General features: G+C 40.0%; 1 long non-coding RNA gene across 1 annotated transcript; it reads left to right on the top strand.

Annotated features, from left to right (window-relative positions):
- The first annotated feature begins 66,287 nt into the window (after positions 1-66,287).
- On the top strand, positions 66,288-251,603 carry LOC138726521 (uncharacterized). Its single transcript, XR_011338454.1, has 3 exons — positions 66,288-66,337; positions 245,006-245,083; positions 251,224-251,603. It is a non-coding gene; the product is annotated as an uncharacterized lncRNA (long non-coding RNA).
- The last annotated feature ends 36,755 nt before the right edge of the window (positions 251,604-288,358 follow it).

Below are 288,358 nucleotides of genomic sequence, written 5' to 3'. Positions count from 1 at the left end.
CTTTACTTGCCCTTGAAGGTCTAAAAGGTCTCCAACTTCTGTAATCCTGTTCAATTCAGGATTTAAGTTGCTGGAAGATCACTCCTGTCTGGACTGGACTGTGTTTGGGGGAAGTCCTCTACTTTTCCAGCTGGATGCAGAGACAGAGCTGCTCAAACATTGCTTTTAAAATAAATTTAACGATGAAACTACTGTGAAGTGCAATAACATACATATTTTATGTTTATTATGAAACATGACATCACTGTGAACAGACTTAAATATTTTAATTCTTCTTCTTCCATGTAATTGAATTGTGGTACGGCTAGCACACATCTGCCCAGCACTCTGATTCTGAGGGGCAAACAGGGACTCTTCCAGGAGCAATATTTCTCTGTTAGAGACGGAAAACATGTTCAATATGTAAGGTTGTTTTTGAAAAATTATTCCTGTAACTCTTAATAACGTGAAATAATTTTTGAGAGAGTCACCCTGATCAGCTGGTTTCCAGTTGCAGGTGAGAATGTGCACAGGTTAATTTTCTAAGTTTCAAAATACTTGTTTAACTTAGACTGAAAGTTTCTGTGGTTCTTCCCCTGCTATACTCATTTTCCCTTTTTTTAACTGTCATGACAAAACTGACAAAGAATTACTGGTGAGCTTATCAGGCAAGGGAATGTAGGAAAGCAATGTTGGCATTAATGTAACTTGTCCCTTCACGATGGAAGCATCGTGATCAGTGAAAGGCACTTGCTAGGCCCTGCAGGTAAGACATGCACAATCCAACTAGAAACATTTGATATTAGAAGGGCTAGGTGCAAATTCTTGATTTCTGACACTTTCTGGAAGTGAAATAAAAAAATAATAAGGAGGAATGAAGGGATTTACTCCAAACCACTTCTAAAATATTATAAGAAAGCAGACAAAAATTCCAAATGTCAACTAACTGTATTTATTGGTAGTGGTTATCCTGTGGGGACATGAAGTGAGAGATCAGCCTTCTATTATAATTCCCAAGGAATAGGACACAGCAATTATGAATGTGTATCAGGAGTTATAGATCCTGAGGCTCTCTGGTAACATCAGACGATTTGGTCTTACTAAGTAATGTGTAAGTAGAGTTCTAAATCTTGTGTCTGCAAAGAGAAGTTTGAACATGTGTGGAGCTTTAGTGGTAGTGTTCCCCAGTTTGGTAACTGGTAAAAGTGAGATGAGCTGTTGCCATATGTTTTCCCCATGAAAGGAGTTGCAATTTAAGAAGGCGAATAGGTGGATGGGGTTCAGCTGGAACTGGGTTTCTAAGGAGACTGGGACACTGAAAGATCTAGCTTATGGTTCTCATGTTTAGTGGATTTTCAAAGTATATGCTTAAGCATTGGTATTTTATCTTTTTTTGGTATGTGGAATTAAATTTTTGGAGTAATTTTTTTTGTCCTAATCTCAGAAAGCTGGTCTCAAATGCCAGAAACAAAAGTAATACATTGACTAAAGAGTCTGCAAGCATGTAGTTCTACTGTTACTAAATATATTTAATGAAGAGTAATTATGAAGAAATCCTGCTTAATTCTTGGTGGTACATGCACCTATTGAGGTAGTGTCTATAAAGATAAATCTACTTGCCATGTAATTAATTCAGATTAGCAGAGCCAATAGGTATGTGACTGTATTCATGCTGTTTTGTGTTCAAGTGCTGTGCAAGTTTAATGTTACATAATGTCATACAATCTAAATAATTTAAATGCAAGGAAAGAATACTATTTGCTATTAACATTTAGATGATCAGAATTCTGACAATTTATGTTCTTTCAAAGATTTCTGATAATTGAGGGGCTACTTGTTGGTAAAATCAGTTTGAAACAGCATTTTGTACAGCAGTTCCCTCCAGCACAGATCTGAAAGTCTACTCTGTGACCCCCCTCCCCTGTAGTGGAAGGACAAGATATTGTTGTTAATTTAGCATTGTGTACCTTGAACTTTCAAATTTTTCAAAGGTACTCCCTAAGAATTTTGCAGGTAAGGAGAATATCTTTGAGATGGCGCTATCTTCTTATATGTTTCAGAACTTCTCTTTTCTCATCTCCAGGCGAAATTTGTCTATGCAGTCTTCACTAAACTTTATCACCTGCAAAAGTCCAAGTGTTTCTCCTGTGGGACAAGTTCATGTTGGGTATTTGATATGCTTTGCAGTGTGAATTAAAAAGAAAAATGTCATAGCTTAACAGTAGGTGAGCTGCTTAATATGTCCTTCAGAGCCAGAGATAATTTCCTTGCATTTATTTTAATGCAATCATTACTTTGTAACCTAAATTTGAGATGAGTTGTTTTCAGAAACCCTTTAAACCGGTGCTATAAACAACTCTGTAAAGTTTTGCACTGGACTTTGTCCCACAAAGTCATTGTACTTACAGTTCTTTAGAATGTGGTTTTGGTAGCAATGTCTTGGCTCATAAAGAATTCCCCTTGAGAAAAATTTAATATCAAGGGGTTTAGAGGGAGATCTGTTTGAGGAGGACTTTAAATTACAATTCCTGACGGTAAATAAAGGAGCAACTTCATGGAATGTTTGCTGTAGTTCAGACAATCACTATGTTCTGAGACTTTCAGTGGCATTTCCATTTATGAATTTATTACTTAACACTATAAGGCTTAAATATTTTTTTATTTAAATGTTCAGTCTGTACTTTTAACAGCTTAATTTTGAGGTGCTTGTGGCAAGTGTCTGCCAAATATTTATTGTCTGTGTGTAATAATATTGTCCTGTAGTTGTGTTGTGATATTTGTAGCATATTTTGCTACTTGTTATGGTCCTGGATATTATTGCTTACAAGTACCGTGAGTTATATTTCTCTGTGTCAGTTCAATAGTAATAGGCATTGAGAAAGAGAAAGCGTCAACATTAATAGAAAAAATAATCATAGTTGGACTTATTCTTTTTTGGGGAAAAACAAGGTAAAAATAAATCCAGTGAATGTAAACAAATAGTGAAAGCTTAAAGAGCCATGTTCATTAAAGTAAACTTATTAATACAGGTGAATTAGAGATTATATTGAGATTTGAACACTTCACGGTAAATAAAATAACCTAAATATAAACCAAATTATCTCAAAAAATATTGAATGCATTTCAGAGTATAGGTTTAAATAGGTTAAATTGAGCAGAATAACTTATAAGGCTTAGTTGTATGAGGAAGTTACCGTCAGGTAATGAATAACTGTCAATCTGACCTGTAGTGTGTGCTTCCTTTCAGTTCTCACGCCAGTTGTGGATTTACCGTATAACAAACCTCAAAGAGGCCTAACTGTCCCTCCCTGCCCTTGTCTTTGAAGTAATACACTTCTAAATGATCCATTAAAAAAAACCACCAACAAGCCTATATAGTAAGTGGTGGTACATTTTTCTTCTCATCATAGTCCAGCGTAACCTGCACCTTGGCAGTTAAAAGTGTGCTCTTTGCAACTAAGAAATATGTTTGGTTTTTGTTTGTTTATTTGTATGTTTTCACCTTTTGAAGGAGATTTTCATTAACGTCATGCATCCAAAGCTACCAAATATTATTTTTGCAACTCTGATTGAACTGGATCTGTAAAAGCAGAGCATTCCAAATGTGAAGGTGCTTCTGGATTGGAGAGTTTGGATTTGGCAAAATGAATCGGTTGATTGTGCCTGTTATGGCATGGTCATTGCTGACTGCAGGAAACTTCTGAGGATGCCAGTTTACCATCTCTCAAATCAAATCTGCTTCTGTACTTAAATGGGGAGTTCATCAAGAAAGTTTGTTGATAGTTAATTCCAGAATTTCATGTCACTAAATTGATATGGGTTACAGGAGGGGGGAAGAGAAAGCTGAAGCATCACTATTACCATGAAAGAGAAAAGATCCATTGCCAAATTAATTTATTGTGCCTGGGAGAGACTTTAAAGCAAGTTGTTCTTAAATACTTGCAGATCAAAAACTGAGATTGGATTATTTCTGTTGGAAGCAGATTAGCTGTGTGCCCTGTTCCCTGGAAGAAGGTAATTTCCAACAGCCTGAAATGCTTTGTACCTTCACCAGAAAGTTCTGTCAGGAAAAGATGACTGTAGTAGCCTGGTGAGGTTGATTAAATAACCTTGTCACTCGGAGGCTGGAACAACATGTTCTATTCAGTGTTGGTCCTCTAGGGGAGGATGAAAGAAAGCTTTCGTGTGTCTAATCACCATGCTTTATGCTCACCTGGAAAGTGATGTGAATAGATCTCAGATTCTGTTTTCATCACTATTCCATCAGTTTTATTCAAAGTGAAATTGCTCAAGAGAAAAAGATTGGTGCATGCCAGAATGTAATATTGTCTAACTGATATGCCTGCCTAGGACTTGTGAACCCAATGTGAAGACTTCTCTCTGTCTAATCCAGAGCTAAGGCTTAAACTTGAAATGTTTTGGTTCAAAGCTGAACTAAAACTACCCAATCTTCCTTGTAAGTTCGTGCAAACGTTGTATCTCATGAGATTGATTATATCCTACCCAGCAAGATATTAAATTTATAGATACTATATCAGCTTCTGCAGAAGTGAAGAAGTTCAATTATTTAGCTAATTGAAACTTATCTGTTTTGCTATTCTGTGTTAGTGTCAGAGCAATAAAGTTCATTAAAGCAACAAAGCAAGCCTTTTGAAAAGTGAACATAATCAATGTAAAAGATCTGGCAGAATGTGCATGATGGGGTTTAAAGGCCAGATCCTTTTGATAATAAAGGGGTTTTTTTATTGCATTTTCCCTCTTTGCCTTTCCTTTCCAACTTTTTTACAGCATAGTTGGCAATAACATCTTCCTTACACACCTTTGCGGCTTCATGGGTAATAAATTCATAGTCTTGAGTTCTACAAATTGAAAGGATTGTATGATTCCAGCGTGAGTTACCCCTGTGAAGGTTTTTAACTTACTGTCAGACAGCTGACATGCTAGACACACTTAAAGTGAAAACAGTAGAGTTATTTTAACTGAGGCAAAATGAATTTTTAATTAGGAAATTGCAGAAAACGACTAGTGAAGCAACTGAGTGCAGATGTAGACTATCTGTCAGCACTCTGGTGCTAGAGTTGTTGCTCACAGGCTTTCTTGAGTCACGTGTTCTATGGGTCACTAGAGATTCTGGCCAGAAGAACTCCATCAATGTCTTCCAGAGCAGGATTCTGTTCCACAACTATTTTCCTCTCTTAATGCCTTGAGATTATGTAGTTGCAGTTTAGTGTTAGTAGAGATTCAGAACATAATATCACAATGAATTCCTTGTTTTTCTAACGTGGGAGAGTTTTTTGGCTTGGCCTTGGCTTTTGCAGAATTTTTTTATGAGATTAGTAATGAAACACTCCTAAATTTGAGAAGAAGTTGCTTCGAATAGAGAAGGATGTTGGGGTGTGAAATGCCTTTATCAGAAGTACTTTTATTTACTGCCTCAGGCAGTAAGTAGAATTGATGTTATGTGTTTATTCCTCTAATGCTTTGCATGCCAACTATGGGAAACACTCTTTTAATAGAGAGAAGTGGGAAGAAGGATTTGGCATCCTGGAGCAGTTCCTTTCCTTTTACTGGTATTTAAAGAAACTTCTGGTTGCACCATAGTGTTTGCTGGGCCCCTTGTCACAACCCACTTGAACTGGAACATTACGTGTCGGTTGTGTGTTGTTTTATATCCTGTAGATACTGTTGGTGGTTAATCCTTGGCTGCACCCGGTGAGTGGATTTCTCAGTAAGAGACCTTGTGTTGCAGCGAGAAGCACACAGACAGTTGTGCATTGCCAGTGGTTTGTTGCACCACGTGTAGTATTATTTATGGTGATAGAAGAAATCAGTGCATTGATAGCTTATTATTAAGAGCTTTTTAGTTTGTGTACAATAACTTTTGTTTTGTTTTCCTCATTTTGGAGAAATATGTCCTGAAAATGAAAATCTGGTTAACTTTAATTATAAAACAGTCTGTCTTTTCATTAAATATCAGTGTTTTATCTCTTTATTTGCAGAATCCTGGGTAGCTGCAAAATCACTGCTCTGATTTTTTTGGAGGACTGTGCTTTAAATGGCAGTACTGTTTACTTGCCATACAAAGACAATGCCTTTGAGGTTATAGAAATTAGATCATGTAATCTGAAATAGTTTAATTTTCAGTTGCTTTCTTGGTATTGATTTTTTTTTCCTCCCCCCCTCTTATATTTCCTCAACGGAAAAAAAGGTTGACAGGACAGAGAAGAAACTTCTGACAAATCATTAAAGGATGTTTTTGTAAAAAAAAAAAAAAAAAGGAAATAAATTAGAATGACTCAAAAGCATCATTGAAATTCTTTGGCAATTGTTCTGAAAATAACACCACTGAAGTAATTTTTTTCTTCCTTCCATTTCTATTGTATTTTTTGAGTTATTAGATGCAGTAGTAGTAGAAAAGAAAAAATACGATCTTATCTATATACTTAACTACTTAGAGTGTAAGGAAAGAGGAACTTTTTCTTCTAAGTTAGGAGTACACTGAGGATTTTTACATAGAAACTAAATTCAGTAGCTGAAATCACTCCTGTGTTCGATAGACTTCTGTAGAGCTAATTTATGTTCTCACCCATACATATTTTAAAGCACTGAGAACACAGATTTTCTGTACTACTTTTCTCTTACCTTACCTTTTCTTCCTTCCTCAAGGGTTGCTATTTCTTTACTGTTTTTCCTTCTATTTCTTGTGCTTCGCCTTTCACAGTTTTCTTTATCCTATTTTCTACCTAGCTTTCTACCCCTCATCTCCTCCATTAGCTGTACTTCTTTTTGTCTGCCTCCCAAACTGCTACAATGCTTCCGTCTTCTTAACAGTGTGTGAATGCCTAAATACAGTGTTTCATAGTGGTAATATAGAGTTTAAGACATTCGTAATATTTAGTGTTTCCCAGATAAGGGCTGATGAAATTGCAACAATGAAAGCTGCTAAAATTCCCAAATGGGGAATAATTCCTGCATGAATTTGTGTGATGTCACTGTTGATGCTAAAATAAGTAGTGGTATCAAGGCTTACTTTCAATCAAAGAAGAATTTGAACTAATTGTATGCAGGTGTGAGTATATTGCACTGCCTTTCCTGGCTTCTTCTCGCTCCAGTCGGTTGTGTTTTAAGCAGTTCTTGTGAAATCTGTAGAGCAGAAGGAGGTGGTACTTGTAGATAATAGACAAAACCTCACTGCTGAATGTGGTAAAAGGTATACCTTTCTATAGGTATTTGTGAATTCTTACACGTAACATTGTAACCTGATCTTGCCCTTCAGAAACACTGAGCTTTTGTCTATATGTGCCATACTTTGCAATTAATTATGCTGTGATTTTATAGGGATATTGGCCACCTCAGCCAGGAATTTGGCAATCTTCTAGGTATTTTGCCTCTAAAGCACACAGGAGTAAGGATCATCAAGTCAGTCTAATGCCATGCATGTAATATATGCATTTCTACCTGGGATATGTGATCCTAAGATCTACTCCAGAGTTCTCCCAAGCATGGCTAATCCTTTTTTCTTATCTCCATTTCTATATATCACATTGACAATTCATTTCTTCTTTGTTTATTTTAGTGAGCCTTACAAATGCAGAGGTGAATGTTGGCTAAAAATCTCTTTCTAGATAGAACTGATAAGGATTCTGACTAAAAAATCAGTTCATTTTTGTTCTTAATTCAGTGACATGTAAATTGAAGGTAACCAGGGAAACCAAGAGCTTGTCATCCTTATATATTTTGCAGAGTGCTCTCTGGAAATACAGTAGTCTCCAATCTGTTGTGATCAGTAATCTTTGAGAATACAGTATATGAAAATAATCTTAACACACATAAGAAACAGGAAGACAGGATCCTCTACTTTGAAAGTGATCATCAGAACTTTACCATTTTGTTAAAAAAAAGCTAAATACACGGTAACCCAGTGCATGTCACCAATTCTGCATTTTGGAGCAATATCACAGGTGCCTGTAGATGGAGATGCAATTAGGGATCCTGTTTAGATGCTCTAAGGAACATGCACATTGTTTCCTCACTCACATGTAGTCACAGGCTTCACACATTTGATGAAGTGTGTGCAGGTACTAGTACATGAAGCTGTAGAGCAGAATCTCCTTCTATCCTTTCCTGAATTTAGCCAGGCAGAAACTAGGGGCAAGTATGACAATTTGGGTTCTTGATATGGAGGGCATAATAGCAGTGAAATAATAACCCTTCTGGTTTCTTGTCAAAAGTAATGTTACTCACTTGGCATGCTGGGATGTTTTGTGGTTGCAGTGGGTACCAGATCCTCCTTGAGGGGCAGGATGTTAATTCTAATAAAATGTGTCAGTTCTTAAATAAAAGTTTAACTATTTTCTATATGAGAATCGTGCTAGTGTAGTCATGCTTAGGTATTGGACTGTGATATTTTAGCTCTAAATTTAGATTTCAATGAACCAGTGATGCCAAACTGGTGGCAACTTAGATTTTTGTTTTGGAGGTGTGGTGAGGTGGGGTAGTTTACAAGCACAAGACTAAATCTTTAACTACTTTTAGAAACAAGCTGTTTCTTTTATGTATTGCTCCTGATGGGCCAAAGGGCTTTTTTCATGGTGGACTTTTGGAACAGTCCTTCATTGCCACTATGCTGAAAACAATGCTACCTGTACAAGCTGACTCTTAGGATTTGACATTTAGAAGAGCTTTTCCCTCACTTGCTAACAGATATGTGTGGTACAGTCTCTAAAATTAATTATGAATTCTATGAAGATATTTTAAAAATGTTTCAAAACAAATTAAAAATTAATGACAAAGTCAGATTTCTTTAGTGGCTTGCATTCTTTCACCCGTAGATAACTACATCCATCAAAGAAAGGCAGCATTAGATTCTAATTTGGAAAGACTTGTAGAAGGAAAATAATCTCTAAACCTCTAATAATATCTTTTGACAACTCCTTAATTCTTTGAGTTGTTGGTAAGAGCTGCATCAAGCTTGCTCAGAGCCCTGATCTCACCTGAGTAATTGGAAGAAATGTGTCTACTGTGATCATTTAGAAGAAATTATAACTTTAAGAGCTCATCTAGACAGGTGTGTTTTTTTCTTTTCTTGCAACACATGATAGAATCTCAGCTGCTGGTTCTACCATTCATATTCTTTTGCATCAGTTACCCACCACTGTGTCTGCACTATTTGAACTCTTCCTTTGCATCTGAAGATTCAAAGGGGGAGCACATTACAGTAGTATGTAATGATAATTTTTTTAACCACCAAAACAGGGACTGATGAAAGAATTTGAGAACTAAAATCATACCTATCTGGTCCTCAAGTTGCTTAACAGGAATTCTTTGAGTAGGTAGTTCTCTGGTTCATGTGGATATCCACAAGCTGATTTCACTGAGCTACATGGGGTAGGACAGTATAGCCCATGACATACAGCACAACTAAACAGGATTTAAAAGTGGACTTGACAGTGAAAGGGTGGAACAGTCAATGTATAAACACTTCTCTGTAGCAACAACCAGTCTGTCTAGTCAGCTTAGTAAATTTATATTCACTGTTTGGTATATCAGAAATAAGAGCCGGCAAGATTCTTTGAGATAATAAACAAAGCTAGAACTAGGCAATTCTTTCCCACATCTCAAGCATTTAAGTGCCTCTAGTTTCAAATTCCCAACATCTTAGAAAGAAGGCTGCTGAAGATTTGAGGAAAATTTCAGGATGGCAGGGATCTGTGACCCTCCAGAATGCCACTATTTTAAGTACCTTATTTTGTGTGCTTGCCATTGAACCTTTCAAATGACAATGATTCTAAGTTCCCATGCAGGGGAGTTGTACTAAATGACACCAGCAGTAATAAAGCTTCTGCCACTTTTTAGTTTTGTTTCTTTTCTCCTGCTGGAGAAGCTGCAACACAACATTGATACTAGGCATTATTTTTGTCTGTAGCAAATCTGAGTAGGTTCCAGTACCGTAAACCTGTAAAGTCACCCCATCCTTGTATCAGCATCTGGAGCATTACCAGGGAGGATGCTTATGAGATAAATAATACCCGTCAATGTCCTATGAAGAATATTGATGGATCCAAGACTTGGAAGTTAAGAATAGCAATGTTACAGCTTGCTTGTATGCACTGTGTTTACCACATACTGTTTTATTTTCAGTTTATTAATTATGGATGATCAGTATTGTTAACGAGTATGATTTTTTTACTGAAGAGTATAAATGCCTCAAAGAAAGCATTATTTTACTGTCACAGAACTCTTGTAAGCAATACCTTTTACACTACCATTTATTAAAGGAAGTACTATGATGTAGACTGAAACTTTATACTTCTTTTCAAATACTAAATTATTTGTGTAGGTAGTTTGTATATCCTTAAAGAAATCCCCAAAATGGGGCTCAACCAGAAACCTGAAGGAAAGGATAGAAATTATTGGTTATAAGCTGATTTGGTTTACTTCTGTTTACTGTTGTGGGCTCATTGTATCATCAAGAGCATAGTTTTTATTATAAAGTTCTTTCTTGCACCGGTTAGACATCAACAAGTCTCTTTCATTTGAAAGATTCAGATGGGCTCTGCTGCTTTGTGAATAAGAGATTGTTTTCTTTTCACATATCGGGATTCATTATTTCCTTTGAGTTGGGTGTCTACTGAATGAACAGATTCACTGAATGAATTACTGTATGCAAGGAGCACTGAACACACCTTTGTTACATCATCACTTACAGTGGTCACACTGTCACTGCTGCTCCATAGAGCAGTCTTCTGGTTTTGCAGAATATTTTTCATTAGCAATTCTCAACATGTATTTCTATTTTGCCAGGGAGAAAATGGGTGATGAAATCGTTTGCCAAAGATTTTTCAGCATCCAGGTCAGGTTATAGATCTCCTCTGTCTCAGTCCAGCAATCTGTCACCTAGATTATCCTACTATAAGTTCACAAAATGTGGCACATCATAAATCTGTTTGTGTGGTCAGGTTTTTGTGTTTGTTTGGTTTGGGTTTTTTTTTTTGGTTTTTTTTTTGTTTTTTTTTTAATTAGAGGTTCTGAAGAAGTCTTTCTGTTTTCTGAGCTGTGTGGAATGCAGAAACCTACCCCACCTCTGCTGTCCCTTGTTGTTTGCTGTTCCAAGCTGTGTCCAATCTGCCTCCTGAGCACACACTATTAATACGGTGTTGTCAGTCAGCTGTTTTTGTAGAAAAGCAGCAGTAGGAGAATTTGAGCAATGCTAAGAGGCATTTCTAAATAAAGTAAAGATAAGAAACTTTCAGCTAGGACTGGATATCCTAGATGTAAGTTAGATGGGCATAGGCATCAATAGAAAGGTGTTGTGATTTACATGTAGGAATCCTACATGTTATATGAAAACATCTACCCCTTGTTCCAGAATTCTAAAAATATACTGTGAATCTGTTATCAATAGTTCATTTATAGCAAACAGATAAAAATGCATATTAAATCCCACCACTCCAGAGTTATACTCCTGGAACAAACCCCAGCATTTTACAGGCTTGATGGAGTAAAAATGATGCAATGCCATAAAGATTTTCCGGAGCCCTAGCTGAACTTTTTCTTTTATTGAATCATAGAATAGTTTGGGTTGGAAGGGACCTTAAAGCTCATCCAGTTCCACCCCTACCGTGGGCAGGGACACCTCCCACTAGTTCAGGCTGCCCAAGGCCCCATCCAGCCTGGCCTTGAACACCTCCAGGGATGGGCAGCCACCACTTTCCTGCTCCAGTGCCTCACCACCTTCATTGTGCCTCACCATCCTCCTTATGTCTATTGAAAGTATTTTAACCCCTTATGCCTATGTTACCTCGAGATTTGGGGGTTATGGTGTGGTTAGAAATGGTGTTCCAAATAAACTTGCTTCTCTGAAACAGTTGTTTATACTTTCAACACAGCAGCTGAAATGGTACTAATGCTTTGTAGCTGGCAGAGAGCTCAGCAAAGGTCTTGCAAGAGCATTGTGCGTGTTCACGTGCACACATAGAATGGGCAGATTTAAGAAAAATATTGTACAAAGCAACCATATAAATTATTAAAATTACTCTGGTAGGATAAAATTATTTAGATAAATGTCAGAAAAAACACACAGAACACTGGCAACTGCCTTGGGAAGCACCTTGTAGCTATTTCCTCTGCCACCTCTTTTGATTTCAGCCCGAGTTGCCAGATGCCTGTCTCTGTAAGCATGGTGACAGTCAGTAAGGCCCCCTTCTTGTGCACAGTAGAATGGAATGGAATTGGGGGTTTCAGCATCCCAGATATCCTAATGTTCATTTTTCTGCTCTGCTTTTTGTGTTCAGCTTGAATTTTTGCATGAGCTGGTAGTAGCCAAGGAAAATCCCGATGAAGACTTTTGCTCAGCTGCAATGAACTTTATTCTAACATTTGGCTGTTGCTTGCGAGAAGAAAGCAAAACACTGAGAAAGCATTTTAGCAAGCACTTAAAGTTCCAGTGCAGAGAGCCCCACCCATACTAAAGATAAGAGATGCCTCATACAAGTGAAAAAATATGTTCTAAAGCATGTGAAGGGAAAAGAAAAACAGTTTTATGTTGAAAACTGTTTTCAGTGTATAGAATGATGTGCTGTGGTTGCTATATGTTGAGAATTAAAGGCAATATAGAAGGACTTACAAAGGAGATGCTGCATCATATGCTGGGGCTGATGTATAAAGATGCACTGGAAGCCATAATGAGGTATTGGAGCTCTGGTGACAGGGGATAAACTGCAAAGCAGAATATTAACTTCTAGGGATTTGGATAGAATCAGACTGAGTGAATAATGAGGCATTTAAGTAACAACTGAATGGTTCGTGCTCAAGCCAAGCCCTGTGATTTTATATTCAATAAAATGTCTAGTTAAATTTGATCTCTCCCTCCTTAAGGAAAGGGAGGAGGTAGAGGGTAAGAAAAGAAAAACATCAAACACCAGACAAGCAAACCAGGAGAAGTTCTTTCTGTTGGTGTGAGGCAAAATAACCATTTCGCTAGGATTTTAAATCTGCAGCATTCTTCTGAGGAGAGGAGACTGAAATTTCAGCTGGATCTCATGGTTTTTTATGCAGCAGCTGAACATACTCATATTCACTTGAAGATTTAAAAGAAGGGGGAAAAAAAGCTTTGTTTTGCTGTTAGCTGTGCATTCCATAAAATCATCCTTAGGTTAACTCCTTTTAGATAGTTAATTTGCACTGAGTTAAACTCTCCTGTGGATTTTCTAGGGCTGCGGTTTGTCACAGTAGACCACAGGGCTTCCTTTGGAGCCACTTCGCCATCTTAATTAAATCTGTGGTTAGGCGTATTTAGCTATTATTCGCTTCATAGAATAAAACATTTGAGGGTTTGGTGTCTGCTCTTGAGGGTACTAAAAGTAACTGCTTTAATTAAACAAAAAATGAAAAATGAAGTCAGGTCTGTGTTTTGAAGTGCTAACATTATTACCAACTTCACCAGGATCTATTTCTTTAAGCAAAGAGATTTAACTGCTTAGCTCTAAACTGTAAAGTTTTATAAAGCAGACATTTTCAGTGGGCATTCTTAATTTTGGGGGTAAATGTTGCTACAATCTTACACAATGTAAAAGTCAAGTACATTTCATGATTTTTTTTTTTCTTTGATGATTTTCTTTCAAAGAAAATGGGTCTCATGTTTCTTACACGTGTTTCCTTTTTCTCACCCCTTGGAGTTTTCTTCTCAGCAAAAGAAGTTTTTACTGCACTAACGCTGTCTGGTGTTTTCATCTGTATCTAAAATTTTCTGAAGAAGTATTTCAAAACCCCTTCTTCTCTTAAAACTCTTATAAACTGATTATTTGAGAGACATTTCACAGATATGCCTGGAGGCTCAGCTGTATGTGCGCTAGATGATAGCCTGTGCTGTGAACAGCTTGCAGTTGGAATAATGGGTTTTTATGAAAACAACAAAGAATTCCATATTCTTAAAGAGGAGAAAAACACACTAATGTTCGCTTGGTCTAAGGGATAAGAAACATGATATGAAGGTATTGAAAATAGCTGCTTATTTGTAAACTTACAATCCTAAATCATCACTGAAAGATTATATTTGTGCAATACTAAAGTGGCATTTACCTATTTCTTGCACTTCTGTTAATTTAATGTGATAATATGGCTTTGTGTTTGTGCAAAGAACAGGAATTTGAGTTTATGTTGAACAGAGCACTTAACTAGAACTGCAGATTCAAGCTTTCACAGCTTTCCTTCGAAGAATATCTGTAATGATGACAGAGCAATAAAGGGACCTGAATAAAATGATTGACAAAATGTTAGGTGGCAAACACAGAGCAAGATGTGTATAATTATCAAAGGACAATGAGGTCTACACTAGCCACTTTGAGAGAGAGCAGAAGATGCAGATTAAGGAATGTTTATCTCCTATTAGACAGTATTTAAAGATGCATATCATAGACTGAATCTGAGCTAATGCTGCTACCTGTGTCTATGCTTGTTTAAATCAAAACCACGTGATAGACTGTGATTGACTGTTGGGGCCAAGAGTAGAGAAATACATTGAGTTCCTGGAAGAAGAGGGTTTACCAATGTGTTCTTGGATGTGCCTGCCATGGGGCAGGGTCCCTGGAAGTAAAGCATTACAGACCTGTGTTGGGGAGACAGGGCAGCCTTGGAAAAGGGTGCTTTCATTTCTCAAGGAATTTAGCAAAATATGGAATATTTTTATCCCTGCTCCAGTTTGTCTCTGCCCCCTCTCAGTGCTAAACTATTGACTTGTGAGTTGTTTTGTGGTCCTCCCTACTGTCTGGCTTTCATCAAAAATCTCACGTTCGATAGGAAATATTTTAGCAATACAAACAAATAATGTTGACACTTCCAATTTTCATAAAATGACGTCTTCTGAAGAATGGTTCTATTACCTCAATTCTGCTGATGCCCTAAGCACGTGCGTAGGCAAGACACCTCTACATCACTGAATCTCCTCAGAGATTTCCTAGGAGAGGAAACTCTGCTTCTAGTGAAACAGCTCTTTGGGTGGACGTAAGAGGCTGCTGGTTCCTCAGAAAGGACCTTTCTGCAAAGAAATATCTGCATTTCTTGGCATGGTGAGACTTCAGTTGTATAAACAACAAGAGTAAATAAGTTCTAGAAACTGAAGAAGCACAGCAGGAAAATATTTTTAGCCAATAAGAATAAAATACAGGAGTAACCTAAAATACTGCTTTGCATGCTTTATCTATAGAATTTCTCCATGAGTTGCCACCTGTTTAATTTATCATGTTAGATCCTGGCATTTTTCAGGTAAGTATGAAAGATAAATAAATCTATCACATTTTTGCTCTCTAACTTCAACTGCATTTTCAGTATAGGATGCACTGGAATAATAGATTGCTTAGCAAAGTAAATATATGAAAATGGTGTTTAGTATTTCAATGTAAGCAGTAATTAGAGTACCGCTTGTCAGTTTTAGAGCACTGTGAAATATTATGGCATATTGTGACTTTATTTCTACAGAATCTTTTACATACCTGTCATGTTAATTCAACTAGAAAGCATTCTTTATGACAATTCATATAATATCATAAAGGCAACCAGTCATGTTTGTTACTGAATCATTGTATGTCTCAATGTGGAAATTAAATTGGAAAAGAAAAAGACAGCGCAGAAAGATTAAGCTCGGTATCAAATGCATTTTAAAGGCAGCAGATCTTATTTTGTCATTTGTCTTGCAGTCATAAAATTCTTAAGATGTGAACTTGCTTGAATTAGATATATCTGCAGGAATTAATATTTTGTCTCGCATTGACAGACGAGATCACATGACCTGCGACAAAGTATCTGAGGCTGATGAAGAAAATGTAGAAATTTTATTGTTGTTCAGTTCTCACAGAACAAGATGGGGGTTTTACTTTAATTTGGTTACTCGAACATTCTAGTATTTTTTTTCTCTTTATTGGTAATAAAATCCTGGAATGGCTTGGGTCATAAGGGAATTCAAAGCCCATCCAGTTCCAACTCCCTGCCATGGGCAGGGACACCTCCCACTGGATTCGATTGGTCTAAGCCCCATCCAGCCTGGCCCTGAACATCTCCGGGGATGGGGCAGCCACGACTTCTCTGGGCAACCTGGGCCAGGGCCTCACCACCCTCACAGGAAAGCATTTCTTCCTAAGATCTCATCTCAATCTCCCCTCTTTCAGCTTAAGAACCATTCCCCCTCATCCTGTCCCTGCCCTCCCTGATCAAAAGCCCCTCCCCAGCTTTCCTCATAGGTCCCTTTTCAGTACTGGAGGCTGCTCTGAGGTCTCCCCAGAGCCTCCAGGCAGAACAAGCCCAACTTTATCATTTGGTCCACATTTACTATTGACAAAAGGTGTTTCTTGGCTGGTCTGTCGCACTTAATCCTAAGTTTTTTATATAGCCAGTTTTAACCTTTTTCCTGAGCAAATGTATGCATCCCTGCAACTTCTGTGTAATTGGAATTTATCTAACAGAGTTTTAAATGTTAATTTTATTTACTATCCTTGTGAACTGCAGGATGCACATATGAGAAGGAATGATCTTTCATTTCTTGATTTGGTCAACTTTGGCATCTTGAAAGTGTGGATTTTTGTGGCTAGTTGGTAGGATGCGTTTGGTTTTTTTGTGGTAGCTTCCTTAGGCACTGCTTGCAAAGAATCTGATTTGTGTGCAATTGGTGTCTCAAGTCTATCTCTTGATGCTAATTACGACTGGGTCTTTTCTGTGCATCTTATTTGTTTTGTGTTTTCATAATTTACAGTTATTGTTAGCAGTCTGGTACATTTTTCAAACAGCACCAGATGTCAGCTCAAGCATTTTTACTTTGGCATATCTCTTTAGTCTTATCTTCCAGGGCAGGTATGATAAAATGTTTTACAACAATTCTGTAAATTAAATGTTTTCAGAAGTGGGTTTACAATCTCTTATGCTGCTTTAAATATGTTCAAACAATATTTGACCTTGTTGCTTCCTAACAACATCCTGGAATTGAATTAACAGGAGTTACATACAGCTGGTGCTGCTGGACCAGCTTAGCACGGTTACTAGATGGTTATTTCACTGTAAGTGCATAGTAGATATAATTAATGCTGTTTAGTGAAGCATCCCTCTACTAATTTGTTTTATTAACATGGCATAGAATGGCAATAGCTAATATTAAATATTTTTGTCCTGCTTGGATAAAAATAACAGAGCAGTTATTTATTGAACAAATAAAAAGTTTTTATGAAACATTTCTATATAGATATCTATGTACTTGTCGAGCTTTATTCCTCTCTGAAATGGAGACGATTTTTTCCAGTACTGTTTACCACTACATGAAGTGTTCCGTATGCCAGTTCAAAAGAGAATTTGTTAATAACCATGATAGGATCTACTAAAAGGAGCCGTAGCTCACCTAGAAGTAGTTTAGTATTCAAAATTGCTTTCTACTTTGATTTCCGTCTCAGAAAGAGTTGAGTGTGTTGACGATTTTCTGTTTTACTTCAAACTTCGTACCTCATATTTGAAAAGTCAGACCAATGTTGTCAAATACAGCTGAACTTAAACTTCTAGTCCCTGTTCTGTGCCTGTTGTTAAGGGACATGAGCTTTGATCTAAATGAGGTATTAAGTAACAAGAAGCATTTGGGAAATGTTTGTAGCAGTTTATTCCATTGTGACTTAATGAGAAAGTATATGTACTTCTATTTTATTTCAAGGTGCGTGTTACTGTGCTCTGTCATGGCAAGCATATGCCCTGGGCTTCTGTTGGAAAGAATACAGCATAATTAAAAGAATGTTTATAAAATGACTGAAAATCCAGTAGCTGTATTTTTGGGTTTCTGTATTTGTTTTATTCTGACTTTTCTGTCTGATTTATGTACTTAAGAGGCTTTCTTTTGTTGGCCAGTGTGAAACTGCTCAAGATCGTGACTACTGATGTGGAATATCTCAGCTCTGTAGCAACTGATTTTGATGGCTTCTCCATACAGACAAAATATTTACAGAGAAATATTACAGTAGCATTTTGCAACATTTCATAGGACAACTAACAAGTCATAGTTGGAAGGAAAATTGCTTTGTTTGAATCGAAGGGCACGTAGTTTATTGTGGATGGGAGGAAAAGCATGTAAAAATCTTTTCTTTAAGCAATGTCTGCCAAAATGATCAGCTTGCACGGAAGTTTAAGACATTTGAAGAACCAGGTCAGCTTGCCAAAATCCTATGACATTATTGTCCAATGATATTTGCTATTCCCATAGTCTAGGGAAAAGATTGGAGACTACAAGTGTCTGGTTGAAGTTATTGCAGTCCACACCAGAAATCCTTTTCCAAGTTTCCGTTTTATCTTTTAATTGTTGTTGAATTAAAAAACATTTTAGTAAGGTGAAATACTGGTCTTCTGTCAACATAGAAATGATTACTGACGTCTTCTGTCTTTTCAGTTGTATCTGATTTGAGAAGGATGCTTTGGGCTGAGTTCATATGTATCTCTTGGCACTGCAATGTGAAGTGCAGACAACTCATTTTCAGTCTGTGATAGGTGAAAAGAAACACTGGGAGAGAGCTGGTTGATGGTGTCTGTTGAAGAGGAAAAAACTGGATGACTCGGGATTTGCTTGGTCTTTATTCATATGATACTCTTGATCCAAATTTTACTTCTATGGTTCTGTTAAAATGTTACAGTCCCTATTTGTGATGAAGAGCCAAGAGAGCTACACCAAGTATAGAGTGATTGAGTCTTCTGAGCAGAGTGGGCAAGTTAGATTAGATCAGCAAGCATTTCTGATAGTTTGGGGTTCTTTGTATGACTAAACTCTCTTTACAGTGACAGTGCAGACTCAGCTCTCTTAGAGAAAAAATGAGCACCACTGTGATGGTGTAGAAGTAAATGTGTTCTTTCATATGCTTGCTCCCCACACTCCCTCCTCTTGGTATGAGAGGTTCTAGAGGTGGTTTACTCTGACTGCTAATTATTGAAGAGGAACATAGCAAGTGATGGCGCTTGGCGTACTACATGACTGGAAATAATAGCATTGTAAGTCATTCTTTGGAAGGAAAAAAAACCCAAACCCCTCTGTGTTACAGGTGATTCTTCTTCCTCAGTTCTGAAATACAGGATTTAAGCTTGATGGAAAAAAAAGTTACATCTCTTCTTCCAAGTGACAGGCCTCTTCTTCCAAGTGACAGGGGACAGGACAAGAGGGAATGGCCTCAAGCTCCGCCAGGGGAGGTTTAGGCTAGACGTTAGGGAAAAATTCTTTACAGAAAGGGTCATTGGGCACTGCAACAGGCTGCCCAGGGAGGTGGTTGATTCACCTTCCCTGGAGGTGTTTAAGGCACGGGTGGATGAGGTGCTGAGGGATATGGTTTAGTGTTTGATGGGAACGGTTGGACTGGATGATCCGGTGGGTCTCTTCCAACCTGGTTATTCTGTGTGATTCTGTGATGGCAATACTCACTATTTTCAGTACTTGACAATTCTCATTGTCACCAGGGGTCCCATTTCATCTATTTTATAAACATTTCAAATCAAGGTTCTTTAGATGAAGGTATTAAGATGCTGTCGTTTCATAGCTGAATGTCATTGGTGACAGGTAATATTCCAATGTTCCAAACAAGTTCTCTTTTCCTTTGTAACTTTCCTTATGTTTCAGTATTCCTAAATCCTCTCTGATTCCTTTCACACTCCTGTCTTCCCAGTCAGGGTTCATAAAGAATGTGGCAATGGAAGGGTGTATTAAAAAGCTCCTGAAGTATGATTGTGAAATGATACAAAGTACTTGAATACTTTACTATGGATTTTTTTTGCATGCAATTGACTAATTTTCTGTAGTTTATGTTTCTTTTTTTTTTTTTTAACTTTTCACTTCAGGATAAATTCTTAGTATATTAAGTGAAGAGAGAAAATAAATCCCTCGGTCATGAGAACATTAAGGCCACTGGGTGGAAATCCTGTAGTGGAATGTAAACAGGCTCAATGTAAAATACTTCAATTTCTCTTTTAATTTTCTAGGAGATTTGGATTGGGACAAATGGAATAGTCTCATTTTTCATAAGTTAAGTATGTAATTAGAACAATTTCACGCGTCTTTATTTCTGGTTTTCAAGAAGCTCTGGTTTTATTGTGTAACTAATGGCAGAATGTGGAAGGATTATGGTGGATTAATTTGCAACAGCTGTTGTAACAACTTCCTAATAGTTTCCTAAGTATAAAGGTAGGACCTGTTTATTGGGTGTTTTTAATTGTTTAAGGTACATGTCGACTGCTAATACATCTATGATGTCTGGCTACACATGCAAGCTCATTGAGATATAAATTATCTTTTATAATTTGCTTGCTACAGGCTGCAGATAATTTTGAGCAACCTTCTACAGGAAATATAGATATTGTATGCTTGATACTTTGTTCTTCTTTCACATTAGAATACAAATGTTCATAATAGTTTGACTCTATGATTTTCACATGTACTTCCTGAATATATATTTTTAGTTAGGAGAATGAAGAACAATGTGTTGAAGTTCTGCATCTATATATATTTATAGATATATCTATATCTCTCTCTCTATATATATGTATGTGTGTGTGTGTATCTATATATAAAAATATATATGAGTGAACAGTTATTGGAGTTGAGAGGCAGGATTATTGGACTACAAACAATCACCTGAAAAGATCATTGGGTCTAGTCCCATCAGTCACTTACCACATGAGATATTCCTTTCTTAAATTTACAAAGATGCATTTAAAAAGTTAAATTATTTTGGACCTACCATTTCTCATCTGAAGATCTGTTCCAGACTTAGGTAGTTGTAATGGCAGAAAACTCTACTGATATGCAACTTAAACCTGTAGAGTGCCTGTGAACTCTGATTTGCATTGCTCTTTAAGGTAAACCAGTTTTTTAAATCTTTTCATTTGCTCCTTCCCTTTCTTTTCCTCTCCCCTACAACACGTCAGGGTTATGCTTTTATCCATTCCACATCAGAGCTTTAACAGCATCCTCTGCAGATGCCCCCATAGAGCCCAGGGGACCAGACGTCTTTACCCAGTATTCAGTCAGAGAACGTCTCTTTGAGGTACCTGTCAGGGCTGGCCCAAGGCAAGAGACAAGAACAGAAGATGTGAGGGATCTAACAGACAGTAGCTCAGATTGGCTGAGCTGTGCCTGCTACCAGTTTTACTAGCCGTCCTGGCAATAACAATAACAACAGGAGTTACTGAAGAGATAATATTTACAGAACGTAATCTCCTTTCATTGGCATAACCCTGACACATCAGTCATTCATTTCCATTTAACGTCTGTCTTGATGCATCAACAAATCAAGGTCAAACTCTATTTGTTATATTAAATTTGAAATGACATTTTGGCAGTGCACTTTTACGTAGGATTAATAGTAATTACTCTAGTAAATATGCATTGTTTCTTACATTGTGTTGACTTCTGTAAATACAGTCTGTAGCAATAAGAGTGTATCGAAGTGGTGGCTTCTAATACATCCGTATCTCTATTTTCTGCAGTCACTTCTGACTGAGGAGATCTTTAGTGTACTGTTGGGTTTTCCTTCTTTGCTGAATCCCCTTGACTTCTATACTTCCGGGTTTCATTCTTTTTCTCTAACACCAATCATTGAGGTAACCCAGTTCATTTGGTACAATATCTCCTTTCTACTCCTTATTGACAGTGGTCCTAATTTTGTTTCACTAGAGCTTGTCTGTTTCTTGTGCCAGGGTAATACAAAGAAAATACGAAAAGGACTGGTTCCAAGAATAATCTTTGTCATTGCTACCCTACTTCCAGATGATGTTTTCCTTTTGGAGGATGTTTAAGTCTTAATTTGACATTTTTCATCCTAACTAACATTAAAAACTCTGATTTTTCTCATGATGTCTGAGTATTTTTAGCTAAGTGGGAAGTAATGCAATATGTAAGGCATGCAGCTTTCAAGTTATGAGTCAAAGTCAGAATAGCAGAAACATTATTTTCCTATGTTACTGCCATAGAATGTGGATGTTCACGTTTGGAAAAGTTTCTCCTCCTTCCTTTCTGGTTGAAACGTCTCTTGCAAAATGATTATGCTCCAATTCAAATAAGAATGCAGAAAAACTCAATCAGCTATTTAAACAACGTAATACCCTGAAAGCACTGAAAGTAAAGCTGAAATAACATTGCAACCAGTTCATTCACACTGCTTTCATGCATCCTGAATATGCGTTTTTCTTATTTAGCTGTCACCGTAGCGAATATACTGTTAACTCTAATATTAACAGTGTCAAAATTACATATTCAGGCAGAGTTGATGAAAAAGAGAAGACCAAAGGGAAATAATAAAAGAAGATTACTGGCCATAGGGCTGTCTTTCATGACAGCTTCATCTGTCTGCTCAGCCTCTCCTCTGTTTGAAAGGGTATGATACACACTTTTGTTTCTGAAAGTAGTCAACGCGATTTTTATCAGTGTGTATAATCTCATTTCCTGTGCAAGGCAAACAGTTACTGTATTACTCACATGGGTTCAGATCTTATAGGAAATATTTTCCATGCAGCCTCATGGCTGTTGTGTGTTTTGGAGGGGGATGCATCAGGTTTGTCCCAAAAAACAAATTCATTGTTTTTCAAAAAAAAATGGAACTCTGGCATTTACACAAACTTAATTCTTTTAACACAATGTATATTATAATGTTCAGATCTGTAATTGTGGAAAACTTTCAGAATGGCTGTATAAATGCACAAAGTTTGTGCGAAGTTCCCGTTGCCAGAAATTATCATATGGTACCTAGGAAAGTTGCATTTGTCTGTCTGTCCATTTCTTGTAACTGAGTGAAGTGTAAGTTATTGAGTGTATGTCAGCAAGTGACCCAGGGCTACAGTGTGATTGCAGATTTTGTACCAGTGGCAAGGAGCTTTTGGGTACACTATTTGGTAACCTCAACTTGTAGTTTGTAGTTTGACTTCTGGGAGAACACTCTTAAAACACTCGAGATGCGGGAAAGAGGCAAGAGATTCTGCAAGTAGTTTTCCTTCAGTCACATTTTGTGAGGGTTAGGTTTCCAAATCAACTAATTAACAACTGATCAATCAGCTTGTTCAGTCAAAAATGTGAATGCTTCATAACCCAAGTGAGTTGTGTTGTAAATATAATCAGCTTTTTACTGAATGAACAACGCTGGCATTGACCCTTAATACAGCATTGTACTTTCGGATTAAATTTTCAAGTTCATGACAACCTCTATTCATCACCATTGCATCCTACAGCTAAATGATTTCCCCTCTAGTCATATTATTAATGTGGTTTTCTACTTGAATATCCCACAGTAACCTTCTACTAATTAATAGATGCACATAAAATTTTATTCTTCATTTTCAGGACTTGAACCTCTTCCTGTCTCTCTGATATCTTTATCAAAATCCCTTAAAGCTGGTAGAGGACATGTGCCTATGGGGGGTGTGTTTGAGATTTGTTTTGTTTTCTTTTAGCTTTGTCCTGACAGTACCTGTATATACTTTTAACTTTGTAATGCAGATAATTATATGACCATGAAACAATTTAAATGTATGCGCTCGATGCTGATCCTTGCCCTCATTTTCAGTAATTTTAGAATTGAAGACTGTAGATTTGCTGACTGCAATCCAGTTCATTTGGCGGTACTGAAGTGGCTAATGTAATTCTGTGTGCACTCTCACAAGATGTAGAAAACGATCCGTGCTTAAGCACAAAAATAAATAACATGGAACAATGAATAATTACCTTATTTAAAGCTTCAAGAAGTGATGCAGCCTCTACGTCATGGGAGTATGATGAATGGGCTCTCCAGTGCCTGAATTGTTTCCTCATGTCATCAAGTACAGAATCCACACCAAGCAGTCCTCACATGAGATGGAAAATCTATAGCCTGACATCCTCTTAGTAATTCTGTTCCATAATGAGCAACAAACTTACTTCAAAGGGCAAGCTGGATCTTGAAGAACAAAATGAAAAATGTTTAAATAGAATTTAAATCAGAGAAAATCCAGTCAGTTGTCCCCTCTCTGTTCCTGAAAAAACAACCCAATGACAACAACCAAAACACTCCTCCTAAAAATCCAACCAGATACCCCATGTATATTTCTTGAGAGAATCTTTGTCATGTTATAGGAGTTCTGATGATGAATGTAAACAATATATTGATAGTTATGCCTGTCACTGGAGGAATGTTGTCACTAGCTTAGGAGAAATTTAGAGCATTACAAGGAGAAAGAGGAAAAATCATTCAAACCAATGACTAAATGAAGATCCACTCTTTAAAAGATGTCTGTGCTTTTTGGTCTCATGGACTGGATCCCATGGCGTTCACTCATTTGCAGTTTCTAAGAGTTTGTAAGGGCCTGTGATTTTCATTGACTTCGTATGGTGATGCAGATCTTTAAAATGTCTGAATTTGGGAGATTTATGCACCTAATAATCTCATAAGATGTGGTAGGATCTCTTTGCCAGGAGATTTGATAGTGCAGTTATACAACCAGAGCTAATTGAAATTAATTAAAAAAAAAAACCAAACACATTCATAGAATAAAAAATTGACTCCTGGATATAAGCCTTTTAAAGGATTTTAAAATTGGGGAAGTTATCCAAGTGCATTCTGTATTGCTAGGTATGGGGGAAACCTGCTTGGCTTGGCAACTCACTGCAGAAATCTTCTGTATCTTTGAGGAAATGATGCAGAATCACATCTGTTGTTGTAAAAGGACTGTGTTCATGCGCTTTATAAAAGACTTAACAGATTTTTTTCTGAAGAAGAGATTTGAAATTTCTGCCTTTGCTTTGCAGATACAGACTTCGACATCATTCTAGAGAAACAGCAGCAAACACAAGTGCATCCAGCATATGTGGTGTTCCTCGCACCCATACCCCCACCCCATCCCGTGTAGCATTCCGGCAACAAATGCAGGCTGATAGAAGTTCTAAAAGTGCTTATGTCTAGCAAGTGTAGTAATGAGGGAGGTAAATCAACCAGTAATCCTGGGATGAGTGTTACAAAATTAATATTAGATTTCTGAGGGAATCTTACTAAATTTGAAAGAAAGCTGCTTTTGCTACATTTCAGTGTTACCGAAGTTTGGCATTCTGGAGGCCCAAGTTTTTGTGTTTGATTGTCCTCAAGACATTATTTTTCTGGCAGAACAACCACTTCTTTGGAAGTGTCCAAAGCACCTGACTGTTCATCCAAGGTAAATTTATGTGACCAGACTGGGAGGGATTGTACTCGCAAAGAGTTTGTTTGAAAATTTGGAACAACTGGAAGCTTCTAATAGCTTATCTGTCAGGAAAATAGGACTGTGTCCTTACTAGCCATATACCTATGGCTACTAAAATACTGAATTCTTTTGAATCTTTACAAGTTTTTTATAAGCACATGTCTGGTAGACGTCAAAATGGAGAATAATGCTATGGAAGAGAGGGAAGCATAGAAGAAGGGATGTGTTTGAATAAACACTTCATACACTATTGTTATTATTATTTTGCCTTCAATTAATATAATAAGGCCTTACAGTTTAATTTACAATAGGTTGCTAAACTCTTGGGAGTACTCTGGTGATCAGTCGTCTGAGAAAAGGCAGCTAAGTCCAGGTAACCAGCAGATTCAGACACATCCCACATCCAGTGTCATTAAATTCTTAGTTGTTTTTCTTAGAGAAACGTTCACATTATGCAGTGTGAAAGGATGCCCAGGAATATGTACCTAAGGGGGGACCGGGAGGCGGAGAACAGTTTAGCTCACATATTTTTTCTAAATACCCTCCTTTATTAAGGAATGAGATTTTACCTATCAGCAAAAGAGCTGGATGTTATCTCAGCACTCAGTTGTAAAGTATTTTCTGAAACTCTGGCCAGAAAAAAAAGAGTTTTCCCCCATTTTTAAAAGACAACCAACCCACAGCTCTGTGGCTGAGTCGACATTGAGCCAGGCAGATCCTGGTTTCTTGATTGCAATACTACATGTAAATCAGAGAATCCATTCTACGCTTGGATGGTCCAACCAGAAAGGAGCCTTGCTGTGAACTCTGAGGAAAAAGTGATATTTAATTAAAAAGTAACAGGGTTAGGGGAAAGTGGGGAAATTCACCTGTTTTTAAAAATGTAATGAGTTTTTACATGTTTCTCTGTTGAGAAATACATCCTTTAGGCTTTTGGTCTTTGAATGTCAGCCTTTTTACCACATAAACATATTGTACATTTAAGCCTGTTTTTCCTGCCTTACGATATAGTTCATGGCAATATACTATAACTGCATATTATTCTTATTATACAAAGTCATATAAAACTCAATGGTGCATGTATCTTTCACTTCAATGTGACTTTGGGTAGTAAAATTGTATACAGTGAGAGGAATTCTTAATGAAGTGGCTGCCAAGACTTCTTGAAGAACAGCTGAGGGACTGAGAAAATGAAAAACTACATTATCGCATAATTTACTATACAGGCACAGCTATATAATTATTTTAATCAAGTATTCACAATTATACAACCTACCTCTTATCTGAAAAAAGTAGTTCATTATTTTAATAAAGAGTTTAGGCCTGGGCTTAATGTTGGTGGCAAACTGTAAAAGGGAGAGTTTAATGGCTTTCCAAACCCTATGAATTACTATTTCCAAAGATGCCCCTGTGCTTATCCTAACCTTGTTTGCAGTCACATCGTTAAAGCCCGGAAAATACTGGAATGGCAAATAGTTATTCCTTTGAAAAATCAGGAACTGGCACGTGCTGTACTGAGACTTACAGGAATGTGACAGAGGTGCAAGATTCTGTTGAGGTTTTAAGGATGTGAGAACTACAAGGGAAAGTCAGGCCACTACTTTCTTCAAGGTAAGAAATTACTCTGTACCATGATTGAGTGCATAGTCTCATTTTCCACTGTTATTTTCCAATATCTAATATTGTTTAGTTATTCTTTTGTAAACTTGAAATATCATAATTCTTGTGACTGATATTATTCACATGTAACCAGAGGAAAACTCGGATTAGGATTTTGAAGAGCAAATGTTAACAGTACCCATGCAGTATATTAACTGCTAATAAAAGTAGGTCTTGCTAAAAGGCCTTTGTAAGGAAAATTTCATCCCAGCACTTTTTCAATATTAGTAAGTAATGAAATTACTTCTATCAATTCAGTGTGCTAAATGGAATTGATTACCGCACCCCTCATGTTAGCACACACAGAGCGTAATATGGATTGGGACTTTGAAAGCTGAGTGAATGCAACATTAAAAATGAGAAGAATTCTTTATAATGAAACCCCAACATTTAAGGCTCAGAATAAAAGCTTAATTTTGGGCATTCTGGTTCAAAATATTTAACAGAATGGAACTGCATTTTGTAAAATGTGTCATCCAAATCTTTTTCACACTTAATTGTATTGTTCCATCTCCTGCAAATTGTATGTGTGAAGTTTCCTCAGGTATTCCTTGTTCTGAATGCACCTTGGTAAGGTTAATGGAAATAAACATGTAATCTAATACAACTACTCAGTTGTCATCTTCCCATGCAATTTCATAGCACCGTGGACCTTGTCGAAATTACATCAGCAGCACAGACATTCCGTTCCAGCATAACTGGTTGTGGGTTTACTCTGTTACTCATGGCATCAGTTAGATAGCTGTTAGGAAGGTGAGAGAACATTTGTAATGCAATAAAAGAAAAATCACTCTTGTTCTAATTACGGGAAGAATAACTTGAGTTAATCCTTTCTGGCCATGCTTGACCAGCCATAGTTTAGGGACTCTTACCAGTTTGCGAGACGGTTTGGCCTGGTGAACCTTACAGGTCTTCTCCACCCTTAATGATTCTATGGTTCTATAATTCTATGAAGAAATTTCAGAAACTCCTTGGAGTGAGAGAAGCTTTCTCACAGGCAGCTACATCCTATTTGATTTTCTGCTTTCAGGACAAGTATCACTGCCACTTTCCATTACAGCTTGTACATTCTCTGGATGGTTCCATCTCTCCTTTCAGATCCCATCCTAGTTTGCTTTATTGCTATTTTTATTTTGTGTATATGCATGTATACACAGAGCGATTCTAATACACTAGGTTGTACAGTTCAGTATTGCCAGTCTCTTTGAAGAGTGTTTCTCTTCCCATATCTGTTATTTGTCCAGATCATTGTTTCTAATTTCAGATCTCATTGTCTTGCTTGTTGACTGAATGCGCTCTGTTCAGATGCTACCAGTACTGTGACTACATAACTCGATGAATCTGTGCTTCAGTGCTCCTGATACCACTAATACATATGTTACCCTCTATCTTTTCTGCATCTTTTATTGGTGTATTTTTCTTTCCTTCTGCTTGATGAACTCTTGCAGTCCATGCTACCAGTTTCAATCTGCTTGGCTTCCTGAGCTCTTTCAGAACTATTTTAACACCTACAGGTTTTGGGAACCGTATGGATATTAAACTTTCTGTTCTGTTTGAAAGTCCTGATTATGTTCACAGTATGCCAAGCCAACAGTTTTCTCCTCCTCTTCACCTTCATTGTTAGTCTCTTAAAATAATAAACAGGGCAGGAATATTCTTTAGGTTTAAAATGATGTTATAATCACGGGTAAAACAAAATTGAGGCACAAAATAATGATCATAATTTTATAAAACAAACTATGCTACACATGAATTAAACATGATATTACCACGCTACTGTTGGACTGCAGTACGCTGAACTTACCCTTTTATATAGGAATTCGTGCTCTGCATCCTGACATAGGAAGTTAATTATAAATCTACAGTACAGTCTTGGTAAGAAACTCCAAATAACTTATTGAATTCAAACTACAAGAGGGATTGAGGTGGGTAGAGTGTGATTATCTACAGTGAAATTTTGCCAGGGTAACTGTTCTAACATTGGAGAATTGCAAAAGATAGGTATGAATTTACTGAGTATCTCAACAGCTTGCAATTTCCTTTGGGAGTCAAATACTCAAGACTGAGCAAGCTTATGGGGCAGACACATTGTGAGAAGCCAGCACAAAGAGCTTCTGTCATAGAAAGTTCCTATGTGAAGTAACGTGTGTTCTGATGTTTAAAGGATATTTCTATAGAGCATTTTAGACTGAAGCTGGTAAAAGTAGCCAGAACAGTCAAGAGTTTGGTAGGAGGTCTGGGTTTGCTGGATGTGTGATACAGGAACATAATCATCTGCCGAAGTTTTACATTCAGTAGAGTGAGTGAGTGTGTGTGTGTGTGTGTGTGTCAAATTGGTGCCCAGTTTGACCCTTGACATCCCTGTGAATTACTGAATACCTTAATAGTCTGAATCTGTATGCATACTTTGGGAATCTATATTTACAGATTTACAGGGGCAAATTTAGACTAGACGTAAGAAAGAATTTCTTCACCACGAGAGCGGTGAGGCACTGGCCCAGGCTGCACAGAGAAGCTGTGTCTACCCCATCCCTGGAGGTGTTCAAGGCCAGGCTGTATGTGGCCTCAGGCAGCCTCATCCACTGGGAGGTGTCTCTGCCCATCACAGTGGAGTTGGAACTAGATGGTCTTTATGGTCCCTTCCAACCCAGGCTCTTTTATGATTCTATACATGTAGGTGTCATTTCCTGAATTATAATCTGTTAGTTGTGTATCTACCATTCTTTAAGTCTTTACATTAGCTATGTTAAGAAAATTGCTCTCTGAAATATTGATATGGAGCACCTGGCATGAGTGCGTAGATTCCTTGATGTGACCTAACATCTGACTGGTCTACTTTCTAGCAATCTGCACATCACAAAGAAAGTGCATAACTGACGAGGTAGTGCACTTGCTGGAGGTGTGGTAAAACCATTCTATGGTATCTGGTAAGACACTCAAAAATGTTGACAGTCCGGTTTCTTGGAAGGCAGTAGATGGCCAAATCTCACTGATCAGCAACAGCATCTGCTGTAACTTCTTCTTTGTTGGCCGTCTTCTTTGTTGGCCTTCTTCTTTCTGGCCATCACTGGCTTTCCAAGATGCTACCACTGCAGCATTACTGATATCAGTAGTAACCAACACATTGACTTCTTGATTAAGTAGCACTGTCTTTAGGAAAACTAAATCTTTATGAATAATTCATGCAAATAATTGATGATGAGTAGAACATATATCTATATTCAGTATAATTTTAAAGGTTTAACTCTGTGGTCTTTATTAAAACATAGGAAAACTACAGCAATAATTTCTATGCAGAAATAGATTTATATTTTGTGAATATTTATTTTGGAGTAGTTTCAAATAGGAGAACAAAAATTGAACCAAAGACTTTAACTTTTCTTTAAAAACCCTGCAAGTGGCAGGCACTTGTAGCTTATTATTCCATTTTAATTGCATATTCAGCCAATAGAGATGTTCAGCCATTCTGTTAAGTAAGATCGACAGCCCTAGCACACCACCACTGGCAACCCCAAGCCACTGCTCATCTGGTTTTCAGAAGGGGGGGATATTACATGAATTAGCATAAGTGCATGCAAAACATGTAACTTAATTTGAAAATAAAATGACACCTTATATACATATAATAAGGATACATATAAATAAATGTGATATAAATATATATATAGTGGAGTATTCCATCTGTTTTGTTTAGATGATGTCTGATTCATAGTACAGTTAGGCAATTAAAGTTATCCAGTGATTCCTTGGAAACAAAATTTATGCACAGTTTATCTTCTGCAACATGAAATTCATTGCGGGGATAAATAATTTAGACTGGTTCTCCCATGTAGTGCATCCATGTTACATCAGAAACAGAAGATTTATTCCCTTACTTTTCCATGCTCACTGCCCAGGAAGGTCCTTCTGCTTGGTTGCTAAGTCAACACAAATCAAACGTAATCATACAAGTTTGTCCTTTATGTTTCATTGCACATGCTTCACCCTATTACCCAGTGTCCTTTTGTTGGTGCTGGGAGCTCTTTATCTTGGCAAGTAAGGTATTTTTTGGTTCTGTACTTGATATTAAAGTCCAAACTAATCACAATGATGCACAGATTTAAGGTCATTCTAGCTTTTAAATGCTAATTGTTCTGCCAGCAGTTCTCATTTACAAGGATTTTAAAGGCCACACGCACATTCTATAGGATTCAATACTGGGACGTTTTCTAAAACCAATTAAGAAATATAACTGGTTTTTAAAAAGAACCATATGCATATTGTCCTAGGATGCTGCTTTTACTGTAAGAAGAGCTATTTAAAAGACATTTTAATGAAGTTCTGAATGTTTCAGATCTGTTTAAGCTTATATAATTTTTTTCTAAATGAATAGTTTAATTTAGCAGAAAAAACCACAGAAACAGTGATTTCCTTTTTAATTCCCCTCCCCACATTTTTCTTCTACCAAAGAAGGTACAAACTAATTAAATGTCTGAAGTGCTTTATTTCTTCCTTTTTTTTGGTTTTACTTAATATGTTTATTAGAAATTGAAAAACGATATTACAGAAAAAAAAACCAAACAAAAAGCCAAACAAATACAGATTTCAAAGTATGTTCAAGCTTTCAGAAACAGACTGTGACAATGAAGATTTTTCTGACTGTGAACACGCAGGATATGATTAAATGTCCTTGGAGATTAAATGTGGTACCTGTTTGGCTGATTTTCAGTCGAGACTCCTGGAAGCATTGTGGAAATCCAGAAATGCTTGTCAAGACCACAATTTTCAGTTAAGATTTTCTAGATGTCTTGTTTTTGTTATTTTTCTGGCGGACATAAATAGAACCCTTAAACGGGATTTAGGGATATACCGATAAAATAACTAACATAAAACCAGGGAGTAGAAAGGGACACCCTTAGTGAGTCCATTCCTGCAGCAAAAAGGAATTGGATTGCCACTGATTTATAAAGAAATATATTTTCATTTACTGAATATCAACAACGTGCTCCCTTTGTTAATGTTAAAAACTATAGTATGTGGTATTTTCGCAGGAAAATTGTAAATGTAAAGAACAAATCTGGAGTCAGCAGCTGGAGAACAAGTCTTAGGAGGAGCGGCTGAGAGAGCTGGGGGTGTTTAGCCTGGAGAAGAGGAGGCTGAGGGGAGACCTCATTGCTCTCTACAACTACCTGAAAGAAGGTTGTGGAGAGGAAGGAGCTGGGCTCTTCTCCCAAGTGACAGGGGACAGGACAAGTGGGAATGGCCTCAAGCTCCGCCAGGTGAGGTTCAGGCTTGACATCAGGAAAAAAATTTTCATGGAAAGGGTCATTGGGCACTGGAACAGGCTGCGCAGGGAGGGGCTTGAGTCACGTTCTCTGGAGGTGTTTAAGGGATGGGTGGATGTGGTGCTGAGGGACATGGTTTAGGGATTGATGGGAATGGTTGGACTTGATGATCCGGTGGGTCTTTTCCAACCTAGTGATTCTGTGAATCTGTGAGAGAGGCCAGTCTTTTCAAGTTGTCAGAGTAGATCTTCTGCGCAGGTTTCCACACATCTGCAAGAAGTGGACAAACAGTTTGACTAGGTGGACACTCTGACCAAGATTGTATAGTGATGATTTAGTTTTCATCTGAACAAGATGCCAAAATTATGCTGGTTCTTGAACTGCTAGCAGTTGCCTCCAGGGTAGTTTACTTCCCCTTCTACTTAAGTCACAAACCTTGAAGTCAGATCCAGTGTTAAAAATGGATGCTTCTTGCAGGCAGAGGGAAAAGAGAGAAAGAGAAACTACCTGGGCCTGAGTCCTGTAGGAGTGTTGGGGATTACAAACCAGAAAGGGAAAATCATAATTCTTTGAGTAAATCATCCTCTGAGATTCTCTTTTCAGTACTGAAAGGGGCCAGAGGAAAGCTGGGGAGGGGCTCTTGATCAGGGAGTGCAGGGACAGGATGAAGGGGAATAGTTTTGAGCTGAAAGAGGGGAGATTGAGATGAGATATTAAGAGGAAATATTTTCTTGTGAAGGTGGTGAGTGCCCAGGTTGCCCAGAGAAGTCATAGCTGCCCCTTCCCTGAAGGTGTTCAAAGCCCGGTTGGATGAGGCTTGGAGCACTCAGGTCCAATGGGAGGTGTCCCTGCCTGTGACAGGGGTCTCGGAACTGGGTATAAGGTTCCTTCCATTTCAAACCATTCTGTGATTCTATGATTTCATGGCTATAGGGAAGATTATTTCATTTCCCAGAATTGAAGGAGTGAGTGGGAGCGAACAGCAGTGGTTAGAGGAAGCTATGAGTATTCTTTTCTCCCTTTGCACGTTGTTACTCATTCACCTTTTGAGATATACACACACACACACACACACACACGAAGGTTGGGCCCAGCTGCTCTGATTCCTAAGGGCATCTGTGAAATGGGTTAATATTTGTTTAGTAATGCAGTCAGAATTATGAAATCTTTTCATTAAAATATATTTGGGGGCAAAATCTCCATCATTCCCCTGTGCATTGTTATAAAGATCCTTGCTCTGCATCAGTGTGTACCCAGCTCAGAAGAGAAACACAGAAAGCTGAACAGCAAGCGTAGTGTGTGCGAAAGATGAGTAAATCACAGGCACAAGTCCAAGAACAGTTTGGAGAAAAGTGCAAAAATGAGCTGGGCAACATCGAGTTGCTTGCCAGGTGGAATGGAACCAGAGAGACTTGTGAAAAACGAGAGAAATGCATTGAAATGAACAAGGTGGATTGAAAGGCTTGTGGAGCTGTATGAGGAGAAATTGCTTTTTTTCTGCTAAATGTTAGCTCTTAGTTTTTCAGTTTTTCATAAATTAAATGTATATATTACAATTGTCCAAACTTTCAGTTTACTAAAATATATTTAACAAATGCACATAATTCTTCAAAGTTTCAGCAAGTTTATTGAAAATATCGTTTGCCCTTTTCACTCGTATCCTACAAAACAGCACGCAGTTGCCTTAGGTGCTTGCAAGACAAATGTAAGTACATTCTGATACTCAATACTGCTATTTTATTCTGCTATGCTGTCATGCTGAATCTGAATCTGTACTGCACTATGCTGTTGCTGTTTAGATACTGCTCTTTTGTGATCAGTGTGTTATGATAGTCCTTTTTAGTTTAATGTAGTTAGAAGTTCAAACTATACGTTACATAGAACTGGTGAGAAAAAGAAGTTCTTCACTATAGCCAAACGCTAAGGTTTAGGGAGGTGGTAAAGCTGTGTTCCTTTCAATCCTGTGGTTTAAAACCAAATGACAGCGTGGCGACTGAATGGATATGGATACCAAAACACTTTAATCACAGATATATGCAATTTTACAAGTGACACAGCTTTACTTTCCCATAGGGGAGATAGCATAGCCCACCTAGAAGCTGGACAGGTTAGCATACCAGTTCCTTATGGGATTTCCCTGTTTGGTAGGAGAGATGATACAATCAAGGGAAGAAACTGGGTGGGTTAGCGTGGTGGATCCAGCTGTACTATGTGTAGTCTTGACTCAGTCCTGGGCTTTTCTGGGTAGTTATCTACCTCCAGAGTACCTAAAAGGTTGAAGAAATGGTCCCAGATCCTGATGCCAGGTCATGAGATTCCCCCATCAGAGTTGTTCAGGTACCCCAGGAGACTGAAGAGACGGTCCCAGCTCCTAGCAGTGGGTCCATTCTTGTGATTCATAGCCATGGTGCAGGGTCATGGGTTGTGGACACCTCCCTCCCCTGCCCTACCCTCGCTATCATATTGCTTTTCTTGTTGCCTTAAGCATCCCTAGTTTATAGAATCGTGTAGGGAATACCTCATTGGTCATTAGTCTGTTCAGACTCTGGTGCCCTTTAACAAGCTGCTGTTGCTGGTGCTCTTAATGGTCTTGTTCTGGACACCACTGTTCATGTTTGCACTTCTCTACAATCGTCAGGTAACTTGTATAGTTCACCTATTTTCTTGAGCACATCAAAACTGTTCTGCAATTTGGGGCAGGTGCTGGATTGTATTTTGTCTACTTCTGCCAAGTTCATGGGCTTATCCTTACATTTATACTGCAACCTCAGAAGTGGTTGAGTCCCAGGTTTGAACACGTTCCTGGGATTCATGAACACACGTGCCTGGCCGCTGCCCACAAAGAGTCTTTGTTTTTCTTCCTCCCCCTCTCTTTGTTATCACCCTGTCCTCCTCCACGTTACCTGCAATATGCACCCACCAGTCATGAGAGTCAATTGCAACTGAACATTGGCTGGAATAGAGATGGAGCTATTATAAATCCTGACATGATCTCTTTCCATTTTCTGCCTGCAGTGTAATGGCACGAGCTTCTGATGTGATGTACTGTGTTCCTGGCCCTCCTAAAATCTCTTGACAAAAGCTGGCTAAAGTGTTTGCACTGGCTTTGTTTCATCCTCTTCCAAACCTGGTTAGAATGAATTAAAGGAGATGGCAGCTTAGATTAATGAGAATGCTACACAGTACAGAAGCTGTACTGGTTCTGCTGCATCACGGTTTAAATCCATTGCACAGATCCAATAGGTCTTAGAGCTTTATTCTTTGCAGTTTTGCTGCACATTATTCTCTTTTAGTTGTGCAAGTGAGCGTAGTGCTGACAAGTCACGAATAGCAGGGTTACTCTTCCTGAGTGAAAATGTCTCCAAAGGTTGGAAGTCCCTGGAGAGTTAAGACCATCTATGAACAGCAAAGCAGTTGTATTTTATGCTAACTTTGACTCATGACTTAGAAGTTAATGAAACCATTCAAGTTGAGTGCTTTAATCTCACAAATTGGTTATCACAGCCTTGTGGCCACTTCTTGTTTTATAATAAAGCATAACACAAAATATCTGTGAAGACTTACAAAATTAAACTGAGGGAAATATGTGCAATTTTGAGCTCATTAGGAGCAATTCCTATTTTCGTCTGTCTCATTAGAGATGTTTTTATGAACTAGGAAAGTACTTCTGAATCTGTGATTTTTAATTTCACTGCCAACTGGTGTGAGCTTTTTGGGATTGTTATTTTCTTTTCATTTATTTCAAAATGTTAAAAGGGAGGAAAAAAAACACACCACAGGAGAAATGAGAAGAAAAGCAAGTCACGAAGAAACAACCGAACTGCATGAACGTGATAAGAAATATTATTTTGTAGTAGAATTGTTTGGTATATAGATCCTGTTTTGGTACTTTGATGACAGCGTATGGAAATAGAGCACACTGGTGATGGACTCGGAAGGTGCAGTTCAGAATTGAGGATGCACAGGTGAAGCACATCATCTCAAAAGAATGACACCTGACTTGACGCTGTTACATCTCTGATTTTTCCCCAAAAAACCCAGATTTCCTTGAGCTTGATATAATTTCAGTGTTACTGTGTCTTTACTGTACAAACTAGACCTGTTTGAACTTTGGTAGTGTTGGCAGTGAACTCTTTACAAGCTTTTTGTTTGAAGAACATGGAGGAAACTTAAGTACTCATTTCATAGGACAGTAGTGACCAACCACAACATGATTCAGACACTGCTATCCATGTTTGCTCCACTGTGTCATTTGTCCTAGCTTTAACCTTTATGTTGAGGTGATTTCTTTACCAAATCAGTCCTTCCTTTTGGTCTGTTGAAGGCCAGGTTGGATGGGGCCTTGAGCAGCCTGATCTAGTGGGAGGTGTCCCTGCCGATGGCAGGAGGGTTGGAACTGAATGATCTTTAAGGTCTCTTCCAACCCAAACCATTGTATGATCTTGTCATTGATCATGATTGCTAATTGCAGACAGTGATGGAGATTTTTGTGATGTGATGCTCTGCAGTTTAAAGAACCACCGCATTGCATCATAAAACAGTTTAAGTCTTAATCTGGATTTCCAGATTTTGATTTTAGTGGGTTTTGTTCGATATTACACATTATTTTTCTTCATTTGTGGCATTTGTTGCTGGCAAAGCACTTCCCTTATAATAACAATTAAAAGTTTTAAAAATCTGAATCTAGCACTCTTCACCTTTTCAAAGTGGTTGGATGTAAGAATTACTTCTATAGAGCCTTCTCACTTGGCAACCAGGTTTTCAGGAGATTCTTTGCATTGACCATGCCTCATACCGGTGTTTTAACATCACCTTACAACCCAGGCTTGCAGAACCTGAATGGGATCGATCTTAGAAATAACTATCCTGGTAGCTGATGCTGTGCATGCACCTGTTTCAAGCATATTCATGTAGGGAGCATGTTCCTACATATTTCCTACAGGATCAAAGGCACAGCATGTGAAATAATAGAACCACAGAATCTTTTGATGGAATAAATGATATCTTTGCTTTATTCTTTTTTAATATGATTTAAAGCCTATGTCAGAATGAAGCCACAAAGACAAGCTTAAGTTTGAATATTTGACTGAACACAATCTGGATGTGAAGATTGGATTGGTTTTTTTAATCATAAATGACTTGGCTTGGAAGGGGCCATTAAAGATTACCTAGTCCAAGGCTCCTGCCATGGACAGGGCCATCTTTCACTGGATAGGTTGTTCAACTTCCCACCCAACCCGACCGTGAACACTTCCAGTGATGTAAATATATTGCTTTGGTGCCACCAATGGAAGTTATGAAACAGTGGTGCTTCCTCGAACGCTGATCAGTAGAAATCTCTTTGAGACAATACTTCAAATACCTTTTCCTCTTTAGCCTTCAGGTTTTCTGCTTAGATTGCCAGCAAGGTTGTCTTTTAGTACTAGTAACAATGATGGTTTCGGTGATGCAGGTGTCTTCAGCTTATGAGCCGAACAAAGGCTGCCAAATTATGTCATGGAGATCATGAAACAACCTTTATGTGTGTCATTGATTTCCAAAAATGCAGCCACATTCCCATGCTATACATTACATAGCAATGCACTACAGGTTTTTTTTTCTTTTTAATTTCTTTCTTTATAATTTGTCATCTCTCTGCGGTAATCGTAGACCAGAAAACACTGAAAAACCAGGTGGCAACTCCTTTGTAAATGTCAGCTTTTTCATAGTAACAAACTATCGATTTCTGTTGTCACAAATGTCTTCACAGTAAATCTGTCTCTTAATGTTTTGCTGTAATTTGCCTATGAGCTGCAGCGAGGCCTCGCACCAGAGGTGTCTGCAGTGGACTGTGTGTTGTATCTTAAAACACTGCAGGAAAGATGCATATGGTGGTTAGACAAGACTTAAAAGAAATTGAACTCCCCTCCCCATTGAAACTCCTTGAGCTTCTTAAACTATTTTTGAGATCTTGCCATACAGCATAGACTAAAATCCTGGTTTTTTTTTCAAGATACATAGATAGACATCTGTCATGCACTGCAACCCAGTTTGGTGTTATGTACTGAGAAAATGAACTCAATAACAATATAATCTTACTTTGCAGTATAACTGAATTGCAGAAAACATTTTTGGAAGTACGTAGATTTAGGGATCAAATAAAATTTAAGTGTCCTGATACGCAGGAGTTTATGAAAGCACAACTTCTTTGTTGAGAAGCATTTTTCCCTTTTATTGATTCATGTAAAACTCGCCTTTCATTTTAACTGTAGTTCATTTCAGCTTTCATTTTCTTTAGAACAGGAGTTTGATTTTAATTTTTTTTCCGCATATCCTTTGTTGGGATTATTGTTTAATTAAAAATAACCCTGTAATTAATTTAATAGACATTTAATTTACTTTCTATAAATTTAATTGTGATTTTTTTTTTAATTGGAAAAATGTATGTTCTGTCTAAAAATGTGACAATCTGGTTAGGTATTAGAATATGTGATCCAGGGGCTCCTGAGGGAATGGAAGTCATCGCACTGCTAGAAAGCTCTGACCTAGCTGCCATTGCTGAAGCTTGGTGGGATGAATCCGTCCCCAGTAGGGATGGATGAGGAAGAAGGGGTGGAGATGTTGCCCTCTACATCAAGAATTGAGTGCGAGGAGCTCTCTGTGAAGAACAGCCACGAGCAGGTTAAAAGCTTATGGGTAAGAATCAGAGACCAAGGCAATGAAGGGAACCTTATTGTAGGCAAAACCTTATAGCAGCCTTTCAGTACTTTCAGGGGGCTTATGAGAAAGATGGAGAAAGACATTTTAGCAAGGCCTGTTGTGATATGACAAGGGGGAATGATTCTAAACTAAAAGAGGGGAGATTTAGGCTAGATAAAAGGAAGAAATTTCTTGCAGTGAGGGTGATGAGGCTTTGGCACAGGTGGCCCAGAGAGGAGGGAGGCCCCATCCCTGGCAACATTCGAGGTTATGTTTGATGGGGCTCTCAGCAACCTAATCTGATTAAAGATGTCCCTAGTCACCACGGGGGGGAGGACTACATAATCTTTAAAGGTTCCTTCCAACCCAAACTACTGTATGATTTTTAAAACTTAATCACTGCAGCATCCTTCTTGCATTTACTCAGCAAGGCGTGAATGGATTCTAACTGCCTTAAAGGGCAGCTGGGACAGACACGTGGGTCAGTGAGTTTCTTGGCTTTCCACAGGACAGCTTTATTTGTATGTAGACATAAGGTTTTAATAGCTTTAAATATTTTTATTAGCATAATTGTTGAGTTCGATCGCAAACTTCTGTATCTCTATATACACACATCTTGTACTCACTATGACTGACCATCCCAGATCAAAGATTATGTTATATGATAGAAGCTATAATATTCTTTTTACAATACAAGTGTTAAATAGAAATCTTATAGAAATGTTTCTGTCCCCAGGCAGACAGCAATGAATGTGCACATGTTGTGGTGATCAGGGTGCTGGCTTGGGCTGATGCAGAATATTTTCCCCTTACTTCTCAGCCTGACAGCTATCTGGAGGGCAACGGGCCACCAGTAAGGAGGGAGGCCACTGCTTGCAGCTGTTCCTATGGAAATTAAGGCCATCCCGGAGCTGCTGACAAAGCGGGGTCTGTTTGCTGGGAGGTGCAGACAGGGGAGGGAGGTGACCCAGCAGAGGTGACCCAGCCTGGCCAACAAGGTATTCCAGGCCATACAGGTCACACTCAGATTAAAGCTTAACGATCACGAGGGTCACTCCTTCTCCTCTTCTGTGGCTGACATTCAGGGAGGACCTGGCCTGTCTCTCTGCCCCTGAACTCATCTGCCTATTCCTGACTCCAGCTCCTGCCTGCTGGTGAGCCCAGTCTGGGACCATTTCCTGTGCTTGCCCTGCAGCGTCGGTGGTGGCACGTGGTTGTTAAGGAGTTGGAATGGGTTTTCTTTACTTGTATATATTTTACTATTCTCTTACAAATATTATCTTCCTTTTGTTATTGTTGTTTCACTAAAGCTGTACTAGTGTCAGTCCCCAAGCCACAAACCTCTCTCTCATTTCCCTTTTCCCTTTCCCGTGGGAGGAATTGACATAAGAGCTGCTCAGTTTAGCTACTGACCTGACCAGAGGTGGCTAAACTGGGATGGTCTGGAAAGGGCTTGGAGTGTGATTATCTAGTTAAACTTCATCAAACAGAACCAGTCTAATCACAGGCCTTTCTGTTAATGTGTCATCTTTTATCTGAAGTAGATTGAGTTACAGTGTAATGGCAACTAATTGTGTTGATCCCTCTGTGAATACTGTAGAGTATGTTTTAATTCCTTCATCTGATGCAGCTTCAAGGAAAGGAGAATACCTAGATCTGTGTTAGCCAATAGTGGTTTTGTTTTTTGTTTTTTTTTCCTGTGAACCTGTACTGGGGTTTAAGCACTCTCATGGCAGGTCGAATCCCATTACCTTAGTTCATGGTATGCTGAAAGTTTGCACAAAGCACTACGTGTTTTACATGATTTCTGCTGGTGAGCAATGACTCATTAACTCTGGTAACTCGAGCACTTGTGATACTCTAAACAACATTTTAGATTAGTCTTAGATTTTACATTTTAAAGAAAGATCCACTTGTGGCTGTTTAAATCATAGGTAGCAATCAATGTGTATCGTACTTTTAATGAGGAACATACTGAAGAAGTAAATTAAATTTTTGAACCATCATCAACATTCCAGTAGATAACAAAGGATAATGTCAGACTGAGCACTCCATAGACAACTGAAGGCATTAATAAAGAACATAAAGTAGAATGACTTGCATTCATGTTAGTATAATTAAATATAAAAACAGTTCAAGTTGTGAGTGCTCTTTGAATTGCTGAGAGCAGCTGAGACCCAAACACTTAGCAATAAAAGAGCTGAAATAAACTTTGCTATGTTTTCTTATTGTAACTTAGCATTGTCGTCAACTTGTTTTTCTTGACTAAATGTAAACATTGGCACAGAAAATCTAAATATTTCTGTTAATGGAAGAGGTGATGGCCTCTGGATAAGCTTCTCTGTTCTACTTGTGGGTTTGTCTCTATCATACTTTTCTATCATCTTTTCTTTTCAGGCTGAAGAGAACTAGGCAGTTGAATTATTTCTTATACAAAACCAGATTGTCTGCTCTGTTTCATCTTTGCAGAGACTTCTCAATGTCTGTTACCTTTTCTGGATGTGGGACCAGAACTACACCCTGAACATAAATGCACCATGGGTTTATACTGACATAGCATTCTGTTTGTTTTGTTGTATTCCCTTCCTCCAGTGATTTCATATACTGAATGTGTTGTTTTGACGGATACAGAACATTAACTGGCAGTTCCACAGGCTGACCTACCCCATATCGTGCTCCTGTAAATGAACTCACGACTCTGTTAGTGCATGTAGGTAAAATTTGTCACTGGGATCATTTTATCCCAATGCGAGTTGTCTTCTCTCTTATTTTGGTACGGTGAGTTTTTTTATTTTTTTTTGCTTTGGTTAGTTTTTTGTTTTAAACTGCATTGAAAAGATAAGCCAGAATTGTTTGAGACATTCATGAGGCTCACCAGAACTTCCTTTACAAAAGCATTCATTATTTTCTGGTAGCATGAATCAGGATTAACTGTTGGCATCGTTAAGGTCTTTGTGCATACCGGAAATCATTTATTTGTACCTTCAGTTGTCCATCCCTTGAAGGCTCATTTGCAGCCCTTGTATAAGGTGTAGCCTTGAATTTTGTGTCACGGAAATACTTTCGAACCGTGACTCTGTAGCATGTGTGTGTGCTTTGTGGAAGTGAAACAACACAAGAGACAGGAATAATTTTATGAAAATAACACACTTCACAGCAGAAACAATACATGTAGAAACTTGAAAGTTGCTTTTACTGTAGTATAGAGGGGTCTTTGACTTCAGTGCACACAGTACTTTCCTGTGTTTTAATGTGTTGTGGTTTTGCTTTCTAGTTTTCCTTCCTTTTTTATCATTATGTTCATACAGTCAATGCAGTAAAGAGTGGTAAAGTTGCACTGAAGAACAGGGAGGGAGGAATGAGATATGATCTTAAGAAAAAAAGTAGAGAACAAAGTGTATTGGTAACTTTATCTTGTATGTGCTACAGGAAGTCATCCCAACTATGTATTTGCCCAAGGAGCCCTTGGCACTAGCCTGGGGATGCACCCAATCACATTTATTATGCCATATATCACAAGGCAAAGTCTTCAAAATTCTTCAGAATCTTGTGAAAGGGTTTATAGTGTAGCATCCCATTTTGAATTTTAAGAATACCGTTGTCTGTCAAGGGAAGGATTTATTCCACCAAAGTGGCACTTCATTGAATTTAGGCTATAAAAGTTGGGATCCTAAACTGTTGTAAAGATAGTGTCTAATCTTGGAGGCATTGCAGTGGTGTGTGCGTGTCTTTTTGTACTAGAGCTCTGATATATTGGAACATCTTGACTTTGACAGACTTGACAAGATTGGGATTTATCCTCCATATCCCCTGGGATCCGAAAACTGGGCACTGCTTACCATAATGCCTAAGCAAGTACCTTTGTCCCTTAAGAAATAGGAGGCTTTGCTAGTAGTTGGCTTAAAGCAGAAAACCATGCTCAGTTCTGCATGTGAAAGAGCTAGTGCTTCATTGTAATTTAGAGGAGCTGGGTCCAAATGACAAACTGAGTGGTACAAGCAGTTAGTTGGTAAAGAAGAAGTAATGGCAAATGATTTGCTCTTAATTTATTCAGCATATTTCTAGCTTCTGTGAAGGGACTGCGTTAAAATGCCTCCTGAATTTCCAGTTAGGGCTGAAAGCTGACAATATTAGCCTTTTTAGATACCACCTCCTGGCTGTATGAAAATCTTGGTGAAGTCCTCCTTTTAATTAGAAAGAGGGGAGTTATGCTGAAAAAATACTGATCTCAGGCAAGATTTGATGTTTCTTTGCACACACGCACACACAGAGATTATATTTGTATCATAATAGGCAACCGTGTAAGTACAGTGATGTGCAATTGATGTCTTTTCATCCTTGTTCTTGATCATTAATCAGGGATTTTAGCTGTTACTGAAATAAGAATAAATTAAATCATAAGACTAAATTGCTTAAAAATAGAATAAAAAAAAACAACCTGTAGCTTTGGCATTTGTACCCTGGTCAGCGTAGGTCATTAGAGATGCCAAATCTTTTAAAGTGTATAATGGGCTTTAGTGTTCTCATTATCAGAGTTGCAGTTGTTAGAGTAATATGAAATCTAGGCAAAGGATTTCTACTTTTTCACAGACATTACATCCCTGAACCTAAGCAGCCGTTTTATTGCCGTGCCACTGCAGTCCTAGTTCCCAAATTGCCTCTGTTTCGGTTGCTGTTGTTTACACACTCATGGGGGATTTTTTTTATTGCTGGAAATTATGTGAAGCTTCTTTGATTTTTAGATATAATTATGGGCAAGATGTTTTTGAGACACGGAAGGATTTTTCTTAGTGCAAATAAATGGAAGTCATTACATGGGTATCTGAACCTTAGACGCAATATCTAACCACATTCAAATTACATGTACAAATCCCTGTTGGTCTGGTCTACTCTGTGAGCAATGGTTATGCTCCTGTAAGTACCTAGTGATATCTCATAAGCATTGTTAGACTGAGATTCTAACAAGGTTAGCCTCTGCTCTTAATGGGCACTGCACCAGAGTTTAGTATGGATTTGCATCTTTGATTAAAGTGCCAATCTGCCCGTGTATGTGTCTATTTAGCCACTATAGAATAAATGATGGAAGTTCAAAATATATCTTACCAGAGATGAGGAATCAGTAAAATGGCAGGGATTCTATATTAGAATTTTCTTTTATTGCTATCGATTACCCAATAGCTGGTTTTAGTCTAAATAGGACAACAGGATTATTTTTTTTAAAAGCAGTTGGGCACCTAGAAGCTCAGAAGTATGCCTGAAGCTCAGTTTCCAGTAGCATGAAGAGCTGATCACAAGCAGGACCTGCAGATACTGTCATAGTGTATGTAAATTATAGAATGTGAAACATGGATAGAAGAAAAAATTAAAACAATTATGAAGGTCTTGCAGAGAAAAAGCAGCAGACTTCTGTGGTCTGTGGATCCTCTTATGAAATCTCAAACTTCTTAAAACAGTGAAAGGCCTTTTGAATACCGTTATTTGACTTTGTGATTTGTGTTAGAGCTGAGCTGGTGTTTTGTTCAGTTTTTCTCTCTGTTGAGGCAGGCTGTGTGAGTCTAAAGTAGAGGTTTTCTTTAGTTTGTATTTGGAGGAAAAAGCCTATATTGAAAATGGCTGTTAGAATGTATGAGTGTGTTCAAACAAAGAAAGTATCATTTATTTCTGTTGTGTTCTCGTGAGTCGTTAGCTGGATTAGCTACTGTGCTTTTGTTGGGGAAGAACATGCTAAATATTAACAATTTAATGGAAGGGAAAGGAAGAAATAAACAGGCTCTGAAAGCAGTGAAACAGTGGTCAGCTACCAATCCATCCCTGAAGAGGTAAAGAACCCCAAATTTTAAATTAAAACAATTCTAGAGGTGCTGATTGATTGCTCCTCAGTGCATCCACTGGTATCACTTGCTGGGACAGTAGAACTCTATAGGAACACCACTTGCACCATTTAATCAAACAGGGATTTTCAGCAGTGAGCAAAATTCCAGATCTCTTGTTCTGCCTCAGAGGGCAAAGATGTTTTCCAGTAAAAGTGACACTTCTAAACAATTATCTTCTTGTTATTTTTGAGCTGACTTGCGCTAAAACCTTCAAAGCATTGTCTGCTCCAGAGTCAGATGTTTTCATTAGAATAATAGGTGACACTTTGACATACTTGCATTATGGTTACTCACATCTCGAGTCTGTTTCCTTCCCTCAGGTCAGCTTAGGGGTGGGGAGGAAAGACAGGAGTTGATGAATATTCCTTACTCATAACCTTTGTAGTTTTCTTCCTCCTTTCTCTCCTGCCCTCACTTATCTTCATCACCCATGTCTACTGAAGGGCGTCAGAAGACGGAAAGAAGAAAGAAGCAGTAGAAATATCTCTTTAATTGCATTCTGAAATTCTTTCTGAACACAGTTACTGCGTGCCATTCTTTTCTGACACCCTGATGAATTTCCAGCTGAATTGATTGTAAGAGTCATGAAAATGGGTGATAATAAAATCTTGGGAAATTAGACTCCAAGTGGAGTTGTCCTAAGGAGCATTTGGAGTGGGTAGATTTGTTGACAGATGTGGGAATGGCATCTGAAGGGCTGACACATGGATAGAGTATTCTGACAGCATCAGTAAAGACTTTGCTTTTGGAACCAAGTTTATAAATGCTACCTTCCAACAGAGAAGCAAGGTCAGAATGTATGTAGCAACAGAGAATAAGACAATATATGCAGTGCTCACCACTAAAAAGGCTGAATTTTTTTTATTTATACTTGATGATTTATCCGTACCGAGAGAGAGATAAGCAGGGAAAAAGGAAAAATAAGTACGATGGAGGAAAATGCAAAATTAAAGTTACGCAAATTAAACAAAGGTTAATAATGCTGAACTAAGCATAAAAATTGTTATAGCGACAGAGATACAGATAAATTAATTTGTGGCTTCACTGGAATTCTGATGGAATTACATGTAAGAATAATTTTCCCCAGGAAAAGAATTAAAGCTGAAGCTCTCGCAAATGAAAAGAAATAAACAAAAGTAGCATCTGACACTGAGAAAGTAAGTCTAGTTAAGACATGGGTGTTTACATTAGTGACAGCCAAATCTGTAAAATATGGCAATCATGACACTGATGATTTGCATGGTTAATATTAGCAATTATTTGTATTTAAACTGCCTTCCATCTACAGATCTCTATTTGCAGTCATAAATTATTAGGCCTCGCTTGCAGTGCACTTGCCTAGACTTGAAAGCACCAGCCATTCCTGGTTTACTTATAACATTAATGATTCTTCTTTGGTTTAAGACAATTTCCTAACTGGTTTCAAGATAAATCTTTGATGTAAAACACTAAGAAATTCACAAACTGCAAATTAAAATGATCTAGCCCCACTGGTGGGGAAAAACCCACTCCAATGTAATTGTCTAAATAATATAGTTACCATTGCAGGATTAAGCAGCTAAGTGGTTATATCATACACGTTGGTTACTTGTGATAGATTCACTTTCCTAACTCTTCCATAGCTACTGCTTGTGAGTAAAAAGGCCATCAGTGATACAGAAAATTCTATCCCTCAAGCAACACATTAGGTATGTTTCTAAGTGGTCTTCAGTGAGAGAACAAACTGGTTTGCTGCAACCATGTGCCTTTGGCATCTTGCAACTGGACCGTTCAGATCTTCTAAGCCTTTTAAAATGGTGAGGGCTCCTCCAGGCTGGATTTCTATTTTATCATTTGGCATCAATGAAAGCCAGTAAGAGAAAGTTTATTTCTATACAAAAAAGGCTTTTAGCTCCAAGATAAGCAGTAGGGAGAATGACTCAGCCAGTGACTCACAGTATTTGTACTCCCTGTTTATGTGGAGCACTGCATACTGTTTATGAGATGCTGTGCTCTTTTTAATAAATCTTTTGACTCTTATTTTCCAATGCTTACTATTAGAAGTAGATAATGTAGGAAAAAATTCTGTTTGTAACTTTCCTGAAACTTTAAGGGCATGTGGGCTTAGCTCAGTAAATTGTCAGGAGTGGGGGAACAGGTCCTTGTAAGTGGTTTAGGCTTAAGGGAGTGCAGGGATCTTTTCCAAGAAGACAGCCACTGTATTCCACACACAAGGGTGCTCAGGGAACTGTTGTAGAAAACAGATCATGGCTGGGAAGACAAAGTCTGACCATATCGTCTTGGAACCTGAAGCTACAAGCCCCTTTTCAGGATTGCTCGCTGTGTAACACTAGAAATGCTCTTGTAAAAACAGCTGGGTTGAAAGGATCCAGGAGAGCAGAGAATGGGTGGCTTTACCAGTGAGATTAGCTTACGCTGATTTGAAAGGGTCTGAATCTTCAACTGTCATTTCTGTGTGTTATTTAATTATCAGTAATTGATAATTTATTTCATTGGTGTTTGTTACTTTAAGCTTTGTGATAAGAACCTCCCCTTAGCTACCTGCCCAGATAAAGGTAGTTTTCTCCAAGTTCATCTTACAGACCTGAAACGCCACGTGGGAAGAGAAAAAGATAGATGTTTATTGTTATCTTACACTACAGAGCATGAAGGGTAATAGCAGAATCTAAAGGTGCTCACAGAGGTACAGGGATCTTAGGTGTGAGAATATAAAGCCGTTGCTGGAAATCTGAGACTGTTTGCTGTGTGGCAAATTAACTCTGCATCCCTGATCTTGTGAGTTTAAATAAATTCACCCAGTAGCTGCAGACAGCTTTCTGGGGCAGAATTTTCCTGGAGTTGCTGATACACAATTTCCCAGGAATTTAAAGTCACTGTACTATTTAGACTCAAATGGATGCAATCTTTAAACCACTGAGGCAAAATTATAACAGGATTTGGTGCTGAAATTTGATTCAATATTTAAGAAGAAAAATGCATAAGAAATTATTGATGGACTGTTAAAAAGTAATCAAATTTGTATCATTGCCAGCTATGCTTAAGCCTTAATTGATCTACAGGATAAACCTCAAGCTCTGTCAGGAAGAGTTCATTTATAATGTATTAGATATTACACTTGTTTTATGAGAAAAGCTGGGGAACAAGAAGTAGAAAAACATCTCTGTCAGTAATATTTACAACCCAAAACAGATTTGAAACTGAAAAACAAATTAAGAATGCCTCTTGATTTGAAAGTTATCTGAAAATAAAGCAGATTTTCAGTCAGTGGAGGGCAGCCTCTCAAACTCTGTCTAGAGTCAGTCTAGAGCACTTTATTTTAAATGACAGATAATCCGTCTTTCTTTGGTTTTGCCTACAAAATATTCGCACTTTTTCTTCTCATTTTACGTGTATTATGAATCAGTGTGAGATGTTACTGTCAGTCACAGAGACTCAATCTTACTTTCTTTCTCATTATATTTAAAGGGAATTTGAAGTACTCAGGAATGGCAGGCCTAAGGTGTTATTTTCAAAAGCACATAAATGATAAATAATTAATGTTCCTTGACTCTATTTAAAAAAAATAATCAGGAATTTAGGTGCATTCTGAAAAGTTACAAAAAATGGTTTTGTTCTTTTTCATGCAGTGGACCAGCGGTGTGGACAGTGCCATTGGAGAATTAGACAATAATACTGGGATTATAATGTCAGGTTCCTAATTATCCATTAATTTTATTATAGTTTGCCTAAAGCAAAAAATACTGGGTAGAACATCAGAGCAGAGTTTCCCCCAGTATTTCTGTGGTATGTTGATAAGTAAAAATTTAATTTTCCAGTGCAAATAAGTGTGAAATTAACTACATATGAAACACTTTTTCTACAGCAGAAGTATCTTTATTGACTACTTTAAAGTTTACTCAGCAATCTGTTTGAAAAGTCACTTTGGTTAGGTGCTTACAGAACATACAGTGCAGAGGATTAATCCAGTTTGTAGCTGGTTTCCAAAGAAATGCTTCATAAAAAGAATTTCATGCAATATGCTATTAGAGCTTCATTTACATTAATAAGACTCTGTTCTCAAACTATTAAGCTACCTTCAAGATAAAAAAAAGGAGGGGTGCTGACTGTATTCTGTGTGTACAAGCACAGCGATTAGTTCCTGCTGCTCTTGTACCCTCCTGAGCCCAGTGTACGTGAGAGAGAACATTGTTTTTCTCACAGCTGAAGAGATCTCCTGTCATCTTGCTGCTGTGAAGTTCCTCTCAAACAAAATTGTAAAAGCCTAGAGAGAGAAGCCCAGGATTTGGTTTGCTGCAGTTGTATTGCGGTGGCAGTAGATGCTGTGGAAATCAGCTCAGGGTCTCAGAGAACCAAACTGAATGGAATGAATTCCATGCTGCAAAGGGATGGGAGTAATTCTGAGTGTGTATGCTAATGCTACACGAATTATCCATCCAGAGCCTGATAATACCATAGCTGGGAGTGGTTCTTGCCATGGGTAAAGAAGCACATGGAACTTACCCATAAGGATTGAGCCATAAATGAATTTAGCACTTTAGACACCAGTTATTACATCTCTGCCATTAGGAATATAGTTGGTACCATACTAGGTTAGAACAGTGTTCATATTTGTGCTACCTGCTCTCCCTGGATCTTTAAAATGGTGAAGGGAAAGCACAAGAATGATGACCTGGTATTTTACCATGAGAGTGGGGAGGCCTTGGCCCAGGTTACCCAGGGAAGCTGTGGTTGCTCCATCCCTGGAGGTGTTCAAGGCCAGGTTGGATGGGGCTTGGAGCCCCTGATCCAGTGAGAGGTGTCTCTGCCCATTGCAGGGGTGTGGAACTGGGTGGGCTCTAAGGTCCCTTCCAATCCAAACTATTCTATGATTCTATGAAGAAGATAGAACTCCAGTTTTTTTTACTGCTAGAAAAACGAATGGATAACAGGCATCAATCTGCTTTTCAATAGATTAGTCCAGTGTATTTTGTGAGGAATAGTTTGGGGCAGAGGAGCAAGTAAAGGCTTTTTAGAACTATATCATGTTACCAGATTTTTGCAACCCATGCATAATTTTGGGGGAGAACCCTTCAAAGCAAGACTGATACAGAAAACATTGGCTTCATCTCATTAGCAACTGTTAATCTAGATTTATGATCAGCTCATTGCAATTTCCTTTGACTGTGGTGTAGTTTTTGACTGTACAGTGTTGTGATGTATGGTCTCTTCCTCAGACTTGTGGAACAAAACCAAAACGAACCCAAAATCAAATAACAATATCTACTTCAGTAGATGATCCAAGACATTTATCTGGCTATCACAGTTAAATTGGGATGAAACCTGTCTTAAGTTCTTGCCCAGGAAAACAAAGTGTTCAGCTAGAAAGGAGTGAACTGTAAAGATCATTATTTATTACTGCACAGATTACTGGGTTTTATTCAGCTAACAGGCACAAAATTATTTCTTTAAATTATTATATTTAATCAATTTTAATAATAACTTTTATGATTTAGAGGGGGGGACAAAACTGCTGGTAGTAGATTAATCTAGCAGAAATTCATATAAGCTCCAATGGATTTTTGAATTAATATACATGTTTTAAATATTTACTTTCTGAAAAATGTGATAGTTTCCTTCTTAATTTCACACATTCACTGCAAGAAATTAGCTAGGAATGTATTGGTGTGATGTAAAAATGCTGAGTGAGAATACTTTACCTGTTTTCTGTTAGAGGTCAGACAGGCTGATACTTGTCTCTTACTCGTTTCAAAACCTGTTACTTTTTGAATAGGTATTGGTTTGTCTATTTTTCTACTGATCTACTAGCTGTGGCTTTTCAGCAGTGCTTCATGACATGAGAGAAAAAGGTCTGTACATGTTTATATGCAGATAGTTAATAGATAAATTGCCAGCAACAGATGCCAAGAAATGTGCTGACTTCTCTGAGTTTTGCAAGATCAATACACTTGTTAATCTGCACTGGTAATAGCTTCTTGTCTGGGGCTTCTAACACTTTTGGCTTCAGGGAGTTAAAATTTGTCGGTTTCTCTCTTTGCTAATGACAGGCTGCCGTACATTGCTAGCACTTTGCTAGTATGAGGACAAGCTGAGAGTTGGGGTTGTTGAGCCTGGAGAAGCGAAGGGTCCAAGGAGGTCTTCTAGTGACCTTGCAGTACCTGAAAGGGCTACAAGAAAGCTGGGGAGGGGCTGTTCACAAAGGCTTGAGGTGATAGGACAAGGGGCAAAGGTATAAACTGGAGAGGGGAAGATTTAGACTAGACATAAGGAAGAATTTCTTCACAATGGGGGTGGTGAGGCCCTGGAACAGTTTGCTCAGGGAAGCTGCGGCTGCCCCATCCCTGGAGGTGTTCAAGGCCAGGTTGGATGGGCCTTGGGCAGCCTGATCCAGTGGGAGGTGTTGCTGCCCACGGCAGGGGGGTTGGAACTGGATGATCTTTATGGTCTCTTCCAACCCAAACTATTCTATGATTCTGTGATTCACTGCGCAACTGTTGGGCTTGGTTTAGTTCGCATCATGTTGGGAGCCTGTGACCCACAGGTGAGACTGCAAAAAAATTCGATCTCATTCTCAAAATGTAAGTAAAAATGTTTGTGATTTTAGAGTTACAAGGAAAAAAGTACCAACTTCGAAAAGAGAGCTGAACTAATTTTTACTCGTGGAACAATGAAAGTGAATGTGTGGCTGTGCTCATTATTGCAGCGTTCAACTTGTGGCCTTGTAACTGATAGAGCTAGTTATTTGATTAATGTATTAATGTGTGAATTGCTGTATTTAACCAACACAGAGATGGAATAGCAATTGACCCCGTATTTCTCTATTATGCAACTGAGTTAGTGGAAATGGTCATAATTCTTAATAAACCCCCAACATGACAGGTTGCAGCCACTATACATCTTCACTCTCTGCAACCACTAGGTTTAAACTTGAGTAGGTGACACAACATTTTTCATCTTTATATACATATTTGTGGTAGTTTCTCATGCGTATTATGGTGTCGTGGACTTGTTAAGGTGCATCTGGAGGATTAGAATTGAGGAAAAAATAATATTCTATTAAATTTTGGTCAGTCTGGCACTTAGTGTATAGCAAAGTGTACATAGTACCGACCAACAGTATCTGCTGTAAACCTGGTTTCCTGTTTTCTAAGAAAGTTCTCTGAGGCTGAAAACCACCTTTCTGTTAGAAGCTGAATACCTTCCCCAGTTGGTGCCAAATAAAAATCAAAATCTTAAATAAAATAAGTAAAACTATTGACACAGACCTTGTGGGTCACTCAAAGTGTACTTCATTTAGCTGTTCCTCAAGGGTCTGTTTTGGAAATTGACTTTCTTCCTTTGGTTGAAGTCAAACGTGGATGCTTGTTTCCATTTTGAATGCAGAAGTAATTATGATTCAACTTTAAAAACTGCATTTGAACAATGTCAGAATGGGGCTTCCAAGCAACTTCAACTTTTCCCTTTCATAATTGTTTAATTTAGGAGAGTTATTAAAACAGAATTTGTCCTGGAAAAAGATGATTTCAGAAATTGTAAACATCCAGTGAAAATTTTTCATTGTTTGTTTCAAAATCTTATGCTGATGAGACCTGAACCAATTTAAAAAGGATTTAGTTCCTGTTAGCATTTTTATCACATAAGGCCGTACAAATAGGAGAATGTTGATAACGCTGTGTTGTAGATGTACAGTGAGAGGAGTTGAAGGTATGTGCTTGTATTGAATTGTGGCAGTCCTTAGTTTGCTATGAAGGCCAACCTTCCAGATAATAGGTTGCAGATTTTTAGAGGCAGAGCTTTAAGGGACATCTTGTTTGTGCTGCATTTATTTACACATGATGGAGTACATCCTTTGGGAAAAACTCAAACAACCCTCTATTAGAATTAGCTAAACTGTCCATATTGACATTGCTATGCTTCAGTATTCCTACAGGAGACTCTTCCAAAGGAGTGTTGGTCTCTCCTAGTGAATAATGATTTGGCTTGGCCTTTATGTGTTTTTTTAATTGGTTTTGTAGGTTTTTTTTTCCTGTGTGTTGACATAGCCTCCAATTTCCATCACATATGATGACATAGGCATTCTCTCTAAATATGCATAACCTGAGGATTGCACTGTACTACGGCAGCTTATTCCTAGTTATTTGGTTACTATTTTCTGAGGAGGTATAACTGTATTTGAATTTATTAACTCTATATTTTGGAAACTATCGTACTGTCAGTTAATATTTACAAAGCATTTTATTCTATTTTAGGAACACTTTGGGTTTCAGCTTGGTTAAAGATTTCTTTGCACTAAGGGATGTCTCAAAGCTGGAACAGTGACAATCAGAGGAATGTGGAGCTGGTGGTAAAAATACAGATAGTTAGCATTCAACAACCAAGTTTCAGCTTGATCATTTGTCCACCTACTTTTGTTTGGCACACAAATGATCCTGAAGGTGGCTAATAGAGAACTGAGCCTGCATTAACAGCCATTTGGAAGTCTTTCAACTCTTTAAAAGTAGTCATCAGCCATTATAGGTTGACAGTTTTTCATTGTGCATGGGGTCTCCCCAGACCTTCTCTGTACCTGACAAATATTAGTACGAGTCAGGTGTGTGGTTGTGCATCTGCTTGACAAAGCACACTCTGACTTAAGTTTTTTCTAATGTATTTTTTATTTTCCCTTTCGCAACTAATCTCTGAAATGCCCACATGGCATTTACTGTGTTATTTATCTATTTACTATGGAACATCAGCTGTTTGGCCGGCTGTGTTTGTCATGTGCATCTTACAATATTTTTTCTTATTCTTTTGCTGCAATCAAGAAGGAGCTTAGAGAAGCCACTGCACCTGCGAACCTCCCTTTGAGGTGCAGCCAGTTAGGAAATCCTACCTGGTTAGCTGCTTGGCGATGCTGGAAGTGTAAACAGGAGAATTTCTCTCTTTGAGCTGAGCAAACTGTCACCTCAGGCAGCCTGCCTAGGAATCTGTAGAATTTAAATTTTCTTTCTTCAAAGGTTGTATCCATCTCTGGCTGTGAAGGCATTAATCGGTTGCCTTTACAGATCTTGCAGGTTCCCCAGGTTCACAGGAGAGCTCCTGAGCAAGGGTCTTCCTTACTGTGTGCAGAAGTAGCCCAACTTCCTTAAAATAAAGAGTATTGTTAATTTAGTATAGTCTTCTCTCACTATCACACTCCCTTTTGCCTTTTTCCACAACTGAATTTCCTGGGTATTGGTATTTAGTTGTGTACACTATGTTTTAACATGCAATAAATATTGAAATCTTAAAAATGCAGCAGAAAAAAAATATTCATTATATTAGGGCTATCTTTTCCTGAGAGGTTTGACTTCCACCTCCAGCCCTTGCATGCAGACAGACATTAAGCTTTGTGGAGTGTACTGGTTTTGTTTCACTCTATCTAGGAGGTGAATCCTGTAAAACTCCTGCAACAATTTACATTTGAGCCTGTGTGACAGAAAGCACCACAGCAATTCTGAAACATCTCAACCTTGTAAGCATTTTCAGTGCCTAAATTACAATACTTTGGTTCATAAACTGCTTTAATTCTGTATCATTTGGCTTTGTTTTAAGTCGTTTGCTATTTTAGTCTACAAATCCAAATGTTAAAGGTAATTGTTATGTGTAGGACAGCACCCCCTAGACCTGTGCACTGAAGGGATTTGCTGTGGGTGACCATTTGCTGTGCATGAGCCAGGAGCTAGAATGAGGTCTAAGAGAAATGGGGTTTGATTTACTGCACTTATTGCTTGTGCATAAGGCACGGGCTGTGTTTAAGGTTAACGTTCTACAAATAGAAAAGTAGGGCTTTAGAAATTTCTAGTATTGAGACCTCATTTGAAACCTGTTACCAGCCCCTTCCTTATCCAGAGGCGCTTGCCTAACTTGGAAACAAGCACAGGACAGTTACTCTGACAGCAGGAATCTTCCTAGCAGCTCTGAGCAGGTCGTAGTCGCTATCACTGGAAACAGAGGGTGCTGCAAATTTCAGCCATAGATTAGACGTCAACCTACCCAAAGACTTCAAACAATAACTTCAGGGCATTCGTGTGCCTTGGTCTCAGTCCTCATCTGTAATCCAAGTCATAGTAGTGGTAAACAAATAAATTTCTTCTACTTTTAATTTATATTATTACATTTTCTTTGCTATGGCAAGTACCCTGAACGCTGTTGAGAATAACTCTGTTTTGAAATCTCTGGTTTTAGATTTTAGCTTTATAATGTAAAAAGAGATAAGAAGTACACTAAAATGCTGATAACTAAATTACACAGACATTTTTATACTTACTTTGTGTGAAGGATTAGTATAACTTGTAGACAAGAATTGTTTTTCTTGAGCTGTTAATGATCTGCCATTTTATTCTGTAGATTAGTTCTCAAAGGTCAAAATGCGATCAATTATCCAGTAATTTGGATCCCTTAATTGGCTTGGTTGTGCTTGAAAGGCAAAGCCTCTGTTTTATTTCTGTAGTCTGTAAAAAATGCATGGGAAACAGAAGATTCAGATGGTGTCTAGAAGGACATTATGGACTGATATGCAAAACGAAGATATGTACAGATATATTCTTGGAATCTTTCCAGTGATATTTCCAAATTCTTTCCATGAGATCTTGAGAATTCAGGAATTCCAAAATGTAATGTCCTTCCTAAGTCTGAAGGAAAAAAAAAAGAGTTACAACAGATTCTCTGTGTTTCTGGGGACTGCAAAGAGAAGAGTGGATAAAAAGCAGAAGTGGAATAGGATTAAATGTGGAGGGTTTTTTTTTGATTCATACAGTGACCAGCGTAATGTTTTTAAAAATTTCCATTGACTTGAACAGGAATTGGTTCAGACCACAGGGACTGTTCATAGCAATCCTGTGCCTGAGACGTGGTGGGTGATTTCAGTAAGTAATTAGAAAAGAATAGAACAATAGAAATTATATTTCTCTATATATTCCCTGCTCTGTCATAGGTGTAGTTAAAATTTGGATTAAATATACAGATAGGTCAATTATTTTCTGATTAAAAATGGTAATAATAAAATTTACTGAAGTCATAGAAATATTGGAAGGTTTATTTAACGATAAAGATTTATATATCAATTTTCAGTGAAATTTTCATTAGCAATCTCATAATTTCCAATTATATAGTTTGTATTTCCTTATATATTAAGGAGATACATAATTTTATTCACAGTGTAAATTCACATATCTATTTAAGTTCTATTCTTTATCTTCAAGATGAAGAATGTGGAACAGTTATGAATAGAGAATAATTTTGATATTAAAATTAGTCTTCTCCTTTTTCTTAACGTGAAATCTAGACCTCTAGATTTAGAGGTCTAGATTTCACGTTAAGAAAAAAATCAGCATTCACTATTAATAGGGTTGAGAAACTACTTTTTGTGTGCTGGACAATAGTATATATATTAGTAGAACTGTCATGGAATCTGTTAATGCTTGGAGGTGATCACATTATTTTTCATCTTTTCTAGTAGATGATATTCAGATTTCTTTCTTACTTTGGCATTTTTATGGGAAACCAACTTTTGTAAATGATTTGGAGAAACTAGAGCAACTTCTTCCTTAAAAGAATTAACTTGCCTAGTCTACTGACTCTGATTTTTATTTATGGGATCCCAGTTCTGCCGTTAATGTGATGGCAGTGAAAGTTAGATCTTTAACATGTCTGCACCAAAATACACTTCATTTTCAATCTGGCCTTTTTAATCCTCATAGTCTTATAGAATAGTCTTCATGGCATGGGTATTTCTGCGTTGTTTTAATTAACTTTGATATATTTCCATCATAGAATCACACTGGTTCAGGAAATGGATACAGAGAATTTGAAGCTGCACTTTAAACAGTAGTTAGAGTAAAACAATTCTTTGAGTATCTCACGGTTAGTGGCAAAATCGTTTTCTGAAAGAATAATTATAAACATAGAAGTTTAGAGTATTGAAAATGAACACTGGAATAACTTTTTATCCCAAATGTATTTCACATTCTTTCTATGTTTCTGAAAGTATGTGAAGCTTTTATTGCTGTTAAAGAACAGCTACAGGAATTGCTTTCAGCACTTAAAAAATAATTGCTCTCTAATCCAAGATTTAAATTTTTCTTCCTTTTGATTTAATCTTTTATAGTTAGAAGGCAAAATATTTTGTTTAATTAAAGGGGTCTGCTTGCTTGATGCATTTTTCCCCTGAGACTGGTTTAAGATTACTGAACTACTGAAAACTCCTCAACCTTCCTTGGCTTTATGTAGGCGCCTTTGGATTGCTCATTGACTAAGAAGACCCTCAACAGTCTGGATTCCTTTATATGTTCTTTATGTTAACAGGTGTTTGTGGGAATGTATCTTATTTTTAAGATGAAAATTATTGTTGGAAATGAGAATTAGTATTTTATAGTCATGGTCTGCAATGTATTTAGTTTGTATTTTGGCATATTTACCAAATGTTTTCAAAAAGAGGACGGCACAGTAACAATTCTAAGAATCAAGGAGGGGATCCATTTACTACTTGCTCACTTAATCATACATCAGTGAGGAGAAAAGGACTACAGCAGTCTTATATTCTCTTTACGTGTAATTGCTGTTTGCATTTATGGATTTTGCTCGATTATAAATTATTAAGTGCAGTATTTTAAATACCAACTTTTCAAGTGTATTTGTGTTTATTTGCAAGCCTTGAATTTACCCTGGGGAATACAAGTGTTACCATTTTTGTGTGCTGGAATTTAATATCCATTGGTTTAGACCCAAGAAACACAGTTGTACCACATCTGACCACCACCTCTGAGCAGGTGAGGAGCATCAGATGGATCTGCTTAGTGTAGTAAAGTTTTACTCCCTGTTGTTTTGTATCATGAATCCACCACATTCTTCTACCCTGGAATGACTTTGTCCTCAGAGGAAAGACATCATATTTTCCTCAACTACAGAGCCATTTGAGGTTAGAGGAATTACAATTTATGCTGGTACCTGTAGGAATCAGTGATAGCAAGGTAGATCTGTTTGATACTTCTTTGACTTGAGGTCGTTGAACTTACCTTGGGTTGTAAGAGCGGGAAGCTGAACAAAGAGGTGAACATCAGAGATGCAAATCAGGGTGGAGACAGCATTTAGGGGTGACGTGTGGGACTTTGGAGGTCAATCAACCAAATGTTGATGCTGGTGATTGCAAGGGCGTGGACAATAGGCCTGGGCCAATCAGGTTGCTATGGGAAGCACGTGGACAGATGAGCAAAGGTATATAAACCTGTAAGTTCCAACAATAAACGTCCCTGCTTTACATCTATCTGGAGTCCATCTGATCATTTCATTCCTGCAGGTACCTGTATGTTTAACTCATGATATGAACGTATTTATGTATGCACTGGAGAGGCTTTTAATAGTAATCCTTTTATTAGTCTTAATATTGGCCTTTTTTTTAACACATTATTGATGAAAGCAGTTCTTGGCGGGCAGTTTCATGGATAACATGGATCTATACACAATGATTTCAGTCCGTCTTTCCTTTTTTTTCACATGTATCTCCTCTCCAATACATTTGCCCACCAAAAGCATTCTCTCCAACTTCACTTCACCCCATGAGGAGCTGAGGTAAAGGTTTAGAACACAGCGTGTATGGTCGTGACCTTAAGCCGCACACCCAGCGATCGTTCTGGGAGGCAGGAGAATCTAACTGGGTAACTGTGTTTATGCTGGGCTGCCGATACTGCAAATGAAGTGCAGGCCTGACTTTTCTCAGCAGTGGAGATTCTGGGGAATGGATATAGGGCTTCAAATGCAAATTTATCTTCTTTATATGCGGATAACAACTTTTATCCTTGATGGCCATTTCCTGAAAGGGAAGAACATCTGTCAGTGAGGATACAATCGTGTCTTCTCTGCTAAGGCCACAATCAAGGGCGCTCTAACAAATTTCTTCATGGCCTGGGTAAGCTTCCTCTGTGGAAAGTCTTGCAGGTTTAAGAACAAGAGAAAAGTTTATCTCAGTTATTAGAAAGGTTTCTAAGATGTTGACATTTGTCAGCGTGGGGAACCTTTAAACTTGTAAGGTGTTGTCAAACCCCTAGCTGAATGCAAAAGTCCATGGAATTTGTGCCTTAATTATATAGTAAATATTGTAGCCATTTAAAAAGACATGCTAGAAAAAAGCATAAATTTTTATTATTGAACTTAGAATGCCCCCCATGGTAGCAGGATTGGAACTAGATGATCTCTAAGGTCCCTTCCACCCCCAACTATTCTATGATTCTATGAATTTCAATTTTACACAGTTGTGCATTTAAAATATTTTCTTTATAACACTTCTTCTCACATATTCCGGGCATTGGATCCAAACTGAGGATATGTTATCTAAATTGTAGACACTATACACATCTATATATAATGTATGGCTTCATATTAACAGGATTTATTGTAGGACATGGAAAAATAGTAAAAGCCCCATGGAATAGGAAATGACAGGTTGTTTGAAATTTTAAAGCTTTAAACACTTGAAAATATGATGTTGTAATTACGACAGTATAATTGCTAACACATATAACTATATTATTGTTAAAATGTGAATATATGAAACTAAATAGCTGCATGATTTAAGATCTGAAGTTCTGAAGTATATAATGGATGTAAGAGAAGATAAGATAGGATGCAGCAGAATCCCTTAGCTAATGGAAGAAAAATACCTAAAATTATCTTAGTAACTTCACTTTTTGTTCCAATACCAAATAAATTTCTTATTTTCCTTATTTAAACAAACTACTTCACTTTGAGAATAACTCATACATTCACTCCTTTGCATGCGCTGTAGCAGAGCTGTTTAGTACTAAGCTAAGCAGAGCACTTAGGATTGACTTGAAAGTGTTCAGGAAGGATAAAAGCTTAGTGAACTAATTCAGGAAAAATCATATTTATCTGAGCCAATTTTTGTAGCTTGACACTTTATGATTTACTTCTAAGCTGCTAAAAGAGCTTAAGAAACCTTTTCTTTCCTGTTTCTCTGATTTTTATTTATTTATTTATTATGTGCTGCTTAATCCTGCCTGAAATTTGTGCAATTAATATTGAAATAAACATTATGGGAGCCGATCTATGAAAAAACTAAAGATATGTGAGATTAGAAATGATTGGGTACTTCACAGAGCTGGTTAATACATGACACCATTAGTCCATTACCCAAAGAATTGAGAGATATTGTATAGTTTTCTGCAAAATAGAGCTGATAATGTGCAGTAGCGCTGAAGTGAGTGTTGAGAATTTCTGGTATTTTGTTAGCTTTAAAACTGTTTCAAGCCAGTTGCACACATGAAAAAAAATAAAAGTTTCAGTCTGTTTACTATTCAGAGTCGATTGGTATTGGCTTTGAAGGGACTTAAGCTGTGCAGAAGCTTGAAGTGTGGCTGAATCCTTTATAAAATCTCTAGGGAGAAAACCATTTAGGTGTAAGAAAAACATCTGAAGCAGTAAATAAACAACCAGAAACGGGCATTTTACCGTGCATATAGGCTGATATCTGGAAACCTGTAAAAAGACTTTTTGCTCACATCCCACGTATTGAAATGTAAATGTGTTTTTCCAGGCACAGGTCCATGGATCTGTTAGAGTGAGTCCAGAGGAAGCCACAATGATGATCCAGGGGCTGGAGCACCTCCCATGTGAGGACAGGCTGAGAGAGTTGGGGTTGTTCAGCCTGGAGAAGAGAAGGCTCCAGGGAGACCTTATAGTGACCTTCCATTATGGAAAGGGGCTCCAAGGAAAGCTGGGGAGGGGCTTGTGATCAGGGATTGCAGGGATAGAGTGAGGGGGAATGTTTGTAAACTGAAAGAGGGGAGATTGAGATGAGATATTAGGAGGAAATATTTTCCTATGAGGGTGCTGAGGGCCCTGGTTGCCCAGAGCAGTGGTGGCTGCCCCATCCCTGGAGGTGTTCAAGGCCAGGTTGGATGGGGCTTGGAGCCCCTGATCCAGTGGGAGGTGTCCCTGCCCATGAAAGGGAAGTGGATCTGGATGGGCTTTAATGTCCCTTCCAACGCAAACCATTCCATGATTCTATGATTTGTGTCCCCACAATACAAGTCTGTGAATTTTTACTAATATTAATTAAACATTTACAATGGAGCTTTATGTAGACGAAAATAGTACACATCAGTCCTTTTGGTACAGTTGCTTTTTGACAACATCTTCTGTCAGAGGATGGTTTTGATAAGTAAATCTATCTTAGAAGTTGAAATGAGGCTGGGTATCTCTTTCCCTCCATCCAGTATTTTAAGTTAGTAACTCAAGCTTATTAAAAGCAGAAAATTAAGTGGCAATAAAAAGAAATTCAGAGAGCTGAGAAGATTCTGCTTTAGTGCTGTCGTATATTCCTTCAAACGGCTTAATAACTCAGTCAGTGTGAAATAATTTACTCATGCTTTTGATGCCTCATCTTGGACATTATTCTTACAATGGGTTTTTAGTCACCCAGGGACCAGCTGGCCAAAGTATTGGTTAAAAAAACTAAGGATGAGTTTACTGAAGTTAACATTTGTGAATGGAATTGGTCAGGATAGGATATTACCAGAGTGCAAGTGGAAAAGGAGAGCAAAATTGCCTGTTTTATCAGAAAGGATAACATGCACCACCACTGAAATAAGTGTCATTTACAACCTTAATTGGGAGGGAGAAGTCTAAATGCCAGCTTTCTTCATTCCAATTTAAACTGCTATAACAACTTGACAAAGAGGTATCAAGCACAGATCTGTTAATTATCATTTTTGCGAGGCTGCTCCTAAATATTTCTTTGAGTTGTCAATTGACTATATAATCAGTTAATCCGTATCTGTAATACACAGGAGAGAAAGCATTTTTCTGTTAAATAGCTTTTCTGATTGTCAACTGTGCATTCCATCGCGTCTGGCATTCCTTGAGATGTGCCCAAGGGAATCCCCTTGGAACTTTTTGGTAAAGATATCCATCACCCGCCTACCCTAGTGCTTCTGGAATGCCTACTGCAAGCTGTGTTAGTTGTCCACATGTGTATTATTTGGTATCACTATGTTACACGTTTTTAAAATGGACACAACTCTGAGAAAAACTAGTGTTTTCTCCTAGTTAGAAGGTCTTAAACCAAGGCTTTGAATAGAATTCGGACCAATCAAGTATATGTTTGATTCAATATGCAGGCTTGATTTGTAACAGATATGAGATGTTTTGTGCTATACAAAAGCAATGCTGATCAAAAAGGGAGAGTCTTTGCCCAGGAGAATCCCCTTCCTAACCTCAGATTTTAAAAACTAATTGTGAAATGAACTTTGCCAGTGCTCCTTTCCAAAAGGTTTGTCTAGAGGAAGCTGTAGTTTTATTACATCTAGTGAACTACGTGCATTTTCTGTATAAGGAACAGATAAATATGATTTTTCAGTTCTCTGTTCCTAAAGAGATTGAATATTTATGTAATTTTGTTATTAAGATAAATTACGTGTTCATTGTTAGTGATATCGGCTGTGGCCTAACGTTATTTGGGAAGATGTATCCACAGATTTTGTGGTTTGTACCTGAAGTTTGACCAAGCATTTACTGCATACTGCAGAGCACTAGTTCAGAAATTAGAACATCTTAACTGGAAAGACAAAGAGACTAGTGATGTATGCATTTGTGGTCTTCCCAGTCCTTGTTTTACAGTCTTGTATTTAAAATTAGTATCAAGTTTTATGGTACCTGTTATTTTTTATAAATGCTTGCACGTTGTTCAAAATCTCCAGCTATGGTGGTGGTGCCCAGTGGACAATTAACTTTCACAGAGCAACTTTTGTGACCTGAAAACACCAGTTACTCTGTACCAGAGTGCTACTCTTTATAGAACCTGGACTTTTAACTTAAGAAACTAACAGATGGAAATGCTGAGGTGTCACCTTTCCAAAGTATTGTGTGTTTTCAGAGATAGCAAAGTTGTCCGGAAGCTTTGCAGTGTGTCCTCTGCTCTTTTCCAGAGCTGTTGTCCACACCTGGGCTTGCAATGCAAGACATGCAAAGGTAATATTTGCAGTTTGTGCTATTGAACGTTGCTCGAGAATTTGCTGAATTTTTGTTCCCACAGAAATAAAATTAAAACGCCAGTTTTCTGGAATCCCATCACAGACTTTTTTGTAATTATCAACACTTGAGATTTTAGCTAAAGCTGTACAAAGATTACATTAGCATAAAATGTTGTGTTCTTTTGACTGAATACATTATTTGAGAGAAAATATTCAGTAGTACTAAAGGTAGGAATAAGAAATTATTACCTGCCAGGTGATAAATAGTACTGTGTTGATGAGAAATATTTTTTAGAAATGCTAATTGCTCCATTGAAGTTGACACTTAATCCAGTTAAAAATATGCCACAAATGCAGCTTTGAAAATTCAGTATGTAACAGGGCTGTTTGAATTGTAGCAATTACTGGTTCCAAATTAGTGGGTTCTCCTTTAAAATTTACTTGTCACATCATATTTTGTCACATCGTGTAGTTCCACTTCATTACGCATCGGCATATAATCCTGATTGGTGAACTGCAGTGAGATGATCAGAGTCCCACTTTGACTTTGGTGCTCGTGATTGAAAAGGAACCCAAACACTGCAATGCAAATAAAATGTTTTCCTGATTACACAGCTACATTTCACAGCTTTTATTCCAGGACCTCTTGGCACAGAATTTCTTTCACCTTCTTAACCCCTCATATGCTCCTCATAAATTATTCTACTTTGCATTGGAAGTCTGCAGTTTTTACTGCACATTTGAAGCATGGAGCCTGTCTGGATGTTACTCTAGCTTGCCATTATTAGTGAGTATCTGCTACTGTTTGGATTAAACATAAATGGGTTTGTAAGATTCCCCCAAAGATGAAAGTACCAAACATCTAACGATATTGCATCTCAGTCATATCTTCTAGTGTTTAGCTGCTTCTGAAATTAGTGTTGCACTGACTGTAGGAATGGGCCTTTGAGAAATGTTCTGGTTATCTGTAAACCCGAGAAATGTGTTTCCTACAGCAAATAAACAAATCCTTTTATTTGATGAAGCTATTCTCTGTGTTCTTTTTTCATCTGTAGAATAGTATCTGGCAACTGTTTTGTATTCTTTTGGGTTTTTCAAGTCTTCCCCTCATTATTTCTGTATATTTTTTGGAGCTGAATGGGAATATTTGAGAATCTGATAATGATTTTTGATGTAGACATTAACAGGCAATATAATGTAAAAAATATTTCCATCAATAGTAAAGCTACTTTTGAAGTAACAATGGGTATTTCTAATTTACAAAAGAATATGTGGAATGGGTACACTCGTTTCAACTTTATATAGTCATATTACTAGTTAAAGGATGATAACACAAAGCTCTGAAGGAAGTTCAATAAGTAGGTCTATAAATGGAGGTGACTGCGTAGTCTGTCCATACCCAAGCTGGTTGCTACAGCTCTTTTGAGTGCTTTTCCAGCTGGTGTGGTTCTCAATGCAACCGTACCCCGAGAGAGCACAGGAGAAACGAATGCGCTCACAGGAGCGCTCCCCGTGTTGTGTTACCGATAAACCCCAAGATGCTCCAGGATTTTGTGTGGGCATTTCACATTTTCTCTGTTTTATTTGGAGTACCAGTAAGGAAGAGCTTAGCCAAAAATACTGGGCTTTTTTTTTCTCTCAGCTTGCGGGATGTTAGGTGTTTTGTTGTTGTGGGTTTTTTTTGATGTAAAACCCTATCTGATTACCTTATTGAGATAATTAAGCTTCTTTCGCCAATGTTCATGTGTTTATGGAGCTCATGAGAAAATGATTATAGGGAAATAAGTGATTACAATAGATTACGATCCATAAACATGGCTAGTGATGGATGCCATGTACAATAGCAGTAGTATTGAATGTGCACATTCTCTATCCTCCCTGTCTCTCCCTGAAGAGCTGAGTGAATCCTCTTTATGCTGTAATTTAGGTACAGGCATTTTCGGTGATGAAGTTTTAAATAAGAACATTTACTCTGGCAAAAAAAGAAATGAAAAGGAAACAAAGACATTGCCCCATGTGTGCTGTATAATGAGCTGCTGTCCTCATTTTTCACTTGAAACCAATCATTATGGTACTGAAGTGAACAGTGCCTCATCTATACATATATATCATTTTTCCAAAGGATGCTCTAGAGAGGGTGAAGATCAATATGAATTCATTTTTTCTGGTAATGGAAAATATTTGAACTGTTCGGTTATCAGGCACAAAGATGACTTCTGGGGGTATCATGCTTATGTTTCTATGTGCTGCCCTGACAATTCCAGGCATGGGTAAACCTGCAGCTTTCTGAATGCCTTGACAAGTATTCAGAAGAGACCAGAGCTACTTACACCATTGAGAAAGTAGAATGATACATGATTAGCAGAAAAACAATTTTCCTTAAATAGACCCTGTCCTCGACATAATTGCCAAAATTCAGCTGTGATTTGTTTTGTGTTTTAGTGCTAACAATACTTAGAAAAATGAAAGCAGTTTTAAAACCCATATATGAAGTTCAAAATACATTCACACACACTGTAAAACTGATAGATACTATGATGGTCACACAATAAAACCATATTTTAATAGACAAAGAGGATAGAGAGGTGCTAAGATATTCCATTTAGAAGTAACATGCATGAGCCTTAAAAGAATTGCTTTTAATTACAAGATATGTTCTGCTAGTTGCCCACAATACTATCTTCTTAATCATAAGCACTTAGAAATAAACATATTTACACAAAGGTATTTCTGTTGGGAAGACACTTTCAAGCTACTTGGAGACCTCATAGAAGGGCATGAAAGAATAATACGACATATAAGTGGTAATGCTGACAAAATCTGAAGTACGTTGCAGCTGGGCCAGAACAAGTAATTGTTGTGTTATCAATATGGTGTTTGGACAATAAGGAAAAAGGAGACAAAGAACAGAGACAAGAATTTGAAGTCCTCTGTTAAGCTCGGTGCCTTGTAGATGAAGAGCATGCTGTATGGCTGCTATAGTCTCTGTAAGTGTAAAACCACAACTCGACTTTTAAAGCCAATAAAATAATTTCTAATAAAGTTGCTTGTAAAGTAGTAGACTTTTAAATATCACCCGAAGTTTCTGTGGTCAGGTGCTGAAAACCATTGGCCTAGAGATAATAAGGTTTGACTCTTTTAGTAGAGATCGACCACAATTGCAGTTTCGTGTGTCAGTACATGCAGGGTAAATGCTTTAGTCTTCTTTTATATCTTTGGCAAAAGTGACTTCTGTGTCAAAGAGCTTGTGAGAGATGCTAATTTTATCAAAAATGTTTCATTTTGTAGTTGCATCTTATTTAAACCAGAACTCTACTTCAAGCCTGTATTTGTTAGTGAAGGTGGGATATAATTTGTTTATTTATTTATTATCTGGGATGTGTTGACAACTTCATATGGGCTTTTAAGAGAATTTTAGATCTTAAGTTGTAGTGAGTTTAACCCATTACCACTTGATTTATATATACACGTAACTATACCTCACAATTCAACAAATTTCTTCTACAGATTAGTGATGGTTTTGTGAGATTTCTGAAAGTCTAATTTACACATCTCTTCTCTACTTCTCAGTGGAAGTTGACAATACAAAAATACGGGTTTGAATTTACAATTTATCAGCTATCGGTTAATGAAGATGAAAATATACTTGTGCCTGCTTCAGAAGATCATCATGCAGCAGAGCGAGGTAACTGGCAAAATGTTAAAGTTGCAGTTTAGGTTTCATAAACCTGAATTTTAATTTTTTTTTCTAATAAACCTCTAGCTAGTTAATAAGAGTTTCATAAGCTAAACTGCAAATAACTGCCTGGAGAGAGTCCTATTTAAATCTTCCCAGTGGAAAAACAACCTGAATACTACACTAAAATGTCCTAAAAGTATGAGGAATGTTTTCTTTCCATGCTTTTGCAGTGGTTTTTGGTGGGTTTTGGGGCGGTGTTTGGGTGTTGGGGTTTTTTTTTTGTTGGTGTTTTGGGTATCTTCATTATTGTGTTTCTGGTTTTAGTTTAAGTGAGGAAAATCTGTAGGGTAAAGAAAGTGAAGTACACTATTGAGTATATTTCTCTTTTCTTCTTTTTTTTTCCCTGGTTCAGAATCTTTGAGTCAGGTTATCATTCTGTATTAAACCCCTAAGTGGCTGAAATAAACCAGAATGAAATCTGGTGTTGAACAAAGGAAGCCTTCAAAATTGTTTAAAAGAGCAAAACCAGCCAAGCTTGGCTTCGCTTGCCTCCGTTACTCAAGATGGAGTTTGGCCTTAGGGCACTCAGGTCCTGATCCAAACCACTGCGGAAAGAGTCCCTCATGGTCTAATTATCAGCAGCTCTAAGCGTTGATGGTGCTTATTGAATGCTCTTTAATGAGGGGAAATCAGGAGGATTATTACAGGAGAGGCCTTGAAACATACACATTTTCTTTGAAAATTAAGACCTTTTCTAGAAGTTTGATGTATTTTTCTGTTATTGCTCTACAATAGAAATGCAACATTTCATTAGCATTTCACTTAATAATTCTATACAAAGTCTGAAAGGCTTCTTCAGCTATTTAAAATAAACACTTAAGTTGTGAGGAGACTTGATGCAAATGCAGGAAAACAGCTAATTTAAGTGTATTTCCTTAAAGAGATATACATTTATGGATATTGACTTTCCCTGTTTTATAGAGGTGTATGTATGGATTCTCCTCAGTGATTCAAAGGGGATAAATCACCTTCATAAGCACTTTATGCAATTTTTACTAAGATACAGTATCTCTTCTAACACACTAAGGTCATTTTCATGGGATTCAGTAATATTCAGTAGTAAGATTCACTGCCTGGTGAACCAGGGAACATCAGTTGTGGCTGCCCCATCATCATCACCAGATGAGAATATTCATGTTCTCACTTGAATTGCAACCTGGTCGATCTAATGGGAAGGAAATGCCTCCACTGTGGAATATATTTCACCTTTCTTGTGCTTAGCTAAATAGCAAACTCTTTTCTAACGGGTGTACAATTGTGATTTTGGCTTAAGCAGCTAAGGTTTTGTGCAGATTCTGGAGTGAAGAGGTAACAGATTGCAATTGCTCAACTTGCATCTTTGGAAAGCTTTGGCCTCAATAGAGAAAAATTGGAAGGATTAGAAGGAACCTTCCACGACACTCATAGAGCTGTGAAGGCCCGTTTTGAAGGGACTGAGTGGATGATCATGATGAAGCATTTTTTAATTCTTCCTTGTGCTTCATAAAGTTCTACTTGATGATAAAGACTCAAACTGAGCTTGGGAAAGCATTATGACCTGTTCCAAATTAAAATTGATCATAATGTCACTCCCCATTGACGCCTTTTTTTGAGAACAGCAGAGCTTCTCTGGAACAGGCTGCCCAGGGAGGAGGTTGAGTCACCTTCCCTGGAGGTGTTTAAGGGATGAGTGGATGAGGTTCTGAGGGACATGGTTTAGTGATTGATAGGAATGGTTGGACTTGATGATCCAGTGGGTCTTTTCCAACCTAGTGATTCTGTGATTCCCTGTGCCTTTTGTTCAGATCCACGGTAAACTGTATATGCCTCTCCTCTGGATTCTGCTGCCTGGTAGTCTGGAGTCAAAAATGTAGTGTGCTATGATAGCTGTTGTCAAGGGACTGCCACCAGAATGGAGGCTGCAGAGCAGAGTATCCTCTTTCAGCACAGAAACAGAGATGGAGAGATGTAACGTTTAATCAGTCCAAAATTAGTTGTAGAACCTCTTCTCCCAACCCCGTTACTTCTCCCAACTCCTCTTACATCCTCAGCACTGGTGTCTACAGACAATCTGCTGAGGTGTCTTGAAAGAGACTTTTGTATTGGACAAGGATATCCTGGAAAGGACAGTACCTCACAACATCTCTCTGAAAAACCATTGATGCCTACTTGCCTATAAATAGATGAAAAAGCGAAGAGTTTTCACTGTTTTATCAGTGCTTACAATTATACAGTATACAGTCAATAATTTCTACCAAAATATATGTACTTTCTGTTGCTTTTCTTCTATGAGTTTGAATATATGATGTTTAAAGTGAAGAATCTGTCAGACGTTGTATCTGAGTCATCGAATGAGTTCAAAGGAAACAAATGTATGGAAATGAATTAGAGGTAAAAGGATTTAATTGAAAGTTTATTAAAAGTAACTGAAATTAACAAAGGCTATTGATAGAGATGAGAAGTAGCTAAACTAATGGGAAGAAATTGGGTTTAACTGAGGTTTAGTTGAGAATTAATGAATGAAATTCAGTGAGAAAATGTTAAGATATCAAGGAATTTCTATAATGGAAAACTGTTATCTAAGAAAATATATAACAAAGTTATACGCATATGGCCGTTCATTTATTTATTTCCTAGATGGGAATATTGATATTGTAATGGTGTCACAAATACCATAAAAATAGTCAAGCTATCTGAATACAAAATATAATTTGATAAATACAGATTCATGACCAGTACGCAGAGAATGAAGAAATGCTTCATGCTTTTTCAATTTCTGTCGTAATTGCTACTGAAAGAAATGAAGTATTTCTGATATAGAACTAGCAGACTAGTAATAATTCTCAGTATCATCTTTTAAACGAAATAATCTATCATGATTTTGATATGACATTTTCCACTGGTCTTGCTTGCAAGGGCTATAAATTGTTCTTTCAAAGTGACCCTAGCTTATATGGCCCATAGGAATACAAATAAGTAGTTTGGGTTATATTAGAATACAAATTATAGATTCTGAAAAATATGGGGTCTTTATACTTGATAACTGGGGTTCTGAGAGGGGAAGAGATCTTATTACCTCTTTCTTTGTAGGAACCAATACAAAAAATAAAGGGGGATTTGTGAAAGCAAGAACAGGGATGTGAGCATAGAATTAATCAGTATTATTAATATTTGCCTAGAACCTGGTCAGAAAAGCTGAAATAAACTGAACTGCAGTAACTTTTGCAAGTCTCATACCCTCCCCTCTGGGGTTTAGGTGACAATGCCATGAGCTGCTTAGGGAAAAATGGGATTTCCTACAACTACCATTAGTGATAGGACTAGGGGCAAAGACTATACACTGGAGGGGGCAGATTTAGACTAGACATAAAGAAGAACTTCTTCCCTGTAAGAGTGGTGAGGCCCTGGCCCAGGTTGCCCAGGGAAGTCATGACTGCCCCATCCCTGGAGATGTTCAAGGCCAGGTTGGATTGGGCCTTGGGAAGCCTGATCCAATGGGACATGCCTGTGCCCATGGTAGGGGGGTTGGAACTAGATGATCTTAAAGGTCCCTTCCAACCCAAACTATTCTATGATTCTATAATTCGATGACTATGGTCTACCAGAAGTGTCTTTTGGCCATTGAGCTGCCCCAGTTATCCTCTTGTGTTGCACGTTGTGTGCGGGAGGTAGTCTCATTATTGTTTGAATATTCAGATGTCTGCTGTGTGAGATCTATCCACGCTGTTGGTGCATGTGTAGCGTGGGAGCCAAAAAGGAGAGGTGGTTATGTGAGAAGTGTTGCAGTGACACTGCAAGGCTGATGACAACAGTATCAGTTACAGCATGTATTCAAATATATTTTTGCAGTTTTCTGACATAACATGTTTATTTTCTCTGATTCCTGTATTAGAGGTGGGAGTCTTTGGAATGATTTACTATTAAAAAAATAAATTAATATCTGAAACTGGAAGCTCAATCTCAGGCATGAATTATACAGGAAAATTGTACAGATTTTTAGACTGATATTTCTATTTCTGGTTTCATAGGAGACCGTATTTTGAAAAGCAGCAACAACAGCCATGGAGTACTATTCAAAAGTTTCCCTGATGCTGATCTTGAAGAACAACTTTAGGCTATCTCTTTATTTTGTGTAAATAAATTTCATTTCATTTAAAAGCATATATTTTTACCTTCAATGTGTTTGACAACATTATTCCTGTCAAGTATTTTCAGAAAACAGTAATTGGTAACGCTTCTAGCAAGAGACAGACATCAAAAAAAACCTTCAGGGGAGGCAATTCCATGAAACGATTCTTAATCTGCTTATATAAATTGGATTTTCCTAAGTTAATTCTCAAAACTAAGGTAACCTTGCATTCCACAGAAGGAAATACAGTTTCAGTTTTGAAAAATGCACTTCTAGTCCCCTTTTACGTATTTTAATGTATAGATGTATAATGCATATACATATAAGATATTAGGAAGAAATGTTTTGCTGTGGGGGTGGGGGCGCCCTGGCCCAGGTTGCCCAGAGCAGTGGTGGCTGCCCCATCCCATGAGGTGTTTGAGGCCAGGTTGGATGGGACTTGGAGCCCCTGATCCAGTGGGAGGTGTCCCTGCCCATGGAAGGGGAACTGGAGGAGCTTTGAGGTCGCTTTCAGCCCAAACCATTCCATGATTCTATATGTATGTAAAATATATATAACATAAATAAAAGCTGGAGCTTGTTATGGATTCCATTCTATTAAGTAAAACTTTAATTTCAACTTCTGCCTTGGATAGTTATATTACAGAAGAGCATATGGAAAAAGGAAAGTGTTACCATGGATGGAACTCAGAGTTTTAACATAATGAGGGAAAGGCATAGCAAATACTGGGGTTATTCCTGTTGTTATGTATAAATGTGTGAATTTGGAAACATTTTCTAAATCAGATGTTCATCAAAAATGTAGTGACTTCTTTTGTAGACAGGTGTTTCCAGTGCTTCTGATGCATTGGTTCATTGGCTAGTTTTATTTACCTAGAGGTTAGACACTGTGAAAGGAGCTCTTACTGAGAAAGGCCTAGCTGGTGTCGTGCAATCCATCAGAAATGTTCTGCAGAAGCTCTTGGCTCAGTATCTGTCAGTAGCAGGTTATAAGAGACCTTTTTTAGTAGGAGATTTTGATATGAATAGCTGTCTGAGGAATGGTTCTGGTTTTTTTTTTTTTGGTCTAGTTAGGCACAAAATGCTTTGTCACATTTGGCCACTGGATCAAATGTCAAATTCAGGGTTCTGTGTTTTGTTTCTCCTGTAAGGCATAGGTTTTTCTCATACTGTTGCATTAATCTCCATTTCTAGGACCTGCATGTCTTTCTGATTCCCAGCAGTTCTTGCCTGTAGTTCAAATTCCATTTTCATTAGCTAACTTCTCTATAGATTTTGCTCCTTCTCAGTGGTTGTTCAGACCACAATAGACGCTTCCTTGCTGTTTCCTTGTTCTAGTTTCAGCTGAGATAGAGTTTTTATAGCAGCTGGGGTAGTGCTGTGGTTTGATTTTAGATGAGAGTAATGCTGGTACACTGATGTTTCCATCATTGCTGAGCAGTGCTTACAGAGAGTCAAGGACTTTTCAGCTTCTCACACTGCCCTGACAGTGAGGAGGCTGAGGGTGCACAAGAATCTAGAAGGGGACACACTCAGGACAGCTGAGCCAAACTGCCTAAAGGGATATTACAGACCATCTGAGATCATGGTGAAAAATAAAACTGGGGAGGTTTTTGGTGGGACAGGGGGTGGGGGGTGTTGGCTACTGCTCGAGGACTAGCTGGACATCAGTTGGTGGATGATGAGCAATTACATTGTGCATGGCTTGTTTTGTATATTCTATTATTACTATTATCATCATCATCATCGGTTCCTTATCTGTCCTATTAAACTGTCCTTATCTCAACCCACGAGACTTATATTTTCCTGATTCTCTCCTCCATCCTGCTGAAGGGCAGTGAGTGAACGGCTGCCTGGCATTAACTACCTGCTAGGTTAAACCACAGCATTCCTTTATCATCCTCTCTCTTTGCTACTTTTAACACAGACATGCACAACTCGTGCAGCTTATTTTCTCTAGCTGAAAAATTACCTTATTTTGAAAAGAAATTTATCGAATCCTACTGTGACTCTTTATTAATACCCTCTGAAGTGAGTCTATCATCTTTAAAGATGGTTTTATGTACTGATTGTACAAAGATGACTTGACAGTTTAGTTACCTGTTTGGTATCTATGTCAATTAAAACATTGTATTGCGTGTTGAAGAGCATGATTATACATAAAAAGGAATTTACATGGATTTAATACGGAGAATGTATTTACTAATCCACATTAATTGAATATGCTGCACTGAAAGGCAGAACTCAGTGTTATACAAATAAATAGTAAGAGTGAATTTGGTTGCTAATAAAAAATATGTTGGATGCATACATTTATTTACTGATGATCAGATTTGTCATGTGGCCTTAATGTCCAGAATGTGTCAATTTTTTATTCCAATAACTGAGTTTTTATAGGAAAAATAAATTTCTGCTCCAAGATGGAAAGTTCTGTCCAGTGTCAGTCAAAACCAAATACCCATTGAGTAACAATGAAACAATATTTATGTTACTGAATGTAGAAACTCCTATCAAACTCTGGGCTCTTCAGCAACAGCAGCAGTCACAATAAAATAGCTCGCTCTGGCCTTCTTCCATTTTATTTTTGGGTTTTTGTGTGTAATTATTGCATGATGGCAACTTTCTTATCAACCTGTGGTCAGAAGAGTGTCCATCTGTTGGTGTGGTTCTGTTTTACAATATTTGAACTCATTTTAAGCCTAGACTATTTTAAGAAGGGACACATTAATAGCATAGCTCTTGATTCAGCTTTGTTGAACACTAAATGGACTTCTAGTTTCATTTGTGTTTTTCCAGGATTTGAGCTGAGAAGGAATTGTTTTGCAATTCCAAAGAGTAACTTTTTCCCCTAAGAGATTGTGTTGTCATTTTTCAAGTGTTCCAGGAAAGGCTGAGCTGCTTCCCTGTTGTTAGAGAATGTGTTGGTACTAAAAATTAAACCTTGGATGATCAATCTTTTAATAGCATGTCTTATAACAATAACTATTCATTGTTTCTCTAGTAGGTCCATTGTATGGAGCATTCACTTTTCTAAAGGAATACTGTTATTTATGTTTACCTGATATCTTTTCCTTTCCTTTGAACTTTGTGATATGAAATTATGTCATATTTTCTGAACAATTACAGTTCAGCTATAACCTTATTTTTCATTCATAGACAGAAAGTGATGGAGGTCTTAATTTCCCAGCAAAGCTCCACCTTAGTTTCTGCTGATTATAACATTTCCATTCTCGTTTTAGCTGACAAACCTTTGAACGTAAGTCACCTTTTTTAATAACAAATAGGTGGATTTGTGCAAATCAAAATGTGGATGAGTTACTGCAAACACTATATTCTCTGTACCTTACATGTTACATGTTTAGCCTTTTTAAAGGGAAGCAGAGCATCTGAATGTGAATTCAAGGGTGGGCTGTGCTCTTTTCCTGTTGCTTTGATCAGTTGTTTCTAGACATGCTGCTTCCTCTGTAATGTTTCATATAGTACATTTGGAAACTTGTTTGATTCTGAAGCTCATAAATGAGTAAATGTTTATATTTTTTAGATTAACTGAACTGAGAGAATTTTATGGAAGATGACAGTAGATTCAGAAATACAATTTAGAGCCAGTAACCACTGAAAATGTTTTGGAGTAGGTGGCTATAGTAAATTTCTCTCTCATTTTATGCTATTTAAATATAATTTTCAGTGAGTTACACCACAGAGTGAGTTATCCTGAGCAAGTAACTGATAGAGATTAATTGCAATATCTTAGCTCTGTACTTACCATAATTTAATTTCCTTTTGCTTACATAAAGTAAACCAAGAATCACAACACTTTATTTGTGCAGCCGGCAGTTCCTCGTCTCGGTCTTCCTTGGTTATGTGTACATTTTCGATTACGATCAAAAGAAAGTTGTAATTATTTTAGCATCACAATTTATCTCTTTCTCTCTTTAAATACTTTTCTCTGCTTATGTGTAGGTTTGGGTTTGTGTGCCTTTGCTAAGGACTTCACCTTTGTGAGGCAGTGAGTCCTCTCATCTTCTGTGAGAATGGAAGATAACATGCAGAACGTTATCTTCAGCAGCTGAGGTAACTCCTGGTACCTGTCAGCTCTGGTGAAGGAAGGTAGGCTTCCCTTTCATCTTTTAGTTCACTGAAAGAATCAGTGGTCTTCTCCAGATGTGTTACTGGTTATCAGTATTAAACACATTGCTGCTTGGGTTTTTAACCTCTAAGCCCTGGCCTGCTGAAACAACAAATGAACTCCTTGCTTGGTGCTAACAGAAGTGACAGTTTGCAGATCCAGTAAAGATCTGTTATTCTTATACACTTTAATGCTCCAGCAATATTTACTCTCAGGAGGGTTTGTTAACATTTCTTAGTTTCGCTCTTTCTCTACTGTCTGGCCCCCTCAACACAAATACGTTTGATATTTTAAGAATCTTATGAAGAGTGGTGCATATGTCTTAGTACAGGAGCTGTCGTGGAGAAAGGGAGCATCTGTCTGTATCAGGTAAAATCGGGAATACCTTTTATATTTAGTGAAACTTGAAGAAACATTTCTGTATTAAGTGGGATTTTTATCAATATCCTCTTAAAGTGTTGAAAGAAAAATAGTAGAAGACTGCATTGATTCTTAGGCTGATAATAAGATGTGTAATCTTTCAACTATGGGACATCAGCTGACACCTAACAGTGTGATAGGCAGGGATAAAATCCTATCAGGATGGCTCTTTGATGATTTTAAGAACAAATAATTTTCTCACTCTGTTTCTTATAGGTAAATAATTACTGTATGAAAACCCTTCCACCACACTTTCTGATAACGCACACCTTTATGTATGACAACTTTCTAGTAAAGTGCACGAAAGAGGAACTATCTTTTTACCTCTTAGGCTGCTTTTGTGTGCTTGGCATCATTGTAGCTAAAGGGAGGCCTGACCTACTACTAGGCAGCAGAAGCAGTCTTTTTGTTAAAGAACTTCTGCCACTGCTCTGAAGAAGCAGGGATTCAATTAAAATTTGTTGTCCTGCACCTGGTTCACTACATTTGTTTTTTTTCTAGACAATAGTGAAATAGCTGTTAACTTTCAGTCTGTTTTACAAGCAAGATAAATAGCAACAGGATTGATGGTGCAGAACACTTTTGGAAGGACTCTATGAAGTTAAGAATTCTGCCTTTCTTTAAGTTTATACTGCAGTTTACTCTCTTGTCACATTTAGATTCTAATTGAACATCTGATAGTGGAAATACTGGATTATTCCTATTCTAAGGGCAATGCTCACAGTAAAGTGACAGGATTTGGAATTCTGGAATTCAAAATGCTTGAGTGTACCAAAACCTGCACAACCATAAACCTGATGCCTCAAACAATTATCTTGTTAACTTAATATCTGCAATCACAATATCTGTGACTACATGATAACATTAATAATTATTTAGCTTAGAGAATTTAGACAGTAAGTTTATCACCTAGGACACTTCATAGATACAGACTTTGGTTTCATTAATAGCCTTGGGTTAGCTACAAAGAAGATACAAAAAAAGCCCACAGAGTGAAAATATAAAATAAGATATGAGCTTAAGGTATTGCTGTTTTTCTGGTTATAGCAGAAGTTACCACAGGTCATTAAAACAGAATAGAATAGAATTCATAGAATCATAGAATAGTTTGGGTTGGAAGGGACCTCAAAGCCCATCCAGCTCCATCCCCCTGCAGGGACACCTCCCACTGGATCAGGGGCTCCAAGCCCCATCCAGCCTGGCCTTTAGCACCTCCAGGGAGGGAGCAGCCACCACTGCTCTGGGCAACCCTGGCCATGATCTGTTAGTAATACACACTTGGAAGACCTAATGCTATTGACTTGAAAGCTGGAGAAGTTTGGGATCTGGAGCTTGTTACCTTCCACAGGATAGCAGGTGTTCAATCAAAGTTGTTAATGTATTTTCTGTGGATCTCATATACTTTAAAAGCAGGTAATTAGAATTATCCACAGATACTTTGAAGGTATGAATAATTCATTTCTTGTGCATCAATAAAATAATTATTGCATATTATCATCCTTAGCTTTCTACTTCAATAAAATTGCTCACATCATGTCACTGTCATAGTAATGTGCCTTTTTATTTTTCATATTAATGAAAATTGCCAGTAGAATGGGGAAAATTGTAGTAAGATTTAATGTCACCTATAGGCCTTTTCTGTTGCGTTGCACTGAAATGGTACAGTATCTGGATTCTGGGTGACTGTTGGTGGGAATGCTTGACCACCTTGGCCACTTCTGAATAATGCCTTTCTAAAATAATTGTTAAGTGCTTTAGAGCTCTCACTTTAGTTTCACCAACTCAGTTCTCAAGTTACTTTGTAAAATTCATCCAGTTGCAAAGCTCTTTTTTTAATCTTGTTACTTCATTTGTTTAGGAATTCACTCCAGTCCTGATCCAGAATGATTTCACACATGAGCGATGTAGTATCCTCATTACAAGCATATCTATATTTTGTATTAAGCAAGCATTTAAATACTTGCTAGCTTAAGATCAGCTTCTGTTTGAATTTATTTTTAATGACTTGTATTTCAGCAAACATTTAATGCTCATTATAAATTTTTATTTCAGCTGTTTATTATTTTTTCTAACAGCTCTGAAAGGACCTGAAACAACAAAACAAATATGTTAAAGAAGAAAACAAAACCAAACACAAAACCCCAAAACCAAATCCATTTTTCTGGAATATTTAAAACCGCATTGGCTATAAAATACTTATTTTTTTAAAAAAAACCACAATATATTGCTTTGTTGAGGTATTTTGTAACTTTCTCTAGCAACATGCCTTTCTTCTTGTGACTTCACTGCTTTCACAAGATCAGAAGGAATCCTTTCCAAGTGCTAGCAATGGATTCTGTAATGTGACCATCAGAGGCTTTGAAGAGACTGGAACTTGGGATTTTTATCAGCAACCTAAGTGTTGCAACCATTGTTATTTTGGTTGTAAAATCTAGCATGAATTCCTTAGCCATGCTCTGTTTGAAAAAGAACTGCTGTGGTTCAGGTGTCCAATTCTAGGTGAAACTGTTATGGAGAGAAATCTCTGCCTTTAGAGTGTCAGTGAAGAGTGAGCTCCAAGCAGTCAGAAGCTTGACTAGCCTGAGTTGTCTTACCTTAATCACGTAGTGTTTCAGTGGCTGTTGCATTCTGTGAAGTCGGTTGGGGAGTTTGCTACAGCCTTTTTGGAAAAATTAGGTGGGTTGAAAGTTGGCCAGCTTAGTGTAGGGTCCTTGGCAAACAAGGGGTAGTGAAAGACTGCCTGTTTTCCATATGAGGTGGTGAGTACACTCACAGAAATAGTCCTGCAGCACTTCAGTGTGTCCTGGTATCAATGAATCTCCTCATTTTTCTGTTGGAATGTGCTGAACTGAGGGCTCCCATCAAGGTTTCTCTGTGACGTTGAGAAAACGCACGTGCTCTGAGACTTTGCAGCTGGCAGCCCTGCGCATGTAGAGCAGGTTCTGACTGATTGACTTGGAGCTTGGAGCATTGTGTCTGATGGGAATCAACAGAGCAGAAGCATTTCTAGTGAAAGGCGACACAAGTCAAGCCAACCCAAGGTCACCGTCCCAGGGACCCAGGCTCTCCAAAGAAAGGAGCTAGCATATTGATTTGTATTTTTTACTTGTTGTGTTATTCATCTTGGTTGCTAATTGTTCTTTGATACTTCCTGAGCATTTAAACAAGCGGTCTGATCCTTATTCAAACTTAGCAAAAACCTCAGGGCTTTTCCCATTAAGATTAAACTCCTGGCATGAATTATTTGTTGTCAGATCAGGTATGAAGGTAAAGGGATACTTTGCAGTTTTGGGACAGGACAGCATCCTAAGCCTATACTACAGATTCATTTGCTGCTTTCTTTGTAATTTTCAAAATACCAATGAATTGTAAAGCCTCAAAGCTAGTTTCATCTTTAGCTTGATCTTGAATTTTACTTGAATAATCTATAGTGTAAAAGAAAGAAGTTATCTTCCTCAAAAGTTATTTAGATTTAACAAAGGATGGATGAAAGCAAATAAAAATATACTGTTTTCTACAAAAAAAAAAGAAAAAGAAAAAATCCAGAACTTTCTCATAGCCATTCTTTTGTTAAGCATTTATTGGTTTTGTTTCCCAGACTTCATGGATAATTCCAGATGAAGTACACTTTTATCAAGAAACAGCTGATGAGAATTGTTTTAAATGTGAGATCCATGGTCACTGAGATCTGCCTTAACATCTCTACAGTAGGACAGGAGACAGAGGAGGAAACAATGTTTGTTTGGACCGAACTCTACCTTGAGGCCACAATTATCGATATCAGGAACAAGGCAATGTTCTTTTTTTTATTTCTGGATCAGAATATTCCTTTTTTGTTGCCCTGAACATTGCTTTGCTGTTTCTCATCAAACAAGCAAAAAATGCGTTCTCCTTTAAAAACGGAATATGTGTTCCAAGTTTTGTGAAATGCTTTAGAAGTATTTGTTAGTTCTATTTTCACAAGTTCAAGTTTTCACAAAACCTCTACCTTCAGCCTGAACTTTGACCTCTTTTTTTTTGTCTCAACCTTAGTTTAATTTAATCAGTAAGTACAGTGACATCAATTTGTTCATCTCACTGTATGCCACTTGTAACACAGTCCTGGTACCTTGTTGCAAATATTTTCCTTAGAATGAGTTGCAGAGCTTAAATTTGTTAATAGAACAACAAAAATGCAGGTTGTAAGAAAAGATCTTAAACCTTTAAATTCCCAGAATCATGCAGGCATTCTTCAGAAGTGAAAAACAAATGGAATAGATCATTCTGTGGCAAGATCAGGGATTCAGACATTGCAAAATATAAAGTAAAAACTTATATTTTTTCCATTACAGCAAGGAGAATGAACTTTTTATTTACAATCTAAAGTTTAAATGTATTTTATTTTATATTTGAAAATGTTAATATTCAACTTAAAGTAATTATTAGGTGTGCCCAATATGTTTTGTGTCTTATCTATAATACTGTGACTTGCCACATTCGTGCTACCTGCTGCTATTTATTATTGTCCTAATTTCAAATTTCTTGTCAGAGAACTATCTTCCTTTTCCATCCTTCTGTTTGCTGTAACCTGAAACTTGGGTTTTAGTTAGTGCTTGTTTGAAACAGAAAGATATGATCGTGCTGTGTGCAAACATCCAATTTTATGTGAAAATAATATTAATAAAACACAATGGAAAATGGTAGGAATGATATAGCTCAGGTTTCTTTACTGGGTTAAATAGCATCACTGCCTGATAGTACTTTCTCTACTATATATTTTCCCAGTTCTGTGCCGTAGATTCATGTATTTGCACTGGAACATGTGTCAAATTGATTAATTCTGAATTCTACTGCTACTTAAACATCTTTTCAGGCATGTCCACATCAGTGTAATCAGTGACAGCGGTGTCCACGTAAGTGAATCCTTTTAAGATATATTTCATTTAGCCTCCATGCAGTCACACTGTCAGATTACTAAATAGTCCATGAAATGTTGTGTGTGTATATGCATCTCCTCAAATTGTGTGTCCCAGTGTAGTAAGACTTGCCAAGTCATTTAACTTCAGCATAAGATTCACTCCTTTGGACTCCTCTTGCTTGTCACAGTGCCTGCTATGCCCATACAACTCAACACAGCTCCATCTTTTCTTGCTCCAAGAATCCCCATGCCCTGTTTCACTGCTGAGGTTCCTTGAGAGCATGTCAGTGGGGTCAGCCTGGGAAATGATGCTGAGCGAGTAGCGGGTCAGTGCTCTGACAGCTGTACTTCTAGGTATTTGCATAGCTTATCCTGACTTGTATGTTTGCTGTTAGGAAAGGAATGTTTTCCTAAGTTGGACTGAGACGAATTTGGGAAGATATTTTTAACCTTTTGCTCCTGGGAGACTTTGAAGTATTTGCTTCACTGCCCTTGCAGCAGTTTCAGATATTATTATAGAATCATAGAATGGTTTCAGTTGGAAGGGGCCTCAAAGCCCATCCAGTTCCATCCCCTGCCGTGGGCAGGGACACCTCCCACTGGACCAGGTTCCTCAGAGCCCCGTCCAACCTGGCCTTGAACACCTCCAGGGATGGGGCAGCCACCACTGCTCTGGGCAACCTGGGCCAGGGCCTCCCCACCCTCACAGCAGAACATTTCTTCCGAAGATCTCATCTCAGTCTCCCCTCTTTCAGCTTAAACTGTTTCCCCTCATCCTATCCCTGCACTCCCTGATCAAGAGCCCCTCCCCAGCTTTCTTGGAGCCCCTTTCAGTACTGGAATCTGCTCTAAGATCTCCCTGGAGCCTTCTCTTCTCCAGGCTGAACAACCCCAACTCTCTCAGCCTGTCCTCATATGGGAGGTGCTCCAGCCCCTGGATCATCGTTGTGGCTTCCTCTGGACTCGCTCCTACAGATCAATGTCCTTCTGTGCTGCCTCTTAGGAGCCTCTTAGTTCTGTATCTTGCCTGCTTTCATTTAAAAAATAGTGTGATTTTTTTGCTTAAATACATTTGTGGATTTGGCAAGAGACGTGTCCAGATGCAGTAGAATGGCTGATGACCAGGTGCTCTGAGTTTGCTCTGATGTTAAAACCTATGAAACAATGAAGCTAAGTGAAGAAATTGTGTATGCTGTAATGTTCATTGAAACAGAAAGAAATTGAAAAACAACTGCACCTGGGGAAAAAGATTGGGAAAGACACCTGGAGATGTTCCAAATGTGTGCTTTCTTAATAATTAGCACATCATACATCTAGTTAGCATCTCATAAATAACCATAAAGTAGTCATTTAATGAATCATTTTACTTTGTGCTGTCAGAGGTTACAGAAGAAGCAAAATGCTTCGTTTATTTTAAGAACAAGGTGCGGCTCTTCTTTCAGCATCCTTAAAAAAACTGATGTCATATTATAGATCAGCTGGGGTTTTTAATACTGCATAGCATGAGTGAACCTCAGTGGCATCAAGTACACTGCTATTTTGTACATAAGTTTTGGGGTTTGGTTCATTACAGGGGATGGCACTGGCTAAGCTGTGGGGCATTTTCTGACTGCAGACTTCAACAGGTTTGTACGCCTGAAATCCTGTGTGGGAATCTTGTTTGGCCACAGAAACTTTATAGGCTTCTCAGCTCTGTTCTACGCAGGCAAACCCAGTTTATTTATTGCTCACAAAAGCATCCGTGCACTGTGTACTAATAGATGTGTATCCAGTCTTGAGAGCTGCAAGGAGGGGTTAGAGTTCTGCTGCCCTTTGCAGGGATAATGGAACCAAGTCTAGCTATGGAAGAAGACTCTTCCTGCTGGGAAGGCACCGGACTGGGCTTGAGGTGGCTGAGCAGAGAGAAAGGATGGAATCCCGTCCCTTTGGGGTCTTAGCACTGGGCCTGGGCTTTAGCAATGCTTTCAAAATACCTTGCTAAGAGTCACTTTCATTTATTGTCTGAACCTAATGATTTCTTAATCGGTGAGGGCAAACGTCAATCTGTACTGGTAATTCTGTTTTAACAGTAAGCAGTGTAAGGTGCTTAGGGAAGCATAGAGGCACTAGGGGTTCTGTATGGTCATAACATCACATTATCATTTAGGTTGGAAAAGACCCTAATGTCGTCAAGTTCCACTGTTAACCTAAGACTACCAAGTTAACAATTGTTCCCTCATTCTGCTAACATTCTTTCATCTTGCATGGCCCCTCAGATTCTATCAGCCATCAATATTTCATATTTCTGAGACAGAAATTGCATTTAAATCACTGTGTGTAGTAGCAACTAATGGACTACCTGCATGTAGATTTCAAGTTAGTTCTTTATTGTCTTACATTTCTACAAGTCAAAGTTAGGCATGGTCTGACCCGTCAGAAGTGACTGAAAGAACAATCGCTGCTGTAGCTGATATGTGAATCTTAGTCCTTAGTCCAAAGATTGTTATTATTTTTGTTCTAATGTCAGAAAAGCAAGTCTCAATTACTTTTTAGTTTAGGTATCAAGAGGCCTCCATGGAACAGAAGTGCAATAGCAGTCTTGTAAAAGTTTACCATAAACCTGGCTTCAATGAGAAAGTAATTATATTTTAGGTGGTTCGAATCTAATTTTGAAGCATTATAGATGTAACATTATTTGCTACACATAGTCCTTGCCTGTTAAACATGTAGGGGAAAGTAGTGGGGAATCCTACGCTTGCAGAACCACCTCCTTGCTGGAGATCAGAAACCCCCCAAGCCCTATTTGGGAGACCAGACTTTGGCCTCTTCAGGGAGCATGGGTAGGGCCCTAGTGGCCAAGAGGGTTGCAGGAAAGCTGGTTGATATTCAAGATTGTATTCCCCCAAGCTAAAAAGCAGTCTACCCTAAGTCTAGCCAGGAGACCTGCATGGATGAGGAAGCTGCTTCTGGCAAAACTCAGACATGAAAAGGGAATAGACAGAAGGCAAAAGCCAAGATAGGTATTCCAGAGAGGAATATAAAGAAGCTGTCTGAGCATGCAGAGATGTGGTTAGGAAAGCCAAAACTCACCTGAAGTCACATCTGGTGAAGGCTGTCAAAGGCAACAGGGCAGACTTCTGTAAATACATAAGAAGCAGAAGGAAGACTAGGGAAAACATGGACCTACTGCAGAACTGGAGCAGAGGCTGTGGTGTCACAGGACGTGGAAAAGCCTGAGGTACTGAATAGCTTTTTCATCTCAGTCCCTGCTAACAAGACTTCCCTTGAAAAATCCAAGGCCCTAGAGACCTTCTGGAAAGTCTGGAGTGAGGAAGTCTCCCTTGTGGTGAAAGGGGATCAGGTTAGGGAATGCTTAAACAACTGGACATGTGAAAGTCCATGGGCCCTGATGGCAAAAGTGCTGAGGGAAGCTGCTAACTGATGCCTTTGTGGGCCAGTCATGGAGCTTGGGAGAGGTGCCTGAAGGCTGGCAGAAAGCACATCTAATATCTGCATTCAGAATGGAGAGGAAGGAGAACCCAGGTAACCACAGGCCATTCAACCTGTTAATTGTAACCACCCACCGTGGAGGGCCTGAAGTGCCCTTCATGAAGAACTTTCACGTTTGTTCTTTCTGCATTTTTAATGTGCAAAAAGATGCACTTCTGGAGGAATTTCCTCTCCAGGAAACATTGCTCAAAGTCTGGCTTCTACCTACGTTTATTTGAGAACTTAAAGTATCTTGAGTTGTAAGTGCTCAGTGCTTTCGGTGTTTACTGAAGGTCCTGTGAGCAAATGGAAACTCAGCTTTTTCAGAAATTGAGCATTTCTTTGCGAATCCAGGAAAAAGCAAGGCTTTAAACTTTTGGAAAGTAACTGTTTAGTTCTATTGCTGTGCTTTATTTACAAAGACTAAAAATGCTGAATTATGTATAACTTAAAGAAAAATTATCTTTGGAACTAATGAGGTCCTTCCAAGGAAAAATAACAAATGCTGGTAGTCAGCTTTGCAATTGTTTTATTTTTTTTCTTTTCAAAACTAACCAGTGATGCTGCAGGTCAGGAGGAAAAGTTTGCAGTAGGAATCTAGATGAAATATTATATTCTCTTTTTCTTCTATTAAGTATTAAGTACAGTGTTTTTGATTACTTAGTCACACAAACCAGGAAAAATTAAATGCAACAAAAGCCTCTGTATTCAAAATAAATGAGACATAGATACATAGAGCACATCAGTAAGGAATTAGTCTTGTTTGCTTAAAGTTAAATAGATATGCTCAGTGTGGTAGGATCAAGGCATAAACACTTGTAAAAGAAGCAAAAACAAAGATGAGGTTTGGAAGCTGGACTATGTATCCATACTCTGGGCTGGCTGCAAGTCTGCAGTTTGGCTGTTAGAGGTGGGAGTGGTGACTGAGTAAGTCAGACTGTGAATCCAATGTACGAATACTGAATTTTCTTAGGTGAGCCTGACCCCATATTTCTGTTCTATTATTGGCCTCTTCAGGATCTCTGTAGATGTTTGGTTTTTTTTTTTTTCCAAAGCACAGAGAAGAAAAGATAGTTTCTCATGTATCAACAGTTTATTCTGATCCAAGACTTGAATTTAAATACTTTAGGCAATAATCCTGTTTCTTATTTAGAAAGATATAAATTAATGATATCTGAAGTAATTTGTCTGGCATCTTGAAGCTTGCTGGTTGTGTTTTTTGGAGCTACAGAGTTAGGGGGAAAAACAGCAACCACCTCCTAAAATCCTTTTGAAGAAATCTTGGAATAACTGATCTGAAAAGCATCCTTAGAAAGCCTTTGACATCCATCAGCCATCTTTAAGTGTAAGTACCAATAAAATGTCTATGGAAAGAAAACCTGAAATTATCTAATGTAGTGAGTACAGAGGAGGTATTTTTGGATTTCTTAATGTAGCTTTCCATCCTGCAATGCATCATTAGGTGTTATCAACAGCAAGGAAAACTGCCAATCATCTTAACAACTAACCACTTCTAAAAAACCATCCAGTGACTTTAATTATGATTAAGTATTTATGAAATTAAGTAACACCGAACACACAAGTTCCTTCTGGTACTGATCAAGGTGTTTATTTTCTCCGTATCATTAGGGTTCGGGTTGGCAGAGCAGTTTGGGCATGTGCATACTTTTGAAGTTAGTAGGAATTTCTTACATAACTTATGTATTTTAATTCCCTTCAAAATTAAACCCTAAAAGCCCCCCAAGCCCCTTTGTTTCTCTAGCAAGCAGCTGTACTGATTAACTTCTATTTTTATTCAACGTTCTTTCTGTACTTTACCCTCCTGTGAACTTCACTCCTGTGCTTTTCAGCATATTTTGGTCTTTGTTCAGATGTAATCATTCATTTTAAGGTGGTTACCAATATTCTATCTGGTCTCTATTCCCTGATCTTCAAAAGCAGAGAAAAGTTTGCCAGTTCAGTAGATCTGCCAGGCCCAAGGCCAAATCTGTAAGGAGCAGACTGAAGCCCTGCCTCCTTTCAGTGTCTGGAGGAAGGAATGTAGATATGACATCTTTGGTACTTTCAGCTCCTAATATCTTGAGGACTGAGTGAAATTGGTTGTCTGCTTTGGAGGAATGAAAAAGGTTGGCAGATGGAATGCTTGAGTCGAAGGATACCTCTCCAAACTCTTACAACCTAAGGTCTCCTAAGGCCTTCATACATCAATTTCTATTGGTGCTGGCGCCAACTTGTCAAGCATAGTTGAAATAAAGAATGTTAACGTACAATATTGATTTCACTCGTCTTTTGTATGCTGCAGACAAGTGTTCTTTCCATTCTTCCATTGTAGAGTACCTCGCCACTCTAGGATGTCTCTTCTGGGTTTTGTGCTCGGCAGCTAGTTTATTATTTTACAGTCTGAAATAAGTGAAATAGGGAAACTTGGAGTGAGAGCAGCCCTAGTCTGTTCCATAGCCTGGGAATTAGGGCTTGCAATAATATATCCAACATCTACTCTAAATGGGTTGGGGAAGGGACTTGATTTCTCATCCTACCTCCATACATCTAAGTGCTTCACCCCGAATCCTTTCATGTAATTATTCCTCTCATTTTCTTATTTTAATTAACAGAAAAAAAAATCATTAAATAAAATGTAGAGGCTTTGGAGAGATGAAACTGGAAGGATTGCAAGAATTTTTCAACCAATGCTGTCTGAGGTTTTTAATATTTTACAAACCATTAGGATACCTTCTGAGTAAGCACTCCTAAACCTAAATATTGCAACATTTAGAACAATGTGAGGGTCTGCTCAGGAATAGATGAACATAGCCAAAACCTGTAGATACTCGATGCAGTTAGGTGGAAAATAGCTGAAAACATGTACAACTGAAAATACCCTAGTAGGTCCCCAAGGAATTTAGCGGCTTAACTACTCTATAGCTCTTTAATCAATGAGAGTAATCAACTGTTAACATATTACTGAGTGCTTAGCTGCAAGACATTTGTTCGGTACTCAAGTATCTTTGAAAATCTGGCTCTACATCCTCCTGGCATATGGAATCCTCCTCCTCCTCTGTGATTGTGCTGTTGCTTTTGGCAGCACTGGTAGTACTGCCCTTTTTAGTATCATTCCTCTTCCCATTGCAGAAACTCCTGGTTCATGTGCTCTAACCTGCTCTTTGACAACCTACAACCCAGAACAGTATGGGGTTTGAGCGCATCCATCCTTTGTCTGGACTTCTCACTGTGTTTCTTTCTTTCTCCTGTCCTGCCACACTCACATTTTCCAGTGGGCCAATCAGGCATCATTTTTACATTCAGAAGCACATAAAAACTCTTAATTTTTTACTTTTCTTGCTTGGTTCTGAAGATATCATGACTATTCTTGACTATTGTTACTTTTGGGAGGATGGGAGCAGTGAACTAACCCAGTGGTCCTTCCTAGCCTTACCTGTATTATTTTTTTGTTTCACTGCACACCCGCACATGAACAAACAGTTTCCATTCTTTTAGAAAATAATTGACCTGAATTAGCCATCAGAGGGTTTAGATGTTAGACTGTTATACAGCCAGTGAGTGATCTAACATAAATTTCTTTAGGCCTCGGCTTTACAGACCAAATTAGGAAAATGGCTTTTTTATTTATTTTTTTTTAGGTTGACTATAATGTTTGTTAACTCTGTTTTACACTAAAGATTATCCTGTTGTTTAACCTTTTCACTTGAAGAAAAACCCTCCCGAAAGGGAGCATATGCCAAATTATGTTTCAGGTAATTAAAAACATATACTTCCATCACTGAGTAATCAGACAATACTGGGGTGCTTATTTCCTTACACTCACTAGGCAAGAGTTTAATTTCACGTGTTATTAGGAAATGTTTTGCTGTGAGGGTGGGGAGGCCCTGGCCCAGGTTGCCCAGAGCAGTGGTGGCTGCTCCATCTCTGGAGGGGTTCAAGGCCAGGTTGGATGGGGCTTGGAGCCCCTGATCCAGTGGGAGGTGTCCCTGCCCATGGATCAAGGGATGGAACTGGATGGGTTTTAATGTCCCTTCCAACCCAAACCATTCTGTGGTCCTGTAACATCCAGCTTCAGTGGTAGTAGCAAACTAACCCCAAACTAGAAGTATGTGCTGCTTCTTTGCAATGAATCATAGTTGAAGAACTCACTGATATACATATTTTTCCTTCAATTAAATAACCAAAGATGCAGAGCATGATAGAATGATTTTACAACAAGTCTTGGCTCTAAAACAAATGGACAAGAAACAGAAAATAGATTTTAAATGTTATTTGTCTTTGTGTAAATTATGCATTTGTATTTTAAATGACTTTGCTCTGTAAGGAATTACATAAACACTAGGTTAAAGCCACTCGTTTATGTGTCATAAGACAGTACAGTCTTAAATGAGATTAAACAGGTCTTTCATTTCTGGTTAACAGTTGAATTATTAATTGTGCCTGCATGCATCTGTAGGGATTATTTGGAGAACAGAATTTAGACGCTGTTGTCCTAAGGAATGGAGAGTGTTTTTTTACTTCACTGCTGAATTAACTGTACTCCAAGTCTGAGGAGAAGGCTGCTGGCCATCAGCCAGCAGCAACCACCACATGTCAAAAGAGCTGTAAGAAGCAGGTCACGTTCAAGAAGTACAGAATGCTAAAGCTCAATTATTTGAATTAAAAAAAAAATTAAAAACTTAGTGCAGATGATCAAATAAGCAGCTGAGAGTATGTGATTGGGAGCGCATGGAAACCATCTGTTCCTCTATAAGCTAACCCACAGTAATAAATGGAGGCAATCATGTGTAGTTAACAGGCTACATTTTAGTGAGTACATGATAATGCCGTTCTCCAACTACATGTATAAAAACTACTTCAGATAATTTGTGTGGAAAAACATGTATATATGCACATGAGAAGCACCCCACAAACATGTGAAGAATTTCCCTTGGCTACTCTTCAGTACCGATGAACATTGTGCTTCTCTCTACTTTAAACAAATCACCTCAGGCTACAAAAACTGTACAAAGAAGAGGCTTCTTGACAATCTGTCCATTTTAAATGACATTTCCAATGGAGAATACATAACATTGTTATTTTACATCTACTATGTTTGAACAGTCGAGAAACATGTTGGGTTTTTTATCTTTTTAAAAATGGTATTAGATCTTTGGAGCTGGAAATGCCTGAAAGTGAAGTGGAAATCTTTCTCTGTCTTGATAGCAAAGCTTTTTAACTAATTTTAACTAATTAATCAGTATGAACTCTTCAAATTTCTGCACCAAGGCTACATATTCCAACATTGTTTGTTATGGGAGAGGTTTCTGATAGCTGGACTCTTTACCCCTTACTGGGATAATTAAATAAAAGCAAGTGGACGTGGGGCAAGTGGATGTTATTTTTTCAAGCTGTAGTGTGTATTTACTGCACTTCAGCCCCATGTCAGCCTCTCTCAGAAATATGAATATAGATAGTGCACATGTGCAGTGCCATTCCGAAATTATATGAAAGTCTTCTGTCAAGTTGCCTTCTGTTTGTGCAGTGATTGCAGGGAATGAATGCAGTGATCAAGCGTATGAAACTACCCAGGAGAAATGGTTGGAGTGGCCAGATTTTTTAAGTGCAGATTTCTAGTGTTTCCTGAAGCCATATCAAATGTTGTTGGTACCATACAAAATAAAGCAAGGAGTTCCTTTCCTCTGAAGTTGTGCAGTCAACATGATTACTTTTATTATACTGATAAAAGGTGTTAGCAGAAGCTCTACTAATATCCTGATTTAATTGCCATAGGGAACCACACATGATGGCTTCTCAATCCATTTCAAGTATGAATTTATTTGTTAAATTATTCTTTTCTTTGTATTCCTCTTTACATGCAGTATTTGGTCTTTTGTGCAGTATTTCTATATACCAGACAGTTATTTTGGAGCTCTGCCAGGAACCTGGCATAAATAGCTGTTGCATACACAGTCTAGACCTATAGAGTGAGTCTGGAGGCATCCCTGAAGTCGATTCTGATAGCTGTGTGCTGCCCAGTGCCTGTGCCTGAGCTTATACCCAGTAGTTCTGTTATGGATTGAGTTTAATTGCTGCCATTCACTGCAGAGTCTGAAGAGTATTTCAGATGTGTTACAGAAGCAGAAAGTTGAAACTGCAGCAAGCCTTTAGGTCAAGAAAAGGCACGAGAATGTCAGCACCTTTAGAAATTGTCTGATTTTTTGAAGATTTTCATGCTTTTGAAAGTAAGGTACAAGAGATGAGAAATCCTTAGTGAAGCAGGCTGGTATGAAACCTCAGCCCCCACCTGAACAACCTTGTGAAGTGTGGTCCAAAGTAAAGCTTAGGTGGAGAGGGCTGGAGAGATGAGCAAAGGTGCCCTATCTTATAATTTGTTTTCTGCTCTATGAGGTTAATCTACTTTTAAAAGTTAAAATTAGTGTGTTCAAGAAGTAACAAACTCTTTCAGACTGTCCTTGTACAGGAACAACTGGCAGCCTTCAAACCAGCCAAGTGGCTGAACCATAACTTGATATTGGTGCAAGTAAGAGATGGAAAGAACTGGGCAAGAAGATACTAAATAAATTGCTCTGAATTAGAGTATTGTAAACTAGTTACCTTACTTCGTAAATTAGGGCATCTAAATTGGCAAAATAAACCAAATGAAGCATTTAAATAACTAATATAAATATGGAGCTTTATTGCTATACATCAAAAATTTTGGATAGAAGTTCTTCATCGCTATTTCTCATAAGTTTCCTTGGCTTTACTGCATTTGAAGCACTCGGGCTCATCAAAATTGCTAGTATAATACAATGTTTTGACTGGTAAAGATTGAATTTTTGAGCCATCCTGTTACACGTAAAGCAATAAGCTGCTTTGTGACCATGAGTAAACTTCTGGAGAAAAAAAAAAAGTCTATATTTCTAGTTTATTTTTGTGCCTACAAATGTGTCCTCTAAGCATATTTTGAGTTTAGTGGCAGAAGAAAGGCTAGACTGAAGTCAAGCAGTATGTACAAAATGTAAGGCAAAAGTCAAAAAGTATATTCATAGCCTACTTCCTTGAGGGTTTTGTATGAAAAAATGTTTCATTTTTCTTCTCTTTGGTAGTCATATCTTTTCTCCACCTTTGTAGCTGTGAAGTGGCATCATGGGGGAGGGGAGGGGGGGAAACTCTTGTAAACCTCAGTTCTTTGAAGTAAAAAATGTTCACTAAATGATAATGGCTCTGAAATAGCTTAAGGCAAGCAACATCATGTGTTATACTTGATTGGAACTAAAATTACTTCTAAAGAATTCCTTATAAAGTCCTTCAGAGTCAAAGTAACTGAAATAATCTGAAATTTCAAATGATGGCACTGTTGTAGATTTTGAGTAATGATCTTCCAATACCAGTGTTTACTTCAACCCATTCAGGTATCTTTGTTCAGTTACACAAAGTTATGAATCAATTAATCACAAGTACAGATGGGCAAGGTGAAGCACTTAATTTTGATTCTGTAGAAAACAAGTATAACATAAGCACTTCTTTGGAGTTTATGTAGAGGTGGCAGCACACTGCACAGTTCTTTTGAACAACAGTTAGCTAACTAATTACAGGGTACCATATTTGTGCTTTCACTAAATGGTTTCACAGTGTGTAGCCACATCAGTTCTGTTCTTGAATTTGGCAACTTCAATTATTGCTGATAAAAGCTGATTTGTTCAGAAACTCTGAACTATAGGAAATATGTTATTAAATCCACCAAGGAGCCTGTTTTAATTCAAAACTGAGTTCTCTGGTATCCAAGACTTGAGTTTTCCATGACCTACTGAATAGAAAATGTCAGTTATTAAGCAAAGCTCAAATCTCAGAATGTCGAGGGCCCTTCTGGCTCGTATAGGAACTATTTTATTGCACCATAAAATTGCTGTAAGATTCCATGAAAGCAGTTAAACTTTATAAGATAAATTTTCTTCATTAGAGGTATGAGTGAAGGTATAAATTTTGCTTTTTTTGAGATGCATGAGGGTAATGTGTACTTACAAACAATGCCTATTAAAATAAGGTAGATAAGACAGTATCGTTAAGTGCTAATGACAAGTTTTGAAAACAAACTCTGTGTTTGTGGTAGATGGAGGAATATAGTTCTATCCTGTAGAGTGAATCACAAGCGAGGATCTAATTCTGAAGATGTGGGTCAGCCTAAATCCCATGGAACTTTTTGTTGCCTGCAAGTTGTGTGTTACGTTAATGCCAAGGGAACAGTGAATACCCATCACAGAAAGCTTCATACAGAGATCAGCAGGTAATCCTTTTATCAAAGAGTTTCCAATGAAAATGATAACACAGTGAAAGAAATAATGTAGCTAGGAAAAAATAAATGATGCTAAGATGATGTATTTTTTCTAGAACTACTTTGTTTTTCAGGAAAAAAGAGTGTGAAGGGTAATGAGAACTTGTGAGAAACGAGAAAGTAGAATGAAGGAGATAAGGGAGAGCAAGAGTGGAAGAGTAAAATACAGGTCAAGGGGTTGTGGACGCAACAGAAGGAAAATTTGGGGCTAATCATCTGATTGTGCCAGACGGGATCCAGATGAAGTGTATGTCGGCACTTGGGCTGCTTCTACTGCTGCTTCACCCTTTCTCACTGTGTCTTTCTGGTGAGCTCTGCATGGTTGCAAGTCTGGGGTCACATTCAGTGTTGGTTATTCTGTGGTTCTAACCATCTACCCTAGGTCTGAACAGATTCTCTGCATTACAATAATTTGTGGTGCACTGAAATGCCAGCAGGTACTTTAAACCATGAGTCATCTCTCATGGGTTGGTTGATCTTTTATACTGACTGTTGAAAGAGAAATGAGCGTAGTGAAATGACTTTTGTTTGGCATGAGATATTTAGTTCTAGTGTTTTCTAATCGGTCTTTTATTGAAGTTAGAGCATTTTGGTTCTTCTTTGCACTTGGAGCAAAGTATGGTGAGGTTTGTGATTGTGCCTGTTTCCTGGGAGAGCACATGTCCAACAGGTAGTTTAGCTGTGCCATAAATTGTTGACCATGGTCTTTATGCTGGACATCAGGAATCTTTTAGATGCCCTTGGATAGATGACAGAGCACTTTAACACAGAAGACATGTAAAAAATGAGTATGATAATTAGGAAGCCTCTGGGTTTTGTGGTTTGGTGTTGGTTATAAAGTGGACGCCTGAACATATCTGGTATGCTTCCATGGCACTTAAAACTACACTGTGAAGTGTTAGATGTGTTCTGTGACCAAGAAAGACTTGCTTCATCACTGTCCAGCGTATAAAACTTTGTAGTTCTGCTGAGAAGTGATGAAATTATGAGCAAATCCCAGCCAAGGTGGAATTGCTCATAGCTCTGGTGTTTTTAGCACCAGCCAAGAAGCTCATAGTGCTTCTGAACTAACTGGGCCATCTGACCTTTGGAAAACAGGGAGATACGAAATAATCTTGATGAGAAAAAGGAAACTTTAGTATAATAAAAGGATGTTACTGCTTTGTTGGAGTACAAAACAGTTATCATCTCTGTTACTTTGTTTGTAGGTTAAAAAGAATAATACATCTCCTGAACTCAAGAATTTCAAGGTACCATGTATGTAAAATAACATGTATTTTAATATCATTTAATGAAATAGAAGCTGAGTTGTTAGATTGGATTTCTTGTTGGCCAGTTCACTAATATCTTGCAGTTGAGGTGTGCAATATTACAACAGTAGCATTAAATACTAAGCTATAAACCCAACGGAGTTGTGTATTAATTGCTTTTACTTTACATTTCCTTTATGCATATTGTGATTCTCCATCTTCAAAAAACATTGTCTCCACATTATTTTGTCTGAATTATACAGACTTAATTAGAGATTCTGCTCTCAAAAATTTCAATTTCAATTATACTTACTTGAGCAAGCATGAAAGGGATGGGTTAAGTGTGAAGAAGACAGAAACAAAAGTGGAAAATGCAATGCAGAAATTTTAAAATAGAAAGAACTCTGAATAATGAAGATTTTTTTTTATTTAAAAAAAAGATGATAATTTTTAACATATATGCTTTGAAAAGCAGTACGTTAAGCACATGTATCCACTACCTGAAATGCTCTGATGTAATCAATGCTAGCTTTTCTTGGGTTACCAAGCAAGAGAAATTAAACTGGTTCATGAAAGTTTAATATACTTTCAGAATCCTATAAGTAAACAAAGATCTTTTTTCAGCATTCTTATGTGATTAACATGGTGCCTGAAAGTCCAGTGTTGATGTGAAAGCCCAAAGTCTACATTCAGTGTAGAAAACAGGAAAGAAGGAAATTCATTGCCCTACCGTGTGCTTTTTTGGAGCTTCTAGCAAGAAGCTGTTAGAGAAGGAGCTGCAAGCTCTTCTGGTAGGCTCATGCTGCCTTGCAAGCTCTCACGCTATTGCTCTCTGCACTGAGATGTGGTGCAGCCAGCCTGAGCTTTCCAATGCTTTGTGGAATTTTTGCAGAGAAGAAAATAATAATCCAGACCAGGATCATTCATCACTGAGTGGGAAATCTATAGTTTGTGTTACAGCAGTGCAGACCCTGGGAGGAAGAGTTACACAGGGGAGGGAGATAGAGAGCTGGCTGACACGCTTTGAGAGGCAGCTTCTTTATTAAGAAGCAGCAGGACTGGTCAAGGATATGTGAAGGAATGGGTAGGAAATGGAAACCAAAGAAAACTTCTCCTTTCTTCTTGCACATAATTGGCTGGTGTTGATGCATCTTGCTAAGCGTTTTACAAGATGTGTGTTGTGTTTCAGGACATTTCACCAGCTTAATCTCCTGATAAACTTTCTAACATCTGTTCTGAACTTGACATGTATTTTCTTTTCTGTGCTGTCCTTGAGGCAAAATTCTCTTCTCCTATACTCAGTGCAGCTCTCTTATCTATGCTGCAGATCTTTTCTATGAATTTATATTCATTTTGCTGATTGAACATCCATTGATGTTAAGTTTTGCATACCAGCCAAGCACAGATTACGTTAAGTGATTTTTCACTTTCTCACTTCAGATCTGGAGCAAAGAGAATGAAGAAGCTTGAGACTAATTTTTAATTTTTTTGTTGATTTTTTTTTTCCTATAAAGTCTTTTCAACTACTTAAACATTGTTTGGAGAAAGAAATAACCAAACGTTGTCAAGTAACAGAGATTACAAGTATAATTTGTAAGAGGCTGCAGCTTATTTTAGGAAGAAATATTTTGCTGTGAGGTGGCCCTGAGCAGTGGTGGCTGCCCCATCCCTGGAGGGGTTCAAGGCCAGGTTGGATGGGGCTTGGAGCCCCTGATCCAGTGGGAAGTGTCCCTGCCCCTGGCAGGAGGCTTGGAATTAGACAGGTTTAGAGGTCCTTTCCAACTCAACCCATTCTATGATTCTATGATTATCAAATCCAGAATGGAGCACGCATTTAATTAGAAAGTGAAATGCTGTATGTGGTTTCAAATTTTAATTTTTCTGTTGCTTGTGGGGAGTTGGCTTGTTATGTTTCCTCCTGAAGTGTGCTGCTCTTGGGCAGAGGACTGCAGAATTTTCTTGTCAGTCAATATAAATGTTCATTCGTGAATTTTGTGGTGAGTGAACTATTATACTTATGTATTATTTTTGTCAGCATATTTTAGTCCCCTGGGTGGAATCAGGATATGCATATTCTTCACTGTGATCCTGAAAAATTTAAAGGTGGTTTCTCTGTACAGAGAGGGCAATGTTAAAGTTTTAGAGTAGTGCAAGTTAGTTGTTATTTTTTTATCCTCAGAGCACTTCAAAGACTCATTCAGTTTCCCATTCTAAACTTAAAGAACTTGATGTTCATGCATGTTTTAGATAATATTTTTGTGCGACTGGTCTCCGAGGTGGTCTGGTCTGCTTTGTGACAGTCAACATGCTCTAGAAGTACTAATTATCTGAAGCATTTCATTATAATTATCTGAAAAATTCTGTGGAGTGGTGATGGTTGATTTGTTTGTTTGTTTGGTCTTGTTGGGGGTTTTTTGTTTGTTGTTTTTGTTTGGAGATGTTGTTTATATTTTAATATAGGAGAAAGCATTCCCCAATTAGATCTACCGATAGGAAGTAAGGATTTTTTAGGGATTCCCAAGAAAAGAAATTTAGAAGAAGCAGAACAGGGAAAAGATAGACAATTAAAAATAAATATTTGCAGGCTGAAAAGTTTGTTTTTAAAGCAAGCATACATTTAAGTACTTGTAGCAAGCTCTACTAAAAGAATTGACAGAAACAGAAAGAAAGTCCTTATCCTTAAAGATGAGAACTTTCTTTTTATAGAAAAGAAATTTCTCATCTTTAACGTATCAATTTAATAATTAATAAGTGATATCCATTAATTTCATAGAATCATAGAATAACCAGGTTGGAAGGGACCCACCGGATCATCGAGTCCAACTATTCCTATCAAACACTAAACCATGTCCCTCAGCGCCTCATCTACCCGTACCTCCGGGGAAGGACCTCCAGGGAAGGTGACTCAACCACCTCCCTGGGCAGCCTCTGCCAGTGCCCAATGACCCTTTCTGTGAAAAATATTTTCCTAATGTCCAGCCTAAATCTCCCCTGGTGGAGCTTGAGGCCATTCCCTCTTGTCCTGTCCCCTGTCACTTGGGAGAAGAGGCCAGCACCCTCCTCTCTACAACCTCCTTGACTAGTGTCAAGGCCACATTTTTCTAGGACATGAAAAAAAAAAAGAGAGAGAATGGCATCCATATCTTGAGGAACACATTTCTATTTTAAAACTAATAGCTGAAATATGTTCTCCAAAACGTAAGAACTGATCCAAACCATGGAATGCTAGTGATAGCAATAAGAATTTGCAAGTGAAAAAAGTATTGTTCCAAAGTGTTTTTAGCAACCATGTCAGTGGTACCTCCTAGACAACAAAGGTGTATAATCTGAACTGAGAGAATACAAGTTATTGAAGAGGTTCATCAATCCCACCTGGTTGACTGCTCTGTAGTGTTTAGTTCAGATGTGTCCTGTCCCATATTGAGGTCTCATTAAGATTTTTAATGAAATAATAATCTAGGGTGTTAAGATCGCATTAAGATCTTAAAACTTATTATGTTTACTGAAGACTTCTCTAAAAACCTTAATGTTTTAATCCCATAGTTGAACTTTGGTACATTTTAAGTCCATTGCACTACCATTTGCATCATAAGGTTGAGTGGAAAGACCTGTGGTCAGTCTCTGCACAATGAACTGTATCAATGCAACAAACTTTTTTTCTGTAATGATAATTCTAGGGCAGTAGCGGATTGCTACAGACCAGAACTTCACGTGAAAATGGCCTCAAGTTGCACCAAGGCAGGTTCACACTGGATATCAGGAAAAATTTCTTCACTGAAAGGGTTCTCAGGCATTGGCAGAGGCTGCATGGGGCAGTGGTGGAGTCCCCACCCCTGGAGGGGTTTAAAAGATGGGTGGACGAGGTGCTGAGGGTTCTGGTTTAGTGATGGATGGATAAGGTTGGACTTGATGTTCTCAAAGGTCTTTTCCAACCAAAAGATTCCATGATTCTATGATTCCATGATAGTTACGACAATGTTAGCTAAAAACTGCTGTTGTTGCAGTTTGAATTAGTTTGTGGTTGTCTGCTTTCTTTACAGCAACACTTCAGTTACAAAGACATTTGCAACTTATAAAGTATATGAAAGTGTTTTCAGGGAGCTTGTGATCCTAGGATCAAAAGGACTACATCAGTGCTTCAGTTCTTTAGGTATTCAGGACTCCTTTTTTTGGCACTCTTGTAATTTAAATATAGCTCAAATGAGTATATTTTATTTCAAATGTTGTAAATGAGAAATAATTCATTGCAGAGATCTTCTGTATTTGGATTTCCACAGCCAAATGCCTTCTGAACACAGAGCTCTTACTAAACTCTTAATTGATGCCAACACTTCAGTTTTCATAAAAGTGTAACCGATAGGATTGTAACATCGGTAACAGCAGATCTTTGCATTCATTCACTTTCAAGGTCAGTACAGCAGCAGGATCGTGTTCTCCTATGTATTATTCCCCAGTATGGTCATTGCTCATCAGATGACTATATATATGGTAAATTAGCATAGGATTTTGTGAATATTTGGAGGATACTGTGTAAAAATATAATGTTCCTAGGTACTTCTGCTCCTTCTCCTCTCAGCTGAACACAGCACACAGAGTACGTAATTTTTACATGGATTTTTTTTTTATTATTATTATACAAGCTTTCTTTGTACTAGCTGTGATATGACGCTAAATGGAAGTGAAGCTCTGCCTTTTTGTTCTAGTACCTATGGTTCCTCAGAAAAAAGGAAAGACTTAATCTATCAATTCGTGTTAACTGTAATCAGAAGGGTGCTCACCAAGCTTACCAATGGTCAGGGGAGTGAAAAAAACATCTTAATGTGAAGCTGTTTGTTCCTTTTGAGGTTTGGGGTTTTTTTTACAGTTTCATATGTATGTCTTGGCTGCCATTTATTGCAGTATTAAAGGTTAGAAATGTATGGCATGAACATTTATTGTCCAGGATACAAAATAGGTAGCTCATGTTTAAGCCAGATTTGGAGAAGTTTAGTTCATCAGAAAGCTTAGTGAGCAGGAGATTTCAGTGCTGTCTTGAGAAATGAATTCATAAAAATGTCTGCATCTTATCAGTTTGTCATATTTGTCTGCCCTTGTTAGAAACTAATATCATTATACATAATGTTGAAAACACAGCAGTCACTGAAAGGGGAAGATTCTGTTAACGTCTGTCTTCAGCACTTCTGTTTTTAAGCTTGAATTGGTTCGTTAATTAATTCATCTATGTAAAGAATGCCTCCTTAATACAGTGCAGTCTAATTGTGATTTCCTTTAGGATTCTAAAAGAGATCATGCAAGTTTGAGAGTTATCACACATAATATCTTGTTGCTAACACCTGGAGTTGCAGATTTTTCACTACCTGTTTGTAGGGAAAAACGGCATTAGAAGCAGTGGAGGTGCTGAGTGATCTTTGCCCTGTTGCATCAAAGCATTCATTGCATTTGATTGTGACCAGTGAAGAATCTTGTAGGAATTATAGCTCATACTGTTTGAAATGTTCTTATGCTCTACCATGTCTTGTGGCAATGAATTTCACATTTAATTATGTATTGTGTTAAAAATTACTTTAAGCGTTACTTCCTTTTGTGACTTTCAGTATGTTACCTTGTAATTGCACTGAAGGTCTCTCAGTTCCTGTGCTGTGAAAAACAGTGAGCAGTCATTCCACATTTATTTTTCTCACCATTGTTCATAATTTTATACAGCTTTGTGGTGTTCTAATGCCTCTCTTTCACACTGAAAAAGTCTAGTCAGTCCTTTTATGATGTTCTCTTTCCTAATCTCCTTATGCCCCTTCTCTGTGCTTTCTCTAATGCTCTCATTCATTTCTTGAGATGAGGGACGAGAATGGCTGCAGAATGAGATGCCATTCTTCCATGGATTTAAATCCAGGAGAATCCCTGGCTACGATACAATAATAATTATGTGAGTTATATTTTTTTTGGAGAGCAGGCCACAGTGAATTAAAGATCTCTTTTCTCAATGATGTTAGCTTGGTTCAGTGATCATCTCTGAATGTATGGTTTAACTCTTTCTTTAGTGTGAATCGCTTTGGGCTTAACTGACGTGGGACTTTATCCCCTAGTTGGTCAGTATCAAAAGCTCTTTCTAAAAGTCTTAGCCTAGTTAATATGAAAAGAATGGATATGTTGAGTATGTAATAGGAGCAGAATCTCTTCGGCAGACATTATTGTTGCTGGATTATTTTACTCTCTCAAACGCATCCAGATGAAGCAAGTGTAGTGTTAGAAACCGAAGTAAAAGGGAAGAGAACTTTTAACATGCTGCCAGTGCTGTGAATGATCTACCTGTCAGTGCGTAGTCTGTTCAGGAAGATGAGCATGTGTTCTCCTGGAATGATTTACATGATTCGGTATGTCCGGAACATTATTTGCCTCAGTGGAGGTGTCATTTTCCCTGCTTTTCCTAGATTTGTGTAGACAGATGACTTCATGCCTAGAATTCTTTCTCTCTGTGGTGAACTCCTGCAACAGCTCACTGTCTCTGGGCTTGTTGTGGAGCTCCTGCTGTGCCAACATTGATCATCAACAATACTCTCTGTGCTGCAATTCACATGCAGAACTATCGCAAACAGATGTAGAAGAGTAATATTTTGATGGATTTAGGGGGAGACCCTTTGGCAGTTGTGTGTATTTAAAATGGGCAACATCTGAATGAAACTAGGATTGGCTTTTGTTCTGAAGAGTGCACAGTGCAAATTAAGCACGTGCCTGAAGCTACCCTTGAGATATGACACTACCAAAATGTAAGCATTTTCATAGAATCACAGAATGGGTTGGCTCAGGTTGGAAGGGATCTTAAAGCCCATTCAGTTCCAACCCCCCTGCCCTGGGCAGGGACACCTCCCACTGGATCAGGGTCCTCAAAGGCCCATCCAGCCTGGCCTTGAACATCTCCAGGGATGGGGCAGCCACCACTTCTCTGGGCAATTAATTTAATAGAGTTAATAGTTAATCTAATAGAGTTCCACTTTCTTCTGCTTGTTTCTCTCAATCTTTAGTCAACATTTTTGGAAATTTTTACCTCAATAGATAAGACTTACAAAGAAGCATAAAATACCTGGAGTTATTTATTTAGCATTTGCTTTCTTCTGAAGGGAAGACATAGTTGCGTAGCAATCCAAGTATGTTGATATTCGTAGTTGAATGCAATAATAAATGCTAAACTTCCTTGCAGTAGGTTTAAGAAGTGTGCTTTGCTTGGACGTATCTATGTCCAAAAGAGTTTCCAAAGGAGTGAATGTCACTGCAGTCAGCCAAAACATGGACTTGGTCCATCTTTATATCTTTCTGAATTCACCAGGGTTGTACAAGTTCCTAAAACTGGACTCATACTTACGTGCCATGTTTGGCTGAGACCATAGCAAACACCCAGAAAACCTTGAACTAGTGTTCTAGTCACTTTACAGAGAAAGAGGATTATTTGCCATGATGAAGTATTGCAATTTTAAAACAAAATGGGTAATATTTGTTTATCATTATAAAGGTTATACATAATGCCTATTTTCTTGTTATCAACTTTAACATTTATTTTTCTTCTGTCACCCATCTCTCTTGTCTACTTGATGCTTACAAATGTAAATCATTCCCCCAAACCCCTCTGTAATTAAATGCCTTGGGCAGCACATACATCAAAAGAGTGAAGATATTTTGAGCTTACTAATGCTCTGCAGTGGATACTGATTATGTCCCAGAGGGAAATGTGCACAAAAGAGGAAATAATTGGCAGTTGTCAGTTGTAGATCCTCCTTCCAAAGTCAGGGCCACCTGAGAAGTAGTATTTGTTATGTTCTGTCTTCCTCGTGCAAGTTAGCAGTAGGCATTGCTGTGAGCGCGGGGACAGTGGGTCAGATGGCTCACTGAGCTGGAGCTCACATGTAAGCAAAACACACAGCAAAGACAAACTCAAGAAATCTTTAGTGAGTTTCTGGTGGACTGGCAAGGATTTCCCATGGGTAACTGTTCATAAATGGTCACCAAACAACTCAGACTATGTTTTTGGTTTTTTTTTTCCTGGTCATGGATAACCTTCTACCTCTCCTCAGTGTTTTGGGCAGTTTAGCCACCACAAAGCCTGGAGAAAGTGAGGGAAGGCATTCTAACAGTTACTGACTTATAAGGATTCTTTCTCATTACGTGTGTTGAAGATTAGTTAATCCTCTGTTACCACCCCTGGTCTTTGAGTCTGATCCAATTTACATTGAAGACGTTGGAATAATCTTGATGCATTTTACAGGCCTTCAGCTAATACTTATATTTTTGCATGACAGAACTATAATGAAAAATAGGAGACTAGTATTTCACAAGAATACTTGTGAAAGAGGTTTTTTCTATACAGTATTAGGCCTGTGATCTGTTGCCAGTGGTGGATTGTTATGAATGCAGTGGCAAGCATCGCACAAGATAGCTAACAAAGGAAAGAAAACTCATTTTTAATACAATGCATTTTAATTTAAATGTTTGTACCAAGAGATTTTTATTTTTTTTATTGACAGATGTATTGTATTTGTTTATATTCTCTCTCTCTCTCAGATGCTTTTTATCTGTATTTTGTATTTATCATACCTTACATACAATGTTGGGAAGAAAGATTAAAGCAAAACTGATTCATGCATGTGCATTCTTATTTTTGTTTCCAAAATTGGTCTTGATATTCTAAATAATCCTGTATATTGCCAAAATATATTCAATTTAATTGTGAAAACAAGAATTGATATAGTTTGCAAGGCATCTCTAGATGCAAGGCATCTGATCTAGCCCCACCCTGATAAGGTAGTGGAGCCTTCAAGCAAATTGCTTGGGATCTGCCCATTGGGCAGTTCCTCTGGCTCCTAGTGCGTTGCAGAGATGATAGAGAATGGCCTTTCAACACCACTGACAGCCTCCTTTGGCACCCTCAAGTTGTACAGACTTGTATGTGTCCATTTGCTGAAGATACCTCTAGTTTAACCTCCCTCTGTTGAAATGCTTCGTTCTCCCAGATTCTGCTTCTAGATGAGCCAGCTCTCCCAGACCCAATGAACTGAAATGTGCTTCCATGAAGTCTGTGGTTGTAATTCTTCTGTTTATCTCACTTTCCTCAGGATCCCAAACTCCATCACGTGGTCTTTGCAGCCAAGGCTGTCATTAACCTCCACATCCTCAAACAGTTTTTTTCTTATTTATGAAGGACTAGGTCCAACATTTGGGCTCTCCTGGTTAACCCACTGATCACCTCTGTGTCAAAAACTCTCACTAACTCTCTCCAGAAATCTCCTGGCATCCTGCCATGTTCAGTCATTAATATTCTCAGCAGGAAGTGAGGCTGTGGTGATGAGGCAGCCTCCAGTTCTTTGAGGATTAATCCTTCTTAATCAGGTGATCCGTACCAGACACCTACCATGGTATCACCTGTGATTGTTCTCTGGTCCTTACCCATAAGCTCTAAACTAGCTTTTCATCAGTTCTGCAACAAAGCTGCATGTGTCTAAGCTGCTCCTTGGCCACCTTTCTTATCTTCTCCTCCTGTCCTTCCTTGAAAGCCCACACTCCTAGCAGCACTCCAGCCTGAGTTGTGCTGATGACATCATGCCAGTGCAACTGCTTGTAGAGCAGTAAACCAGGATCTATTTACATATCAATAGATGTAATGCACTGCAAAGAATACTCAGTCAATGTTACTGCACACCTTTGTCATAGATTGGTGTCAAATTTGATGTAAGTAGTCTTTAACCATCCTCCCCTAGTTCATTTTAGGTTCAGACTAGATATTAGAAAGAAATTTTTCACATAAAAAAAATTTTCACAGAAAGAGTCATTGGGCACTGGAACAAACCACCCAGAGAGGGGGTTGAGTCACCATCCCCAGAAGGGTTTAAAAGATGGGTAGATGAGGTGAGCAGGGACATGGTTTAGTGGCAGATAAGAATGGTTGGACTCGATGATCCAAGAGGTCTTTTCCAACCTGGTGATTCTATGATTTGGGATTTATCACTTTTTTTAGTAGACATTATCTTGAGGTATTTCTACTTTGAGTCTTCCATTAAAAGATTTTGTATTGCTGTTAAACATCAAAGTATATAAAGACCTGTGGGGGAGAGGGAGAGGAAAATAAAATTGTGGGTTTCTTCAGACTATTTGTTAATGTTTGCGGTCTTGGATCCTCTTTGACATTTTCCACATTTCTTTTTGTTTTGTCACTTGGCTGTAAATAACACACTTTCCTGGCCACTTAGAGAGGTAATGTTCTCCTCGCTTGTCTTGTACAATAGACTTATCATTGAGCAGAGCATTCCTGGCAGCCTGTTGAAGAGCTTTAAATTGAAGCATCCTTTTAGTGTAGAGTGGTAATCAAAATGCTTGTGTGTTATATGGGAAAGGAGAAGTAAGCATTTTTCAAGTTTATGGCACAGAGCTTTTCCCATTGTTGTAAGAGTTCCATCATTAAAGAAGCCACCTCAAATTGCCACATAGATCCCAAAGCTGTTCTAAAAAATGTTTGCTTTTGGAGAGCAGTCTTTGGATCAGTTGTAATTGTAATTGTATTCTGGTGTCATTAGTTCTCTGTGTGGCTTTGCTCTGTGCGTGCTTCATCATCCAAAAAGTATTTTGTTTAAAGCATTTACTCATAAGTCCTGGAGTGAAATATGTTATATGATTTTGTCTCTCAGCGCCAACACCCATGCATTCTTAGAGATTCAGATTTGCTCCTTGGTGAATATCCACTGCTATGATTCTAAACAACTGCAACCCTGCTGCTGTGTCCCTTACAGTAACATGATGTGTGGGCATTGTGCTACCGGGAGGCAAGCTACAGATTGTAGCAAGTGCTGCCTTTACAATACAGAGCATTTTGCCATAGAAGAAGACTGATATTTATATTCTTTAGATAGAGTTTTCAGGAATTTATGAGGGTAAGACCTAGCAAAGGAGGAGAACAACATGAAAATGAGCCTTTTTCTTCATTTCTTTACCAGATGGTTTTACTGGCCATAGGTCTTGTATTTTGGGGCTTTTTCAATTGTTGAATTTGCCAAATTGTCTGACTGGAAGTATTTCACATAAGTGGTTTCAATTTTTTACGGACTCATAATGAAACTTCATTTTCTCTTTAATTGCTCCTCTGGCTCTAGACAAATGCAGATGGATTGCCAAGCCCTCAAGGTTTCTTGGGGTCATGTATTTGGAATCACTTGCCATGTGCTTTCTTAAGCCAGGGCTTCTAGAGTAGATCTCTAGTCTGGCCAACTTGCATGGCATCTGGTCTCTGGATTCCTGACTGTGAGAGATCCCTAATGTGCTGTGATAGAAGTTGTAGCAGGTGCAGACAGAAATTAAGATCTATAGTCAGAATAAAAATCTGTTGTGCTAGTCAGAGGTGAACAGCCATGGAGCGGAGAGAAGTTTTATCCATAACCACCTAGAGCTGCCAGAGCTGCTTGGATGTCTGGCCACAGGTCAGTTTATCAAGTAGATCAGTACCTTGGACTGGACATTTCTTTCTAGAAATGTCATAGTTTGGCAATAAATACACACTTTCAAGTTTTGGTTTATTGCCCTGATTCTTTCTTATTTTCCTTGAAAATAAAAATTTCCCAGAAACTGAAATTTCATTTCTGCACCTGCTCTCACCGTCTGTATGTTCCAACAAACATACACCAAATAAAAGTGAAACAAAATTATACATATCTTTAAAAGTTAAGAAATACCAGATTGTTGGCATTTAGCCCCTTCTTGCATGTATGTTATGATTATGTGCTGTTCACAGCAAGAATGCACTGACTATAAAACCTAAGTGTCCTTAATCAGCTCTTTATCCTTCATAAATACCAACTAATCCTGTTTTCTTCCTGGCCATTAGCTTTCTCTTCTTTTGACAAGTCAGATTTTTGGCAGTTTCTCTGCAGCTGCAGACTGCTCCTTTTCTCTCTTTCTTTCTTTCTCCACTCTCTCTTTTTTTCTCTTTCTCTCTCTCTCTCTCTCCCTCTCCCTCTTTGTCTCTCTTTCTCTCTTTAGCTTGTGATTCATGCCAGCAGAGTGCAAGGACACAAAAGGTCTCTGCTTTTAATACAAATATCTTATTGCATGTTGTAGTAGCAATTATCATTAAAACCCTTTTCCACCCTTACTCCCAAAGAACAGGGCATGCTTACTCAGCCTATGGTATTAGAACATACACTATGTGGTTGCAAACAAAAGTAAATACCCACTTTCCTACAAAGAAACAATGCTTTTAAAGTTTGGTCTGCAAAAGGCAAGTCTGAGCTGTGAGAGGCTCTGGTTCAGTCTCTGAGAACAGACTTTTTTCTTGTTAATCTTTGAGTGCCTGCTTACATGTGTGGGAAGTGTGGAAATGCTAGCAGGCTTAAAAAAAAAAAAAGTCTGGGATCTGTTTTACATGTTTAAAATTCTTCTCTCCCACTGCCAGTGTCAGAAATGGCTAAGCTGATTGGGATGAAAGTATCAAAAAAGGAAAAGGAAAGCTCAACCGGAGAAAGAGAGAGAGAAACACTCAGTGCAGGAAATGTCAACACAATTGGCCTGAGTTTGAGGCAGAAAAAGCAGGATGCTGAAGAAAGAACGGTAATGCAGTGTTAGCATTCAGTGTTACCTCGAATTCCTTGAATATCAGCATCAAATAATCCTCGCTTTTATTTTGTGTGTTTAAGTAGTAGCGGGAATAAATCTTTCTGCTGTAAGTTCACATCCTGCAATTTGCTCCAGCTTTCAGAACCCATCAATAGGAGGAGTGAAGTGAAATTGCTCAACTCTCCTCCTTCGTCATGAGCTGTTTTATTTTGCCAGGGCCCAGAGGAAGTTTAAGAGTTATATACTCCGAAAAGCAACTTATTTTATTGGTTGATTTATTTATTTTGCCTTTATACTTTACCTTTAAGGAGGCAATTGTGTCTACTGCATAATTTCCTATTTTTAAGCCAGCATGTAAATTAACTATAGCGATATGTAGGTTCATCTTGGAACAGATCCAAACTTACTCATTTGTCAGATATGATTATAATGTATCTTAACAAGTTTAATAAAGTGTGCTGAATTGGTGTCACTATAAAAATATTCCCAGAGATGTCTGCATTGATGTGAAACAGTTCCCTGACTTTTCTGATTTGATCAGAGCCACACAGCTCTTCACATCAAGCTTTGCCAGGCTTGATCACTCAGATCTCCATTAATTTTTCAAGCCTTTCTCTAAATTCTACTTTATTATTTATTTAGCTGTTTCTTTGTTACAAAGAAATCTGGTGGAAAATGAATGTGTTAGCTGCTTAACCATGTGGCTAGGTCGGGTTATTTACTATGTCTCACTGTCACAGTGAAGGCTGAAGTGCTGCTTGGTTTTTGGCTGTATGGCACATGCCAGTCCACACAGGTGAACCCAGAGTTCACCCATGGATGAAACTAGGCCTGTGCATGACAAATACCTCTATGATATTCATACGGACAAGTCTGAGGTTGCCTCCTCTTTTTTTCAGGCCTGAAAAGTTGACAGAAAAAACCCAGCCAGCCAGAATGGTTCTTAGTAGCCACTGCTTGGAGGTGCACATGCAGGAGCGTGCATACTTTATTAGCTGTCAGGCTTTCAAATTAGCTCTTAAGAGAAAGAAGGTATGCTAGTTATTTCTTTTTATGACACAGAAGTGTTCATCAAAGTCAAGTTTCTGCATTGGAAAGCATATCATGTTGCCGTGCAGTCTGTTGCTTGGAGCATAAAAAGAAATCTGTTTGGGCAGTTATTGCCACTCGTTGGGTGCAGAAGGTCCTAGTGACAGTGTCTGGCAGGGTTGAGCTGCACTGACCAGAGCATGGACAAACTGTCAGCCTTGGGTATTGAAATCTGCATCCGAATCTTACCTTCTCACTTCCTGCATTCCCCCTGTCTTCTTCCACTGATGTGAGAAGACATGAGGAGAGCCTAGAGTGGCAGACACGAGAAACCCCTTTGCTAGAAGGGAACGTTATGGACCCCCATTTACGTAGGTGGACCTAGGAGTAGCTGGATGGGTTAAAAAAGAAATGAGATGGCTCCAGAAAGCTCCACTACGCACAGGAAGTGCAAGACTACAAATAGCAAGAGAATGAATGTTGGCTCGCTGGGTTAGTAGAACTTTGACGGTGGTTTTGTTTTAGTTCTCTCATTACATGAAAAGTTCACCTTAGGAAGATTCAGTGTTTCTAGAATGCAGTACCTACAGAAAACAATCATTGGAAATGCAGTGAAATATTTCTTCTTCAGTCTGTGTTTTTCCTGTTCATTTGTTTTCTACAGTTGTAAATCACAATATTCCAGTTTCATCCAAATTCAATAATGGGATTAGCAGCTAACTCTCCTAAGGACAGTCTCTGTGTTATGTTATTATATTTTATTTATATCTCTCTGTGCAAAAATTATCATAGCCTTAACTTGTTTTCCTATATTTAAACTGCTGTTATGGAGTATGTATATATCACATTTGAGGCATGCTATTTTTCTAGTGTACTTCATATAGCGTTGGAGATTTTAGGAAATTTATGTCATCCGGATGGTCTTTGAAGGAATTATAATTTCAGATTTACTCATCTGCTTGCAGTTAGGAACCGCAGACTGTGGCAACCAGTGCCAGATGGGATATGTATTCATAAATCTTATGACTGATGCTTTGTATTGCAGCATTTTAATACTTTAATCAAAAGAGAAAAGTCAGAGGGAGGATGTATGGATATTATTTGGAATATTTTTTATACACACACTGTAAACTGGAGAACCTGACTGGAAAGACCTAGCAATATCCTAAAGTAGGTTTTGAAATAATAGGATGATTTCATTGTGAATAAGAAGTCTTTGAAATCCACAGACATTACCTTCCCAACTTAAATTAAGAGCTAGTTAAAATTTAGTGGAGAAAAGCTACATGTTGAGGCTACATTCTTTTGTACCAGTCCAACAATGGTTGGTCTTCAGCGTAAACTCGAGTGAGGTGAGGATTTAGCTTTCCTGCAGGTAATAGTTAAGGTGTTAGTGCTTACGCAGGTGAAATGTATTTTTTCAAAGCACTATTAACTTCACATGTGTTGATACAGACACAACTTGTGTTATCTGAGCTGGTGGAATGTCAGCTTCAGCTCCTGCAACCGTGGTCTCAGTACAAGCCTGTTAATGGGCACAGGTGAAACACAGGGAAATGATTCCACCACTTCTCTCTTTGTGTTGTCAGACAGGCAGATGTGTGGAACGTCTGCCAAGTTCCTGTGGTGAGGGTGGCTTCCCCTTGGCTAGTTGCTCAATGCCCCCTTGGCTAGTGGCCCAATGCCCTCCTCGGTGGGGCAGGGGAGAACAGGGGATGGGAAAGCTTTCAGGTTAAGAAACAGAGAGGGAAACTACTTTCTGATTACTGTCACAGGCAAGAGAGGCTTGACTTAGGGAAAAAGGATTTTTTTATTCCTAATTAAAAGAGATTGAAGTAGTAAGAAACAAGAAAACTAAACCAGCCCAGTTGCTCCCCCTTTTCCCGTGGCCCCCCTCCCCCTGTCCCTCCAGACCCCTTTCCCTTCCCCAGAGTCTCTGGGGGTGGCAGGCAGCAAACAGCCATTCCCCTCTGCCGCTCCTTCCATCCCTCTCTCTTCCCTTGGTCCCTGTGCTCTTTCCCTTGGGCTGCAAGGGAGTCTCTGCTCCAACACCTCTTCACCCTCCTCTTGCTCTGCTTTTTACACTGCTGGGTTTCCCTATGTTTTTCCTCCTTCCTCCTCTGCCCTTCCTTCCAGGCTCTCTCACAGCAGCCTCACCAGCCCCGCTGATGGGCTCAGCTGTGCCCCAGAGTGTAGCACCTGTGGAACCACCTGGAGACACCTGGGACTGTCTGGAACTGGCCATGCCCTGCTTGGGGCAGCCCCAGCCTCTCCTGCCAGCACCAACTCCTGGCCAGGCAAACCCAACACAGGGGGAGCAGGAAAGCCAGCATAGAAGAGAGTTATTAGAGGAGAAGAAAAAGAAGGAAAAGTGACTTTGTGTGTTTTAAATTGGTGGGGCTGTAGGGCGAGCTCCCAGTGTGAGACTGGCTTGAGAATTAATGGTGGAATTATATTAACAAGTTGTGTGATAAAATGATCCTATAAGAGAGCACCTACAGTCCAAAGAAACTGCATGAAGCAGCCTGGAGGAGGAGAAGCCTACAGGAGAGGGTAAGGTGTGAGAGAGGGAGGTATTTTGCCTTCCTGTACCCTGTATTTCTGCCTTGTGCCTGATGCAAGCTATCTCCTGCTTGCGCTGTGCAGAGTTCTATGCACGGTTAATTCTGTGGGCTAGAAGTGAGCATCTCTCTGCAGTGTGCATGCATTTCCCAGCAGTGCTGGTACATGAAGATCTGGGAATAAGCCATTAAGATTTGTGAGAGCCTTGGTTTTTCCTACAGGGCGTTGTAAATAACTTACAATAATTGGGACTTAAGCAAAAAGGAATTAAGGAGTTGACTGCTGCTAATGAATACTAATGATTGCTGGAAACATGATCAATGTGACGCACATATTATTAGTGAAGGTGCCCTTCTTAAACTTCATTAATTGCCAAGATACCTAGGAAGGAACAAATAATACCTTATTATTTGGCAACAGCTAAAAGAAGAGCCAGTTTGCAGTTGGTGCTAAATTCTGCATTCCTCTCTCATGCTGATGCAAAGCAAGATCTCTGTAAGGGTTTGTGCTGGCATAGTAAAAGATATTTAGTGCCCTGTTGGGGTTTCAGCATGCAAATGTACCTGGATAAATGAGTAGTCCTGTTCAAGTCAACTAGGGAACTTGTGAGTCTGTAGTTAAAGTGTGTTTCATTACAAGGCTGTGAGGGCTTCCATGTGGCAGAGCGAGGCCATCGCACTGCACAGCAATCAGAGTGTGCTGGCTTCTGAAATCCCATATCAGAGAAACAGAGATACATCCTTCTGCTTCTCCCTAATTAAACACAATCACTGTAACAACAACAACAAAAAAGTCTGAAGTTAAATGCTTGTTAAATGCATCTTCTAGTTCTAGCTGTTTTAATGACCACAGTGGTGCGGCTTGTTTCCATATGCCTATTTAACTCTCTTTATATAACCTACAAACAGCTTTCTTGTAACAGCTTTGTTACTTACTTTTTTTTCCCCAAAAGCCTCAATTAATCCATTAGGAATAAGGACTATTTATCATTCAGCTTCTGCTGGGGTGGCATCATCCTTACAGTTTTCCTACTCAATAGTAAAATCTTTTAAATGGAGCCTTTTAAATTCAATATTTTTTTTGTGGCATGACTTCCTCCACAATCAGAAGGTTCTCAAGCTGCTACAAGTGGCAGGTGGAGGATAGCTCTGTCTCAAGCCCAAGGAAGGACTTTTTATGGGCGATAAATTGTACGTTTTTTCTGTCTGTCAGATAAAATATACAACCTCTCTCTGCAAGCCTTCAAGCAGGTTATACACTGTTTCCTTTGCAGCATCTGTGGAAGTCATCCTGTTAATAATGGAATTAGCAAGAATTTTTTCTTATTTCTTTGTCACCAGGCCCTGCGTCTACCTACTTTCTGGGCACGTAGTACATTTGTGAGACTGAGATTGGGGTAATAGATTTTAAAAGCAAAACAAAACCACTTCAAAACCTCCCAAACCCCAGTTAGTGATAATTTGGGGCTATAACACAGAAGAGTATGTATAGCGAACAGTAAAAAGACTGTAGGTATTGGACTTTGTGATCAATTTTGTGCTGCCAGGGATAGTAATAAATGCGTACAGACTTTGTTTTCTGATGTTTTCTTACAGATACCACAATACTATTAAAGTGCTTGGGGAAAAAGTGACAATCTCTGGTTGAAAAGTATATACTTTAATAAAACGTCGTACATGGTTAACTTAGCAAAGAGGGGCCAGGTTTTTGTCTTTATCCATCTGTTTATTTCAGATTGCAAAGTTTTATAAAGTTTCCTTGCTTCGCATCAGGTATTTCTTTCTTAGCTCAACTAATTTTTTTAAATACTAAGCACTAAATTTTAACTAGCTAGCTTTTGTCAGTCTTACTAAGAGTCTTAATGATAGAGTATGTATTTTAGTGGAACCGTTAGCCGTCTTAAGCTTATTGCCATCCAGCTGTGTTTAAACTGAGGTAAGATAGGGATATTTTATTTCTTTCTAAGCATCTCCACAGAAAAGTTTTGTGTAGTCCCATTATTTCACTTCGGAATTTCATTCCCATGAAATTTTTTTGGTGTCCACATGCAGAGGAACCCTTCTAGCACAGTCAAATCAATTGATTCCTCTGACAGGCTATGATATGCCCTAGCCCAGACTGGATTTTCATTTCCTGATTTACATTATCCTCTTCCATTTCACATCAAGAAAATATTTTTTCACCTCTTTTTCCTCCTTATTGGCTTGACATTTCCGATCTAGTTTGTTCGTTTAAGTTAAAAACAGGCCAACTGTGTCAAACTTCAGACCTCTCCAGCACTAAGTGCTGTGTTTCATTGTTCAAGAATTAGTTCCTTCAGCAATTCACTTAGCAATGGATCTTCCATGGAAGCTGCATTAGATCCTGTTGATAATACCCTGCTGTGGAGAATTCTTTGAAGAAATCTACCTTCCCATGTGTGATTTTACTTTTTCCTGAGCTTTCTTGTGCTCATTTACACTCCTTACAGTAAAATATCCTACAGGAATGCAAAGACTCGCAGTCTGGAAACTTAAATGCTCCAAGGGAAGTAGCTTTTTGCCATTCTGCTGGGATGAAATAAGAGCTATTTTGATTATTTTCTACAATTTCCCAAGTACATTGATTTGGTGCTGATAAAAGGAGGGGGAGAGTAGGCAAATAAAGGTTTGCATGGGCCTTCTGCATCTAATAGCGAGCTTTACAGCAGAAATTCATTGGGAATATCCACCTCTGTGTACCCTGAAACCTAGTGACGGAGAGTAAAGCAGACTAGTGACGTATTTTCTCCTCTCTGCCACCACCAGTGCTATGTGTCCTTGCAGAAAAAAACACTGATTATCTTCAGACACAGAATAAGCTGTGAGGTGTGTAGCAGGGGCAGTAAATGCTTTTAGCTTTATCTCTTGGATTGTGTATTGGATCTAGAGTAAATATAACATCTTTTTTTTTTCCTCTGGAGCATTTTTATTTTCCTGCAATATGTAGATTGAGGGTACTGCTAACAGTTAATATTGGCATGTCATATCCTAAGGACCATCCCTTCCCGTTATGTGATCATACAGTGGAAGCTCCAAGGGAAGCCGTGTTCATCAATGAAGCAAGGCACTTGCTTTCTCACTCTCTGCTTTTGTCTCCATTTCCAAAATAAGTAGCTTCTGGGAGAGAACTTTCTTGTGAAAACTTCAGTGTTATTTTGAGTGTATAGTAACATTTTGTATTAATAATTATATATTTATGGCTGTGGGGTAATAGATCTGAGTAAAAACCCATTGTTACTCTTGCAAAATGATATAAAGCCCGACATATTGATCCGAGTGCAAAAGATAAGGAAACTGGCCATGGTTCACACCAGTCTGCTTTGGACAAAACTCTCTCAGAATATTACAGTCACAAATTGTCACTCATATATTTCAATAATAAATCTTTAATTATGCTATAATAATGCTGCAATTTGTTTTACCCTTTATATTGCCCAGTGATTACAGTATAATTAATTATGACTTGAAAACCACGATTATGTTTGCATTGTAGCACAGAATTAACATGGAGTTAATTATGAAATATTTCAGATGAAGCAGTCTGAAGTAGTAATCTTTCCCTTTTCCCAAAAGAAATGAAACAAGAATCATTTTCAGAAGGTACTCCAGAGTCAGAGTTGTAAAATGGGATAATCCCATACACGAGTTACGACAGACTGGTGGAGGCTAAGGAAGTTTATTGGCATTTATAAATGGATAAAAGAATAATTCTGGCTTTCGCACAATACTTTGCTTAGCAGACACTGTTGCTTCTTATTCTAGTGGTGACTCTCACTAGAAGCTAATATTCCATGTTTAAGATGCTGATCTTTGCATGCAAAGAAATTACAGCTGCACAGGAGACATTTCAGGATGGAATTATGAAGGCAAAAATTGTGGACCTCGAGGTTTGCAGTGAATGTTTAAAGGATACTAAATAGCTTGGTATTTTGGTTACTAAATGAGTGTTGTTAGTGTCTAATGAATTCTGGAAAGAGAAAAGATTGGTGGCTAGGTAAACATTCAAGGAGGTCCTGTGTATTTAATTTTGAAGTATTAATTTTGGGGCGATATTATGAATGCTGAAGTACTGTGGAAGGGCTTATCTTAGCTAACAGTACCATATACCTGTGTTTATAGCATGCTTTTTGCGTAATTTTTACACCCGAGAGAGAAAATAGTTGTCTTTAACAAATAAACCCCTACTAGGCTTGACAAGGAGTTGGGAATTGTGTGGGGTTTTTTTCTAGCAGTGCAAACATTCATTCTGAAGATGAATTTACTGTGGAAAAGTTTGCTTCATAGCAATATGGAATAGTGTGTTTTGAGAGTGTACAGCTCTTCTTAAAACATTATTCCATCCTATCTGCCTTTTAGATTGTATTTCTTCTTGCCAAATCACCTTCTCTCTGGTTGGGCCAAGAGTTGTATTACTTGAGACTGCCTAAAAACTCACATAATGCTGTCTCAAAGTTTATTTAGGGGACAATTACAAGAAATAGGTTATTTCAGAACAACAGAACTTGCTTTTGCAGAAATAAGAGTAATTTTTCCCATTTGTTTATCCTGATGTATTTCCGATATCCTTTTCAGAAGTTCATTACATGATTGAATTCAGCCGCATAAGCTTGGTATTCACAGTGTGTATTAACAGGAATGTTTTACATCCTACTATCGGAATTAGTGGATAGCAGATCATAACCTGTTTTCCTTGCTTAGCGTTGCCATTGTTCCTTATCAACCTGTTGCAGTCACAGAGTGTAAGTCACAGAATTGGAAAGTGTTTATAGTGAGCTTTGTGAAAGGTCAAATACCTTAGGCTGTTCAGTTGTTTTCATTAACAATATGATTTCCTATTTTCCTACTGCTTGAAAATATGTCAGACCAGTGGTTTTTAGAGGCAAATATTTAGACTTTTTTAAAGGACTGAAAGCTATTTATCTTAGTTTGAAAAATTATTTCCTCTTTGAAAACCAGGTAACAGAACCAATTATTGTTCCTTTTTGTATGTTTTATTTGATTTTTGTACTGAAGAGTCCATACAATACAAACACAGTCAGCATTATTCGTAAATGCTGAATTGATTGGTTGGCTTTGGAACTAGAATATCCACGGGGTACTCGTAAAAAGAAGAAACTGAGAAAGCTGGTATCAAAAGCTTAAGGAATGAGTAGAAAATAACTTCATTTTGCACACTTGTTACAATCATTAAGAGAAATATCAGAACTCTCTTTTTCAGGTTGTGTCAGACTCTCTGAGGTGTTTTGTCCTTGCCTTTGGGGAAGAGAGCTCCTGTCTGCATACTGATATTCACATCCCAGAAACCCTGTTTGTGATAGGTCCCAAACACTCAAAACCAGTTTTGCTCTCCCTCTTTTCTGTAATATCACATCTTCCAAAAGAAAAGATAGTGGTGTAACCCCCTCCCTTTCACAAAGCAGTGCTGCTTCCAGCTGTGTGAACACTTGTGCCAGTCTGGAGTCCGGTGCTTTGCTGACCATTTCTTGAGCTGATTCAACTAGCTGACCCAGAAAAACAGGCCTTATCTCCATCTGCTTCTGCACTTAAACAGTTTGAATTAACCTGTCAAATTAAAGGGATCAGAGAAGCTGCAGCCTTTCCATGGGAAGAGTGTGGCCAAGAGCAAGGTTGAATGGGGGAAAAAGAATGGGTTGATAGCAGAGAAGCAGAAGGACAAACTCCACAGCAGCGTGTGAACCCGTTTCTTTATTTTAGTGGTGAAAGCTAATGCTGCTTAGGTAGAGACCAAAAAGGAGGGTGCGTTTGTTCTAGTTTAATCCTAGTCTCCCTAGTTCACAGATAGATGTGGAACCACTGCCTCTTTCCACTCCAAGCTGTTTTGAATGAAAGTAGCATCTGATGCAGGGTTTTCTGCTGTCACACCTTCCTAAATGTTCCCTTTGGGGAACATAGCAGGAGAGCATCTACACTTGAAGATCCTGCAGGGGTTCTGTGTGAGATGATACCAACCTGCTCAGCTCTGATAAGACTGTGATCCTTCTGGGCATGTGCAGAAAAGAATGTCTGTAGCTCTTGAAATGTTACTGGTGAAAATGTTGAGTTTGTAGGGAGTAGATAATAGTTTTGGGCATTACTCTTGTAGATTAAAGCACAAATTCCATTTAAATCTTTCTCCTGGTGAGTGTACCTAATTCTGGATCTGCATGGTCTCTTGTCTCCTGGGATAATATTTAGAAAGATATGTTTGGTGTTTCCAGTTAAGATTTTGCACATTTGAAAATTCAGAGTGTGTTCCCAGTAGGACTGAAAGAAGTGGCGGTTTGGATCTTGGGATGATGGGGCACTGAATTGTGTGTGATGATGGACAAGCCACTTAGAGCTGGTTGAAATGGCAGGAAATGTTGACTGTAGGTACCTGTCCTCTCTGGACTCCTCTGAGTCACCCAACTCGAAAAGGAACATTACCTTTTGAGTAAATTTCCAAAGACCTTAGTGAAGTACCAGTTTTCAGTCCAGGGAAGTCTGCACACTAGCGTCATTTGTAGCTGTTGCAGAGCTCCTCAAAAGAAACAGAATGATGTGGAGGTGTTCGGCAACTTGATCATATGATTTTGCTCTGCTGCCCATCTCTTTGTTTAACATCTGAAAAATAGATCCCACTTCAACTGACTCCATTGGACAAAATATCTTGAAAAATGCATAGAAAATTCACGTGCACAGATGAGCCAGATAATGTGAGTTTTGTCGGGCTACCTGAAGGTGTTACGCAGTTTTTCCAATAACAGGAGTAGTGATCCTGAATCTTAAAGCAGTGGATTGGCATTGGTTTAAATACATTCTGATGTAAATGTTTTCCAAAAGGAGGAAGTAGCAAAGGAAGGTGCTGGGGTGTAACACGGAGTTGAATACTTGCTTACATAATTTATTGAGTCACTGAGTGTGCTTATTGTGAATATGAATAGATTGAGTCCTACAGATGTGCACTTCATATTCTGAGGCTGCTTCTGGCCAACCCAGCTCTTGAGGTTTTATACAATACTGCAACCATCTTCTGCCACTTTTCTGTGGGTTAAGCTCTCATCATCACGCCTGTTTAGGAACTGTTTATTTTTCACTTAACCTTTTCCTTTGCATGTGTTTAATTAAAACATCTCTCAAGAAAGCACATTGCTGCAGTGCTGCATTCCGCTACTTTTGTCAAGATTATGTAGAAGTGCTTCTCTAATAATTGTCCTGGGATTTAGGAGAATTCTGCAAACAGGTCACCTCGCTGCCTTCCGCTCCGTTTCCCATATTAAACAGATTGCCCTTTAACCTGTAATACGTTAAAAGCCTGGTTTATAATACCACAAACAGTAACATGACTGAAGTAAATCTCACTGACAGTGCAATTTACGTCAATTGTAAGTGTTAATTTATGATCAGACTTTATTAAATCCATTTAGTTTTATAAAAGGACTGTAAATTAATTCTGTGATTTGGGAACACACTGAAGTTATTACTGCACAGCACCTTATTAAAACATTTGAACAGTTCTTGCCTGTACAAATACACTGTGATGCTCTGATAGTCTCAATGGGTTTTAATTGTACTGCTGCAACAGGATAATGATTTTCTTCAGTACGGGAGAAAATTCAGGTGATAATTATACATTTTCTGTTTAACTGTATGCTGTATTGATTGCACAGATATACTGAGATCCTTTTAGTTTATTATTCATAGTGCTTAAGGGAATACTTTCTTGACAGCCTCGAGGCATTTATATATTATGTCCACTGCTATTCAAAGAAACAGCAGTGTCTATAGACGCTTTGTAGGCAGTACAACAAGTATCTTTATTTTATCATTTCAAATTGCAGGGAGCAATTATAAAAACACTAAATCTGACATTGCTTTTGTTCTAAAATTCTTGCTTTGGCTCCATTCTGGGAGAAAAAATAGTTTGCGAAATCATTAAATATAAATTTGAAGAAAACCCTTTATTCAAAAAGGCATGTTTTATTGTATTGTATGTTCAAATGTCTTCGCTAGTGTAAAACACTGGATGTTAATGAAGTGGGAGCAGATATCTTGCACAGTAGAGATGTGAAAAGGTAAATTTAACACCTAACAGGTGTTAAGAGCCATAAATAATGAACGACTCAACAGTAATTTAATCTTTTGTCAATCAGAGTATTCACTATTGAGAAAATACCTTGCTGAGAATGCTACATTTACTGGAAATGCTTGTTAGTTCAAGAGGCACAGTGTAATTTTACTGGTATAGCACTGGGCATGGTGCGTTTTCCAACTGTCTGTGAACTGTCTGAACACATCAAAAAAGATTAGTTGTATTGCTAGTAGTCATATTTTCTTGTTATTCAAGGATTCTGTACAAATAACACAATGGCAAATAGACAAAGCACTTTCACAGTATCTACATAATATTTATTGGTGTTCTAGTTTAGCCTTAGTGTATGATAGATAAATAATTCAAAGGATTCTCATAAAAGTACTTTAAAATTGTATGGAAAGTAAAATCATTAAAATATGTGTGAAAAGGTCAGTAAAATATTTAAGAATTCTTTGACTTGGGTTTATTGCAGTCCATTTTCCACACAAACAGACGCAATGGAAAATAAATGGAGGTTTAGGTTGGTGTGGGAGAGGAAAGGATGCGTGTGTCACACTCATGTGTCACTATTAGGGACGTTCAGGGACTATGGTGATCGCAGCTTTCGCTCAGCTGTGTGTGTGCTTAACCAGAGCTCATAAAGAGTCACGGGCTAGTGGCAGATGTCCTCTCTGGCATCCAGTTTTGCCGATGGAAGCAATTATCATCTGTAAGCGATGCCCTCCTCCCTGCTGCTCTCCCCTGTAGGGTCTTCTCCCCTACCAGCACAATTGCTCTTTTGAAAGCTCCCTGACCCATTTCAGTCAGAAAGCTGGATTCAGCGAGACTTGCTCTAGAAATGGGCTGAAGCCATCCTGTTCATTCTGACTGAAAGCTAGTGAGAACTGCATTCACAAAAGTGGCTTTGAGAGCAGCGAGTAGGAGCAGTCACAAGAAACTTGGCAACAGCTTTTTGTCTGCCACGTCTGGGTCTGGAGGAAAACTCGTGTCCTCATCTGTTTGATGGAACAGTCTCTGTGGTGTCTGGTGGCCTCTGTCTCTGCCTGTCTCCCACAGAAGCAGTCGCTTGGCTGTGGAGTCTAATAACCTACCTGGGATTCATAGAATCATAGAATCACCAGGTTGGAAAAGACCCATCAGATCATCGAGTCCAATGATTCATAGAATCACCAGGTTGAAAGAGACCCACCGGATTATCAAGTCCAACCATTCCTGTCAAATTCACTCAGGCCACACCAGAGCTCTTATGCAGGGCAGCTCTTTGGATGAGATGTGAATCTGGTCTTGAGGACAGGCTACAAACTCTTCCTTTCTTCAATGGATTTAAGCAAATGCATTTCAGCAGGTTAATGCCCAGGCTTAAGCGCATTTATGTCGAAGATGAGGGTGAAATATATGCAGACACATGGTTTTGCCATAACTGACTGCAGCAGGGTGAGGAATATTGATGACTGCAGTAATCATGAGCTTATTAAAAGTAGAAATCATGCTTCAAAACCTCCAAACAAAGTTAAATCTTCCATTTTGGTAAGGACAACCTCTTGTTTTTATGTACTTAAATGCCCAGTATCCCAAAAGGAAATGACATAACAACAAAAGAGGACGATATAGTCAGTTCTTGTTTAAAGTTGATGAACAAAGTGTTAAAAACTGACAGAATGAGTATACATAATGTAGTATAAAGCTACAAAGATGGTATTTTGTCAGTCACTTCATAATATTCCAGAGAACGGGGCAAATAAAAATTGTGTATTTTATACATATATATTTTTTTTAAGCATGCAGAAAGTGTGTCTCTTTTTGGGGTCATTTATTATCGAACTATGATGTCAGTCAGTAGATACCCCACTGGCTTCGTTTATAGGAAGCAGCTCTGGAAAAGCATAGACAACTTTTTTGCTTTCCATCTGCTGTTCAGTTAAATTCCTATTACATTTGGTTGGTATTTATATAAATTGCTACTAAGTTCTTTGTGATTGCTTCCGATGGTAGCTATTCCGTTTTCAAAATCCCTTTCCCAAAATTAACGGTGAGGGCTCATGCTGTTTTCAATTATTACAATTCATTCTCTTTGCTTGGTAAAGAATGCTTTTCTGCATTTGAGTGAGGTGCTAAAAATAAGTTTTCCTTAAAATCAGTGGAATCCCACTGGAAGAGTATTTGTGCTGCCTGTGCTGTGGGTACCTGTGGGCTTACTCCTCTTGCCTTTGAAAGGCGGCCCCTGCTGAGATCAAAGTGAGTGGGGTCAGAGCCTCAGTGAAAGAGAGAACAGCCCTCGCAAAAGAGCCTGGACTGTTACACCAGGCATTGCCTTGGAGTTCTTACTGCAATCTCAGCCCAAGCTAAACGAGTGGATCTGAGTGAAAGACATACAGGAGGATGACTGGTGAGAGTTCTGGTTGCTCGCCTTGTTGATTGTTGAGTTTGATTGCCCGAGCTGCTCACTTTGCATCTATTGACTAGAGGAATAGGTGCTCTGCAGTGACACGTGCTGTGAATGTGGTGGAATGCAAAAGGAAGGTGGTTTGAAAACTTATGTCCTAATGTATGCAATGGATTTTGAGTCCCAGGGATAGGAGAGTTTATTTTTTCCCTCTGTTTATTTTGTTTCTGATTTTTTTTTTTTGACTGTAGAGGCTGATTTGGCCCACTTTCTGTTGCTTGCATGGAATTGAAATAGTATTCGAAGTTGGTGGGCAACAGTACAGCACCCTGAGCCAGAAAATAGAAATGGGTCTATAGCTGCAATCACTATTTATGTCTGCGTGGGAAGTGTGTGCAATCCTAGTACAGACTGCTTTGTGGTCAATAACTTGCACTTATTGTAGTTCAAATTATACACATGCAGGCTGTCAATGGTGACACATTTATCTAACGCCTTCTGACAGATTCAGCACAGTTCTTAGCTGGCAGACGCGGTGTTTGAACCAAATGTTCCAACACCAACCCGTTGGGCAAAGAGCCAGTAACTGTTTGTCATGCAAATATAAATAACTGGTACCACGGCAGTGGTGTCTTGCTGCAGAGAAGTCTGCTTGGTGGTAGAAGCACCACTCACTGGTTGTATTTGAAGCATGGAGGATGAAGTAATATATGTATTTCTAAACTGCATGGTCACGTGTCAGAGAACAATTAGTAATAATGTTGTAAATGCTGTAATAATTAAAACCCCATGCGAAAAAAAAAGCTTTCTTTCTTTATTTGAGCAGCGTGGCAGAACTTGGACCCTTCTCAGTGCACGTGTGTAGGTTCTCCTGCCGTTTTAAATCTTGATGCCTGCAATCACCAGCACTAGAGAGCAAAGCTGCTCATCTCTCTAATCGTCTCTCTGTCTGGAAACGGGGCAGGCAAACCATCCTGACCAAGCCCACCTCTTCTGCCCTGAACTAAACTGCAAGCATCCTGTTCCCAAGATACTGTGTGTCTGTCCAGCTGCTAAGATACAGAATCAGGAATACTTTTTTTTCTAGGGAACCTATATTACCAAAGTATCTTCTTCACAGCAGCCTGGATGTTTCGAGGCAGCCTGCTGAGCAGTAGATGATGTAAATTTTGCATTTAGATTTGTATTTTTGTCACAGTTCTCAGCTAACACAGGTAGATTGCCTTCAATATAATACAGGAGATTAAGGAGATAATGAGCAATACTGGTTTATTAAAATAAGGTATTTTAAATCCTCTCTGATTAAGGTAGGTTTTTTTATGCTTGCTTTCCTCCTTTTTTAGTGAAAGACTTGGCTATCAGAATGCTTAGGCTGTGTAATATTTATTTGCCTTGGAACACTGTTAGCAACATATTGAACCAAGTAAAAACATTCCATTGTAATATCTCTACTTGTGATAAAAGTTAATAAAGTTACAACCTCCCACTTTAAATCAACTCTTCTCTTCTTAATTCATTTGTGCTCGTGCCCTAATCAATAGAGGTACTTCTGCAGAGATATTCAGCAGCTGGTAGGAAGCAAACCTCCTACAATACAGGCTTAGAATAAAGCTGGAAATGCAAAACGAGATCTTTCTGGGAAGGCAAATTGTCAAGACTACCTGAAATTGAATTTTGATTGGTGAATTGTAATGAGACCTTTCCTTGTCATACAACCTTAGTTCCTTGACATTTGGAGAAGCATCAAGAAGTGGGTTGCCTTATCTTTCCTCAGGATCTATTCAGAATACAAAGGGTGCCACCACTGGTACAAATGCTGCTTTTAAAGCAGCTGGTGGGTCCTCCATCTCTGTGTGACGTAACTGGTGTTGTTGTTACTGAAATGGTGATTTGTAAATGGTGGGACAGAGCATCAACGATAATGTGTTAGAAATAAGATAACCACTAAGATAACTATAAGGACCCTTATCTTCTTGTCTCCCAGAGTCGTTGAGATTGACCACTCAGGTATGGCCACACCTTAACGAATCTGAGCTGATCTGATTTCCTTCCCCCTGGATCTGCAATGAGGTTCTATGAATAAGGTATACTTGTCATTTCGGGGAAAGATATGAATTTAAAAACAATTCTGTGTATAAATTTTCTGTGAAATCACTGCTCAGCAGAAGCACTCTGAGGACAAATCCCGAGTCTTCTCCAGCGCTGAATAAAAGTGCACCTGCCTTAACAGTTAAATTAAACTGTTAAGTATAAGTTTCTTTGTTTCATTACATTGCAGTTCTTTTGGATCTGATTAATTGTGGATCTATTGCCTTAGTCTCTTGAAGTAACTTACCCAGTCTTGTCTTTTTTTTTGTTTTGTTTACGTGTTTGTTTCTAAAATGCAGATGTTACAGTTTCTGGGCAAAAAGTGTTTGATAATGAAAGCTCCACCCCTGCTATCACAAAACAGTTCCTTAACTTTCCCTTTTGCTGTAAACAAGGATAAATGGTGATGCTCCCTTGAAGCTCAAGTCTTATGTCAGTCACGCCATATAAACATCTTCTCTTTTTCTCTTGCATTAGCGGCAGAGGGAAAAAATGACAACACTGGTGATTTCTTTCATCCTTTTACTTGTTTCAAATCTTGGAGTCGTAATACATAAACATAACCAGGACTTTGTTATCCAGTTGCAAAGCTGATGTGCAAAATGTAATTAACTTGGACGGTAACATCTCTGTAACCTATCTAGTCAATACTTCAGCTCTTTGTTCTCTGGAAGTGTTAAAGCTGTTGTCTTATTTCACTTCATCTCTTTGGTGTTGCTCTACATCTTTCAATCCACCTCTAGTGTTTGTTTCTGCAGTGTATTGCACAAAAAAAAAAAAAAAATAAAATGGAAAAGCAGCCCCATCATAAGTAAAAGTGCTGGAAGCATGTAGGAAGTGTATAAACAAATTGCGATTTGGCATCCTTCTTAAATGGGGTAATCTTCCTGTCTGGGCTGTTCATTAAGACAGATGTATAAAACATCTGTACTAGTCATCATTCACTGCTAGAATCCTGGCTACTCCAAACAGAGCTGAAAACCCCGTTTTGCTAATTGAGGAGGGAGTTACCAGCAATCATTTTGACAATAGCAGCTTCATGGCCTGGAGGACAATAGCAGCTTCAGGCACTGGAGGGGAAAAAACAGCTTTGTATGTAGTATGTATGTATTCTAAATAATATCGCTCAGGATTACACATCATCCAAGCTAGAAGACATTTACAAATATTAGTCCTTTGTGAAAGCTAATTATTGCATGGGAATCTAGTTCAATATTCAGTATTATTACTGATGTAAAGGCTAAAAGTTTCATTTCAGGACAGCTCTGAGAAGTGAAGTCCTGCTAGGTACCTACCTGGATGCACACGGTATTACTCTAAGCAGAATATTTGTTGTGCTTACAATTATGTAGACATTTATCCAAAAGATATCTCAGTGCATTGTGCAGCAGAGAATGCCGATGTACAAGCGATATTTAACCCAACGAGTAAAATTAATTTTTTGTTGCTTTTTATGATCTGTCGCTCTCTTGTTTTGAAAAGCATGTGTTTCAAATACTCCCACTGAGTTTACTAAGCGAATAAGAGCTTAACACAAATTTCTGTTAAGCCACTAAACTTAGTACTGTGTTGGTAAAGTACATGAAGTTGTGCTTGGTGTCTGTGATAGGGAGTTTGAAGTGATGCGTTTGTTCAGAAAGGAAAACCTTGTTTAGCTGTACTGATTGTTGTATTCACAGTTAAGCCTCTTCTAAATCAGTCACTGTATAATTGTTGGTCTCACTCCTGCATGGATTCTGGACTGCAGGATGTAATATAAAATGCAGCAAATAAATGAAAAGCATTCATATTTTTGAGTAAAAGTACTGAACATTTTTCATCAACTTGGACATCGAGTTTAGAATGGATATACTTAAAGGAATTTATTTACTTCAAATCCTGGTTGAAAGCAAAAGCTGAACTGGTTTATTCCCAAATGAGTTTTACATGAGGCAGGGGTGCAGGAGAAGTGTTAGCAGTGTTCTTTAGAAATACAATTGCTTTTCCACAGATACTTGCTTGTCATCAAACTTTATAAACATTTTTTTAAAGTCTCGTACTGAAGAAAGACTTCAGGATTTACAAATCTATAAGAATAATATCTGAATTTTAGACAAAGAAATAGCTTCATCTTGAACAATGTCCCTAAAAATACAGTGACATTTTTCTCATTAAAAACCCCAGTTAATGCGGAAAGATCATGTATTCTCCGATTGACGAGTTTTAGTGTTCAGTATGTGAATCTCCTAAAATTAGTATCAATGTGTGTTATGCATTATTTAACGTTAGAAACAGCAAATAAAACTGTTACCATCCTACCTATACAACATTTTTAATTCCACCGTTGTTTGCTGTGATGCCTGTGTGTTTGCCAAACTACATATTCCAAATGCCACAGCAAAACTGATGATTAAGAAAAAAGCTGCATCTTCAGCGCTGTTGTCTAAACCTTCTATTTAGACAAGAGTCATTCTGTTACAGGTAGCAGTAATAGAGCCCTTGGACCTTTGATAGGAACGGTTGGACTCGATGACCCGGTGGGTCTCTTCCAACCTGGTTATTCTATGAGTCTATGATTCTATGACTGCCTCAGTGGGGTGAAGCCCCTGTTTTGTTTTAAAAGGACTGTGATGAGGTGACTGCCAGTTTTTAGATCCTTAATTGTAGCATCTCCCTGTTTCTTGCTTTACGGATAAGTTAAACAATGCCATTACCAACTCACATGGAGTTTGTTCTTTAGGGGAGAAGCGTGTTAAGGAAAATTACTTTGTTTAGATTGTTTTTCATGTGGGATGTGTTTGTGGAAAAACAACTCTATCCAAACTTAGTGGTAAAACAATAATCAGTGCAACTCCATAGACAAGAGCTCTGCTTTGCTGGAGGGTTTGCAAGAAGCACATTCACCCAGTCCCATGCTTGCTGCATGTGGCAGCTTACCAGATGTTTCTTGAACACCTAAGTGGGATGTGCAAAGATTTCTAATGGTCCCTAGTTAGCTGGAAGATTTATTCTGCAGTCTCGAGCTGTCCCAGGAAATTTCTTTCTCTTAGGTAAAATATTTGTTATGTTCCAGCATTGGTTTCTAATCTGCTTACTGATAGAGCAGAAACATTTACAGTAAACAAGTCATTTGTGAATTCAAGTGGGTTATTTGTCTTTAAACAGCTTGTGCTTTTAACACATTTCTTCTCAAGCCATAATTAACCAGTAAGCCATTTTATGATTCTTATTATCAAGATAAACAGTGCACTATAAACTTTGAGGTTCGAGGAGTCAAGTGCACACCTGCGATTGTATTTAGGCGCTGATTGTTGTCTGGTCATAAGGAGGTAACTTTCTGCTCTCGAGTGCTTAAAGTGACTGTGATGGGCAGCTGGAACTCTAGAAATGTCTTTGTCCTTGTGAAACAAAGTGAGAACTAAAGAGCTGGTGCTCTATGGGTACTCACCTCCGTGTATTATTTTAAGAAGAGGGCAGAGAATGGAGAAATCCTTTAGCAGCAGTACCTGCTGTACTTTGTGCTTTTGGGGAAAGTGAACTCCTGATATATTCAGTATTTCCTGTACATTGAACCAAGCTAGAAAATTGGAAAGACCTTTCAAGGGATGCTGCTCTTATTCTTACTGTTCTACACTAAGGCAACATTTGCATGGAGAATAAAACCTAAACATACTGCAAAGCTAGATGCAGTCCCCTAACGTGTGCCTTTCAGAAGGAATGAGCATAATTTGGGACAAAAGTAAAAAAAGAGAGAGAAAATCCAGAAGTGGTTGCTAAGGAAAGTAATTTCCCCAGGGTAAACAACATGGAAAAACCAAAGGACAGGGGTATCATTTCAGCAAGCACATACTTTTTTTACCTTAATAATAAATATAACAAGACAATGAATAGTGCACAATAGAAGAGTATGAAGTTCATTTTGTATATAAATATGCTGTACACACCGATTCGTACATGTGTGAGTGTGGGCACATCTGTAATACACGGCAGTGATTCTGAATGCGTTGCTTGGCCAGACTGGTGGCAGTGAGAGGTGTCTTTAGGAGGCAGAGGATCCATGAAGTAAATGTCATTACTTACTAGACTTTCCTCTCTCCTCCCATAACTGGCTGCACTTTCCACAACTTTCTCTTAATTTATCTTCCTCCTTGTAACAGCTAGAGCTCAGTACAATAGAACTTTAAAGTCAGAACATCAGATATTTGAAGCAACCTACCTTCTCCTACCTGTTTCTATGAGATTCTGCTGGGACAAATATTTTTATCTTTAAAGAAATAAAGGCAGAAGTGTTTTCCATGCCTTTATAATTGCTGTTGCCTACACATCAGCTCCACTTAGACTAATTTGGACTCTAAAGCTTCTCTTTACTAAACATTAAAGTATGAAAAATGCCAGACCAGCTGCTAAGAGTATTGTGCTTTTGATAAGTAGAATCAACTATATTTCATGTTATTTGTGCATCAATGCAAAGTTTAAAAGTAAACTATAAACAGTACATAGCCCAGTTCTGTAAGAGAAGCAATAAACACGAACCTGATATCATAATGGAATAGCTGTCAGTAGAAGTGTCATCCTGCACCTCATGTAAAGTGATTCCCATGCAGAGAATCCTATTCTAATTCATTTTATTTGGGACAAATTTCTCCTAAGAATTAATGGCATTACGATCGTGTGGAACACAACTCACAGCAATGGAAGATAGAAAGAACACATGCCCTTTCCAAAAAACCTCTATATTGAAATTCATTGTTTACTGGTAAGAAGGGAGAAAATATTGTGTGGAAGACCAGAAACAAAACAAAACCCCAAAACCACATGCTTTATTTTATTGCAGATGGCTTTTGCCATTTTTTTCTAGGTTCTAGAATAACCTTTTTCTGATTGACTCCCTGACCGAGCTCAGATTCCTCTGGTGCATTTTCATCTTTGTCATTAATAGTAAGGGCGGTTATGAAATCCTTGCTACACCTGATATTCTGTGCACTTACATAATAATTCAAGAAAGTGACTACACTGCTGCCTGCTTCAATCTTATTGAAGCCCAGTCTGTCCGAAACCAAAGAAGATATTATTGGCATGGTAATAACCAGAGGTAGGCATATTCGTGTCTGATAACTGAGAGGGGTTTTTCTGTGCACCTCTTGCAGAGAAGTGAAGTTAAATCAACCACTTTTTTTAATGCATTGTGCTAGATTTAGAGCCCTCTGATCTCAGCGGAGAAATTCTCATTCTGTTTAGTGGATTATAGATGTAGCCTCTTAAAAGACAGTCTCTTGTAAGTTTTCCTTCTCTAAATCATGGTGTTTGGCAAAATGCTTGAAGAAATCTCTCTTGCTTTTGTCTTACAGGTGTAAGACAGACTTCTTGGTCTGCTTAGCAAACCAAGTACATTTTTCAAAGGGGAAAAAATAATTGCTAGTATTTATGGCAATAAATATTGATTGGCTCAGATACATTATATGTATCTAGTGGGTTTGATTAGAGTTAAATCCAAAATATCTCTAGCTCAGTTTCAGGCAATAATAAAATCCTATTTTATGTTAGAAATTGCTGTATATGTACGCATTGCAATTCTGCTTTCAGTAAATGAAATAAAATAAAGTTATTAAGTTGGCAGGATTAAAGGCAAAAGATAAATATAGAAGACACTCAGTGATACTTTATGATTTTTTAGTTGTTGTTTGTTGTTGTTGCTTTTTCTCTCTGCTTGACGAATACATCAACCTTCTCATGTTTTGCCATAATTATACCTGTAGATCAAATGGTTGTGGGGCTCTGATGTTGCAGCGACTTGAGGAATGTGCCCAGTCGATAACAATGGTGCTTGTACATAAAGAGACAATAAAACAGGTGATAAAACACCATCTGCCAGCTCAGTGTTGTTGATACCTTGATCGGGGTGTGAAAGGAAACATTTCATATTGGTTCAATTTTCTGTTCAATGGAATTTGGAACAAATTTTCCTTGAAAAGGAAAGGCTTATCTTTCTCATTCCATCATGTTTGATGTATGTTCTAAGGCAATTAAACAAGGAAGTTCCTCATAGCCTGAGAGTATATAAAGCTACAAATATTCACATTTGAACTGTTGAGATAGTGATGCATGCTTGCTATGCGAAGCACCTGAATGCTAACATGCAACAAAGAAGTCTTCTTTTCCTTAAAATTCTGCTCAGTTTTTTCAGAATCTGGTGGGAATTTGATTTTCGTAATAGGACAATTCCAGCTTTTTAAGAAACAAAAATTGCAGCTAGGCTCCGCGTACTTGTCATAATTGATTGACTCCTTATGTTCGACTTATAATTTAATTATCTTTGTCAGTTGTATGGTAGTACATAATGGTGACTGCATTCTGCTTGGTGACATCCGATACAAGGCAGCCAGTGTGGATTGCTTTATCATCAATTTTTAAGCAGCACATGCGATTTTAGATGATTTGGCTCCGGTTGCATCCTACTTGCTAGCACACTTGATACAAGGTGACTGACTTTGACATATTTACTGTCCGAGAAAGGTACCCTTTTATCTCAGTTCTGTTTGAAGCTGAATCTATTTGTTAATTCATATGTAAACACTAATCCTCATGAAGAAATGATGCTGAATATAATCAATTGGAATGTGCACAATGTGCTGTAAAGTAATGCAGTGTAAGGAGTTCAAAGATGAGCTGTGGCTTAGGAGGAGGAAGTATATTAAATTTCTGTCCTCCAGAGAGAGGTACAGAGGTCAGCCCGGCATGAAAGCATTATTTTTATAACATCAAGGCCATCTTCTTCATTATTAGACAAAATTGCAAGTGTGAAACTGCTGTAATTATCCTGACCCCAGATGTAAGCAACAGCAACAAAGCAGCAAGGATGATGGAGGGAGAGAGGGCTGACGTTCCCTGTTGGTGAGTTGCTCCTCTTCTTTCCTTTGGTACAGCGAAGGATTTTTTTCTGGCTTTATTCAGAGAAAAGGAGGGAAACAGTTTGGAAAGATGACGGGCTGCTGGGGCCAAAATCATCCAATTGCCTTGAGATTGTGCATCCTTTACAAACCTGGCTCTTCCTTCTCAATTTCTGGGAAGGCTTTGCAGCTGTTGTTGGCCATCCTAGTGTTTTGGCAGTGACTAATTATTTCAATTGCCTTCACTCTTAAAGAAGGTTATTATATATAGCAGACAAAATGGTAGTTTACCTGCCCACAAAGCTCATCATTGCTACAATGCAGAGCACTAATGTGCCAGTTCAATCTTATTTTGTACTAAAAGCTTGAGACACATTGCATGTTAAGACTTTGTTCATATAAACCTTTGTTTTACACATCTGAATTAAATTTGAGCCTAAAACATTACACTTTACGTGTTGTGAATCTTATCCTGCAAAAAGGGTCCTCAACTCAGCTTTCTATAAATTATTAGTATTACAGAGATTCCATTTGCAGGAATCCTTGCAAACTTATTATAGCGAGGTCTTAAAGAAATGCATCTTACTCATGCAATTAGAGGGATTCAGCTATTCTCCGTCATGTGGGTTATGAATATTATCTAGTCTCTTTTTAATGTAAATGTGTTTATAGGATGAGTTTATGTCTGTAGGAGCACCAGACTCTCTTCTGTAGATGTGAAAACATAGATTTTGTGTCCAGGACAGATCAAATATTAAAATGGTCTGTCACACATTGCTTAACATAACCAGTTAAGAACACAGAATCCAGTCCTCTCCTGATGACACTTGGTCATACCTTTTGCTTCAGTGATAACAACATGAAGTCAGTCAACAAAGGCATTTTAACCATGAAGTCATTTAGTCCAACTATTAGATTTCTGTACTGTGTGTATTAGTGCACGCAGTCATGGACTAATATTAAAATTTCCTCTATTTTGTGTTGGTGGAAAAACCCCTCAACCTTCTTCAATCATGTATCTCCATCAGGAGGAAGTACTTATTGTGGGAGTAGTCCTGTTAAAAAGTACCTTTCTTTGCATGCAGAGCATACACACTCACAAAAACATCAAATTAAATAGTTTTCCATTAAAATATGAGCACTGTAACTCAGTGCTTGAGAGCTTGTGTTGTAAGGCTGTAATTTAGAGTGACAAGTATATAAAGGTCCATGCTGATTGCTTCTTCCCCTGCTACTTTGTGCCACATCTCTTATTTGTAATGATTTTTAAAAATAAGTGACAAATATCTTTATAAACATTTTTTTCTTAAAGGCACAGATTTTCTTGATCAGAAAGCTGTATTCTTTGTGGTCTAGATGGTAAAAAACCTAGGTGTTTGGTGAGCGATGGAGAAGAGATTGTATGATATTTTTATATTCTTTTAACCAGTATCTCTAGGGAGTTGATTAGATAACTCTTCCGCATTGATAAGACACTGACCTCTGTGCAGGTGCTACTGTGTTGTGTTGGCTTACCTTTGAAACCACACTTTTTGAGTGTTTTTAATAGAAACTCAGTTTTGCTCCTGAGTGAAGCTAGTAATTCACACAGGCTGTTTTCCAGGCTATTCTAGGTTAAAGTGAGATGTTGAGCTTGGGAACAGTTTTCTTGCATCTCTTTTCAGATTTTTACATGATTTTAAAATATATTCTGCTGACAAGAGAGGCAAATTATAGCAACCTGAACAGACTTTAGTGATGATGTCAGCCCTGTGAATCAGATAGACAGTTGTTGTAAGCTTGGACTGCATGATCTGAGTGTCTGATACACTGTGTAAAAATAACAAAGTCATGAAATAGTAAAACAATTCTTTTTAAAAGAAGTTTTATAGATGTGTGGGACAGAAGAGAGATCAAGAGAGACTGTATTTTGTCATATTCTCTGCTCATCTTCTTTGCAAACTGAATTCCAGAAGGCCTGAGGTATCTGTTTCAGCCCGACCCCTCCACCAGTCTGCTTCGTCTGTTCAAGCGTCATCCTGGTTTTCTCTAGAACGCTCAAGATTTTGTGGTTTTATTTAGGTGTGGGGTGACAGTGAAACACTGAGGCATAGGAGGGTATTTTATGTTCAGTTAACTAAATGTGCTTTAGGACCTGTTAAACCACTGCAGAAAAAATGTGCACAAAAAACTTTGGAAAGCTCGAAAGAAAAAAAGAAATCAAACCCCCAGTGACTGGCATAAATCTGTTATATCTGTTATTCTATTCAAGAAACTAACCACAAAACTGATGGCATTTGTATGTTCAATGCCAGATCTCTATTACAGCTGTTTTCCTCTCTAAAGCTCTCTATCTTTTTTCACTTTTGCCACAGAGCTGATACTCCTCAGTGTCAATGAGAATAAAACCCAGCCAAAATTCAAGTGACTTGAAAGTCCTTATGCCCCAAACAAGTGATTGGATATTTAGCTCGAGAGCTGTGTGTGCTCAGCCTTTAAAACTAGGGCATCTTGTTAGATACTTATTATTGGTTTTGGTTGCATATATGTCTGAAAAGCCCTTGTGACTAAGTGCATCATTAAAGAAATAAACACAATCTTCAGTTGTAGAGAAGATTTTTCCCAAATTTTATTGATGCTCCAGCACCCTTGACTTTCCAAGTTTTCTTGGAGATGAAAGACAGAACCCTGTGAATGAGAAGGAACAAGTTTCTAGCCCTTGCTCCAAGTGACCCTGTCTGATACTTTTTGCAAATATGCGAATTAGGGTAGGAGAAAAAGGAAAATCTAGGAAAGAAAAGTAAATAATCTTATCTGAAAATGATTTCTCATTTCCTTCTCCTACAGACTGTTAGGGTTGTGAGCTCTCTAAGGGCCTGTGATGAAATACAGTTACCCTTGCAGTATCTATGCTAAGAGGGGTTGTTGCTGGTTACCTATGTTGGTCTCCATGTGGCCATCCCCATCTATAACCATCAAACAAAAGGCCAGGACGAGAGCCCAGAACTGTTTGACTGTGATGTCTTTTTTGGACTGCTCTGCCTGTCTGTTGAATGAAAAGCTTCAGCTTAGGAATAGTTGAGTCCTCTTTAAGCAGTTCTCCAACACTGTCCCATCTGGCTGTGCGGTCCTGGATACACACAGGTGGCTGCACACAACACTTCCCTCGCCTTACCTTGATAACAATGCAATTCTTGCTGCTGTAACAGAGCAGTCACACATTTCACATTCTGTTCTCTGCATACAGCACACAAAGTGCTGATATTTAGTGACCCAAAAGGGGTCCTGTGGCAGGGGCTCTCAAAGGTTTCCTATTCCAGGTGGTGATTCATGTCATGACCCTTGTGGTGAACTGTGACTGATGTGCTGAGAATGAAAGTTCTGCTGTAGGGGGGAGGAGCAGGGGAGAGAAACCAAATGCTGGAAGGTGAAGGGCTACTGTCCTCCTTGATCTTGCTTCTCAGCCATAACTCTAAATTGAGACAGAACACTAAACAGATTTCTGTAAACTACTGCTGGCTTTTAACTTTATCATAGTAGTGATTAGCAACAGTGTTTGCAGTAATCTTTCCATCTCATTCATATGAAGCGCTCATATTCATATATGATAATGTAAATATCTATAAAAGGCCCCTATATACCTACCTATTTAATTTAGATGTGTGGGTCTAAAAATGTAGCAGGGCAAGTGAGATCCAGAGAGAAGCCTAAGTGATTAACTGAAGGTTAAGATCATATTGTTCATGCTGACCTCTAGGTGTTTGGTCCCCATAATGTAAGGAAGGTTTAGACTGAGTTTTTCCCTATATATCGTAAAACCTACAGCATGTGGTAAATGTAATCAAACCAACACTTGAGACTGACTGTCCCAAACCCTCTCTTGTGAACAAACTGTAACTTGGGCAAATTTAAGGTAGAGGGTTTTCTTCAGCTTCTTTCTTCCTCTATGTGGATGTGACCCTGGGAGCATAAATGCATTTTGTTGCTAACACCCTTTAGAGAAAGCAGAGGGTTGTTTAGTGTTGAGGCTAAGCATATGCGGAAAATTTCCTTAGAGTTGTGATAATGTTTTGGGAGGTGGGGAGATGTTCCCTTATCCATCTGAGACAAAGGCTCATATTTGTAAATGGAAGCTGCAGCAGTGCCTGCTGTTCCTTTGTGCTGTACCCTGTTGCTAGTTCTTTTAAGGTGAAATAAAATTAGGCAAACTATTAGGGTGCTATTGTCTTGCTTGGTGACCAGTACAATAAAAATACAGCTTTTTCTTTAAATCTTGAAGCTCTGTCGAGCTTCAAATTATGATCTACTACAAATTTTGCATATCCGGCTTTTGAAAAGCTATGCTTATCTACATATGAATGTATGTATCTTCCTTATGCACTAGCTTTTATAGTGGTATTGAGCATGTTGGGGATTCTGCAAAGCCCCCAGTCCCCACACTCGATGTATCTGAAGTGTCTTTTGACACGACTTGCAGCTCAGCCTGGTAACTTCAGTTCCTGAGGGAGTGGAGTCAGTTTGTAAGTGGCAGTAGTGGATTTCTAGATGCCACCTCTTTCATCCTTAAACCTGAAATACAATATGGATTTGTAAATCGGAGTGAATGATGTGAATTTAGGCAATCGAAGGTAAAAGGGGAAAACGTATTTGTAAAATATACGTTACCTATGCTATCGTTATGATCTTTAGAAAAGAACTGTCAGTGAGAACACCATTGCCTAGCAATGAGATCCTAATTTTCCTTTCTGTCATCAGCCTGCGATCTTTTCAGGTTTCCTGGCTTTGATTTCGGGTTTCTTGGCAACTGATTTTTCTACAGGAACCAACTTCATGCCACTGAGTTTGTCAGCTTTAAGGTCTTTTTTTCTTCTGTCACAGTTTTTACCTAGGCTCCTCCACAATGGCTTCTTAAGACAGAAAGTTAGCAGTGGCTGGCTTTTTGTTATTTCTTCTTCTGAAGTGTATATGCTTCAGCAGTGTTTAGGAGCATGTTGTTCCTCTGACAATGATTCAGCAAAGGCAGCAGAAGAGAAAGCTTTCACATAGGGTCTCATACCACTCCTGTGTTTGTAGACCTTGACTGAAGGTGAAGTATCTTCCAAAACAGTGATTAAGATAGCACTCAATCTTCTTGAGGGAAGGAAAGTGCAATTTATGACTGCTTCCTCAATGCAGGACCATTCCTTAAGACTGAAGTCCATCAGCTTATCCTTTGAACTAGACAAACAAAGAGACAGCAATTTTGGCTGTTTCATGCAAGAGGTAACAGGGACATCTGGGAAGACAAATCAAGGGCCACTTCATTACAGAGAAGTGTGTCCTTGGAATTAGATGGGATACTAATGTGGTTCATACGTTTAAAAAAATTAAAACTCGGTTACCGCTGCACCGAGCAATAATTAGTCATTTATGGGAGGCAGTGCTTGGTATTAAAAATAAACATAGCAAACAAATCAGATATGAAAGGGGGTATTAAAAATCAACTTCTCAATGAAGTTGCAGCAGAAGAAAGTTTTGCTTCATGAGAAAGAGACAGAGGGTCTTTCATTGTCGTGACAGGCTGGATTTGTATCTAAACCCGCTATCCATGGCAATGTGAATGTCCATCAATTAGGTACTCATAATAATTGGTTAAATTACTTAATACATTCACTTTATAGACAAGACATTAAAACTGGCAGCAGGGCACATAGTCTGATTGCAGCTGTCTTGTGTTTGAACAAGCTGCCAAGCAAAATTTCCAGTGCCAGTGACTGAGTGGGAACAACAATGGATACCAAGCACTGTGATTGCTCCTGAAATTGAGACAGTCCTGCTGTCAAAATTGAACTGCAGCAGTAACACAGGAATCAAGGTGTTAAATGGCATGAAAATGCCTAAAACTAGCCAGATAGTGAAACACTGAGAAATTTGATTAACAATCCTGCTTTAGCTCTTAATTTTCAGCTGTGCTTGGGTTTTTTTGCAAACATTTAACATATTCTCGTCTTTTCCCAAGGAGATCCAAATGTAGACAGGAGTAATAAATCTGCCTTGAACGTATAGAACCATAGAATACCAGGTTGGAAGGGACCTCTAGGATCATAGAAGCATAGAAAGGTTTGGGTTGGAAGGGACCTTTAAGATCATCCATCCACCCCTCTGCCATGGGCAGGGACACCTCCCACTGGATCAGGGGCTCCAAGCCCCATCCAACCTGGCCTTGAACCCCTCCAGGGATGGGGCAGCCACAGCTTCCCTGGGCAACATGTTCCAGTGCCTCACCACTCTCATAATGAAGAAATTTCTCCTTATGTCTAGTCTAAACCTGTCCCTTTCCTGTTTATACCCCTTGGCCCTAGTCCTATCACTACAAACCTTTGTAAACAGTCCCTCCTCAGCTTTGTGGTAGCCCCCTTAACTACTGGAATGCTGCTATAAGGTCTCCTTGGAGCCTTCTCCTCTCGAGGCTGACTGGTTAATATTAGTGCAACAATCTTTCCTCAATAGTTTAATGTAAAATTAATTTAAGGATAGAAATTAATAATATATATATATAAAATATATATAAAAATTAATACTAGTTCTTTGTTGGTTTGTTTGGTTTGGGTTTTTTGGAGGCTGTGAGGAGGTTTGGGGATTTTTTAAAATATGGTTCAGATTTAATCACTCTTAAAAGTAAACAAACAAACAAACAAACAAAAGTACCTGGTTTTGATATTTTGGAAGAGAGGGGGAAGAAAAGGGATTTATGTATACCAGAGGGGGAGGAGAAAATAAAAAAAGAAAAGCAATGATAGTCTTTTCCTTTGCTACCGTGAGTGGGATTACAGGTTCACAGAGTGCAGCTTGCAAACACAGGAGAATACATGAACTTCTTGCTTAATTTCAGAAGCAAAATCACATGAGAAATTTTATTCTTTGATCAAAACATGGCTTTTATTCAGCAACTTCACGTGCAATTATTGTTTCCAAAAAGCCATCTTTGACCTTCCTGAAAGCTGTGCTGCCACTGAGTCCATTTCATTCCAGGGAACATCCACAGGCTTGTGGTAGCTATTCTTTGCCAAGTTGTCATTACTCTTCCCAACATATCTTGTTTGTGTGTTTGATGTGTACTTTATCAATTTTGGGACACGAGATAATGATTAGTCTGTTTCATTCTGTTCTGTCGAAGTGTGGAACTTCTTGTACTCACTCAATTCTACTACAGAATGGAATTTCATACCAACCACAAAAGTGACAGCAGTAAAACGATGGAAGATGCACCTTAGTGTCCTTAGGACCTCGATTATTTGAAATGAGATTTATTATGAAGAAGCAGCAGTATGTGGATGAGCGATGAAGTTTTTAAAAGCCTTCAGATCTATAGAACTCTGTGTCTGTATACTTGAGACTGTCGTCTTTAGCCATACTTGGATACATCAAAGCATCTCCTTGGTCTTACTGATTCTGGAAAAATTCCATTTATTTCATAAAATGCATCTAGGTGTTTTTTTCAGTTGCTACATCATCTTTCACTTAAAGCTCTGCTGTCTTGGCAGCACAGAGCAAACTGAACTTTATAAATGCTTGCAATCTCTCTTTGGCAATTGCTGCACTCTTACTGTTACGTTAAACCTTCTCCAGAAAAGATGCTACCGCCCGTGTTGGATTTGTATGCCGAACAAATCCAGTACGAGTTATTCAAGACTCTGCCAGATTCATTTGGTTTTTATGAGCCTTAGTAACAAAAAGAAAAAGCCTAAATACTTGTTTAAGTTAATATTCCATCTCTTTGGAAGAGTGATGCTCTTATTGTCTGTCTCAGTGAACAAGGCCTTGAGCAGCTTCTTCATGTTTCAGGTCAGCTTGTCTGCCTTCCTGTAGCCTCACATCATCTTATGTGAAATGTATGTGCCTTCTGTGAGCTCTGTTGCTTATTCAATGGAACTGCCTCGCCTTCTAATCTGATTTCAGATCCCACTAATGTAGATTATTCTTCCATGTTACAAATTGTCTGTATGCATATGGTTTAATATATTCTGTTCTCTTAGGATACGCATTCAAAGTTAGACGTGCATGTGAACTCTAGTAACCCAGGAAATACCTTGTTTTATTCATCTTAGTTAAGGAAAAATAATTTGAATGAAGACAAAATAGCATGATCTTCTGATGGCAAGTCCACAGAAGAAGGTAAGAAGTCATTGTGGTGGCTTTCCCATTTTACATCCAGATTTGAGTGGCATTAAGTGAGGACAGACAGATGAAGGAATCCCATCCAAGAGGTCACCTACTAATTTGTCTTTTTTTTTTTTTTTTTTTTCCCCGGGTTGACTGCAAATCCACAAGAACCTATGGTTGTTAGAAGCGTTGATTTGTTCTTAATTAGAAATTAGCCAGCCATATTAATAATATATAGTATTTCCCAAGGAGGTCAACCTAGATGATGACACTGTTACAGCCTGACAGGTAGGCTGATTCATGCTTATTTGAGTATATGATTTTACATATTTAACCTTTTCTCTCATCATGCCCAAGTAGTTTTAAGGCAAGTTGTAGCCTTTTTTTCAATTAATTTTACACCAACCTTTTTTAATGACACAGTTTGACTATTTTTAAGCCTCATAGTCGTAGTGGTGGTGCTGTTTGCTGTGTATCAGTGTTGTATAGATCTAATTTTTACAGTGCAAAAAGAGATTTTCTTATTTGTCATTAATGCACTAGAGAAAATAATTTATATTCACCAGGTGATGTGATATAAGTAAACTCACATGTTTAGGTTGGTTGCCTGTGTCTGGTCAATATATGATAATGTTTTTCTGTGAAAAGTCTGAATTAATTCAAGCTCATTATAATTAAATAAAATTTTACCAGTATTGCAAAATAGAGATGTCTGTTTCTTTAATTTGTTTCTTGAAAACCCTGTAGATTAAAATGGGATAGAGAAGACAATCAGGCAGCAGAAGTGGGCACAGCCAAAATTAGGCAATTTTCCTAGGCTGGAAAATTACTGAATTCTTAAGTTACATTTCCTTTTTAGGAGTACCGCGTTTCTATTGTTAGCTATACTTTCACTTCTAGCAATGTGAACATTGCGTAATGATGTAACCCAAATGAAAAAAGTGTTTGTGTCAGCTAGACTGGGTTCAGCTTTGGAGGTAGGAGAGCCAGGGAACTGTCAGTGCCTTGTTTGGTTCTGCAGATGTTAAGCTGCAGAAGAGCTAAACTTGTGATACACTTTTGACCTCACTATTTATACCTTGGATGGTCCTGGACTCTTACTGTGTCTCTGAAAAGCAGGAATGGATCATCTAGACAGGTCCTATGATAAAGGTGAATCCCAAACCATGCTATGAAATGTAGCCCTAGCAGATTCCTGTGGTATAGATCAAGTAACTACCCCCGATGCTGTTGAAAATGGGGAATGGCCAGTTTTGGGAAGCTATCATCAATATTTCAAGACCTTTTAGCTAGGACACAACAAAATACCGAGTTCAGACCAATTTATGGGTTTGCTAATCGTGTATAAACGTGTTGAAGGTGCATGTGTCATGCAGAAAACTTCTGCAAGCACTTGAGAAACGTGACTGGCTTTCACAGCTTTGGACCCTCATATAACAAGTAATTGTTACAAAGCAGTGAGGTGTTAAACCGGTGTGTGCTGTATAGAATTTTAACTGGTAAGGATGTTTGGGGATTTTTTTTTCTGCTCTCTATGTCTTTTAAAAAGGTTAGAAATCAAGAAAGGACAAAAGAGGGAAATACTTTCATTCAAGGTATTGATGCTCGTAGTTTCTTTGTATTCTGATATTTTCAAAAAGAAACCCCACTTGCTTGAAAGTATCAGACAACGGAGGAATCGACTTGGACTTGTAGGTGAGCTCAGAAGGAGGAAAGTGTGCGCTGTGGTCAATATGTTAGCCTTAATGGAAAATCGAGTATTCCAAAGCTCCGACCTTTAATGAGCAGTTTAGACTTCACTACGGCCAAAAGTAATGTTCTCTAATTCTTGCAAATAAATATTTTACTGTTCCTCTTTTCTAATGTTAGTGCTCGATAATTGAGGCAAAGTGTTGGTGGTTAATCATTGCAATTAATTTTAATTGTAAATGTACATTTCCAGAGGAAAAATTATCCAGAGCAGGTTTGCATTTTTTTCAAATGTGAGCAGTAAATCCTGATTCTGCCTGAAGCATTAAAAGCAAACAACAACAGAGATCCCATAATTGTTGATTTAGTCTACATTAAAGTTGAATAAACTGTTAATGGGTAAAAAATAAACTAAAGCGAGTGCCTCATTAATCTTACTTTAAGTAACTGAAAGTAACCCTAACAGTGTGCTGAGTTTCGGCAGAGGTGATGGTGAGTTTTTTGTTGGCAAGGGCGTTGTGAACAATGTGATGGGATATTGCCTGAAAAGTGAAAGGATTTTCATACAGCAATGCTGGTTCACACAGGACAGGAAGGTAGCTTATTAAGAGTGGTTGGAGTGGCCTGATTAGTGTTCTGTGCTTGTTCCCAGTGATGGAATTTGGAGGTCAAAAAAACCCAAACAAACCAGAAAACGAATGAAACTAATTGAAAGAAGCCAAGACATTTCTATACATTTCTTTTCTGCAAGCAGATCCTTTTGTCAAGCTGTTTGCGAGCCGACATAGGGACACAGCAGTTTTGCTCTGTCTAATAGGAGTTTGTACAGCTTCACCAGTTGGGACATGGCAAGATGCCAATGGTTGAAGCTTTTATCTGTAATATTCACTGGGAAAAAAAAAAAATGCTGCCCTTTGAATCGGGATGGGATGAACCAAAGATCTCCAGCCTTGTAGAAAAGAACTGGACAATGTCTCAAGAGGCCGAGTAGGAAATACTTGGTGCTGTGGCTTACAGGGAGCTGCAAATGCAAACTGAAGGATGAAGGGGGAGGAATAATTCCTGTACTTGGAAATCTAGAACTGTTTATGTCAGTAGTTGTGCTAAAGCATTTCTCAGCAGATCTTAAGAAAAATACATCATTAATTTTTCAGTTTGCTTTTGAGGATGCTAATGAACTTACAGTAAGGCTTAATGAAAAACACAGTATGTAATAACATTCTTTTTATTTCTGTTCTAGCATATGCATATTCATGATGTTTGTGGTCATTCTTAGAAGCTCTAAGTGTGTTTTTTTGTTGGAAAATGCTCAAATATCAAACTGAAATTTTGCCCTTGAATTTGAAACGAGTTTGAATAAAATTTAGACTGTCGCAGGACAAGCCTGATCCTATTTGCTAAGGAAATCAGTAGAGTTTTCACTGTCTGGCTATGGGCAGAACTTTTGTTGGACCACTTCTGCTTGGCTTGACCACAGATGATTCAATGGAATTTCCTGAAACTTTTCCAATGTTCATTGTTTTAGTATCAGAAGAAGCATCAGGCATTAAAAAAACAACCAAAAAAAAAAAAAACCCAGGGAAAGCAAAGAGCTGAAAAAGGAGGTGGAATGTACATTTTATTTTTTAATTGCTCAAGAAACTGTTGGTATCAGTTTCTGAAATACAGCTATCGCTGTGCAAACTGAAACTCTGGTGCATTGTTAACCCAACCTTGCAGAATGCACTCTCTTGCCAAAAGATGCTATCAGCAAAGGTGTGAACATGTCAGTTGAAATGAGATAACATGGTACATGCCATGATCTGTTTGTTTTCAAAATTTTAGTGTTAAAGAAAATTGTGTTCATTCTTATTTGCAAACTGAGGACTTACTGAGTTGAAAATTGGGTGCTTTCATAAGAAGTAGAGCTAAATCTTACAACTTAGTTAAATGTGCATGCAACTAAAAGCAGGACAAGTTTGAGCTACTGCTCATGGAAATGGCTTATTCTCTTTAAATATCTGCGTAATCCAACAGAATTCCAAAAACTGCTAAAGAATCCAGAAGGAGTAGATGGGCAGGTTTGAATATGGCACTTTTGGTTTGTAGTATTGAATTTGACTTAAGACTAGCAAATAAATTTTAATGAAAAAAAGATTGAATTTTTACTGGAATTTGTCTCAGTTTTCCCGAGCCAAATTTGATTGCTCCCATTGACTTTGGAGAGCTCTGACTGGGAAGCTTTGAAGTTCTTTGGCCTGTCAATTGAGATAATTCATTGGCAGAGGAAAGGCACTAGGTACAGCAGAAAAAAGCTAAGGAAGGAAGAATGGGATGTAAATTAAAGGAATGGTGTAATATTACTTTGTTCTACACAACCTGAGCTTTTTTCTCTGACATCCATCCCTTTATATCTGTATCCCATACACACCTGATTCAGTAAATGCTTCAGACAACCCAAAGCCATTTTAATTAACCTGTGCTCTCTGTGTGATGGTGTCAAGCTTTCTGCCACTTGCCAAATCACACTGCAGTAGTTGGCCATGGAACTGTGGTCAAGAAGTATGCCTGGAGGAAACATTATCATTTCTTTTGGGCAATGATATCATTTCAGAAGCTGTGGAGGTTTGAACCCGAGCTTTGAATTGCAGTTGCAATAGTAGCTACTGCTGACTCTATGTTGAACCATACTGTGCAGTGAAACAGATGCCTTCAGGCTTTATCTGCTCTTCTTCACTGGCAAAGCAACAACAAGCTTTCATGGCTAACATAATGCCAAAAAAAATTATGGCCACTGAGACAGAAATTCATCATCCACATTCCTGGGTCTCTCAGCTTCTCCAGAAAAGGGCAGAAGCTGAAGTGAACGACCAACTCGAGTCATCCTGTGATTCTATGAAAGGATACTGGATGCCCAGATCCAGCCCCTGGACTGCAACCTTTTCAATCAATACTCACCCAATCTGTAGCTTTCAAGCTGAATAGAATAAGAGGCTGCACATCTGTTTGATTCCTATAATCTTTTTCAGCAGAGTTCTGTATGCCCTGACCCATTCTTAAACTTCTCCAACATTCACAAAAAATTCTCTTCAGTCTTCTCTTTTGTCCTTGCATAGCAGCCCCTGTGGCTTTCCAATGTGTCCTTGCAGGATTTGACTTCCTTTTTTCCTTCCTCCTGCAGCAGAAATTCTCTCCGCCTCACCCTTTCCATCATCTTGCAGTGGCGTTTTTTCCTCCCCAGTGTCCTAGAAGAAATGTCTTTAGTGGCGTGCAAAGCCTTTTTATTTTCTTATGAGCCTTCTAAATCTTTCACCTTTCTCTTGACCTAATCGCTTGTCAACTGCACCTCTCCTCCTTTGGCTGTTATAGAACCTTTACTATCATTCATTTTGAAAAAATAAGTAAGTTCATGGGGATACAAACCTGTTTGAATTGCAAGAAATCTGCCTCCACTTACATAAAGCCTTGTTAGTATGCGGGTGTGAAAACACATTCGGCTTGGTTGCTCGCTCAGTGTCTTCAAAGGGGATGAAACAATGAGCAATAAGGGAAAAAATATACTTCTGCACAGAGAGATGTTGCAATAGAAGGGAGAAATTTGTGTATTTATTTGGATATTTTCCGGTGTGCAATGGACATGAGAAAAGGTTTCTTCCACATTCAGGCTTAATACACGAGGGAATTTTTCACAAGCGCTAGTGAGTCCTTGTGAAATACTGCCAGGAGTAAAATACTTCCAGGAATATATTACTTATTTCTTAATATTGTAGAACTATTGACAAGAAGGACATTGAAGGGCTGAAGCAAATGTGGGGAAGAGCAATGTAATTGGGGAAGGGTGTGGAGCACAGGGATTATGAAGAGCAGCTGAGGGACCTGGAATTGTTTAGTCTGGTGGAGGCTGAGGGGAGGCCCCATCGCTTTCTGCAGCTCTCCCTGAAAGGAGGTTGTGGATGCTGGGCTCCTCTCCCAAGTAACAGGTTAAAGGATGAGAGGAAATGGAAGTTGCACTTCATGAGGTTTGGACTGGATATCAGGAAATGTTCCTGCACTGAAAGGGGGGTTGTCAAGCACTGGCAGAGGCTGCCCAGGGAAGTGGTGGAGCCACCATCCCTGAAGGGTTTTAGATGTGTGGATGTGGTGCTTAGGGATATGGTTTAGTGGTGGACTAGGCAGTGTTAGGTTAACTGTTGGACTCAATAATCTTAAAGGTCTTTTCCAACCTAAACAATTCTGAAATTCTGTGACATGCACACACACACACACACACGTGTATATATATAGTATTCTCAGAAAAAGTCTGCCTTCATTCAAAACTCTTCATCAGGCCTGTATATAAGACCAGCTCTAGGCACAGCTCTTTAGGGAGGCTCTCAGGGGCTTCTAAGGCAGGATGAGGTACGTGCTGAAGTGTCTGCCTTGCTTCCAGCCAGCTCCAAGTACTGGCAGCACGGCTGTGTGGGGGAAGACTGTGTAGACCCTGTAAAACTCCATAGTTCTATCTGGGTAGGAGACCTCAAAAAGCTGAAAACAATGGTGGAGTAAAGAATGTTTGGAGTGTGTGGTCATGAGCAAAGTGACATCAAGAGCATGTCTAAGCTGTAGACAAAATGGTGTTTCAATGATGTATAAATCAAGGATGTGTTTGAAGGATGTGTTTATGGTATTTAAACTAGATAAGAGGAATATGGATTTGAACTGCCACATAAAGGTCTAAATTCCCCAGCACCACAGTGAATAAAAACCAGTAAAGTCTCATGGGAGCAAGAGAATTCATCTGTTTGTCAAAGATGGATTTATACCATCCCAGCTTCATACATGTTGTGAGGACCTTGAGGTATTCCAGACTGAACAAGCCAATACAATAGCTTTTCTTCAAGTAGACTGCAGCCACGCTTGAGTCAAAGACCTCTCATCTTAAACAGATTCTCTTCAGAACAAGTCAGCTGAGCAGTGTCTGATCCTCACCAGAAACTCTATTATGCACATCATCGTTTGTTCTGGCAAACACATGAAATCACTGGTCAGAATGAGCTCCAAAGGCAACCGCCTCATTGCATGCCAAGTGTATGTATGAAAAGATTCCAGTGACTGCCCTTCCTAATCTGGTGCTCATGCAGTGAAGGCTCAAACACTTTCTCAGATCATGAGGTCTAGTAGTGTTTTCAGCATTGTTGCCCTTCCTTGAATCTGCCTGTATGGCTGTGAGCAGCACGAGTCCTTTGAGAGATGGCTGCACGGAACAGAACTAGCAGCAGCTTGGCAGAATGCAAGTTTTCAGTTTTAGGATATTTCTGATCTCTAGACACACTATCAAAGCACTTAAAAGCGTTATGGTTTTGATTCTAATTACATAGAAATTGTACCTGATAGTCAGGCACCACATGAAGCTTTTCTCATGGGAGTTTATAGTGGCAGCGCATCAGAAATGGGGAAGCAGGGGTGAGTAGTACCGCTTTGTGGAGTTAAGGGTTGATATGATAAGGGGCTCTGTACTAGGAAGTGCAGGGACAGGAGAGGGTGATGGCTTGAAGCTGAAAGAGGGGAGATTGAGATGAGATCTTAGGAAGAAATATTTTCCTGTGAGGGTGGGGAGGCCCTGGCCCAGGTTGCCCAGAGCAGTGGTGGCTGCCCCATCCCTGGAGGTGTTCAAGGCCAGGTTGGATGGGGCTTGGAGCCCCTGATGCAGTGGGAGGTGTCCCTGCCCATGGCAGGGGCTGGGACTGGATGGGCTTTGAGGTCCCTTCCAACCCAAAACATTCTATGATTCTGTGATAACCTGTGTGCTATCCCATCTGCGTGGTTTCATTGTACACTGCAAATATGTTACCCTTAATGCCTTTTCTGAGAAAGAGCTGCTATCTTTTAGAAAACTAAGAAAATAACACAAAAGAGATAGAGTTAAAGAATGAAGAATTAAACACCTAAATCCTCCATCGCTGTAAAAGTATCACACTTAACTTGTTACAGGTATAATATTACTTGCATTTACAACTCTTTAAAAAATAATGCCTCCTTGTTCAGGAACTAGACTTGAGGTTTTTTAGCACAAACAACTGATTGTTTTTATTGTCTCTGTTGTTCATTATTACTAGCACTAATATTAAATATTAAAAGTTTTGCAAGTTTAATGTGCAGATCCTAAAGTCTTTTGCCCTGTACTGTTGGTTTCTGTTATTCATCAGTCAGTAGTGGTGGTGTGCAGCCAGCCACTCATGTGCAGGTCCCCCTGACATTCAGTCAGGTGAAGCCGACTCCTTTTTTCTGACTTAACAACACTAACAAACAAAATGCAGCATAGGAAGGAACGCTGTTTTTTCGTGGTTTTATTTGAAAAATTGCAAGCGTGGAATAGTGGGAGCAAAGTTAAGCTGCATCTCAATTTAAAATCTAGGTTTGAATTTTTACTGTTATTGCTGTTTTAAAAATAATAAATGAATTATTCTAATAAGAATAAGCTTTGACCTTATGATGATGATGTTAGAATAGAACAGGTGTAACTGGAAGTTAAATAAATGAAGCTAGAAGGAAGTTAAAGCTATTGCTACCCAAGGACCAAGGTATGATATTTCATGGCAGATTGGTTACCACAATATATATTCATATGTTTAATCAATACCAGGGTTAATGGGGTAAATATGCTTGATGTGTACTAAATAAGGGTGTGTTGTAGCTGTAAGCAGGTTGATTGTGTTTTTTAATGGCACTATAGACATATCACAAATCAATGCATAAGAATTTAAATGAAGTGAGAGTGGAATCTTTCTCACGCTCTCTTTTGCTCCATATCTAGTGATAGAACTCTGCTTTGTCCATCTATGAGATCCCAGCAATGTTGAATGGCTCAACTGAAATCCCATTTATAAGGAGAATTAGTTGTTAGCTGCCCATCATTGTGCTCATTGACTGTTACAATAGTGCATCAGAACCCACGAGGGGAACCACGTGTTGTGCTCTTCACCTTTGGCCAAGGCTTCTTAAGTGGGGCACTGATCATTCAGTGGGCTTTATATCTGGAAAGCCAGGATGTTGATATCACAAGTTCAGCAATATGACTTAATTGCAGAGTCGGGAAGGAAGAAAGAAGAGATGGAGGAAGCAGTGATGAGGAAAAGGATTGATTTTAAAAGGCCTACTGCATAAATTATTGGAAATTGGTGTGAGTTCTCATTAGGATGCACTATGAATAAGCAGTTTGCATTATCTTTACTGGGACTCACATCTTTGTCATTTCAATATGAGGCACATGAGTAAAATAGTAACTATTCTTATTTCCCCCTCTGCACTAAAACCTGGCTAGGTAAACTGGAGTAGAAGCCATTCCCTAGTTCCTGTTTAGGAATAGCATCTCAGATCTTCCATTTCTTAAACAGAAGTATTTCTCAGTCATGACAGATCATCTGTCCTCTTCCCTCTAATTGGAGCAGAATTGAAAGCAAAAGCCATTCTGAAGACTATTGAAGTCTCAGAGGTGGTTCCTTATCTTGTTCTAATAAGCTCCTATGCCAGCAGAATAAAACACAGCAGAATTTTGTTTGCAGCAAACTGCCCTAGAAACATGCCCACCCCAAAGGTTCTGGCAACTTCCACAGTAATCATACAATCATGGAATGGTTTGGGTTGGAGGGGACCTCAAAGCCCATCCAGTTCCACCCCTGCCATGGGCAGGGACACCTCCCACTGGATCAGGGGCTCCAAGCCCCATCCAACCTGGCCTTGAACCCCTCCAGGGATGGGACAGCCACAGCCTCCCCGGGCAGCCTGAGCCAACGTCTCACCACTCTCATGGTGAAGAAATTTCTCTTTATGTCTAGTCTAAACCTGTCCCTATCCAGTTTATACCCCTTGGCCCTAGTCCTATCACTCCAAGCCTTTATAAACAGTCCCTCCCCAGCTTTTCTGTAGCCCTTTCAGGCACTGGAAGGTCACTATGAGGTCTCCTCAGAGCCTTGTAGCCTATTATCCATAGTGTCCTGTAGTACTAAGAAAGAAAAGCTCTTAAATCCTGATCTTGGCTGTTGCTGCTTCCCCTGAGGAAGTTAAACTTTGTTTCGCTGTGGTCTCTTCTCATCCTGCCAGCCTGGAAGCTCTTAACTTGTCTTTTCCAGCGCTTATTTCTACCACTCTGTACAGTCTCAGAACAGGCCACCCACGCCACCTGCCATGAGTGGGACAGTGCTTACTGATTTGAAAGGAATCGGAACCAGGAACTTCTGTACCTTTTCTGTATTTAGATTCTACATTTTTACATTGTACATGCCAAAAAAATATCCCTTGTGGAATTGCCCACAACTTAACGTGTTGTGAACATCCTAAAGTAAGTTCTGCAGAACTAAACTGTAATTTAAGATTTATAAAACCTTGAATTCCATTGAGACCCTTGTTGAAAGTCTCTGAAATCAGTCATTGCAACTGTTTGCAGAACACAGAGAATACAGTAGACTGAAGTGATTAGGTTAGCAGTTAATTTGTGTTAAATACACTATGGGATGAAATTTCCTGTCAAAGAAAAATGCTTACATGAAGTGCCAGAGCTTGTGGTGTCCCTAGCAGTTATTTCTACACTTGGTGATGATTCTAGGTTATAATGTGACACACAGGCACCAAGGGGAGATGACTCAGATAGTAGAGGCAGCCTTGTTAAGCCAAATATGTCTTATTTTATTAACCTCCAGAACAGAAAAGATGTTGGTGTAGATGCAGTTAGAAAAAAATCCAGTACTTACAATTTCATTCTGTGTAAAAAAACTTAGACAGATCTCTGTCATACTTCAGTCTGCTGGCTTGCCTCAAGCAGCTGAAATTCTACAGAAGCCCTCCAAGGTTTTAATTCACAAAAATAGTTGAACTGTGATGATGTAATTTATGTTATTTGCGAGTATTGGTGAGTGTCTGGTTTGGGGCAGATGCCCAGTGTTTGGCTGTGCTGGACTCTGTGAATGCAGGTTTTGAGCACGTTGAGTCGTGCCATGGGATGAGGGTTTTCTTGGATTTTGTCTCTTTGGCCAGCGTAGTCTCTGGAGACAGAATTGCCCATGTTGGGCTGTGATTTCTGTGTTCTGATGTAGTGACAACTGGCATGTTATTCAACACATTCTAATCCAGTGCTATTTAGAGGTCTATAGATAAAATAAGTTTTAGTATTGATCTCTTGGTCCATCAGACTGGAATACACGGGAGTTCTCCCCCAGCTAAATGCTGAGTTTCTCCAGAAAGTGATTGAAATACTTATTTTCTGAACTAGTTTGTCTGTGTCCAGTTCTGGAATCGCAAACATAAGAAGAATGTGGAACTATTGGAACGGGTCCAGAGGAGGGCCATGAAGATGATCCAATGGCTGGAGCACCTCTGCTATGAGGACAGGCTGAGAGAGCTGGGGTTGTTCAGTCTGGAGAAGAGAAAGCTCTGGGGAGACTTTATAGAGACCTTCTGGTACGCAAAGGGGGCTACAGGAAAGCTGGAGAGGGACTTTTTGAAAAGAGCCTGTAGTGATAGGATGAGGGAAAATAGCTTTAAATGGGAAGGGGGTTAAAATTTACAGTAGATCTTAGGAAGATAGTCTTCCTGAAATTCCCCAATGAGGCCCTGGCCCAGGTTGCCCAGAGCAGTGGTGGCTGCCTCATCCCTGGAGATGTTCAAGGCCAAGTTGGATGGGGCTCTGAGCACCCTGATCCAGTGGGAGGTGTCCCTGCCCATGGCGGGGGGTTGGAACTGGATGGGCTTTAAGGTCCTTTCTGACCCAAACAATTGTGTGATTTGTTTCCGTGCAGAGGTGATGGAAGCTGTAACCCACATACATTCAGTATACGTATGATGGCACAGTGGATGTCGATGTTGTTGAAATCTTGTGGTTGTGGATAGAAACGAAGCAGAACAGATTTTTAGTTGTTTAACTTCTTGGTCTCATGTTTGCAAATATTTTCAGTGTTTCTCTGAAAACTTACATGTAGGAAATAATTGTGGAGTATTTCAGTTGACAATATGTGTTGTTTCAGTGGGACAAGCTTAATTTCTACAAAACAAATCCATCTAGGATCTTTCTTTAAGCAGCGTTAGTAAGAAAACATCTGTTTTGTTGTACATATGGTAGGCAGTCAAAAGGTAAATATTCCTTTAAGTGACCTAGTAATTATCTACAAAACATCTGCTAAAATTCATCTGATCTGAAATCTTTCATGCAAGTTTGTTTTAATAAAAGCTTTGCCTTTTCATGCTGTTTTTAACATAATCCGATGTGATGTCTTGAAATTTAGTACAGCTACTGGAAAGAAAAACTGTTTCAAACAAAACGGGTTATGAAAATGTTTTTAAAGGATTTAATTTGTAATTGTTACAAAGACTTAGCTGAAATGTTTCATGCTGTGATTGATCATTTAAATATTGTGATATCAAAGGCAGCTGAGTGATGTACTGAGAGAACAAATTTATCAGCTAGTGCCTAGTGTTATGCTATAGTCTAATCTGAGGGTGGGTGAAACTCTACGCTGAATCAAAGCCAAGGGGAGACTAAATAAAGTCTTAAGTCTTGCCTTTTTACGGGTCTATACTCTAACATTACTGACAAACCACGCTGGAGTTGCCAAGCTTTTATAATTTTTTAACAGTGCAGCTACACTGAGACAATGCAGAGCACATGTATAGAAGAATGTCTTTGCCTTGGTGGGGTATGATCTTTGGACGCCATGAATTTTGTTCTTAACTTGGAACTGGTGCCTACTAAATGCCAGAAATCTTTCCTCCTTATTTGTTTTCTGGACTACTTTGATTGCTCCCAATAAACTTCACTACTGGCATTAAAGGAACTGAAGTACAATACTGGATTCTTTTGATGTGAGTCAATAGTTTCTACAACAAAAGTGGAATATGATTGCTATTTTCTTTCTAAGGTAAATATTTGTGTCTGAGATTTGGTGAATTATTTTTTAACGTAAACTCCTATCATTAATATTTTCATTTAGCATCACGGGTATCATTTTCTGTATGTCTGATCTCATTGTGTTGAGTGGTTTTGTGTTTAAAGGTTTGCTCTCTGCCCTGCCAATGATACTGGGGTGGCCTCAGCAAGGTGGAACCAAAATTGCCTGCTTAACTAACAGCAGGAAAAATCACTCATGCAACTAAACGTAGTATCAGGACTCCATGTTATTAGAGGCTCTTTTGCTTGTTTGGTGGGTGTTTTGTTTCCTTGGTTTCCATTTAATTCTCATTCTTTCATAGCATGATTCAGCCAATTCATAAAACCACAGCATGTGAAAACAAAGACAGTAAATGTGGACACTGAAATCCCCAAACTCACAAGCTGATTTACGACTATTTCACAGCTTTAGCAGCAGTGACAGCTAACCCAAATATGTATGGTGCTGTCAGTTCATATGGGTGTTTTTCTGTCATATAAAATGCTCTCGTGGCTTTCTGAAAGCTCTGACAGGCTGTGCTAGCAATGTTCTCACCAGTATTCTACCCAAGAAGTTCTTCAGAAGTCAACCACTGTACTTCCATTCTCTCTATGCAGTCATATTCCCAGTGAATGAAAGGGTGTAGTCACTTTTGAGGATGTTAACCACAGTTGAGTCTGATAGTAGGTTCTGATGATGTCCACGGATTAACGCAGAAAAGTGGCAAGTCTTAGGGGGCTCTTACTGTGTTGATGTTTAGTGAAGCGAATCACACACTGCGCATCGTCTGAGGGTTTATTGAGCACTGCAGCTGTGAAAATAGAAATCAAGGAATTGCAAAGGAGGCTCATTGAAAAAGTTTTGATTTTGTAAAGAAAACAATGAAGAACAGCAATTAGCATTAATAATTAAGGAGGAAATGTATTTGACAAGATTACCTTATGTTTAAAGAGTCTGTTTTGAAATAATTAAAATACTGATGCAGATTGAATTTTCTTAAAGCTTTAATCATCTTGTTAATTCCCTTTCATTAGATAGTCACTAGTCAAAAGTTCCTTTCAAAGCCCAGCTAGAGAGATGTTTAAAATTTGCCTTTATTACATGTTTATTTCTCTCTTGGGTGGATTTTCCAGTGAGCAGACTTAAAGAATTCTCAAATGAGATGTTCAGCTTTAGGTCTAGTTCAAAATTCAAGGACAGCTGATGTCAGGATCCCATCAGCCTCCGAATGAGGTGGGACCTCCAGTTAGCAGAAAAAGTTGGGAGCAGGAAGAAAGTGTACGGGGAGTACTGCTTTGTGGACATAGAGCTTGGTATTTTCATGATGTTCTCGGGACAAAAATAGTTCCAGGAGGGCCTGCACCTTGCTTGGAGGAACTGGTTACGTTGACCTATAGGTCGTAAGTGTTATTCATACTAAGAGCAGAGGCTGAAGGAAAATGTTAATGGTGTAATTTGTAGGGCACATTCTATGTACATTGTAAAAGCATAAAGAAAAGCAATTTATTTCATGCTGAATTAGTAATGTAGAAAAATATTATAAATCAGGAAGGAATGTTAAGAATTAAAATGGATGAAAAGTTGCCAGAGGAAAAATGTTTCTTCCTGAACACCAAAACAGAATTTTAATTCCTTGAATTTTCCCTAAAATGACAAATACAGTATTTACAATGAAAAAATACAGGGGGAAAAAGCCCTACAAGCAGTGGGTTGGTAATTACTTACTTGCTGAAAACATGCACTCTGCATTTTTTAAATTCCCTAATTAAATCGTAATTAGCATGTGCACTAGAGTGTTAATTCTTGTTTTTATTCCTCTAGGGCATCCCCGCACCTTACAGAACATAAGCTTACTCAGATACGCAAAAGATAGTTATCTGCAAATAGGACTACCGCATGGTATGTGTGTTACATCGCTGATTGCTCTGTGCCTGCTCAGCTATTAGCCAGAAAAGCCATGGCATTTGTTTTGTTTCTGGTTTTGTATGAATGCATTTGGCTTTATCAACAGGAGAACACAGCAGCTCAGAAATCGGTCAGCCTATTGCCAGGCAATAACAACACTGGAGCAATTTTTGACTGCAAAATGCAAGTTTAACTGCTTTTGTGTTTGAAAATGTTTCCTAAAGCCCAGAAATGTCTGTTGATAGACTGCAACAGAGGAAAAAAAAGTGCCAGTTTTAAATAGGCGATCAGTTCTTTCATAAAGAACTTTGGGTTATTTCTCTTCTCACATGAGTTTCTCACCTTTCACACTACTTGAACTTCACAGCAACTGCTTGTGGTTTTTTCATATTTACTAAGTCTCTTAGTAAACAAAAAGTATTGAACATCCATACTGAAACAAAACAGGTAAAACCCCAAACATTGAAAATAAACGAGCACTGTGATTTCTTGGCAGCCACAAATGAATCAGCCAGTGGAGTTGTATTAGGGAACCAGATGGGTTTACTGTATAAGGTATGTTCTAAGCATCCTCTCCATAGGGCTGAAAATCTCGCTCCTGAGGCTGTAGCTAATCCAGCTCATTAGTGTTTCGGAAAAGAGTATTTGGATTGGGTGGTAGATAATTTGTACAGGAATCATTTGTGCTGCACAATCACTAGATATCTTTCCTTGTTGATCAAAACAGGTGTAAATGGTCAACTGTGCCCATAAGGTTATTTTTCTTATCTCTGAGGCTGACACTTGGATTGTATTCAGATTTTAGAGTCATTTGATAAAGTGACTGAGAATGGGTAGGTTTCTTCCATTCATTTTTCAGTCCCTTCCTACAGCAGGGATGCTGTCACCATATGTGATGATTTACAGTTCGTTAAGTTCTTATCCTCAGTGTCAGAGGGGCTTATCTTTTCCATCTGAAGGAGTGGGTTTGGAAGTATTTTGAAAAACAAATGTCAAGTTCTTCATTGCAATTAGTCTTTGAATGCAAAGTTTGAACCCCGATGAACAACTGAGGCTCAGCTGCCCTTGCCATTAGGTAACTTGACCTGTAGTAACAAATTATCATTGGAGAAAAAAGTTTCTCTAGATAAAGGAAAATCAATAAAAATATGCAACATGGAAGCGTTTGCCACCTCCGAGGAGTTTGAATTGACTCTATCCCATTGTGTGCATTTTAATGACTTTCGCTCAAAATTGCTAAGGTTAATTTCCTTTAAGCAATTAGGAATAATCTCTTAAATTTGCTTAGATTTTTCTTGATCTGTAGTTGCTCAGCTCTAACCAGATAATCCAGTAACTATAGGAATTCAAGGCTAAGAAGTCTGTAAGAAATCATCTTATGCATCCCTTTGCACCAAAATAGACGTTTGTCTAACGTGTTTATAGCACCGACAAACCAAAAGGGTTACTACAGCCTTTCTGGAAATCTCTGAAGGCTTAGGACCTCTTTTAGTCAGATAACTTTTCCCAATATCTAGAGCAAAACTTCAGTACCAAGTTATAAAGCCTTCCTTTTGTATTTTCCTACTCTACATATGATGGCTGTCACTTTGCAGGTTTTCGCATTGTAAGCCTCTCATGACTCTCACTTTAATGTTTTTGTTTGTAAATCAAATACATCAAGTTCCTTCAGCTCTTCTTTACACTTCGTGTTCTAAAATCTATTGTCATTGTTGTTTTTCTCATGTAGAGTCTGCAATTTGACAGTATTTTGGGGCCTCAGAACCTGGCTCACACCGCCAATGTCACGAATCAGTGTTTCTAGATTTTGCTGTCCTGCTGGTTCCCCAGGAGTGAGCTGGCCTTTTTTTTTAATGCTCTCTGTGTTCTAGGCACTCTGTTCTCTCCTTCAGTTTTCCTGTCTGGCCCCTTCCTCCTTATGTTGTCTTGGCCCATTCCATGACTTATTCCCACATGCAGTGTTTTGAATCTGTCTTTACTGAATCTCATCCTACAGGCATTTATTGATGTTGTTTCCAATTTGTAAAGATCATTTTGGATCATGAAAAGTCATCAGAATGCTTGCATGTCCTCCTGCCTTCTTTCATCTACGGTTTTCCTCTGACCCTCTTCACCGGAGGATAATTCTGACGTTGCCCAGGTTGACCCCTGCGAATTTCTATCTTGATGCCTCTTTTCAGTTCAAAATCAGAATATTGATAATTTCTCCTTGAATATAACTTTAAAATTAATTAAGGATTTGCCTCAAGGTTTTTTTATCCAGGTAATATTTCCCTGCCTTGCCTATGGAGATTCCATGTCTAGCAGTGTTTAAAGCTTTATTAAAGAGAGGCTCCTTTGCATCTACTGCTTCTGCCTTATCAATTAAACCAGTTACCTGTAAAGGAAAGGAATTTAATTGGTTTGGCGCAAGTTGCTTTTGACAGAGCTGTGTGGGCTATTTGCATCACTTTATTATCTTGTAAGTGATTTTTAATTGATTGCTTAATCATTTTTTTCCAGACTCTATTGAACAATTGGGCTGGCTGATAATTATAATTTTTTCCTTTTCCCTTTTTTTGGATGTGAAGTGAATCCATGCAATATTTCTGCTCCTTTTTAGTGTCCATATTTCTTGTTTGTTGTACATAGCACTGCATCAAAATTTGCTTGCACTGTTCCTTTAGATCCATCTTCAGTTATATGCCTTTTTTTATTACTATTGTAGATTTCGTTTTGATTCTTTAATTCTTTAAATAATATCTTCACCAATTCTCCTTTGTATAATGATATCTTATTTTCTGCTATCAGTATTTCCACAGCTCTTCATTCACCTCTCCATTCATCCATCTGCCTAGAGTCCCAAGATGGAATTTAACATGATAAGGATCTAGTCTCCTTCTTACAGAATAACTCTTTCATTCTAAACCAAAGTGATTCCTCATCTTCTTAAGCTTTTTAATCTGTGTCTATATGCTTCCTGGTGACCTGGATGTAACGTAGAGTCAAATCTCACTGCCGAGTGGAACCTTCCTGCAGGTTCTGGATTCCCAGCCTCTGGAGTGGCACTTAGTGCCTGGCTTCCTCCTTCTGGAAGGTTTACACCAGAGGGTATGTGCCTGGGCAGAGGCATCATGTGAGAGTTACCAGCAGGTTTAGCAACATATTTTCTAACCTTAACAGCTAAAAAAAAGCTCTTTCTGCTCTCCTTTGTTTGCACGCTGAACTGGCTACTGCGCTACTTTCATTCATTAAGTGATTCTTTCATTTTTCAGTTCTGAAACCTGTAGTATTAAGAATAATTCAAGAAGGAGCTTTTCTAGATAAGGCTTCTCATCTGCAATACTAGTCAAATATTGACTCTCGGGTAGTGCACACTTCATTACCGTTTTATAGAAACTATACATAAAAAAATGACCTTTGGCCCAAAGGTCACAAAATTGGAATTCAAATCAGGCCCCCTGAGGGTCCTGAGTGAGGCTGGGTTTGAGAAAGAAGCAGAGTCCTGAAATGATGTTTTCTCTTTTGGTCTAGAACACCTAGTTTACCCACCCTGCATTCAATACTTGATGTCTGTGGTGTGGTTCCCACCCAGAGGTCACTCGCAGTGTTCTTGGTCCGTCTTGGCAGTGGCTGTGCTGTAGTGAGGCTGAGGCAGTCTCGACACCCATCGTTCCACCACCACACGCATCAGCTACTGCACAATATTCAACAACTACTTCTGCGTGGTTTCCCCCTTCATGAGGATGCGCTGGCTGGGGGCAGGCATCCTGAAATGGTTTTGAAAGATTCCCACTATGCCCCCGTGAGGAACAAACGTTCAGGTTAGGAGATTTTGTGGGTTGAGCTTGAAGCTATTTAGAATTAAATTGTACAACACAGAACTACTGCTTTGTTTTGTTTCGCAGTACATCATCTTAGCTAATTTTTCACTTTTCATAGTAAAGGGAAACTAGAAATCAGTTCTCCCATAAACTCTGTATGAGCTGCACTTCACATTCCTGTTTAGGTAATTGTACTTATATTTGCCTTCTGGGTTTAACCTTTCGTTTTTAAGACACAGTCCTTATTCAGAGAAGCTTTGTGATTTAGCTTGAGAAAATAGCTAAAATTCTTCCTTGTGAAGAGGTCTTTCTAATCAGAGTTCTGTCTCACTGTTTGTGTTGCCACCTTGGCCTGCTCTGGGTTTTTATCTCAAGATCTATTGATCATTTACTCTGCCTGAGTGTTAATAACAGGGTTTCTCTCCAGGTAATTTCCATGGAGCTACTGAAAACTTAGGGAAAACCACTGCAAAGCAGAGGCTGGCTTACACATGGGTCACACATCCACATTTAATAGAGATATTGTTGTGCCCCAGCCACTGATCATCTCACTGCACCATCTGTGACAAGCCATTTACAAATGACCCTTGGTCAATTCAAGACTTTCTCCTCTTCCATGGTAATGTGACTGAGCTTCAAAACCAAATTTAAATAGAACTGAGTGCTGTATTTTAAGTGTTGAATATCTTAAAATTATTCAGCCTTACCACAACGTAAACATCTGGAGTTTAATGATTGTGTAGTAATGTTTCTTATCATTGCTGAAAAACACAACAACACAGAAATTGTCCAGCTAAATTGTTTAAACCAGTATATAGTGAATGCTTTTATGTCATTGAGGTCGTTTCACTCTGGAGTCCTTCAGAAAGCAGCTGGCCTAGAACAGCACTGAGTAATTGATATTCTGCATCTGAGTGCTATATCCCAGTTATCTTATAAATAGGATTTTAATGCTTCCTTTTTGCTCAACGTGCAGCAGAGGCTTTGAGGGAACATGTGAATCAATGGCCAGTTGTGAAAATACTAATATAGACAAAATAGTGATGCAATCATTCCCCCAGAGTTTCATGTATTTAATACATTGGCATTGAATTTTGCACCAGGACAGGTTCACATTAGACATCAGGAAAAATTTCTTCACTGAAAGGGTTCTCAAGCACTGGCAGAGGCTGCCCAGGGAGGTGGTGGAGTCCCTATCCCTGGGGGCATTTAGAAGACAGGAAGATGAGATGCTCAGCATCTGGTTTAGTAGTGGGCAGGTGCAGTTGGACTTAATGATCTCAAAGGTCTTTTCCAACCAAACGATTCTATGATTCTAAGATTCTAGCAACTGTAAATGTTATCATGGCCTTACTATGGAAGGTGCACTCTTCAGAAATACTGTCCTGACAGTTTAAATGGAGAATGAGAAACTATAGATGTTAAATAACATAAACATAATTTGGAATACATGTAATGATGCATTTCATAATAAACACACAGTTAAGATACATGTAATCTGTGTGCCAGATCAAAAGAATAGGCTAATGCTACCGTCTGTCTGTCCAGATATAGGTGTCCAAATGTCTATGACCTTAAACTCTGAGCTATGTGCAAGGGGAGTCTGCAGGCCTGTTCCAAAATTCAGCACTGAGTATCCGAAGAGAACAGAAGTGGGGAGATAATTATTCTAAAACGATAGCAAACATTATTCTCAGTAGCTTGATATTCTGTAATTTGGTTCATTATTAGATACTGGTAAATTATGATCTGGAGATCGATTCTCATCAGTCTGTATGTCTTGTAAGAGACTGCGCTCATCAAGAGCTTCTTCCCACTTCCACGGTTTTCACATCATGGAACACTGTGAACATAAGCAGTGAAAAAATGCCCCGCTATTGGGCATCGACCCTTTAAAGTGTTGTGCAGGGGGAATCATGTAATTCTTGGACATTTACTGAACAGGACTGACGCATTAGAGGATGGAGGCAGAATAAAGCCAGAGGAGGACAAATCTATGTGTTAGACCATTTCAAGAGCAGTTGGCTCAGTTCTCTACTCTCTCATGGTGTTGTGTAAGCTCTTTGACTCCTCAGTTCCCTTCTGGAGAAAGGGAATGAAAAAAATTACAAGGGATACTGGTCAAGAATTTCTGAAAGAATGTCATCCAGAAGAGAAGAAGAAAACTATTCTAGTACATTATAGCATCCTACTTTAAAAGATTTTGAATGAAAACATGGATTTTTAATTTGAGATCACTTTTTATAGGCAATGCATAATGTTATATGTTAGATGTACCTTCAAACTTTGAAATGTAAATTACCTAATACATATATATATATTTAAGAAAAGGTGTCTTCCAGACTGCACACAAAGATGGCCATGCTTACATGCTGAAATGCCTAAAATGCAGTTGCAGTGTGGTTTTAACACAGCTGACCTCTCTGCCGCAGTCTTTTACAATGTCTACTAGTGAGCATATTTGTTTTCATAGTTTAAAAAAAATAGCAAATTGCAAGCAATACTGTAATAACTTACAATTTAGGCTGCTCATGCAGAAATGGAATGGATGACATTGTAATCATTGCAGTAGGATGCATATTTTATTACAGTCTGTTTCTAAAGTATCCTGAGGAAGGTTATTCATGCTACGCTAGTCAGGGATCGGTTTTGTTAAACAAGAAAAATAAACCTGTTAAGTGCTAGATCGTTTACCTAGCTGTGAGTCTAAGCCCATCTGTGCATTCTGCAGTCTCTCCTGAAGAATGTGGTAGCTTTACATGGCTTAGAGACCTGAGTTGACTTGTAGGCTTGTCAGAGAGGCTCATGTCGACATCAACAAATCAAATAATGGCAGTGAGAAAAAAAACATGTGCTGGTGGGGAGGAGGCCATGGGGTCAACAATTGGCATTTACACAGATCTTTACTTTGAAAAATAGTATTAGCAGCTTTTCGCTGCTTCCTTTCAACAGCTGTGGGTGAGGACTATGGCCACGTGGAAAAAACTGATCAGTGATGCAAGTCAAATTGTTGTGGTTTCACTGGAAACCTATCATTCTGAATTCCTTCCAGCTGTGTTCTCAGAAAAATGAAAGGCTGAATCCACAGACAGAAAAATATCCTTTTAACAAGGAGATTTCCAGGTAAAAGTGATAGAGCAGCTACTGGGAAAGGAAAGTCCTTTTGTTTGCCGCAGCATAATCATCATTAAACCAACTTATTTCTATTTTAACTTGAAATCTTCTTTCTTTTTTAACTTGAAATCATACTTAAGAGCCTTATTTGTTTTGAAGATTTATTCATAATTTTCATATAAAAATTAGAAATAAATCAGTAGTTACCATACTTTAAGCTTATCTTTTTGTTTGAAAAAGTATTACGCAATATAATATTAAAATTTCTCTATACGAGGGAATATTATCTTCTTACAGAGTAAATGCATGTTACACAAAATTGCTATCTTTTGGGTTTTGAAATTTTAGTAAGAGAAAAGAAATTGAATATTAAGATTTATTAAGCCAGTTTTATTTATGAAATGTTCATATGGGCAAATAAGATGATGTGTTGATTTTTTTTATGCATTAGATTTGATATTTTCTATTAGTTATCATCTCTGAGCATCTTATTTTTTATCTGTTTTGAATATAATTATTTTATGTTTTTTTAACTAAATGCAATCTCCTTTATTCTTCAAATCCTTCCTCCAATGTTGATTTTCTTTTTTCTTGTAATGGGAAGCTCCCAGCAGTCCTGGTGCTGTGTGAGGTGTACATTTGTACAGTTTCGTTAATATAAATTACAAAATGAGAGCAGAATGCAAAAAGAGGTCAGGTTTTATTGCAGTTTTTTTACATGCATTTTAAGAGAACACGTTGCAAACAAAATTACACATAATGACAAGCAGAATAGTATTAGTAGTGAGAGCATACAGACATCGCAGCATGAGCAAAGCTGATAAAACTGCTGGGGAACTGTGTGAAATTCTTAGAGTTCACGTTGTGTAAAATTCATGTGTCATCTGAACCAAAAGCTACACATTGACTGCATTCTGGGACTGTCTTGCTAGGATAAGCTTAGGACTGAACGGTGTACACTGAATTTCTGATGTTCATCTCTTTGAAGTGCTTGGAGTTCTTCATGGACCATTTTCTCGTTTGCTTTCATCGGGGTCTGTTTCTTCCAGGTGTGTGGGAAGGAGTTACCCTCCTTTCCCTGCAAGCTGTACTGCGTCTGTTTAGGTGTGAGAACTTGTGTTTGCGAGTCTACTTATTTTTATTGAATTGTTAGATAACAAAGAATAAGAGCCTGCTAGCAAGAGTCTGTCTGTTCTGTGCGCTCTGGAAAACAGTCTCCAAACAGCAGGTGAGGCAATAACGTCTCCATCGCGCTGCTGGTGGGATCACAGCAGGCACAGGCAGATGTATGTTGGCTTTGATAGAGGCGGGCTGAGCGCTAATACATGCGAACCCTGTCTCCAGTCGCACGGCTGCTGGCATATGCATTCACACAGATGAACATTAGTTTTAATATACCTGTCTCTGTTCCATCATACCCACGGTTTCCAAACGGATGAGCTGTGCATAGGTGCCATGTCACACCCTCAGGATTGACACAAGCTGCAGGAATCACTGCAGGAGCTTGGGCACTTCTGCTGAAGTCTTTTGCTGTCGTGTTCGTCGCTGTTCCTATCTCAGTTTACGGGATGGGAGGTGACTGAAGCATCGTGCTGTACGTAAGCCTCCGGTTGCACTGGGGAGCCAATCACTCTTCCTGCAACACGAGTGTCTGTTCAGTGCACAATTAGAAGGCACAAACCAGCAGTCACTTTCTAAGACTGCATGGGGTTTTCTGACTGTGGGTGAGCAAAGAATTGAAGCAAGGTGCTTGCCTTTCAGTGGCTGTGAGAATCTTTATGCTGGCTTCAGTGGGTTGAAGCGACTTGTTTCCATCTCAGGGCTTTAGAAGTGGAGAGCAAAGCCTTCTAACCAATACAGCCCTGAAAGTGTGTTTAATCTGGGCAAGTGAGCCCTGTGTCTTTTCTCCTGCAGAGCTGTGAGGGGATATGTTGTGTGGAGAGCCAATATGGATATGGAAAGGGCTTGGGAATCCAGCCTGGCCAATGTGCCTGGCTTACCACCCAAGTAGCCTGAATCCCTGTGCAGTGATGGGTGTTGCTGGCAGTACCGGGCAGAGGCCCAGGAGATCTGTTGAGATCCATTGCTGTTTTGTGTTCTGTTGGTAATGGGGAAAAAGGTAATGGGGAAAAAATTATTGAAGATCCTTTATTATTTCTGTTTACTCAAAGTCAGAATAGTAGCCACAGCATATTTATTCTTTTTATGTATAACTTGAGTAAGAGAAACTATTTCAGTCTTTCGTTTATTTATACTCACTACATTGCTGATCTGTGTCTGCCACTGTATTTCTCTGTTTTTTTCTCCTTGCTGTTTGTTTGACCAGTTGTTCTTCCTGGTCTGCATCCGAAGAGTGATGGTAGTTACATATGTCATAGAACAAGGCTTGAGGGAGAAGAGGGTATCAACCATTTCTTGCATATTTTCACCACAGATTCTTCACCGCTTTCCTTTGTTCATTCTCTGCTGCTTGTTATATGGTACCTACTTAATTTAATTATGCTTTTTCTTTCAATATTCTTCCCAAAGACCTTGTTAGATCATGATGCTTTTTTTTATTTCATAAACACTCACTTAGTAGTAGTAGTATTGCATTCTGTTATTTCATGAGTATCTCATCATTCCTTCAGATCCCTTTTAAGGCACTTAAATACAGTGGAATCATCTGTTCCCTTTCAGATCCCTTTCCTGCTTGGTACCGATTCCTGTCTCCAAGATGAGTGTATTCCTGTTGACATCAGTGATGAGGCACATAAACATATGTCTTTCATACAAACATACTGTTCATTCGCTGTTAATCTACAGACCAATATCTGTGCCCCTGTTTAATTGCTTTTCTCTTAAGTAACTGTGCTCTGGCTTTTGAAAATAAAATAATCTTCCAAACCAAAAAAACTAAACCAGAGCAGACACAAGTAATGAGAAAGTAAGCATGATGGAAATGGTGGAGAATTGCTATTTCTACGCATTGCAAACTCGGTAAGGAAAAAAATAAATACAACTAAAGCTGTGGCCCAGAATGCTAATCTGGAGCAATCTTTCTTGGAATACTTTGCGGCAAACACATCCGCTCAATCCACAAAGCAGGTTAGAACAACCCCCTAAACAGCAAGGCTAAACAAGAGCAATGCAAATTGAGTTAACAGAAAACATGAGCAGCAAGCAGAAACGTTAACTTAAAAAGTGGCTCTCACAATTGCTAGCAAGCATCTTCCTTTAGCAAACGGTAATACAGTAGCTCCAGGTTGGACAGCTGGACTGGGGGAAAGAAAGTGCCAACTCCCTACAAAATAGAATTTTATTTTACTTGGATAAAAGAACATTTTAATTTTGTAACACGCTTCTGGGGAAGATCTGGCAAGTTCTACCTCTCTTGCATTTTGAATGGTTGCATTGGTGTCAGTTGCACTCCCCTGTTCTTTCATGTCCTAGACTTGCTGTATCCTGTACTAAATGCTCATTCCGTGTGGTCACTGCGCTGAGAGGACACAAAGAATGCAGTTGCTGTCACCAAGCTTCCTAGAGGAAACACACTGAAAACTACAATTGCAGAGGCACACGGTGGGATGGGCTCTCAGGTTTTCTTTCCCCTTGAATGTTGGAGGTCAAGCCCAGTCATTCTTATAAACAACATGCAAGCAGTTGAAGTAAAAGCTGCAGTCTGTGTGAGAGCCAGGGATAATTGCTCCTGAGTAATGGTGCAGCTGTACTTGCTGTGGTTATGCTGGTCGTGAGGGACCATCTCCCTTTGCACATCGGTAAATACACATTGCTTGCTGGTCACCAGCGTTCCACTGGAAGCCCTAAAAATTTCATCAGAATGTCCTGAATCCTTTTTACTTGCCATATTAGTTACCCTAGTGCCATTATCAGCTTCTAATCTTTGATGCAGTGAAGAGGAAGAAGGAATGTGGCCTGCCAAAGTGATAACATGCAAAGGGAAGGTGAGCGCTTAATGACTACATCTGTCGCAGCATCACCTTGTTAAGTTACAGCATCTATGCTGATGATATATTAAGGTGGCTGGCTCACCAGCAGAGACTCTGTTTTCACTAAATCTATTTTTTTTTTTTCATGGAATCATAGAATCATTAAGTTTGAAAAGATCTTAGAGATCATCAGTTTCAATCGTACCTTTTAAACCCCTCCAGGGAAGGTGACTCAACCACCTCCCTGGGCAGCCTCTGCCACTGTCCTGTGTCCCTTTCTGTGAAGAAATTTTTCCTAATGTCCAATCTAAACTTCCCCTGATGCAGCTTGAGGCCATTCCCTCTTGTCTTATCACCTATCACTTGGGAGAAGAGACCAACACCCACCTCTCTGCAACCTCCTTTCAGGCAGTTGTAGCGAGCAATAAGGTCTCCCCTCAGCCTCCTCTTCTCCAGGCTAAACAACCTCAGCTGCTCCTCGTAAGACTTATTCTCCAAACCCTTCACCAGTTTTGTCGCTCTGCTCTCGACATGCTCCAGAACCAAAATGTCGTTCTTAAAGTGAGGGCCAAATACTTTAAATGTTAGTATGGCAGAGATGTTGGTAACGTATAGATCCTCACATGATTAGAAAGAGCCTCAAAAGGCCATAATTTCTGTCCCTTGTGAAAATCCAGATGAACTCTGTCATTTTTGACAGTTACGTGTCTAACTTCTAAAGATCTCTGCTGACGTAGACTAAACTACCTCAGTTAAGTTCTTCAGTACCTCGGTACCTGGAACATTTTTCTTGATGTCTAACCCATATCTTCCTTGCTGCAGCTGCATCCTCTTGTATCGACCAGAGACAGAAATAACCACTGTTCTTGTAAGTAGCAGCAGACAGTATTTTTAAGACTCTTGTGTCCATCCCATCCCTCTTCCCTGTAGCATTCACTTGTCTAGCTTGAACAATTCTGATTCAGCTTTCTCCCTTTCTCCTTTTCTTTCTTTTGGGTAGCTAAAAGTTTGCTTTGTTCTCTTTGAAACTTGTCTCGCTTAGCATTTTTCTATCATTATTTCTTGAAGAAAAGCGCTGAAAATGAAGACACATCTCAAGCCAAAGACCTTGGTGGCCTGGAATGGTGACTGCAAGTGGTTTACAAACAGTTTCTATCAGCATGTCCCACTACAGCATTTGTTTTGGTCTGATTATGCCATTGGTGACTTGTGCCCCATTATAGATGACCTTCATCCAGTTCCTTTCCTAGGACTTACAGTTTCCTCTCTTGTGTTCATGAGGAACTCAAGGTGCAAGCATTTTGCCATGTTGGAAAGTTGACTCCAAGTGTAAATCTAACTGCGAAGGAAGCTAATGTCCAAACACTTATTAAATAAGTAGAAATCAATTGACTGCAAAATTGAATAGGTCACCCAGCAGAAACACCTTAATCCTTGTATAATTTGCAATCTAATTGAAATTAAGTAAATGAAAACAATGCAGATGAGGTAAGCAAAGTGTAACTACGTGTCTTGACTATGCTATTAGGAAGTCTGTATTGCAGCTTCTGTTTTTTTTCGAAGCTAAGTAAATTGCACTTTTCAATTAACTGACCTTTCAGGAAAAAAAAGTATGGGTAGCTGAACAGGCAGCGCACCATCAGCCTCTTATTTGTTTGTATTTCAGTTCCTGTGTGGATGACGGGTCTATTTAAAAGACTGGTGTATCAATCATCCTTCCGAATAGATTAATCATCTTCAGATGATTTGAGCCATCAGGTCAGACCAACAGAGCAGTGCCGAACCATGATTGCAAACCAGCGCACGTAGCATTTCACAAGCCATAAGCAGGCTTCAGATGCTTTAATCTGAAATTGCAGCTTGAAATTTGGTTTTTGCTTTAAAAATTGTCTATTGCTGACAGCCTTGATTTTTAATATAAAAGTTTTTTAAGTGCCTGCCATTCTGCCTTCCCCATGTAGCCAAAGTTGTCTTGTCTTGAGCAGCTATAATCCTGTGCCTACCTGGGATCCTAAAGCAAGAGAAAGTGTGCAAGGTTCTCTTGTGTAGGCAGCCTTTGGGACTGTAACTCTGGGATCATTATCCAGTGCCTCTCTAGTATAGTTTATGTACCTCATTTTTAAAGCTCCTTTCTCACAGCTGTGGAGCTTAACAGTTCTGAGATGTCGTTATTTCTGTGCTTAGCTGGTAGGATTTATCTACTGCGCCATTTGGAATAGCAGCAGCTTGGCATTCAGGGTGGACTGGACAGCCCTCATTGTGTTCTGGAAAACATGAAGGGAATCTGGCTAGGCTACTCCGACCACATTTCCATTTGTTCTGTCCAGGCTGTAGTGGCTACACTGCTGTCCGTATCCAAGTCATTTGGCTGAAAATAGCTCAGATCTAATTTTAAGATATATCCAGTTGACAGATACAGCGCTAGCCCATGGATTTTATGCCGTAAAGTGTCTGTGTTAAAAGTATTTCAGTTTTCCCTAGAAGCACACCAGGGATAATCAAATAGAAGACAGATCCTGGTTGTGGAACATTAAATTAAATAGGACCATTCAGCCTGGAAAAGAGATTGCTTTAAGGGCACGTAGTAGAGACCTGTTCAATTGTTAGTGCCATGTAGGAGGTGAATTTAGAATGTTTATTTTCCATCTTTTCCAGTACAGAGCTAAATTAAACTGGGGAAAGGAACCAAAAAAAATCAAACATGAACCAAAAAAAGCTAAACCTAAACCAGAGAAACCCACAAAAAAGAACCCCAACAACAAGAGCAACTCAAACAAATAAAAAGACATCTTCAAAACCTTGTGATTAGTCCTCTGCTTAACTCTGCCCAAAAGAAATGCTCAACAGATTGTTGTGGGAAATAAGGGTATTTGAAGCCCATCCCCTTGGCCTCAACCCAAGGATCCAGCCTGTCCAGATCCTCTGCAGAATCTTCCTGCCCTCAAGCAGATCAGCACTCCCACACAACTTGGAGTCATCTGCAAACTGACTGAAGGAACACTCAATCCCCTCATACAGATCATAGATATTGGACACAACCGGCCCCAACCCGGAGCCCTGGGGACACCACTTGTGATGAAAGGGTTTGAAACACAGAGGAATCCCTCAGGCTTGTAGAGTACTTGAGCTACAGAGCATTAGGGGAAGGGAGAGCATTTTGAGGAGGTACCTGCTTTTCTGGATAGAGCTTGCTGTCAAAAACAGAGGAATCGGGCAGAATCTTTGATTTGACCTTAAACTTTTCCTAGCTTGCTAAGAACACTATTTTTTTTTTCGTACCTGTTGTATCAATTTATTATTCCCCATTCTCATTTTCTGGCACAATTTGACTTGATATCTTTATTTCTCTCTGAAGTAGTCACAAACTATTAGTCATAAACCTGAACTTTTCCTTGCTTTGCCTGGTAAAACTTGCACTCTCTTTCTTTTTTCTTGTTCTAGACTTTAGGAGCTATGACTTTGCTCCCCTCTCCATTTCTGCCTTTAGGAAATCCCAATGTGCCACTGTACTTTCATTTTTCATTCACCCACTGTGATTCATTCTTTAAGAGGCTCTGAACTACAATGTTCAGTCAATAAACAAAATACTAAGGTGGCAGCTTGATGGACCAATTACAGAAAGGTGATCGTACAAATGTGCTTTTATTTCCTCCAGACATTGTGTGCAGAAGTCATAAAGCGGACTGCACATTGCTGAAGTCAAATTATGATGAATGAGAATGCATCCCAATATTTCCACGTGGTTTTGGCAACTTGCAGGTTTATTAGCTGATTAGAAATAAAAGATGAAGACACACTGCCCATTGGTTCATTGAAAAGCTGTTCAAATACTAAAATGATGGAACTATTATTTCTAAGAACTTTGATTAAACGTGATATTAGACTTGTACAGCATCACTCTTCTGTCTGAAGTCTCACTGGAAAGGATAATCTGTTGTAATAAGTTCAATCTTGGTAGATAATACTATCCGCTTTTAAACCAATGGAATAGTTCTCTTAATAAAGTGATGTGATTATGTGCATTTTAAATAATTTCTCTGTTTTCATTATTTGTGCTTAAATCGAGATGTCTTGGAACAAAATCATAGTCTTTCTGGTTTCCGGTTGTTTCTAAGTGTGAAACTGAAGATTTTTATCTGCTACTTGCTTACTTGGTGTTCATAGAATTTTTCTTATGTGAGGATCTCTTTCTTTTTGCCAACATTAAATTCTCCAAGTTAGCACTAATTTTTCCCAAGGATTTCAGGCTCATACAATTTGTACAGTTTTGCTGGTGTAGATTATATTTGTACAAACCCAATTTTATCGGGGCTTTTTTGATTGCAGAGTAATACTGTGTGGTGGAGAGTTTGACATTTGTAGGATTTCTTGTAATTGTATTTATTGAGTTTATCATAATTGATTTGCAGATAAAAAGTCTAATATGTCCTCTAATACACTGTCATCCTTCCTAAGCCTTTCTTTACCTTAGGAGGCTGGAGCAAGGGCAGGCCTGGGAGTCACAGAACAGAATCTTGATGGTAAAACTTCCTAGATGCACACAGAATATAACAAAATCTATAATCAAATGTGAAAGTGACCTTTCTGCCACTTTTTCCTGACTCATCTTTTCTTATCCTTATGTCTAACTTGTGTGTCTCAGAGACTGTCTTTTATTATATTTTCTACAGCAGCTCAAATCCAGTGTTTTCTTTTACTTCCAGTTCACTATTCAGCATTCAGAGCTGGCCTGAGTAGGAGGGAACGGAGAGAATTAGTTGCAGAGAAATAATGACCTGTGCAGCAGTTTTTCTTTGTTGGTTTTACTAGTGGTCTAAGATAAATTCAACGAAATAAAAGTAGTTGTGTTATTCAAGGGGAGAGCCAGTCATATTATGACACAGAGTATGAAACAAGACCTTTATTGGAAAAGCTCTTATTGGAGGTGAGCTGTGTTCCTGGTGTTATTCTAAATCTCATCAGTTTGTTTGTTTCAAGAGATTTTGGGGCTCAAAAAATTAATTGTGGGTAATTTTTAAAACTGCCTTTAAATTTCTTGCCTTCTAGTCACATTGAAACTTCCATTGTTCTGTTTGTTTAAGTCAGAATAAATACGAGTTCCCAACTGGCTTTGACTGTGCTATTAATTTTTTATATATATATATATCAGTAGGCCAGACAGGCAGATTATTATCACTCAGCAACATCAGCAGGAACAGGATCAAAAGGCAGGACAGCATTTAACCAAGAAAATACACACACGTGACACCTCGGAAAGAGAGCTGAGGAGTTCTGCGAGCAATTAGAGTCCCAGTGAGGGTCCTGCTGTTGTGACTCTGCAGCCAAGACATTACTGAGCCTGACCTATGCACTGCATGGGGGCTTAAAATGCATAAATATGAATATAACAAAGTAACCCACATAAGAACTCCCGTAGATAAGTTGGCTTTTTTTCTGAGATAAGATATAATAACTGTAGTGTGATTTCACAGGAAGCTATTTGTGCATGAAGAGAAGAGCAATATAGAATAGAGTCAAAACTGTTCTCCACAGTGCATGATCCGGTAGTTTGTGGAGAAGAATGTCTCTGTGTTGGAAAGCACTTTTTGCACATTTTAGCAGTCTGCTCTGAGTGAATGAAATTGTTCGCATGGCTAAGTGTATTGCTTTATTCCCCTGCATTGCAGGACAGAAGAGGAAAAGGAGAAGTACAAACTGGTGTGCTACCCGGTAGGGTAGGTGATAGTTGTGTCCATTACTTTGATCCTTATTACTCACCAACAGTTTTAAAGAAGAATTAACCCAGGGTATGCCCACAGCGCAGGCACGTGTCTGCTTTTCAGCAGCGCGAGGTGTTCTCTGCTGAACTCCATGCTGCAAGAATTTGACTGTGAAGAGCAACAAGGACCACTGTCTTCAAACTGTCACATGTGCTGTGGGTATCGATTATCATGGTGTTCTCTTTTCTAGTAGCCTCCTTCTCATGTAGCTACTCCTCAAGAGGTTTCATATCTATACTTCAATCATATTACCAATAGGAGGAGCCTTTCTGCATTACCAGTTTCTTACCATCCTTAGGGATCGCTGTTAATATATGTACTTTTCTATTATTAAAAACAAAAAAAGCTTTTTCTCTCTGTGGTGATCGAAAGGACTATTGTTGTTTTGTTGTTTGCTGTCCTCTGTTGATTTTGGCAGCGTACACTGAATTATTCATGTCGGCTCTACATTTGATTTTAAAGTATTTCTTGATGATCTCTGTTTCCTGTGTGGTTTGTGTGGAGCGGAGAGGTTAATCTTTAAAGAGATTTGTCACTTGCAGCACTTTGTTCAGGAGAAGAGGCTGCCTTCAATGCCTCCTTCCACCGTGCTGTCTTCCTCACAGGCCCAGGTGCTGCAGGTCTCAGGTGGCGTCGTTACGGCAGGAATAAGCCATACCCTTCCCCTGCCTCCTGGACTGCAATTCAAAAAAAGCTTGGATAGATGACAGAGTAAAAGTCAGACCGAGAACAACATGGTACCTAGTAATTCACTCTGTCATAATATATAATAATCACAATAATTATTCAGAATTACAGTGGCAACCAACCCCCTGTCTTTTATAGCAGAAATTCTTGTGAAAGAACAGGTCTGTGTGGATGTGCATTCTGCCTCAGGGAGAGAGTCGGGACCAGAGAAGGGAGAGTTGCCTGTCAGTGGATGGTGTTGGTACACAGAACTGCATGTGACAGAGATAACGGGTGAAGAAAAAAGATGGTTCATAATGTTGATGATACTGCAGCGTGGCCCAGGCTTTCACCGATACCCACCAGGGTGACATGATTTCAGCAAAGCAGTTTGTTAAAGACACTGTGTGAGTTTGACAATGTTTCTTATCTGAACTGGAAAATATTCAAACTTTCACTTTTAATACAATCACATGAACAGTATTCATATATCCTGGTAAGAGCCACAACAGATGAATGTGGAGTCCATGAGTTCAGTCTGGTACCCAACTTCATAAACCAGAGTGGAGGATACCAGAACTTGGTTCAGATGAATAACATCACTGTGTCCCGGATTTGTAGCTCTTTATCTGTCTGAAACTGTTTTCTGTTCTTTCACTTTCTTCTCCTTCATCAGGGACTCTGTTTCATAAATCATCCGTTACAAAAGCGTTATAGAAATGTAAAATTGTAAGTCTAGGGAGAAAATAACTTGAAAGAAAGAAAATAATAAATTATCTGTTGTTTATTAAGATAATAAAGATATTTATTTTAATAAATAGCACATTTTTTTCTCACACTGCTATGATAGTGCTATGTAATTCTTGTGCCTTTGTAGCAGTTACAAGACCTGCATAGTCAGTTTTTCTTTGTCTCTCACATAGGCATCATCTTTCTCTCAAGAAACTGGGATCTAACAGCAGATGTTCTCTTTGCTCTATCTGCAGCTAAATCTGGGTTTATTTCTGTTCCTTAGAACAAACACAAAGGGCTGAAGTTTATAATTTCCTAAACTACAGCCTAAAAATACTTCTCTTCACAAAAATGGTTCATGATGACATTTTACAATGTCATTTACTATTTACATTTTACTGGGTAGCTGTAACAGAGATTTGCTGTTTGTCCGCACGGAGATGTATTGGAGCTTTACTGAGACTTGCTTTGACAGTCATTGGTTCTTAAATCTGTTGTAGGCTGTGGACTGCTTCAGACTGGAAGGTTCAAGGTAAACGATGTCTATCTTCACTGCTCTCACACTTTCTGCAGTCACACACCCTACATACCTCGCAGCCCTCCCCTCTGAGCCCCACAAAACCAGAGTCATCCATTCAGTCCATGCCACCATGTGGTCCTCACCTCAGGTTCCTTTTTCCACTGAAGCCATTCTGCAACCACAAGGCCATCAGAGTCCTGTGGTTCCATCTCCTGGTGGCTTAAACAGAAGTAGAGCCAGCACAAGCAATTTAGCAAGGCAACAAAACCGATGCTTTATGGAATTCATTTTGAGAAGGCAGGATTTTTCCAGCTGTGTGACTACTGTAAAACATAAGTAAGAGCTACAGTCTGTCTTAGAATCGTTGAATCATAGAATAGTTTGGGTTGGAAGGGACCTTTAAGATCATACAGTTCCAACCCCTCTGCCATAGGCAGGAACACCTCCCACTGGATCAGGCTGCCCAAGCCCCATCCAAGCTGGCCTTGAACACCTCCAGGGATGGGGCAACCACAACTTCCCTGGGCAACCTGTGCCAGTGTCTCACCACTCTCAAGGTGAAGAAATTCCTCCTTATATCTAGTCTAAATCTGGCCCTCTCCAGTTTATACCTATTGCCCCTAGTGTAAAGTATTTAAGACTAATAAGAACAGAAACAAGATTGTTGCTTCTTCCGTAGGCTCTGTCTCAGGGAATCAGTAAGCACTGATCCAGACTCCCAGACAGCAGGTTGACTGTCTCTTTTATGTTTTCCCACTAGGCAAAAGTTGGAAGATAAAGTGGGAATATGACAATAAATCACTTTTACGTGATGTTAGAAGAATTCACGATTAGGGCAAATGGTACACCCTAAGCAGTATTTTGCATAGATTTGTGTAAGAGAAGATATAGTATGCGTACACATCAGTTTTAATTTGAAAAAATGTCTTGGCTTTAAATGTAATATGGAAAATTTGCCTTTCTGTATAATAGGGATACTTTTGGCATATACCAGTCATTTTCCATTTCAAATCAGGAGATAAAAAATCTTTTGCAGTGCTCTTAAGTGGCATAAGGATTAATAGTGAGATACTTCATACTTAGCTTTTTGGCCTGTTGCTGTTAGTCTGAAATGGTCATGGTAAACAACTTTGAACTGGAAATCTCAGCCTCAAATTAAAAAGAAATAGATAGGAGGTCTATCTGTATAGAATGTATATTCTATCAAAGCCACATTAATGGGAATGTGAGTCAGGAAGGTACTGCAGCTGTTTTTAATCTGATGCCTTTATAAGTCAATGTGATAAGTGTGAAAATTACTGTTGTTTTTTTGTGGTTCATTATGTCCAAGGCAGTGGATCAAGCAAAGGCCTGGAACGCGTGCAGTACTGGAGAGACAGTGGAGGAGGACATAGCCACTAGTGGGTAAAAAATAAAGGCAAAATTATTTTAGTAGTTTCCCTTTCTACTGCTTGTTTTAATGAACTTCATAAGTTCGTACATACCCTTTGTACAAAAAGAATACCTTTGGCACTGCATTTCTATGGTGTCTCTGTGCAGAGGTCATTTCAAGGCTCTCCCTTGCTGTCTTGCTACCCACTTTGCTTGTGCAAACACTCTAGTTGTCCACACGCTCCTGTTAGGTCTTGGTAGTTCTGTCTGAAGGACAAAATTTCCCTCTGCGATCTGCACACCAAAGATTAACGAGCAGCTCTTGCTTTGAGTGGATCACCCAGTGAGATTAGCGGGGTGGCTTCCTTTAATGTGGATGCAAGTGTCAGTAGTTTCTAGAATGAGGGAGGATAAGTAGAAAAGAAGGAGTGCAGAAAAGTACATTAAATTCTCAGGTGACTGAGTTGATTCTTCTATATTTTGTATCACAACAGTGTAGAAATTAAAGCAGGGAGTGTATTCTTGCCAGTCTGCAGCCTGCAGTACAGTTTAAGCTGCATTCACAAAGGGAACAAGCGTTTGCGTTGCTAACAGCCTCGAGCTGTCTGTCATTACGTTTCTGCAAGAGGTTCCTATCCATGGCCAAGGCTCAGCAGAACTGATCAGACCTCATTTCTCCAGATCTTCTTTGTTGTGGGGTTAAACTCATCTCTGATCATAAACTGAGTTAAGTCGCTGGTCATGCCGTTTTCTGCTGGCTGCATTGCAGGGGTGACAACCCGTGGCACAGAAGCAGGAGGGAGCTGAAGGGCAGTAGATGGCAATTCAGCTTTTCTTTCTTGACGGAAAGCAAGGGGTGTTTCATACAAGGCCAGGTTGGCCTTGGGCATCCTCGTCTGGTGGGATGTCCCTGCCGATCACAGGGGGGTTGGAACTGGATGATCTTGAAGGTCCTTTCCAACCCAAACTATTCTCTGATTCTATGATTCTGTGATTCAGATACAGTTCCCTAGATGTGGCTTCTAGTCCGGATTAACTCTGACTTATGGTGAGTTGCTAAACATATTTATACCTTAATATTTCCACCACAAAATACAAGCAAGACTGAAATAGAATTGCAGTCTCTTAAGTATTTATTGAAGAATACACACACAAAGGGCAGTGGGTTTGTAATTCATTACTGAAAAAAAAACCGGTGCAAAACCTGTTCACTGCAGTAACTTTATAAATGTTGGAAACTTAATAGAATCTGCATGGATTTCATATTTCAGGGACTTCAGGTGATGTTATTGGCATATGTGACATACTATAAATCGCTTAATTAGCTGGCAGATGAAAATTACCAAGTGATGTCTCTCACTTGCTGCGCTAAAGCTGTGCTGTTGCAACTTGCTGTACGGTTGGTTAGTGGGAATTCATCCTTAGCTGTAGTCTGTGCTAGCAACACGAATGGAGCTGAAGAAAGAACGCTTCTGGATGGGACAGCCATCATTAATCTTGCTAATTAGTCATTTAGTTCAAGTATATTTTTAAAAAAATATTCAAAATATACATTCTTGGGAGCTGGACCTGCACTTAGTACTGGACAAATGCTTCAACTAATTTTAGTTTTGAGTTCTTTTTCTCTTTATATTATTTTATTCTTTCAATCTAAATATTTTAACGTTTCCTCAAGGCTGTATGAGGTCCGCAGGAGGAAGTCTATAGCTTTCATCTTGATTTATAGAGACGATGATAAAAGTTTAGTCTCACAGCTTGTTGCCCATTTCTCTGCTAGATTGCTGCCTACAGCATATGTTCAAAGACAGGTTGCCCATAGTTGAATGTAGCTTGATTTCAGTAAACATAGCCTACAGTAGAAACATATTGAATTTAGGCTAAACTTGCAGAGACACTGGAAGAAAAACATTGTGTACAGTGTTGGGTTGCAATTAACTCTGTCCTAATATTCATAAACCTGTATGCCTATGTTAGAGGGGTGGAAGGGGATGAGGTTCCATCCCCATTTCATATGCCTGTGGTTGTTGTGGTTTGTGGCTCAGTGTACAGAACTGAGGTATTGCCACTGGTGTTGTATGAATGTATCTTCTTGTGGATCGGATTTCCACATGACTCGGGAATCTGCATCTCAGGTATTGTGAACAATGATTTCTGTGCAAGTTTATTGCACTGTAGACAAGGAGCAGTATGAAACTGAGGAGAACAGGAGAATTGTTCATCCCCAGGTGAGGAAGACTGTCTTCATGTTTCCTCAGGAACCTAGAAGCAATATGATAACACAGTTGTTGCTTTGAGACAGCTTTCACTGTTACATGTTTTTTAATATGTGTGTATAAGAGAACATTTTTAAACATGACATGTGGACACTTATATATGCACACATGTATTTTTATATATGGACTACAAACACTGTTACGTCAATAAAGGCAGGGGAACTACATATTTTATTGACCAATGCCTTCAACGCTAGTTAGTTTAATATTAATTCAATAGTCAAATCGATACAGTTTATATGTTAGTGAGTGCTCACTATAGGAGAGTGTTCTCAATTTTACCAAATGGGAACTTGTGCTTATTTTTTCCTGCAGTAAGTATTCACTGAAACTAAAACACATTGTCACCTCACAAAACAAGGACATGTTTGAGTAAATGAATTTGTATGCTTTAAGGGACACTCATTCTTATTATTCCCTGAATGTATTGTCTGGAATTACTGCCATAAGGCTCTGCTACAGCAGAAAAGTGTTTTGCGCAGTCCTGTCCATGTGTTTGAGCCCACTCGTGTCAAAATTATTGCAATGCAGCATCTATAATTACAGATCTCTTTCAGGATGAAATATTTGATAAGAAAGGGACAGTTGTAGTTTGTTTTTTCTTTCTATCATTGAGTCAGGGCTGTACAAAGTGCTGCAGTAAACTGTGTTTCTACTGCTAATGATGGAAATATCTGTCGCTGACTTCCAGGACAGCCAGCCAACAAATTTGCAGTAAAAGAGAAGAAATATTCAGCTTAAATGCATCAGATGGAATGGAATTTTTTGTTACTTTTACTTAAGTTAGTTGAAAATGAATAAAGTGAAGGATGTTACTAGAGCAGTTGTTCATTAAGATCATCATCCATAACCTGCCTGTCGCACACCCCTTGTTGAGACCAGATTGTCTGCTGTAGGAAAGTTCAGATTAATCTATCCCTTATGTTGTCATACTTGCTGGAGTGGCAGATTAAGATTCTATTTTTGGTGCCTAATTTCTAAATTAGCAGTTTTCATCAATCCGTGTTTACTGCTGTCACAGAAGAACAAGCTGGGATGTGCACAGTCTCGCTGAGTGATGTGTAATTATAAAAAGCCGAGGATGTGCCCTTGTTGAGTGCTAAATGAGATGGCAGCAGTTCTTTTCCTCTGTGAATACACTGATGAGCTCTTTTTTTTGTGTAAATTTAGTACATACATTCTTTAATAGTTAAGGTATTAGAACAATTTTTTCCTATCGCTGACTCGTAATTGGTTAAATTTAAAGGAGATTTTTCCCCAAGTTTGATAATTTTCTTTTTCTGACTCTTTTGTGCTGTTCCAGACCCTCCCAAGTGGACAGGCTTACTGTATATATTGCAGTGGTTTGAATACAGCTTTAGTTATTGAGAAGTACTATAGAAGAAAATTACTTTCTCAGCTTGTATGAAAAAGAGGTCAACCCTCAAAAGGTTAAAACATACCTGTCACTGGCTGATGGTTCTACTAGTGAAATTCCAGGACAATATCTAACAAACTTATCAGAGTGGAGTGAATGATGTCTTATTTGAAGGAAGATGCCAGGGGAGGGTGAGGTTGGAGATTAGGAAGAGGTTCTTCACCCAGAGGGTAGTGGAGCACTGGAGCATCTCCCAGGAAAGCAGTCATGGCGCTGAGCCTGACAATATTCCAGAAGCGTTTGCCAAATGCCCTCAGACACATGGTGTGAATGCTGAAGTTGTCCAGTGCAGGGACAGAAGTTGGACTCAATGACCCTTGTAGGTCACTTCCAAATCAGGATGTTCTATGATTCTATGATTTTCTTCCTGAAGTTATGTTCATTGTAGACACACACCCTCAGTTCTCTTGGTGAACTCGGATGAACTACCTTTCCTAAAATGAACCTTTCTGAAAACTGTCACTCTTTAGATAAACTGGAAACAATCCACCAAACTCGTTTTACGATCTTAAAAGATGTTAAGCTTACTGGTAGAAGTCTCATATGAGCTAGGAAGTAGCCATTGTAGGGAATGAAAAGCGAAAATGGGGCCAGCAAAACTAGCAGTTATTAGATTTTGGCAGTGAGGAGGGATTTCTGAGAAGAAAATGTTTGCAGAGAGGAGGATATTGTTAATGTTGAGGGAAAAGTCAGGTTATTGGCTAAGATCAGTAGACTACTCTTCCCTGTCTTGTGTAGTCACTGCCCAGTGGAACACAGCAGTTCTTGTTGAGTAGCCAGGACTCACATCACATGGCCTGTTGGTGTGTAGTGGTACCTCCAATTCAGTTTTAGAGCAGAAAACACACAAAAAAAGTGTCAGGTGATAGCACTCACTATAAATATGAACATGTTTTTCGTGTATCTCCATGTTACACTAATTTATACTGGTTAATCAAATCCAGTTCAGGTGCTACTTAACATAAGGCAGAATGAGATGGTTTTTAATAGGTCATCTGTCTCTCTCAGAGATATTCAGATTAGCAATAGTTTAGGAATTCCATATAATCATATGCATTTAAAAACATTCAGATTTGTCTTAGTAGAGAAATCATAGAATGGTTTGGATTGGCAGGGACTTCAAAGATCACCCAATTCTCACCCCCCTACCATGGGCAGGGACACGTCCTACTGGATCTGGTTGATCCAAGCCCCATCCAGCCTGGCCTTGACTTCAGGGATGGAGCAGCCACGAATTCTCTGGGCAACCTGGGCCAGGGCCTCCTCTCACAGGAAAGCATTTCTCCTCAAGATCACTCAATCTCCCCTCTTACAGCTGAAACACACCCCTCTTGTCCTATCCCTGCACTGCCTGATCAAGAGCCCATCCCCATCATTCCTGCAGGCAATCTTAATATCAAGGTGCTCCTCTGATTTGCGTTTCCCTACTACACAAACGCCTGGATGGTGAAGGAGCATTTATATTTCTTAAAGATATATATGATAGAGTTAGGTACCTTAATGAACTGCTACATATTTAAAAACTAATTACACATGGAAATGCTATCACAGATTGGACAGAATTATTTCTACCTTTGATATTTTTATTCCCCATTCTCCCTTTTTACCTTATCAGGAAGGTCATTCAGGATAAGCAACTGACTCTTTATTCAGACCGTGTTTTTTCTTAAAGAAGGGTCTTTCAGTCTTGAAAAGGACTTATAATTATTCCATTGGGTTTCTTTAGATATGTTTGCTGAACTCCTCAGGGAGGCTTTGATATCCTGACACTTCATGTTAGTGCAGTGTGTTTGCCAGAAATATTCTTTGTCAAAGAGGTTGCAGAGCTTTCTTCTGTTCACCTCTTGAAGCTGCATGGCATGCAGGTGCCTACAGTGAGCAAATGGGATAAAGAAAACGGTGTAAAAGTAATTACTGTCAGCTATGTGGTGCAATAACTTGAAAAGATCAAACAGTGGAGGAGCAGCGGTTCATTCAGAGTAAAATGGTAAACATTAGGTTTTGATGAAAACATCTAGAATCTCTGCTATGGGGTGCCTTAAAAAAACTCCAGTGAGAAATATTCTGAGCACCCCTGTGCAGGTGAAGTTATTTCAGATTGGGGTTCCTCCCCGAGCCCTGGATAGGAAGCTGTGCTGACACAAGTTTAACGGTGTCAGTGGGACTCTCTTTCAATCACAGCTGGGCACTATTATCTTGGATAACAGTAGGTCTGCACACCGTATTTTAATCCTGGAAGTGCTAACACACTCAGGTTCTATTTTCCATTTCTCTGATACAGACTTCTTACTTTGCAACTTCCAGAAATATAGACACAGAGAAGCACTAGAATAAATCATAGTGATTTTCATTCTACTTTAATAAATCGTTGCCTAAATTGTCAACACCACTTCACTATTAGTACTAAGTAAACTAGCTTTTATAAAATACAAGCAACTTGATAATTTATCTTAAGCCCCAATTTATCTTCTTCTTGTTTTTAAAGGTAAGATATAATACTAAGTGAAAATAAGAATTGCTTCCCTAAGGAAATTTTAGTGCAATCAAAGTAACCTGACTGTGCATGAGTGAAAACAATGCCAGGCTTAATGAAATTTAAATTATATTAGAAGAAGGGACAAAATGAGGGATTCCAAGCAAATTGACAATAACACTGAAGAGTGGATGCAAAATACTGTGGCTTCAAATTAAATGTGGAGGGGGAAACTAGCTCATGCAATGCGTTCTTTTGAACAAGGGGAAGGTAAGAATGTGGAAGTGGCTTGAGGGAGCGGTTTTGGAGTGCAACAGATGAGGGGTGATGATGAGAAGGGAGGTGTAGAGGTATGTAAAGCCTCCAAGGTGAGTGCAGGGAGAATGAACTTTAAAGTCCAACTTTTTGCAGAAAATGTAATTTTAAAAAGAATATATTTCTCAATAAATGGAGGATTGCTATGCAAGTAATAGATCCTGGCTGGAAAGCTGTTCTCCCATCTTCAGGTCTGTCAAAAGCATAAACGTGAAGAGGACCAGAAATGAATGTCTGCCAGATGCAAACATAGCATGAGCTTAACATAATTGTTCATTTCTAATTCCAGTTTAGAAGTCGTAGGCATCAAGGAATTTGTTGTTGATTGACTTAATAGCCTTTACACTTGTCATAATATCTCATTTCCAAGAGGCCTGGTTTGCGTGTTCTTATCACAACCTGAGGGCTGTGGTGTTTGCCAGAGATGGGTCTAGGACATCATTCTGCCCACGTGAGATTGATGGGATAACAGACCATTTGTAAGGGTCACTTCAGTATGATTGCAGTGTTTGATTTGTGCAACTTCTGTCAGTAAAGGTGTTTTACAATTTAGGGACAACTTTTCTTTGCTTTATCATACAGTCTGTGGGAACAGAAATCACTGTGTTCATCTAGGCCTGTCTGATAATTTTCTTTGCTCCTCCTCTCTACAAGGGCTTGCTTGCCATGTGGAGAACCAAGGAAAGGTGCGAAAACCATTTTTTTTTTTTTAAATTCCAGTCTATCTCACTATCTCTCTCTGGGGGCAAAACACAACTTTCCTCAGAGACTGCTTTCAAGGAGGTTTGAGTCAAAACGTCACCAGTCAAAGCCTTTTGCAGGTAAACACCAGCACAGTCCAGGGTGTGACACGAATACTGATGTAGCTGAGAAACTGCCAAATTCCTCTGCACATACTCAGCCAGGGCTGGGAATTGGGATTTTACCTGGGATGCAGCCTTCAGGTTAACTTTAGACTCTCCTTTCTTCCTAAACCTATGTGGATACAGTTATTTTGATTTTAATGCATTTCAACTTCTGCAATTAATTTTTCTTGTCAGAAAAAAAAAAAAAGTCAAGTATTAGGCCAACTTAAGTCTCCTGTTTTTTTTTTTTTTCCTCTCTGTCTTCTTCAGAGAAAGGTGAGAACAGGTTTCTGGATCCTAATGTATTACACTGATATCTGTATAGCACTTATTTTTTTCTGTCTGGTGTAGGACCAGCAAAATACACATGCTATTGAACTATATTCATCTTCTAAGTCTAGTTGCTTAATAATGGAGTGGTGATACCAAAACAAACCTCATCTACTTATGTTTTTGTAGATCACCATCTCTTTTTACATTCATCTGTGGTCATGTTTCTTCTTAGGCAAGTACCCAAACAAGTGGTTTGGAGAGTAAATACAGAAGAGCTAGCGTCAAATGCCTTTTTATGTTATGTGCTGACTGTAGTGCAATATTTAACAAAGTTGTTAGCCAGTAGCTGCACGAGTCTACATATTATGAGTTTAAAGATGCAGATGTGAATAACTCTTGAGAAGAGTTGTGACTGTGTGTTAGACACAAAAGCTATGCTGCCTTCTTAAAGGTAGGATAGCCTCCATGGGATTTTTCCAGTGGAGTTTAGATCTGTTCCTCTAGGCAGAAGAAAAAAGAACAGGCTGTTCAAATTTCTTCTGATTCTACTGTAATCCATGAGTAACAAGGTAGACCCTTCTTGCCCACAAAGTAAGGTGAGTCTGGGGAGGTGGCAGAGGAATAAGTATAGTCAGCGGTCTCTGAATAGAAGAGTACCTGAAGGACCTCAAAGTCCTACAGCTTGTCTCCCTGCAGGCACTTACAGTATGAGCTTAATGGGAGCATCATAGAGAGTGACAACAACATAGAAGACAAACGTATGTTTCCATGCTGCATGAGTTAGGCTTAGTTTGTTTTCATTACAAGCATGTATTTGACCCGTGTGGATTTTCATCCCATCGCTATTCCAACACCTTAAAATCAGGTAATTTTCTGCTACATTACTGTTTTGAAACATTCAGCTTTTAAACATCTACATTCAGGACCATCTTTTGTATAACACTTTGTCAGGAAACAGTTTGAAAGTTGGAGAGATTCCTAATTAAAATCAATTAGAAGGAAAGTTGTCAGCTGCATTTTCCGTGCTCATCTGCACCTTTGCACTGTGTGAAAGGAAGAGGATTTCTGTCTCAGAACAGACTTAAGCTCCTCAGACTTAAGCTGCTCCTCAAAATTCAGGAAGTAAAACTGGGAATTAGGAACAGATAATTCTGCAGAGCACAGACAGGAAAGCTGCAGTGTAAATATGGGTTGTTACCATATATATACCGTTTTCATGGTATCAAATAATCATAAAGTCATAGAATCACCAGGTTGGAAGAGACCCACTGGATCATCGAGTCCAACCATTCCTATCAAACATTAAACCATATATATGTATGTATGTATATGTTTACATCCAGTGGATGTAAACAGTTGAGTATCTTTTTCTCAGCTCAGATCCACTCCCCTCAGCGCTCCTTGGCTTGGCCAGTGCACTGCGGCTATGTTATTTTTGTGATAATATTTAGATTTTATTTGAACAGGCTGGTAAACAACTGAGCTGTGATTCAGAAGTGTGTTTGGTTCTATTTCTTCTTTGGGGTAGTCCGTGTAACTGAGTGAGTACTGCCTGTTCCTCACACAGATCTTTCTCTATTAGAAATATGATCTTCTAGATAACTTTATATCAAGATTTTGTATAATTTGTTCTTCACATCTCTATATCTTTTCTACTGCTTCTTCTTCCCATTCTTTCCTTGTCTGTTCACAGAAATTGTTCACAATTAAGTTCTGTTATTCAGAGAAATGATATGCTATCAAAATGCGCCATTGCAAGGATTTTATTGTATGTGTATGAACTTTGAAGCAGACTTCTTTGCTCAGGTAAGCCTTAACATCTTTCTCAATGCCGTTTCTGTCCCAAGTGCGCAGTCTGCTTTCATTAAGATACAATGCAGTGATGTTGAATTCCACATTGATATTTTGAGTCCTGGGTTACCTCAGTCCTTCTCATCCAAGGGGAAACTCTGTTTACTCAAAATATATTGTTTCTACTTTCGCTCATTTCTAGCAAATACATTTAAATGTTTCCAACACAATGGTAGTTTCACACAAACAGGGAGAGTTACCTTAAAGGAATAAAAGCAAGCTCCCAGTTTTATCATCTTTAGTTCTTCTGTGAGATTGACTTAACTGTGCAAACTGTGTCCCCATTTTATTGTTTACTGAGGATGCAAATGACCAATTGCCATTTGTCTGGCTACGTGCAGTGCAGTTTAGAGAAAAAAAAGAGGTTATATTCCATTCTAGTGCGTTCTACTTTTAACAATTGTTACTCTTCCAAATTTTAACACATTTGTTTGTCATCCCACATATCTTTGGTAACGATGAGATGCACTTCCCTCAGTGCTCGTCTGTTCTTTTAACAATCCATGTGAGTGACACAGATTAATAAAATGTGGCATTTCAGGATCCAGAGTAAAATATGAAATAAAAAATGACTGTTTGAGGAAAAATTAGTCATATGCAGAGGGACCTATTAAAGTTGCCTCACATACCAAGCCTTTGTTCTGAGCATGTGTGACTGGAAGTGCAAAGCTCGGCTGTCAGAATTTGTTTAGCTAATGATTCTAACTTGTTAAAATTTTAACCATGGCTCCTTTTGTTGTGCTTCAAAGGATTTGTAATGCTCTTTATATTAATTTGTCTTATATTCTTGAAAATATAGATTTTTTTAGTTATTATTTGGGCATTGATCTGACTGCTCAGCAAACACTCTTTATATGTAATTTTCATTTTGAATATGGGGTTCGGTGTGAAAAGAATCTGCATAAAATTCATAGCTCATATATAAGCACTTTGTTATTCACTAAGACATGAGATACAAATCAAGTGTGGGAGAAGCTTGAAGCTAGACTGTAAGATGCAAATGCTAAAATCTATCACAATTCATGCTGTCAGAGAAATACACATTTAAAAATCCTTGGTCTTGTATAATAATAGACTAAAACACAAATAGCATGCTCAAACATAAAACTTTTAAGAATGCTTTTGTTTGGGGAGAGCCTGAAAAAACCCTAAAAGTACAATGTGCAAAAGAATTCATAATGACTCTAAGTTTTCAGTGTGTCACTATCAGCCCCATTGTCTTTATTCTGTCTTTGTGTGGCAAACAACAATAACAAAGGATTTAGCTTTCTGTGATAAGCTTCTGAGTAACCATCCAGTCACAAAAATGTCTGTGTGGCCCCTTACCATGGGGTAAAGGTGATGCAAACCAGTGTTAGGTTATGATGATGTTTGGCATTGTTCTGTCCTCGTGCTGGTCCCGGTCCACACTGCAAACATTTTGCTCCCTGAGCTGGTTCCAGCACCCAGCAGAGTGATTGGAGACGATCCTTGGGTTTTCAACAGGCTTTGGAGTAAGTGCAGTTTGCTCCTTATGCAAATGTTCAAAGCATAGAGCCGCCTTCTCCCAGTATGCACAGAGAGGTGAGCTAACCAGCTAAAGGGTAAAGAGAGATGGTTTTACACAGATACATCCAAATGCAGTTGTTCGTGTGTGCGTACCTTCCTCATCATTGGAAAAAAGGTCCTCCTGGAACATCTGTGGGAAAAGACAGGCAGCTTTAGAAACCATTTGAAGAGCTGGGTCCAAGCCAAAAGCAGAGATAGTGAACAGTGGTGTGAGATAGGTTTCAGTAAAGCAAAGAACTGAACTTGCTGCTTCTTGCCACAAAAAAATCTGACTGTTCATGAACTCTTGATTTCACAGGGAATATAATTTCTTTTTCATCTGTTTCTGATTGGGGGTTGAGCTCTTGAAGACATTGCACAAAGGAAGAAGCAGTCTCCTGTTAATCTGCATGTCTCTTGGTTCTGCTGGTCTCTGTTGGGACAGTTTAATACCCACCTGCCCATTACTTTCTTTGTAGTAAAATGCCCCTGTTAAAAATAAAGCTTGCTCAAACTTCCCGTATCTTAAAAAGTCAGAGGGTTCATAATTAAATTCTTCACCTGGTCTGTGAGGTAGAATCTGCACATAATAACAAATCCCTTTACTACCAGCAACCAAGAAGTTATTGGTTGGATCTCTTGTGGCTAAAGAAGGTAGTCAGGCATGAGTTGGGTCATAGAACCCTGCAGGAGGCAGCACTATTTACAATGCACTGTGCTCACAACCAGGCTGCGCTGATAATTGTATTTTTATACCATATTGATTGGTAGATTGCACTGGTATCAACTATAAGGATAGAAGAATATATAGAAATCTGTGCAATTAAATTGCTATAAAAGATTTGTTAATTCAAAGCACTTGCACGTACATTCAGTATGTGCTTTGTATTTTCTTTCTGATAGAACTAAAAAAGAAGCTACATGGATAATTACAGACCAAGAAATGTAAAGGGTTTCCTATTGGTTTGGGAAAATATTATGCATGGAACAGTGTACCACTAAATGTGTCCCAGTATATGTACTATTTGTATTTTTACAATTCCCATTTTCTGGAGCCAAAGATTGGTTACCAGTGTCAAATAGTGACCTTCTGAACCAGCTTTTCTATCATTTATGCAGTGACAACTTTGTTCCTCTTCATGTGTGAAGCTTGAGATTGTGCTCTCTTTCTGTCTCTTCACAGCAGAGATTTTGTCGTGGCAGTTACTAGTGAGCATATGGAGGCAACAGCCTCTTGGGCATCAGAAGCTGAAACATCAGAACAAGCTGCATTAGTGGGCAAGTTGAAAGGTACTTCATTGTGGATGAATATCATGTAAAGTATTCTATCTGCAGGAAAATGTGTGTGGTTTTCTATGCAAAATCAAGGGGATTCCTAACACTGCCCAGCTTGGAAATGGGCGCTCACGTGTGCGGGTGGCCTAGGATGCCCGTACACTGTGGCATATTTTTGGATTTCTCTTGGATTAATATCACGCTTCAGTGCTTCCATCTGTCTGTGTACTGGGAGCAAGTGTTGGAGGAAGGTAAGTGATAGACAATCAATTAGAAATGCAGGCAGAGCTTAGGACTTTAGCACTTTTCAGTAACTTCTTACTGGTAAGGTGCTGCCACACTGAAATGATAAACAGGCTTATACAGTTTTCAAAATAAACAAAATCCATTTCATAGAGGTAATTAATAAAAACCTGTGAGGCTGAATAACGTTTCCAACCTTCCTTGTTCGGAGAGCTCAGGAAAACACAAGAGATAGGCAGAAGTTATTTTGTTGTCATAACAGTCTGGGATGGACTTGGTTAGATAACTGACATAATTTCCTGGAGACTAAGCTAATGATTTCAGAGCGGTTTGGCAGGTCTGCAGGCACAAAGCAAAAGCATTGTCTGTGTTTTACCATCTTAACCTACCCTGCAAACTCTGCTTCAGAAGTCAAGCTCCCAGCTTTCCTGACGCTGTGCCTTCAAATCCATTTTGAGCAGTGGAGGCATTGTGTGTGTCAGGCTTGGAAGCGCAAACTATTAGCCTAGAAGTTACTGAGTGAAATAAATAAAGTGAAAAGCCTATCAGAAACTTAACCCATATGGTTTAGCAATCACTAAACCAGCTAACAAATAGAGACGATTTAAATTGCCTCACAATGCCAGTTGCTTACAGAATCCCTGCCATCCTCTTGATAGGTTAAAAAAATAATCTATTTGCAGCTCTAAGGTTGAAGAATGCAATGAATTTAGCAAGCTCAAGCCTCACTGCACTTGTCTTTCATGCTACCAAATGTGTCCTTTTAAGATATTATACTGTTTCACACCTGATTGAATAGGGAATTTAAGAAGATATCTTCTCACGGTATATCTGTTCTTAAGTCTCTTATCATTTCTTAATGTTGGAACACAAACGTGCCAATATCCATGGGACACTTGGAAAATATTTATACAAAATGTCATGGCCAATGCTTTTAAAGCTTTATTTGAATATCTAAGGAAGACTTAGATTTCATACTTCACAGAAAATATTAGACCACTCATCCGCAGACAAATACCCTCTGCCATAGCAGATTCCTTTGAAAATAGTGGCTAATGACATTAAAAGGGTCGGCAAATGGCAACCTGAGGGCGACAGCCTAACAATGACCATGTTTGTCACTAGTGTAATTCCCTTCCAGTTAATCAAATTGCAGCAGAAATTATTTGGCCCAATTAATCTGTAGGCAATGTCTTCGGAGAGACTGACGGGCATACGAGGGCTGTGTATTTGAACAGCGATGCTCTGCGACAAGCTCCTGAGTTCCAGTCTGTGTTGTGGGAAATCACATGAACCTTGCGCAGCAGAAATTTGTGATGTGCTTACATCTCCCTATCTTCCTTAAAGATCGCACATTTCTAAATACCTAAATTATCTCAATATTTCAGTGGTTTACATAGTTATTTCTAGCTTCGGTTTATAAATGTATCAAAGCAATATGGTGGTGGTGCATGCAGATGAATCTCAGTGCATCTGTGTGTTTACAAAGGTGTTGGTAGGTATTTATACCTCTATACATAAATATGGATACTGCAGATGTACCAAACATTTGTAACATTTTCATGCTCTAAATAATTCAGTGTGTTTGGGGTATTGGAAACAAAGATTGCCTTGGGATATCAGTAGGTCATACATTCAGTGAGAATCGGCTTCTCCATTAACCAGCCCTGGCATTGAATCAATAGAGTGTGAGTTATGCTGGCAGCTTGTGCATTTCAGCCTCATAAAAAGTGAAAAAAACCTCCCGAATTTCACAATGGCTTATCCGGAGCAGAAAGAATCTCGGTGACTAATTTTGCATATGAAATTAATGAAAGGCTGAGGAGAACAACAGAGCTCAGAACATTAGAAAATTCTTTGTGGATAGGGTTTGTGTAGAACAGTTAATAAGTGTTATAGTTTCCCTCATTTCTCATCATAGTTCTTTTCTCTTTGGGTTTCATGGGGTTTTTCTTGAGAATTAAAGGCTGTGTGTTAAGAGCCCATTCCCAGGCTTGCAGAATTGACTGAAGCTCTGTAAGCAGTAAGTATATAAGAACATACGCAGGAAGCTGCAATTTCTTATTCAAAAGACTGGCAATGTTTATGCTCAAGAGTCATGAAGGTGAGGCTAAGTTAAATTCTTTTAATAATATGTTTCTGAGTTTGCAAATGTTGCACAGTCCAAGAAGAGCGTTCATGTGCTTCAAGGTGCCTGTGTTTCTGTGAGTTCATGTGTGTGCACAATATGCCCAGTCAGATCAAAAGCGTTCAGCATCAGGATATGTTAGGTTCTTTCCTGCTTACAAACTGTCTTCTATAGCAAACTGACCTTTCTCTGAATAGGTCAGCACTCTCACAGAGCCCAGGGACCACTCTCTGACCTATGTTACAGTGATGAATGTCTGGAGTATCTTCCCTGATGCCAGAACAGCCGCTCCATTATGAACCGGTGTGAGAGCAGAAATTTCACTGGGAGCTGCCTTCAAGTATCTGCGTAAACAGTTTAGAAACTTAAAATCAGTTTCTTTGCAATGGTAATTAATTTAAGAAAGGCTTTAAGTGTAGCATCTGCTCTCTGCCAGTAAAAGTAAAGGAGCAGATCAGAGGACATGTGGATGAGCAGGTGAAAAAAATCTCCTAACCTTTAACCTTAGGGATTGTAATTTGTGTTCACCTTGGAGACGGAGGTCTACAGAGACAACCAAAATTGTTGTTGATGGATAAGCAGAGCCAACCTGTTTTCTTTGCCAGCTCTCTTATAACCTCTGTAAGCAGCAAAGTTGAGATGACTATTCTGTTCTAGAAAAAGGGAAATAAAATTACTTTACTTTGAATTAAGCATGGGTATTACTGACAGACTCCATCACAGATGATCAGTACAAAATTCATGTTACATATTACTTGACATTTTTTTCTCTCATTGAAATTAAAGAAATTTAGGATGCTTTCAAACAAAGCTGTGTCTAATTCTCTAAAAGTGCACTTGTCTGCCTGAGGAACCTTCAGGAATGTCTGTTTATGATAAACCACTTCAAGCATAAAGTTCGCAGATGTGTAGAATGTTAACAACTGTAAAGAAAAACCATTTCTATTTAATTCAGATCATTTTTCAATTTATGTAAATTAAAGGCTTGCAATTTTTTCTCTTTTGTCCCAGATCTCAATTTTCAGTGCTTTATTGCATCAAACAGGCAGAAAAAAAATGGATGCATTTACTGAAATGTGTCTTTAACACTAAACTTGAAGCAATAGGTACAATTATGCAAAATATCATTGGACTTAGCTCCTCATGATACTGCCATCACCAAGTCCTCCCAAGTGTTTGCATTCAGTCCAGATTCAGTGCTGGATCTCAGATGTTATGTGTTATTTCACACTCATTTATGATGGGTTTGTTGTGTTGATTTAGACCTTCTGCCAGGCTGATTTCTAACTAGAAGACCCTGAGGAACAGTGGCTAAGTGAGAGCTATGGAATCCAACACAGTGTTGCCACTGTGTCCAGCAAGCCAAATATGATCCCACCGTGTACCTCACTACCTATGTGCGTTTTGCCTCATCTTTGGGGAGTGAAACCTAGTACTACCTTCTTCTTTGTCTTGCTGATTCAGCCGCATTCTCCATTTGTGCAACAGAAACAGGTGTTCTAAAAGAAAGGGGAAAAAACAAAGAGGAATCTTGTACACAATATGGTCATTGCAGAATTATTTTTCCTTCCGAAACTGTAGGGTTTTATTCCCTACCTGTTGTCCTTCATTGTTTAATGGATGATGTACCTAAAAGTTGCAGCATGTCACTGAACTTTCTCCCCTGTGCTCTGTGTGTGTTCATTGCGTGCATGTGCATGCATATGCAAGCATCTGTAACCTTATACATACTGAGAAGGGTGCAGTTACTCCTCAGGCTGCGTAACTGTGCTGTGCACAGGCAGGAGTGGTTAGGTGAGAAGCGGGTAGGATGAGTAGAAGCTTAAACCAGGTTATATAACTAAGTAATATTTACTATATTATATTGTGGGGAAGATGTGATGATTGGTATTGGGTAGTGCTGCAGACAGGGGGCTCGTGAACTGCCTTTAAGCACTCAGGAAATCAATTTATTTCTAAGGTGAAGGTCAGACTGTGCATGAAGATGTCTGGATCAATGGTCATCATAGTAATGAACCAGCTTACACTATCATCCTTTCCTCCTTGGACTGTGTTCACTTCCATGAAATACTTTGCCATGGGTTTTCTCACAGATCGAATACCCTCTATGACAAATCAGGTCATTGAATGAAGGTCCTGGTTCTCGATCAGTGATCCCAGAGTCCCTGAGAAGCTGAAACCTCTGTTGCTTCTAGTGTCACAAGGGTATGCATGTTAAGTGGGCTCTATATAAAAGACAATGACTATATTGTCATGGTATTCTGCTATGTTGCATGAATAATCGATTGCATCCATGAGTTGAAGTATGAAGGCAAGGAAGTACAAGACTGGAAAGCTTCTACCAGTAAGGATCATGTTCATATCCAATGGATGTTTTTCAATTGAATATTCTTGTGATCCCCACACAGGAGGCATGGATATGAAACCACACTCTATAGCATTTTGACATTGAAATTCAGCATTGAACCCAGCATATGCACAATGTGAGGTTTCCCAGGTGCTGCAGCATGCACAGACACCATGGATTGAAACAAGAATGCTCCCAGACCTTGTGCAACTCTGCTTTCACCTGTGTGGTTCACAAGTGAGCATGTTGGAGGTGTCCCTGCCCATGGCAGGGGGGTTGGAACTAAATGATCTTTAAGGTCCCTTCCAACCCTAGCTAATCTGTGATTCTATGTAGAGCTACAGACAGAGGATAAATGGGAACAAATGTCCTTACGGTATAATAGAACTACTGAAGAACAGCAGTGAGACTATGCTAGAGATGCTTTTTTCTCTGTCACGGTGTTCAGATGTTCTTGAGCCAGTTTGAAAGCACAGGCACAGGTGTGTCTTCCTTATGGCAGAGACAACAGACAAGATTAAGAGCAGTTTATTGTTCTGGGATGGAAACTGGTTTAAACAATGCAGTAGAGGATGAATACTGAAGAAATACTTTCTGTATATTAAGTGTAGATTTAACTTGTAATGTGTTCTAAAATTAAGGAAAAAGGAAATCCAAATGATGTGTCATTTCTTAATGTTGGTGAACAACTTCCATTTCCTAACATTGCATATCTAATAGCCCCAGAGTAACCCAGTAGAAATGTTGGACAAGTATAATCCAGTAAGGTGAAATGTTAAACTAAATAGCCAGTAAACTTGGGATAAAAGCCCTTAATCCCATGACCCTTTAATAGGAAACATGGAGCAGATATTACCAAGGCACAGCAGATGTTTCTGGATTGTTGCATGCACAAATTTGTGTATTTATTCACACAGAGTTGAAGTAAGAACTAGAGTTAAGCGCATCAGTCATAATTTACTTAGGGGATGTGGGCTGTTGGGTTTTAGCCATGCTAAATATTGTTGTATAGGTAAAGGCCTGCTTTGCTTTCTTTTTTGCACCATTCTTTTTTCTCAGTACGATCCTTTTGAAGAGCCTTCTCTGCGAGTGCAGTGTTGGGTTCGGAGATGTTGTGCTCGGTTCCTGTGCTCGAGGTTTACGGTCCTAGTAGTCACAGAAGTGGATGCAAGATTCAGCACTGGTGAGACCGCACCTCAAATACCGTGTTCAGTTTCTGGGTCCCTCACCACAAGAAGGATGTTGAGGCTCTGGAGTGAGTCCAGAGAAGAGCAACAAAGCTGGTGAGGGGGCTGGAGAACAGGCCTTGTGAGGAGCGGCTGAGAGAGCTGGGGGTGTTTAGCCTGGAGAAGAGGAGGCTGAGGGGAGACCTCATTGCTCTCTACAACTACCTGAGAGGAGGTTGTGGAGAGGAGGGATCTGGCCTCTTCTCCCAAGTGACAGGGGACAGGACAAGAGGGAATGGCCTTAAGCTCCACCTGGGGAGGTTTAGGCCGAACATTAAGAAAGAAATTGTCACAGACAGGGTCACTGGGCACTGGAACAGGCTGCCCAGGGAGGTGGTTGAGTCACCTTCCCTAGAGGTGTTTAAGGGATGAGTGAATGAGGTGCAGAGGGACATGGTTTAGTGATTGATAGGAATGGTTGGACTCGATGATCTGATGGGTCTCTTCCAACCTAGTGATTCTATGATTCCATGATTCAATGATTCTAGTGCCTTTTCCCTTTCCCGATGTAGTACATGGAAGACAGCTGTAAGAGAGAGACTCTAGATCTGGTTTTATGTAGTGTTCTCTCTGACAGCTATGCCTTGCTTTTCTACTGCCTAGTGCATAACTGGGGTTATTTATTTGACATAAGGCTGCTTTGTGTTGTGTTTCATCACCTTGGAGTACGGGCCAAAGAATTTGGATCTTGCTACGTGGCCTTCATTTGCATGGATGCTGTACATGTATGTACACTGGTTTGGATTGTTTTACTTTACTCAAACAAGACCGTATAGATATTTATCATTAAATAGAAATATTTTTTACCCTCGGCAGAATAATTTTTGAACTCTGTCTCTAGAGAACAACCAACCAGGAAAACATATTTTTATCAGGGTTTTTTCATACTGGCAATCTGGAAAGGTAGATATTGTGTTCTGTTACTGCGCTTGTCAGCACAAATATGTGTAGACTTTATTAATGTTTGCATTAGGAGCCTTCACTTACTTATGCACAATTATTGTAGCAGTTTCTGAAGGCAGCGAATTGAATTATGAGTTTTGTGTTGTTGCTTCAGATATGGTTAATTTGTCACTGAAAACCAAAAATAGGTTACTTGTGACCCTCTTTGCTAGTATTTTAGTTTTACATTATCACACATGCATTGTTCAGTCCCGTTTTGAGTTCTGTACTGGAGTAAAGGAACTTTTGAGAGGTGATATTTGTTAGAGAGGAGGTAAATTGGTATATTGTAGTATTTAAAAATACAGCTTTGTGATGAATACCATTCTATTGCAACAACCATGGAGCAGCAAGGGAGTACTGAGACAAGCTAAAAAATAATGTGTATGTATTCCTAACTTGATACAAATAAACATTATGCTTTTAAAGGATCTGCCAGCAAAAAGCAAAATTTCTTAACTAGTGTGGATCAAAAACCAAGGCTGTGTTCATGGTGAACATTTTGACTTCCTTTGACTTTTGGGAGTGCAGCTGAGCCAAATCCTGAACTTTTCACCTGTGCTTCTTACTGTCAGTGACAGCCAAGAGCTTGTTTCTACTTGTTTTCCTCTGGTAAGAGGCTGCGTACCTTGGCTCCTCCAAAAGAGGACATACGTCAGAGCATAAGTAAGTCTTGAAACCAAGTTTTACTCCCTATCATGAAATGACCTTTTTAGAAGTGCATTATTTGGTGTTGCAGTATGCACTGATTTCTGCTAATGTCTTCACAGCTCCAGGAAAACTCTCTGGAATTTAATCCTGTAACTCATACAGGTGTGCTAATAATTCCTGCTTAATACGGGCAAAATTAAAGTCTTTCCTTACATAGAAATGATCCTGGTTATTGTAGAACCAATGAAAATGCAGAGAGGGGGTAGATTTTGTTAATTGTGTCAACTCTGATTAAAATGTGATAAATTTCAGAAGATTCGCGTTCATCATTAATTGGTGTTTCCTATAGATAAACTACAACTAGTGCCTGAAATTATTGCTGCAGGTTAAAAGAACATAAAAAAATAAACCTAAGGAAAAGCAGAAACGAACCAAAGGCTGAGCATTGGAAAGATGAGGCTGGTGAGCAAATGTGCTCACTTATAGTTCTGTTACAATGATGTTTTATCACTGAGCTCATGAAAGGCAACTTCTTCTCTTAGGCTGCCTTCATGCAATGAAAGAGTTATTACGGTCTCCAGTTTGTAGCCTGCAGGCTGATAAATTCAGCACCTCAAGTGGGTGACAAGAAGGTCATCTTACTAGCAAACTACTCTGTGTACCTGCACAGATATGTAACACGTTGATTGACTGCTGGGATACATATTAGTTGTGATAGAAACCATATGTCTTCTTACTCACTCCAGGCTATGATTCGTCAGGTGCAGGTGACACACATAGTTATCTGCAGTGTTGCAAGCCCAGAGATTAAATGACTGAATGAAGTAAGACTTTGTTTGGAGTGTTGGGAACGTACCAAAAGGTTCAGCAATTCATTCAGTTAAGCATACGAGTTGTACGGCTCCTTGAAGCTCATACAAATGAGAGAAACTCCCTGGGCTTGAAAGACAGGGTTGTATTAATCTTCAAAGGTGTCCTCCATTGATATTTCTGGTACGTTGTTTGTAAGTAAATCAGCAATAATAGGAAGAAAAGATTCCCTTGACAAAGTTTTGCCTAGCTGTTTGCCATGGTTGTACCAGCATTGCAAAGAAAAATATCTTGAGGCTGCCTGTCCCAGTAAGCTGTGCAGAAGATGAAGTGGTTGGTAGTTCTTTCCCTTTCCGTCTCATGACTTCCCATGAAATTCCTGGCACGTATCTCAGCTCAATAGCTGGGGCTATGGGAATTTTCTTGCGAGTTTGTTTGGGGTTTTTTTTGGTTTTTTTCTCTTTTTTTAAATAAGCTTTTTTTCAGTGGTTAATCTCCTCTTTGTTTCAAGAGAAAAATCTCGAGTATTTTTTTGCAAGCATTTATCTTCCATTTTCAATTCAATTATTAAAGCATTCTGAGTTCTTCTTTCAGAGTAAAGCCCTCATTCTCAGATGCTTACTCAGGAGAAGAATACAAGTCTCTGAATTTTGAGATTCACCCGGCATTTGTCACTATAAAAATAATTCTGTTTTTTCCCCCTCCACAAACTTTTGGCAGCCATTTGAATATTTCCTATAAAGTGGATTTACTATGAGCTGTCACAATAAATCTCACCGAGATTCCTGATAAAGTCAACAGTTAGGAATCTCATTGTCAAGAAAACATAAAAAATTAATGTTTCCCATCCATAATGACTAATTTTACTGAAGTTGTCACTCTATGGGAATACTTCTACGCTTTGTGCATTCTGGTTACGTGCTGGTAACCTCAGCTGCTTGAGGTACAGAAATATGTTACAGTTGGGGCTCCACTGCTATATGCAAAGAATTGCTATCATTTCAGCACGGTGTCATTTCACTATGATGCTACAGTGAACACTTGTGCTGCCTTTTCCTTTTCACCCCACATACTACCCATTGTTTTAAAAGGGAGTGAGAATCAGGACATTGAAAACTTGGCATCTGTTTAAAACTTGTTTCAAACAGATGAACTATATGGTTTTCTGAGCCATTCGTCTCTATTAGTGTCACTTGGAGCTGGACTGCTGCCCCCTTTGTCTTTAGCGTGCTTCCTTCTTGTGGGAGATGGTGGAAGGATTGAGAACTGCAATCCCTCTGCTTATCTTCAGGCTGCAATAGTGTACTCAGTGACAGCACAAACTTCCCCTCGGCCTCATCAATATGCCTGAAGTGTGAGCGAAGTTGGTTCACTCTCCGTGGCCATTAAATCCTGTTGATTCCATCAATAAGGATGCCAGTAATGGAGAGATGTCATAGTGACTTTGTGATGCGAATGACTGCTCGAAAGACATTGGATTGAGACACTAAATTCATCTCACATACCTCAGCGCATACACGATGGTAATGGTTTTCATTCACAGCGAGTCTGGGATAGATTCAAAGCGTGTCTGAGCTGTAAAGCTTTCTAAAATTCAATAACCATTCCCCTGAGCCACACAGTCCCTTCACTTACTTGAGAAACTTGTTCATGTTTTTTAACAGGTTCCTTTTCATGTATGAGGTCTTTATTGTTTCCATACCTTTCTCTCGGTGGGAAATAGTTTCTAGGTTCTGTGGGGCATGTGAATAAGAATACTAAAGATTTACTCAAATGTAAAATACTGCAGACCATCTGGTACTGCTGCGTGTACTTGTTTGATGCTGTGAAATGAGCTGCAGGTTCCTGTCTTTAATCGGAGTTCTGGCCCTGCTTACACCACCAACAGGGGCTGCAAAGCATGAAGGACTGTAAGGAGAGCAAAGTGTAGCTAGTCCTCAGCAAAGTCAGCTTCCTTCCTGCTTGGGGTTTCGTAACGAGAAGCTGGGTGTAGCGGTCATAGAATGAATGAAATATCATGGAATGGCTTGAGTTGATAGGAACCCCAAACCCCACCCAGTTCCAGCCCCTGCCATGGGCAGGGACACCTCCCACTGGATCAGGTTCCTCAGAGCCCCGTCTAACTTGGCCTTGAACACCTCCAGGGATGGGGCAGCCACCACTTCCCTGGACAACCTCTTCCAGGGCCTCACCACCCTCATCATGAAGAATTTCTTCCTAATGTCTAATGTCAATCTTCCCCCTTTCAATTTAAAGCCATTCATTCCCCTTGTCCTATCACTACAGGCTCTTGTAAAAAGCCCCTCCCCAGCTTTCCTGGAGCCCCTTTCAGTGCTGGAAGCTGCTCTAAGGTCTCTCCGGAGCCTTCTCTTCTCCAGGCTGAACAACCCTAACTCTCTCAGCCTGTCCTCACAGCAGAGGTTCTCCGAGCCTTTGGATCATGTTCATCACCTCCTCTGGAGTTGTTCCAACATCCTTCTTATGTTGGGGATTCCAGAACTGCTTACAGGACTCCAGGTGAGGTCTCACTAGAGCAGAGTAGAGGGACAGAATCACCTCCCTTACCCTGCTGGCCGATTTTTAAAATTTATTAATTCAGATTTGAGTATTTTACCTGGCATCTGATATGTTAAGTGTTCTTGACACCTAGTTATGCTATCCATTAGTAGATTAAAAATCAAAGGGATATCTTTTAGATTTTTGATTGTAATAAAATTTTCAGGCCACTAAAATGTGGTGTAGATAATTTGCTACCTTCTTTTTTGTTTCAGAATGCTCCCTTGGAAGAGAAGTACTCTGAAAAAATTGAAACATGAGTAACAGCAAAGTTTACTTTAAGAAAAACCTGTAGAAAACGTAACCTGCAACAGTTATCAGGCAGTATTTACTGAACAGTGTGCTGAACAGATGCTTCTCACCAAAGAGCCTTTTTCTCTGAAAAAGAAAAAACTGTAGAAAACTTACCTGAAGAAAGAAACCCATATTTGGCCTAAACCCCCCCTCTTTTTTCCCCTAGCATCCCCACAGTTCCATATCCAACATGAGTGTCAATGGTATGCACAGTATTTTCACTGGAAAGGCTTTGTGTAATCAATACAGTGAGAAAATTCTCAGTCAGTCCTCTGAACTCGCATCACTAAAACACTGTAGAAGAAATACTTTGGAGCTCTGTTTACTTTAGGAGTTAGCTACACTTGTGTGTCAGACAGGCTGTCCCTAGTTTCAGGTTTCTTGCTGGGGGTTAGGGGAGGATTTAATACCTGCTTCTGTAGGTGAGTGGCCCAAGTAAAGTGCTGAGATGATTTCTCTCAGACCAGGAATACAGAGACACTGTGGGGCAACTCTTAGTTAGATTCCTGATTTGATTCTGCAGCAGCAGGGATACAACTTTCATCCATAGCACACAGGTAAATCACAGGTGAGCGATGCCCCTGCCAGTCCTCAGATAAGCCTTGCATTCTGCTTCTCATTAAAGCTGGTCCAAAATCATTTTGGATATCTTGAAAATTGCAGCACATATAATCCGTCTCTAAATTCTACTGGGATTCCTGACATCTATATCTTTCCTACGATGTTTTATTCCTGTATATCTTCAGCAAGAAGGGAGAAGACATTTCTACACTGAATATGGTTTCAGTTGTATCAAATGCCCCAATCAGCTGTGTCTTAAAGAATTGGAATCTTTTATCCGTTGACATTAATGGGGTCTGTAGTTTAGAGGCAAGAAAACTAGGGAAGGAAAATAAAATCTGACCTCTAGCACTGTGTACTGCAATATGTCGTACAGCTCTTTTTAGGGCAGTAGAACTTTGTTAGTAGAGATCATCTGCACTCTTGCAAGGTTCTCCAGCATTCATAAACTACATAACTTAAAATTCCAGTACTTGAAGGGGCTACAAGGAAGCTGGGAAGGGGCTTTTTACAAAGGCTTGAAGTGATAGGATGAGGGGCAGCTTCATGGGTATAAACTGGAGAGGGGAAGATTCAGATTAGACATAAGGAGGAATTTCTTCACTATGAGAGTGGTGAGGCCCTGGCACAGGTTGCCCAGGGAAGTTGTGGCTGCCCCATCCCTGGAGGTGTTCAAGACCAGGTTGGATGGGACCTTGGGCAGCCTGATCCAGTGGGGGGTGTCCCTGCCCATGGCAGGGGGGTTGGAACTGGATGATCTTTAAGGTCCCTTCCAACCCAAACTAGTCTATGTTTCTATGATTCTATGAGTATTGATAAATATAGAAATACATATAATTTGCTTTTAAGTTCATCATATCTCTTCCTTAAGGAAGGTAATTTTATGGAAAAAATTAAAACTTTAATTCATGGCCACTTAGAAATAATATATTAGTAATCAGTAAATGATTAATACCTATTTCCCCCATTAGTTATTTAGGGCAACCCTGAGTAGACCAGCAAGAACTAATGCGTGCTATAATGTATAAGTGCTACGAAATAATGGATAGCATCCTGTAGTAACGTGTTTTAATATTATTTATACATGCGTCTCCCATATCATACACAGTGAAACTTCTTGCCGTAATTTAAATGAAGAAAGTAATGCCTAGACTTATTATCCATTTGCCCCAAATTGTCATCTTAGTTTATAGTCCTACTGATATTTGCTATTTACCTTTGTAAAACATTAATGCTGTTTACTGCATTGTGTCTGGGCTCATATAAGAGAGAGAGACATGAAAAACTCCTGAGCAGCTCTGACCTAGCCCTGCGGCGCCATCAGTGGGAAGGACACCATGCACCCACACGGGCTCCCCCCGAGTTCAGGGGGAGTGCCCGGACCTGAAAGCCTCTCAGGGGCTGATGGCGCTGCTGGAGGTTGGCCTGTGGAGAACCAAAAGATGTGCTGTAACTAATCCAGCAGGACTCTAATACAAAGCTTTACTTTCAGCTTTCCACAGTGACCACAACTGAACAGATAACTCTATTCTATGAGCCTGATTGCCAGGCTTATTTCTCTTTTATTTTTTTGGTCACAACATGTGGCAACACTGAAAGGAATAAAACCTCAGAGTCCAAAGCCTTCTCACAGCATTTGTTTATTTATTGTAGGTTTGAACAGTTTGAAGAAACCAAATTATTTATGTTATGCCCTTGTAGTAAATAATAATTTTGGTTTTGTTAAGTATCAAAAGCATTTGGCTTCATATTTAAATACATGTTAATAAGCCACTGGCAGAGTGTTCACCTTGGTTATTCTTTAGTGTCAATGGGGCAGGTTCCTAGTAAGGAAAGGGAAAAAAAAGTAATGAAAATGCAGTGACAGAAAAATAAGCAATCAGAATCAAGCAATTGGTATTTTAATGGATGACTTTTTTCATGGCAGTTAATGGGCACTTACAAAGTGACTTCACGTGAATGTGATCAGTCCAACAGCTGCTTTCTGCCGATGGACTCAGTGCAATTGCAAATAACTTAGGCAGCGTCATGACAGATACCAAGTAGCATTCCAGGCTTGCAGCACTGAATTCAGTGATGATGCATAATGATGCTTCTCTGCACTCATTTCAGATCCGGGCTGTAATTTGTAACAGGTATAATACGTAGAGAGACATTTTTAAATGCTTTCTTATATGTCTCCAAATGATGCGATCCTAAAGTGGCACTTATAAACTAAGTCTGAGTGGCAAGGTGGCACAATGGGACTCGGGAGTTAGCGCTTATAGAGGTTTATCTGTACTGTGCCACATGGTGGGCTGTTATTAGCACTAAAAACCTATGTGACATTTTGAGTGAAATGATTTGAATTCATACAGCTGGGAGCTGGCAGAGACTACTTATCTTTGTCTGTACCCATCCATATAGACATACCCTAGACTTTCAGCTTAGATTCTAGGAAAGAAATAAAGGAAGGAGCCCACTGTTGGCAGGTTCCTGTGAAACGCTGTGCTGAGCTCTTTCCAAGGGAAAGGTGTCCACCAGTGCCAGACACAGCGGTAAAATGAAGCAAATATGATGCATATCCCTGTTTTAAGGGTCTATCTCCCTGCCTTATATAAATCTAACCTGACGTTTCAGACTATAAAAACAAACTGTCCTGAGGAAAAATTAAAATTTTGATTGTCCTAATGTTTTCAGAAGAGCTCATTCTCCTCTGTTAAAGAAAATAACACAGGCATATCTTTCCATTAATTCTCAACATGGTTCCAATTGATAAATGTTCTAACAACACAGTTTAAAACACTGTCCTGCAGTTCTCTCTTTTTGAAGATTCCTTCAGGTTTCAGGGGGAAGGAGGTGTTTTGAGATTTTGCTGGCTTTTGTTCTGTACTTTAGGGAAGAAAAATGCAGACTTTGAGATTCCACAGTCAGTTTTTCTGTTATCACGGCTTCCGGTTTTTGTATCTTCAGAGTTCATTATAATTTAGCTTCTCTCTGTGAAGTGGCTGTAATTTATACACACCTCTTTATTGTATGCTGGGGGTTTTCTGCCACATTATCATCTATCTGTTCCTTTTTACTGTGTTCTAAGTTTCTGAAAGTGAGGTATTTTCCCAGGATGGCAGTAGGAATCCTCCTCCAGCTCTGGGGAAACAGTGGACACAAAAATACAAAATCACAGCACTAAAATACAAACTTGTGTGTATTTTCTTAGTAAATACGTGTATCAGAGTAAACAGCAGAAAGCATATGATTAGAGGTCTGCATTGTTGCAAAAGCCATCTGCTCTATGAAGTTTGGACATTTGAGATTCACAAGGCATTTAGAAGATTTTAAGATTAGAAGACTTAAAGAAAGCAGATGGCTTCCTCTTATTTAATGTAATGAAATTTATTTAATATGGAAAAGGGTGAAAGCTAACTGACTCCAGCATAAAAGCTCTTTAAATTCATTAGTTCCTGAGAGACCTGCGAACTAAAATTGCCACTATGCTTTTTAGATGAATTAGACATTGTCTTCCTTCATTCCTTATAAATCGTGAGGCAGAAGAGCTTCCGAAGCTCTTTTAATACAGGAGGATGATGAGGCATCTGGTCTTGAGTTGCAAATACATTACTATGTAAGAGCAAAAGTGTAATCCAGAACTACTGTTGGCTATTCAGGACCTAGACTATCCCGAAGATCTCCTTAACAATTAATTAATTAAACAAAAATCTTCAACAAAAATCTACTTAACATTTTGCACGGATAGTATTACACAGCCTTGGGCTGTGAGTTGAGTGGGTTTCAGGGCATCTGGAACTGGGTGAGTGGTGAACTCATCGTTATACAAGGCAATAACTGCAGGTTGGTCCGTATTTTTAGACAACACCCTAGGGAAAGTCCTTTCCCGGAGAACTGTGCAGCAGAAAGAGAAGGGGTGGCACAGCTCAGAATGGCAGGATTCTGTTGTTTGTAGTTCTTGTCGCATAATCTCCTTGGGATAAAGTTCATCCTGTTCTTAGCAAGGCGATGCACACTCCGCAGTGCAAGATCCTGGGCCGTAGTTGTTTCTTATCAGTTTTTATTCAAGGTACGTGTATGACTGCGTAGACTCTGGTTTTTAGAAATATTTTCTCATGCTCATTGCTAGATTCACAAATGTTACTAAGATTAAAAGGATGTATATGATCTTCAAATCTCAATTCCTGTGCATGTGAACCACAGTCAGGTAATAACACAGGTTTTAACCGATACTGTATTACAAAGCTCTTCAAGCAATGGCAAGTTTCACACCTTCCATGGTTCTGTAACAGTGCTTAATTATCCAGACTGATTTTGAATAAAAATCGGTATGCTTGGCCTCATTAATGTAAGCCAATGAAGAGCTTTTTTAAAGCAACCTCCAGAAAGGATTTGTAAACATCAACTTCATTTTCATTTGGTACAAAGCACATTTACTGCAGCAGCAGAGAGAGCTCAAATTTTATAAGTAGAGAATTAATCACAGCAGGTGATGACAGGCTGGTAAAGTGTCTCATTAGTAAAAGAATAACAAGGAGTTTAATAGAGAGCCAGTGTTTTGTAAGTATAATGGCCTGGGCTTTCAAAAGGGATTGGTGATTTGGGAATGCCTCTTGTTTGATACCAATTCAAAACTTCCAGTTTTCAGCGGGTGTTTAAAACCTGTTCCCGCAACTGCTTTAAGGAGCTTTGAGGGTAAGCATCCCAAAGTCAGTCGACTGTTTTATCAGTCTTAGGCAAAATTCCTCAATAAAAATGCCTCGATTCACAATATTTTAGGAGGCAGTAACATGGGTTAAGAGGCAGATTTGCAGCTGTTATAAAATATCACAGACCCAGAAAATTTAGGCAGAGCAGTGCCAGTTTGCAGCAGTTGAGATGCTGCCCCTACTACAAACTCCGTGCAGAAGGAGAGGGATATATCATTCCAAAGGAAAGCTGTAGGTTAGGTGGAAAGCCAGTCCCCACTCCCCAACCCCTGGTCACGCAACTGCAGCACAGTGGTTTGGAAATGCTTTATTTTAAACAGGCTTTCTGCTTGCAACAGACACCACTGATGCGGGAGCTGATCTAGAAAAGGGCATAATAAACACAGCTGTCAGGAGCAGGAGATGTGACCATAAAAGACAAGAACATGCCATAACTAGAATGGACAGGTTGGAAAATGGAAGATGCGAAGAAGAAATTCCAGTATTATTTTAGCTATTTAGAGGATAAGCCAGGAGTTTTGCAGCAAGCGTGCTGGGTAGTTAACTCTTGTGAAGTGTAACTAATCTCTTCAAACAGATTATCTCTAAAAGTAGGTGGTTTTTTTTTTCTTTTTAAGCTTTTGTTGATGCATTTAAATATATTCTTTTGATTGGTTTTTACTCTCATGAGTCCTTTTTCCTTTACTACTGAGCATATAATTTATATAACCTTGTAACAGAATATATTGTAGGTAGGCATTTTATGACATGTTTTATTTATATTTTACTGTTGTTGTGTGTCATAAGAATGTTTCTGCTGCTCCCAGTTTCACTCATAAAAGCAGGCAGGACACTGGGTAAAGCACCCTGTGATAACCAGGGGCTGAAGCAGAAGTGATTTCAGCAGTGCCTCATCCTAGAGGCCCTCACCTGGTGCAGTAGGTAGCTACAAGTTAGGAGACTTTGTAAAAGATATGGGAAGAAATATGCATAAGAAACAGTTAATGCAATATGTGATGTAGCAAGACCGAAAGTCTTAGGAAAAGATGGTCTGAGGCTTGGTCTGTAGTAAGGAGCTAATTTGTTTAATGCCTCCTGGTGTCGTCTCCAGCTGAAGTATATTCGTCCTTAAGGACATAAACCTGTGTAGTGAGGAATTTTAGAGCTTTTTAAAGTCAGGGAGCTCAGTGCGGGCGTTCTGAAGAATTAGCTGTTGGACCTTGGGTGTTTGTTGTACAGATCAGCTCTGCCTCCTGTGCTCAGAGACAGCACCTTCATCTGCCAGAGCTGCCACTTAAATGAAGGCTGTGCCGTTGTGCAAGGTGGTGGCCAAATCAATACCCCAACTGCCGTAACACATCTACTGAAGTGAAGGCTTGTCTGCTCGTGTGAGAAAAACAACTTTTTCTTTCGATGCTTCCCCCCAGCTAATTCTCTCAAAGTCACAGGGAAAATTTTGATGCCCCCCCAGAACTATTGAAGTCACACTGAGAAGATCTTTAGTGTTAGCAATATAGCCAAATTATTTCTAGATATTCAGTTCACAATAAATCTACTTAGAGTGCTTTGTTCTGATGAACTCATTTAAATGTATTATATTAAAAAATTACATTTTCAGAAGCTTCTCTAGACATCTCTTAATCGGTTGTCATGGTGATGTCACTGATTATGGTTTTTAATGTCCCATTCGAAGATTATGCGCTACTTAATGATCCAAAAAGGAGGTCTAATTTCTTTAAAGAGAAAAATCTTTTCATGGAATGAATTACACAGGTTATTCATCGTAAAAAATAATGAAAAAATGCAAATGACACAATGTAAAGAAAGATTTCCTTAAGATTATAGGCCTGGAAGATGTTCTACATAAAGCATCGTTTTAATAAACATAGCAATAGACTAAAAGAGTTGCGATCACTAAAAATGTGGATATGGATAAGAGAAAAGAACACCTGAAATATCCCTGTGCGATCTTCATCTTTCTTTACAATTACAAAATGTTAATGGGCTGGAGAGCATGTGAAATTATTTTATCTTTTAAAGGAATTTGTTGTGACATCTCTCTCGGTTCCTGGCTGGACTGTCACTTTGATTTAGGGAGCTTTGCAAGCTGCAGCAGAGTTCTAGCTGGGAATTCTGTTTCAGCTTCACCTGAGCGCACTTCACAGTCAGAGGGGGAAAAAAAAATAAATCTCGTTATATTTTAGTTTCATAAATAGTTTCAGACTATTTTTCTCATCTTTAAAGGATAAAATGTCCCTAGTTGTGGTTCTAAAAAGTTTGAAAATATTCATTTCATAAAAGTTTCAGAGGTATTTTTGTAGACTTCTTTAACCTTTTGTGATGCATACCTATCTTCCTGCCCATCCAGACAGTCTGAAACTAGGAACATAAACTTCCTGTTACAATGCTGTTTTCTCTGATCAGGGCAATATCCCTTCCTATTCAAAAATTTATTTCCATTTAGATCCATGTCTCAAGGTTGATAGGGAAAATCCTATTCAAAAATTTATTTCCATTTAGATCCATGTCCCAAGGTTGATAGGGAAAACTACACGCAATCCTTATTAAATCAAGCAAATTTTAAATTACATAGGATGCATTTACATCAATGTTCCAACTGAAGCAGGAGGGCACTTTAAAGCTCCTCTGATGGTTTTAAGTTCATAGAATCATAGGATAGTTTGGGTTGGTAGGGACCTTAAAGATCATCCAGCTCCAACCCCCCTGCCATGGGCAGGGACACCTCCCACTGGATCAGGCTGCCCAAGCCCCATCCAACCTGGCCTTGAACACCTCCAGGGACAGGGCAGCCACAGCTTCCCTGGGGAACCCGTGCCAGTGCCTCACTACTTTCATAGTGAAGAAATTCTTCCTTATGTCTAGCCTAAATCTGCCCCTCTCCAGTTTATAGCCATGAAGTTGCTGTGCTTTGTTTCACATAATGTGTCATCTCGGAGCACGTGAACTGGATACCATTCAGTTTACGATAATCCAGCAGATCTCTTCCAAACCCTGATAAGCCTGCCTGAAGTCAGTCCAGAATAAATCCTCTTAAATGTCTGTGGCACAGGTCTGCATTAACAGCTGGCTCTGTCGCCCCATCCTCTCCTTTCTCCTAACATCTACACAGCAACAGCGTGTCACACTGTTCTTCGTTCCACGTGTGTGTCTTCTGAGTTGGTGCATGCTAACAGGGGCAGTTAACTTCTGAACCCATGGACTAGTCAGGAGAGAATTTCTTTGTCTTCTTTATGCCACATATTCTGCTACTTATTCCCTGTTACATTTCTAAAATTATAGAATCAGTGGGGTTGGAAAAGGCCACCAAGACCATCAAGTAGTCCTTGGGGTGATCTGTAGCACACTGTCAAGGAACAAGAAGAGCAAAACTAGTGATGGGAATAGGAGAAGGAAAGAATAAGGAATACCAAGGGAAAAATTAAATCATAAGGGAAAAAAATAGACCTCAATTCATATTTCATGATCTTTGTTTAAGGCCTAGGTTTGCAGAAACATTTAGACACTTAAGTCTCATTGCTTCACGAGAGAATTAGGTACCTCCCTTTAAGGGTGAGAACACACGCACTAATGAAGACTTATGTTGTGGCAGATTCAAAAGACATCTAAAGGAAGCCAGAGCATTTTGTCCGTAAGAACAATTGGAGCTTTTCATAGTCTTGAAGAAAGTTACATGGATCAAGTATTTGATTCACAGTGCAATGAGCAAAACTGGTTTTTGTTTTGTTTTGGGTTTTTTTTGAGAAAATAACCCTGTTCTGTCTTTTCTAGACAATAATGTTCATGGAAAATATGGAAAGAATGGAAAAAAACCTGTCAAAAGAAATGTATTCCATTCATTGGTGGAGGGAAAGGTTTAGAGGGGAAAAAAGTACTGAGAAAATAATATTTCTTGAGAAAAAGAAAAACCCAAAGATGTCCCAAAACTAAAATCTGTTTGGGGAAGTTTTTTTCTTGCATTTGAACCAGGCCCATCTCATCCGGGCTCTCACAGGTCTAGAGAAGAGGTTCCTCTGTCTCGTGTATAAAACGTTGTCCATTGCTATCATAGTGACTCAATATTAATCTGTTTATTCCCAGAACAAAGGTCATATTAGCCCCATTGAACAACTGAAGAACAATAAGGCAGAGGAAACAAAAAAGCTTGGTTCTTAGAGAGGGTCAGTGCCTTTTCAGAGGTCAAATTCAGAAACTGGAAGCATGGACTTTCCCCAATAGGACAGAGTGCTCTGCCATGTCTCTGGTTATTGTTCTGACTCATACAGTTCTTTTCTTTTCCTGTGAGAGGAACAGGACAAATATCATGTTTGCTGACTTCTTCTAAAACACCTTTTTCTTAATAGGCTTATAATTTTAGCTGGAAATGCAGAAAGTGCACTGTTATACCTTCCACAAACACACCTCTCCCCCATCATTCCCTTGTCCTTGTTAGCTGGCTCGGGCCCACAGGTCCTGTTGCAATGAATCCTTCACATTTTCAGGCCTACCTGTGTGGGGCAGTTCGATTCCTCTTTCCCAATCACACAGTTTCATACCTGCTTACAATTCATTAACGCATGAAGCATGCATAGATTAGATGCTCTGTCCGCAGGACATACCTCAGCCTAGTTTACCTAAGATATGCTGGAGAGCCATTTGTTAACAGGGAGCACAAGGAAATTTTCATTTCATCCTTTTCTCCTTCTGAAAACACAGTCTTTGTAGTTGGCAATTTTTTTTCTTTTATTATTTCTTTCTTCAGAATTTCCATGGAAATTCACAACTTGATCAAAGCTGCTCAGTCCTTGCTTCACCTCATCAGAGCTTTATCATGGAAAGATGGGATAGGATGAGGGGGAATGGTTATAAGCTCAAAGAGGAGACATTTAGACGAGATCTTAGGAAGAAATGTTTTGCTGTGAGAGTGGGGAGGCCCTGGCCCAGGTTGCCCAAAGAAGCAGTGGCTGCCCCATCCCTGGAGGGGTTCAAGGCCAGGTTGGATGGGGCTGGAGCCCCTGATCCAGTGGGAGGTGTCCCTGCCCATGGCAGGGGGTGGCACTGGATGGGCTTTGAGGTCCCTTATGACCCAAACTATTCCACAATAATGTGTACATTGTTGAAAGCTGACCAAATCTCCACACAGTGCTCTGATAAACTCCAAAATTTTTATTCATGATGCAAGCACTATGTAAAAGAAATAAAGAAATGATACCACAAATGTCTTAAGTTTTCCTCTGCTTGCTCCCTTCTAGTATATCTCTAAGAGGACTGTATGATCTGTAGATTGTTATGCATATGCTGTAACAGATAGAATGTTAAATATCTGGTGCTCTTTCACAGCCACAAACACTATTTTGCATATAATGGAGTCTGGACTATAAAGAAAAGTGGGTTTATTCAGCAAGAGGTTTAAAGATAAAACCCTTCAGATCTGGGCCTAATTGTCCGTTGGCATATGTGTTAAAGTCAAAGCTGTCCACGATAGTAATTATAGTTACCTTCCCATGAAGTCTTTGCAGTTGTACTAAAAACAGCACCAAAATCTCCTGAGCTCTTACTGTATTTACTGCAGAAAGACATAGCGCTTCCTCTTTCTTTAAATAATGCTAATTTAAAAGATCATTGTATTATAATTTTACTTCGGTGGTCATGACTTCAATTAAGCCAATATCAGTCAAAATACATCTCACAAAAAAGGCTAAAAGGAAATAGTAAGAAATAGTATAAAGAGTAAATGACTCTTCCGGTCAGCAGATCAATCAGCTTAGAAACCTAGTCTAGAAACGATCCACCTCCTTTTTTACCAAAGGCAGCCATCGTGTATTAGCACTCATCTTCCTCCTGGAGTATTTTTCTCACCCTTTAGTATTGACAAAAGCTGCCACATAGCCTTGTGTGTTTTGGGTTTTCATAGTGTAGGATTTGCTCAAATAATGGTAGTTTTTAATGAAGAAAATAAATGTAACACCACAAAATAAAAACTAACTGGCCTTCTCAGCTTTCTGTATTTAGAAAGCAAACAAGAAAGGAAAAGGAAGAAAACCAAACCCCAGACCTTCCATTTTACATTCCTCTTGTTCACAAATGAGGCTGAGGAAAATGAGGCTTCAGGTTCTGACAAATAATGTATCCTTTTTTTAAGACCTCAGCTCTACTGTTTTGTTTTCAGCTTAAAGTTTGCATCAATTCATGTGCTATTTCCATTATTTTTTACCTTCTTTCATTCTCTGATGTTGCATTGCTATGAATCATGGTACCTTTTCAGTTTATGTTGACACGAGTGAGTCTGGATGGTTGTCAGCGCTCAGCAGCAGCACGGCAGGGTTTGTTCCCTCAACAATTAGTGCACACCCTATCATGTCGAGTCTGGAAATCCCTCCTGTCCTTCTTCATTTCATCAATTAGTTTCCCATCTCCTTTGGCACATCATCACAGTCCCCTAGGTTTTCTCAGGATGATCACTTCTGGTTTGTGCTCCATGTCCCTCATTGTCATGGAGAAGCATGTGGCTGAAGGTCTCGATTTCAGTCAGCTGCAAGAGGAGAATATTTTTGAATTAGTAGATTTCTGTATACACCTCATCATAGTCTGAGAAAGGAATATATGTAAGATACATCGATAACCAAGTTTTAAGTCCTCTCACTTCTCCAACCTTTTTTGATTTAATGTTTCTTCTTATTTTAGATTAGCTATTTTATCTGTATTTGCACTGAATTTGAGAAATTGCAGTGTTTCAACTGGCCTCTCTGTAAACTTCTCACAAATCCTTCCTTTTCTTGGCCAATCTTTAAGATAAATGTTACTTCTACAGAAATGTTCCATCAGGTTTGTATCTGTGCCTAGTCATACGTTGGGATATTCATAACAAGTCACTGATTAAACTTCTCTTCTTTTGGTGGCTGGGTTGTTTTATTTTGAGGAAAGACAAGTCCTGTAAGAACAAGAGACATTTTAAAGGGTGAATAACAAAGAATGTCATTAAAGTGCATTAAAGTGCACAGCAGCACTATAATTTGAATGCTTTTCTGCTTGTGACAAGAGATTGTATTTTATATATTCATTACCATTTACATACTCTAACTGCAGTTCCTCATTTGTTTACATCATGGCATATTTATGGTCATGCAACAGCTTGTTTAGGCCAACTATAGGTCATTACATTTCTGAGAAGTATTCATCGCATGGGGCATTACATGCTGACCTCTTTTTTCTCAGATTAAATAATTTCATCCTCATTTATGCAATTTTTCCCACCTTCTCTCTTCTTTTCATTCCTTCTTTCAATGGGTGGAAATTTAATTCACTACTGTAGACTGACTGGCATGCATTCACACTAATGGAGAAGTGATTAGCGCTGCAAAGTGGCATAAAAGATGTTAAACCAAATATATTTATTTGTCATTCAATATTCAGAAAAGATCATGGTCTTAATTGCAGCTCAACAGTAAGATATGTGGTAGGAAGGTGATTTTCCCTCTAAACTTGAGACCTTTTCCATACCAGCATTCAATTTGATTAATGTTTACATTAACAGCAATTTATTGGTCACTTGCTCAGCAGAAGCTTTCCAAACAGAGATTATATATGCTAATGTGGTGCTACTTACATCCCCATAAAACACACACAGATTACAAATTAGAAAATATAGGACTAATTAGCACTGATCAGCAGATGTGTATGCTGATGTGATATATTGAGAAAATCTGATTTTCAGCTTCATATAGTCAGAACCAACACACTGACTATCATTTTGAAGAATGTCTGAGTGAGCTTTAAACCAAACCAGTCAGGTCCTATTCACATGTTCAGCCCTGCTTTTCCATAAATCTAAAATAGGTAATAGTATTATTAAGTTTAAGATCTATATCTATTTTGCACTGGATTTAAAAATCAAATAACAGTTATATCACTGATTAAGTAAAGACACACTGCTAAAGCAATCCAAGCGTGATACTCCCACAGCTGATTCTCACAGCAAAACATGCATTTCTATATAGAAGAAAACTGAAATCTACCTTTCTTTATAGAATCATAGAATAGTTTGGGTTTGAAGGGACATTAAAGATCATCCAGTTCCAAAACCCCTGCCATGGGCAGAGACACCTCCCACTGGATCAGGCTGCCCGAGGCCCATCCAACCTGGCCTTGAACCCCTCCAGGGATGGGGCAACCACAGCTTCCCTGAGCCAGGGCCTCCCCACCTTCATGGTGAAGAAATTCCTCCTTATGTCTAGTCTGAATCTGCCCCTCTCCAGTTTATACCCATTGCCTCTCGTCCTGTCACTCCAAGCCTTTGTGAATAGTCCCTCCCCAGCTTTCTTGTAGCCCCTTCAGGTACTGGAAGGTCTCTATATGGCCTCCTAGGAGCCTTCTCTTCTCCAGGCTGAACAACCGCAACTCTCTCAGCCTGTCCTCATATGAGAGGTTCTCCAGCCCTTTGATCATCCTTGTAGCCTCCTCTGGATCCATTTCAACAGCTCCATCTCCTTCTTACATTGAGGATTCCAGAACTGGACACAACACTCCAGATGAGGTCTCACAAGAGAGGAGTACAGGGGCAGAATCACCTCCCTCACCTGCTGGCCATGTTGCTTTTGATGCAGCCCAGGACACGGTTGGCTGGGAACGCACATTGCTGGCTCATGTGAAACTTCTCATCAACCAGCACTCCAAGTCCTTCTCTGCCGGGCAGCTCTCAATCACATCATCCCCCTATTGTTCTTAGATATTTTCAGTGTGATGAGAACAGTAGATACTATAAGAACGAAATCACAGCACAGCTAGCATCAAGAAGGAAAAACTTTAAGGCAATTAGTGTGTTCAGAGATCATTATCTGTCTAGTAGAATATGAAAGGGATAGCTTCCACTTCTGGTGAAGGAAATATGTCAAATAAAAACCCCCTTTATTCTTGTTTTACGCAAGTACTTTCTCACACAAGCACACCATATGCTGGCGGGCAGCACAACTAAGGCAGATGTGAAGGTTTGTGAGAAAAGCACACAGAACAGAGAAATCAGCATGAAGAAGCTGGCTGATCTTGCTCACAGCCCATCATCAGAAAGGAATGTGTCGTTTCTGTTTACTCCCAGGCAGTGCTGGGAAATGAATAGCATTAAACATTCAGCAGCATTATTCCTTTTCTATGTCTGCATAAAATTTTAACAGTTGCTGTGTCCAAAATAATTTGTATAAGTTTTATTGTTAGGAAATACGTTCAGTCGTAACGTGGCTTTGCCAGCCAGTCCAATAAACTTAATTTCTGAGTGCTGCCCTTAAAGTCCAAATTGTGCTGTTTTGAGTCAATTTGAAATTAAATTTTAAATTGGTGCCAGCTTCCTTCATATTACAAGAGGCTGTGTCTTAGCCTGGTAACAGGTACCCCAGAAACCTTGTGCCTGTTCTGTCAGATACAGCTTTGCCAGTGCCCATACACTGACATACACGAGTACCTAATTTTTCTGTCATCACCGGCGATGTCAGACACAAACCTGTGTTGTATTTTATAGATGCACACACACACATACTCATGTTTACCTGAAAACATATATCTCATTTTAAGTTGGTAAGCTCTATTCTCAGTGCTTTTATGGTCTCACAGACCTACCTCCAGCCCAGCTTTCAATCTCCCCAGTTTCACTGATATTTCCCCTCATCAAAAATCTTTCGGACATGTCATATTTTCTCATCTTTTGTGAACAAGGTTCTGGTCACCCATGCAGTCTGTTCAGCTACCATAATCATTTTCTCTTAACCGGTGGGGAACACTCTGTAACAGCAACATAAGGCAATTTGTGAACTTTAAAAGCTTTTCTCTGCCCAGTCAATTCTCTAAGCATTCCAAACTTCGTTAACCTCGACTGTTATCTGATTTAGTATCCTAGTGCATTATGATTTGCCAGCACTGTGGACGGACCATCAATAAGTGGCTTTGCTCTCAGAAACAGGACTGATGTAAGGAAAGAGGGACCTGGTTTTCCTCTCCTGTCAGGATGACAAACCAAGGGAAACTGCTCTGAGTCCTTAGCAACTTTGTTACCAGGATTTCCTGCAAAACATTCCTGACTGTAAACCCCTGATTTTGACAAATACTTCACTTTCCAAAGAGCTTTTAGCTTCAAAACTGTCTCTTTTCTTGAAAACAAACAAGAAGCAAAGCATGTAAAATGTACTTTACAGATTAAAGATTTTAGGACTAAAGTGGTTTTGGTTTTCCAACTTCTGGTGAGAACTCTGTAGCACTAACTTAATGCGCAGCTTCATATTTCTGTGCAGGATGATGTTTCCTCCAGTCTAATGATCTTACAGAGACCATTTCCATAGGTACTTCAGTCATTCAGTCTGAATTCTGCTTTGATCCACAGTGTGGGAGTTCTGCTCTAACCACAGGTGTTTCTCTGGAAACCAGTGTTGGGTTTGTATCATCTGCTGATTTGTTGTCTTCTGAATTCATTACTTTTCAGATGTGAAATAATAGTTCTGGAAGAATGTGTAGTGTGGTTATTAGATTAGCCACTTGCCTATTTGTTAAGAGAATCAACAGGAAGGGATTTACACCCTATTTCTACATTTAATGAATAAATTATTGCATTTGTTCACAGAAGACAAAATCTTACTCAAGACACCAGTACTGTAGTCAGCCATGTTGTGGATGGAACACTCTCTGCCCTTTTGACCAACAACAAAACCAAAGGGTTTTCTATATCTGTGCAATTCTTTGGCTCAGGCAGAAAAAAAGTGGGGCAGCTTGTGGACATTTTTTTAGGAAGAATGAAACCATCCATTGTCTTCATTAAAAGAATAAGTAGTTTTTCCAAATTAGCCAATGTAGGATTTGAGACCCAAGATATTTAATTTTGAGTCATGTCAATATAATAATAATTTAACAAGCATCCACATTTATTGTCTTGATTTCTTTTTATTACGAGTTAGATGAGATTTAGGTGTTAGGGAAGACTACTGTGAATTAAGGAACAGATTGTTTTGGCTCTCTGGAAGCAGCACAGCCTGAGTAAGCTGAGGGAGAAGGAAAGCACTTTCTTTGCCAGGGGCTCAAAGGCAGAGGTAAAGAAAGCTTCAGCCCTTTGTGCTGCTGTGTGTGTACACAGGGAGTCACAGAGCATTCTTCTAAAGTAATGCTACTGAAGATGTATCTTGCTTTCCCCGGTAGCTGGATCACTCCAAAGCTGCATTTCTTTCTTCTCAGTGCTGGGTAGCTGGAAGTACTGAGCTGAAGCTAAATGTTCCCACTAGTTTCTTAGACAGCAGAGCTTTATGCCAGGAGTTGCATACAAGTATGGCAGAAGTTTATATCCGTGCTGGGTGGTGAGATGTCTTCAGACCCTATTGACCGGTTTAATATTATCCCATAGCATTCAGAAACCTGAATGTTAAGGCTTAATATGCCTTAAGGCATATAACCTGCTTAAGGTTCAACAGTATTCTGAGATACATCTCTCATATGAATATGGAGCTCTGACCTCCACTGAATGCAGAACAGCCCTCTGCAGATCACTGAAAATCTGGTGACTTCATCATTTGAAGAGGTTTCACATATTTTCCTCTGTTTGTAACTCAAATGAAAAATCTTTCATAACTTATTGTCACAAGGAGAGGCAAATACCAGGCAGAAGTACCAAAAAAAAATGCCTGTGAAAAACAAAATTACCCTATGTTGTGCTAGTGCTAATACTGAACTGCAGGAATCAGTGACTCAAGAAAATGAAAGCTAGCAGTGAATATTGTTTTCTCTCAGTCAGATTCCTTGCAGTGTTTGGGGCCTTTACAGTGATTTCTGTTAACTTGAGATCATGTAATTACAGACACTGCTCATGCCACATTTGGATGCACTGACTTTTGAACCCCGACCTCTGCACTACTATGGATGCATTAACTTAACTTATTTAGACACATTTGAATGTAGGTTTTGGTTTATGGTGCAGTAATTATTTTGGAAGTACTGTATAACCACAAAGTCTGCACAACTGATTTGTAATGTTGGCTGGAAAGTACGTTGTGAAAGTATCGAATGGTTAATATGTCCGAGGAAGCTGTCTGTGGCCATCTAAGTACAGAACACGCTGCTGGTTTCATCCTGTCCACAAGATATTTAAGTACCAGCAACTGAAGAATTCTCTTAGCCAAGTCCAAGTATTGTCTTAAATTCCTGCCAGCATCCTACTTCAAACTCTGTAGCCTTCTTTCATGGTATCTTCTGTCAGTGTTAAAACCCATCATTATTTTTTCATGGAAAGGGTCATTGGGCACTGGAACAGGCTGCCCAGGGAGGGGGTTGAGTCACCTTCCCTGGAGGTGTTTAAGGGACGGGTGGATGAGGTGCTGAGGGACATGGTTTAGTGTTTGATGGGAATGGTTGGACTCGATGATCCGATGGGTCTTTTCCAACCTGGTGATTCTATGATTCTATGATTATTCACACATTTGAATTTCCCTCTCTTCTTTCTATTTACAGTCCCCACTAACTGAATGTGTAAAACCAAGTCGGCAACTATTTCTAGTCCCATTTTGTGCGTGTGTATTTGATTGTGGTAGGTCACTATTTGTAAGGTGGAGAAATAGAGGTAGAGTTTAAACTCTGACAACATCTAGCTGTATGTTTATGTCTGTGTGCACACACAAACCCATATATAAATATATATACATGTGTGTGCGTGTATGCTTGCTATCTTGTCCTCATACACTGGCAGCCTTCTAAGTCCTCGCTCTGTTTTCATTTCAGAACAAGGTACCTGTGTGCACTTCTTGTACCAAATCAATTTGGAAGAGGTAGCAATTTTAAAAAGTCAGTAAATCTTAGAGATGGAAGGGAAAGGTTTGGGAACAAAGAGAAAGAACATCAATTGTGTGCAGCAAATACTGTTTCTCTTTTTCATTCATCTGTCAATTTTGAAAAATTGCATGTTATCTAACAGACAAAAAGAGAAGAATGCTAACATTTTACAAAAAATGCTTGTTCTAGATCTTAAATTCCAATTATTCCCTGTAGCACATTGATAACTTAATTTAGTGCAACTTTTATAAGCAGGAAACCTACGGCCGTCTGCTGTACCTTAGGTGGTTTCAATACTTGTTATAATCCGATGTGTAAGTTAGCGTACCGTGAGGAGTTGGGAGTCTTCCAATTTATTAGCTGAAGTATCTTACATCTTTCGATGCTAGAAAAAAATTTTATATTGACATATCCAGAGTTTTTATTGAAGTTATATTAGTGCTATCTATCAGGGATATGCTAGAAAATCTATAACTTCCACCAAAATGTTGCCCATGTGAGCAATTCAGTTTATGAAGTACAATCTTCCAAGGCTGGCTTTGTGCCTCCTGGTTCATTTTTCAAGCTATGTGATGTTTAATGAATTTGTCAAAATAAAAACTAATCCACAGCTTCACGTCTATCATCAAATTATGCTTTCCAATATACAGCTAAAGGTATGAAAAAAGACACCTATATGAAGGTCTGCAAATGGAAAACATCTCAGGTCTGTGTGATTCTATTTCTTGTTTTGACACTTCTTCGCAGCCTCAGCGACATTTTACTTTGGTTGCAATCACACTGGGAGTTTGTCCGGATGAGGCAGTGACACTCTTTCATTACGTGCAGCAGGTAGGTATTTGTCTGTGGGGGCCAGCGAGACAGTCAGTGTATTTGCAAAAAAAATAAATAAAAGGAAAGGTTGAGAGGTCCTTATGACCTTGTTTAAAGCAATCTCAGATCCCATTTTCTAAACTATTATACAGAGATTTTCAGACTCATTCGTTTTCTCTGACATATTAAGTCAGAACCTTACATCAACTAACAAACTGACATTTATAAAATAGCTTGACGTACTCTTTGCCCTGTTTATACATGCTGCATCGTTTTCCTGGGGCCTTAACTTTCTTTGAATAAAGCTAAGAACAGTAAACCGTTAGGAATACTGAAAGGGAAAATGATTTCTCCGTGCCCTGTTCTGCAGGCATGAGTAATAGATGCTGTACCAGCTGCCAATTTTCATAATCATAGGCGGTTGCCGATCACCGTAAATCAGTGCTGGGACCTCAGTGGGATCGCACAGGTCACTGCAGAGTGCTTCGCATGCTTTATTTGTCAGTGTTGATGGAGTGAAGTAACAACACAGTGGCAAGAGGAGAGTCGTGAGTTCTGTAACTTCTTGGGGCTGTTAGCCCAGCCAGATGTGACATGAGCCCCTCGGACAGACAGGGCTGCAGCTCTGTTCTCACTGCAGCCTTTGGACACTCAAATGCAGTGTTCAGGCATATTAAAGTGTCACTGGTGGGACGTTGCTGATTACGGAATGTGAACCAGCCCAACCTTACAGCACAGAGAGGCTGACTATGGAGAACCCATAACCAGCAATGGGAGTATTCCAAGATTTCAGCATCACAAAAATGTACCTTAAGTGTATCTTCTTAAATCCTGCAGTGCCAGCTGCTGAGTGGAAATGATGTGGCCTTGAATTTATTGAAGTGATGACATTTTATATCTACCGATATGATTTTTACACATGTAGATTCTATAAATACCAGCACATGAATGGAATAGTACATAAACGCCTCAAATGCATCTGGCCAAATAACTTGCTGGCCATTAGAAACTCGTGTTTTGTGCATGATGCTGGGCGTGCCATAACAAACTGGAGTGTCACCTTAGAAATGTGTGTCATCATGCCAGATCAGGAATGTGAAACAGGAATGTATGGCAGAAAACTGTAAGTACCATCTGTAGCAAGTGCTCCTCTTACTGAAGAATGCAGCATCTCTAGTGACCAGGGTAGTCTCTGGCAGGTCACACTACCACAGTCCTATGCAGGCAGAATGTGACAACCTTTGTGCTGTTTTAATGTTTTCCCATTCTCATTCAGGAGATGATACCACGGGGATGGTCTGCTGAACCACCATCACCAACTGCTGAATCGAGATCTTGCAAAGAAATACAGAGGTCTGCTGAAGTAAAACTCGATTATGGGTTTTTTTCTGTGTGTGGTTGGGTTCAGGGTTTTTCCCAAGCAGGGTAGAAGTCCCTGTCTGAAAGAAAATGAAGTATTAGCAAAAGCAGAGAACTCCCAGTGAAATGATGACCATAAACAGGAGTGATTCTGGGAATAAATCAAAGCATTAGTATGGAAAGCAAGACTGGTGAGGTCTGTGATGGCCCCAAAGGGGTTAATTGAAATGATTTTCCATTGGTTTCAAATGACAATACCTAACTAATGAATCAAGAATGACGATTCCTTGAAGGAACATTCATTAGAATAATTATGCTCATTAACATAATATGTTCATCACTTAATGTGGATTTGCTCAGCTTACCTAGGATTAAAGGCCTGAAGCTGCAAAACTGAAGATAACCTTTGCCCTGAGCTGGCAGGCTTCACTACTCAAAAGGTTTGTGAGTGTAGGATCCAGAAGCCCATGTTTTACCAATGCTTCCAGTATAATGTCATTCGCAATTGCAGCCTCAGAATAACAGAAGTTCCCAGAGTTTCTTTTCACTGCCAGAACATCCAGTATTTGCCAGAAAGACAGACTCCAATGAGCACTGTACATAGGAGAGCATTCTGGAAACAGTTAATATAGAACCTCTCTGTAAGTTGAGTTCATTTATTCTTGATAATAACGGAACACTAGGTTGGCATCCTAATGTCCTATTTTTCTGCTTAGTTGGAACCTGTCATGTGCATGTTGACATTAACAGGAAAGCTGAATATGAAACTTGACTTCACTACCTAGAACATTAAAATTTCAGTAAGTTCAAAAAAGAAAAATGCAAACACTTGCGAGGTCATTTTGCTTGTTCATTTTTTTTACAGTAAATTGCATGCAGCTCTCATTATATCATTTATCTCTCATAACAGCTTAATTTGGACTCCTTCCAAATTAAAATGGAGAAAAGTCATTGTTTTTCTGTTTTCAAAAAGATTCTGAATTTCGTATGAATAAGGCGATAGAGCAATGTCTTGAATACTAAAAGGAACACACAATTTCCTTCTGGTAGCTGGGCTGGCAATCAAGTCAGTATGTTTCCCTTGCTTGAATGGCTAAAGAAAATAATGGTTTTGTCCCTTCAGATGGCACTGTTGAATCCAGGAGTTGATTTCAGCAATGTGACTCGTACATCATACTGTCGCAGTCCGCATATGGTCTCTTCTTCTTGAAGAGTTTCTTGATGACTCCACATGTGATAAAACACGTCTCTCTGCAGCTTATATTGCTTCCACTGCATCCTCCATGCTGCAAAGGCAAAATGAGTAGGTAAATCCTGCTTATCTCTGAAAGTTCCCTTTTAAAGGCAGTATATGATGTTATTACTGAAACCATAATTTTCAAAGATGAGGCAATATTTGTTGTTTTAAGAAAAGCCATCGTACATCGATACCCACAAGCGTCCTGCCTGCTGCCCCTGCCAGTGTGAGCTGAGCTGTCAGCGTGTTGCACGCCAGGGTAATCAGGCTGGTTCTTTGGCTGTAGTGAGGCTAGTCTGGTTCTTAACTCCAAACATCTGTTAGACAGTCACAATGAGGCAGAACAGCTTTGTGGCAGCTCCATGACCAGTGACCAGCACCCATGACCTGAGCTTGTTGTGTGCTGGGTGTGTGACTGGGGTCATGAACTTCAGGCTCCTTTATGGTCACTTGGTGCATTTTTGCTTTAAGCTCTGCCTGTCCACAGCCAAGTCCTTTTTCGGCGTGTGATAAAGGCCCAGATGAAGCCTGCAGAAGCACTTCAGCTTTGCAATGTTGCACCACAAGAAGGATGTTGAGGCTCTGGAGCGAGTCCAGAGAAGAGCAACAAAGCTGGTGAGGGGGCTGGAGAACAGGCCTTATGAGGAACAGCTGAGAGAGCTGGGGGTGTTTAGCCTGGAGAAGAGGAGGCTGAGGGGAGACCTCATTGCTCTCTACAACTACCTGAAAGGAGGTTGTGGAGAGGAGGGAGCTGTCCTCTTCTCCCAAGTGACAGGGGACAGGATGAGAGGGAATGGCCTCAAGCTCCACTAGGGGAGGTTTAGGCTGAACATTAAGAAAGAAATTGTCACAGAAAGGGTCATTGGGCACTGGAACAGGCTGCCCAGGGAGGTGGTTGAGTCACCTTCCCTAGAGGTGTTTAAGGGATGAGTGGACGAGGTGCAGAGGGACACGGTTTAGTGTTTGATAGGAATGGTTGGACTCGATGATCTGATGGGTCTCTTCCAACCTAGTGATTCTATGATTCTATGATCAAAGAAGCCCCACAGTAACAGCTTAGCCTTCTATAGGTGTTAGTGGTCACTCTTCAGGACTTTCCCCTTCCATAATTTTTTCCATCTGGGGTGATCATGGAGTTCAATTTCAATGTAATGAATGGTGACTTTGATTACAACTGGGACTCTCACTGCTTTTCCGGTGCTTGCACGATGTTCCTGTGTCTGCATGGGCATTGAGAGCAGAATTTGACCACATGCTACTATCGAATGCAAATAACAGACATAATGAATAGCAGTTGAAGGCATCTTTCAATGGCATCCCACAATAATATGGAGCACGCGCTGAAGAATAACATATGCAATTCACTGAATTTTAAGTAAGCAAAATGCAAGTGTTTATATTGGAAAAAGGCCAAGACACAACTATTATCTGCCACATTTTATTTGAAATATTTTCTTCCATAAGAAATTATGAGAGGAGGTCAAAGACACTCTTTAACTCATGCCCTGGAGATAAACACAATTCATGCTGCCTTTTAAATATTAACTAGTGGCTGTTCTTAGTTTTCCTGCATCTTAAGTAACAAAAGTAATCATTAATATCAAATGCTTTTATGAACCTGTCAAGGCACAGATTTCAAAGAACTCTGTAAAAATATGAAAATGTTGTTATTGCCCAGTTTTGCAAATAAGGGGAATGACGTCATTCAGGTTGGTTATTTGCCCAAAAGCACACATTGATAGGATGCTTTCCTAAGAATCACACTTAGAATTTTCCGAGTCTGAGCCAAAGGATCACTTCACTGAACCGCTTTGCTTCCGAGACCTGTGTTAAGAACCTGCAACACGGATCTGGATGTTAATGTAAAGGGAAAGCAGGATCATGTGTACCAGCTTTTCAGAACCTCAGACTGTGTTGTGAGAGATATCAGAGATTTCCCATCTATGTACAAAAAGACTGAAGCTGTTGCTTATTTGACAAGCAGGGTCATAGTCCTCAGTTCTTGGGTGACTGTATACAGGAACACTGTTGATTGATAGGGTTTAGTGTGCTTTCCTCTCTGTAATTCTAACTGTTGTGCCCGCTCTTCTTGAAGGTTTTTACTTCAATGATAACAAGTACTGATGGGGCATTAAAACTTAACGAGACATCTTGGCTCGAAGTAGAATAGAATTAAATTCAGTGTGAATGGTGAAATACACAGCAGTGGCTGTGGGATAAACTTGAGAATAGAAAACCCGGCAAGTATTTTGCTTAAAGAATAATTTTGGAATCACTCGTCTCATCAGAGATGAGCCAGTGGCTCAGTCTGCACCATCATTTCTTTGTGGAAACTTTTCACGGCTACAGATGTAATAGTTATAAAATACCATTGGAAATTTAATAGCAGGTAGAAAGTCACCAGTAAGTTTTTTTACCTCAGATACAGAAAAGAGCCAAATTTTAGCAGCTGTATTCTTGTTAAAATAGTGCAGAAAGAGAAAATAAACATCTCCACAGAGCATACACATTTCCAGTTTGCTTTGAGATGTACTCAAGCACTTAACAACCTTTCACCATTTCTTTGCACATGTCTGATAGCTAATGAGGTTGCGTTAAGTGTGGTGGAGTGTGGCACTGAGACTTACGTTACTTCAGTAAATGGGGTCTGATAGGCTCCATTGACTGTCCAAAGGTTCAAATCTTTATTCACCCTTACTGTTACTTACTTTTCATCTTGTTGGTGTTAGGAACATTATCAGCCTTATGCCAAAACACCCAAGGACTGCATGGTCTGGGGAAAGACCCCACAGGTTATGTTTTAGTCACCAATGGTTTGACCAAGAAAAGACTTCTTTGTCATGCACAGGCTAGATCACCTATCAGTCAGGAGTGGAATTCATAGATAACTTCAAGTGAGTAAATCTCTGTCAGGAGAAAAAGATTTGAACCCTGGAAACGTTTCAGACATGCTGCACACTGAGACCAGGGCTGAAACAGCTGAGGAGAGGGGTGTTATTCTGATCCTGATACTCTTGTGCACTTTCTAACCCTCCCTCCTCTTTGAAGATCTAGCTTTAAGCTACAGTTCCTGCAACTCAGTTGTGCACTTAGGAGCACTGGGGAAAGGTTGGGATAGGGAGATGAGGAAAAGAGGGAGTGAAAGAGTAAAGGAAATAACAGACACCTAGGAGACATTACCTAGCAGAATGTAAAATATTCCTTTTGAAACTGGACTACTCTGCAGCCAGAAAGTCAAAGGATGTTAAGCTAGCCAGTAGTGTGGAGTATTTGCATCTATTATGATGAATAAATCAGTATGAAAACTGGAATACCAAAATTTTCTGGTGCCTTGGCCAATAAACAACAGGATAATGCTTTTAATGAGCCCTTGTGGTTTTAATTTCTGGCTGCTTGGTGGCTCCCTTCTTCAGAAAGCACAGTTTCTCTGTGTTTAGTGTACATATGCTATGCTTAATTAATTGGAGTTTCCAAAATCACAGGCAGAAATGAATGTCTAATTCATAAAGTTGCTTCGGCAATGCAAGTGCTCCCTTTCCCTTATCAGGACATTTACCAGAGCGCTATCTGCTGTGTTTTCGGTACTCTCCATGTTCTGGTGGCTGTTGCTAATCATTCTTTTCTTTAAAACAGACACCTAAATCCTGCCTAGCTCTCATTGTACCTATCAAAGTAGGAGTCTGAACCTCAAACGCAGCACCTAGAGCCTGCCGTTGCATATCAGGAGAGAGTAACTTCCTTACTGTTCAGGGAGGAGTGAGGAATGGATCAATTCCCTTTGCTTTTCTGAGAGTTGTACTTTGTTGTCAAGATTTATTGGAAGGGGGGGAAGGTGGAGGGAGATGTAGTCATGGTAATAGTAATTTTCCCCAAATATGCTCTCAGAAAGACTCGTACGGGTTTTGGTTTCTTTTCATAAGAAATGAACCTAAAGTAGATAATTAAAATTTTTGTGAAGAGGCTAAACTTTGGTTTGAGTTACAGGCAGGGAGAAGAGAAAGTCTGACTTAAATGGATACTGAATGGAAAATGCCTTTTAGGTGCAAGTTACAAGTACTGCTCTTACTGTTCTTATAAGCCAGCACTTGAAAGGTCTCGTTTTACAATTCTGTTTTGTATTTTCATCATTAGCTGGCATTTTCCAAAGTTTTAAGATAATTTTTTTGTTGTTGCAGTGTTGGGTTTTTTTTTAAGTTGGGACATTTTTCAAATATTTCAAATATTTATGCTGTTTCCTATCACTGGCCAGATCCTACTTCTGTTGGTTTAGCAGCATTTTCAGCTTTGTTTCCCTTCCCACCTGTACTCAGTACATTTATTCCCTTGTCATTGGGACATATTTTCTTAGAACTATGTTGATTTAACCTGTCAACTTCAGAGTCCAAATTGGATACAATTCTTTTATTGAATCCCTGTTGTTAAACATCAGATCTGCCCAGGCATGATGATGTAATTAGCAGTGGGTAAACAATGAAAATGAAGTGTCCAATGATTTATTTGAAAGTATCGTGGTGCCAAACAGCATGTGAATATTGTTCCCTAGCACAAAGGGATGTGGTGGTGCAGGGAGTTGTCACTAAACTGCCATTGAAGTCCAAAGTTCACCTAAGTTGACCAACAAGATGAGATCCCACTAACCCTGACTGGTGTAGAGCTCCACTCATTCGCTTGGGCACCACTCATTTCTGTCTATGTGTACAAGAAGATCCAATTGCTGCTCATCAATGACCTCTGCTTGCATGGGAAGAGCAGCTGACACATTGCAAACAACCACTGTTCTTTGCCCAGGGTGAAAATTCAGTTCTCAGCTGTCCTCAGTTGGTGCGAATGGCAAAGCTCCAGTGCGTTCTGCCAGGTGAGCAGCCAGCCAGGAATTGTATCACGTCATATTCTCTAGGAGCACATTACCAAATACAGTCTTTCTTGCGTATTTCTTTCTTATGTAAGAGCAAATATCTGATAAATGTGGACTCTTATCCAATATAAATCAGGACATGTAAACAAGATTCCTTTTCTCCAGAGCTCCTGCACCTGTGACTAATATTTGTGGTAAAGAGCTGAGGTATCAAACATTGTTTCTATTAATTTCATTTTGATTTATGATAAAACAAATGTCATCAGCCAGCAGTAATGGTCAGTGTTTGATCCCATTTCTGATTCCCCCGAATCCATGCATCCCAAATAATGAGTCTTGGAGGGAAATAATGTGATTCTGTGACTTAACAGTAGGATTGTGTCTAGACTGCCCATAAACCCTCATGTTTCATGGTAGTCTGTTTGCCCTGTGGTATTGACAGCATTGTTTCCGAAAGAGGCTGATAAAGCATGTTCTTAAAATGAAGCACTTAAACAATTGGAAAATACAAAAAAAAAAAAAATTGAATGACTGCGTTACAAATTTATTATCAGCTGGCACTTGGTTGAGTTCTCAAACAAGCTGCACACCCTGTTTTGTTAAATTCCAGGGAGAGAATGTGGTTATGTTACACATTCCGTCTTTTACAGTATCATCTTTTAACCTACAGCAGCCACAGTTTGCCCAGCCAGTCCTCTTTGTCTCATCTTGTCTGTCTCTGTTAGGAAGCTGAGTTTAAGACAGCCCTGGCTGCCACTGCCTAGGATCCAAGCCTAAAAAGTGTACTGCAGGTTTCTTAGCTTTCCAAGGACCAAGATGCCAATCTTTCAGTGCTCTTGTGAGTTCACCTGTCTTCCAAATAAGAGAAAGCTTTCTGTATCATGCTGCAATGTTTAGGAAGTAAAAACTAGGTTAGTTTTGATGTGTTGTACCTGTTCTTCTACCAATCTCTCCCTTGTGGGTATCAAAATCTCATTCTGGTCCATGTGCTCTGCCTTCTGCAGAAGAGTTTCTCTTCCCTGCTTGTGTTAACTGGGAAACTTTCGCTGCTAGAGTGTGGTCCTCTTCTATAATGTAATCATAGCATTTTTCATTTAGTGTGTTTTTAGTGGTACCACCAGGAAGGCACCTCAGATTGGCTGAGCCTGTTATAATAAATATTTGAGAGTCTACGATAGCAGCAAAGGAACATTTTTATCGATACAGTTTATGACATAATTAAAGAAATTGAACTGTTATGTGCAGACAAGGCCTTAACTTCCTAACACAGGGTTTGTTCAGTCCTTCTAGCCAGTCCTTACAGCAGAGCTCTCCTGCTGTTGCACTGGTAGAGCTGCGGAGGGGAGCAATCAGTCCGTGTTCTCATCATGTCCCCGGGCAGTACCTGGTCTTTACTGGGAAAACTGATGATTAAACCAGCAGATGGAATTCACTGAACCCCAGTCGTTCTGACATGCACCAAAAAGACAGATGGCTCTGCTTGACAGTCCTGCCAGTCTGGGTGCAGCTCGGTGCGGTCAGAGAGTGCTCTGGTCATGAGTGCTTACGCTGCTTCCTGGAGGGAAATAAGCTACGTTGGTTCTCAGCGTGGTTGTGTCTACCCCAGGGCTTTTGCTACCACAACAATACTCCTAGCTGACATTGTTCAGTGGAAAATGTGCACCACTAGCTTTAATCTAACTGTGATCTTAGAAGTACAGGCTGAGAGAGTTGGGGTTGTTCAGCCTGAAGAAGAGAAGGCTCTGAGGAAACCTTATAGACACCCTCCAATACCTACAAGAAAGGGCCTACAAGAAAGCTGGGGAGGGAATGTTTACAAAGGCTTGTAGTGATAGGACTAGGGGTAATGGGTATAAGGTGGAGAGGGGCAGATTTGGACTAGACATAAGGTAGAATTTGTTCACTGTAAGAGTGAAGAGGCGCTGGAACACGTTTCCCATGGAAGTTGTGGCTGCCCCATCCCTGGCGGTGTTCAAGGCCAGGTTGGATGGGGCTTGGGCAGCCTGATCCTGTGGGAGGTGTCCCTGCAGGAGGGGGCAGGGGAGTTGGAACTGGATGATCTTAAAGGTCCCTTCCAGCCCAAACTGTTCCATGACTCTAAATACAAGGTTGTGCTTTAGATACAGACTGGAGTGGGACAGCAGCAGTGCTGTTCGTGGTCACCGGTGTCAAAATAACATGTATGATGCATTCGATGTTTTCCCATAACAGTCCAGCAATCTAAGCATGTACTGAAGAATTTGTCATGCAGTGCCTGCTATCATTTAACATACATTTATTTAATTGTGGTGCCTAGTGTGAGCCAAATTTTAGGCTAGGTGCAACTTTGCAGGAAGATGAACACCCCTTTGCATTTTCTTGGCTTATTTATGGCATGTACTAAAATGCAAATGCCTACCTTGTATCTGTGAAATAATAATTAATGATAAATACCAGTAGTTATGTATTTCTTAATTGGATAAATATACATTTCAGAAAGGAACTGGTCACATTTTACAACCTAATTAAAAGAATGTATGAAAGGATTATGGCGTGCAGTGGTCTGTGATAATTGAGAAAGACAAATAAACCCAAGCTTTACTGCAGGCTATTTTAAGCAAGAAATTCTACAACAGGGAAGGAAAGTTCTGAATTGCTCTGAACATCGGCGTGGCTGATCCGCACGTGGGAGGAAGGTTTTATGGCATTGTGACCACTGCTACAACAGTTTTAGGACAACACTGCATCACCGAGATGAAAGGAACAGCATGTGTTATCAAACTCCATTACCCAGAAGCTGTTCTTCAGAGGCTTTGTTTCAGGTAATTATCCTGGTTTCTCATTTGGCAGCTTGCAACAAACCTTTCTGTCATAACGCTGCCGTCAGACAATGCTCAGAGGCGCAGTTGCAAAGCTGGCCCAGGGTTCTCTCCCTTGGCACTGGGAGCTGCAGACTAAAAACATTTAGTCAAGAAAGCATCCTTACCTGGGAGACCTACACTATGTGCTCAGATATCCATTTTATTTTGTTTCTGCTAGTGATTTATCCACTCCTTTATGGTTTCTTTTTTTTTGATAGAAGAAGTATTTAAGTATCTTCAGGATAAAGGGAAAGGAAAAAAAAACCCTACAAAAATCAAAGGCAAAAGGAGAAAACACATACAAATACTTGCAAACCATTGTTTTAGAGCTTTAATGCATTGTGTATCTAGTTAACTTGTATCTAATCTTCCAACAGTCCTGGAAGACTGGGGAGGTCCCACTGGACTGGAGGCTGATGTTGTGCCCATCTACAAGAAGGGTCGCAGGGAGGACCCAGGAAACTCCAGGCCTGTCAGTCTGACCTCAGTGCCAGGGAAAGTCATGGAGCAGGTGATCTTGAGTGCTATCATGAAGCACATGCAAGAGAACCGGGTGATCAGGCCCAGTCAACATGGGTTCACAAAAGGCAGGTCTTGCCAAACTGACCTGATCGCCTTCTATGACAAAGTGACTCGGCTGCTGGATGAGGGAAGGGCTGTGGATGTATCTTCCTGGACTTCAGTAAAGCCTTTGACACAGTTTCTCCCAGCATTCTGCTTGGGAAACTGTCACCTCTGGCCTGGACAGGCGCACACTCTCCTGGGGGGAAAACTGGTTGGATGGAGGGCCCAGAGAGTGGTGGGAAATGGTGTGAAATCCAGCTGGAGGCCAGTGACAAGTGGGGTTCCCCAGGGCTCAGTGCTGGGTCCAGCCCTGTTCAATGTCTTTATCAATGACCTGGATGAAGGCATCGAGTGCACCCTGAGCAAGTTTGCAGATGACACTAAGCTGGGTGGAAGTGTTGATCTGCTGGAGGGTCCGGAGGCTCCAAAGGGATCTGAACAGGCTGGACCACTGGGCAGAGTCCAATGGCAGGAGGTTTAACAAGGCCAAATGCCGGGTCCTGCACTTGGGGCACAACAACCCTGTGCAGTGCTACAGACTAGGAGAAGTCTGTCTAGAAAGCTGCCTGGAGGAGAGGGACCTGGGGGTGTTGGTTGACAGAGACTGAACAAGAGCCAGCAGTGGCCCAGGTGGCCAAGAAGGCCAATGGCATCTTGGCTTGGATCAGAAACGGCGTGGCCAGCAGGTTCAGGGAGGTTCTTCTCCCTCTGTACTCGGCACTGGTGAGACCGCTCCTCGAATCCTGTGTTCAGTTCTGGGCCCCTCACCACAAGAAGGATGTTGAGGCTCTGGAGCGAGTCCAGAGAAGAGCAACAAAGCTGGTGAAGGGGCTGGAGAACAGGCCTTATGAGGAGCGGCTGAGAGAGCTGGGGGTGTTTAGCCTGAAGAAGAGGAGGCTGAGGGGAGACCTCATTGCTCTCTACAACTACCTGAAAGGAGGTTGTAGAGAGGAGAGATCTGGCCTCTTCTCCCAAGTGACAGGGGACAGGATGAGAGGGAATGGCCTCAAGCTCCGCCAGGGGAGGTTTAGGCTGGACATTAGGAAAAAATTTTTCACAGAAAGGGTCATTGGGCACTGGCAGAGGCTGCCCAGGGAGGGGGTTGAGTCACCTTCCCTGGAGGTGTTTAAGGGACGGGTGGACGAGGTGCTAAGGGACATGGTTTAGTGTTTGATAGGAATGGTTGGACTCGATGATCCGGTGGGTATTTTCAAACCTGGTTATTCTATGATTCTATGATTCTATGATTCTAATCTTCCTCTTTTTCAGATTGGGCCTTTTATGTATATTTTATGTATAGTGTACATTGCTGACATGTCATTAGTGATGAGGCAAAAATATTGAGTAATATCAATGATATGCCATGAGTTTGGGGTTTGAAAATGAGTAGCCTGGACCACGCTTTTGGAAGGCTGCCCACCTTCCAATTGAAAGGCTTATGTAGGAAAATAATAAACAAAAATAATGCATGGGACATGATACTTTCAGCGAGTATGTATTGAAATATTTAGCAAGTTCAATATATCATGTTCTGTAAGAGTGCAACACAGCGTATTTTGTCAGTCTGAAACATTTGGATGATAAAATTGAAATGTCATAACTTTTTTATTCTGATTTGAGACAATGAAAAACCCCAAACAATCTGAGCACGTGGAGTCGAATTATTATACTGGGCTTCCTGACAGGATAGAAAAGAGTCTCTTTTCTTCTCAATCACAAAATCTCAGACTGGTTGAAGTTGGAAAGGAGCTCTGGAGAGTACTTCCCACCTCTGCTCAAAGGAAGTTGCTCAGGCCATGGTCAGTTGGATTCTGAACAGGTCCAGGACACTACAGCCTCCTTGGGCAACCTGTTCCAGCATTTGACTATCCTTACAGGAAAGATTTTTCGTATGTTTAAATGGCATTTCCTGTGTTCCAGCTTCTTGTGATATCACTGGGCACTGCTGGGAACAGTCTGGTTCCATGTTCCTTACCTCCCATCAGGTATCAATAAGCAGATCCCCCTGCACTGTGTCTTCTTTAGGCTAAGCAGTCCTGCCCTCCCAGCCTCTCCTTGTACGGCAGATGCTCCAAGCCCTCAGTCATCTTTGTGGATCTTTGCTGGACTCGCTCCAGTATGTCCATGACTTTCTTTTACCAGGGAGTCCAGCATGGGATGCAGCCCTCCAGCCGTGAGCTCACTAGTGCTGAATAGCAGGGAATAATCACCTCCCTCGACCTGTAATTCATCGTCATCAAACTATGGCAAATAGGAGCTTCATAACTTCAGTTATGAGCCTTGTCTGCAGCCAAGACTGCAGACAATTCCTGTTTCAAATGTATTTGCTCAGTGTTTAGGATCTGATTCTTGCCTTCCTCTTGTGTACAGGTTGTAAAAATAACTCCATTAACGGGTAAGTACTAAAAGCTAAAGTTACCATTAAGTGAACACATTGTAAAGCATTAGAGAGATCCTCTGCCCGTCTACATGTTCATAAGTGCAAAGACAAAAGACTTTTCTGAGCTCTTAAGTTTCATTGTCAGTGTCACCAGGCAGCACCTTCTGCTGCAATTTGTCCTTCACGAATATATCAATAGCTGCTGAATATCAGCAGGACAAGGTGGACTTCCCTTTTAGTTTTGGGACTGTTCCTTTAGTTCCAGGGGTAACTGGAAAAGGCTATGGCAGCGTGGAGTGGGAGAAAAGCAGGGTTTGTGTATGTGCTTTATTTCACTATGATAGAGAAGACAGTGCACACAGGTTTGAAGTAAAAACTGGAGGCTTGGGAACTTCTCAGGGCAGATTCCTGAGGAGAGTGGTCATGATAGGATCTTTCAACTTCTACCAGCAACCTGTAACTCGTGCTTTCAGACAAAGTCAGGTGGTAGCTGGACAAAGAACCTTCCTTTGTTCTAAGGACAACGATGGCATCCCCCACGCTGCCTTTGACAACTGAAGTAGGGCTTCGTACTGTGTTGTCCTGGCTGCACCAGAAAAATCAACATCATTTTTGCTCCAGCCTTGTTTTACTTCCCTCATTGTCTCCTGAACTAACGGGAAAGCAGGAGAAGGAAGAGAGAGCATACAACGATCCTGTCACAGAAGCAACCGCTTCAGAATTCCACTCTTTTTTCCCTGCTCTGGAATGAAATAGTTGACTCCTTGTGGTTTGGACTGACAGTGAATTTTCTGAATATAGAATATCCCAAACACTGAATTAATCTCATCATCGCTGGCTGTAGCAGCCTTTCATGCACGTGTCAGTGTCCTTCGCAGCTGATGTCAGTGAGCGCTGTAAGCTCGTGCTGTCCAGTCCTGTGCCTCTTGTATCCTGGCTAATACTCCACATCTGGTAAATGTGCAGGCATTCATTTCGGTGAGGTGTTCTCCTTTGGTAAGGAATGAACATGTGTCCCATTCTGAACTGTCATATACATGCTCTCAAGTCCCAGCTCTGCACCCCCAATTTTTGTCAATGCCTTTTGTATCTTTATTTACAGACAGAAAATACCTTCTTTTCTGGAGAGAAGCGGAGATCCCTGACAGTCCTTTAGAAGATGTGCTATGTGTAAACAGGTTATTAGTATTTTGCAATAAATATTTACTTCCAGTTTTAAAATCCTTAGCAGAAGTGACTAGCGCTCTGATACCGCTTTTTCAGAATCCTTCAGGAGGCAGAAGAGTCTCCTTTAGTGCAGATTTGTATATGTGAATTTTAGTATAAAACAGCTCTATTTTTATTCACATTAAATATTGATAATGCATGTTTCACAATTTCATGAAAAAATTGACTGCAATAATAACCTCCTCCTGGACATGTAAAAAATCTCCTCGGAGCCTCCAGCTCAAATCAGACAATTGGCTAATTCTGTATGTAAATAGTCTTTTGTTCCAGTACAAAACCATGCAGGCTATGATTTGGTTCCTGAATGTCCCAGGGAAAGCTCAGCTGCAGCCCTGAAACAGGAAAATGAGCACATAGGCTTGGTGCTGGTGTCCTGCCACAATCCTGCAGAGCATCCTGCTGCCCGCCAGCGATACTCGGAAAATGGTTTGGATTGCCTGGACGTGCAGGCTGTTCAGGGAGTCCAAACCTCGCTAAATCCAGTCCTGCCTAAAGCACAAACTACATGGTCTGGGCAGTGGCTGAGCCAAGAGAATTTACAAACTCTAATTCATTCTTTTCCTACAGATTCACTCTCTGCATAGGACAGAGAGTAATGATACCTCCAGTTAGCACAAATTCCCATCATATCCACAGAAATAATTCAAAGCCCTACACCATGTAGAGTAATGACAAAAGTAGCAAGTCCTCTGCACGTGTGAAACCAGGAGCTGCTACTGTGAATAGTGTTGGTTTTGTCCGGGCTAAAACCATTCCGAGAGGAGCAGTCTGGGTTTATAAAATGGGATGCAAACGCACAGCAGAGTTCTACAGCATGATGGTAATGTTGTTTGGGTCTCTTTCAAGTTCTCTGCTGGGAGACGAGTGAAATTCAGTTGTACTCCTACATATTTAAGCATAACTTTGCTTGCTTTAGAGATGTGGTCTAAATATGCTCAAGAATTATGCAAAACCCCTCAGTTTTGTGAAGCCCTCAGCATCATTCTTAAACCACTGAGATGGAATTTAAATCACAAGGGAATGCAGAAATATTGTAATCAGGTTCAGAAGTTTTTGTAACAGAGATGAGATATATTGTTTGAGACAGTTCTTTGCCATTCGTGTGTTTTGCTTAAGATGTTGCTGTGTGTCAAACCCCCAAACAAACAAACAAAAAGAGCTACCCACAGAGAGAAAACCTGGACTTGTCCATAAGCTGCAAAGCTGTGTTGCCATAGCTCTGTGCCCAGAGCTAGACGGGTGGCTCTGGGCATTACTTTATGTCAGTGGTACCGCTCGTGTCTTGGGGAACTACAGCAGCATCCGTCTGATACCGCACCCATGCGGTTCCTCCCAGGAGAGCTCTCCACTACCACTGCTGAGTAGTTCCCAAGGCTCAAGGTGAGGGCAAACCAGGAGACAGAGCAGTACAGGCTGGTGCCTGCTTATGATTCTCTCTACTGGCCATCTTTGCAGCCAGGCTGTGTTGCACTTGCACCTCTTTGTGTTGTTTTACCCTAGGTATGCTGCCTGTTTCCTGGACAGCCTGGGCACAATCTGCTCCTTGTGTTTCTTTATCCCTCAACTTTTCTGCTCTTCTTCCTTTTTGGTGTTTTTTTAAATTATTATTTATTTATTTTGACCCCTTTCTGCAAAACCATTATTTTATATTGAAATTCTGTTATTTGTTTTGCATATCACAAAGCATTTAACACTTGACATTTGCAGACCTGCTCCAGTCAGCAGTTTCTGGATTGTTTGGTGGGGTGGGGGTTTTTCCATCTCATATACAGAGCAAAGTTATTTGAGGTTTGTCTCTCTTGGTGAGAAAGCTGCTCTCACTGTTCAGACAGGCTGCTCTGTTGCTCTGGAGTCCATGTTTTTCTAACAAATAACATGCAGTGGGAAAGACTAAAGTTCAAGATACAGCAGTGACATTAGCGGTGGCTCTTTTCTCCCTAAGATTTCCCCAAACCATCTGCCATCAACTGATAAGACGGTGTAAGTGGAAAAATATAAGCAACAGGCTTTCTAGTTCATTGTCTGCATGACCATGGGAGAGATGAAAAAATGACAGTACGGTTCTGCTTGGAGGTATGAGCATCAGGGGAGTGCCCTTAATAAACTAACAGAGCGGATGCAGCGTGCGGAAGAGTCATTTTGAGAAAGGCTGGAATGAATGGGAGCAAATTCTTTATAGAGGCACACGAGTATTACATCCTGAGAGAGCAGAGACGAGAAACAGTTCTGTAAAACTCACACCTGTGGCCTTTAGGGCTGAGATGTATGATGGAGTGGGCTTTGATTGACCACCCAGTGTACAATCATTCCATAAACACCCAGAGCATGCGATGCAATGGCACTGACCCAGTGGGTGCAGTTTTATTGGAGGCTTCATGCCTGCCTTCACATTGCTATGCTGCTGTGGCCTTTTGAGCACAGCATTTAGAATGAATGGACTCCACACTGGGTAGGATTTACCTATAAACTGTCATTTCTGTTTATGCAAACAGTCATGACTCTTAACGAGAATTGACTCAATTGCTGGTAGAATAGTGCTGCCTCTCCAGCTGGAAATCACAGCCTTCTCAGGCTAATTTTAGGAATCCAACCATTTTTTAAAGGTATAGATTAAAAGAAATGGAATTTTAATGCAAGAAACCACCTTTTCAAAAGGCCCATGTATCTGGCGTATCAGTACCACATGCACAGCTCCTGCTACGTGTGTTTTGTATGCATTCCACTCACTGCACAGGCCTTTGAGAACCTGCCACCCGGGACTTTGATTTTCACAACACAAGTATTTTCCCATGCAGGCACATACATGAAAATCATCTCATGTCATCCGTGATGGTGAGGCTCACACCAATCAGTTTTGTGCATCAGTTTTGCTAATATAGACGCTTCAACGTCAGCACAGCCGGTTTCCATCAGACATTGTGGAATTCTCAGTTTAAGCCATACCGTGCCACGAGACGTGAAGTTTGTACCAGGGTTGAGGTGGAGCAGGAGTAGCCAGAGGATGCTCTGAGATGCACGAGGTCTCTGATGGAGCAGGTGGGGAGGAAGCAGGCATTGCAGCTGGGCTCTTGTTTTCTGTGCCTGCAAATATCCTTCGTTCTCTTTGGAAAATGGCATGTCAAACAAAATTGGCAGTAAAACATTCTGAAATCAATTGGATTTGGAAGATGCAGGGAACAAAAAGGCTGAAACATCTTTGTGCCTGTTCCTGACCCTGTGTATCGGCACCCTGAGCTGTGCCTGGCCCTCACGTGTGCGAATTTGGCCATCGTCATCTGGTTTATTATCCTTCGCTTTGTTCAGCCTGGGCACCATAGCAGAGACGATGCAGTCTTGGAGCATCCTCCAGCTGCCTTTACTCATTGTCTTGAAAACTGTCTGCTCACCAGACATGCAATTTTCCATTTTATAAAGCTCTCATTATTCCCTAAATCCTGCTATTCTTGAGGAATTGGCCTCTAGGAAAATGATAATATTTCCCCATTGGCCTGCTGATGGCTGATTGCTTTTTCCTCTTGTTTATGCTTTAATAATTCTATGAATGCAAGTAATGAATGAGCTGATGTCTGTTTGCCTTTTTCCCAGCATCAGTTTTGTTCTAAATATGAGTTGGACTTGTTCTAAGAATCATTAGGAGTGATTCCTTTCACGGGTCTTTAAACTTCCAAATGAAGGCTCGAGTTGCTGTGTAGCCAGCTCTATTCTCTTTGCATGCGATAATTCAAATCTGAAGTTCTTTGTGCAGGGCAGGAGGTCTTGTGTTGGCTTTGCAGGCTCTGGATTATAAAAACCTTTTGGTGATGTTCATGTAGGCTTATACCTTGCAGGCCTGGTGTTCACCTGGTATGAATTATGTCATTTCACTGTGCTCGGTGAAGCTCTGCAGGTCGCTACAAGCTGACGATCTCACACACGGAATTAGAAAAGCCCCTAAATTCATCACAGTATTTTTCCTGATTTTTTTATTTTTTTTTTTTTTGGCAAAGCTGAACATGGATCTAAACTTCACTGCCAGGTCTGGCCAAAGTGTCAGACTTGTGACAGACCTAGAAACGAGGCTGTTTTCCCCAGCTCAGAGATTTTCACCAGTGAATTTTGACACAGCTGGATTTCCAGGCAAGTGACCAGGAATTGTGTATTTGCTGAGCTTATTTAGTGCAATTTCTGTCTCCAGACGTGCAAGGATGTGAGATCAGCTGTTTAGCTGCTGCAGACAGTGAGTGTTCCCATGTTTCCAGGTATGAGGATACAAATTGTTGCCTTGGCCAAATGGTCTCTGCGCAAGGGCAGAGGCACCAGGCCTAGGAGCCCTGGTGGGTTGTGCCGTTCAGCAACTGCAGAGGGATCCTTCAGTGCTGTTTTGGAAAGGGCAGGAGAAGAGTTTCCTTTCCCCACTTTGTAAATTATTTTGTGGTTTTTACTACGGAAAAAATGCCGGTGTTGCCACCCAGGTGGCAGGCAGGGACAGCCTGGGCAAAGAGGTTTCCTGTAGAAGGGGTGGTCACAGCAAGGACGGGTTAATGTGTTACCAGCTCAAAACATTGCTATGCATTAATTCAAAAGCACCATTTGAGACATGCTAAGTGCTTAACTAGTCACAATTTCTAGGACATCATGTTCACATATATTCTAACCCTCATCCTTTAGGCTCTCGCCCTGCCTGGGTCCCCTTGGCCCCCGCACACCAGCGGGATCCTGCTGATTCCCTTCATGTATGGGCTTTGTAAGGCTGGAACACTGAGCTCAGAAGCAATTGCTGAACTCCTATGATCCACGCTTTAATTTTGCTAACCTGCTTTTTTCTCTGCACTAACAGATCAGTGATGGCCTGAGTTATGGAGCATCTGCTCTGCTTCTAGTTCTCAGCTGTCAGCGTCGGGTACTGCATTAGGACTTCCGGTCCCTTTCTGGTCATTAAATGGCTTGACCCGAGGCCTCTAGAAAACAACAAAAGTCATTTCATTAGCTTCACTGGCCTTTGGATCAAACTGTGTCAGGCTGCAGAGCATGGCTCTGAAATAGACCTTTGGAGAATTTTTTCTCCAAACAGTTAGGAAAAACCAGCACTTGTGAACTTCTTGCTTCAGGAAAAACACTGAAAAAAATAGTTTCAAGCTGCTAATGTTTCACCTTCTTTAAATGAAAACAAAATACACTTTGTTTTGAAATCTAAACTACATGTAAGAGAAATTTTTAAAAGGCAAAACAATGCAATGCATTCTTGAAATAATTGAAACAATGTTTTGGTTTTCCTCTTCTGGCTTCTTTTTCAGATTTTGGGGAACTCATTTTTGCCTTTTGAACCTAGTTTTGGGTAAGGATATTTTACACATCGGAAATGCCCATATTTGTGTGACAGCTGTCTTATATACCATTCTCCGAGGCAAGATCACCCCTCCAGATCTCCTGCCACTGCCACTTGCCCGGAGTGGCATTATTTAATATGCTAACAAGAGGAATGAGAAAAGCAAAATAGGAAAAGGTGACTGAGAGACATAATTCTAATTCCTAAATCTCTTGCAATCTGAAGAGAAATTAATCATCATTATTTTTATCAGGCTGGCTCTGTATTAAATGTTCTCAATCCTACTTCATGTTTCAGATCTTTGAAGTTTGGCATCATTTAAGTCCATCAGTCATAGAATCATAGAACAGTTAGGGTTGGAGGGACCTTAAAGATCATCTAGTTCCAACCCCTCCTGCCATGGGCAGGGTCACCTCCCACTAGATCAGGCTGCCCAAGCCCCATCCAACCTGGTCTTGAACACCTCCAGGGATGGGGCAGCCACAGCTTCCCTGGGCAACCTGGGCCAGAGCCTCACCACTCTCATAGCGAAGAAATTCCTCCTTATATCTAGTCTAAATCTGCCCCTCTCCAGTTTATACCCCTTGCCCCTTGTCCTATCACTTCAAGCCTTTGTGAAGAGTCCCTCCTCAGCTTTCCTGTAGCGCCGTCAGGTACTAGAAGGTCACTATAAGATCTCCTCGGAACCTTCTCCAGGCTGAACAACCCCAACTCTCTCAGTCCTACAACCCTTCACGAGAAATTCTCTGTTACCCAAGAGTGACAGTTGCTGCTGTATCCTCAGGTCTGGCCCTTGCCTTGAGGAGCAGTAGCCCTGCCGGCTGATTCACATTGCGTCCCCTCCGCTTGCCTCCCCGCAGCCCGTTTATCCCACTCAGCAGAAGCCGGATCTGCAGGTGCAGGAGGTTCGTTTCTGTGACTGGTGTCCAGCTCCCTGTTCTGATCAGAGCACTGACTTCTGTGTGTCTGCACTTCCTTGCACTCATTCTGCTCTCCGGGGCGGATTGGTTTAAATGTTCCCCAATTGTACCACATTTCTCTGTCCATTTATCTGGGCCCAGGTACACTAATAATGTAATGAAAACGGGTTTCTTCTCTATAGGAGCTGTTAAAAACTGATGTAAAGAGCTGCACTGAGGAAACCATTTGCAGTTCACAATAACAGCAAGTTTTATTGGTCAATAAATCCCAGGAACTATACTGCTTTGTTTTCTTGCAGCATCTTCTTGCCCCTTATTTATTAACTAGCAATTTCAGAAATATAAAGCACTTTTAATACCAGGCCCTGATCCAAAGACCCTGGGTGGTTCAGGAGGGTTTGTACTGGCCACTAACACAGACGGGCGCTGCTGCTGCACCTCTGCGGGTGCCAGGAGAGACAAGGAGAGCTCTCCCTTGCCTTTCCATCATTGAACACCCACTAATAAATACCACACAAAGTCCATCTGTTCAGGTAGGCACATCTTCGGAATTCAGTGTCTACAAAATGAGTGCCCAGCTCCCACCTAAGCATTAATGATGTTGCCATGCTCTTCATTGAACCACTAATTCCCTGTCTTCTTATCCCTTCCATACGTGTCTGTAGTGCTTTTCTATATGCTTCCACGCTGAGAAAATGGACATTGGGTGCTGCAGACATTGGCCTAATCCTGGCTGGTTTTCTCAGTAAAATGTATTTAACAAGAAAAAGAGAAAAACAAAAGGAAGAAGTCAAAATCAATCAAAATCAAAGCATTATCTGAGGAGGAGCGGCTCTTAACAGATTTCTTGTTTAAAAAAACAAACTGAAGTTTTCAGATCTCCCATTTCACAAGGCTGATGCTATCACGCAATATTTTGATTGATGCTATGAAAAACTGGCGAGGCAAATAGCTCCAGCATTTCTTATCCAGCATTTAAATGTGTAGGTTCAGATTGCCACACACGGCAAGTCTGATGCAATTTCCCTGAGACTCCAGGCGGAATGTAGATCTAAATCCATGCTGCGTTACTGCAGCACAGCTCCGAGAATATTTTAATTTAATTAGTGTTTCAGAAATAAATTATTAAACCAATCCCACAGTTATTGTTCAGGTAAAATGTCACATGGCAGAAAGACTCCGGGGTGTTATGACTAGCGTAGCTTAAAATTATTCACTGGGCAGTGGTGACATCACTTAATTCTGCTATTTGTTTGGGGTTTTTAATGCTGCTGCCCCTACTGCTGCCCTGGAAGCTGGCTTCGTATTAATAGGTCATATATTTAATTCTGCCAGTATCGCACTGAACTCCTCACCTGTGATCTGTCATCCCTGCCTTTGCTTTCACCTGGTGAGCATTGATATGTGAGAAATGAGATAAATAATCCTTGCCACATTATGAGCTCACCTTCTTCAGATGTGTTTGTCTTTCCCAGAAGGAAGATAAATTCTTAATTATTTCAGACTAACATTCATCTTTCCTGAAGAGGATGGAACATACGGAATGATAGCAAATGATGCGGGGGACAAAGGAGCACCACCTTGGGCTTTTTAATTCAGCTGTCTCAGATGGAATCACTGCAGGATCCCAGCAGTTACTTAGGGGACCCAATTTGTTGTTGTTGTCCTGTGCGCCCCTTTTGCCATCTGAGCGCCCACTAGGGAATAACAAAGCTGATCCGCAGGACAGGGAAGGTTTAAAGTGCAGAGCAAAGTGGCCGCGTCAGCTCCATGTCACTGTGAGAAAAGTGGAAGGATGGGTAAAAAATAGCATTGTCACAAAGAACAGATCGTGCTAATGAACCATCCGCTCAGACGAGCCTGTGTCCTGGCAGAGCTCTAGAGGAGCCAAGTGATCTCAAAAACGCCTTTGCTTTGTTGCTGTTGTGTTATGTGTTGTGCTGCGAGGATGATGACACTTAACTCCCATTGACAAGCACTTTTAGCTGGAGTATTATAGCAACATTAAATATTAGGTGGATGAGGACTGTTGGCAAACTGTTGTACTTTATCAGGCTGTGGCTGCTCACAGCGTGTGCTGGATTCCAAGTGGGGAGGCCCTGGCCCAGGTTGCCCCATCCCTGGAGGTGTTCAAGGCCAGCTTGGATGAGGCTTTGATCACTCTGATCCAGTGGGAGGTGTCCCCGCCCATGGCAGGGGATGGGACTGGACGGGCTTTGAGATCCCTTCCAACCCAAAGCATTCCATGATTCAATGGTTGAAAAGTTTCTGGGAGGCCTCCCAACTTCCTTAACGTTTCTGTTGTGGACTAGCTTGGGTTTGGAAGAGAGATCCATTGTCGAAGCTGGCAGGTTGCTAGCTCGGTACCTGTCCTGATTTGCATTGAGAGAGATGCCAAGTCCCCTCCCCACTGACTGAACAACCATTTCATTAAACCCATGTCGAATGCCCCAGTCTGACTGCTGAGATGCAGAGACGTCATCTGCCCAGGGTGCACGTTCCTGTCTTCCCCAGATTCTTCTTCAGCATGGATTTGTTTGAAGGGGTTTGTTCTTTAAAAATGAATGTGCCTAAATGTAATCAAGTTTCAAGAACTCAGAGGCTGACACACACTGGAGCGATTATCATCTGATCCGCCTTTCCCGCAGCTCTTTCCCACTGCCGGATATCTAGATACTTTGGAACAGATTATCCAGAAAGAGAGGAGGAGATTTAATTGCTATTTAGCAATTTTAATGAATAAATGCCATTTCTGTTCATCTTCTATTTACTTTCACAATGTAAGGCAGGGTTCTAATGCCAAGAATGAATTTCATTTCCAAAAGAAAAGACGGCACTTCATTAATACTGAGCTGTTACTGCTGGCACATGTGCTGGCTGGCTGATGCCTGCGGTTATCAGGAGAAATGCTCACAGCTTTTCAGACACAAGAGGAAGGCTGCCATTTCCAAAGTAGTGAATTCTCTGGCTCAGTCTCTGTAATTTTGATGTGGGCACTTCAAGCAAAGTTAATTTTTGGAGCACTGAGGTTTGGAATTTTCCATAATTCAGGTCTTCATTGATCTAGGTAAGGGACTGAACCAAAGCCCATGGCTTCTTATAATTACCAGTCATTTTCCAGATGAGAAGGGGTGGAGGATCAAGGTACTTGGAGCACATCTGCATTGAAGACATTATGTCCATAATTCAGTATAATTGAAACAATGAGACTGGAATAAAGTCAAAGATTCTGAACCACAAGACTGAAAAGTGGTCACATTCCTATGTGAAACATTTGGAACAGTATCTCTGAAATGTGAGCTCTCTTCACCTTGAAAACCTGGAGTTAAGCTCTGCTTGAAAGGAACAAACCAAGGAAAATGCTAGGGAGTATTTTGATGTGTCTTTTTCTAATTTAGAAATCTGACAAAATTGCTGAAGATCAAAACGATTTGGTAGCCAACAGAGGACCACAATGGATTTTTGACAAAAATGTTTCTCCCTTTAATTTTGGCTGCTTTTATCAAACAAAAAGTTTCTCAACACTGAAAAATTACTACAAGGAATATTCCCTAGTGAAACCATAACTAGCGTTATGAAGTGTCTCGTACGGTAAAGTCGCTATACATTGATATACACACACAGAGTGATTAATAAACATGTAGGTATTAAAACACCTGCACGCTGGCTGCATTATGAACTCCCTGGAAGCGATTCTAGATCCATTTATACCAACTTAGCAAAACCTGGCAAAATCTGATAGAAGGTGAGCACTTCAGTCTGAGGATTTGCACGGAAGTACATGTTTTTATGCTGGTTTTAATTAAAGCAGTGCGATTCACTAGGTAGGCTGGATTAGCAGTTTTGAAGACACAAGCACAGGCACAGGGACTGGTGTGCACCACCCCCCTCTGGTGACACCTCACCAGTGAGAGGCTTCAGCAGCATCTGGACCCTAGTTTGAACACCACCACCTCACCCGTGACATCCCCCATAAACATCGCTACTGCGCCCATGCATGTTTGCAGCGACAGTCCCTGTCCTAAACACGTCAACAATCTTTCCTTTAAAGCTCGGGCAGCGCTGTAATTGAGATTTCCATTTCAAGACCACCTCTTACAGTATAACTTAGTCCTTTGTACTACAGAATCAGGACTAATTTTCCTTGACCTTTTCCCCATTGCGTTGTGCCGCTATGTGCAAAGGTTTTATACAGCTTCCTTACTCTTACTGGGGATATGTGACGCAGCTCGGCTGTCAGTTTCTATTCTCCTTAATAATTTTTTCTACATGACTTAACTTATAAAAAGATCACAGAGTCACCAATCTGTCTTGCCAGTCGTTCATGAACCCGATCTTTCTTTTTTTCCTAGTCATAATCGCACTAGTTTCAGGTTTATTACTAGAATTCAGATTTCACTTCTGTGGTATTTCTTTACCACCTGCCCTTTAAATATCATTCACTTCTCCACAATAGTTTTCCTGCATAACAGTTAATTCCAGTCAATTGTCTTTAAGTTCTAATGCCTTGAACGCCTGGGTTTTACAAAGCTGATGCCCGTGTGCTTGGCTGTGCGATTTGAAAATACTTCGGATGTGTCACTGCTCTGACTGCATCGGTTTAACTGCAGGCACACACATCCAGTTCCCTGCAGCGCAAATGCATCTCAGCTCATACAGAGACCTGTTTGTACCCAGTTTCCACATTCAACCACTCCAGTGTTCCCACCTCCCTCCTTGCTCCCCCCCATCCTCCTGGAGGCTTCCAGCCATCTCCTATGTTTGATTAGTCCTTCATGTAGGCACTGAGGATATTGTAGCTTTCCTTTATATTAATATTTTGGTTTCATTACATCTTGATCTCTGACTGGTTTACTTTTACCTTTTAAGGCTTTATTTTAAACCCTTTTAGGCTAATGATTCATTTTTTTATATGGAACAGGGGTTCTAGGAAGTAAATATCCTAGACAAGGAAGATGCTAATGCGATGAAAGCATGAATCCTTATACCTTATGACTTTCAGGAAAACCACCTCAACAAATAAAAAATATCGAAAACAGATAGCCTGGAGGCTGACAACAGAAAAAGCACAACTGGCAGGTGGCTTTAGTCAGTTGACGGAGGAAGAGGAAAAGAGAATATCTACCTTCAGTAAACTGCATGGCCCAGCTCTGCCACTGTATGATTTAACAGCATCACGCTTGTACTGGAGTGTGGGGGCTGAAGAACATCAGTTACTCTTACACTTGCAGGTTATTCAGACAGCTTCAGCTCATGTTTTTCCTCTGGTCACGTACATGTGGAAGCACATAAGATGTAACAGAATGAAAGAAAAGTCTCCAAGTCTTAGGTAATGCCACTGACATGTAATGACAGCAAAAATCCAGTCTGCTTTCCCCTAAAAGCAGAGAAAGGTCTGTGACAACAAAGGAATACAGAAGTCCATGTAATTTAGAAGAGTATGTTACTTTGGGCAATATTTATCACAAATGAACAGGGATTTGCATGTAGGAGGACTTAGATACTCTATAACGCCACCAATTCCTCGGTCCCTTTGGAAGCCAGGATACTGAGCTGTATGAAGCTGTGACCATACATCACACCAGAGCCCTCAGTGCTGCTGCGATGGGACAGGGAAGGCAGAGGTGTTTTGCTTCCAGCACTGTCAAAAAGATGCTGCCATTTTATGCAACATTTAATTTCAACATATAACAGCATGTAACAGGTATATTGTCACCCCTTACTATTGTTCTACATTAATATTTCAGGAAAAATCTATTATTTTCTCACATAAACATCAACAAAGCAATAAACAAGGATTTTACATGGGCTGTGTAATGCCAAATCATTGAAAATGATTACACTTGACTTACTTCTCCACGTAAATCTTTCATAACAAGGTCAGAGCTTCAACTAGAATCAATCCATGCTGCACCCGTAAAGGACTTACATCACTTGTGGGCTGTAGACCAATTTTACCCCCATATTTTCCTCTGCGTAGCTTGCTCTGAATTTGAAAAACACATCTAGACACTGCTATGCATGGGAAAGGTGAGAGCAAATTGTTAAATAAGCTCAAGAACATGACGTTATAATTATTAATATTGTTGATGTGAGTTACAGATGTGCTGTCTTTGCCTGCAGGGCTGCTTTGAGCTCACATGCTTGAGAAACCCTTGGGTGAATCAGGGCTTAGCTTTAAACACTTTTGTAAACTGTTTTTGGTGCAGCTGTTCTATGAAAACTTCTGCTAGGGGTCAATGGGCAAAACTCACTGCGCTATCAGCTTTCTACACCACGCAGCCCGTTTTTAATTGGAAAACATCGGTTGCATTTTTGAATCCCACTTGTTCCTTTACCTGCCTTCTCCCATGAAGAAAACGTATTCGATTGTAATGCAAGGGCCACAGCAGGCTGCCGTTCACCCATCGCATCGCACCCTTCCTCTTTCTTCAGCAATCACAGCGTCCAGATGCCAAGCTGTTAGAATAGTTTTCTCGCTATAGCATCTGCCTCCAGATTGATCAAGCAGTTGTGTCGGAGTCAGTTATGTGGTTAAAGGGATAATGGACTGTCTGTGCTGCCTGCCCTTCCAGAATGCCAATGGCTTCCCACTTGCATCGCACAGTAATTTATGCACCTTTCCCAGTTGTTTGGAGCCTTCGCTGCATCCACCTCACCTCCTTCCAGTCTGCAGCAAGAAAGGGGAGCTCCCAGCCCATCGTGTTCCCCACTGCACCCAAGAATGCAGGGGACTATGGGGTTTTTGCTGGGTTCCCTGTTTAAACAAGAGCAGCACCGCTTATCTGCTGCTGCCACAACAGCCCCTGTATAATCGTGCTGCAGACATTTCCTCATGATGCTGGGCCACAGCAATTCAGCAACCTCCTAATATGAATATTTCAGTGTTTGCAGCTCTGAATAACATACAGATTGGGAAAAAAAAAAAAAAGCATCCTCTGCTTCCTTCCAGATCTTTTTCATAGTTTAGGGTCTAGGAAAAAGATGAATTAAAGCTAACAAACCAGAATCTGAGATTTTTTTTCCTCTAACCAGTATCGTGGAAGATTAAATATGATAAATTTATTGCATGTGAGGTAAGCATTCTGATTTTTATCTTCTCTCTGTGTGAAACCAATCTTCTCTGAAAGGACATTTGAATTAAAGACAAAGGGGACAGATGGGGAAGAGCATTAAAACTCGCAGTACAGGTGTGAAGCCATGAACCACTTGCTCCCAAACCCCACTGTGGTGTTTCTGCTGAGCTGCCACACCAATACTTCTTGAAAGATACAGGAAACAGTGTGTAAAACAGTGGAAAATCCAGAAAGATGACGTTCATGTTGTGCTGATTTCACTGTAGTGAAGCCACTCCGCATGCTTTCATATTGCCCTCCCAGATTTGTGGATAAAAGGACAATTTTCAGGCAGGAGAAAGCTGTGAGAGCACACGCTGCAATTCTTCCATGAAGTACATGTGTCCGTGTTTCCAAGGATCATGTTAGCTTAACAATAACAAAGCCTTAGGAGCTTACAGAATGTACCTCGTAATTTTTTTGATGTTAAACAGTTTCCTATCAAGCTGCAAATAGTGGTTCATACACTGTCCTGAGCGCACTCTCATTGCACATTCCTGTGATTTCAATTATTGATGCACTATTATTTCCTATTAATTTTTAAATATTCTGGGTTTGAATGTAAATCATTGTATGCTTCTGAATAGGTCATATACATTAATTATTGAACTTTAGTGAGAGTATCAGTATTTTTTTATACATACTTGAAACTTTTTTGCTAACAACCTCCCCAAACCACAGAGAGGAAGCTTTGGATTAGTACCACCTCTGGATATAACATGAGCCCATCTGTTCATGCATGCCGAGTCTTGTGCGCATATTGCCGGTTTTATGAAAAATAACAAAATTCCTAATTTCTATTTAGTACTGCTGCACCAGGAACCGACAACAGAATTTGGATGCTTATCATGGGACAGTGTGTGAGAAAGAGACTGGTGTTTAGAAACACTTCACATCTTATTGACTACAGGACCCAGAAAGAGATCAATATGTGCACATCTAGAGAAAGGTAGTGACTGAGAGCAGGAGGGAAACGACTCTGAAGTGGGGCATCCCAGATCATACTCTTGAAACATGGAGTGAGTTGAGAGGGGGAAAAGGGCATAGCAGCTCCAGTTCTGCCAACCTTACCCCTTCCAGAGCATTCCATTTTGTGTTGCACGTGGAACTGATTCTAAATATGTGTTTGTAATGCTAATGAAGGGAATTGATACTGACTGTCATAAACCATAGCAGCCTTTTAAATCAATGGAAAGAAAAGATGCCTTCATCTATTGCTGAGATAAATAGATCCTAGAATGATCACGCCATTCCATTCTGTTCTCTTCCACTCCATTCCTATCTGTACTTTTCCATCCCATCCCATCCCATTCTCCTCTGTTCTGCGTCACACACCTGCAGCGAATGGACTACAGAAGGAGGTTAGATATTTGGCTAAGAACAGTCCCATAATTTTTTAAGGTTCAAATTGGAAGCAGCCAGAATAAATTCCATATGAAATTTCGAAGGTCTTGGGCATGTGCAATTGTGTGTGGGACCAGCATGTTCAGGAGTGACAGGGTCCTCATATCACAGACAGGATCGATGTCATTTGTGATCAGCAGAACATTGCTTTAGTAGAGGTGAAACTGTTTTGTCCTCTTTGGAGCTTTAGCGTGCCCTTCCTGCCTGCCTCCCACCACACTGACTGCCCCACAGACCAAACCATTCCCCTCACCCTTAAATGCCTTTTTGCCCTTCTCTGGCATCCTATTGATGTAGCTCCCTTTTGTTCTCTTTCAAATCTTGGCCGTTTCTCCTTTTACTATTAATGGCTGGGTAAGAAGGGATATTTATGTACTTTTGCTCTGTGGCTCTGCTCCAGAAACCTGACTGAAGCCAATGAAATCACTTACATGTCTGAAATACAACGTAAACCGAGCAGCTTTTATGAATGATGATCTGTCTCTCTCTGCCACCCTTCCCCTTCATTATATGCTTGTCTTCTTTTATGCAGCCAGCTCTTCAGGAGACATATTTGTGGCATTTCATATGCTTGATAGTAATTGCAGGAGTAGTAAGAACAGTGATAATAATGTGGTATCCTAGGTTTCATTTTATGCTCATTTAAACTGGCATTTCTCTTCAATAAATCTCTGTAACTCAGTCTCTGAAACACTGTAGCGAGGGTCCTGAAACAGGAAAGCTCCCTGTCGCAAGCCCCAAGCAGTCAGCACCATCACAGCATTTTACATGAGCCCAGCACCGATCCTCAAAAGTCTTCAGCTTATTGTTGATGCAGCTGATGCTCAGATCTAACCCATATTGCGTCTTTTTAATTGTGCCATAGACAAATTGCAGTTAATATGTAAATAGAGACACACAGGCTTATCACATGTAGCTATCTGGGCTAGCAATCCAGCTTTACAAATCTGTCTCTTACAAAAGTCCCCCAAGCTACTTGCTTCCCATTTTATTTTCTTGTTGACTTTAGCTACCAAACTGCCAGCAGAATTCTGAGAACTGGGGTCTCTTTGTAACCCACCCCATCCAAAGGCACGGCAAATCCCATCTGCCTGGCTAACCAGCAAGACAGCTCATTGCTGGGTTCCTTTTACAAATGTCTATCTCTTCTTCCACCGTATTTTATATACGTATGTATAGATGTTTACAGATCTGTGTAACTAAATCATTACAGCATTAGGAAGAAACAAAGACTCAGAATAGTGGGAGCTTTCTTTAGTCACTGGCTGCAGAAACTACTGCCCAGAGCTCGTACATGTGCTGGTTCAAGTGTTTCTCATTTCTGCTGGGCTCACTGCCGTGACTCTGTAATCAGATGTCGGACCTCGTCAGGTTTTCTTTTTCACAGACCAACTGAGCAACCCCAAAATAAACCCCCCGAAAGACAGATTTTTTTTGCTGAGCAACTGCACCTGACATAAATCCTAAACCTGCAACTCTGTTCTTCACCCATCTGCAAGTGACAATGTTTACACGTTGTGGTGATCGTGGTGGGCACAGTGAGAGCCACCAGAGAGTGAAGGATGTAGGGAATGAATCCTGGGGACAGGCAGTGCCTGGCATTGGAAGGCAGACTGCATCCAGCCCTGCACACTTCCAGACCTACCGAGCACTGACTCTGAAAGTCAAATGAGCAAATTTATCTGATTGTTGTTATGGGCAAAAGCAGTGAGAGGTAGCAGTCAAAGCGAGAATTTAAATATGGGTCTCTGTAAAAGCTCCTTGCGTCTACAGATGGAAAACTCCTAAAAGGGTAAGCTGGGATATCCAGGAGCTTCAAATATCACTTCTTTATTTAGCTATAGCAGTGATATGCTTAGCTGAGTTGCTTTGTCTCTGCTTGGGGCTGACCTAAATCCGCCTGCCTCGATCTTGGTAGGAATTGGCCTTTCCCCAGTCACAGTCCCTGGAAAACCATGCTGGATTTGCAGACCACAGTCAGGAGTCAGTAACAGCCTTCCCTCTTCTCTCTGAGAGGCACAGTTGCAGAACACTGACTAACCAGGGCTTACCTCTCTTGTGTACATGCTTGAACAATGTTATCAATGGGGCCTTGAGCATCCAGATCCAGTGGGAGGTGTCCCTGCCCATGGCAGGGGGTTGGGACTGGATGGGCTTTGAGGTCCCTTCCAACCTAAGGTATTCAGTGATTCTACAATCAACAAGAAAAAAATGTTTAAGAAGTTTGAGTACGATATCCAGAAAAGTTAGATGATTCAGAATTTTCAAATATTTCTGAACACACACATTTCCATCTCTTTAAGCACCTCAGTAATCTCTTGAGCCATGCAGTGTCCATTTGTATGACCAATTTCCTTCAGCTTAGCTATGGACGCAGAGAGGAAAAGAAGAGATAGTCTTGAAAAATCCCTGATTCTATGTGTTAATGCTGGTTTATCTCTGCTTTTCCTCAGAGCCAGGTCCCAGACTGAAAGTTCCATGGATGTCTGTGAAGAATCCAAACGTAGCAGGCTTTCCCAGGGAGCATTATGGTAAGGTTGCTCCCCCCATCACCACCAAGTTTGTTGCCATTCTCACGTCTGTAAGAAACAGAATCTGTATGGAATGGTCCCCAGCCCACCTGGCGCTCCTGACCTGCAGTCTCTGATAACAAGACACCCAGGTGTAAGGCTGTGACACCCAGGCCGTTTTCGAGCTCTGAAATGGGATTTCCACAAACCCTTATTGAAACTCTGGCAAACCCAGTAGGAATCGCTCAAGACCAGGAAAAGCAGCAGCGAGAGCCAGTTCTTTTCAGGCTCCATCTAAACGGGATGAGGATGCTGCCATGCTGTTCCCACAACTGTGCTGATGTTCCCTTTGATGTTCTTATCATTCCAGTGGGCCTGAAGAGTTGCAGACTGACTGCAGCTTTCCTTCAGAAACATCCTTGTCCAGTTATGCCACATCCCGTGGAGGCCCCTGCAGAGCAGAGCCCGTGCCCGACTGTAGCTTCTTGCTCCGACCAGATACACAGCAAAGGGTTGTGTCAGGTAGAATGCTTGGATAGCTATTGTGCCACAGAGACAATTTGACCTTTTTGTTTTATACGCGGAGAATTATTCCAATAATTATTACATTTGTTAAGCTTTCATGGCTTAAACTTTTAAGTTATGAACTTCTTTCCAACCTGTGGCCCCATAGATCAGAAAGGCTGGAGTGCTTTAGCAGCTACGCAGAGCCTATCAGTAATTTTGAAGATTTATCACATTTGGAAAGAAACTCTTAAAATTACAGATAAAAATCATTCTCATCAATGCCTTTTTATACCAGCACCCTACTGGCTTTCTGCTGCACTAGGAAAATGGATCATTTTTGTGACAAAATGCAAAGCTGAACTATTGTGCTTCTCACTGTTAAGATGTTGGCAGGTCTGATGTGTGCTGGATTTGAAATATTTATTGTACTGCCAGAGCAATCCAAAATCAAACAGTTTTACAGCTAATTATTCCCACTAATTATATGCAAAAGGCATCCATTTCTCCTTCAGTGATACAGTGCACATATGGATCTTCTGCTAAGAATAATCAAGTTTACACACACACACTAAGGAGAGATGGAGCAACAAGATCCCCTCATCTTCTCCTTTTAAAACTGGACAACTTCTTTTGTGGATCAAGCTGTTATTGAATTAAAGCCCTTCTCTGAAATCACAGTGCTTTCTATAACATATGTGAGAATGCAGAAAGCAGTTTGGGAAGAGAGAGAGAAACCTGGAGGGGCTGGAAGAGATCCAAACCGACAGAGAACAATGAGTGGGCTTGCTGCTCTGTTGATCTTGGATTCTCCCCAAGTATCATTTTTTTCCAAGAGCCGCTGGTTTTTGTTGGGTTTTTTTTCCTCCTCCCCATTTCTTTTTCCTTCTTACAAGACAAGGACAGAGGAAAGACAGCAAGGCAGTGCCGTGATTTAAAGGAGGATAAACAGAAATGAAAAGAGAGGTGTTTATTAGTAGAGGAAAATGGTTTACAGCTGCATAAATGTAAAACCCATATCACATTGCACAGATGATGAAGCGTTAGGCTTTCCAAATGTACTTGTACAAGCACAATGTGGGTTGAATAGAAAGTTAGGGTCTGCTTACACAGACTGAGCACAGAATCATAGAGCACTTGACCCTCTGGAGCTTATCTAGCCCAGCCTCCCCGCTCCGAAGCAGGGTCAAAAGCAGGTTTCTTAGGGCCTCTTCAGTCTCATTTGAAAGCCTCCACATCCATGGTGCTGTGCAAGATGCATCTGAAGACCGGAAGGTTGCTGTCATCTTTGAGAAGTCCTGTCAGTCAGGGACCAGAAAAAGCAAGTGTTCAGCCCATCTTCAAAGATGAGGAGGGTCTGGGGAACGGCTGACATAAAGCCTCCACTCAGTCCCAGGCAAGGACTTTCTAGGCACATGATGGGCAAGAAGGTGACTGGTATCAGCCAGAAAGTATTTGCCAGGGCCAAACTCTGCATGACCCACCTGATTGCTGCCTTTAATGAAAGGACTCGCTTTGTGGTGCAGGGGTGAACAGCACATGCCTCTCACCTGGGTTTCAGCCGGGATCTCAGAAGTGGCCATCAGCATGGACACTCCTCAGCCAAACCAAGGAGATAAGAACTGGATAGGGCAGCTCCAAGGGGGAAAGCTGACTGTCCCACTGGATTCAAAGAGGTGGTGGGTTAAAGCAAGTCTACCAACGTTGTATGTGATACATGCTGGAGGCTTATACTCTTTTTGTATGAGCAACCTAGACAGCAGCATGGGATCCACCCCCAGCGAGCTCACAGGTCACACCAAATTGGATGGGCCAGTTCGTTTGCTGTGCAGGAGGGTGGGGTTGTCAGGCAGAGAGAGGTTGCCTGGCTGGAGAGTCGACAAAAATATAACTGAGCAAAAGCATAATTCTCAGCTTGGAACAGAATAATGCATGATGGAGTCTGACTAGCTAGAATCAGCTCTGGAAAAAAGGAATTTGGTCCTGCGGACCAAGGGTGACCATGAGCCAGCAGCACAAAGCTGGGGCAGCGACAGCTGAGTGAGAACAGGGTTGCAACATGGGGCACGATGCTGCTGCAAAGGACACAGCCAGGGAAGGGATCCTGATGAAGGGAGAGCTGATGAAGAGGACACTCTTGCACCTTGCAGATGAGACAGAAAACATTGCAGCACGACTAGGAGAGAGCTATGATGTGGCTTGGGAACTGCAGTACCTGACATTTAAAGACAAGTTGAAGAGAAGTCATTGCTTCACTGCAGAGAAGGTTGCATCTAACAACTGTCTTCAACTACCTAAGGGAGAGCTACGGAGAAGGTGGATCCAGATTCTCCTCAGCACGTGCAGTGCAAGGGCAGGAGGAGTTCCAAAGATACAAGGGAAGTTTTCCCACACTGCAGATGGTTAAAGAAGTAGAGCAGATTGTCCAGAAAGAGATCGTGGAATAACTACTCTTGATGATACTTGCCTCTGACTGGGAAAAGCCCTGACCTAGCACTCAGGCTGACCCTGTTCTGATGCATCATATGGAGTTTTACTGTCTGCCATGCCGGCTGTCTCCCTTGGCATTCTGAAGACATGGAGAATTATGCTTTAGAGGACTTACCAGCTCAATTCTTCCCCTGCAGTTTTGCTGCATTATATGTCTAATTGCCATCCACCCAACTTTTGAACTTTATTAATTTCATCCTTCCAAGATATGAAAGTTATGCTAAAGTGTCTCTAAAGCCCCATGGATTTAACAAAAGTTATGCTGATTAATGGAGACAATTACTTCTCTATTTAAAAAGTTACAGAAATGAACTAAAAAGAAATTATTTTACTTTCAGGTTCTAGTTCCCTGTTCACTTAATACATGTGCTGCTTCTCTGACAGGAGCTAAAACAATGAACAAGTCAAAAGAAAGATGTATTGTAGAGTGCTTCATCAGGGAAATGTATTTCAAGTTCCTTCATTGCTGAAGCTTTACACTCACTTTATGGGTGTGAGGACATCTGCCTTTTCAGACGTGCAGACTTACACCTGACATCCAAGATAAACAAATACCCTCTATCTGGAGTGTTTTGAAAACCAGATAGTGACTCAATCTCAAAAGGAAACCTACTTTGCTGTGTTTGCAGGGTAAGGCTGGAGAAACTGTTTAGAAATGATAATAAGACTGACCTTCTCCACAAGAGGAATGAACATACACATATGGTCCCCTACCACACACTTGAGTAATTCACCACCAGCAGCATCCTAATCTTCACACACTCTCCTGAAACACAAACTCACTGGTGTCTGCATGTTACAAGCAGAAACTAAGGCAGTGGAAACACTAAAAAAAAAATGTTGTGAGAACAAAAAGGCTGAAGAGCAGCCCCATGTGCTGCAGATGAGCTTCTCTTGCTGTAGTATCTCTCCCTGGGTTTCCAGCTGGACTACAGCCTCAGCCAACAAGGTAATCCATGCGGTTCTGGTGCATGAACAATGGCCATTTTAATAACATTATAAAAGTATTAGTGCGGCTTTAATTCAATCAGAACTGTTACTTGGCAAGGTAAAACACTCCCTCAAAACACTGCCAGAGAAGCTTAACTTTCCACTACAGTTCAAAGGAAGCAATTAGCTACTCATTATTTAATGGGTGACTACCAATGACCTGTGAGAATTATGATCCAGATCGGTATCAGCAGTGAGTGTAATGATTGCATCTTCCAGCCAGTGAAAGGGAGACATTGCCATATTCCATGAGGAAGCACCTCCCACTTGATGACAGCAATCAGGCATATAAATACACCACCACTGGATTTTATAATGCAAACATAGTCATCCCCACGTAGAATATTCAGTGTAAATGTCCTCAAATGCATAAAATGAAGCCGAGGGAACAAAACCATGCACGATTTGTTACACAGATCATGGAAGGGGGTTTTTCTCAGACAGACTCTGAGCACCATCTGGGAGACAAGTGTTCAGTTTTGCAACAGATTGGATAATTTTCATGCAGAATCTGGAGAAAAGCTCTAAATGCTTTAATAGATAGTCGATTTAACATGCTTTTAATCTTTGTTTTGTGTTGTCTTAAAGGCTATACATATGTATTGAATGACAGAACTAGTTATTAACTTATTATAGTGCTCATCCCTTTGTACAATTCGCTTTCTTTTCTTTTCTTCTCATTGTGTGTGTCTGTGTGCATGCAATATTTCACCTTACAGGGTTCGTTTTCACAGCACATGGTAATTAATCTTAGTAAAAGCCAAGCATCTACTGCATATGCATGCCATTTGATTGATTAGATTAAAAATGTAATGTTACAGTTCATACATTAGCAATATTTCAATATAACATATACTAAGGACTCTACTATCAATACTAAGAATACTTCAAGAACAACACAAATTAACACCTGAAGCATTAAGAATGACCTTGAGAGAATGAAATGCTTTACCTGGAACATGCTGCTCAAAATGTATTTAAACTGAGCACCATGTTTATGGGCTAAAAACGGCTGTAGATAGCACTGCCCTTCAGAATGGGAAAAATCCAGATAAAGAATTGCTTGCTTGGAGCATTTTAGAAGTGGCATGGTGTTTAGAAACACTGCATTCACTTTTAGGGTTTTTTAGTGGCATGCAAATAAATATACTTGCTACACAGCAGCAAAAAGCCATACAGCAGTACTTTTTCCAACCTTCCTGCACAAGTTAATAAAAATATTGGAAGACATAAACTAAGGATTCAATTTAAGGGCTAGAAACACAAAGACAAAACCAGAATGAGACTATAGATACTGTATGAAAAAGAAAAATAGAAAGCCATGCTGTATTACATGACATGGTTATGACAAAAGGAAATACCAGCCTTCATTTGGGTATCTGTTCTTCCATATCCAAAAGCAAAATTACATCAAAATACTTCTGCACTGATTGACTTGTAATGCAATCCGCAGCAGCGTCTCTGAACCTCAAGCAATGCTAATGCTTTCAAACCTGCTCTAAACTGGGTCAGCTGTATGGAGAAATCGTAAAATATGATGCCGTAATTCAATTTAGCCCTGTGTGAGAGCTGCACAATAGCAGGATTAAAGGAGCTGAAAATGAAGACAAGTGGTTCATTATTAACTCCTTCAATGTTTTTCCTTCTGCTTTTTCTGGAGCGTCCTTTATTTCTAGTTTAGAATCATAATTTCTGTGCCGTGATACAGTGGGTATGTCCTGTATTGCCTCTCCAGATGAGAACATTGAAGTTTTCCCAAAGGCATAATAAAGTTTATGAAGTCAGTCAGCATTCACTATTAATTTTACCCACATAGGTAACAAAATAAATTAGACAGAAACAGCAATATATAGTCATACTAAAGCTGTGGAGTGTATAAAATAGAGCCGAGTATTTTTTAAGAAAGGAAAAAAAGCTGCTGTTTAACTGGGCAAAGCCACATAAAACAAGTAATGCTAAAGCTGTGAAGAAGTGCTTGTATGCAGAGACTCCTGTTTGTTCCTTTTATCACGCAGCCATTTAAACAGCTGGTCTTTCTTGTACCGTGGTGATTTTATAGACACCTTTTCTTTATGCACCTGAAGAGGCCTTTTTTCCCTGGGATATTTGGTGATGTGTGTGCATGTGGGAATGTTTTGGATCAGCATGTGTAACCGCCACGAGCATCCTTCCCGCAGGCAGCCCCATCTCTGTCCCGGAGTACAACAATAGCTCTCCACGCCGATCATCACCAGAGCCAGTGTTCAATTCAGAGTCAACGTCAAAGCGAGTAACAATTGAACAGAAACCAGCCTGGAATGGTTTAAAGAGCTGGGTAAGCCTAGAGATATAAAAAATAAAATAAAAAACTCCTGCTCCAGGGGAGCAATTGTACTTTTGTGTATGAATCTTTAAAAACCTCCTCTGAATTCTTCTACTTTGAGAGCTTAGACAGCTTCAATTAAATTCAGTCTGGCCATCTAAAAATAAAGTTGATAATAGACACAAGCGTAGTGTTGCTTCTGCTATGGAAAACTGTCTCTCTTCCAAACTGTAATATCTTGGATAGCACTCAATTTTGAACTTCATCTTATTCTTAATTGGCAGAAGATCGATGCAAAATTCTATTTGGCACTTAGTACTTGTGCTTAAATTGCAGGACGGTGTGGTCCAGAATGGGTGGTTTGGTTTTGGCTCCCAGTCACTCAGTGGAAGGGACCTGCTGGAGCTCCTCCGCCTCTGCCTTTGCAGCCACGACATGAGGCCAGAGTGATGTGCTCAGTCACTGAATGTTGTTCTGGAAAGCAGTCTGAGGTCCCTTGTGTGTGTCTATGTGTGTGTATGTGTCTGCACATGGGGCACTTTCCACACTTCGAGCTGCAGTTGCTTGGCCGACCCACGAAAAAGATTAAAAACTGACATGGGAGGAAAATCATAATAATCCAAAATAAAACAGTAACACAAGTGATGATCAGCACGGATATTTTTACTACCAAGAAGTCTGAGGCCTCAGTTGAGAGACTCAACCATGACTTACACTATGTGTTTTGAAGAATTTGCAGTTTCTTTTCCTCTGCTTCCATATGCCACATAGTAGGAGTAATTCCATGAATTGCTGCTCCCTTTTGAACTCCTGGTTCTGTGATCCCAGAGCACAGAAGCTGCCTGATAACTCATGTATCTCTGTATCATTTCATTGTGCAGACCCGCTGGTACCCGGGATGTGGCCTGCGTCATCCACTCGTGTCAACTGATGTCATAATTCACATTAAAATAGTTGGTCGATGAGCTCATGTATAATATTAGGGTTGGGGCAGTCATCAGGTCAGCATGAGATGAAGGAGAGTAGCTGAGGATAGAGAAAGCATTCAGACAAAGAAGCTTCATTCAATGGCACAAACAGGTATCATAAGCAGAAAATATTGGAAATAAATGTTGTGATGGAACAGTTTGGGTTGAGAATAAAGAGAGAGAAAAGGGACCCAATCTCCTAACTATGCACATTATCATTTAGCAGTGAATGTTTTCTCCATCTGTGGTCCAAAATGTATGTTCTCCTCCAAAAGCAATCACACCTTGTGATTGTAGACCTACTTGTGTCACTAGGAACAAGGAAGGACATGCAACTTCCTAGGCTCTTTTTATAAAAACATGTACATGTTTGGATCTGTAAGAGAAAATTGACTGAAGGAGAAAGGTAAACTTCAAAATCAGAGTGGGAGCATTTTTTTTTTCCCTGTAGGCATGGTAGTAATGTAATTACATTTGTGAGACAAATTTATAAACCCCTCATGCTGTTTGTTTTATCCGTTTTTCGCAGTTTTCTCAGTTTGAATGATGACAAACATTCAACCTTTATGTTTGCTTACAGTCGATCTCATGTTTAAGTTACTGGAATCTGCAACTAGAGGTTTCATTTGGTTTGGGTTTTTTTTTCCTCCTCTTCCCTATCCCAAATAGTAGGACCCATTCCAGGAATTGCTGCTCCCTTTTGAACTCCTGGTTCTGCAATCCCAGAGCCAAGAGGCTGCCCGATACCTCATGTATTTCTCTATCATTTCATTGTGCAGATCTTGTAGTCCCCATGTCCCCCATATTTCTGTCATATTTTTTTTCAGAAAGGTTTTTTCAGAAGGTATTTTTGTTTGTGTGTTTTTTCTCAATGCACAACTGCAGTCCTGGAACTCCCATAGTTTCAGAGTGTCTTTATGACAACTTTCAAGATATCGTGAATCTCAGTTTCACATTAAGCAGAACCGAACTGAATCTGTACTTTGCAAAATGAGAACACAGGGTTAACTTCATCAAACTGAGACGAACTAAAGCTGGAGATACGTCTGCCAGAGCATCAGAGTTCTGTCATGGCCACGTAATGGGAACAACTTCCAGATGTCAAGCTTGCAGTGGGAAAGGATGTTTGTGTTAAGGTAGGAACCGTAGCAGAGAGCGGTTCTGCATCGATGGGGCCAAATGAGCACAGCAGTACACGGGGATTAATCTGGAAAGGCAACGCATGGCCTGATCAGCAAAAGATTAAAATATTTGGAGTAAAATTCAACTGGGGCACAGCAAAATGAGGAATGGAAATTACAGCAATGTGCTCCCACATTGTAGTTTCCTAAATGTATTCATTTACACATCTCAACCTCTAAAAGCAACAGGTAGCTTGCTTTCATGCGTACCTTGCTGGATGTAATGCTTGTTTCTCAGTAGTCATAATATATATTTCAGGCATGTGATCCAAAATCTGCTGAAGAGAGAAGTCTGCGTGGCTCTACAGCTCATTTGAAATGGGTGCGGATCAGGAAGATGAGCACCACGCTTTTTTCCTGAGTGAAGAACCGCGCGTCAGTCAGCTGTGCCGCAGTTGGGTCTTGGCGGTGTCTTTGCAAAGTGACTGCCAGTTGCTTTTGACAGGTATGGATGAGCAGGCAGTCATTTAGGCCCACAACAAGTGTCGCTGCAGTAATTAGGATACACTGAGAAATCTGATTGGAATTTCTGCATGATGAGAACATTGCCAACTACTTTTGATATTGGCTGAGAGCAACAGTAACAGGCTGACAACGCCTGTTCCGAATCTTCACCAGCGAGAGTGGAAGATGCTCTTCAGCGGGTTTATCCTTAGCATCGCCCCTTTCTTTTCCAGCCTCTTAAGCCTATTGTAAACAAATAAACAGCAATGCTATTTTAAAGGGTTAGTTGTGCCAGACATCACTCAGGCTCACCGAGAAGGGGAGCCGTGTACAAACCGCTTTCTTCATGTGTGAGCTTCCCCTCCACATCACATTTGCCACCAAGTTTTGGATTCACTTTGCAAGTTTTCAAAGTGCTATTATTCTATTCGGATGGTTTTCATAAGCACTGGCAAAGGGGTTTGCTGTCCTGTCTCTCTTCTCTGGAGTTCCAGCTTGCTTGCAACAGAAAAAGATGATTTACAGTAGATCAATATTCCCTTCAGATGTGAACGTATCAGCCCTTATAAATGCAGCAGGATTTGGCATGGCCAGTGCTCTAATGCTCCATCTCAGAGTATCTCAGGGGCTGGGGAATTCTAATGAGGAATCGATAACGAGAACAAATCTCTCACAGCCTCTTGGAGTAGGTGTTGGGCTGGGTAACTGGAGGTGGTTTTAAGCAAATGAGATGCAAAATGGAGGAATTCAGGAAATTCATTGTGGCAGCTTCAGTGCTGGGCAGGACTGTGAGCTTGGTCCCAGAGGTGACATTGTGCTGCCACTAATGATGTTCTTCCTGCCCAGGCTGCCAGTGGATGAAACGCTCTCTGTTATTCACCCCCCTTCGATGGCACCTGTTGTCTCCTTTTGCTGTTTCAGCAGGGGCTGTGTGTCACCCCAGCTGGGCCTGAATTATAGGCTGGGTTAAAGGGAATATTTTCTGTGCAGTGTTTTAGGATGAAATGAGAAGTTTCAGGACTGTATGCAGAGTGTTTTGCTCTCTCCCATGCCACGGATGTGAACCAGACATACTTTCTAGTGTCCATTTGATGGCTTTATAAGAAAGGAGTCAGGATTACGCTACTGGACTTTCTGGCTCTCAGGGCATGGGGGACTATGCAAACATAGATATATATATATATGTGTTTGTAAATATATGCATATATCTGTATCATATCGGGGTGATGTTTTGTACCACCTTAATGGAACTGTTCTCAAGTGTTTTCCCATGTTGGAGACCAGGGCTTGTTGAATGTCTCGGCAGCCAGATGCTGAAGGTGTGTATTTATAAGGCAAGCAGGAATCCTGTTTCGTGTATTAATAGTCTGAGGTGCATAGAAATTCTGCAAATGTCTTGATATTCCTAAAAGCGATGACAAGTTTAGGTGCTGTGTACCAAGATGGTACAATTCCTTACAGTAAGGATCTTTTGCCCTTGTTTTGTGAACGACCTTCTCATTTATGGAGTCCCTCTTTGTTCTTCTCTCCAAGCTATTGTTCTTTTGTGTTAAATAGAACCCAGACAATTAAGTATACAAAAGTGCACTTGGGCTCTGTGCACACCCAGATGAAAACAGGGCCAAAGACGCCAGCAGAGATGGGAGCTTTGTCACAAGAGCAGAATGACCGAATCTGAAACTTATAATTGGAAGCACAGTGACATTTAAATTACGCCACTGTTACTCTTAAGGCTTCTGACAGAGTGTTTTCGGAAAGAAAATTAAATGAGTAACAAGGCACTTAAATTCAATGCTTGGAAATGGTATCTTGGGATTCTTAAATGAAACGTTAGCTCTGTGTATCTCTAAGATTTCACTGTGGGTGTGACTTGTAAAACTGACGCCATGTGTCCTCAAATCTCCAGTGTGCTTCCTCGCATCCTTTACATTCTGGCCGTCTCTGTGACACCCACACAACAGAATCAGTCACGTCGAGAGGGCAACAGCTTTGGGGAGGGAAAGGCATGAGCAGCCAGCTTTGCATTGTCACAGGTAACAGACAGCAATGACTCACAGAGAAGAGGAGAACTGTTAGGGTAAAGCCAGTAACATGGGTGATTCCACTGTAACCGCAGGGTCCCTCACAGAAGTGATCTGTGATGGGTAGGGGTGGGGAGGAGAAGTGGCTTCAGACAGGTGAAGGCTAATTTTTGATTCTGAAAAGAAAGCTTTATCCTTGTTATCCGAGCTCCGAGTTTACCAGGGGTATTTATCTATGGGGTTAACTCCATCAGCTCCACTAACTGCACACCAGTGAGAGAAAAGAGATAATTAAAATTACCACCATGCTTAGTCAACTTGCCAGCATAGGGATACTCTCTTGAATTGGGGCTCAATTAAATTAAGCTTAACTTCTTCCAAATAGATGCCAGGAGTAGACATCTGGCAAAGCCTCGCTGCAAATGCACTGAGCTGCATTACGACGATCTCCGAGGACAGAGGCAATGAAAAGTGAACGGGTATGAGCGAGCAAAGCTTCTGCCAAGCCCTTTAATCTTTGCTTTGCAATACAAACTACCACTCACAAAAAATACTTATGATTTCACTAATTTATTACTAAATCACTAAACTAGGGATTCCACATGTTTGCCCCTATATATGCACATATATAGAATGTATGCAGGTACACTAATGGACGTTACTTTGCTTCTGTAAGCATCTCTAACTCTTGTGTTTCATGATAATTTATAACTGCAATTAAAAGGTCTGAAAATAATACAAAAGGAAGCAGACTAATTGAGGCAGTCACAGACAAGATCAAGGCTCTCCTGGCCTTGAAATCTATAGCTCCATGAAAGCAAGTCTTGGAATATTTGCTGATTCTAAGGATATGAATAATCAGCAGCTGCAGTTCTGTCCATCTACAAAGGGGCATCAAAGAATTAATTTTTACAATATGCCCAGAAGGTAAATAGCACACTCCTTACTAATTTAATGAACCAGAAAGTCAGGAAGACCTGCTAAAGCCACAGCCAGGTTACATGTTCCAAATTCCTGATTCTCACTCTTTGGGCATCTCCTAAAAGCTGAAGACAAAAAGGCTTCCATTCAGATTGTGTCTGATAAAAACAGTGCGACTGGCAGTTGTGCTCTCACACTCTGAGAAGTCAGGATGCTTTAAAAATCATTCAGAGTGGAAGTAAATAATTATCTTTTCTTATTTTTGTCAGCAGTACAAACCTTGAAATACTGTTTCAAACATGAAACCTGCATTTCAGAAGCGCTTTTATGAGTACAGTCACTCATCAAGAGCTGAAACCTAGGACTCATCAAGCACTTTAAATTTTATTTATTGCAAAGGCATCAGCACATTCCTTTCACTTAACTATGTGAAATTCCCTTTCCCCCCTGCTAAACTGTAGAAGCAGTAAGCTTATTAGCTATGTTCTCTGCTTTACTGTGCTCCTGTTTCATAGCGGGGGGAGATGTAAAAGTACTGATGAAGGCTGAAGAAAGGACTTGCTAATTCATTCTTTAGTGAGATATCATTTGAATGCTTTGGAATTGCATTAAGTCTCCCGAATTCCCAAGTCCTCCTACATGGCTTGTTCTTGCCTGGCTACAATGACTGAGCAGTAGAATATGAATAGCGAGCTCTACTTTCAGGAGACCATCCTCAGTTTTTAGCAGGTCCACTCTCTTTCTGGGGGTGATTGCTGATCTTGCCCTTCTTGGCCATTAAATAAAAGATTCTACAGAATAATCCAGAGTATTAGATGTTAGTTTTCTGCCCAAATGTGTGATATCTTCAACTGTGGCAGCAGTCACTCTCTTCTCGAGGCATTCATTTAATACTCAATTCCAAAGCCAAATTAAAAGGGGAATTTATACCTAAATTCTTGTCTGCACTCCTGATTAGACTTTGTCAGAATCCACTGGAGTTAACCAGACTCTCAGGCCATGCTTATTTCAATAGTTTATACTATAGGGACACACTTTAGTGGTGAAGTTGGCAGTGTGAGGTGTTTGGAGTCAATGATCTTAAAGGTCTTTTCCAACCTAAATGATGTTATGGTTGTATGAGAGAACATACTTAGGAAGTGTGAGTTGATTTTAATATAGTCATAAGCTGCAATACAGAAAGTATTGAACCCCTTCACCTGCCTCTTAATCTAAATAGGAAAAACATCAGCATCCAAAAATCTTAGACCTTAGAAAAGCTACTGCTCATCCTGGTAAGTGCATCCAGTGTCACTGGAAATAAAGCACTGAAAAGCTCTCCAGGTTTCTGTAAGGGGACAAAGCAACTCAGCTCCTAAAGCTCCTGCTCAGGCAGAACTTGCCACTAATGCCAGTTTGCACACCAGAACGCATCAGGCTTGGGTTGAAGGAATTTGTAGACTTGAAGCCATAAAGTTCAGTATTAGAAAGGCCGCTCCAGTGGGAAAGAAAAGCAAAAGTCAAATTATTGTCTGAAATTTTGCTCTCTGAGCTGTAAACACATTCCTCTGGGAAGTTAAACAAGTGATGAGCAAGTTAGGGAAACTGCTGGTGCTGGACTACCTTCTCACGGGAAAAACTGATGCTGTCGTTAACAGCAATCCCAGAAAACCATTCCAACATGCTTATTTTAATTTCCTGCCATTGGCAATCAAAGAACTGTGCTTGTGAGAGAAAGAACATTCTAAGACCCCCATCATCTCCCCCTTTCCCTTGCCCACCGAACAGCGCACATCTCTCCACGTCTCTGCTGCGCTCAGCTGCTCTCTCACCGGTGGCTGTGAAGCCAGGACTCCTGCTGACACAGGATCAGAGGCAGGCTTAGGGTTTTAGACGTGGTTCTGAAGTCCCGAGAAATCCTTTGCAAACCGCATGCTTTCAGCTGTGCTGAATTGCTACTGCCTTCAGATCCAATCTTTCCAGCAGCTGATTTCCCTTTATCCTGCATGACCAGACTTGTCCCAGAGGAGAAATTATGGTTCCAGCTTTCCTAAAATACTGTAATTCTTATTCCCACAGTGGCACAAAACCAGGTCACACTGAATCCTGTTTACACTCGCTTCACAAAGTTATCCATTGCTTTTATCATGCAGATGGTCGTATGTAAGAAAACATATTTGTTAGATGTAAATTTTAGCTGCTCAGGGTCCCCGTCTCTGTGCAATATCAAGCCTAATGTCACCACAGGACAACATTTATGTTTTCATTTAAAAATAAAGTAAGCAGATGGGACTTCTCTCAACCATACCGTAGTAAATTAAAAACAAAAGTAACCATTTTTTTAATGATGAACTCTGCTGGGATGGGAGCTTGGCACTCTGACATCTGGTCTAATTTGTGTATCCCAGTAGCAGCAGCACAGCGTTTACTACAACACGGAAACAAAGCCTGCTAATATGATTTTTGCATAATCCTTGTGAACGTGCACACAGAAAGTCTGGGCTTGCTCACCTCTCAGCAAAATAAAGCAGCCCAGTACAGATGGATTTACTGCCATGGTGTGTGTCCCGCAGTAACCACTGCCGCTGAAACTCAATCGTACAAAGTTTGTTTGAGATTATTTCTCCATGAGGACGATAAGAAAGAGAAAGAGTTAGCAGTCTCCCAATTTGTACCTTTGAAAACTTCTCCCCAAATGCATAGCTTTCTCCCTGTAATATTCAGAACTCAGATTTTCTGTGAATCTCCCAACCATTGGGGTAAATTGTTGAGATTCCACCAAATATTTAAAGCGTTTCTTAAATAGGCACTTTGTGGTGCCAAGAAGTTGTCAATATTAACTTAGTTGTTGTCCTTTAAATACAAAATATTAAAACTTTTAATCTTTAACCAGACACAAAGCATGATGAGTAAATGATTAAATAAGACTTCAATTTAATGTGTTGCAGATACGCCATGAAGTTGAATGGCCTCTTCCATCTATATACTAATGCAAGTAAACACACTTAAACATATGAATGGGCAGATCACAGGTTCCACAAAATAATGCCTTTTGCTTAAAAAAGTGCTCGTTTCTGACTCTGAACTGATCATAACTCACCTGCTGGTAACTGCTACAGCAGCTGGTTGGTCTCAGACCAAGTAGTGCTGAGAAAATCAAGACAGACTTCTCGTTCAGAGATCCAGCAGTAACGTTACCAGATCAACTTTGAAGAGCTGAGCTCTGTTCCTTGCTTGGCTGCTGGCAGAGCTGACGGCAAGGCACAGCTGTGCCAGTTCTATGGAATGCCAAAGGTTCTCCACCTGTAACAAAGGAATAAGGTCAGTGTTGGCAATATTGCTCAGTGGTGCTCAGGTGGTGCTCTGTAAAACCCCACAGCAGTGTGAGCTGAGCGGGGTAGGGGTGGTTTTCCAGCAAGCAGCTAGTTTGGCTGGCAGGGAGAGAATGCATTTGTCCTGCATCCATTAGGCTTCAAGTTTGGAAATGAAGTGTATCTGTACACATGCGAGAGTGCCGTTTTCTCAGTTTTTTTGGGAAGCATTGATTTTGCAGGGCACACTAATTAGGGAGCAGATGCCCTCCCTTACAGTCTGATCTTGTGGTGAGGATATTTTCCTGGGAGGGAAGGAAAAGTAGGTTCAGATTCCCTAAAATATGGGAAATAATAATTCCAAACAGCCCCCTGCGCTCCACCGTGTTCCGAGAACTGGATATAAAGAGTTGCCACTCTGTATTCTTCCAATACCACACTATAAAGTTCTCATGAAATTTTAAAGTTCTCACAATTTAAAAATGAACATTTTGTGCTGGAAAGGTTTTGTTCTTTAGTAGTAAGGGAGGAAATAGAATCTGGTCTTTGCAAGTAGCATTCCCGCGTGGGCTCCAGAAATACTTTTTATTGTCTTTAGGGCAAGAACTAATTCAGAGAAAGGCTCTTTTATTTGCCACCTGTGAATCCTGACCCTGACCTGGAAAGTCTCCCCTCACTGTTGCACAAGGGGCAATTAAACCTGTGAAGCAGGAGCTCCCAGTCTTAGCAAAACGTGTCAAGTGTATCAGAGCTCAAAACCTCCAACCTCATTTTATTCCCTTTAAATGTGCCAACCTGCCTCACGTTAATTTGCATGAACCAAGAACAGCATTGAATAGGTCTGAGGAACTTCAGACTTTCTCTGATCTGTTCTGGGCTGCTAGAGGTTTTCTTTTTGTTGAGGGAAGAGCGGAGTCTCAAAATAACAAGAGGTAGATGCTTTTAAAATTCAAATGCTCCCACGGACCCTCAGATTCACACTGTGCGTGAGGGAGCACAACATAAAATCTTTAATATTCCAGTTTTTGCCAGTAGTGTCTGATCACAATAAAAGTTTGCTCATCCCCAAGAAACACAGGTCATCCTTGTTCTGCTGAGACCTGTGCTTAAATTTGCATTGTTTTCTTATAAACCCAAATGCATCCAGAAGCTCTTTTGTCTTACATCCTTGAAAATGAGAAGACTTACAACAGGGAATAGGGTCCTTGATGCTGGAAATGACAGGTAACTCAGCTTACTGTTTTCCTAGTAAAATCAATGCCTCTAGAACACTGGATCCCCGGGGTCTGCAGTTTTGCATTGATCTCATTCACCTCGTTTCCCACAAGAGCCTTTCTCAAACACTGCTATTGAGTAACACACTCGCTGGTATGAGGGGGAACAGAGAAGGAGTAACCTTTGCTGCTTGAGTAAAATGCAGAATGACATAAAACATCCAACTCAGGCTCCTTTAGGGTGTTTAAGACACAGAACTCATTTTTCTGGATGAAAAGCAGGCAGTGACACTGCCAGCAGCAACTGTGTCGGCTCAGGTCCTCGCAGCAGGAGGGAGGTGGAGGGTGGCTGGAGAGGGAAGCACAGCAGATGCCACAAATGGAAGCGCTCATTTAAAGCCCACATTTAACAACATAAAATGAGATGGGGGGCATGTGAAAGTTAACAGTGGCTCAACAAATGTAGCTGATCAATAATGGAAATTATAGAATGATTAATATCTGTTTAAACTTGGGGTCCCAGCTTGCATCCAGAGTATCTTTATCTGGATATAGAAGAATAATGAATGGCTTGGTTTGGGATCTAACCACAGAAACAGTCAAGAGAAAAACTAAAACATAGTTTAGGGAAATTCCAAGGGGAAATGTTTTGAACAGAAAAACCTTTCTTCTCCTCCCAGAATACTTTAATAAATTACATAATACATTATATGTCATATTGTTCAATCAAAATATTTTATCTCCTATTTTATATTTACCCCCATTTAAAAAGTCTTTGTATTGTATCTATTTTTAAGGGAAAAATTTTAAAGGAAAATTTTGCAGTTTTCAGGAACACAAATACCAGAATGAGCAAGATATATTTTCAAGGAAGGGGGGAAAAAAGGGATTTTGAAGAGACACTCACAATATAAAATATATTATTTCTAAGTAGAAGATGTTAACATTTTATACTGCTTACCACTAAGATGATCATTACAGGATAGGACACATGTCATGATATATACGTTGCTAAATTAGAAATGAATTTTAATGCAAGACAAAATATTAAAAAAGCAGAGTTATGAAATATTTAGAACACGGCTGCCTTATAGCAGTTAAGATCGATCAACATAAAATTCAACACCTTTTTCCAAAGTAATCCAGATCTATTTGGATGCTCCTCAAGCCATTAAAGAGTGGTGGCTCTTGAGAAGTTTAGCATTTTCCCAGCTCTTACTTTTTATTGGACTGGCTCTAGAGCTGTTTGTTAACTTGGGACCAGGTAACAAAGCAGTGCCTGCCCTGGGCTGTAGATCACCAAAGACTGATCTGCCAGGCTACAGTGACATTTTTTCTCTGTATAAAGAAATGATCATTTCCACTGCCTACTAGAGAATCCAAAATATACCTGCAAGCCCTACCTGCTACTTAAAGGCAGGGAGAAAACATGTATTGCTAACTAGAGTCAGGGGGAACACTTTTCTTCTTTGCCTTTTCCTTTTTTTTAATGATTACATTCTGTCCGTCTCCTTAGGAAGGTGGCAGGTGCTTCATGGGTTTGTTATAGCCCAGCATGACACATTGTTCTGTAACATGTTCCATCAAAACAGCTTTTAGTTGGAATCCAGTGTGAGCTCTGGGCTGTGAACTCAACTGGAAATGCAGCGTGTCTACTTACTGGCACCAGAGAAATGCAGTAATCTATGCACAGCAGCAAGACAAAAAGAAGAGGACAGGTCCGTGGGCCTGAAAAGCCCATTACTGATGGGATACTTTGCAGTGCTGGGCTTCCACTGTTAACGAAACCCAAAATGGAACGTGCAGTTCCGCCCCCGACAGCTGAAGACATGCAGTTAAGCTTGTGTTTCTCAGGACTGTGATATTTCTCTACTCATGCCTCCTCTTTCACTTTGTTGAACTTACATGAAATCAATCTCTGAAGTCCCTCAGATGTTTTTCCCAAGAAGCTGTTACCTGATGGCACTCCCATCATCTCAGCATGAGCATCAGACGTGGCTTGAATAGCACAGAGCTCTACACAGGGTGAGTTTCACCTGGTTGAGTGCCAGCAGAGAGATGCAAATAGCTTGAGATGGCCTATGATGAGGATTACAAGTAGCACTTAGATGTCGTTTTTTCCATGACCTGTTCCATTTCCTGAGTGCACTGGGGTTAAAAACACTGTTCTGCCTGCTGCACAGTGTGTTTGTGATGGGGGCAGACTGTATCTGTCAGAGAGCTACAGACAAACAGCTAGAGAAGATGTGCCAAGGCTGACTTCCACCGAGACGCTAGCTCACCTGGCAAGGCGGTTGTTTCCAGACCACCGGCATCACAGGAGGAGCCTCAGCTGTGGTCACGGTGAGGATGCGAGCACAGCAACCGTGGGTCCTGCATGGGAACTCCTGCTAATTGGGTAGAGCCGCTCTGGTGTGCAGGCACCAACTGGCAAGCGCTACTCCCACAATGAGAGAGCTCCATAATTTCCAAATGTAACTGACAATTTGTGACAATAAAGCGGCAACAGGAGCCAAGATGCTGGCACTTCTTCTTGTCACCACTTTCAAGCACACTAACTAGAATTTGCGTTTGTTTCTTTTCCAAAGGCAGTCACTTATTTTATAAAGTAGGCATTTAATGCACGTAGTTCCTTTGGCACAATTTCATTTTTAAGCCAAATCTCTAAACAGTTTGGTGTTATTTCCCTAAAGAAAGGAACCTGGATAGTGTATTAAACCAGGGAAATGTCATCATCCACACAGAGCAGAGATCAGAACTGTCTCCAAAAGGGTAACATCATTTTGAAACAGGAAAGCGAGGATGATGGAAGTATACAAAACTGTAGGTGAGACAGACATGGTAAAACAAACATTCTTGTCTGAACTTCCTAATAGTGACAAAGACAGTGCCCCTCAAAGCCACAGAAGCGAACAGTTTAGCAACATACAGTATCATCCATGGCACAGTGCCCTGGTTAAACAGCTCCATCCGCATCTCCCTTGTCCAGTGCACCCCCCTCCTCATCAAGCTCCCTTGAGGGCAACGTACAATCTGTTCATTTTTAGACCAGGCCCTGGGCTGCGATACACAGGGTATCAGTCATTCATGCCCTGGAGTCTGAACTCCACAAAAAAGCCCACGTATGGAGGAGGGTCAGTGCTGCAACACCATCTTCAGAGGAAAAGTACAATGTATTTGGCATTTGGCTGTGGGCATAAACCTTTAAAGACAATAAGAAGAGGAAAACAAATTGGAGGGGAGATTCTGAAATGCTGGCTTAGGCGTTGGTAGGAACCAGGTCGACTAAGCAGGGGCAGCTGTTCCAGATACCCTCAGCTCATTATCCCAGCTCCCCATGGCACAATTCGCAGGGAGCGCCAACATGCAATGATGGAACACGAACCTGAGCGGGTGCTCATGGTGGAAGGACCCCAGTTCAGACTCCAAACAGCGTATTGGTGGGCAGCTAGTACCATTGGACCAGTTGTGATGATGTTTCTTAGCACAAGACTGTCAGTTGATGGGTGGCTGGAATGCTGTGCTCCTTCCCTCTGATATTCACCACTAAAGTCAAGCAATACAAAACAGCTCAGAACCCCAGCACTCCTCTGTTAGTGCTAAATTATTACACGGCACTCCAGATCATTTGCAGCCATCTCCTCTAACCCCATAGGGGTTCTGAAAAGGACTAGGATTGCATGGATAACACGCACATCTGCAGTTCTGTTAGAGCGGAGAGAAAGGGGCAGAGACCCTGAGACCGAGACTCACTGTCAGGAGTGAGGATGGAATCTCTCCTCTCTGAGGCTGAGTGGATGAGGTACCATCACCAGCGTGATGGACTAGGTGACCAATTCAACAGCCTTTCAGGTTTAGGGTTCTGCCCATGCCCCTCGTGTCCCATCCTAGTTGTCCCCGCCCTGGTTCAAACAGGGTTTCAAACGTCTGTGAAGCCTCTGTTCATGCCCACTGCCAAAGGCATCAGAATACAGAAACTGAGCTACAGGTCCAACTGGCTAGGACCATTCCTGTGTACTGTTTGGCCATTTTAATAGAATAAGGAAATGGAGAACTCATTTGGAGATTTCCTATGCACCAAGAAAACATTTAACTTTAAAAATCCAACTTGAATTTTATGAGGATAATTCATATCAAATATTACATAGGCAGAAGCTGCTCTATTTCATTCAGCTCCTAGAGAAAAATAATTATACTCTTTACAATTTGAAGTGCATTTGTATTCCTTCCAAATAGTCCTATTACAACAAATGAAGTACTTACTATACATCTTTTTCCTGCTGCTTTTCAACTTAAATTTAATTTTCACATAGATTTATTTAAAACAATTCTCAAAGTGACTCAGCCAAATGATGAATTTGTGAAAGTTTTAGTAAATGTGTAATCTAGTTGAAGTTAAAAATGGCTACTTTGTAATTCTGTGACTAAATGGAATTACCCATTGTAGCCAGCTATTCTGCATCCATTTAAAGCCTATTTCTTGAGGCACACATTCAGTCTTTAACTGAAAAAGCACAGTGCAAATATGTTGCTAACAGAAAAATGTGTATATAGATGTATAACATTAGTTTAAAGCAAATGTTTTAATTTCTTTTTCCTGTTCTCTGCTTGAGCCGTTAATACATAAATGTGTGTGCATTTTGTATACACAGAAAATACACGGCACCTATCGATGTCTTATTTTATACTGCTCATAATACATAACTGTCCAAATGTAAATAGTTTAAGTTTAAGAAGTAAAATCAAGCAAATGTTGCAGAGCATAAAAGTACTTGTAATGAGCTCTCACTGCAGAGAAGGCTTGTGACTTGTATTGATAATAGAACAGACTGTGGGAGAACTCTGCCTCGGGCAAAGCATGACTCTGTTTTCTGTTCCATTGCTGGCACAAAATCAGCAGTGACACCAGAGTTAAGGCTCAGACCAGCCTGCCTCTGGTAAAGACTGTGTGAGTTCAGCACGAGGTGTTTACAAGTTCAAGGTTTTTAATAGTGAGCCCCAACATTTTCTGAGAGAGAGCGTGTGGCTGCGGTTTCAAACAGGCTGGGTACCCAGTGTGGACACACACTTATCACGTTGCTTGTTGCTCAGGAGCTCTGACCAAGTGATCCATGCTAAGACTGGTCAGAACAAAGTTCATTCCTCCCACCCAAATATACAGAATTTGAGCTACTAAATTCTCTGCCCCTACCACCCCACAGCTGTGTACAACTACAGCTTTGGTGTCTAATCCAAAACCTGCTGCATCCAATTTGTGGAACAGCATCTCTCTCCTCGCAGCTCTGGATGAAGTCTGTATTTCCCACTGCAGCGACACTTTATGCTGGTTATTTGGTGATGGGCTGATCCAGACAGAGGGATTTCCATTGCCTCCTTTGCAAAAATTAGTAGATAGGCTGAATGATGTAATTCCACATCTTGAGAGATGCCCAGGCTCCCCAGGTCAGGCTGTATCCCATAGCCTGCACCGCAGCCCGTCCACAGAAAATGGGATGTCACCTTTGTAAATTACTGAGAGCATGACTACTTGATTCTTTTTTTAAAGATCAAAAAACCCCAAACGATTTCATCTTCTTTCCCTACTATTTTCACGTCTGCTGTTAGAAGGCTGGCAGCTGCCCGCTAAGGAGACGGGTCTGCAGAGGAATTCCTACAAGGTGAATGAGTGAGCGTGCCAGCTCCTTGTGGTAACTCTCTCCAAGATGCCTTTAACTCCCAGAACATAGAGGGAAAGGCAGCCAAGATCCTCAGCCTCTGCAGAGGGGTTTTCTGACGTGCCTGTGTTCCAGGGAAGATGTGGAATCATACCTGTTAGCATGGGCTGTTGAACCCAGTGGAAGATCGTACCCTGCATTACCCTACAACAACTTCCTCGTGGCTGCAATGTTACCTTCGGTACATGATTGATGGAGGGTAGCAAGCACTCAGATATTGATTATGAGGACTCATTTTTCATCGTTAGTATCTCCTGCCTACTATGAAGCCACATAGCAGAGTAAAGTCTGGAACTGGAAATGGGACCGTGTTCAGAAACCAGAATTCAGAACTCTTTTGCTTCTTGTTGCTTTGCTTACTTTGAACCACAGAGAATGTTCCGAAAAAAAAAAAAAAAACCAAACTAAAAGCTTTTGCTTTGTGATTAAGCCTTGGGCTTTAACCAGATCCTGTTTAACCTGTGCATCAGGAGTTTCCATCAAAAGATTATCTCTACAGCATGCAACAGAATTTCCTGAGCAGTGCTGCACAGGTACATGGAGCTCCCACAGGGTTGCTGCTGACTTTCTTGAAAGTTTGATTCAGTTCCCCCCACAGCAGCACAAGGCGCTGCTTTCCTTGGAAAAACTTATAAGGTCCAGTTCCAAAATAATCCTGAAGCCTGGACTGAGATGAGAGCTTCCAGAGTTCCTGGCTTCTTCAAAAGGCTTACAAAATCTTTGAAGTTGATAGCACCTTCTGTTTCATCTTCTGTATTCTGTGAAATGGAAGGTAGGGAAAGCATTTGGGTTTTGTCAGTTTGAAACGAGCCAGTGAGAGGCCCTGCCATAAACAAAGCTTATGAATAAATGAACACGCCTGACAAAGAAGTTAATGATCACATGGACTGAGCCCAAATTCTTGATCAATGAATCATGTAGGCTGCTTTGTTTAGGCTTGGACAAATCAATACTCCATTTTGTTAAACAAGTCGGATAGATTTTTTTTGTGGGGGTGCTCTGGATTAATTTTTAAATATAAAGTGTGAGACAAAGCAAATCTGCAAGAATGCTTGAAAGCATTGCTTGGAGCTTTCCAAATTCCTTTACTTCTTCGCATTTATTGTCTTGTTATGCTCTCACCAGGTAACAACACGGACCAGATGACCAGTTATGGGGAAGAAACATTTCAGGAGACTGTAGTAGCTACAGATCTGTGAAAAACCTGTGACTTCGTAGACTTACTAGTATGGTACAGCTCTCTCACTGCAGTAGATTGCTATTAAATGAAGTGGGTTTGGTAAACAGTAGGACGCTGCATTCCTTTCTCTCCCTGGACTTGGAACACCCAACACAGGAACAGTTTTTCTTTTTTCCTTTATCATAACATTCTGGAGTTGTATTTGATGCAGGGTTCACATTGTCCCTCAGAAACTCCAGGGTAGGTTCTGCTGGGGTTTTATGACAGAAAGCACAAAAGTCAAGATTCCTAAAGGGATTTAGGTACATGATAATGCTAAGAAATAAACTTACACTGGATAATTGAAAGTTTCTATCCAGCAGCAAGGTTATGCCAGTTCCACAGGAAGAAATTCATTAAAGTAACTAACGTGGGTTCCTGGCAGTGGGTAAAACAGGTACATTTTCAAGAGAACTTCATTGTTTTTTAAAAACTACTCCCACAGAGTCAGCTTTATCACAGGTGGGGATACCAGTTTCTTCCAATTCCAGTTGCCTCCCAGCATTATTTAAATGCACAGTACAGGCCAGGCTACTCAGTCCTGCTGAAAGGCAGTGCGATCCTGCTCCCCAGTTCCTATTCTTCTCAAGCACTTCTGTACATCACATCAGGCACCTATGTGCACTTTGAATGCCATTCATGTGCCCTAAATCTGGCCCCAAATGCTAGGTCAGAACCATGCAATATGTAAGTATCGCCGAGCTTGCACTTGTCCTCTTGACACAGCAGCCTACGGAAATTCCTAGCCCCGGGTTTCATGAACAAAAAACCCCCTCTGATTTGGGAAGAAAGTTTCTAACCTTGTCAAGAAAATGACAGTGTCCTGCACTTGATATCGCCTGAACAATATTCCTGGAACATCGCTGCTAGACAGATCTCAGCAGAGACAAGATGCCAGATCTGATTACGTAGATCAAAGTGGTCCACTTCTACAAAGATCCAAGCGCTCACAGCTCACGCTGGCAAAATTGGATTTGTGGCTAAGTGGAATTTTTCATCATTGCACCAATTTGTTTTGGGTACTTAACAATAAATTTAGGGGCCTAACTTTGGTTAGCCAACATTGAAAGCTCTGGATTTCTAAGAAAAGCTACTGCTGCCCAGATTCCCAGAGTTATTTATTACCTTCAGTAGCACATCTTGTTAAAGAGGGTGTTCAGAATCACCTTCCAGCAGGAAAACAAGTATTGAGATATGGCTAAGAAATGAGCCCTTCCCCTAGCCCTGCTGGTTACTAGTCTTTCATCAAGCTTCTATATGCAAATATTGACCTGTCAGAAAATGACAGTGTGACTTTAATTTGAAAGCTGAACGAGAAACTGCCGTCTGAACTCTGAATTATGCATTCTGTGTGGTCACTGCACAGAGTCAGGGAAAGAAAAGAAACCAACTGTTCTGCAAAAGATAAATTATTATCCCTTAAAATGGTTTATGTTCCCTTGGTTATTTGTAGCAAGTGATTGAAAGTCAGGTAGAGGACACAAGCCATTGAACTGATCACTGGAGACTTTTGTGCATTTGGTCTGTTAGAAATCTTCACAAGTATATCAGAAATTTCTGTACAGAACAGAAGCAAGTGGAACAAAATAGAACGAATCCAAATCAAGGATTGTGTCTTCCAAGGATGTGCAAGCTCAAAGATAGTTAAAGGAGATCAAATCTATTTGGTGGTTTCTTATTTTGAAGCCTGAGCTGGGTTATTGGAATCCTGACAATTACTCTTTCAGAGAACAGAAAAAAACCCAAGAAACTGCCAGCAAGTAAAAAATAAGCTTATTCACAAAAGTACAGTGTGTGTTTTGCAAAGCTGTTGGCTTGATGTTCTCAGGCTGAGACCACCCGGAGCCAAACCCTCCCTCCATTCAAACAGAAACAGAGGCCTCTGAAAATCAGGCCCATTCTACCATTCTCACTGACTGCAGGTTCACACGTCACCAAAGGCCTTTTTAAGAGGCAGAGCTCGATATTAATAGTGGCACAGTTACTGTCCTTTTCCATATCAATGTGGGATCAAACATTCTAATGAAATCAATAAAGCATTTCCTCATTGTGTCTCTGAAAGCAAAAACAAATACGTGCATCAGATGAAAGGATTATGTTTTCACAAGTGATTAGTACGATTCAAGTGATGCGCTGCTAAAATAACTTTGTGCAGAATCAGTGTTTTTTCAAGCAGCATTTCACTTTCCCTTTCATTGCTCTACAAATATTTCCATCCTGGCACATCTTTTGTGCAGCAGTACCAAATCACAGCCCCACTTCAGCCTGATCGAGGCCATTAGCATCACCTCCGTAATTAGAAAACACAGTCTTAGTCATTCACTACAGTGATGTGGTAGCTGGAAGTTCAGAACACAGATCTCCCCATGCCAACTCGAGAGATCACTATGTAGAAAAACTTGTGTTTAAGAACAAAATGGCATCTAAGAGCTTCCCGTAACTAAAACAGCAAGTCATACAAAAACATGAAAGAATTAAAAAATCTGTAGAAAATTTTTTGGATCTTAAGTGATAAAAAGCCTGAATTTGTTAGCAATTTGGATGGCAGAGCTGGAATGTCTCACGGATTTCCATTTGTTTGATGTAAGCTTAGTGTATCACTGTGACTTGTTTTATATACACTTGCAAAAAAACCCAGTATCATTGACCCTTCTTCTTACCTGACGTTAAAGCTGGTGAAAATCCTCTCTGTCACACAGTTGTGTGGATCCAGGACTTCTAGAGTCTACTGCAATACAAAAAATAGTCTGTAATTATAAGTTTTCTGTCATGTTAGAGAAAGGTAAAGAGGCAGCACCAGGCTCCATTGCGTGTTTTACCAATAACTCTTAAAGGTGATTAGAAATCATTGAAACATGGAATGGTTTGGGTTGGAAAGGACCTCAAAGCCCAACCACTTTCATCCCTTGTCATGGGCAAGGACACCTCCCACTGGATCAGGGGCTCCAATCCCCATCCAACCTGGCCCTGAACACCTCCAGAGGTGGGGCAGCCACAGCTTCTCCCAGCAATCTGTGCCTCTGCCTCACCATCCTCATTGTGAAGAGTTTCTTCCTAATGTCTAATCTAACTCTTCGCCTCTCCAATTTAAAGTCACTCCCCCTCATCCTATCACTCCATGCCCTTGTAAAAAGCCCCTCTCCAGCTTTCCTGGAGCCTCTTTCAGTACTGGAAGCTGCTCCAAAATCTCCCCGGAGCCTTCTCTTCTCCACCCCAACTCTCTCAGCCTGTCCTCATAACAGAGGCGCTCCAGCTCTCTGATCATCTTTGTGAATCAAGCGCAGCGTAAATGTATGCTGCACTGCCAAAAGCCCTTCCTTCTGCTGCTGTCACTGCCAGCACAGTGCCTGCAATGCTGAGACCTGGAGGCTTTCATTTTACAGTTAAGCATTTGATGCACTTGTTCTCTTATACATACAAAGGCTGGCACGCACCACAGAACGCTCAGTAATCTGGTAGAGAAAACCTTCTGCTGGGAACTGTGCGTTCAAGTCATTGCACACAAAGAAATAAACTGAAATTAGTCTCTTAGGTAAGTGAATAAAAAGTCACTGTGCAGATTGAGCCCTAGAGGCAAGAAGAAAGGGCACTGCATGCTGTAGAGTGGGTCTAGAGAGAGGTGACAAGTAACAGTATCCATAGTATTTTTACAGAAACACAAATGGCTCTCAGATCAAAGGTAATGATGCTTTGACTCATTCAAGCAGCTTTTGTGAGACTGCAGTGAGCGCTGTGGATGGCCATAGCCAGGGAGAGATGTGGAAATCTCCAGTTCAGAGAAAACTCCAAGTGTAACGGAAAGCAAGTTGGCTGCATCTATCCCCAAGACAGAGATTTCACTCATCATTGTTACAGAATGAAAAATTTAAGAAAGCCCCAAGAGAAGAATTTTCTTATTTTATTCAAACGAAGCTTCCATCTGAAGGCACATATGCCACCATATGGGATCCATTTCAGGCATTCATTAGGAGAAGAATAATTAGTCTAGCACCATACCAGGAAGAAAGGAAGAGGCCCAGAGGATAATTACTTTAGAAACAGAAATAAAAGACCTTGAAACTAAATATGCTAGGGACAAGTCTATAAAAAATGAAAGAAAAAGACCTTATTTAAGGGAATTTTGAATTTGGTCATCAAGGAGAAGAGGAAAAGGGGGCTGCCCATGGCAGGATTATTTTTATCTCAGGGAGAAGCTGGTACACTATTGTTTTAATGATTATGGAAAACATGCAGCCTCATATTTCAGCCACTCACCGCAAGCAAGAAGCCTCTTCTCTAGTACAAAATAGATGAAACACTTCCACATGGTACTAACTGCGCCGTGTGGCCTCACTTTGCAAATGCACCATTATTAGCACTACTGGTCACAGCCTTGCATATTGCTGCGAGCCTTTAAGGGTTGTCAAAGGAATTATGCCTTTGTAGAGCTTACTATGAGATGACCTGCAAGAAAGAGAAATATCTGTATTATGTAAATAAAGCACAGACTGAATAAGATCAGGATGGAGAAAAGTCAAACCCATGTGAGCGTTAGGGATTTTTGCTCATAGCTATTAAATACACTGGGACAGTGCTTAACCCTTAACCCTAGCCATGCGGTTGGCCAACAACTCCCCACTTTCCCTTCTGGAAGGTGACATCACCCTGAATAAAGGTGTGTTGAGTACTCTGGCCCTAAGTAACCAATCTCTAACAAACCAACAAGTATGGCTTTGCTGTGCTATCAAAAGGCCCATGGGAAGGGAAAACCTCCTCAAGCAAAAAGGAGGAATTCAGTCACCAGTGCTTTTTTTAAGAGACAAGATTTGGCCCTGAAAAAAAACCAAACCCCACTGGTGACTGGATCCCTCCTCTTCCTACCAGGAAACACCTGATATTCTTCAGCATGGAAATCATAATGGGAAGTAATGATTTGCCTAGGTACAATCCTTTGATTGAGACAATGGTCACAGGGACAGCTTTTTGATGTCTGGAGCTCTTTGTACCGAAGAATAAAAAGAGATCTCACGTCGCTGCATGTGAAACAGATGGTACGGGCTGTGACAGTGGAGCATTCATACTGGGAACACTTGTTACAATGCATTATCTTTTAAAGATATGGAGAAAGCCATCTAGCTTTTTGTGACTCACCTACACTATAAACAAGATAATTACCTGGTTCACCTGCTAGAGCAGGGAGATCGATTACAGAAGCTAATTAGAGACCTGTTTTAAGCAGATATGAACTCATGGGTTTTCGTTATGGGTTCTTCTGCTCCTAACACACCATCGAGAAAACCACAGAACAACAGTGATTAGCCTTATTTCATTTTTATTGCTTCTCCCATTCAGAGCAAAATCACAGAAAGTCAAAAGTGTAGCTAATTTCCTTTAGCAAGCTAGCAAATGTAAGTTAATTTCCTTGCTTTACTACTTAGAAAGCTCTGCCAGAGCATTAATGTCAAAGGAAAACAAAGAAAAAATACGTATCCATATGGAATATGAATGCAACTCATGGTAGCTTGACAAACACTGGCAGAGAAAACGGTCCCATTTGCACGAAGTAAGAGATATTAGTAGTGAGAGCCTAAGCTTGTCATTACTTGTACATGTCAGAATGCAGCAGACAGACACACCGGGTTGGGACATTGATTTTTACTTTCCTGTCACTGGAGAACACTTGTGTTTCCTTTAGGCAGCAGGCTTCCTTACTGCTGTTGTTCCCAAAAGCAGAACATCACAGCAGTGCCTATGAATTTCTGGTTGCTCATGTTTAAATAAGTCACGTCCACAATCTGCAGCCACTTCCCATGGATCTGTCCTGCTCCAGGAGGGATTTCTTTAGAATCCGAGCACTCTGAAAAAAAATCACACTGCATCTCCACCTGCACGTGGGATGAAACAACAAATTACTTCAGGAAGGCAGGAAGACTTCAATAATTAGTACTTAAACGCCAAGTGCCTGGCTGTCCCGTGCAAACTGCAGTCCTTAGCAGAGCACTCAGGCTCCAGCCCACTGGAATGGAAATGGCAGGACACGGCTAAGCCACCAGCCTTGGGTGTGAACTGGCACCGTCATTCTGAAATCACAGAATCATGGAATGGTTTGGGTTGGAAGGGACCTCAAAGCCCATTCAGTCCCACCCCCTGCCACGGGCAGGGACACCTCCCACTGGATCAGGGGCTCCAAGCCCCATCCTACCTGGCCCTGAACCCCTCCAGGGATGGGGCAGCCACCACTGCTCTGGGCAGCCTGGGCCAGGGCCTCCCCACCCTCGCAGGAAAACATTTCCTTTTAAGATCACATCTCAATCTCTCCTCGGTCAGTTGAAACTCATTCCATGCTACCCCTGTGCTTTCTGATCCAGAGCCCCTCTCCAGCTTTCCTGGAGCCCCTTTCAGTACTGAGAGAAAAAAGAAATCCCAGAGAGTGAACTGTACCCTTGTACACCTGCAGCAGAGCTATAAAAAGACCTTGGCATTTTAGCCACAAAATTGTAAATTAAAACCTGCATTTACAAGGAAGACTCTAAATCCTTTAGGTTTTCACCAAGTCCTTAGCAAACTAGCTCTTTGTGAGACCGTTTGCCTGAACACAGCAAATATCAAGTAACGAGGCACACAGCTCACACCTCAGCCTGCAACTGGGTGTTTCGTCTTTCCCAGGCAGCACCAAGGGAGGCTGCTCTGTGTCTGCTATGTCAGGTTGCACATAGGCTCATAAAAATCCCGGAGTGGTTTGGGTTGGAAGGGATCTTAAAGCCCATCCAGTCCCACCCCCTGCCATGGGATCAGGTTGCTCTAAGCCCCACCCAACTCTGCCTTGAATCCCTCCAGGGATGGGGCAGCCATGACTTCTCTGGGCAACCTGGGCCAGGGCCTCCTCGCCCTTACATGAGAACATTCCTTCCTAAGATCTCATTTCAATCTCCCCTCTTTCAGCTTCAGACCATTCCCTCTCATCCTATCCTTCTGCTCCCTGATCAATAGCCCCTCCCCAGCATTTCTGCAGGCCCCCTTTCCTCTACTTCCCTTCTCAGCTGCTGTTTCATTTTGTAGGAAGCACCTACCTGATCACTGAATCAGGGGAAAGAGCACAAGCAAGTGACTGACTCAACTGAGTAGAGCAATAACATGAGTTAGGGAAAAGATAGCTCATGTTTGCTGCCCCAAATAATTTTAAAATGTTTTATATCTTATGTAAACATGATAAGGCACATACAGTAAATGTAATATAGCTTAAACAGCTTAGGATGAGGAAGTCCTGCCCCACTATGGACTAAATCTGATGTTTCGGGCATGCTCGTAGACGCTGCAAAGCTAACCTACTCCTCTGCTCTAACCCCAAGCCTAGAAACTCAGTCTCCAAACCATCAAATGTTCTCGGCTGTGTGGCAAAAGCTGCTTCTCCCACCACCCTGCCAACCTGCCTCTTGCGTGTCAGGGCAATACATCCATGCTGAAGGCTCCTTCTGAGCCTCATTATCCACTGAAGCCCAGACAAGAGAGGGACATCAAGCAGTGTAAGCAGTTAATAGGATTAAACAAGAGCAAAGCACTCGAGTTTAGCACTATTGGTGTTTTTGGATGTGGCCAGGAGCAGAAATGGATACCTGGAGAGCAGAATGGGTGGAGGGTCTCCACATCTATACAGGTTCTTCCGTGCAGAGCCAAGCCTGCTTTGCCCTCACTCGAACATCATCAGATGCAGTCATGCTAGTGCAGCCCTGAACCTGACCAGTAAAGCCCTCCCCAAGCCTAGCAGCTTGCCTTGGCACTGTCCTGAACAAACACAGAGGAAATTCTATCTGCATGCAAAGGATCCTGTACAAGCTTTTCAAGAACTTAAGCACCTATAGAGTTAATCAATGATCAAGAAGGATCTTTACAGTCACAATGGAACTCAAGCTGGGCTTACCTGCCCTGCAGGGTACCTCCCTGTACCTGTGGCTCCTGCCCACGCAGGTGCTCAGCTGCCCACCAGCGATAGCCACACTTCTGCAAAAGCCAGACAGGAACAGATAGTAACATTAGTGGCTGCATAATTGTCTCAGTGACAGAGTCATAGTTACACCATTTGCTTTCTACATCCATTTATTCCACAGAAACCAACACCACCTGGGTTACAGAAGAAGCTCACCCTCACCGAGTGCCAAACTCTGTGGCAAGGTTTAGCACAAGCTGACATCCGTCCCCGACCGCAGAGCTGCAATCCCACCTGCCCGCCTCCTCGTCAACATGGGGCTCACACTTACTCTGCAACAGCCCCAAGAACAGGACACACTCTGCAGCAGGAGTCCAGACATTTTTGGGAACAGGGATACCTCTCTTGGGAGGTGCGAACTGCTCTCAGACAAGGAACCGGGTTTCGGGATGAGTAAAGGTGAAAAGATCTTAGCATAGACCTACATTCATTAGAGAAAATGATATTCAATAGTTGACAATACAGTTCCGGGTTGGTGCAATTAAGGAATGACATTGCAGGCACAGAAGGATCCACCAGATAGCTAGCTTGCTAACGTCACTGTGCATCTACTCCATGTACTTCTTGAACTCCTGTAGCAAAGGCAGCTCCTCTGATAGAGAGTCTCAAAATCACAAGAAACACGTCAAAATGAGAAGGGCATTGGGCCATGTGAGGCTGGTATAGTTGATAAATCAGGGAGCAATGATTCTGTTGCCATTGAACACAAAAATGGTAAAAAACTATCAGTAAAAATAACACTACACTTTAAAGCAGGCCTAGCACGAAGAGCAAACTGTGCTGGTATTCTATGGTCATTCACCTCTGCTCAAAAAGAGGTTTTTTCCTTCCCTTTGGACTTATAGATCCAGTGAAAGCATCCATGAGAGCCAGAAAAGGGGCATCACCTTACCAATACAAGCCACAAAAGTGGTTAAACCCAAAGTGACATAAGGGGAAGAAAAGTTCCTTCAAATCCCACCCCAACACCACTGGAGATTTAGGGGGGAGGTGAGGGGAGGAATAAGAGAATAGAGTTCCAGTTCTGTGAAGAGTTTATGTAGTAGTTCCTTATCAATCAGACAAAGGCTGGCTTTTCACCTTAGCTCCTTAAATAGCCTATTCAATAATTAATTAAACTGATATGGGACAGCTCTATCATCCCTGAAAGAAGTGATTTGTATAGATCTAAAAGCAAATGCCTCAGTAGAAAGACAAGGGTGATCATTATTTCAAAGCTTTTTTTTTTATTTTTTGCCTGCTCTTAAGACTTGTGAAATTATTTATTTGACAATCTGAAAATAAAACTTGAGCTGTATTAGCATGTAGGATGCTCAATAACACGGGAAAAAGGCAGAGAGAGGATTAATAAATTACATGCTAGAAATGGGAAACAAGATTAGAGGTGACATTTGGCAATGTCTTCTTCACAGAGAAGGGAAAAAATGCAACAAGATTAGTTGGAGGGGAAAGAGGGAGTCAATCAGCAGGAAAAATGAAATTTGGGAAATGTGAGAAAGGCTGTGAAAAATGGAGGAGTTGATGAGGATAAGGGTGCGATAAAAGCAACTCTGCAGCGCGGAGGGACACTGCTGCTGTCAAAAGGTAGAACCACACCATGAATCAGGGTTTGAAAGTAGGCTGGAGAGCAATGGGCTGAGAGCAGTGGGAACGCAGCAAAGAGGAACAAGGGCAAGCCAGTGCCTGATACTGGTGCTACAGACATGAGAGGAGGGAGTTTCCAGTGTCTGTGTCCCTCCTGACTTCTTACCTCTCTGCTGATAACGTGGATAAATGGTCAGCTGTACACAGCCCCACAAGAAACAACAGTTCTGTGTGGATTGACAGAGTCAGGCAAGACAGATTTATACCCAGTTTGTTTGTTTTCCTGAGTCAACACCGATTGTATCCTACAGCAGATCTCAAATATGCATATTGGGTTGCTTCCTCCAGCACATTACTATAGCAACAACACTTGAATCACTGATAGCTGACATCACTGGGGCTGCTGTTTCGTTCTCATTTCAATGGCAGGCCAGAATAACACTCCAGTGTTGTGCTACCTTCTCTGCAAGGCCAATGGACCTCTTCTCCAGCTTCCCCACCTCCCATCATGAACACTCAGCTCCCTAGAACCTACTGACTTTCTGCTTGTCATCCTCCAGTGTCACTATTAAAAACTCCATCCTTTTCTTCCCCCCCCCCCATCTCTTCTCCTCTTTTTACATGCTCTTACTTGCAAGGGCTGTTTGAAACTCATCTCAAATGAAGGGTGGTGGAGCAGCTCACCAGGGAAGCAGTCATGACACCAAACCTGACAATATTCCAGAAGCATTTAGACAATGCACTCAAGACACAGGGTGTGAAGGTTTGGGTTGTCCTGTGCAGGGACAGGAGTTGGACTCGATGATATTTGTGGGTCCCCTTCCAACTCAGTTCATTCTGTTCTGTGAAATGAGAACATGGGCAGGATGGGCAGGGACTCCCCACACCATCAATAACTGGGGATTGGCTGTAGCCCGAGCAGCTCTTTCTCCTTTGAGGGCCCAGACCCTCCCTTCCTGGTCTATTGAGAAAACTGGGTCGGGAGGGAGTAGAGCCCACTGCCATGAGACAATGAAGTGGACAGCTGTTTGCCTCTTCTTTGCTTGCCAGCACTCTGCCATCAGCCCTCCGTCCCACAAAAAGCCAAAGCCCCTGGTGCTTCTGAGCCCAATCAGAGGGCAGGCAGCAGGTACAGAGTGATGAAGCTGGTGAAGGGGCTGGAGAACAGGCCTTATGAGGAACAGCTGAGAGAGCTGGGGGTGTTTAGCCTGGAGAAGAGGAGGCTGAGGGGAGACCTCATTGCTTTCTGCAGCTCCTGGAAAGGAGGTTGTGGAGAGGAGGGTGCTGGGCTCTTCTCCCAAGTGACAGGGGACAGGACAAGAGGGAATGGCCTCAAGATCCACCAGGGGAGGTTCAGGCTTGACATCAGGAAAAATTTTTTCACGGAAAGGGTCATTGGGCACTGGCAGAGGCTGCCCAGGGAGGGGGTTGATTCACCTTCCCTGGAGGTGTTTAAGGCACAGGGGAATGAGGTGCTGAGGGACATGGTTTAGAGTTTGATAGGAACGGTTGGGCTCGATGATCCAGTGGGTCTTTTCCAACCTAGTGATTCTGTGATTTTGTGAAATTGCGCTGATGCATGTTTCATTTGAAACACAACTCACACAGAGCAGCAAACTGGAGGGAGCAAAACAAGACAAGGGCTTCCACTATGTATGAGCCTCTTCAGGGTCCAGAACAACACTCCATAGCCAAATCTTCATAGCCAGTTCTCCAGGGGTCATCTCTGTATGGCTGACTCTCCATGGGATGCCCTGAATGCCTGGCAACAATCTGGCAGATGCCACCAGTCCTCACTCCTGCCAAGCTCTGCAAAGCCCTTCAACACCAGTAGGGCCTCTTGACAGGCTCTCGGCACTCCCCACGTAGAGCTGACCCTGCAGAGAGCTAGTGACATAGAGGCATCCTACCCCTTTCCACCTCATGGTGGCCTGAGGATTTGTCTAAGCAAAGCCCATTCCAAGGATGAAAACACCGTCAGGTTAAGAAGTTGCTTTTCAGCTGCTAGACACAGATTACCACCTGAAACTGAGTCCTGTTGGTAACTGTGTGTATCTATGACAGGATAAAATTCCCATGTGTATGCCACTGTGCCGGCCATGCTGTGAGCAAATTTGGAATTATGAGCAAAAAAACCACATAGCGATAAAATAATCAAATCTTTTGGGGATGAGACAAGTGCCACCAGAATGACTGGTCACACTTCAGGGTTAGTTTCAGTCCCTGACTGTCTTGGGCCTCCATCCTACCATCCAAAGGACCCTAAGGGGGAAAGAAACCCACCAAACAACAGAAAGCAAACCTCAAAAAGTTCTTTGGGTTGCTCCTATTAAAATTCGCAGGAATCATTCCACTGCTGCCTTACAAGGCCTTGCACAAAGGCAGGACCACAGGCTTAGCCCAGGATACCGAGCAGTGGATCCTGCTGGAATCCCTCTTTATGTGAGTGACCATCTAAAAGAGTCGACTCCCCCAGACAGTAGCTCCTCTCACTCGCTTTGCAAGCATCAGTAAAACGCCGAGCATGCTTGCTTGCAGTCCTCTACGAGATGACTTCTGTCTGCAGTAGTAATTATCATCCCTTAAAATGCTCGTGTTCCAACAGCAGCTCCTCCAAAGCAGGTAGGAGCTTTTTTCCTTTGTTTAAATTCCTGATGTAAGCAGCAACCGACTGTCAGACTCTGCCGGTGTTGACTTTCTGACTCACAATTTCTGTAACTATGATTGCACTGAAAAGTTACCTCAATTTGTTAATGAAATTGAGAGCAGTTAATGTATAAAAGGTAAATCCTGATATTCTAAGTCAGCAGGAATATTATACTGCTAAAATATTTATTAACCTTGAGAATTCAAACTGAATGCATGCTTTGCTCCTGGTCTTAATGGGACATCATTTCACCTAAACACAAAATGCAGGTACGTGTATGGCACTATCTTTTTAATTTATCAGCAGCCTATTAACATGATTTTACTTTTCAAGGATATTTTATTTTTAATGATAATTCTTTTCTAGATTGTTTCACAACCTGCTTTTAATTAGGATGACAGACAAATTTGAATTTCCCTTTGTTTTCCTTACTCACAAAGTGTCCTTTATTCCCTATTAGTTTCCCACAGAGAATTTTTTAAATGAAGTGGTTTAGTTTCTGAATTTGTAATCTCCTGAACACACTTTATAATAATGAAACATCAGTCTCTCTCCCACAGTAGCCTCCTATTTCTCTTACCTGTGTTTGGAGAGCTTCTCATAAGGCAGGAGGTTAAGTAACTCTCCAGTTCCCCAGGGTCAGTGGGTGGGACACACAAACACGTCCCCACACCTTACATAATTATAGAATAGTTTGGGTTGGAAGGGACCTTAAAGATCATTCAGTTCCACGCCCCTGCCATGGGCAGGGACACCTCCCACTGGATCAGGGGCTCCAAGCCCCATCCAGCCTGGCCTTGAACACCTCCAGGGATGGGGCAGCCACAACTTCCCTGGGCAACCTGTTCCAGTGCCTCACCGCTGTCATGGTGAAGAAACTCTTCCTTCTGCCTAGTCTGAATCTGCCCCTCTCCAGTGTATACCCTTTGCACCTCGTCCAGTCATTCCAAGCCTTTGTAAACAGTCCCTCCCCAGCTTTCTTGTAGCCCCTTCAGGTGCTGGAAGGTCACTATAAAGTCTCCTGGGAGCCTTCTCCTCTCCAGGCTGAGAATCTTGTAAAACTCTGCAAATGTTGCTTGTCCTCTAGGCCTGCTTGGTTTTTAAAGTTGTGGCAAAAACGTACTGGAAGCATAACAACAGTGTACGAGGAGAGCTGTCAGCCAGTCCCTTACTGAATGCAAATATGATGCCATTTGATATAAATTCTGAAGTGGAAGGAATTGCTCAAGTATGGCACAGTGTTATAAGTAGAACTGGCACAGAATGCAGTAAAAAAAAAAAAAAAAAGGAAAACCAGAAGAGAATCTCTGATATCTGGCAGAAAGCCAGCCATGATGAAGTAGCTAGTTCAAAAATAGCCCCATTATTTTCATTTTTTATCTTAAAAGTGGCAGAGTTCTAAATGCGGACATTCAACCGGAGCTTTAGAAAAGTCATGTAAGTGTTGGGTAAAAGGAAATGGGATAAAGAAATGAAGGAAGAATATACAGAAGAAAAATAATTTCTGGATATTAATGTTACGTCCTAGAGGGCAGCACAGAGCAGAACACCCAGCACCAAGTGCCATAATGAAATGTTCAGCTGCAAAAAGTAACCAAGAGTTAAGGGGCAAAGCCACTCACAATCACAGTGGGACATAGGAGTAAATGAAGTTAAAAGAATTAATAAGAAGGGAAAGGGGGTGGGCTGAAATTGTATAGGAGAGGGGGTTTATCATATGCATAAGAAAAGAGGTTTGTAAGGGCTGGAAGGGGTCGTGGGGAAAAGTGATACAGAACATAAAAATATTTCTTTTGCCAGGGAATGACACCAAAAGAAAATAAAACTACACAAAAAATTGCCAGATAGTTATCAAAGGGAATCAGTTTCATATAAAAGAGGATCAAGAAAGAACAGTACCTGAAGATTGACACAGCTTTAGAGAGTGGTGAGAGCTGTCCTGGAATGCCAAATAAAATGACAGTTGGTCAGGTAAGCCTCCTGGAGAGCTGTGCAGATGAAACTGCTGTGGGAAATAATTATATGGAACCCAACATCTGTATTCTAAGAGAGAGCCTGGGAGAATTCACTCCTGCATGGAGATCTTTGCAAGTTCCTTGCAATATCTAAGATTTCACTGTTATGGAACTTGGAGTAACTGTTAAATGGGATGAACAGGGAGGAGGTAAAACTTCCAAATGAACTTCTTACAGTGAAGGGGAAAAAGAACCTCATGGATTTTGGATTCTTCAATGGAACCTTAGTAAAAAAGGAGAGAGAGAAGGATTTGATGATCTCTCCAAATTGCTGCACAGTGTGAAAGACCAAAGAGCTGTAGTCAGGTCTGTGCATGTGTTTGTGATTATTGCTAGTCTTTCTCACATAATTATCTTGTAACCAGACTAATAGGACATAGTCAGATCAGTTCTGTATCCCACTGCATGCAAGAAAGCAAGAAAAAGGGAAGAGGAGGTAGTGATGTAGAAAAAACAAAGATCTGGGCAAAGAAGCCATCTCACTGGATTCTTATTCATCATTTTCTAAACACTACAAACAGCATTCGAGGAACTCAGAAGTAAGAAGCATAAAAAGCAGAACACAGTCAGTCAAGACACCTGCTAGCATGTTACACCATGAAACCAGGTCCACAATTGCACACCATGCCTTCCAGACAGAGCCCAGCTCCTATTAGAAGGCAAGGTGATTGGAAGCCAACAGTTCAGACACGGGAGCAACGTTCCATCAGCCAAGTGTCCTGAAAACACGATTAACCAAAAGCAGTTCAGGCGTAAACTTCTGCACCCTCCCAGCTGCCTGAGAGGCCTCTGAGATGACAAACCCAAGGACTCTGTTAAAGGCGAACCCAGCCTGGCACACCAATGCCTGCCGTTGTGGTTATAACATATAAGAAGGAAGAGCAAGCTGGAGACGTCCATGACATGAAAATGGTTTGATTTGGAAAAGGAAGAATTAATGGTGAAAAAACGCTAGATGCTTATTACAGTGATGGGCCCTGGGCTTGTGTCCAGGCCATGCAAGCACTTGTCTTCACCTCCTGCGGTGTGTGAAGACTCCGCAGTGTCCTGTGACTGCCACAGGGAAGTCTGCCATCTGACATTTCATTTACTGCCCAATGGAACGCTTTGGAAAACAAAATGAAGTCTTTGCTTCTCTAAATAAGCCTCCCCCACTGCAGCCGTTGCCTGCAATATTTTACAGTTTGTCATCCAACACGGTAGGATCTGGCCCGGCAGAGGGTACGATTACTAAAACATTGCTGCCCCGAGACACCCGGGTACCACTCCTCGCTCGCCGCACCAGGCGATACGCAATCTTCATGTTTTATTTTGAGTTTTGCATTTTTTGTAATAAAGAGGAAAAAAGAAGCAAAGAAGAAAACAAGCTCCACAATGATTTAGGACTTCAGGGAGAAGAATAAAGCTACTCCATCTATTTTACACATGCAAATATGCTTATAACATTGATCTGAACAGTGTAAATCAATAATACCCAGAGCTTCCCTGTCCCCCACAGACTGTCTGCAAATTATAAATGGTGGTTACGGAAGTATAATCAGGGTGAAATATTATCAAATTTCATATTCCACACATGCTGTAATTCATAAAAGAAGCAGATAACTTGGAACTTCGAGTTTTGATGTTTTAATGAGTGCACTATTTTTTTCTAGTGAAGCACAACCGATTAAATTGAGCATCCAGGCTTTTGCTGAAGGAACAGTCTGAAGCTCCCAAATGATTGCAATTCTCTCTTTTGCCATTATAGGAAAATCTTTTTATCCTGTCACCAAGCTCAGAGCACTCAGAAGGTATAAAGCAGCTGACAGCTAATATTAGTAGTATTCAATATAATCAGATCTGGTTGTGTATCTGACACAAGGCACCACTGAGAGACACAAGGAAACGCTGGAATGTATTTTGAAATTACACCTTTCATTGTGGGGTAAAAAGCAGTGTTCCACACCTTTTCGGGACTTTGATCCATCTCAAAATTAGCCTTCAGGAAGTGTTTCTAGATTGTTAACTGTGTTAAAAAAGAGCAGGTGAAACCTGGGGTTCAATACTTGCCTTCGCACAAGCAGTAAATCTGGAGATGCACGCTCCTCCCCATCCGTGCATTAGTATTGGATCAGAAATATGAAGCAGAGCTGCTTCAGTAAAAGGAAACCAGAAGAACTTCTCCTAAAGTGAGCATAATGGATGGAAGATGAATCAAATCTACTGGAGGCCAGGAGAGATCTCTCCCTATGCCAGGTGAACACTTTAACCTCTGTGCTAGATAGGAGCCCTGTGGAAAAAAAGAAGCCACCTCCTCCTCCTGATACATACCCTCCTGGGTCTTTCCAACCTAGTGATTCTATGATTCTGTGATTTTCCTTGAGCCATCAGCTGTTGGGAAGATCTGAGCTTTGGCTTTCATTTCACAAAGACTGGCTGGTTTGTGAATACCAAGAGCATGTATCAACCATCACCTGCCTGCTAAGTATTGTGAAAGCCAAAGGTCCCCAGAGCGCATCACACAGGATGTTAGGTGCTTCTAGACTCAGTCTTTAGCTATGACATTTGAGTCTCTAGAGCTTATACTTTGGTGAATTTAGCCCTGACTCATTTGTCCGGATTCCTGCAGAAAGGGTAGAATAGAACAGAGACTCCAATTCCATATCTCTCCAAGACCTGGCTTCTTTTCCAGCTACAAATTTGATTTTACCACCTGGTTCAAATTAATTTTCATGAGAATTGGACAGTTAAGGCAACTCTAAAAAATACCAGACTGTTTTTAGAGGAGAAAGTGGCATTTGATCCCCTCCCCTATCCCACAATTCTCAGACTATGGAGGAAAATAAGGATTCAGGCTATAATTTTCCTATCTGCTCTTCAAGGAGTTCTCCCTGGCTTCAGCAATGGCACAGTAATATTCCCAGCTAATTAACATCACGCATAAGGTGTTAGCAGTCAGGTTGCTGCAGACAACCTCACAGATAGTCAGGCTTTAGGAAGTGATAGGCTGATATTATAAAGAGTGCTATAAATAAAAGAACTCTAAGTGAGAAGCACAGATTAGTTGGTTAATGAGTTATACCAGACCACAAGCAGCAAGTGTTGGTGCCTGCTTACTTACAGGCAATAATACTGACATCAATGAACATTTCTCCATTGTTAAGTGCTTCATTTTTCTGTCTCTGCCATTTAAAATAATAGTAGTTTGAAACCTTCCTCCTGCTGTAGCAAATGGAGGTATGGCAAGGCTATTGCTAGGGATAATAAACAAGACAATAATTTTACCACTTAGTGAGCACCATTTGAACAGTGTAATACAAGTTCCTTAGTATTTGCTTTACCGTTCCACCACATATAAGCTTCATGTTAAAAGGGATACTTTTGCCAGACAAACAACTAGCCAGTTTTTTTCTGACCTCTGAAATCACCCAGAAAGAGATGAAGTTTTGGAAGATGCTGAAAGGCACACATGAGCCTGACGACAGACTCCATCAATAACTCAGCAAACAGATGTCACACTGTTTGTTTGGGCTCCCCAGACGGGACAGCAAAGTGCTTTTCTGACTATAGTTTAAGAACTTCTTTTTCACATTTATGTGTTTATTTTCGTTCAAAAGTTTCACATTTCTTTTCCTAGGGAGAAAAAACCACAAACCGCAAACCCAAGTGCACCCTGTGTGTGTTTGCTGAGCCCCAAGGCTGTTCTGTGCCTCAACTGCAAGAGTTAGCGAGTTGCTCGCACCTTCCTAATGAAGCTGTCCTCACGGCAGCCCCCTGGGCTGGAAAATGCTACCGCAGCCATTTAGAGGCAGCGTGCTGGAGCACACAGGGACTGAGGGATTTGTCCAAGTTCACACACAGTGCGCAGCAGAGCAGGGACTTGAAACCACCTTTCCAATTACAGGGCTTGAACTCGTGCTGCAGGTCCTGCATGGTCCTTTCTCTCACTTGGCCACCCCTGTGCACCCTTCCACAGCTGCCCCAGCGTCTGCCCAGCAGCCGCTCCATCCCGTTGCCTTCTGGGCACGAGGCCAATGCGAGAATTTATATCACCCAGGACTTTAGAGACCGTTCAAGCTAAGCAGGACCCTGCTGCACACACCTACTGCCACACCAGCCTGGGAGGCACCTGGCCTCTTACAGCATCCATGGAAAGATAAATCCAGATTTCCAGCAACTGATGTCAGAAGTGTCACAGAGATGTTTTTCTGCTCTTTTGAGGCTCTTCGTAGAGCTAAACAGTGTATTCCTGGAATATGGTGGGTGTTCTTAACTGTGTCTCCTGCAACCAGGAGCCCTGCTTCACTACACAAGCTGGAGAAAGCTTTTCCTGTGTAAAGATGCAAATGTTCTACACTTGGGTAAATACAGATAAATATAATACAATTAAATTATGTTATAAATAATTACATTATGTAGCATTATAAAAATGCATATGCAAGAAATTAGAATGGGATCTCATCCCTTAAGGCTACGGGTATAGTTGCCCATTAATCTATCTCTGAGGGAAAGAACAGTTTTTTTTGAAAGCATGACTTAATTGTAAGCTGGCTCTGCGTAATTCTTTATCAAACAAAGTCCCTGTTTCATAAGGACACTGAAAACTTCTCTGGGATTCATATGGAGAGCCAATAATTGGCCTTATTTAGTTTAGATGAAATAAATAATTTCACAGCCACTTCTCGTTTAATAAGGTTGGCTACAGCCCGTCTTTTTTCTCCTCAGCTTGTATATTTTTGTTTGGAGTGAACATAAAAGCATATTTTCTTGCCTGCTGAGTGTTCATTAAAACCACTTTCAAATCTTTGCAGCCATTAGAGTCCTCACTAGGTTCAGATCTTACTGGCATATTGATTTAACTGAAAAAAACATTCCTTTCTTCAAATAATAATAGTAAAGACTGTTAACTGAAAGTTATGAAGGACAACTCTTCATCCAGAGGCCTGAACTACTGGTAAACATTTTTAAAAAAAAAGGAAAAACCAACCAACCAAAGCCCAGAGGTCTCTGAAAAATGAAGAGCAATCGAAGCGTGAATTCTGTACTTGTGGCTGAGATGCAGTTGCTGCTGCTCACTCAGACCACGGAACTGGTAGGTTGCAAAGGGATTACGGGAAATATTAGCTGAGCTAATTCAGTGCCCTACCTGGAATCTGGACAAGATACCTGGCTGCGCAAAGCTTGCCAGTAGCATAAACCAAGACAGCGAGGGGGAAATCACCATCCACAGCCCCATGGTCTGGACTGGACCCCACAGAAACTCTTCAAAGAAAACACCTTTGTTGACAGAGATCTCCTGAGCCTGGAGAGGAACGCAGGCAGCCACAGCATCGGTCTCTTCAGCTGGCCTTCACCACTATACTAGCCACCTGCCTACGAGCTGATGTGGATAATGTTCCTCTCCATGCTTAACTCGGCCTTAAAAAGACCCCACTGAGTTCCGAGACCAGTTCCCCTATTTTGGCAGTTGCAAGCAACAGTGTCAATCACATTCTGTCTCCAAGAAGTCTGATTCAAACTGGGTACTACCTGCTTGGGGATGTCTTACCGGTTCCTCACTGTGGCATGCAACTCCTCCCAGAGCTGGGAAAAGGGTATGAGTAATAAGAAGAGCCGCTGATAATGGCATTGACAATGTGTATCAGTATCTTGGAGACAAATGAGGAACTCCGAAGTGTCACCAAAGAGGCACTGTTAGAAGCACATAAGAAAAACACGCAACTACACATCAGCTGTTATTTGCAAGCTTCCACAGAAGGCTAAGAAAAACACCCTCTGTGAAATTATTGTTTGGTATTTCTTCAGGTTAGCAGTCTGAGCAAAATTACTGATCAGCTTCTCAGTACGCAG

This window comes from Phaenicophaeus curvirostris, chromosome 14 (genome assembly GCF_032191515.1).
Source record: "Phaenicophaeus curvirostris isolate KB17595 chromosome 14, BPBGC_Pcur_1.0, whole genome shotgun sequence".
NCBI lineage: Eukaryota > Metazoa > Chordata > Aves > Cuculiformes > Cuculidae > Phaenicophaeus > Phaenicophaeus curvirostris.
This window is presented reverse-complemented; position numbering and strand designations above follow the sequence as displayed.